The 242,176-nt window shown below is 39.7% G+C and overlaps 2 protein-coding genes and 3 pseudogenes across 2 annotated transcripts in view; 3 read left to right on the top strand and 2 right to left on the bottom strand.

Moving 5' to 3' along the window:
* Positions 1 to 9,438: 9,438 nt before the first annotated feature.
* megf11 (multiple EGF-like-domains 11) lies at positions 9,439 to 218,345 on the bottom strand. Its single transcript, XM_088340142.1, has 26 exons — positions 218,171 to 218,345; positions 177,127 to 177,256; positions 172,544 to 172,658; positions 170,993 to 171,094; positions 166,779 to 166,879; positions 146,055 to 146,147; positions 91,815 to 92,061; positions 91,618 to 91,738; positions 90,764 to 90,900; positions 81,543 to 81,755; positions 79,531 to 79,705; positions 65,010 to 65,130; positions 58,683 to 58,846; positions 58,469 to 58,571; positions 49,309 to 49,455; positions 37,443 to 37,577; positions 34,036 to 34,164; positions 32,181 to 32,309; positions 30,570 to 30,698; positions 30,349 to 30,477; positions 28,850 to 29,074; positions 24,342 to 24,514; positions 24,202 to 24,265; positions 19,524 to 19,571; positions 17,174 to 17,380; positions 9,439 to 13,144 (listed from the first exon to the last, which is right to left on the bottom strand). Exons 3-26 carry the CDS (start codon positions 172,648 to 172,650, stop codon positions 12,969 to 12,971), a joined length of 3,375 nt encoding a protein of 1,124 aa, XP_088196268.1. The 5' UTR covers positions 172,651 to 172,658; positions 177,127 to 177,256; positions 218,171 to 218,345; the 3' UTR covers positions 9,439 to 12,968.
* On the bottom strand, positions 13,428 to 13,559 carry LOC148362670 (U2 spliceosomal RNA; annotated as a pseudogene).
* Positions 80,506 to 80,630, top strand: LOC148362669 (U2 spliceosomal RNA; annotated as a pseudogene).
* Positions 188,796 to 188,915, top strand: LOC148362668 (U2 spliceosomal RNA; annotated as a pseudogene).
* Positions 218,346 to 235,881: 17,536 nt separating the features above from the next.
* The window catches only part of map2k1 (mitogen-activated protein kinase kinase 1), a 12,139-nt gene continuing 5,844 nt past the window's right edge, over positions 235,882 to 242,176 (top strand). The window contains exon 1 of the mRNA XM_088340146.1: positions 235,882 to 236,141. Within this exon, the coding sequence (XP_088196272.1) occupies positions 236,059 to 236,141 (83 nt within the window). The 5' untranslated portion in view covers positions 235,882 to 236,058. The remainder of the gene's footprint in view (positions 236,142 to 242,176) is intronic.

The following is a 242,176-nucleotide window of genomic DNA, read 5'->3' as shown; positions in this document are numbered from 1 at the left end:
TCCTAATGGTTAGAAACGCATTGATTAGAGACAACTCGAGCTAAAATCGAGGTATCTTGACCAAATAATGTCCACGCCTTTGAGGTGTTATAAAATGAAAATATCCGATTTTATTTTTTACTTTCAACCACTCAATTTACATATATTATATATCCTGCCGCCCTGCTACCCCTATTTTTTGTCTTTGCCCATTACTCTTCAAAACATGCAAATAAATATGTAAAAAAAAAAAAAAAATACAGGAATCGGTTCTTTTCGTTTTCCTTTTCCGCCATCTAGTGAATTTGCAGTGAAATTACTACTACGACTCCATTGAATGCATGGGCTTTTCTGTTGATGACTAATTGTAGCAAAAAGCTCAACTGAAACATAAATTAGCGGGAAAAAGATAAAAGGTTTTGGAGTAAAACAAACAAATGTTGAACAGTAAATAGGAGTTATAATGTCACCAAAACTTTTTCAAGCTAAGAACTACTTTTTTTGTTTCTGATCAATGCAAAGAAGATCGAGTTTTATATTTATTTTAGATATAATTTTACCATGTTATTAATACGTCATTACAATGCTATTAGTATGTTATTACCAGGTAGTGATCACAAGGTAGAGTAAATCCAAGCTCAGTCTTTAAGGCCACCGAGTGATTTTCATATATAAAAACCATAGGATGACAGGTAACTTAAAATTAGTTTTACCTGGTTATATCAGTATCAGAAATTATTTTCCCCCCATTTTATTAACACTCCACTTATTGAAACATAAATATTTTGTTTGTTTGTTTGTACATGATTCAATTGTTTGTTTGTTTGTACATGATTCAAATTGAATCGTTTCTTGTACATGATTCAATTGTTTGTTTGTTTGTACATGATTCAAATTGAATCGTTTCTCCGGCGCCGTCACGAATGGCAGCCACTCCAGCAGCTCCTGTGTTATTTTCGATTGTTCTCAGCTCAGGGATGCTGCTGGAAAAGTGAATTTCCCTTCGGGGATGAATAAAGTATCTATCTATCTATCTATCTATCTATCTATCTATCTATCTATCTATCTATCTATCTATCTATCTATCTATCTATCTATCTATCTATCTATCTATCTATCTATCTATCTATCTATCTATCTATCTATCTATCTATCTATCTATCTATCTATCTATCTATCTATCTATCTATCTATCTATCTATCTATCTATCTATCTATCTATCTATCTATCTATCTATCTATCTATCTATCTATCTATCTATCTATCTATCTATCTATCTATCTATCTATCTATCTATCTATCTATCTATCTATCTATCTATCTATCTATCTATCTAATTTTAAAAATACATTTGGAAGAATCAATCTCGCATATAAAGACACTGATCATGTCAATGATTTATCATGCAAGAAATCAAATTTCCTTAAAAAACACAATGATTTGTAAACCATTTCAAGGGCTACTCTGTCGTTCTAAGGGCTTGGCACATTGTTGACCCCTGTTTTAAAGGTTAAATAGGGGGTAATCGACCTTTTAATAAAAGTACACTGTTAATATCTGACAACTAGATGTCGCTGTGTTTTTAGTGCAACTTAAAACAAGTGTTACAAAGCACGGGGAAAATATAAACTAGGGAGACTTAATGTGACCAAATTGTACCATTTCCCCCCTCATTTTTTGGTCCAGCTTTTCACAAGGTTTTCAGATCGTGGGGATACCCTCAGCAGATGCCAGACAATCATGTCAGCTCCTTCTAGGTGAGCCTCGTGTTCTGTAAAGCAAATACAAATTTCTTAACATACGAGTATTTGCCTGTAATAGAATGCATGTCTATAAGATAGTTCATTTATTTTTGCTTGTTGTTTAAATCAATAATGTATTTTTGATGAATTAAGTCTTTTTAACCAGTAGGAGGCGCTTAATACAAAGGGTCCCTTTAACAAAATAAAACAGTTTTGTTTTGCCAGTGATATCTAATTTTCATTTTAGAAGTATAATCCTGTAAAAATGAGAGTAACAATCTTTCTTCGGCAAAAAAGACAGTTTTGCAACTTTTAAGTAAAAATAATCAGATTTTACCATAACAGTAAGTGAAATTGATTTAAACTGTTAAAACTTAAGCATCATGTTTGGTAAAATTTAAAAAAAAAATCTTGACCTCAACTATTTAGAACAATGCTGAATTATATTTTTACTTATTCATCAAATTAAGTGGAAAGAGAAAAAAAACCCTCAGAGAGTAATAAACACAGCCCAAAAGATCATCGGCTGCTCTCTACCGAGTCTAGGCGATATTGACGGCTTGCAACATGTTCCAGAGCCATTAACATTATGAAAGACAATTTAACTCATTGACCCAGTTGAACAGGCTCAGAGACAGCCTTTTCTCCAGGTCCATCACAACCCTAAACAAGCACACAAAACTGAAAACATATCTTGCGACTTGTTTTTTTTCTTCTTTTTTTTGTTTGTTGCTAAATGAAACAGTGAATATATATATATATATATATATATATATATATATATATATATATATATATATCCTACTATTGCACAAAAACTGAAAATATATACCTTGTTATTGTTAAGTTATTTTGGTTCTTTTAATTGTTGCTGCTTAATATCGCTGTCAAAACCAGAACAGAAGAAGAAACCATATGCGTAATGTTACTCACAAGTTTATTTAAATAAAGAGAAAAGTCAGCGCCAGCGATCCGGTGTTCGCTGCACGCGGGAAGCAAGCCGGTCACAGCATCGGAGCGTGTTCTGAATGCGGAAGTGGATCTTCCGGAGCGGAAGATCGTAGCGTAGTCAGACAGAAAAACAGGTCGTTAACTGGGACGGTATATCAGAACGTGGTAGGGGTCAAAAAACGGGTCGTAGCAGGAGACAAACGGGTAAATCAGGAACAGACAAGTGGAAAACGGGTGACAAAAACGGGACCAACGGGAGTCAGAGTCAAAAACGCTTGCCTTGTGAAAACAGAAGTTCGCTGACGGACTGACAAGGGGCGAGTGAAAGCACTGAGCTTAAATAGGAGGGGGAACCAATCAGGTAACCAGCAGCAGCTGGCGCCAAACGAGCAGGCACAGGTGAGTGCAATAAGTAATCATGACAATTGCATTTCTTTTCATTGCACTATTAATACAACGCACTATATTTTTTTTCATTCAATATTATTCGGTGGTTCGCGCCCCGGCCGAGTCATTCCTAAGACTTAAAAAGTGGTCGGCGGCGCCCTCTGTTGGCTGCGGCTGCATCGGCTCGCTACAACGGGTCAGGTGCAATCGACATTTCGTTCTGTGTACATTGTTACACAGAATGACAATACAAGGAAATTATTATTATTATTATTATTATAACTTGGGGCAGCTTTCTACGCACTGCGTGACAATTATTTATTTGCCTATTCATCCTAATGGTCTTGTCCTTTTTCGCTTTAAAGTCTTTATTACATGTTGACCTTGGAGTACCACGTCTAATATCGTTGCATACAATGTTTCACACTGATATCAATGACATCAAAGATAATTAAAGTATATTCAATTTAATTCAATTAAATATGTTATTCTATGGATTGAGGTTTTTTTTACCACTATAAGGTGCTAAATAATGCACAATGTCCCAACAAGGTGAGAACTTATCCATTGGATAACGATTATTAAGTGCCAAGGGCCACAGTTGGGTGCAAATTCCTGAAATAGAATAGAATAGAATAGAATAGAATAGAATATATTTTACCTTTACTGTCGTTGTTACAAAATTGGTTGAACATATTGTGACAACAAAATTGGACGTGGCACTCCAGTTTCACATAGCAAATTTTCTCGAATTTCAATCAATCACAGGTTAATATATTTTAATAACAAAATGGTTGTATGCTTGAAAACACTGTAGTAAACTTCAAATCGATAAATTGTCAATTTAAAGCATCAAGGCCCAATTTCTTTTATTTAAATGTCGAGTACGACCACTTTGTTTCCAAAACGGGGCCACGTTCAGTTCTTTATGACTGTTATCATCAAACTAAAGTCTCCGTTATAGCGTTTACCAGAGCTTGTAAGCATTAATGAAACCATTAAAAATTAACACTGTTTTCAGCAAGCTCAAGACATTAAGCGGAGAAAGTCAGTATGAAAGAGCTGACTTCAGGCAGTTGTTGCGCTGAAAAATGATAATGGCTTTGTGTTGGTCTCTGCGGTCTTAAGAAAGTAAGAGAAAAATACCGCGCGGTTATTAACGGACAACAGTGGAACATAAAAATCGGATGCATTCATTAGCTGCAGTTTTGCGTGATTTTGGAACACGGCGTCTCGCAACGTCTGAGTTTGTTATAGTAGACATAAATAAAATTCAGGATAGAGGAACAGAAGGACTGATAAAATCATGTCAGATTTACTATATAATTACTGGATAAAGTGTATTGTTGTGTAAACTGTAACCTCAAAATATTACTTTTGGATCTTGAACCAAACAAAGGAACTATGCATATTAGTTACAGAGAAGAAAATAAGTATATGAACACCCAACAATTTTGCTATTTCTCCCACTTTGAAATCATGGAGGTGACTGAAATTTTCATTGTGGGTGCATGTCCAGTGTGATAAACTAAAAAGAAAAATCCAGAAATCACAATGCATGATTTTTTAACGATTTATTTGTGTGATATAGCTGCAAATAAATATTTGAACACCCGTGTATCATTTAAAATTCTGACCCGGAGAGACCTGTTAGTCCGCCCATTTGATGTCCACCTGCACTCCATGTATCATATGTATCATCCTGAATCAGATGCAACGGTTTGAGGTCGTTAGTTGCATAAAGACACGTGTCCACCCCATACAATCAGTAAGACTTGAACTTCTAACATGGCGAAGACCAAAGAGCTGTCCAAAGACACAAGAAACAAAATGTTGTGTCTCTAATAGGCTGTAAAGGGCTACGGAGCAATTGCCAATTAGCTTGGTGAAGAAAGGTCCACTGTTGGAGCAATCATTAGAAAATGGAAGAAGCTAGACATGCAAGATATCACCTTGTGGGGTCTCAATGATTTTAAGAAGGGTGAGGAATCAGCCCGAAACTACACGACAGGAGTTGGTCAATGACCTGAAAAGAGCTGGGTCCACAGTTTCCAAGGTTACTGTAGGTAATACAATAAGACGTCATGATTTGAAATCATGCATGGCACGAAGGTTCACCTGTTTAAACCAGCACATGTCAAGGCCCGTCTTAAGTTTGCATATGACCATTTGATTGATACAGACGAGTCATAGGAGAAAGTTTTGTGGTCGGATGAGACCAAAATATAACTTTTTGGTGATTATTCTATTTTGGAGGAAGAAGAATGAAGAGTACAATCCGAAGAACACCATCCCTATGCTGAAGCCTGGGGGTGGTAGCATCATACTTTGGGGCTGTTTTTCTGCACATGGAACAGGACGAGTGCACTGCATTAAAGAAAGGATGACTGGAGCTGTGTATTGTGAGATTTTGGGGAACAACCTCCTTCCCTCAGTCAGAACATTGAAGATGGGCCGTGGCTTGGTCTTCCAACACGACAAAGACATGAAGCACACAGCCATGAAAACCAAGGAGTGGCTCCGTAAGAAAAATATGAAGCATGGCCGAGCCAGTCTCAGACATGAACCTCATTGAAAACCTTTGGAGGGAGCTCAAACTCCGTGTTTCTTAGCAACACCCCAGAAACCAGAGTGATCTAGAGAAGATCTGTGTGGAGGAGTGGGAGATCCCTCCTGCAGTGTGTGCAAACCTGGTGAAAGACTACATGAAACTTTTTACCTCTGTAATTGCAAACCAAGTGTACCGTACCAAATATTAATATTAACTTATTTGCAGCTATATTACACAAAGGCGTCGTTAAAAACATCATGCATTGTGATTTCTGGATTTTTCTTTTTAGTTTATCTCTCTTACAGTGGACATGCACCTATGATGTCAATTTCAGACCCCTCCATGATTTCTAAGTGAAACAACAAAATAGCCGGGTTAAAATACTCCCAGATCGAGAAATTTGCATTTATTTTAGAGAAGATGAGCCTCGCCTAAGGAGAGCTGATATTACAAGGATATGATAATCATACAAGAATTTTCGCAGGTATATAACAAGTTTTACATTTTTAATAAGTTGTCTTCTAAATGCACTTCACTCGAATAGACCAAAGTATGAACTGCAGGAATATTATATTTCTTTTACGGAATGATTTCTTTAAATTAACAATCATGATTTTAGTACCGATACAAAAGGATCATTCCCTAAACTCCACTATTATCCATCCTTACAATAAATGTGTTTAAGAAATGCACTCTGGGTAGATTCACAAGAGAAAAAGTCAATGAATAGATTTACCATAACTGATAACAAATAACGTTTCTTTAATAACGAAAAAAAACAGATGATTTCTCTTTTTACCACATGATATTTGTAGCTATCGGTCAGATAACAGCGCTTCTGTTCTTTTTGGTGAAGTCGAAATTTGAATTTACAATCTTATAGAGCAAGAGAAAGAGACAACTTCCCTTGAAAAGGTTCCACAAAAGTACATCTCACAAGAAGATCAATTCAAAGTGTTGGCATTATGTACATCAGTGGGTACTCTTTATGTGTTCATGCCAATCTTTTTTTTTTCAAATGTGATTTCTACTGTCACATAGATTAAACTCACCATCACTGATAACAGAAATCAAATATCCATAAAAATACCAAACGAGAAAGTCGAGCATAACCCTGCTCGACACCCTGTACAGACATTTGCAAGGAAAAGTTCTGGCACATCGAGAGACAACACGAGATCGAGCAAGATGGTTAATGAGGAAAAAATGGAACCTGGAGTTTTTGACATAAAACTCTGCTGACCTGAATTGACAAACTTTGTTTACACCGAGCCACAAACAAAGCGCTTCACTACGAGAGGCCATTTGAGAGGTAAACCATATTTTCTTTCACATGTATCATCATACTCTCACACATGCACAACTATACTCTCATACAGATAGTCATACCCATGCACAAACTACTATACTACTTTAGCCTATTACAATATTAGGCGCCCGCTTTGAGACTGGGAGGTCGGTGGTTCGCGCCCCGGCCGAGTCATTCCTAAGACTTAAAAAGTGGTCGGCGGCGCCCTCTGTTGGCTGCGGCTGCATCGGCTCGCTACAACGGGTCAGGTGCAATTGACATTTCGTTCTGTGTACATTGTTACACAGAATGACAATACAAGGAAATTATTATTATTATTATTATACTCTCATACACACACTACTATGTTTTCACACACATTTTACAATACTCTACACATATGCTACTTGTCAGAACCAGAACAGATGATAGACCCAAACGCGAGGAAGTCATGTGCGGGGAAAAAAAACAACAGCGATCCGGTGCTCGCTGGGCAGAAGGAGCAAGGAGCTCAAGGGATCGGAGCGTGGTCAGTATGCGGAAACGAGTGGGGTTGCCGGGACGGGCGATCGGAGTGTGGTCTATGTGCAAAAACGGGTCAAGTAGCCGGAGCAGGAGATCGAAGCGTGGTCGGTGGGCAAAACGGGTCAAGTAGCCGGAACGGATCGGGAAGTGAGGGAAAGACGAGTAGGATACACGTGAGGACGGGACAGATGGGAGCCAGAGTCAAATAGTGCTTGCCTTGGGTATCTGGAGGTTCGCTGACGGACTGACAACGAATGAATGAGAGCGTTGAGTTTAAATAGGGGGGGAACCAATCAGGCAACGAGCAGCAGCTGGCCCCAAACGAGCGGGCACAGGTGAGGGCAATAGGGTACTTGGGTACTTTTGGTAACTGTGATGGTGCATACTGATCAGTGTGCATATGTTGTACAGTTTGACATCAAACTGGAGTTGCTCACAGTATAGCAGTATGTGTGAGCGAGTATAGTGGTATATATGAGAGAGTATAGTAGTATGTGTCAGTATAATGGTGTGTATATGTTTGAGAGTATTGAAGTGTGTATGAAAGTATAGTGGTATGTTTGAGAGGGTATGGTAGAGTGTGAATGAGAGTATAGTAGGATGTGTGAGAGTAGTTGGTGTATAAGAGTATTGTAGTATTGTGTGTATGAGAGTATAGTAGAAGGCTATCTAACCTTTGTGTTACTAATTATTGCAATGGGAACCCAGTTTGATATGCATTTCTAAAATAACAACTTATTATTTCATTACTATAATGTTATAGATAGGTTAATTATTGGAAGTAGTGTTAAATAGACTTAGTCAAAAACTATATTTTTTTATAACAGAATTTACGATGATCCAACACTAGTGAGCTATTATCAAAACAGGTCTGCGAGCACCTGAGCTGTCCCTAGGGGGCACCACATTGGAGACCCGTGGGATAGTATGTATGAGAGTATAGTAGTGTTAGTGCGTGGGTATGTTTGGTTAGTTGGATCTCTTAACTACTAGGGTTGTTGGGGAATCATTTCCTGTGGTGTGTCTGGAGCAAGTAAAGCCTAGTGGCACCCATGACTGAGAGTTTAGTTGTGCATGCGAGAGAATATGACGTTATATTTAGGGAGCAAGTGTGATTTTCTTTTCAAATGGCCTCTCATACATTACGATGACCTCATTCATTATAGCAGAGAAAAGAACCCCAGTGACTTACAATATTTCGTAGCAATGTTAAAAAATTTAAAAAAATCATTGAGTTCATGTCCTTTTATGTGTAACACTGCAGTCGATCTCGTCATCTACATCCGCCACGTGTTGCTTGTACACCAAGGGTGGGTAAAGTGTTTGGACCATTTCCTGCCCCAGTCTTCTTTATCTTGGCTCACACAACAAATATACATATTTTTTATCCTGTACACCATATGATTCCAAAACAATGAATTATCAAAATAGTGATACTCTTCTTTATGGTATTATATAATGGGGTAATTTCAATATGACATGAAAATCTTTTTACATGGGATATTTTCCAGTGAAATTAACACTAGACAGGTTTATGTACACTATGTTCAAACCCGTACATGTTCATTTTACACTTTGTAGTATTTTTCTTTTCACTGACCTTGTAATAATTTGCAACACTATAAAGCAGGGGTGGACAAACTTTTTGAGTCACAGGTTGCATGTTGTTAAAATATTTACCCATCTATTGATACAGTCTTCAATCCAATTTCTCTACAATACATATGGGGAAAAAACTTCGAATGCTGTATGTGAAATAATGTATAGTGTAATAATTGTTTCATAGATATTTTTGCACATTCCATTCAGACAAAAAAAAAGAAAAATAGATCAATCTTTTATAGAAAAGCAGTGACAATTTGCATTCATAATATATAAATACATAAATATATATATCTATATATCTATGTATATATGTATACATACATATATATATACATATATATATATACATATATATATATACATATATATATATATATATATATATATATATATATATATATATATATATATATATATATATATATATATATATATATATATATATATATATATATATATAAATTGGTTTTGAAACGCTCAGAGTTAAAGCTAAGTAAGAAATTATGTTTATTTTTGAATAACTACATTTGGAAAAACTCCAAAAGCGATATAGCAGGCTCAGATTTATTTTCCATTAAATTGAATAAAAATCCATCCATTATCTGCACGGCTTATCCTCAGTAGGGTCGCGGGAGTGCTGGAGCCCCCCCTGAACTGGTTGCCAGCCAGTCGTACGGCACACAGAGACATACAATTCACTTGCTCATTCACACCTAGGGACAATTTAGACCGGTCAATTAACCTGACATGCCTGTTTTGGAATGTGGGAGGAAACCGGAATGCCTGGAGGAAACCCACGAAATCCTAGTGAGAACATGCAAACTCCACACAGGAAGGCTGGTAGCTGGATTTGATCCCATGACACCCTTAACTGGTTCCCAGCCAGTCGCAGGGCAAACAGAGACATACAACTCACTCGCTCACTCACTCCTAGGGACAATTTGGACCGGCCAATTAACCGGACATGCATGTTTTTAGAAGGTGGGAGGAAACCCACGCAAGCACAGTGAGACCATGCAAACTCCGCTCAGGGAGGTTCGATCTCTTGACTTGAGAACTGAAACGTGGACGCGCTACCCACTAAGACGCCATGCTGACTTTGATTAATACATTTTTAAATCATATGAACACATGATAAAAATAGCAAGTGAAGAAAAATGTGACCAGCCCTTTGAACAATAGAAACATTAGGGGAAAGAGTGGAACCAAATACACACATTTACATTAGTAGTACCTTTTATTTACCATTCTATACATATACCATTATGTTAATAACATTTTTTGTTTGGCAGGCCATATAAAAAAAGCCTGATTGGCCGCATGTGTCCCGCGGTCCACAGCTTGCCCACCCCTGCCGTAAAGTGTTGGATTAAAACCAGTTTGATAAAAAAGGGACACTTTGAAAGTATTATGAAACTGATTATTAGCATTAAAAAAAAATCCATCCATTGTCTACATTGCATTTCTGGGTAGAGGGTGCTATTTCACATATTTTACAAAACCCCATGGGGGAGTTGCAATTCAAAAGAACGACCCCTCGGATTGATCACTTTGATTGAAAAATCTTGGCTCGACAAATTTACCGTATTTTCGGATTATAAGCGGCACTTAAAAACTCAAACTTTGCCCAAAATTCGTAAATGCACTTTATAGTGTGGTGCGCCTTTTAGACAGTAAATGCGATAAACAAAATGAGAAATGCATAATTACAACTAATATACTTCTACACACGGTAATGGTTTATAAATACATCAATTCTTTTTAGTTGTGAAATCAGACTTCCTAATATAATCTCACTCCTACTATAGTTTTAATTTCATGGGCGTAGTTCTTTGCTGACAAACAGCCAATCAAAGAAAGGAGGTGTGGCTTAGACAGTGTCAATCACACACATGAATAGATTATCATGAGACGTCTCGGAGAAACAGGCGACTATAATGGGACAGTGTGTGGTATATCACCACTATTTGCTGCGATGTGCCGTGCAGCCAAAAATGAGTGATAAAAAACACAAGGACAAATACAGACTACAGTGACTACAGAAACTCAAAGTGACCGAACCACACCATTTTTCGCTAGGTTTTTGGTTTTGGGGGTACCGTTTACAGCAATTATGTCAGCTCCCACTAGTCGAGGCTCATTCTATGTAAAGTAAATGCAAATTTCTCTGACTCCAATTTATTAAATTAAAGGCAAGTTTTTATTATATTTGATGTAGTTCTGCTTATGATTTAAATCAATATTTTTTAAACGTTAGTAGGTTTTTTTCAACTCTCAGGAGGCACTAAGTAATACACACTGTCCCTTTAAACAATTTTCTTTTTTCAGTAAGATAAATTTGCTTCCTGTGCCTGCTGTGTGGTTGTTTTTCCTCGGGCGCTGTGCATGTTTTTTTTCTTTGCTAGACTGTATTACATTCCAGGCATCACAATATTTTTTTCGAATTGCAAACCCCCCTTAAAAACTTCTTCCTTTGGCCTTTTTATGAAATCAAACATGGCCCCCGAACACAAAAGCTTTCCCACCCTAGCCGCACATAATAAATCCTAAGCCCTGTACGCTGACGCAACAGTTACTCACATCAAGCGCATTTCACCCTTCAATAAAGCAAAGTGAAGGACGACACTTCCCTTGTAAATAACCTATCCATCCAATCCAAGAGTTGCAGCCTTTAAGGTATTCCCAAACAGATAATCTTTTTCATCTAGGCACAAAACATGTAGTGTTCCTCCTCACAATTGTGCAAACATATTGCAAAATATTCACGCGCCGGTGGACTTGATGAATTTAGTCTCAAAATCGATCCATCTGGCTTTTTTCCTCTAGAGCTGTGATGTCATTGAAGGAACACAACACTTTCAAAATGGCGAATCCCATTAAAACAACATGAGAGGCAGCTCCGAAACAGACAGCTATTGTAGTGAACCACTGATTTTCTGATTGGAATAATTGGAACTTTGCTTGCCCTGTCACTGGGGGTCTTGTGACTGTTTTGTCGCGGTTGCGTGCTTCGGCCTCCAAAAGCTGAGTGGGGTAAGTTTACCAGCCGCCGTTTCAGTGTACGTTTCTTGTTTGACTCCTTTTAGGTACATGATTGTTGCTTCTTGTTTGTTTTATGACGTGTGTTTGGTTTCATTTTTTTCTGGCTAGCTCCCAGATAGCATCGGGGCTGTTTTGTTTACTACTGGTTGGCGCTCGTTGGTTTCCCTCAATTGTGTTGTTTGGCTGGCTATCCTGGCGTTAGCACCAGTTTTGCCGTGTCATTTGAATCATTCCCGACCTGATTCACATTTATTTCCGTAGGCGCCTTTTGTTTTTGGTTCCTTGTTAGCCAGGCTGTTCACCAGCCTCGCGTTTTTCGCTTATCGGTTCCAGTTCGCCCCCTGTTGGTGGCTCTCTATGAGTACTTTTTTGTAGTTAGCCCCTTTTTGGCTGCTCTAGAAGATCATGCTTTAAAAAATCCAGCCTGACCCAATCCGGGCCTGCACAACTGCATCCACCTGCTACACAATGCCTAGGCATTCTTCACAAAAACTCGCCAGAACTTTGACCAATTAACACGCAAGCCAACAGGGTGACTGACGTGGTAGGGTTCTGGTGTTCCTCCAATGACGTCACAGCTCAGAAAGACAAAAACGAGACATGCTGTCTTCAAAATGCATTATCTCATGAATTGGTTATACTGATGAAACATATTGTATATATGTACTACTTCATCACATTTCGCATGTTTAAGAATTTGGGAATACCTTTAACCCGCCTCGGTAGATCCACATCCAGATACGATCCATTTAGCAGAAAATATAAAATTGGTGAATGATTGCTGGTGAGGTGAGTGAGCTTTTCTCCTTTTGCTTTTTTTCTCTCTGTGGCTGTCATGTCCTTGTTGACCACGTGGAGACAAAACCGATGAGGTGTTTCCAGCGTCAGTCAGCCCCTCTACAGGAGGGAGCTGGGGTCCTCCGGGTGCGGGGATGAGGACGTGTGCGTGGGGCTGTGGCGCATGGGCAGAATGTCATAGTGGGTCGGGATGTGGCCGCGGGTCAGGTCGTACGGGTTCTGGGAAAATCCGGTCGCCATCCCGTTGGGCCCCTGCAGAACACTCACCGCAGGCTCTGTGATCGTTTGGGATGAGAGGGGAAGGGCAGTCATCAAAATGGAACTAATTTTTACGGCACAGCATGGACTTGTATTGTTTTGGGTGTCATACCGTCAGTGACCAGAAGATGGGGGGGGGGGTTTAGGGGTTTTAAGGGTTATTTAGCTTGTTCATAAATCATTATCCATTATCCGTTATCGGTCAGTTCATAATACGCTACAAAGCCTAGGAGCCGGGACACTTACTCTCAGCCAAAAGGCCAAGCTAAGGTCCTAGCCCTAAAGCCTTGCCGCGATCATTGCGAATGCACCGTTCCCGGAGGTACTGCAATACCGGGCCGTTGCGTGGAGTGGACAGAGCAAGCTCCTATGCCATCTCCGAGTTGCAAAAATCAAAGATCATAGCTTTGTGACATCATAAGGTAAAGATAAGGTCCTAGCTTTACAGCCTTATTATATTGCGTTTTGGCAGAAGATGGCTCTAACGCACCAAAGGTTATGCGTCAAAAGGCAAAAGAACATGCAGAGAAGCGGCAACAGCATACTCACTAACACTACTCTTTTGTGTGAGGTGGTCCCTTTTCTCCCTTTAAAAACGCCTACAGAGCTTATATATACAAAAAGAAATCTACAGTTTTTAGATTTTTTTTAAACAATAACAACAAATCTTGGCTTGTGACTAAAATTTTAGTATACAGCTCCTTTATCTTGAAGTCTTTGTGCGTTAATAAACTGCGTTCACATTAGATTTCCGTTTTGGTAAAAGTTTGCCACTTATATTCTGGAGACGGATTGTGTTTTCCGCATAAGAGTGAATGGTAAAGACAAGACCTAACGAAGCGCTTTATTATGTGCTTCCCTCTTACTTATTCACACATACACACACCAATAGCGGTGTCAGCCATGCAATGCACCTACCTGCTCATCGGGGGCATTTAGCATTTAATACAGATGTGCCAAACAGGCGGCCCGCGAAACAACGCTCAGAGAAGCGCAAGAGAAAAACGAACTGCAGGTTGAAATATGTCCACTTGATGTTGCCAAAGCCAGGTGTATCTCACAAAGACGCTGTACTTGTATTGCTTTCTCTCTCTCTGGTGCTCTCTTCCTCCCCTTTTCTCTCACTCTCTGTCTCTCACTTTCTCTCTTGTCTCTCTTGTTCTCTTTCTTTGTTCCTCTTTGTCTCTTTCTCTCTCTCTGTCTTTTTACCTTCTTTGCTCACTCTTCCTTTTTTACTTTTCTCTCTTTCTCACTCACTTTCCCTTCTCTCTTTCTCCCCTTCTCCCTTTCCCTTCTTCTCTTATCTCTCCTTTTCTCTTTCTCTCTTTCTATTTCTCTTTGGATTTCTTTCTTTCTCGTTCTTTCCCCCTCTCTCACTATTTCTCTTTTCATCTCTTTTGTTTCTCACCTTCTCTCTCTCTCTCGCATTCTTTTCTCTCTCACTTCCTCCTTTTCTTTCTTTCTCCCACCCTCACTCTTTTTCTTTCTCTCATTTCTTTCTCTCTTTTTTTCCTTTCTCTCTAAACCACTAGCCCGGCCCCCGAGAGAATGTCTGTTCTATTGTGTCGCCCCCGAGTTAAAATGAGTTTGACACCCCTGATTAAGTTTAAAAGAGCTAGGAATCGAACCTGTGACTTCTCAGTCCCAATACGAGTACACTACCTTCTCATCTGAGTTGGCACGCAACGGAATAAACTCCTCGAAACTACACAAAATCGTGGGTGATACTAGCCTAGTATTTTCACAATTCTGGAGGGAATTATTCTCCTAAACAAATTCTAATACACATTTTGACATGTGTTCCCTTACTCTTCGTAGGACCAACCACAAAAGATGAATTTCTTAGAAGTTTGGACCGCTTCAAACTATTCTTTTACTTCAATATTATTCTTAAGTTTAGTTGCATCTCTATTGAACCATTATTAACCCAAGACATGTTACAATGTAATAAAAAAACTTTTGAATTGTCAGAAAACATTACTCATCATCTCATCTCATTAGCCGTACCGCTTATCCTCATAAGGGTCGCGGGGGGGCTGGAGCCCATCCCAGCCATCTCCGGGCAGTGGGCAGGGGACACCCTGAACTGGTTGCCAGACAGTCGCAGGGCACACAGGGACAGACAACTCATTCGCTCATTCACACCTAGGCCAATTCACCTGAAATGCATGTTTTTGGAACGTGGGAGGAAACCGGAGTGCCCGGAGGAAACCCACGCAAGCACGGGGAGAACATACAAACTCCGCACAGGAAGTCTGGAGCTGGATTTGAACCCACGACAGGTTCCCATGACATGAACTGTGCCGCACAAGCGCTAACCACTGCTCTGCCGTGCTGCCAGAAAACATTACTATTTGTTTTTAAAACTTTTTATCACGTTAACAAGTATTTGACCTGTTTTACTTTTGAAACATGAACAATGATATTTCAACTAAGCAGATTCTGTTTATATTACATGATTTTGCTATTTATAGGCATACTTTGTTTGAGCTTCGCCTATAATAATTCTAGTAATATTTAAAATGGAAAAATGTCTGCCATTAGACAGAAAATGTTACTTGGACAATGATTATTTTACTTTTTTTTAACTACATTCCACTCTCTTTTTTCTAAACTGATTTTTGCTCAGTTTAAATACAAATAATGATTGGCTTGTCAATCCTTTTATTTATTTTTGTATAAAAAATGAATTGATTGTTTTATGATTTTCTCTTTTGGTTTATTAACATAAAACTTGTTAAACGCAAGATAAAGTTCAGAAGAGTAACTTTAAAGCTCTTCCACATAAGAAATTGAGTTTTGAACTAATACTGCCCATCCTGGCAGAAAAGTGAAACTGCACCCAACTGTCCTACCTGTCCACACTTGGAAGGATGCATATTATCAGATAGAGGGCCCAGATATTTGGAAGAGAAATAGAGTTTAAACAAGTTGGGCCAGAGGCTTACAGGACTACCCTTTGTGTAGCTAAAGCAGGAGTTTGCTGATTTTGATGATAAACTATTAAGTTAAAATTGTATTGCAAAGATATTTTTGGTTACAAAGTAGCTTTAACCTTGTATCAAGAAACAGAACCCTGATGTATAGAAATAATTTATAAAACGAAAAATACATATATTATCTATTTTATAGTTTCATTTAACACCATAAATGTTTGATTTCTTCTTATCAAAAAAAACACTCAGTTGAACATTGACAAATGTAACATCCCCCAGAGTGACTCAGTCAAAAATTTAGGTGTCATATTTGACCCTGATTCGTCCTTTCAAACACACGTTAAGAATATTACTAGAACAGCTTTCTTCCATCTTCGCAACATTGCTAAAATTTGCCCTATGCCGTCTCAGTTGGATGCGAAGATTATAATTCACGCGTTTGTTACCTCCCGTCTCGATTACTGTAATGCAGTACTCTCCGGTCTCCCGAAGTCCAAAATCAAGAGCCTTCGGCTGGTACAAAATGCTGCAGCAGGGCTTTTAACTAAGACAAGAAAGTTTGATCACATTACCCCGATTTTAGCTAATCTGCATTGGCTCCCTGTTAGCTTAAGTTGTGATTTTAAGGTTCTGTTGGTATTATACAAAATCATGCATGTACTTGCTCCCTCATATCTTTCGGATTTAATTTCCCCCTATGTTCTGGTCCGGAGCCTTCGCTCTGAAAATACTGATCTACTAGTGATCCCAAGAGCCAAGAACAGATCCGCAGGTTCGAGAGCTTTCTCCATTTGGGCCCCAGTGCTGTGGAATGCTCTTCCCCCTGAGGTTCGATCTGCAACCTCAGTGGAAATGTTTAAATCTAAACTTAAGACACACTTCTATTCCATAGGATATGAAACCTATATTTTATGTTAACAATATCTGTGTATTATTTGCCCTCATGTAGGTTTTAGATCAGGGGATGGTGTAATAATAGTCTGTGGTTTGCAATAATCTGATGTCTGTGCAACCCTTTGAGACACGTTGTGATTAAGGACTATACAAATAAACATGACTTGTATATAACTTTTGTAACCGAACATGTCCACATCGGTTCAAACTCCTCACCGACATCGAAGATGTTCCCCCTGGTGCCAGCGAGCAGGGTGGCGGTGCCCCCGAAAGGTACTTCGCGATGTGAGGGGGACTTCATCTCTACGTAGCTGCCCTCGCTCTGTTTGCATGGCGGTCCCGTCGGGTCCCTGATGGTGGCGTAAGGGTTTTCAGTGTTGAGGGAGCAGGAGTTGTTGTTGCACATGGAGCTCTTGATGTAATCTGCCATAGCAGAGACGAGCACAATCAGTCATGGTTTGTGAAAAGCCACGGTCGCCGGAGCGTAGCAGTACGAGCAGAAGAACAGTAAAACCGCTTAGCCTTTTTTGGAAAGTTACACTTCTTTCACCAAGGGCGGGATAATGGCGACGTAAAGTAATCAGGGTGGAAAGAGGATGACTCATCTTATCCATAACGGTCGCATCAGTCCAGCTACGAAGCCTCAATTATGGTCCACGCCGAGGCTACTTCAGACCACTCTTCACACTTTTGGGTGTGAGAGAGCAAATAATGTGTCTGGCATCCAGCCAAAGAGGGTAATTACAATTTGAATAAAACTGCAGCTCATGATTGTCTTGAAAAAAGTCTGGCAGTGTATTGCCACTTGCGCTTGACCGAAAATGACACCCAAGGGTCCAAAGGTTCCACCTTTCCACTTCCAAATGGACAGTATTAGTTAGTGCTTCCTCGAGCTTAAAACACTTATTTAATTAAAAAAAAAACAATAATGATATTAGTAAGAAGGAAAATATGTGTCCCATATAAATATTAATACCGTCTACCGCCTAAAATGTGTCTCCCGCCCTCAGTTACTTTAGAGTATTAGGTTAATTTTAGGTTGTTTTTGTCCTTAATAAATATTTATAAACAAGGTGCTAGCAAAGTTATTTTCTGAAAATGTCACAAAATACTGCAAATGAGTACACCAATGTATTTACCTTCAGAGCAGACAGCGCTGGGCAAGGAGGAGTGTGCGGTATAGCTTTGCCCATTCCTACCGCTCACCCGATCAAATTGCTCAAGGTGCTTTGCTAGAGATTCTGGGTATTTAAAGTATGTAATGTGGCTTTTCATCATAAAGTGCCCCCACAATGAACATAGATTGTTTGATGAGCTTCCGTATAATGGATTATTGAGTAATTACGGCCCAAACTGGTAATGTTGGTGTGAGACTGTGACTGTTAACTGTAGTTAAAATTGTATTCTGTGTATACTGGGAAGAAGGGACTGTCTGTGCTTCACAAGTGTGACAATCAGCTCAGTATGAAACAATATATTTTAGTAAATGCGCAATGGAAATTTAATCTCTGAGCCATATGCACTTAGGATAAGAGCCATAGGTTCCCATCCTTCCACTACACAGTACAGCCAACTTTAGTCATCAAATAACACACGCTCCCCCTTTAGGCCAGGGGTGTCCAATCTTTTGAGAAAGTGGGCCAGATTTGGTAAGATAAAAAATGTGTGTGGACTGAATTTTCAGCTTGAACTTCTTGGAACAGCCTTTAATAAATTCACCCGCCGTGAAAGGTTTACAGTGCTTGGCGATCAGCGGCATTTTCATTTGATTCAGGGTCTTGTGTGTGCCGTTAAAGCAACTTCCAGTTGCTTCACCTTTTCACAGCGTTCGTTTCCAGTTAGCTTTTTAGTAGTCTGCATGCTTTGTCTCCCAGTGCCTCTTGATATTATATTTTTTGAAAACCGCCAGTCTCTTGGCAAATTAGGCAGACCCAATTGTTATGGTTTCGATGAAAAAGATCCTCCATTTTACAGTGGTCCTGGGAGCAGTGGCCCACACAGTCAAATGTCCTTTTTTTATTTACAGTCACAATGTTGGAGATGGGGTGAGCTACAATTTTCACAGAAAGCCAAGGGCAAGGTGGCCAAAGGGCTGATGAACCGGTGATTTTTTTTTTTTTTTTGTTTGTTTTTTTTTGGTACAAATTTATTTTATATCGAGGTCAACATTACTGACGGGCCACATATTATTTGTATTATGACAGAAGCCGCAGGCCAGTAAAAATGTGATCACGGGCCATCATTTGCCCCCGGGCCGGACATGTCTGCTTTAGGCGAAAATTTCAATAAAATAATAAAACCAAAAACGAATTGGTTTTTAAAATAGCCTACTTGACACTTTATACAAATCAATATCCTATTATCTAGAGGACCATTTTTCGAATTCGAAATGAACCATTATTTGCACCCACCCCTAGTTAAAACTAGTATAGAACATGCTTGTCTAGAGATTTTGGTTTTGCAACTTGACTCGCCCTCCCAAAGGACAAACCTCAATTATTAGAGCTGGGGAAGGCAAACAAACACATGCATGGGGGTGTGGTGATGCTGAAAATGAATTATTTACCTTTTCTGGATCCTCTCAGAGTCTGCATCTCCCCCTGTTGAACATCTGCTACAAAATGTCAAAACATGAAAGTAAGACGTTGCATAATTCACGAAATCTGTAGCTAACTTTTTGTTTTGGCACTTTTTTCGGGTCTTTTTCAATAATTGCAAATTGTCACACGTTCCCTCAACTCGTCCAGTCGGCAAAGGTCAAGATGGGATATTTTCAAAATCAAGGAGAAGAGACTCTCGAAAGCCCTGAAATCAGCCAGAGTGGTCGGAATCAAAAGGCACCGTAAAAACACACACTGAAAATTAAAGACCCTTTACCCGAATGATAGATTTTTTTTTTAACTTATTATTTTAGGAAAATTCAAAAAATAATGAAAATGAATAATGATCAACTATCTGCCATGTAGAGGACTGAACTGGCACAGGTGCATTTCCCCTAACCTTTTCCAACCACCGATTCTGCCAACACAATGAAAGACTTTCCACTCGTCACAAGACCTTTCCGTCAGGGTCCTTCATCGACATAAGGTGACCAGATCCTCCAGCTGTATAATAAAGATTTAAACCTCCAGAGTGTTCATTTGTAATCAAAAGATTAACGCTTTGCATATGTGTGTCATCAGATTTATTTAATTGTGTGTCCGTATGAAATTATGCCCATTGTCAACAATTATTACAATCAACCAATTGGAGAACCTTATTTTGAAAAGAAGAGGGTAATCTAGGTGATAACAAATTGTTGCACCAAAACTTCATCGACCAATTAAAATAAAGAGCCAAGTTTATTCTTTTCTAAACTCGTCTCACCTTTTTGGAGCACCACCTACGTTTTTAGATCTTTATAAAAGAAAACAAATGAAAACCCCCTTTTTTTTTAGTTATTCTGAAGGCTTTTTACCGTCTTTTAAAGGTTTAATATACTTTCATCAAGACACACACACTCGAATTTAGTTTTCCTTTACTAATTATCTACAGAAAAAAATTGAATTGAACAAAAAACAAAACAAGAATAACAAAATTAAATAAAGAAAGGTCGAAGTTGGAATCTTAACTGGCACCATTTAGATAGAAAACAACGATGGCTTAATTATCAAGGTATTGTGATTTGATAGAATTCCCCCTTAACATCACACCAACACCAATACCTAACCCTATGAAATGGACTGTGGTTCTGGTTAGATGAAGGTAAAGGACCAGTCTGGATGTTTTTGACAGCCAAGCGGTGAGGGACCCTCAAAGCTGGGGCCAGTTGGGACGAGGACAACAGAATGCAGTGTTTTGAAGCCATCGTTTGCTATCGCTCGCTGTGTCCCTCTGGGTTGGCCGCTTTTTTCAATATGGCTTGGGCGCTGACCAGCAAAGTTCTCTGGTTGTTGAGCTGGGACTGGGTCAGAACCTTTTTGGTTGCGTGTGGGCCAGGATTTGGTACTGCGCTGCTTGTTTGACCAGACCTCTTGCCTGCTTGTCTGGCTAAAAAAAAAAGAACTTTTTTGGGCCGCTTGTAAGCCAGATCTCTGGTCAGCTCGCTGACTCCTTTTAACCTGGATTGCGAAGTGGTAAGCATTCTGGTCCCCAGCTCTGGTCTGGCCAGACCCCCTGTGGGGAGTTTTCACTGCAACCTTTGATATGCACATGTAAGATAATGCCCCACCAATCTACATTTACCCAGTATCTACCCGATAATTTAATCAATGTAATTGAATTTAAACACAGTATTCAATCCACACATTTTGACATTGTTTGAACTTTTTTTTAACATTGCAAAACAGAATCCTGACCAACCATTGAACGCGCTACAGAAGCATGAACAGGAACTCCAGCCGGTCATAGAATACAGCACTGCTTACTGACAGCAGCAGTATCTAAAAGAGAGGTGGAAACACCTCTCTTTTGCTTTTCTTCATGCTCCTCTTTCTCTGCTAACAAGATGAAAATTGGCGTCACCTGTGTTGGAGGAGAGAAACCTACAAAACATGCAGTATGTGCGGCTCTCCAGGATCGGGTTAGCAACCCCTGCCCTAGAGGGTGGGCCTGGTTGGCTTGCTTCATGGTGCATGCGTTCTTGGCTGCCCTCCCCATGTGATCCTTTGTCCGACCCAAATATAACTAGACAAAGTATAGCGCAACACACTGTTTTGGTACTGGACATGAATATTTTATTTTGACATGATCATTTAAATTAGTTCATTACCATAAAACCGGGTTTTTTGATCAGTACTTTTTATTCCTGGTTCAAAATTTCTTTCCTCCTTCCCTTTTGCTAACAATGCGAGTTTACCTGCCGTCGTGTACATCGTGCGTTCTGTTTTTGACTTCGCCTCATTTTAGGTATGTTATAGTAACTTTTCTTCTTGTGTTTTTAGGCACTTGTCTTGCAATTAATATAGAATGTTCCAGTTAGCTTCCGTTAGTATGCGGGCTCCTGCAAACTTCCAGTTTTGTTTGGTCTAGGTTAGCCCAGTTAGCATTTGGCTAGCTGTCCAGCCTGTAGGGCTCGTTGTTTTTTCTCCCGGCCGAGTTCGTGTTTGTTGCGATCATAGTGTTTTGTTGTTGGCTCGTGGTTATCCTGGCTGCTTACTGCAAGTTTTCGGTCAGCCGTTTTTTTTCCCGACTATCGGTCTCGGCTTGTCTTCTATGGCAGCCAGCTAGCCTGCCTGGTCCCGGCCGATTCACCTAATGTTAGCTCTCTGTGTCATTTTTGCAGATTCGCCACGTTTTGGCTGTTCGCCCTTTGTCGTATCATTTCTTCACCCACCTGCAACACAACGCATAGCCAATCCACACAAAAACTACCTAAACTTGGCCTAAAACACTCAAAAACCTTTGACTAGTTAACATGTAAACCAATAGGGTGAATGGTTTGCTCGGGTTCTGGTGTGCTTCATATGACGTCAGAGGTCAGGAAGTCAAAGACGAGACCGACAATGCAAAATGCATTATCTCGGAAAATAATTGGAATATACCAATGACATATGTATCGATATGATGCAAAAAAATCATGCGCATTTTTCACACATTTTTTAGGTTTTACAATTTGGGAATCTTTTCAAAAACGTCACAACAAGGCAAGCAAAACAAAAAAGAAAAAAGACATACACATTAGTCATCTTAACTTTTCTTATACGTCCTTACTTTGACAAGAGGAAAAATTACTTTCCATTTTGTTAAAGGAAGCTCATTATTACTTTTTCCAATGTCACAGGCTGAAAATATATAAAAAAAGTAACAAAGGAGATGTAAATAGACTGTGGTTCATATCTTGATTGGCCTGCGGACATTTTAAGGTAGAAAAAAACAAACAGTGAGAGCACTGATAGAAAAAAAAGTGAACCAGAGAACACTAATGAGGACGGCAAAAGATTGGGTGACTTATTTGACATTTCTTCGAGGAATAATACGAGGCAAATCCTTTTTGCATCCTGATCTACAAATGAACACTATTTTTTTTGTTCTTTTCTTTAAACAATTTTGCATTGTTTTGTTAATAACTTTACACCTTATGCCAAGCGGTTCAGCTTATGGATGAATGGATATTATCTGACTTCATATTAATTGTTCATTAATTACTTTTCTTACAATAATGATAAGAAGGCAGCATTGCAACCTTTTCCCAGTCTTCCTCTGACTCTTTTTCAGGTGCTCACAATCAGCCAATTACGCAACCCCTACCATAAATACTCCAGCCTCCCATTCTACTTTGCTGCTTCCTCTTTTTGATCCTGCTCAAGACTTTCACTCGTCCCAAAGACCACTTTCCCCAGTTTCTTTCCCATGTCTCTTCTCCTTGACAGTCCTCTCCTCGTCCCAAGATCCTCACTAGCCATCTTCTAAAAGGTACTCCTTTTCAAGACTTTCGCCACCCCAAGATCCCCTCTTAAATTTCCCCCTCTTCAGCAGTCCCAGTTCCTCTCTCCCTTATGAATAGTGAATTGCTTTTATTGTTTATTGAATGAATGCCCCCAATGGGAGTTTGATCACACCCCCGTTTCACGTCTTCTTGCATCCTACGTTTGGGTCTGCCTGAAATCCTGCGACATTTTGGACTGTCAAGGGGGCAGGAACAAGACAAGTGCAGTTTTTTTTACTCGTAAGGCCGTAATTTCCCTCTGTTTTCTCAATTGTTGCTCAAAGTTGAGGATTCTGAATTCATTGTAACCTTCTATTAGATGAGCAAAGGAAAAAAATATATGTCTATCAAGCAATGATAATCTCCACATTCCACCTTCTCTTGATTAAAAAAAATTCAGTCAGCCCTCAATGTTATGAGTACTTCTATTAACACCAGCTATTCTCTTTACCAAAAATCTGACAATGAAATGGATTAGCCAGATTGCAATATTCAATATATTCTATATAGTGAGTATTATTTCACCAATTATGGATGATTCTCACAAGCCACATTTCTCCAGAGTCCAGGGGCTGATAGCTCTAAGCATCATAGAGGAATCCGACACAAGGTTGAGAAGGCATTCTAATGAGCTCTCTCTGACCCGTCTTCTATTTAGAATCGCACTGCTCTCCTTCTAAAACGCATATAAAATGAAACCGAGAGCAAAGGTTTCATTTCTAACAAGGAGACTCCGGTTCATCTCCATTCGCGGTGGGGAGTAAGGGCTGACTAAAAACGTGCACGTTTTGACCTCAGTGGGCTTCTTCTCAAAGTCGCGACTGACGAGAAAACTCACCTAGGTCGTTGATGTTGCAGTACGCCCGCCAGTCGGAACTGTTTCGGCTTTTCAGAGTGCTGGACTGCGATGGGGTTAAGAAAATGCAGATTGATTGAATGCGGGTGGGAAAGCGCAAGTTGTGTGGCTTACGAGCGTACTTTGAGGGTAAGCGCGGGGTCCAGGTTGCTGGAGACAGTTGACACCACGTTGCACTGGGCCACGGTGTGGTAGCTGGAGTTGGAGAAGCATTGGCTGCCTGCACCACTGCCGCTGCTGGGAATGGGATTGACCTCGGCCGAGCCGGTCTTGATAGCCACGGTGCTGCCGCATTCTATAGGACAATTTAGTCATATAGATATTTCTATACAGAACAGTGCAAAAAGAAAACAAAAAAGCCCTTGCCCCGCTGGCAGAATATTGCAAATTTTAAGTATTGTATTTCCTGCACTATAAGGTGCCCCAAATCTTTCGTCTGGTTATCAATCCTTAATACTTTGCAACAATGCGATTAGTAGTCTTATTGTGTTTCAAGTTGGGAAAAATGGGGCAGGCAACTTTATGGTTGGGCAGGGAACATTTCAGAGTTGTCTGCCCCGGTGTTTGGTAACTCTTTGTCATGAGTTTCAGATACTGGTGTTACTGAAGTAAAAGTACTGTTACCTCGTAAAAAATAATACTCAAGGAGAATTAAAAAGCAGTCATCAAAATAATTATTTGAGTAAAAGTAAGTGCTTGGTGTGCACATCATCCATGAAGAAAAAAACCCCAGAACAATATAAAGGATCGTGGGAGAAGCCCGACCAGGCATGAATTAAAAATTGACATTTTGAGCCCGAATCTGGCCTGAATTTTGGGACCAAGATCTTACCGCTAAAAGGCAGACACATTACCACTAGATCAACAGCTAAACATATGACGTATGAATTTGCATATTACATTCTGATAGGCTAAACAGTCTCTCAACTTTGGCGCTGATATCTAGCGTTGAAGTGTGTTACTCAGGTAAACGTACTGTTACTTTAGAAAAAAAACACTCAAAAAAAACAAAAAAAAAACCCTCTAAATAATTACTTGAGTAAAAATAAGAGCATGCTGTGCAGCTCACCCAGAAAGGAAAAGAAAAACGGCAAGAGAGAAGCCCAGCCCAGCCTGACATTTTAAGCCACAGTGCCAGAAACACTGATTTGCACGGTAGGCAAAACAGTCTCTCCACTTCTTTACTCGAGCGTCAATAACCTTTCGGTTTAATATGTTTGCATATGTAAAAGAGCATGTAAAGTTTTTTTGATGAAATACTTTTTTTCTACATTCTCAAAATGTTTTTGTAAAGAAGTTGAGAGACTGTTTAACATATCAGAATGCACTATGCAAATCAGTGTTCCTGTCACCGTGAGTAAATATAGCGTGATAATGAGATAAGGTGTTATGCCTTGTCGTATGTAATTTGATCCACAGGTTGTCTAGCTCTCACAGAATCCCGTTGCATGCAATGTTTTACAATTTAGGTCACGATTATTGATTTATTGATACAGTGATATGCCGGAAACCATGTAACGCATAAATATTATGCTTTCCTGATCTTATGTGTGCCTTATATTCTGGGAAATACGGTAAATATTTCTCATATAAAGATAAATTATGCTGTTTTTCTGATCAAATAAGGAAACTCATCCTGAAATAAGTAAAATGATCTGCTCATTTTGAGATATACAGTATTTGCCATCAAGTTAAGAGAAAAAGATCTTGCATTCTTGAATCTTATACCACACTATATTTTTGGAGTATAATCCCCTCAATATTATTTAGATGATAGAAACTGCATGCCAGACCCACCACCTCAGCCCCCTTAATTCATCATACCTTTTTATATTATTATATTATTTCATTTGACTTTTTTTGTGCCTGCGTTTTTCAGAACGCGTCACATTGCTATTTCTAACTTTGCTGGTTTCCTGACTACTTGAGTCAGCCTGGAGGCGAAAATATGTGGGAATGGGGAAAGTTTTACAAAGATTTATACTGGAGAGCACAAATACACACAAACGTTCACACACGCACACACGCATTGGAATATATTTGTTAGCTTTTCAGTCGGTTCAATTATGTTCCCTAGTTTTTCTCAACAGGCAAACTTGTTTTCAGTGGTTTGTGGGCCTTTGCCTTAGCAAAACAATGCTGAGAAAATCAAAAACCCGAGGGTCGATTACACTCCTTAACATTAGATGGCGACAATGCCCTTAAAAATGTGAGTTGACACTAGTCATTTCATACCACAGAAAAAGACTGGTATAGTTTGTAAACGATGTTGAGAATATATGATATATGGATTTTATTATTGTGAAGAAAACGTTTTGGATTTCATTCAAAATGCAGGAAGCTGTCATGATTACTCATTGCCCTCACCTGTGCCCGCTCGTTTAGTGTCAGCTGCTGCTCGTTGCCTGATTGATTCACCTCCTATTTAAACTCAGTACTCCAATCACTCCTTGTCAGTCCGTCAGCAAACCTCCGCATACGTAAGGCAGGCACTTTGACTCTGGCTCCCGTCGGTCCCGTCTTCATTCGTATCCTACTCGTCTATTCCTGATTTCACGTTCTTCTCCGGCTATCGACCCGTTTTTGCCCACCGACCACGCTCTGATCTCCCGCTCCGGCTATCGACCCGTTTTTGCCCACCGACCATGCTCTGATCTCCTGCTCCGCCCATTTGACCAGGCTCCGATCTCCTGCCCCGGCAAATCCACTGACTTTTGCATTCCGATCTCGCTCCGATCCCGTGAGCTGCTTGCTCTTCCTGTGCAGCAAGCACCGGATCACTGGTGTTTGTTTCCTCAATATCCCAATGAACTTTTATGTGAAACGTTACGCGTTTGGGTGTATCATTTGTTCTAGTCCTGACACAAGGACCACTGCAATAGACTATAGGCGTCAAAATGTCAACGTTTGAACAAGCTAGCCCTCTTAACTTTTTTTCTGTAAGGGAAATTATGGTCTAAAATGTGTCTTTTATATGATATTATATCCAATATATACATTTATACAGTGGAACCTCTGTTCTCGACCATAATCCGTTCCAGAACCCCGTTCGAAAACCGATTTGGTCGATCACGGAAAATCGTTTTTCCCATTAAAAGTAAGTTAAAATCATTTTAATCCGTTCCAACACCCTGAATTTTTAGCAAGAACGTAAACATGAAGCTAACCCAGGCTAATCGTACGTTCGCGTTAGCGTAATCTTCCGTACGAAAGATTACGCTAACATGAACGTGTTCAAATAAAAAAAAAAGGATGATGAATAGGATTTCTTACCTTTGTGGTGGACGGTGGGGAGAGAAAAATCATCAAAAGTTTTTCAACCTCTTCCAAAACTTGCGGCAGTTGCTTTCCTTAGCCGCATCACTCGATTTCACAGCCTCCTTATTCTTTACTATCGTACTGATAGTAGATTTAGCCATGCTGTATTCACTAGCAAGATCGGAAATTCGTACACCTCTTTCAAATTTAGCTATTATGTCTTTCTTAAAGGCAATAGTTGGACGAACAACTTGTTTTTTTTTTTCACCTGTCCTGCGAGCACCGACTTTCTTCGGAGGCATAATTAGGGGCTAAAACACCCGTACGCCGCTCAGCATCGCACCCTAGCGTACTGGCGTTCGAACTCCGATTTTTTGACCCAACAGCGAAGCAAGAATTTCTCAAAATTTTTGGTTGAACACCGATTTGTCCAAACTGAGAGGCGTTAGAAAACCGAGGTTCAACTGTACTTATTTATTTATACGTTTATATTTCTGTAGTGCTCAATAAGTGTGTGGTTTTACGATTTTGCTGGCGCTTTCAGGGTCGGGAGAGTAGATTTCCCAAGCCAAAGGAACTTTGTCTTTACAACTTGGGGGCCGCTGGTGGGCTTCCTAACTGGAACAGGAACACAGAGCTCCTTTCTGCTAACCCATACAACTTGAAGGCCACTTTGGGGCCTGCTAGCTAGCTAATCAAGATGGCCTTGACATTGCCGAATTCCAAGTCGAGAGCTTGCTTTTCTCCTCACAGAGACGCATTTTGTACATGAAGATTACTCATTTATTAAACTCGCATGCCATCTAGCAACCAACATTATAGAGTTTGACATCGGCACCCCAGACTTGGAACAATTCTTGTTTAGAATTGTTTATTTTTAATATTCAAGAAAAAATAACCAGGGTCATCTCTACTTATGGTATCGGTGATTATTCAAGAGTTGAGTTCTTATATTGATCATCCGCAGTATGTTTCTTGACTTAAATTTGAAAGTTAGCTGAGCTTGCAAATGTTGATTTCTTTTCAGGATTTTTTTTAGATTGTTCCTTTCACCGTTCCATGAAAAAATATTGAGTAGAAAAGAAATGGAATTGAATGAACTGAGGCAGTTCTTTTTTCCTTTATGCAAGAACAGCTCCAAACAACAAATACTGCACCTGCTGATTTCTCCTTTACTGTTACATCTAAAGTGTGTTGTGTTATTAATAACAATAATAACAATGAACATTATTTTAGAATATGAGAGGATGTTCATTGGCAGTAGTTATCCCGGCCTGTTAAATTTGGTCAGGCGTACATGATGAAGTGCTTTTAACAAAGAAGCACCGAAACAAATTTCGAGTGTGATGAAAAGAAATACGGCATTGCTCACCAGAGAGGGAATAATCAGTGTTTGTCATTGTGTAGGACACACTGGGCTGAATATCGTGTCCTTTCTCCCGCTGTCTCTGTCTGTACCATACAAACAGGCTTAGCATGGCCATAATGATGAGGAGGAGAAAGATGACGCCCATGACGGCGCCTGCAGATTGGCGCTCCGAGCCGCGAGCCGGGCTGATTTTGGTGTACGGGTTCAGCTCTTCCATCATGAGGGATGCTACGGACATGGGAGGTATCACATTATTGATTTGCACTTTTTATGTCATTTTCAATGGGCAGCAAGTAGCTACGAAATAAACAGTACAGGTGGATATTGTTTCTTTAAGGGACAGTGTGTATTATCTGAGGCCAGCTAGTGGTGAAAAAACATCATTCATTAAAAAAAAAACAATATTGATTTGAATAAAAAGCAAAAAAACATGAACTATGATACAAAGGTGCATTTAAAAATATTGCAATTATTTTACATGACATGAGCCTCACCAAGAGGGATCCGACATACAGACGGTAATATCTGCCTCTTGCTGTTACAGGTGACTAAAAACCAAAATCCTACAAAAAAGGCCAGGCATAAAAAATGAGAAGAAAAAAGGTGAGATTTTGTCACTCAGTTCCCGTAGTTTATATTCTTCCTTGTGCTTTTCAGGAACTCATTTTGCCCTACATCATTAACAAACAACAAAATTGTAAGTACAATATAAAATAAAAATTAAATCAAGAGGATAACCATGTTGCAACGGATGTAGCATTAACAAACAATACACAGATATTGTCAACAGGAAATATACTGTTGGCCATTCATAAGCTATACAATATACAATAAATGTGTTTTAAGCCTAGATTTAAACAGTTCAACTGAGGTTGCAGATGAAATCTCAGAGTGAATAGCATTCCACAGCACCGGGACCAGGATGGATAACGCTGTCGAACCTGCGGACTGGTCCCTTCTCAAGGTTTTTTCATTTTCCTCATGTTGAGGTTTTTGGGTTATTTCTCACCCTCATGTAGGTTTTAGGTCAGGGGATGGTGAAATAATAGTCAGCAGTTTGCAATAATCTGTGGTCTGTAAAGCCCTTTGAGACTCCTTGTAATTAAGAGCTATACAAATAAACATGACTTGACTTGACTTACAAAATACAGTGCCATCTAGAGGTCAAATAATTCACAGTACCCCTCGAGTTATTTTATACTAGCTGACTCCAATAATTCATAGGGGGACATCTTTGTAAATGAGCCTGACTTGCCGCTATTACTTTTTTCCTTTGTTAAGTGTGATCAGTATTAGAATAATTTTTCAATAAAACCCCCAAAATATGTTTGAAACGTGTTAAATTGACAACTTTGTGCGATAATTTATCCAATTTAGCTCTTCTTAAATAGGATTTTTTTCATATTTTGACTAATTCCTCTGGCACACGGTTAAAAGACTACAACTCCCATACGTCTTTCCAACCCAGCGGTTTAGTTAGAGAGCATCGCTCGACTTCTCACCTTGATCACAGCGGATTCCTTTATATCCCATGCTGCAGTAGCACGTCCCAGTCACGTGGTCACAGGTAGCATTATTTAGACATTCACACAGCTGCTGACAGCCGTATCCAAATGTTCCGGCTTGACAGGCTGAATGATGGAGAGACACAGTAAATTGATTTATAGCCCGCCTCTTTTTCTAATTTACTTGGCGATTCTGGAAAGCGACGGCCACACTCAACTCTGCTCGCAACTGGGCCCGATGTAGCCGGTTCGACAAGCGCACACCCCGGTTATGTGGTCGCACTCGGCGCCGTTTTGGCAGCGGCACACTTCGGAACAATCTCTGCCGTAGAAGCCCGAGGGACAGCCTGAGATGGACAAGATGGAAGAGACGGGAAGACCACGTTGAGAGCCAAATACGTTTTGCAAGGCAACAGCTAAATCAATAGCATTCAAAGTGTGCGCGGCATGAACAATAAGGGACGACAAGAATGAAAACGCATTTTTCTGCTGCAGCATAAGACGCTATTATGTTGTTCGTGAAGTAAAGATGTAATTATAAAAGTACATTTTGACATCTTATTACAATGACAGAGACGCCGACTGAGAATGCAAAAGAGTCAGATACCTTGGATGAACTACACAGCAGCAGCTTTGCACCCATTCAGGCATATCAATTTTTATGTTGCTTTCAATCTGAATCTAAATGATAAAGTAGCTTCAAGCAACTGGCCAGATGTTTCAAATGAGTCTGCATTTGGCTCTTGCAATTTCAGCCATACAGCCTTTAGGTCATTGTTTCTCAATCCTTTGTGAGGCAAAGTAAACCATTTTTCATTAAAAAAAAAAAAACAGGAGGACCCCCCCCCTAAAGAATACTTTAAAAAGTGTAACTCTCAAGTCTTTAAAAAAACACCGAAACTATCAAGACAGGCATAATTGTAGTCAATGTTTTTATCAAAGTGTTCATCTTTTCGACCCGGCTCTGCCCCAGAAGGTGGTTCACGTTGAGCACAGGGAAATACATTTGGTAAGTCACTGTGTTGTAATTTTATATTTTTTCTTTTCTTTCTTTCAATTTTAAGAGTGTTTATATTATCAACATTTATATTTTATTATGTGTTTTTATTATATTGTAATAAACTATATGTAGCAAAATGAGGTAAATTATTTGCCAGCGGAACCAATTTTCAAGTTATGTTATTTAACTCTGTTCCACATTAAAAAAATACTTTTAAATTGAAACCCTCCCCCCTTTTTGCACAAACATCATTTACAAACAAAATCAGTTATCAAACTTCATACCTGCGCTAATTCCTTAATGTTATAAAATAAAAATTTGCCAATTTGCCAAATATGACATTTACTCCGGGCAGCACATGTGCGGCACAGTTCTAGGGTTTTGGGAACCTCCTGTGTGGGTTTAAATCCAGCTACCGGACTTTCTGTGCGGAGTTTGTATGTCCTCCCCGTGCTTGCGCAGGCACTCCGGTTTCCTCCCACATTCCAAAGACATGCATTTCAGGTGGATTGGCCGGTCCAAATTGTCCTTAGGTGTGAATGAGCGAGTGAGATGTCTGTCCCTGTGTGCCCTGCCATTGGCTGGCAACCAGTTCAGGGTGTCCCCTGCCCACTGCCCAATGATTGCTGGGATGGGCTCCAGCACCCCTCGCGACCCTACTGAGGATAAGCGGTGCAGCTAATGAGATGAGATGAGAGATATTTACTCCACTAATGACTGGAATTTTAAACCACAAAATTTCATGTTATCAATAACAAGTACAATTTGTATACTACGGCACGGTGGAACATTGCTCCATGTGACCTTGCGTTCTTTCTCCCAGACTCACGTTGAGTGCAGTAGAGGCCAGTCCAGCCAGGTCCGCACCGGCATTCACCGTCGTAAGCGCTGCATTGAGCTCCATTGTGACAGTTGCAAGAGTTGAGGCAATCTGGGCCCCAGCGATCCGAAGGACAGGCTGCACAGGAAGATTCACTATTACATATGCACCAAACTGTAAATTAGTGCGGAGTCAACTTTTCTATTATTTATATCATGCTGAACATGCTAACCCCCAATGTCTAAACCAGGGTTGTCAAACTCATTATGACTCGGGGGCCACACGATCGACCAAACATTCCCTCGGGGGCCAGACTAGTAGATAAGAGAGAAATAAAGAAAGAGAGAAAGAAATAAGATAGAGAAGGAGAGAAGAGTAGAGAGGGTGGGACAAAGAAAGAGAAAGGGAGAAAGAGAGAGAAAAGAAAGAGAGCGAGAAACAAAACAGATAAAAACAGAAATAGTGTGAGAAGGGAAAGAAAGAGAGAGAAAGAATGAAATCCAAAGAGAAATAAAAAGAAAGAACGAGAGAAGGAGAAAAGGGGAGAAAGAGAAAAGGGGAAAGCAAGAGAGAGCGAGAGAGAGAGAGAGAGAGAGAGAGAGAGAGAGAAAGAGAGAGAATAGAAAATGAAAAAAGGAAGAAAGAGCAAAAGAAGGTAAAAAGAAAGAGATAAAGAGTGAGAGAAAATGGGAAGAGAGAGAGAGTACAGCGTTTGTGAGAGGCACCTGGCTTTGGCAACATCAAATGGATATATTTCTACCTGCAGGTCGTTTTTTGCGGCTGGATTCAATCCCTGAAATGGCTTGATCAGGCCTGCGGGCCGCCTGTTTGACACCCTTGGTCCAAACCCTAACAACCAAGTAGTCCTTAAAAGTAGTTAGACCAAGATCATAATATCATTTACTGTATTTTCAGCATTATAAGGCACACCTAAGAGCCTTCAATTTTTTCAAAAGTTGACTATGCGCCTTACAATACGGTGCGCCTTGTGAGTGGATCAGTAGTAAGATTGGGCCTAAAAAATTAAACCCGAACCTGACCAAACCCGACGGATTAACTTTAACCCAAGGCTTTACTTCGGCTGTACATACTTCAGCGGCTGGACCACACATATCGGGGTTTACTTGGGGCAGAGTCCTTCAGATCAAGTGTGCATTTTGATGACATGCAGCAAACGGAGGTGAAAATGAAACTGAATAAATTGACACTGAAAAAAATATTATATTCTGCAGTTTACAAGCGGCAAGTAGTAAAATATTTGGCCGACAAGTAGGAAGAAAATTTGTAAAGCTTGTAAGCTATTGGCGAGAAGCTGAAATAACTTCTGACATGAGTGAGGTTAAAGGAGGAAGCAGCGCGTCTTTTACCCCAACACCGAGGATGAAAATGTATTTGGATTATGTGATTTGGAGTTAAAATGATAGTTTGGTAAGCATTGTCTTTATCTAATTAATTACTTGAATAAGGGTAAGTGCTTGCTATGCAGATCCTCCATGAAGGGAAAAAAGAAAAAACAAAAACAAATAGCATACCTCTGATATGGATCAATATTGAGTCGCAACAGGTCTGGCAACTACGCCATGCAGCCGCTGACTTGATTTTCCTTCGTAGAAGTAGTGCACAGTGCATTCTGGGATATATGTATATATACTGGTGTTTCATTTCCTAACCAATGTCTCAATCATCACTTCAATCGGTTACTATTGGCTAAAGTTATTCGGAGGTAAAGGAAGTGGGTCCTTCTTAGCGTTTACAGGCTCGTATAGGCGAAAGCGGGGTAAAAAAAAAAGATGTGAATCGCAAGATAGGTTGGTCAAAGAGGAGCGCAAAAAGCTTTTTAGAAGCTCAAAAGATTGAAAGACACCTTGAGAACAGTCATGCCCGATCCATCCAGGGAAGCACTGGCATGATCCATCAATGGGGTTACAAGTGCCGTTGTTGGTGCAACGGCAAATTTCGGCACAAGCCTTTCCGTATCTGCCACTGGGACAAACTGTAAAAAAAAAATATTAAACCAGATATTACCACAACTAAGAGAATATTTTAAAGCACACTTTTTTATTTTACTTAAAAAAAGTATGCAAAGTCTTGGTGCATGTTTTTAGTTGTAATGGGATTTAAACCTGGGTCACGGTGGTGGGAGCGCTACACTTTTACCACTGGAGTACTGGTGATATAGATGGCATATGAAAAGGCGTTGGGTTTTATCTTATTACCATAATATATTTCATAATTTGGTCACGATACAAAGTATACTTTACAATAGAATAGAATAATAGAATTTATTGTCATTGTAACACACAACAAAATTAAATTAGCTGCTGGTGACTAAAACTAGTGTGATAATGAGATAAAATCTACTACTTGTGAAAATTCACAAGTCTTCTAAACCACTGGTGGTCTATTGCTCTGAAAACTAATGATCTTGGCCATGTTGAAACAGAAGATATTTTATCTTCAATGACATTTTACTCTGTATGTATTATTAGAGAGTGTTATTTGGTTATTATGTATTTACTAAGTAATGCTATTATTTATTTTTTGACTTTTGTTTCATCAAGAATCCAGACGGGTTATTTGATTGTGGCTTTCTGGAAAATAAGAGATGTTTACATTTAGGCACTCCTGCAATCGTCACACTTTTACTGTTACAAACTGACCCTGGCCCCACATGTGAGAAGGGAAGAGTTAAGTGGCCCTCACAGGAAAAAGCTTAGAGATTCCTTGTCTGAAACATAAAAACTCAACTGTGAATTCAAAGAAAACTTGGTGAAATTTGACCGAAATAAAAAGGAAACTGAAAAAACCCATATACACAAAGTCTGAGGACAATGGAGTGACCCAGCAGGAATATGAAATGGTGACTAGGAAGTCTGACATTGGCCAAAGAGAAGGACAACAGTGTTTATTTGAGTGGACATGAAGTGATGCGCTTAGAAAAGAAAAAGAAAAAAAAAAGCCAATCACCGCCTCCTGTGGCCCAATTGCCCCATTTTTGCCAACCCGAGCGGAATGACTGATGTGCCACGGTATTAAAATAGACCATGTACACAGACCACCGGATCCATTTTTCATGAAATTAATATTTAAGCGTTTTGTGGCACTCTTCAATAAAAGATATCCCTTGCAATGAAACCTCCATTGTACTTTATTGTTGGGCAGTGTGACAGATTAGGCCCAGATGCTCCTTCAGCGTCAGGACGAGGGAACGAACGGCAGCGACAGGACACGCAGCACATCTAAGTTCTGCCATAAAGAGAATAACTTAGCGTCGTTGCATAAGGTGGCTGCTCTGCTCACTTTTTATCTGGGCTGATTTTAATGATTTCATTTCAGCAGCTCTCTTCGAGACCCCTTTCATGCTCCTCTGAGTGGGCTGTCATTAATGGCAGGAGGTTAGCGGCGCTGAGCGGCGGCTTGTGGGTCTGGTCGCATCAGGAGAGCTTCATTAGGCTCAGCCTGGCAGGACGACGGACGGGTGAAGATGCAAACAAGCGCTCCTATCGAGCGCTTGTTTGCGTCGCATTCGCTCTCCCTCGCTGTCTTGCACCTGCACGTCATTTCCAAATTAAGACTTCTCGGCCGTTCCGCCTGTTGTGTAAAACTTTGATTGGTTCAAGTATTCCTTAGTCATGAAAAAGAATTTGTTAAGAAAAAACCCCAAACCAAAACAGGATTTCTGCACTTAAGCAAAAGTTCAAAATTAGAAGACGTCAAGTCGACTGTAGGAAAGTGTCTCAAGTAGTTAGGATGAGACTTGGCTGACTTTTCTCAAGTTGTACAGTGTACAATTCAATTTATTAAATTTATTTGGTTACCTTAGGGAAATTACTTTTATAGTCAGTGCTGTTGCAGCAGAGCCGGGAGGTCTTCCTTCCAAGTATAAACCAGGGCCAACACTGCTAAGCTTCCAAAGATTTTCGGGTTGGAATGGATGAACAAAGGTCAACATGCATTTTTCAAAGCCGTTTCAAAATGGTTGGCGGACCATAGTTTGGACACCCCTGGCATCAGGGAAATTTATGTTATTGTCCCTAAAATTTTGTTTTCAATATTTCAGTTTTGACTATATAAATGCAAACCATTTACATATACATTTACTCTTAAACATATTAAATGCATTTACAATATCTGCATTCCATATGGTTTTAGTCATACTTTAAAACAAAACTGTATTCAAGCAGAAAAAGCAGATACAATTCTTATTTATAACAACTTTTGGGAAAAAGAAGAAAATTATTGCCCAAAATACAAACAGCAAAAAGCAGGCCATAAATCCCACCAATCGAGCTAAAAAAGGAAATCACGATACACACACAGGCCAGATCAAAAAATCAGAATAATTTGTTTACAAAAAGAAAGAAAAAAGAAAGTTAAGAAGGATAGAAAGTTAAGGAAAGAAAGTTAAGAAGGAAAGAAAGAAAAGGAAAAAGAAAGAGAAAAGAAAGTTAAGAAGGAAAGCAAGTTACCAATGAAAGAAAGAAAGAAAAAAAGAAAAAAGAAAGAAAGTTAAGAAGAAAATCAAATTAAGAAAGATTGAAAGAAAGAAAGAAAGAAAGAAAAAAAGGAAGAAAAAAAGAAAGAAAGAAAAAAAAAAGAACGATTTTCTAAACACTTCCCCCCAAAGTACACTAACAGAAAGCCAAGTATACTTCTAATTGTACACACAAAAAGGTCTAATGGATATATTTTTAAATGCGAGCTAAAGACGAGCTTATCCTTTTCAGTATACTGAAAAGTGGTTGGCTGGTCACATTTGTGCTACGTGTCGTATAAAAGAGTCTATCTAAACCCATCAGTGTTTATTTAAAAGAGTTACTTGTTTTCGCTCGGTGGCCTTTTGGGTATGGCGGCCGCCCCGAGACTGGAAGGTTGCTGGTTTGAGACTCAGCCGGGTCATACCTAAGACTTATAACATTGGTACCCATTGCCTCCCTGCTTGGCACTCAGCATTAGGGGTTGGAATTAAGGGATTTGGTCACATAATGACTCCCAACAGATCGGTTGGGTTCAAATAGACCCATGAGATCTCATAGTAAGAATGTGGATAAAAAAACTGAAACTGAAGAAACTGAAACTGAAACACTGCGCTAATGTTGCCCCAAACTTTATATATTGTTAAGCATCAACATAAGTCAAAATGAATGAAAAGTGATCTAGAATCATTCAGTATGAGAAAGTACATTATTAAAAACACCACGTATTTACAAATAAAACTGTTGTTTGATCTTTTTAACACTTGTTCCAATAACTCCAGTTGGATGCACTTACCTTGGCTGCACAAAGGACCTGAGTATCCAGACAGACACTCGCAGTGGCCAGTGACATGATGGCAAGGTCCCGTACTGTGAATGCACCGCGGGCATGATTGGCTGCAGCGGTGCCCGTAAAAGCCTGGAGAGCATGCTGCCGTCACCAAACACGTCAGAAAAGGGGGAAAATAAAGGAATTCAGGTTCACAGGGGAAAAAGTCGTGTTTCATAATCTTGCAAAATGTCATGTCAAAACTCCTCAAGGGAGTGCAGAAAAATCTGATGTTAAAGTATTAAAACAGGAGAGAGAACTGAGGGACAGCGAAGCGAGGAAGACATCAGAACAAGACTTTCAATGATATCACTCTTCCCTTGCACTACTTTGGGTGCACAGTGAAACATCAGGTTTGATGTTTGTCTACGTCTCGCAGACGCTTATCTGGAAATGTCAAAATTATTTCTTCGAAAGACTAGGAAACTTTAGGAAAAAGATGTGCAGGGATGTTCAAAGGGACAGTGTGTATTATTCGACAACTAGATCTCGGTGCATGGTGTGGTGCAACCAAAGTGCTAAAACCATAAGGAAGAATGCAAACTAAGGAGAATAGAAGTGACCGGCTATTTTACTTCATATTTTTGCGCAGCCTTTTCGAGGATTTGGGTACCCGTAGCAGTAAGATGGCGAGCTATCATTTCAGGGCTCTATAAGTTTGGCTCATGTTATGTGCCATACATGCTAGTTTCTCAATCTACCAGTATTTTGAAAATTTACATTCATATAATAGTTCAAGTATTTGTAGTTATATAACACTGTAGCGAATTTGGGTGGTAATTATCTTTACAAACAATTTTTAAAGAGCTGAGTTTATTCTTTATAAAACTCGTCTCAGCTTTTTAGAGCAGCACATACGTTTTTATATCATTATGTCAGGAAAACGGTGAAAAACCTTGTTTAGTTATTCTGAAGGGTGCCTATACACACTTTAAGGTGAATTATTTTTACGGTTTTGATGGTTGAATATACTTTAATCAAGACACACTCTCTTGGATTTATGGACTTTTCTTTTACTAATCATCTACTGAAGAAACTTGAATAGAACACAAATCAATAATAAGAAAACAAAGCAAAGACAGCAAAAAGTTGAGAACTTAAACTGGCACCATTTGGATAGACAACAATGTTGGCCTGATTATTACGTGATTGTATTTGATAGAGTTCCACATTTTACATCACACCAATAACAATACCGAGCAACCACGAGATGTTCTGCAAAGTTCTGCGTCGATGAAGGTGACGGTCCAGTCTTTATGTCCTCGGCTGTAGGGAGATGAGGAATCCTGGTAGGCTTGAGAGCCGGTTGGGACGAGGACCAAACGATGCAGCGTTTTGAAGCAGAAGTTGACTGCTGGTGGCTTAAGGCTTCTCTGAGGTCACTGGTTTTGTCCTACCGGTTTGGCTTGCCTGCTGATTTGGCAAGGTTCTCTAGCTGCTTGTTGAGCTGAGACTTGGTCAGGATGACAGTGCTTTGGTCCAGTTCTTCTTGTTTTTTGTCTTCTTGTTCTTCTGCTCTGTTGCCTTCTTGCTGGCCAAATTCAGACTGCCTTTGTGAGGTGAGATGTGTAACAGCTCTCGCTTCTGGTCTCCTGGGAGGGGCGGACCCCCTGTGGTGGGGTTGTCACGGCAACCTTAGATGTGTAAATGCAAGCTAACGCCCTCTCCCCAACCTCACATTCCACCAGTATCAGCCGGATAACATATATATGTGATTGACTTAAAACACAGTATTGACCTCACATATCTTGACATTGTTTGATCATTTTCTGATATTGCGAAACGTAATTCTGACCAAATGTTGAATACTCTACAACACACCCAGTCCATTTAAAAAGGAAGTTATGCAAATGAGCACAATGTTACATTAAACGTTGTTATGTTAGAATAGAAGTGGAGTATTAAAATAATACATGCAGACAATCTGCTTGAGTTGTACATAAAAAAAAATGAAATAAAACCGAATAAAAAATGGGATCTGTGGTTGCAACACTCAAAAAGTAGTTGCGTCAAAAATAACCCAAGTTTGGGTCTAAGGGGCCGGTCACACAGCCGTTTGTGGCTGAATCATGGCTAAAATTTAGCGTTTTTTTTTTTGCCCGTGGTTGCCCGGGATGGAAAATGCGCAAAATTGGCCAACCCGCTGTTCATCGGTGGTATGCCCGCAAAACAGACGCCGGCGACTGTTCCGCTTCCTCATCGCGTCATTTCTGCGTCATTTTCTCGTGTGGACCACGGGTATAAAAGCTCCCGAGCCGGTGTTGTGCCCAAATCCGACTCCTACGCAACACCCACACCGCCCCACCCCCTTGCGTGACTTAAGTGTTATTGGTCTATCTTCTTTATTCATTAACCATTATCGATCAGTTCATAATACGCTACAAGGCTTAGAAGCCGGGACTCTTACTCTCAGCCAAAAAGCCAAGCTAAGGTCCTAGATTTAAAGCCTTGCTGTGACCATTGCAAATGCACCAAAAGATTTATTCGAAATGAAGAGAAACTACGCTGACGGTGATCCATGTTCACCCCCTTGACGTCACGAGCACAACTGACGTGTGCTCGGCATTCGCGCTGTTTATACTTGGAGAAAGACGTTTGACTGTCACACGCGTAACACGCTAATTTCACGTAATAACACCGCAATACAGGCGCAGAACATGCTATTACCATGCTCCACCCACGATTACCCGCTGAAATTTCCCGTCCTACCCATGTGTAAGCACGCCCTGGCCGCGGCCAGAGCACGTCGTTCCGCGTCATTTCCACGTGAAAATTTCCGACCTCGTGTTAAGCACCGCTGTATCTCGTCTGAATGGCGATCTCAATGCGTCCAATAGCGTCCGCCTCAAAGGCAGAAATTTCTGGCCGTGATTCAGCCGCAAATGTCTGTGTGACCGGCCCCTAACATGGAACAACCCAGTGCCAGGGTTGATTTAAACCAAAGTTTTGCAGAAACAACTCCCACAAAAAACATATACCGGTAACATTTAATATTTTTGTACAAGAATATTTTACAAAATAAAACAACCTAGAAAAAATGGGTCCAATTGATCCAAGTATTTGGTTGGTCCCACAAAGATCGCTCTCGAACCTGCGGTTCTCTTCTTGGCTCTTGGGATCAAACCTAACTGTTAACTCCACTACTGTACACCACTTTGCTGAGATTAATTAAACACACTATTTTCATTTAACATTTCCCGAACAGAGCAGATCGAATAAAATATAGCTATGTCGCTATCTATCTGTGCAGATCACATAATTTTCTCCTTAAGAAAGCTTCCTGCACGGTTCTTTAGTAAAGGACCAGGAAGCTAGAAAAACTAAACATGGAAGTTATGTGTAATTATCTTTTTTTTCCCAGTATTGGTTATTCAATAATAAAGGTAATCACAACAGATGTTTAAAAAGTGCTCTGCAATCTAAATAGATTTTAACCCCTATTACAAATTTACAGATCTACAAATTCTCAAGGGTATTTTGTCCCCTAGGCATTAAATCCGGGGAAAATATACTTGTTGCTCATCTGAAATAAACAGTTAATTTCTCATGGTCCATTACAGATTAATAAAGGTAAACATACCTGCCATTTTCCTACCATGATCTTTACAGTGTAGTTTGAGATTCACTTATTTTTGAGTTCTTGAAACGTTTTTAAGATAAAAATAATGATTAAAACATGACATATTGGGAGAGGGCATTGAGGATGTTGTCTTTGTTTTTAAATCGCATTGTAGTTTAATTACATTGTACTTTGTTTTTACGTTGTATTTTGAAAATTATAGTGTAAAGCAATAAGTCGTGGCCATCTTTTGGCTAACAGTGGAATTACCAGGTAAAAGATACAGCCTGGACTTTATTTTTGGACATTTTCTTACTCGCAGACACCATCTTTTGGCTTAAGTCATCATTGCAGCATCTGTCAAGCTCCTTTTGTGGTGCGTGCAAGTAAGTAAGTGCATTTCTTAAAAACGCTTGAATAAACTTTTCCTTTTTCAACTTTTGTGGGGTTTGGGTTGACATTTGGACTCTACTTGAAGCAGGCCTTTTCTAATGTTCACCATTTTCACACTACTAAAAAAACATGGGGGCAAACATGAAATCACCCTTTCCCCTCTCGTCTGCCATTGCTGCTTCTAATGAGTTGTGTTTCCCGAACAGCGTTGCTAAAAGTAAGACAAAAGCAGAAAGGCACAGTGGAAAACAATTATAAAGGCTCTTTGAACTCTATTGGGCATTGACAACACATAATAGAGAAAATACTATACTTTCAACTGTCGACCACAACATATTATTGGTTCGTCTAGAACGCATTGGTATCTCAGGAACTGTACTCTCGTGGTTTAGGTCCTGTCAGACAGGATGCAATGTGTTAACTATGGCAATATGACCTCTAAACAATCTAATGTCACCTGTGGGGTTACTCAAGGCTCTGTACTCGGCCCCCTTCTTTTTAGTATTTATATGATCCCGCTTGGTGACATGATCCGCAAGTATGATATTAGTTTCCATTGCTATGCAGATGACACTCAACTGTATGTGCCACTGGAAAAAACTGGACATTTAAGTTGTGGAAATCTGGAGGCTTGCCTTACTGAGATTCAAAGATGGATGTCACTTAATTTTTTACGCCTTAACCCAGAAAAAACTGAAATGTTGATTATTGGTCCAGCTCACTGTCATCAGTTGTTTTCAAACACTACCCTGAACCTAGACAAATGTAATATCACCCATAGTGACTCGGTCAAAAATATAGGTGTTATATTTGATCCTAATCTGTCGTTTCAGTTACACGTGAAAAATATTACTAGAATAGCTTTCTACCACCTCCGTAATATTGCGAAGATTCGTTCGATGCTGTCCCAATCAGATGCGGAGGTTTTAGTTAATGCGTTTATTACTTCTCGGCTTGATTACTGTAATGTATTGCTTTCTGGTCTCCCGATTTCTAGCATTAAAAGTTTGCAGCTGGTTCAGAATGCGGCAGCTAGACTTTTGACTGAGACCAAAAAGTTTGAGCATTTTACTCCTGTATTGGCCAACTTGCACTGGCTCCCAGTCCACTTAAGATGTGACTTTAAGGTTCTCTTATTAACATATAAATGTTTGCATGGGCTTGCACCCTCTTATCTCTCTGATTTGATTTCCCCCTATGTTACTGCACGGAGTCTCCGTTTGGAAAATACCGGTCTACTTGTGACTCTGAGAGCCAAGAAGTCTGCAGGCTTGAGAGCGTTCTCCGTCCGGGCCCCGGTGCTATGGAATGCCCTGCCTCCGGAGATAAGATCTGCAACCTCAATGGAAGTTTTTAAATCAAGATTTAAGACACACTTCTATTCCAAAGCTTATGATTGATGCCCACCTCATATACTGTATTGTCCTGTCTTTTTCCGACTGCCTGCCTGGCTGATACGAAGGAGAAGGACGATTTGAGATGAGTCAGCGGACCAGCGCCTGACCTGAAGCATGTCAACCCCTGCATTTACAAACTGGCAGAGATGGGAAGCTGCGCCGTGGCCGTCATAGACTTTCTGGACTTGTTTACAGGCTGGGGGCGTCGTTGGTGTCATGCTTTTTCCGGACATCTTCAACATCTTACCTAATGTCTACTATTCTGTGTACAGTAATGCTAATTGTAATCCACCCTGGTCAACCCTGGAAGGGGGATTACCACGTGCGAGGTCCTTTCTCAAGGTTTCTCTTTTTTCCTCACACTGAGGTTTTTGAGTTGTTCCTTGCCCGCATGCGGGTTTAGGATCAGGTAATTGTGCAATTTTGTAATTGTAATCCTATGCAGTCCTTAGAGACATTTTTGTGATTAAGGGCTATATAAATAAATGTGACTTGACTTGACTTGACTATAAGGACACCGCAAACAATGCAACCCCACCTTAAATAGAGTTGAACGTTTTCTGGGCAAAATAAGATCTGGAATAGCAAGACTGTGAATCCATCAGCTATGAAAGGGAAGTTTAATGATGTTTGAAAATGTTTTTTAAAAAGAATTATCGATTGTTGCCCGTAGCGCTGTCTTCATTTAAGTGTAGAGGCAGGGGATATCATGCATCACCGGATAACTTTGTTATTGTTGTTCTGTTCAAACATTAGACACAGCTTGGTTGGACCTGCCTCCAACACTCAGCCGCAATTGATGTTTACAGGCTGGTGAGTAAAAATTCACTTCCAATCAGTGAACTCATCACTTGAGAGCGGCTTGAGAGGCGTTTGCGGACTCGAGGTGACACTCACTGTATGAACGCTTCACGCTCTTAACTGACCGGGAATTAAGGGTTAGAGGTCAGTGGGGTTTCTGCTGAAGAGGATTTGTTAAGGGAGTCACACTGTGATTGAATGATAGGCGTCTTGAGTGCATCTTCTTAGCATGTTCACCCTCCAACTGTTTATTTCTAAAGTTCAACAACATTTTTCTTGCAGTTAGAGAAAGGTGAGCCATTTCATAACTTGGCATGTTTTTCATTGTTGCGTATGCATATAATTTATTATTTAAAGCAAAGTACGCTGAGGCCAGTTAACAAATCAAGCAGTCCCATCAGGTAGGACTGGTGATTCGATACATGGACTGTCAGATTACACATAAAATAAACAGAACAACACATCGTTAGTCCATGTCTGTTAGCTTAGTACTAATGCATGACAGCAAAGAGTGAATGGTTTAGAGCAGGGGAACCAGCATTTTTGTAACTGAGTTCCTTTTTTGCTACTGATTAGTGCAAACGGCTACCTGTTTAAAATGCAGTTCTGAAATAACTATTAACCCTCTTGTTGTCTTAGGACAGGGTCTAACTCAGACCTGACCAGTGTTGGCCAGCTACTTTAAAACAAGTAATTAGTGTTACTCACTACCAAAAAGGAACTCAATTACTTCATAGTAAAAGTAAAATGTTACCGGGAAAAAGTAACTCTTTCCGTTACTTTAATCGTAAGTTGTATGTCAAAGAATTTGCAATTTCCTTTTGGCAAATACGAAAAGCCGCGGTGACCTCTTTGACCGGAGTTTACCTGAATAGATGGGAATTGTGACAATTATAAGAGAAACTTTTTTTTCGGCTCGCCTCACTAAAAACAGCTCTTTCGGTTGTTGTTACTTTAACCCCTACATCACCCATTATTATCTAACATTATGAATTAAAAACGGGGGGAAGAAGAAGGAAAAAAGGAAAAAATGTAAAAGAAGAAACAAAATGAAAAATACAATACCAAAAGGAAAAAGAGATAAAAGAAGAAAAAAGAAGAAACATTTTTAAATAATCATATTAACAGAGGAAATATAATTAAAATATTTTAAGATCTACAAACAGAGCTAAAATACAAAAAAAATGTTTAACTTTTTATCCTCATCAAAATTATCGTCAACCACACATAATAAACAAAATGCATATTGAGCTACATCAAGAGAAAAAAGGCTTCTCGGAGAGAACCAGCTGTTGACTGGTGGGGAGACGGCTCCCTTTCTTCATTTCCAAGAGTCGGGTCATAGAGACATTTCGTTCGCAAACACCACAAGTCAGGGTGCTCAAATGTTTCACGAATCAGCCCTCATCCGTTTTTTTTTTGACACTTTAGTAAATACTAAATTAGCAATTGCTATCTAACTATATCAAGGGTGGCGAAGAAGTTTGACACAAAGAGCCGAAATTTTTAACTGTGAGAGTCAAAGAGCCACACCACGCACTGACCGGCATTAGACGTAACCTACGCAGATGATTGGCAGTAGGTTATGTGTTCGTAGCAGCATAAAAACAACAAATCTGCCAAATTAATGTCAAAATTATATTTAGTATTCTTTATTAACTCTGATGGATTCGAGTGTGTTTTTAGAGGGGGAAAAAAACTAAACATGAAACGAGGCAAAGAGCCACAGCATATAGAAAATATGATGAATCTCGCCTGGAGAGTGTTGGGCACCACCAGGGTGTACTTGCCCAGGACACACCACAGGAAATGGTGCCCCTACAACCCTAGTGGTTAAAAGAACCAACCAACCAACCAACCATGTGAGGACACCTATCATATTATTGGTTGAGTTAAGTTAGAAACAAGCACCACTTTGGTGACCACTGGGTGGAAGATTAGCTAAGTGGCAATGTTATGACACCTTAAAAAACAATTTTAAAAGGGACGGTGTGCATTATTTAGCGCCTCCTAATGGTAAAGACTTCATCGGTTAAAAAAAACAAACAATATTGATATAAGTAATCAGAAAAAATACATGAATTACCATTCAAACCTGCATTTAAAACAACTTGTAGGTCATAATATTTGTATTTATTTTACATAACATGATGCTCGCTTACAGGGAGCTTACTCGATTGTCCGCCATCTTGCTGCTACAGGTACCCTTAAAAACTAAAAACTCTGCGAAAGGATGGGCAAAAATATCAAGAAAAATGATGCAGTTTGGTCGTTTTATGAGTCTCCGTGGTCTGCATTCTTCCTTGTGCTTTTAAGCACGCGTTTTTGGTTTCTTTACACAAGACATCTCATAGTCAAATATTAAACAACGTTACCTTGAACATAATCAAAAGATTATGTTCAAAACAGAATTACATCTGTGACAAACAAAATAAATATCTGTATTATAGTGTCACAGTAGTTGTGAAAGTCCTCATTTGTTTTGTTGTTTTCTAAATACTTTACAATATTAAAATATAAAGGTAGAGTTGTTGCATCATGCCTGCACTCTATGCCCAACTAATGCAATAACCACATTTTTCTTTACAATTTTACAAGAGATCGTTTAGAATCTGTTAAAAATACTGAAAGCTTAAATTTGACATTAGATTATGTGTCCCATGCCTTTGTCCAGTACAATATTATAACATAAAATGCCTATTTATCAACTAAAATGTGTGACATTCAGATGTTTCTCATTTTCCTCCTCAGCTAGATAAAAACTATCTAAAATATTCATCATTTCAATGTTTTTACTCTAATTGATAAGAACAGTAATCAATATTTAATAATCAAATAGGTCATTGCAATAAAGAGCATCACTTGGGTCATAACTCTCCCCTTCTTCTCCACAGCATTTTCTCAGCAAAATCTGATTCATTAGCCATAACAAGTTTGTCGGTTTCTGTAGTTTTATTGACGAAAGTTTGACTTTCTTTCACCTTTACTCTTAAATTTCTTCTCATAAGTCACAACCTCTCAAATGCGCAAGTTAAATTTGCTGTCTTCTTTTTTTTCTTCTTAATCTTACCTGCGCTCGTGAAGTAAGATGAAACAGTCCATTGTATGAGCATTCAAAAGATTGGAGAAATACACTTTTTATAGTGCTTGCTACTTGACAATTGGGATTTTATGAGATGAATGTAAAAAACGGGAGTCCTCAATTTATGACGTACTCGACCTACAATGTTCGACCTTACGATGCCTTGTTGCATCCTGTCAACAGTATCAGTGTGTTTGCTGGTCACTTATCCATTCCAGCTGCACTATTTTTTTCTATGGTTAGGTTACAAATGAAATCAACTTTTTAACTGATACGGATGCAAACTACATACATTTTTCTGGAAAAAGGAACAAATTGTGTATATAACATAGAACCTTTTGTTTCCTCCAGGTTGGACAGCTTGATAACATTCAACTTAAAAGGTTCACCTTTCTTCTTGGAATTTTAGCATGAGGAGCGTATAAGAAAAATACAAACCCATGTACTTGTGGAAACCAAGAAACTTTGGGTTTTATACGCTGGAAATTAGAGTCTTTTTTTTCTTCTGCGCTGAAAACAAAAATCATCCTTTGCTTCTTTGCTGGAAAACTACAGGAGTCTTTTTTAATAATTTATACACACGTCAATGTGGCTTAGAAAGGTTTTTTTAAATCTAATTATTTGGGGTGACACATGGCGTGCAAAACGATTTAAGGAAAGTTAGATTCCGTTTGACTCAGTGGGATTATGATGAGATTCAATATGGTCCAGTGCGTTTCACAATGTCATTATAGTCAGTTTTTTTGTTGTCATTTTTTCATATATGTGAATAAACTTTACGTATAAGAATAGAAAAAGCTCTCTACTAAAAGAGGATTCGATACGTATTATTTATATTGTAGAGCGTCAAAACTGGTACAAGCTGATTTGATGCATTTTTGAAATTACAAACGCTCCCCTACTTACAACCATTCGACTTACACAAAACGGTAGATATGAACATTTTTTGGGGGATGTCAAAAAAAATCCGGACATTGTTGTAAGTTAGATTTCGTATTGTGTGCCCCTTTATCCGAGTACAGGACAAAGCTGTAGTGCTCCTTTCTGCCGCGTAGCACTGTGAGTGGTCACCCAGCATCCACCCAGAAGAAAAAATCGGCTTCTACTTCCCAGTTCGTGTGTAAACACACTGCACTGTATCTCTAGCTCGATAAGAACTTTGACATTTATATTGTTTAACATCTCATGCATCCATTCAATAAGGGTGGTGTAATGTGTAAAGAAGAGGCGAGCTGTTTCATTTGAAATGAAAGTGGAATAAGAAAGCTTGATGCGGTTGAGAAAATGGTTGAATCGCTTTTTTTCGTCCACTCTCTCCCACGGAGGAGGACCTCTTGAAGCCCATCTTCCAAAAGTAAGTTAAACTCAACTCTATTTATCTTTATAGAGCATATTTTTTAGTACAAAATAATGCATGTTACTTATACAAGCCTTAAACATATTTAGATAAACCTTAAACATACAAAATATAGCACTGAAGTTTCTTACTAACAAATTCAACTTACAAACGATCGTCTGGAATCTTGTTCGTAAGTTGGGAAGCGTTTGTTCACAGTTTTCCAGATCAAACATGTTTTATTCCCAAGCCCCTTTTAATTTTGTATTTTGGGCCAAGTGCGACTTATACTGGAACAATTTATGGTCTAGGAAATATGGCATGCTGTTATATTGGTTATTAATGTGTAAAATTTGGAGATTTATTCATCTTTTTATTCTTTATAAGCATTGTATTATAATATACATTTTGCCTTAATATGTGGCCATTTGAATTAATTTACCAGCGTGGGAATGGAACTGGTTCATATATCGAGCACTCCCTTTACAAATAATCAATAATTTTGGCACTGATTCAGTCAGTTAAATAGATGAACATACGAAATGATAGCAGATGAGAACAGAACTAGTCAGCTCGAGGAAAACATTAAAAATACTGTATATGCTGAATCTTTTTTCCTGTTCACTCAATTGGCCCTGTCTGGATTGTATTTGAGTGGGACTTCATCTCATGTTATTGCAATGCACTTCATTTTATTGCCTACAAATGTTTTTGATGTCTAGGTACACATTTTATCGCTATTTTAAAAAAAATATAAATACAAACTACACTTAAAAGTTGACAAGAAAATATCCAGACCGCGCATCATTTTGATGGGTTGAAAATTGGGCCATAAACCACATCAGCAGTACGTACTTATAAATCTAGCATGGCACTTTAAGAGAGAAAGAGCCCAAGAGACAAAAAAATAACTGGCAGATAATAGCCTTGAATGGAAAAGAGTTAATTTGAATTAATATTGTAAAAGTGAAGGTTTTTTTTAGTTTTATTATCCACACATCATTTTAGTATACACTTTTATGAATGTATCTTTTAAGAAAAAAAGTCAACAACAAAAAAGCCCGGCCTGACGTAATGATTGACATTTTAGGTCTAACCCGAGCAAAATTTGGGTTCAGGTTGGGCTTGGACTCAGGCTTAACATCTTAGCCCTGGTATAGCGTAATAATATTCCAAGTCACAAAGACCTTTTATTGAGTGACCACTTCTTCAATCTGGTTTCCTAATTTAGGATCAAGCTTCTGTAGATTTTTTGTCAAACTCACTTCTTTTGCAGGAAGTCCCTCTGAATCCTGGGGCGCACACACACGTTCCATCTTGAGGGGAACAGGAGCCTCCATTCTGACATGGGCAGCTAAGTGAGCAGTTGTTGCCCCAGTAGCCTTGCGGGCACACGTTGTTGCAATGGATTCCTGCAGAGACATGACAAAGCTGCCTATAAAAGCGTACGCACACTGAGGAGGATACAAAGCCTGCTGCAACACCACACGAGAGCCACTCTCCTTCCGAGTCATATCACAGAAGATCTGCAGTGGGATGTTGACTCAACATGGTACCTCGATTGATTTCCGTCCAGAAATACAAGGATGTTTTTTCATCTTTTTAAACTCGAGCCTATTTTTCTACAGACTCCCCCTGCTCTTACTGAATGCTTTTCATTTTTGATCTGACGAGGGCCTAGTGCCAGTGTGATGCGTTGATTAACAGGGCGACTTCTCAAGGGGGGTGCCGCCTTGTCTGCCATTCTCTTTCAGATATTTAGAGTACAGTACAGAAAAAAACCCAAAATCCTCCGGCATATTGGGAACAGCTCCAAGTAGCAAAAGTTGCATCCATTCGCGGGCTCTTGCTGCGCATGCGAATCTATTAGCACATCCATCGGAGCGGCGCCTTTTCTCTCAAGCATGCCGGTGTCTTTGAAAACTAAGGACCAAAGTCACATGCACTGTATACGCATGCAGGTTCTTAAATCATATTACACTGCCACTCGCACACGTCAAGTTATGCGCTGCACACTCTGCATCCTTTCAAGCGCACGCCTTTATCTTTACACCTCATTTGAAATTTCCTTTGAGCAAGGATATCTGAGAACGGTGTGGCCATTAAAACAGTGTTTCCTTTGAATAACAGCAGGGCCAAACTCTGGGGACTAACTGGATTTTTGGTAATAATAACATTGGGACCTTAACTGATGCTCATAAAAGTCAAAAGATCTATTTTTACTGGGCAGAAAACAAATTAATTAAATTTGGGTAATAGCTTAATTGCAATTTCTTATTCAGGCGATTGAATCAACTTTGTACTCCCTTTTATCCCTTGTTCAATAATGACACATGCTTCGACCATATAGACTTCCATAGCTTCGCAATCGCAAGTTTCTTCAGCTTCTGCCTTCCTCAGTTGTTTATTCACTAACACACAATGCCTGCATCTATGGGTGGGCGCTGCGTTTAAAGTTTGCATGAGTTTCTGGAATATTTCAGCTAGCATTAGCGGCTAGTTATCCTCACAAGGCGGTAACCATTAGCAGGTGATTTTGTAAAAGCAGCTAAAAATATCTACTAGCTTTACCGTTGCAGCTGTTAACGGATACCTGACATCAAACTGATGATTATTTAAAAACAACACCAAGTTGGTTTTGGCATTATCAAGTAAAGTGTGATTTTTTTTTGTCACACTTTTAATTCAAGGGGATATTTGAATATCAAAATCTAGAATGGATGCAACCCTTTTTGTTTTTTAGTTTATTATTTTACAGCCAGTTCAATGTCCACATATCAACACTTCTGACAGAAACACTTATAACTGGGTTGTATTTACATGACCATTTGTATTTTATTTTATTGTTTAATGAACACAGTCGGCAATACAAAAATAAACAGTGCAATTGTCAAAAAATTATAAAAACCTGGGCAGATTGTATAAGTGGGTCATATACGTATATGCTGTAACCAATAAAGGGTCGTCCATATCTTAATCCTCCTTGTTGTATTTTATAATATTTAGCGATGTATTTTATCAATCTCCCATATCGCTTATCCTCACTAGGGTCATTGGAGTGCCGGAGCCCATCCCAGGCATCTTCCAGGAGTGGGAAGGCGACACCCTGAACGGAGACAAACAACCATTCACACAGTCCTAGGGGCAATTTGGAGTTGCCAATTGACCTAGCGTCTTTGAAATGTGGGAGGAAACGGTGCGCAGAATGAACCCACGGAGGTAAGGGGAGAATATGCAAACTCAAGGAGTGCAAGGAGGATAGTAGCTGGAATTGAACCCTGGACCTCTGCACCGTGGGGCTGACACTCTAACCACCCAGCTGACGCGCTGCCTGTTGTATTTCAGATTTGATCAAGTTAAATGTGTAATTTTCATTTTTACCAAATTTTGTGTTTGGAAAAAAATTGGGAATTGAAATTATGAATCAAGTTTTTTAACATCTCCCTAGTCCAAAGTGAAAGAGCACATAGTGAAAAGGAAATCTTGATGCTACAAAACATTAACCACACAAGCACAAAGCCTTGTACAGTTAAGATACAAAAAACTGCAAAGGTTGAACATTGTAGCCTAACGGTCTCCAACAAAGCTGGTTTTGTTGCTAGGTGAATCACAGAAATGAAAGAGCTCAAGTGTCTTCCGAGCGGCAGCAAAAGAACCCAAAGGTCTCACCGTCCAATTTGTTCAGGGCAAACGGGGCAAAGCAAAACACTCATCCTCGCTATTATGCGCATCCCGGCAAACACTCAAATTATCTGGAAAAGGAGTAGAAACTCGACACAAATGAAGAGCGTTGAAGTGCTATGCTCCAAGAGGTGTTGAAGGTGGGTAAATATTAGTGGTTCGGTTCGTGTCAAAAGCAAACGGTTCAATCTGTTACTGAAAACAAAAATAAGATTTACCATAAACAATTGCTCTTTTTAGACAATCATCAGGTAGTAGTTTCTATTAAACAACACTATCATAATGTCACAAACTGATGTAGTCAAAATGCGTCAATTTGTGTGATATTTATATTCATATTGATACAAAGAAATACTGTAACTATATACTAGTTCAATTGCAGAAGTACTGTAAGGGGATATTATATCCCCTAGGGGTAGTTAAAGGTTCTTTTTTCGTACATTTACCAGCCCTTTATTCCCACAATGGTCATGGGAGTTGATGGAGCCCATTCCAGCTGACATTGGGCAAGGGCTCTGGATCGGTATTGCTAGCCAATACCAGAGCATGAAAGGGTTTTAATATTCAAAATATTGTATATATTTTTTTAAAAAGTGCAAAATACATTTTTTGTCCCAATGGGAATTCCCTAATGTTAAGTATATTTTCTTGACTATATTTATTTTTGTTAGAAAAAGAACAAAATTCAATAAAATGCTCAAAATTCTTTAATCATTCTGCTCATTTGAAGTATAATTTGATTATTCTGTTATATTTGTAACTTAAAATTAAATGCTCATTATTATTATTCCTATGTGTACTGAAAAATGTCCATATATTCTAAACATAATCAATGACTACAAAAGTAAGCAAAAAACATGTAAAGTGAGAAACGTTTTTTGCTAGTTGTATTTAAAAAATAATAATTCCACTGTAACATGTCGAAGAGCCACTGCGTGTACAATCAATACGTGTACTTGGCTTAAGAAGAAAACTGCTCAAGGTACATCAATTGAAGAATGTTGAGAAAATACAACATAAAAATCTTTTATTACTTTTGATATTAAAACACTTTTAACTTAGATTTTGGGTTAAAATAAAAAAAAATATTGCATGTGGTTTATTCACTTTCCAAAATTTGATTTTAACATTTTCCATGTACCTCGATAAGGTTGCCCTCATTTATTGTGGTTATGAGGGACCAGAACAACACGAAATCTGCAAAGGTCTGCGTAGTAGCCCTCCCCCTTTATTAACTTACACTCTGTTAATGGTTAAATGTTGTATTTTTTTCATTGGACTATCTATTAATTCATGTCCTTGGGCAAGACACTGAATCCCTAAATGCAGACCATTTACCGTCTCTAAGCACTATATTGTAAATATGTTTGCCTATTTACTCTTGTACGCTTTTATCTAGTATTTTCCTTTAAAGTCTATATTACATGTTTACAGAGGGGTGCAGCTTTTAATCATGTTGCAAAAAACGTTTCACCACGTTTGTATCAATGACAATGAAGACTTCTATTCTATTCTATTCTATTCTACAAAGTTTGAATAAACTTAATAGCTGTGAGGTAAGAACAGTGAGCGCGACCCAGTTACTGCCAGATAGTGAGTCCACATTTAGTTTTAGTGCTGTGGACCTTTGCTGGTTATAAATGTTAGCAGATGGATATTAAATAATGATTAGTCACCGTTATAATACGACTTCCTCTTGTCAGGAATGGATTGGCGAAGCCAGGGGTGGAGCTATGTGGAAGACACTTATGGGTACAACCACCGCTCCTGGTTTATTGAGGGGTTTTTAAAAACACTTTTACAAAGACTTGCTATTTCGCGCTTTGGTTATCACTTGTTTACTGCTTTGTGGATTTTGAATTGAATTGTCTCGAATGTCATTGATATCAACGTATCGATTATTTTGTTCAGACAGAGCACACAGCGATCAAGGGGTGCAAGTTGCATATGTGAGTAATAGGCGTGACTGTAGGTGTGCACCACTTTAATAAGCTGCTATATGCTGTCATAAAAACAACCAGGATGGGCGGAGGCACAAGTCAATTTCTAAGAAGCACAAGAAACTGGGAAGCAACCGCTAAATTTTAGTGGATCTTTACATTGAAAATTAATAATTAATTAACTAAGACTCAAAGTAAGTAAGAAGAGCGCAAAGAGCAGGTGCCCCAGGGATTGTTATCGTCTCCGGGAATCGGCTGAAGGGGCGTAGGAAGAGAAACCAAAAGTGGGGCCTAGTGCTCTGGCTAGGCTAACAACTCTCTTAAGCCAACCGTGAAGAACCTGGCTAGTCACCAACGCCAGATCCATTCCCCATGAAACGGAACACCCGGAGCTAAACAACTTAGGGGAACATGCTACGATCATGGCTCTTGTATTTTAATCATCACAAACCTGGCTAAGTCCGAAGATACCTGATGCAAGCGTGCAGCTAGGCAGCCGCTCTCTAAATTGCTTTCTTACTCTAAAAGAAGCCCTCCAAATTTGTTATGCTAAGTTTGAAGGTGTGACGCTACTTGGCGGATTTTCAATTTTTGTGGGTGGTTCTGGTCCTCTTTAACTGTGATAAGCAAGGGATCTCTGTACACCAGAATAAGTATGTCCCTGTTTTAGCACACAGACGTCTTATTTCATCACGTGACCGTCGCTCAGTACCCATTTTCTCCGTGAGCCCATTATAAAGGTTCTACGACTTCAAGTGTGCACCAACGCGTGTTTGTCCGACCCGCTGGGCAGCTCCCTGGCCCCATGCACCCCCCGTGACTCAATTAAGGTGGACAGATGGTCCTGACCGGTGCAGGATTTAGAGCAGAGAGGTCCGTTCTTGCAGATAATAAAAGCCACAGTTTCCCAGAATAAATGCCTTGAGCTCTAGAGGCCGAGTGTGTGCACTTAACCCTGGGTTCCGAATCAGTTCTTCCTATGAGTGCGTGACAACTTACCTCGCTCACACATTACACCCCTCGCAACTCTTTCTCAGATTTGACATATGGATGCAACATTTAGGTTGTAACTCATTTACTGCCAGACTCCTTAAATTACATCTTTGATGTCAATGGTGGTGAATAAATTGGATATATTGTCATTAATTGTTTCAGCAACACATTTTGGGTAAAGAGCTTATTTATGTAATAAGGTAAGAAGAAAGTAAGAAAGTAATATATCAACTTTAATAAGACCAAAAAATACTGCCACTTTTCAGGGTCATGTCAACTCAAATTTCTGTTAAAAGATCCTAATGTTACCTGGCAACATTATTAGGGCAGACTAAAAATCAAATTTCCGTGTATATTTTTTTAAACTATTTCAATATAATGAATAAATAAGTGGTCAGTGTTTCATAATCATGAATAGTTGTAATGCTATAAAACTTTGATTTGAATTTATGACTTATTTTGAGCCACATTTGTTTTACAAAATGTTACGGTAAAATCTGAAAGAACTGAAAGTCAGAATGTTTAATACATTAACAATTCTAATTGAAAGAGGCAAATAAACCATTAACACATATTAAACGGGCATTGTGTATTATTTAGCACATCTAATTGCAAAAAAAATAAAAAATTCAAAAAACAGTATTGATTTGAATGCTAAGCAAAAATACATGAACTATCATTTTTTGTAAATATTTTTTTGTCAATGTTTTTTTTAAATTGGTTTAACATAACAAGAGGCTCAACTAGAGGGAGCTGACATGATTGTTCACAATTATGCTGCTACGGGTGCCGACCCAAAACAAAAATATTGTTAAAGACTAAAAAAAGGGCATGGTTTGGTCACTTTGAGTGTACGTAGTTGGTATTTTTCCTTGTGCTATGTAGCACTCAATTTCGCTTGCACTACACAATAAAACGACATTTAGTGGTCAAATACTACGCAGTGTCCCTTTAATGTTATCTGGATACATGAAAAAGACAGAACAAGTATGGAAAACATCAAATTTTAGTATATACCTGTATGTCTGTGAACTATTTCAGTAGAATACATAAAGAAATGGTCACTGTTTCAAAATTATGAAAAGGGAATAAGCTATAAACCGGTTTTATTTAGCCCTTGGATGAATAAGTGGGGTGAAAAATATTCACACGGGATGTTATTTTTCAAAATCATTAAAAGTAAAGAAAAATGTTATATTGTCATATTCCATGTATTTCTCATAAAAGATGTATTAGTTTATGTTCCCCACTAATTTTTGACCCCACACATGGAAGAGTGTATGTACGGGTAGGTCAAGCATCCAAAGGTTAAGTTTATAGCTTGTTATGAGCAACAGTTGTTTTGCAGAAATGCTAAAATAATGATTTAAAAGGAAAATACACTACAAATACGAATATAAATGATAGTTTTATCGTGTATTTATTTAGGTGATGTGTTGGGGCAGCATGGCGGGGCAGTGGTAAGCGCGAGTGTGACACAGTTCTGAGGTCATGAGATTGAAGATAGAAGATAGATAGAATATAGTGAACCTTCCTGTGTGGAGTTTGCATCTTCTTCCCGTGCTTGTGTGGGTATCCTTCGCGCACTCCGGTTTCCTCCCACATTCCCAAAACATGCATGTTAGGTTAATTAGCCGGTCCAAATTAGCGAGTGGATTGTCTTTCCCTGTGTGCCCTGCAACTGGCTGGCAACCAGTTCAAGGTGTCCCCTGCCCACTGCCCAAAGATGGCTGGGATGAGGTCCAGCACTCCCGCGAGCCTACTGAGGATAAGCGGTGCAGATAATGGATGCATGGATGGGTGATGTGTTGTATTACACACATTTTCAGACAAATACCAACTTAAGTACTAATTTTTTAAATATGGTAATCATTGAAATATATGAGTTTTGTTTTGATTATTTCTAACGTATTTATTAAATACAAATTTCATTATAAAAAAAGTCAGAAGAATATATAGAATCTAAAGTATTTTGGGCCATTTTTTTTCTCTTGCATTAAGATTGTGTAAAACACCCAACAGTTTCAGGGCGACGAGCAAAGGTATCGATGGCCTTCGCGAGTACTGATAGCTTGAAAAATGGTCTGGTAAAATGAAACTTACCCAATTGGTAATAACAAAGATAATAAAATATATTGTATAGCACAATATCTTACCGCTCGATATTAAACATCCAAATTGCAAAACACAAAAATTTGAAAAAATTATGAAGATAGTAATTCGTATTGCAATACAGGGGGGGTAAGGGATTGCAAATCGATTATTTTTTGTTATCGTTCAGCCCAAGGGCGAAGGTTTGGTCTTAGCATTGGTGGGTACATCGCACATTTTTTAAGTGATCACATAGTATTGTTGGGGACAAAAACAATGATTCCTCGATATTCGTGTGGACACGTCCCCTCTGTCCATGCCAAAACTTTAGCCCCGTTTACTAGAGAGCAATAAAAATTGTAAGCAGATCATCCAAGCTGCTCCTTAAGACCTTGTTCTTTGAATCCAAAGTTTTCCCTATTAAGTAAACAAAAACGGCAGTCGAATTTTTAAAATCGGATTAAGTGAGCAAAACCCAAAACTGCAAGGCAAGCCGAAACTTGCTGGCACATTACGGTTCGGATAATAGATTCCACCTGCAAATATTTACCCACTAGGGTCAGCAGGTTGTGCGCATGTATTACACTAGTGTTGCACCTTAGCTAGTTTGCGATAATTTAGGGCCTACGTCTTAACATCCCTCACAGATTCAGATTCAGATTCAGATTCAGATTCAGATTCAGATTCAGATTCAGATCTACTTTATTGTCATTCTAGTACACGTGTATACAGAACGAAATGTCGATGCATCTGACCCCCACAGTTTCCTTGAATGTACAGATATAAATAATGTTGTATTGTATTTTGGCTACGTATAGTATTTACCATAGTGCCGATAGTGCAAGAAGAGTAGCTAACCAGATGCGCAAAATGGGCAGTCAGGTTAACAAGTCAGGTACACAGTAACATTAACACTGTAACAATAACGCTGTAATTACAATAGTGCAGAGAGCAATGTGCAAGGAGTGGCAAGCTATAAAAAAAACTGCCAGTGGTGCAAAAGTCAGATTAGCAGCCGTTTAGATTTAAGTTAACTATATGTTAGATTGACTATTTAACAGTCTAATGGCCAGGGGGACTAGACTATTGCGGAGCCTGGTGGTCCTGCACCGCACACTGCAGTACCTCTTCCCAGAGGCTAGCAGAGTGAACAGTCCATGATGGGGGTGAGAGGGGTCCCCGGTAATGTTTTTAGCATGGGATAGGCAGTGCTTCTGGCCAATGTCCTGAATGGAGGGAAGTGTAGTCCCGATTATTTTCTCTGCTGTCCTCGTTACCCTCCTCACACTACCCCAGTCGGTAGCGCTGCAGCCTCCACACCACACAGAGATACAGCTGGTCAGGATACTCTCTATGGTGCCCCTGTAGAATGTAATGAGGGAGGGTGGGGGCAGGTGGGCTCTCCTCATCCTCCGCAGGAAGTACAGGCGCTGCTGTGCCCTCTTAACCAGTGATGCAGTGTTTACGGACCAGGTGAGTTTGTTTGTAATGTGCACCCCTAGGAACTCACAAGCGCTAAAAACAAATTTGACGCTTCTTTCATGTGACACTTGGACAAAGTGTGCAAAAACGCATCAAATCCATCGTATTTGTCTTCTTTGTTAATTCGATGTCTTTCGAGTTTTCTGGTGACCTTCAGATTTGAAGGTAGAAAATGAATATTTAAGATCTCTGAGGAATTTATTATCTCCCCTTCATGTTTTTAAGGATAAGTACCTACCTGTCCACCCTGGGTGGCAGCGACAGTAGCCGCTCACTGGGTCGCAGCTGTCCGCGTGACTGCAGTCACAGCGCTCCCTGCACTCAAGTCCAAAAGTGCCATCCTGAGGGGAAAAAGAGAGAAAGCTCACATTTCAGCCTTCCCAAACAATTTAATACCATGCTGACTTCAAAGTCACAATAAGATTAACGACATTCTCTTAGTTCAGACTTACAGGGCAGGGCTGGTTGCAGTGCTGGCCCCTCCAGCCCGGAGAACACGTACAGGTGCCATCGACCGGGTCACAGGCGGCACCGTTGGCACAAAGGCAAGACTGATTGCAGCCGAGACCCCAAAAACCACTGGAGCACAGGATGGAGCAGTCCACCCCCTGCCAGCCTGGAGGAATTTAGAGCAGGGAACCATTAAGGATAAAATGATCCAAAAAGGATTGATGTTGATTACCCAAGTGTTCGAAGGACAGGCATTGAAATCGTTCGAACAACTCCAACAAGAATTTGACCTACCTAGAAATGATTTTTACAAATATTTGCAACTAAGGCATTACCTCCAGAAACATGATGAATGGGGGAAAATATGTAAGGAGCCAACTAAAGTTGAGGAATTATTAATATCATATTCAAAAGGAGAATCAATTAAGGGACTTATCTCAAAATTATATAAAGTTCTGCGAATGGATATCAGTAATGATGACATGGTGGTTAAGGAAAAATGGGAACAAGAAGCTAATGTAGTGATAAAAGACGGCGAATGGGAAAAAACTTTGAAAGAAGGACACAAAATAACCAGCAACCCGACATGGAGGGAGTTTGAATGGAAAGTAAAAATGTGATTCTTCTATACACCTTCTATCACTTCAAAATATAAAACTACCTCAAATCTATGTTGGTGTAACTGTGGGAGGGTCGGAGATTTTACACATATTTTCTGGAATTGCCTTGTTATAATAAATTTCTGGAGAAGTATTCAGACAGAAATAAAATTAATTATTGGTTGGGAGTTGCGGTTGGACCCAGTGACCCACGTATTAGGAATTTTGCCAGAAGAATTATTGACCGGTCAACATAAATATATACTAAAGGTTATGCTTCTGGTACCAAAGAAAATGATCACAGTGTCCTGGCTGAAACCACAACCTCCTGACTTAAAACAACGGAGAGACAAATTAAAGCAAATGTACATTATGGAAAAAAATCACTGCAAGACTTCAACTGAAACTAAATCAACTCGAGAAAAGATGGAAGCTTATCACACAATTTTTACTTGACTTCTAAACACCTCACTTTTTATTTTATTTATTTTATTAACATTTTTTGTTGTTGTTTCTTCTGTTATTTATAGGTATGTAAATTGTATATATTTTGTGTTTGTGTTGATGTATGATGGAGAAATCAAACCTCTGTCAAAATGTGTGTGAGAAATAAAGTTACAAAAAAATGATCTCCAAAATCATGTTCATTAAAGGGAGAGTGAGAAATATTCGATCAATAGATGGTGCATTGGTGTCGTGCAACAGAAAATGAGTGCTAAAAAGCACAAGGGAGTACACAATGAAGTCATACATGATTACAGGAGGGCAAACACACTCAGCCCCACTCATCATCAATAGAGACTGAGTGAAGAGAGTCCACTCATTCTAACTACTGATGTGAACAGGAGACCTCTCCTGGTCTGCCAACCCCAGGGCTGTAGTGGGTAAGGCCACTTCCTGAGAGTTCTCAGGAGGATTAACCTGGAACAGAAGCTGCTGGTGTCCTTCTACAAAGCCATCGTGGAAAACATTCTGGTATGCGCCATCACTGTTTGACATGCAGGGAGCACAGCAGCAGAGAGGAAAAACATACATAGAGTAATAAACACAGCCCAAAAGATCAATGGCTGCTCTCTGACCAGTCTTCAGGACATTGCCGGCTTTTTCACTTCAAAGTTTTTATTAAATTAAATTCAATTCAATTCAGAGTCAAACCGAGCATTTTACTTCTCATTTTTTGCCCTGCCTTTTTGAGATTTTTGGGTACCTGTGGCAGCAAGATGACCGACAATTCTGTTAGCCCCCTCTAAGTGAGCCTCATGTTACCCCAATTAAATGCACATTTAACGACCAAGTATTTAAAAATGCAAGTTTATATGATAGTTTGTGTTTTTGCTGGTTACTCAAATCAATATTGTTTTTTTAATGACTAAACTCAACCGCGAGAATGTTCTAAATTTTACACACTGTCCGTCCAGCACAAAAAATGGACATGAAACATGCATATGAGAAAAACAGGTGCTCTTTAGAGATTTAAGCCTTTCTCCATCCTTTATTTAAAATATACAGTTTTTTCATTTTAACTTAATAATAATGTCACGCAGAAATAAAATATTGTTTTCTTAACAAAAACGTTCCTTACTGATCAGATGATTTTTTTAGTGTTATTTTAATTATTTGTTACAACTTCAAATCATAATCCAATATGAATTTTAAATGAGCAAAACTGTTAATTTTGTCCGTTTAAAATTCTTTTTTGAATTTTGCTCAGAAAATATAATATGTTTTTAATTAAAGTAAAAGAAAATCTGGAATTTAGCAAATCATTAGGTAGGTAGGTAGGTAGGTAGGTAGGTAGGTAGGTAGGTAGGTAGGTAGGTAGGTAGGTAGATTTTAAAACAATTGTAAAGTATGATTGGGTCAACATTCTTTATAAAAAAAAAAGAGACAATCTTTGCTTCAGAAACACCTAGTGAGGAGTGTGAACCAAGACTAAAACAGGGAACAGAAAGTACGACAGACAGGAAAATAAAAGGTTTTGCAAAAATGAGAGTGTTTTTCTTGAGTGGGGAGACCTCGAAGTGTGCTGTGGTCTACAGCAGCTCCGTCCTTGTTTATGTTCTTAACTGTGTATAAAAGAAACTAGATTGAAACCCCCCTCCTTCCAACAGACCTTCGCAGCAACTCCGGACTCATAATAAAATGATACTATTTTCTAGCATCTGCAGGGACTTGATTCCAAATATACCCTTCTAAATATCAAATTCAGTCATTTTACCGTTTTGAAATGAATGCAATCATTTCTACCTATTAGATATATCGATTCGTATGCTCAATGACAAAAATAGAAAGAAAAAACTGCAATCTTAAACCGAACTGGTTGCCAAGCGAGGAGGAACAAACACTGATGCATGATACAAGCTAGGCCATCTCCTCTCGAGGGGAAGCGTCTGCCCCCTTTCTCTTGTGTAATGTTGTTTGTGTGCTATTGACAGGGGCAAGTATGTGGAACATAACTTGTACAAGCGTATTGATTGTACAGTCCTATTGAGCCTGTTAAACTGTAGTCCCCCTCAGTTGAGTCGATCAGTCTCCTCACTGACTGTGTCACAGACTAACAACAGGGATTGATTGGTTCCTCTCTCGCCAGTGAAGTGATAGATAGTGAACAGTCCTTTTATCCATGCTGGACATGATTTATCAAAAGTTTTTCGCGTCATCAATCTTACAAACATATAGGGTGTAGGTCTGAAGTTTATTATTATTTTTTTACATTTCCTCTATATTCCATTCTTCTTTATTCCTCTGATTATCACAAAATATATCATGAGTCTCCAACAGCCCCTTGAGAAGACCCAAGTAGCCAGTAGACTGGTTCTGAAAATAACTCACCAGTGATTGTTCATTGAAGTTTTCTAGTACATTTGATTTCTAACTAACATTATATTTTCATTGGTTGACATAACTCTTAATAATTCCAAAAGGTAATAACATAGTAACAACATAGTAATAACATAAGTTTTTATTTTAGAAATGTATATTAAAATGGTAGCCCTCTGCGCCAATCAGTAACAAAAACTCTCTCTCAAAAGTCAGTGACCCCTGCTCTATAGTTTATTCTTGATTTTATTGGTTGCTTTGAAAAAGGATTCATAAATAAATACATTTACCATGATCATAAGAGAGGGGGAGAATATGAAAACAATCAGCAACATGGTTTTCTAAAAGGTAATATCACAATCACGATATTAACAACCAATTTGCACATTCTACCTAATTTCAATTTAAACACTATCTGCAACAATTTTAGACCTCCCTTTTCAAATTCAATTGTAAATACTATTTTTGATAGGCTTTTTTTTTTAATCTTGATGAGTGAGAGCCCAACAAATTTAAAATAATTACACATTAAACTTTTCAAAGGGGGATTCAATTCTAAAGGTAATTTGATGTTTGATACTTATTCAAACTATTTGAAAAGCATTGAAAAATATTCGAAACAAAACATAAAATATATTTAAAAGAATAGTTGATAGAATAATCAAACAGTAGAGACACTTTATTTTAGGGACATTTTTTAAATGCATGTATTGCTCCCATTCATTATGGATCTGAGATCATCGTTTTCAATCGAAAAAGGCTGCAGTTGTCTCATATTTTGCTAATGAGAAAGCCAATAGGAATGAGTAATAAATACAGGAGATAACGTAGTTGTGGCCGATAAGGTCCTCTTACTGTTTTTGGAGAGCCGGATCACAGTTAATAGTTTCCCAATCTAATATTGTCATATCGCCCACCACTATCTAGGAGTATCATATTGTAACATTAGGATATCGTTTCCATAATCACATCACATGCAGAGCCAGAAAAACGGACTCAAATTCCCAATGCTTGGTTTTACACAATTTAAAATGAATATTCTGATGGCGCAGAAGCAGTGGCCCGAGGACACTGTCATTTGCATATCTTTTTATTTTGCTCTCATAAAGGAGGAGAAAATAATGGGGAAAAGTTGGGAGGCAGAGCGTGAGATGAGGTCAGCGTAGAGTAGTGTGGGAAGGAACAGAGAAAGCTGAATACCTCCACAGAAACCCTCATCGGAAACACGCTATTTCCCTACTTTGGCGTAGTGGCATCCTTGTACTACGCATGCATTAAAACGGGGGTCACCAACATTTATGAAGCTGTGAGCTACTTCTATGTAACCAATTAGTGTGAGCTATTGATCGTATATGCATTTCAGAAGTAACAATGGTTATCATGTTATTACAATTGTTGAACATGGGGCAAAAAGAGTTCGCCAACCACACGTCACATATAAGCCGACCTGTAAAATTGCATTCAAAATAGCCACGTACTAAAAGAAAAACATACCCAAAATAGTTTACAAGACCAGTACCTAAACAAGAAAATATGCGCTACTAGCCACCCAACATCAACTGCATCATGTCAGTACAGCAACTGTCTGCTGACTGACAGGCTTGTAGAGTGTGTGTATATATTAAAAAATATTACAGGTAATACAGATAGAAAATACATTTTTGTAAACCATTCACAGTACCTTTTAAGAAACACGTCAATGGCAGGCACTCGTACACCATGTTCATATTTCGCAATTACTTTTTTCTTTGACTCAATCATTGTTTCCTACTTTTCCTTTTCACTAACTTTCTTGGGACACATTGTTATTGGAAAAAGGCAATAAAACACACTACATCCAAATAAAAATAGAAGTGATCCCTCTCAAGCACAATTAGGATGGTGTCAAGGGACTGAACAGGAAGTAGAGATTGGTAAAGGGGGGAACTAGGATGTCTATGCTTGTCATACACCCCCTTGTTATCACTTTGTTTATGCACATATAAGCCAACCCCCTGAATTCAATATTGTATTCTCTAGTTCTAAATCAGTATATATTCAAGCATATATGGTAATTGGATATAAAGGATACTACCATTACGAAGCATATTCTATAAATCTTTTCCATTTTTAACATTTGACAAAAAATATTGTAAGTCATCATTTTTGAGGTACAATCAGGTGTTGTTTTTTTTGCGGGGTTGTGTTCCATACACAACCTGCAATGGTTAAAACCTGCGCAAAATAGTAAATATTACTTACTCATTTTTATTTTACTGATTTATTTATTTTTTTAAATACTGCATTATACATTGAAACCAAAGAACAAACCCTATCTTCTGGTTTTAATATTTGTCTGACAAATAAAAGTACAGTACTTTATAAACGCGTGTCAAAGTGTGGCAAAACCAATTTCTTAACCGCTTTAGTAAGTCCCTGATTACGACTATGGCTTTAAAGGCTGACTTAATGACCAGGGATTATAGTTAAGGTATTTTGTTATTCAGATTAAATATAAAATCCCTTTTAACATGTTTTGCCAATGTCTAGCATTGCAAAGTAAAATCCTGTGACCATAACAAGACACAGACCAGTGATGAGGTCAGAATCCTGGACCAGAACCTCTTTGGCAGTACCTCCAGGGAGCGAACCACCAACCCTGCTTACCGATAAGAACTGTAAGACTTCCACATTCCTTGGAGTCCTCATTAGACATAACCTGTCACGGAGGCCACACAGCAAAGGGCTACAGAAGCCTCACCTCCTCGAAGAAAGCCCGAAGAAAAGTACAATCCCTTTGAGAGCACCTTGTCACTTATGACGTAGAGTTGGGCGCAGCTGTTTGCCAGGAGGCCTTGACATTACTTCATGAGAGGATCACTGGCCTCTAATGATTTCAAGTGGTATGATACTATATTGTTAAAGCCATACCTTCCCTGCAAAAGCAGGATCCATCAAAGGGGGAGCAGGAAGCGTGGTTATGGCAAGAGCAGGTGGACAGGCAGCTTGGTCCAAACAAACCAAGAGGGCACTCAGTGGCGCAGTCTTCACCCTGGTATTAAAATATTAAAAATACCAGCAGAAGGTATCAATAGTGATCAAAGGTTTGGTCCATTATATATAGGGCACAGTCTCAACTACTTTCATTAAGAAATCTTTATTCACTGATAAGACACTTTATAATGAAAACCCACAAAACTAACTATAAACACTCAAAAACACCAGAGCAATTTGATTGGGTGAGCGGTAGGAATGGGCGGTTTACTGCTTCTTCCCTTTGCCCAGTGCGTTCTGCACCTATGGTAAATGGTATCCACGTTTGCAGTATTTTCTGACATTTTTACAAAATAACTTTGCTCAAACCTTTGTTTTGAAACCATTATAGGACAATAATGAAAAAATGAGCCTCAACACTCAACAAGTCTCTTCGGGAGGGAGACACATTTTAAATGGTATATTCACATTGATATGGGACACAGGCCCTGGCATTATTATCATTTAATAGATTTGATCTATCATCAAACGTCACACTGTGAAATAAAATGTGGCGAAGATTTAGCTTTTGTCTGAGAGTGGCTTTGGCATTTTTGTTGAATTCTGTTCAAAAATATATGGTGTGGCTTTTGCTCTCTCTCAAAAAATAGAAATCAAAATATTTTTGCGATTATGGCTCTTTGGATCAAAAAGGATCCCGAACCCCCTGCTCTAGACCTTGCAAAATTTTGTATTGACAATTCCATATCATGAACAAAAAGGTAACATTTTAAAGGGACAATCTGTTTGTTGGACCATTAGATGTTGCTGTATTGTATTGCGCGACCAAAAACGAGGGGTAAATACCATGAGGAAGAACAAACACTAAAGAAACCCAAAGTAAACAAAAGTCACCATTTTCCTTAAAGAAAATGCCCAGCATTTTGTGAGATTTTTGGGTTTTGGGTACCTGTAGCAGCAAGATGGCCGACAATTATGTCAGCTCGCTCTAGGTGAGCCTCTATATTGTAATAAATACAAATTTCTCAACTCAACTCAGAGTATTTTAAGAAATGCACAATTTATATAGATTATATAGCACCCCCGCGACCCTACTGAGGATAAGTGGTGTAGCTAATGAGATGAGATGAGATGAGATGAAATACAACTTCAAACGTTCTTATATGACAATGTGGTGGAATGTTTTTTTTAATAAAATAAGGCAAATATTGTTAAAAAAAACTATTTGGGTTGGCCATGGTCAATGGTCAATGAGCAATAACAGATTATTTTATTATGAAGTGTTTTTATTTTTATAATACGTATAAAAATATTTTTTCAATATTTCAAAAGCATCAGATGATTTTGCACACACAAAGCATTACTGTTCTTATTTTACAGAAGAAATAATTTGGAAATATATAAAATATATATACAAAATATATATATAAAAAAAGACATATATGTATATATATATATATATATATATATATATATATATACATTCATATACACACACATATACACACACATATATGTATATATATATGTAACGGGTGTAATAATAACTTTTATTTTATTGAAATTCCTGCTAAAATATGTGTATAGTTTTTGGTAAATGTCCTGCAATGCTGAGTCCAACAGTGCCATCTGCTGGTATGGGGTGGGGTTTGGTTTTGGCTTCTAACATGTGACCAGGAGGCGGGGTTCGTTGTTAGTTTAACCAGAGTACTACAAAGGTAAGACATATCTTTTGGTGCTCCACAAAATAAGTTAATTTTAAACATTATAACCCCAGCTGACAAATCTCTCACCATGCATAGTAATGTGATTGATATTGTCAAGCTGTTTAGGTTTATTCTCGTGTTGTTTCTGTTTTACTAAATATTAATTCCCCTTGTAGAGATCAAAGAGATCAGACCCAGCAGAAAAAGCTAATGTTGTGACTCATCCATTTGCAGGTAAATTGTACCAATTTTTATACTCATTATTGTTTTTATTCCTATTTTCCCATGTACATAAAAAAGGATGATGTTGGTTAAAATTCAGAGCAAAGAAAAACATGTTGAATTCATTGTAAACGTTAAAAATCCACTATACGATCTCTTGTTAAAAGTGTCTTGCTAAAATGTAAAGATTTAAAAATGTATTGTGATATTCTAAAATGTATTTTCTGTAAAGTGAAAAGAAAGCTCTTTGATATGCTTTGTTGTTAGTTTAACCAGAGTACTACAAAGAGATCAAAGAGATCAGACCCAGCAGAAAAAGCTAATGTTGTGACTCATCCATTTGCAGAAACTGTAATAATAAAAACCTCATCATCCAGTCCAGCGTGAATGTGGATCTTTGGTGGGACACGTACAGCGCGGTTACATATATATATATATATATATATATATATATGCAGCGCAGTGGTTAGCGCTTGTGCGGCACAGTTCATGTCATGGGAACCTGTCGTGGGTTCAAATCCAGCTCCAGACTTCCTGTGCGGAGTTTGTATGTTCTCCCCGTGCTTGCGTGGGTTTCCTCCGGGCACTCCGGTTTCCTCCCACATTCCAAAAACATGCATTTCAGGTGAATTGGCCGGTCTAAATTGTCCCTAGGTGTGAATGAGCGAATGAGTTGTCTGTCCCTGTGTGCCCTGCGATTGGCTGGCAACCAGTTCAGGGTGTCCCCTGCCCACTGCCCGGAGATGGCTGGGATGGGCTCCAGCCCCCCCGCAACCCTAATGAGGATAGGCGGTACGGCTAATGAGATGAGATATATATATATATTTATATATATATATATATATATATATATATATATATATATTCCTCCTGGTCTCCTTCCATTGACTTCTGCTCTGTAGATCCTCTTCAACATTCGCTCCTCATCTAGCCTCTCCATGTGTCCAAACCAACCAAGTACTCTCTTATCCACACGCTTGCTCAAGAAAAATACTTATTAGAAAAAGTCTCTGTCTACTCGTATATGTATTCATTCTATTTTATTATTGAGATGAATGTACGTCTCTATTTTACAATAACAACTTTATTTTTGTTTCCATTAAAATCCTTTACCAAGCAACTATTAGCTGCAGTTGTCATAGAGACCAGAGATAAATTTGCTAACTTTTTTTCTGCATCCCAGCAACCAGTAATGACTGCACGGGTCACCCATTATACATCCTTTCATTTGGTGGGGTCATGCATGAGCCCGGGCTAGGATTTGGGGATTTTATCGTTACGCTGTGCATATAGGGAATAGGGGCGGGGAATACATGGGAATTTCCTTCACACTCTTCTGGATGATAATGTTTTGCGCTTGATTAAAAACTTGGGGTGAAAAGGGGGCTTAGTGAAACTGCAGGGTGGGCAATGAGAGGAGTGGGATATCACAGCCAGTGGAGGAAACCGGCTTTGATATTATTAACACCAGCAATGGGAGTGTGGCCGACGCAGCGGTGCGGCCTTGAAGCTCCCTATCATGATATCTGCTAAAGGACAAGCTTTACTGCACGCTGTGTCCTCCATAACCCGCTGTCGTTTGAATACCTTTGCTTGAAATCAGCGGTGTGCAAACAAAAAATGGTCGAAATATAATGAGAATACAGAGACCCCTCGCTCATTCCCGCTTTGGTTATCGATTGTTCATTGCTATGCGAATTTTGAATTGGTGTCAGGGGACTATTGTCGTTGAGTGTATCGTTCATTTTGTTCAGACCGAGAGCACACAGAGGAGCAAGTTCGATGTGTATGTTTATTGGGCGGGCATAACTGTCCGTGTGTGGGCAGGCGCACTCGTCAACATCCCCAAAGCAAAACAAAATAGCGTTTGCTTGCTTTTAGCGGCTCGTTACATTGATCATTGATCATCATCATGCGTTTGTTACCTCCCTTCTCGATCACTGTAATGCACTACTCTCCGGTCTCCCTCATATCTTTCAGATTTAATTTCTCTGAAAATTCTGGTCTACTAATGATCCCAAGAGCCAAGAAGAGATCCGCAGGTTTGAAAGCGTTCTCCATTCGGGCCTCAGAGCTGTGGAATGCTCTTCCCCATGAGATTCGATCTGCAACCTCAGTGGAAATGTTTAAATCTGCTTAAAACACACATCTATTCTATAGCATATGAATAACCTATATTTTATGTTGACAATATCCGTGTATTAGTTGCCCTCATGTAGGTTTTAGATGGTGTCATAATAGTCAGTGGTTTGCAATAATCTGTGGTCTGTGCAGCCCTTTGAGACTCTTTGTGATTAAGAGCTATACAAATAAACATGACTTGACTTGAAAAGAGATTCATTACCGTAAGATTCTGACTATTTTTTTAACAAGCTCTCAACCCTGCGGCTTATGCAACGATGTGGCCAATTTATGCATTTTTTTTCCCAACGGCGGCCAGAAAGAAAAAAAAGGAAAAAGTAGCAAAAAAAAACAAAAAATTGACCATGGCCAACCTAAATGCCCAAACACTCAAATACTACACAAATACGGAAATACGTCAAAAATACCTTGATAGAAATACTACAGAAAATATACTACTTTAGAAAAATTACAACCAAAATACTAAAAAAAATACAACTACAGTAAAACTACAAAACTAAATATATAATTTAGCGCCTTAAACAAGCGCCTATTTTTTGGCTTTATTTGGGAGTGTTTTAAAAACCAAACCTATTTAAAAACAAATATAAAGAAACATAACACGTAGATGTCTGCATGTATACTTATTCATAAATGAACAAATTGGATAATTCTCCAGGATCCAGGAAATTGTTTAACCCAATGCGGCCCCCGACTCCAAATAGTGGCCCAGCCCTGCTTTAAAGACTTATAAGACGGAGATCACAGGCGGCCTACGGAATCTCAACACACACACACACTGAAGCTTGAGTGACAGGTGACACAATGATTTAAAGTTCCAATTAGGGGCAGGTGACCCTCTCTCCTTCAACCGCCAAACGCTCGCTGGTCTCATTATCATTTTGAACTCAGTTTAAACAGAAGGCAAAAGGAGCACTGGAGGAGAGCAAGGGCGGAAAGCGCATCTTAAAATGGCTCTCCTTCCCCCCAGCGTCACACATAAAAGCCCCCGTCTGCAGATGAAATTTTGATCAATCGGACGCGATGAACCTTTGTTCCGCCGCAAATGAAAGACTCGGGGTGGCTTATGGAAGCAGTTCTGTTGTGTTTTATTCTAAGCAAAGGGAAAGAAGCAAACGGTCAAGAATGAACCGACAGACCGTAAAGACCGGTGCACTGCAAACCGGCGTGTTGTTTTCCCCGCCGTGCACCGATTGGGAACGGACTTGCCGGTTGGGCAGGATCTCGAGAAACGGACTCCCTCATTAGCATCTGAATCTTATTCTGTTTTAAGCCGGAAGTATAAAGCATGCATGTGGAGAGTCATTATTAAAACACCGAGGCTGTCAGTCTACCCAGCAAGGGATAAGCAGACCCTTACGTAACAACCCAGTCAGGCTGGTTGAGGAGTCGAACCCACAAACAGAGACGTCCTTGGTAGTGTTGGGAGTTAAAAAGTAATGCGCTCCTGGAACGCAATTACTTTTTTCTGTAACGAGTACTGTTACTAGGGCTGCAACAATGGATTGATAAGACTGATGAAAATTGATTATTAACTCATTTACTGCCAGAACGGATAGATACTTTTTAAGGAGCATTGTCCCTGAGTTCCAAACGTTTTGAAAAAACGATTAGAAAGGCTTAGGCACAGCTCATCAGTAAGTTTCATGCCTAAGAGAATAATTTCTGTATGAAAAATACCCCATTAAATGGCAGGAATGGCTTTGATCAGATCTTTGTCCAGACATCTCAGTAGCCCCCACTACCTTTTGTTTCTTCCTGTATCCAGCGAATTACAGTTGGTAGGCAGCATGGTGGCGCAGTGGTTAGCGCATGTGCGGCACAGTTCTGAGGTAATGAGATCAAACCTCCTGTGTGGAGTTTGCATGTTCTCCCCGTGCTTGCGTAGGCTTCCTCCGGGCACTCCGGTTTCCTCATTCCAAAAACATGCATGTTAGGTTAACCGGCCGGTCCAAATTATCCCTAGATGTGAATGAGCGAGCAAATTGTCTGTCCTCTGTGTGCCCTGCGACTGGCCGGCAACCAGTTCAGGGTGTCCCCTGCCCACTGCCCAAAGATAGCTGGGATGAGCTCCAGCACCGCCGCGACCCTACTGAGGATAAGCTGTGCAGATAATGGATGGATGGATAGAGGCAGCCCATATGGCAAGTAGGCGCAGTAAAGCAGTGTTGTAAGAATAGCGAAGATATAAGACAAATAAGCACTTAAATAAACGTTGTCTTATTCGTCTTTTCTGGGGTTTGGGTTGCTGTTTGAACTGTATTCTAAACACGCTTTTTCTTAGTTTTGCCATGTTAATGCTTGGTTGGTGGATGGTTGGATCCCTAAACCACCGGTGCATGCTAGGATATATATACCAGCGTTTAATTTCCCAACCAATGAGTAAATCATCATTTGAATCAGTCACTATTGGCTAAAGCGTGTTGGGGAGGCAGCGTCAAGAAGAAGGATGCCTCTCGTCTCAATAAACTGGCTAGGAAAGCGAGCTCTGTTGTGGGCAAAGAGCTGGACAGCCTAACAACAGTAGCTGAGAGACGAGCACTGAAAAAGCTGAGGTCAATCATGGACAATCCATCGCATCCACTACACAGCATTATCTCCAGACAGAAGAGCAGTTTCAGCGACAGACTGCTGTCACTGTCTTGTACTACGGACAGACTGAAGAGATCTTTTCTTCCTCATGCCATGAGGCTCTTTAACTCCACCCGGCAGAGTAAAGGCCCACATTAAACCACACCACCTACATTGGATATTACGAATCTTACTGCAATATGTATTCTGTGTAGCACTATTTAGTTACTCTATATAACATGCTACAGTGGGCATTTGCACGTCACACTGGGTATTTGTATATTGTATTCTTTTGGCTTTATTATTGTACTGTTCTCAGCTCAGGGATGCTGCTGGAAATGTGAATTTCCCTTAGGGGATGAATAAAGTATCTATCTATCTATCTATCTATCTATCTATCTATCTATCTATCTATCTATCTATCTATCTAAAGTTATTCTGAGTTAAAGGAGGCGGATCCTTTTTAATATTTACAGGCTTGTATTGGCTAAAGAAGGGTTAAACAAAGCCTGCAATTGGCCGAAAAAGATGGCATATTTTTGAAAATGTGTCGTTATTATTTCGTCTTTCCAAGTACATACATATTTTAAACTGTGGGATTCACTACATTCACGGATATGAGGGGACCATGGTTGCGTATCATCATCGATCGTGATGGCTGGAAGACGACGTCTTTGGTAAGACTGATCGGGATGTTTCTGTGATGAGGATAGTTTCAAATAGTCATCATATGTTGAAGATTTTAAGCTTTCCAATGATATGTGGCATGAAGTATTTTAGTGACTGGTGACATCGTACATACACTGTGAATGTACGTGTCGGAGACATGTATTTGCTTCTCAACAGAACATTAAGGGGCTAATAAAGTTTGACAGACTTATCCGACTGTTTTGTTGACGTTTCTTCTGTAGCACCCAATGTGTGGAAAACATATGACAAAAGTTTTTTTTGTGGGGTTGCGTCCTATAATCCAGTGCGCTTTTTAGTGTAGGAAATACGGCAATTACTTTTTTTCCCCAGTCACCCGCCCAATACTGGTCCTCGGCCCCCTCTCTGCATCTTTCCCTGATGCGGCAGCATTGATGTTCTGGCTGCCCTTTGAGATTGGATGCAAACGACACTGATAATTACCAATCAGTCTCACTTCTTAACAGTTCATGTAACAGAGCAGAACAACTGGCATGTCTTAACATTCATGCGGCAAGACAGAAAATGAACCGGCGAACCTTTTGATGAGCTCAGAAAGCCCCCGAGAGACCAGGAAATCATTTCTTTTCGCCACCACCGAAGGCAGACTGGAATCTAGCTCGGACTCGCTAATGGCCGCATCATTCACATTCAACGGTGCTAACAGAATGCAGATGCGGTATATATGCAGATGTTGTGCTCTGAAAACACTTAGGGCCACAACAATCCACTAGGTTCGTTTCATTTTCCAGGTTGCGCCATGGATAACGGCCAAAGATTTTGGATTTGAACGAATGATTTAAGCAACTTGGGGGGGTGAGGGTTGGAGGTTAAAAGATGATGACTTTAAAGTTGGGGTCACCAATGTGGTAACCCCTTCAGACCATCTGAGTAGCCTGGAGACTGGCTCGCCTTCATAGTGATTTTCTGGGAAATTTGATTTCTAACTGGAATGAGAAATCATTGGCATGATCGGTATCTTTAAGTGCAATGTTTCAGTGGTAGACTGGGCTACCCTACTTTTAATCATTACAATCTGGTAATAACATAAGAGTTTTAACATAAGTTTCTATTTTAGAGATGCATTTCAAACTGGTAGCTCCGAAAATGTCCGTGGGCACCTCAGCTGGCCTTAGGGTGCACCACGGTGCCTGTGGGCAACACGTTGAAGACCGCTGGTTTATTGGAAATAAAGTTAAATACTGGGAAGCACGGCGACGCAGTGCTTAGCGCGTGTGCGGCACAGTTCTGAGGTCATGAGTTCAAACCTCCTGAATGGAGTTTGCATGTTCTCCCCGTGCTTGCGTGGGTTTCCTCCGGGCACTACGGTCTCCTCCCACATTCCAAAAACATGCATGTTAGGTTAATTGGCCGGTCCAAATTGTCCCTAGGTGTGAATGAGCGAGTGAATTGTCTGTCTCTGTGTGCCCTGCGACCTGGCTGGCAACCAGTTCAGGGTGTCCCCTCCCCACTGCCCAAAGATGGTTGGGATGGGCTCCAACACACCCGCGACCCTACTGAGGTTAAGCGGCGCAGATAATAGATGGATGGAAGTTAAATACTCAGTTAACCACTAAAAGATGATTTTAATAGAAAATGACAATGACCCAACACTGGTGAGCTTTTATCAGAACATGTCCCCCGCGGGCACCTCAGCTGTCCTCAACACCCAGGTGCCCATGTGTACCAAGACCCCTGATTTAGACTGTGCGACGTGAACTTAAATGTAACACCTAGAGGGCACTGCATGAGTAGGAATCATGTAATTATTGAGTCCCAGTCAAAAAGAGCATGTCCAATTACCACTGTTTAATCAAGCATGCCGGAGCTCTGTCTACTTTGCTTGCTTTTACTTCCCGATGAGGCTGCGGAACAAAGATGCAGCGGGGAGGTTCGACCCCATCGGCGGTGGCCCAAGGAGACTATTTCACAGACAATCAAGGCTGCAATGCCATCATCAAGCGCTTTTTTCTTTAAAGTGCTCAAACCCATTGCGATAATGATTGGGCGCCAAGTGACAAAAGGTTACCTGCTAACAGATACGTCGGCAACAGACCCACCGCGTTGTATGCTAATTTTGTTAAAGGTCTCTCTCTTCAGAAAAAAACTTTCTACAGAGTCCAACCAATCCTCCATATGTACTGCGTCTGTCGCCTCCCAACTCTTGCCCTCAAGGTCTGTTTAATGGATCTGGCGGACCTCCCCGGAGTGAGAAAACAGGTGGAGAAAATTAAGACACAGTCTGAGAGGCCTTGCTCCGCGGCTCAATTCGCCACAGTGGCAATTTCCACTGAAATGTTATGTTGCCCGCAACGCCCTCGCTCTGTAACTTCAGATTGAGGGATAAGAAACATGCAGGTGAAGTTGTACAAATAATTAGGACTGCAAAGGGGACAATGTGTCCCATTTGTGGCAGAGATTGTGTCCTCTAAGGGGTACAGGAGTACATTGCTTGTTGATTTCACTTCCCTGACACAATTCAGAGAGGACAGGACCCGCTACAGCATTTGTCCGCAACCTTTTCTGTACCACGGACGGTTCATTGTCTGACAATGTTTTTACTGCCTGGCCCAAGGGCTGGATTCACTCAATTAATGCCCCAAAAAGAGAGCCAGTGCCAGCCACTTTTTACCATTTTGACTGACTTTTTAAGGCCTACGGAATTTATTTTTCGTAGCTATATAGCCATAGGACACATAGAGTGCCTTGGCTAAGTGTTTGTTTGCTAGCTCAAAATGATCTTTCATTACAAAATAAGTTTCTTTAAAACACAAGTTTCCCAGAATACTTCCAAGACAACAGATTTTTGTGAAGCTATGCATTTCCAGAAAATCTTTCACTTCGGTGCTGTTTTTTTAATTTTTATTTTTTGCATTTTCATGTGTGGCAGCAAACTCCTATCCAAAGAACATTCCTGTAGAAGGCTGAACAATCAGGCTGTACTTGTATAAGACACACCACAGGAAGTAATGCCCCTATGACCTTAGTGGTTAAGGGATCGGTGAACCGTGACACCTCCAATATCTAAATATTGCTTTCCATAAACACACAGGCACTTTGCTAGCAAAATCACATTTAAATGCAAGAACACTGAGCTGACGCATGAACTATGCATGAATGATGCATGAATTTTTGGTCACCATGGCAATTGCGTTCCTTCGGGAGACCGCGTTCACCACGTGCACAGAATGTCATCCTTCTCTGATCAGACGATGACCATAGGACTTTGTCACCATTTTTTTTAAAGAAATAAGCTCAGTTGAAAAAAGTAACTGCTATTTACTATTTGTCCAAATCTGGCGACTCTCACCGCACTGCTTCACCATGTATACTCACAGATGGAGCCGCCCACACTAGAGATAAGATCTTAGGCTCGAGCTCGACCCAAGCCTGAACCGAAATTCTGGTCGGGCCTAAAATTGTCAATCATTAATTTGGGTTTGGCCTGGGCCGGGTTTCTCTCTTGCTGCCTTTTTTTAAAGTATCCGCCCTTCATTGTTCTTAGTTTATCTTTTATTTTGTGGAGAATCTGCGCCCTCTGTAGTGCAAAGCAGCTCTCCTCTGTGCTCGGCTTGGTGCGTGTCTGTGCGTTAAGCAGCCGGGGGCTGCTGGGGTGTTGGGCCAATCCATATTTTTGGAATGTGGCAAGAAACTGGAGAGCCGGAGGATATAAGGAGAACATGCAAACTCCACACAAGGAGGCTGGTAGCTAGAATAGAACCCGGGACCGCTGAATGGTGAGGCTGACGTGCTAATTGCGACACACTCAGGTTGTAACGTTTAAAGCAAAACGTCCTTTCATCAGCGTGTCAAGTATTTAAAAATACACTCACCAATGAACTAACCTAGCAAAGGTTTGTCTGTGTTATTAGGTCTGCGTCATTTCTTGGCTTAGGGATCCATGCATCCTCCAACTCCGGTGCAAAAAGGTTTTTCTATGGCTAAAAACCTGTTTAGATTCTCTAGCATGACGTAGTTGAACATTTTTCACGCTATAAGCACCAATGTTTGGTTTAATTCATCCTTCTCTGTATCTGTCAAACGTACCGTTTCTAAAGTACTTGAAAAAGTTGTGGCACAGTAGGTGAATGATTTTATATCCGATAACAATCTTTTTGAATCAATGCAATCAGGATTCAGGGCTAACCACTCTACTGAGACAGCCCTGATTAAGGTAACCAATGATCTTCTGCTGGCAATGGACTTCGGCGCTTCATCACTCTTGCTGCTGCTGGACCATAGTGCTGCTTTTGACACTATGGACCATAATATCTTACTAGAACGGTTGTAAAATGGATTTAGGTGTCAAATTTGACCCCAATCTGTCATTTCAAACAAACGTGAAAAATATTACTAGAACAGCTTTCTTCCATCTTCGCAACATTGCTAAAATTCGTCTTATGCTGTCTCAGTCAGATGCAGAGATTATAATTCACACATTTGTTACTTCCCGTCTCGATTACTGTGCTATAATGCTATACTCTCCGGTCTCCCGAAGTCCAAAATCAAGAGCCTCCAGCTGGTATAAAATGCTGCAGCGAGGCTTTTAACTAAGACAAGAAAGTTTGATCATATTACCCCGATTTTAGCTAACCTGCATTGGCTCCCTGTTAGCTTAAGATGTGATTTTAAGGTTCTCTTGGTATTATACATAATCATGCATGGACTTGCTTCGTTCTGAAAACGCTGGTCTACTAGTTATCCCAAGAGCCAAGAAGAGATCCGCAGGTTCGAGAGCGTTCCCCATCCAGGCCCCGGTGCTGTGGAATGCTCTTCCCCCTGAGGTTCGATATGCAACTTCAGTGCAAATGTTTAAATCCAAGCTTAAAACACACTTCTACTCTATAGGATATGAATAACCTATACTTTATGTTGATAATGTGTGTATCATTTGCCCTCATGTAGGTTAATAGTCTGTAATAATAGTTTGCAATGGTCTTTGATCTGTGCAGCCCTTTGAGACTCTTATTGATTAAGGACTATACAAATAAACATGACTTGACTATCTTCCGCCCGTTCGAACAAAACTGATTTTAATTCAAGCGTACCACCTCAAAGCTCCAGTTAAAGCTCAATTTGAAACGTAGCAGTCAAAAAACAATAGTTACAAAATAACTTATTTTTATTTCTGTGCGGGCCCAGTACCAAACTACCCACGGCCCGGTGGTTGCCGACCACTGCACTACATGGAACCGTTTTCTGACGGTTCGGTAAAAACGTTCGCAGCAGTAGCACAATGGAGGAGACTTTGTAAGTCTATGGTAGTGGACATCATGTTCCTCTTTGCACAAATGAGACGATACCGATCCTGTTGAAAGTTTAAGGACTTTCTGCTGCCCTGTCCAGCATTTCTGGACTTCACACCTCCAGGCAAAACCAAACTGCAATAGGTAAGACTCACACTCACTCCTGGTCAGTCCGTCAACAAAGCTCTACACTGGCAAGACCTGTATTTGGCTGCCTTTTCCAGCAGCTGCCCTATTGTTTTATTGTCTGCACCTATCTTCGGTGTTTTTTCTTCCCGTTTTGACAACTACACTATGGATTACTTCTATCCTATGGGACATGGGTTTTAGCGCACAAAAAATGCGTGTATTCAAGGAATTTCAACTCCTTGCCCTGAAGAATTCTCGTGCCGGCGTGATGAAGGGGCCTATCCTGGAAGAAGAGCCGGAGCTAGCGAAGCAGCTAGCGGCGTTATAAGTCTTCGGTACAATCCATAATCATGGTAAATGCGAACTCACGACCAAATAAGATCATCGAGTGCTGGTGGAAAACATTGAAGCGCACAGAGAGCACAGTTGCTGTGTTTTGCAGAAACGTGGCTCACGTTTAGCATTCCGGACGCTAACGTGTAGCCACCCGGAGCTACCCGGAGCTATTCCGGCTTCAACGCCGCTAAACAGAGACACGAAAGCCGGGGGGAATCGGAGAGGAGGCGGACTTGCTAACACGAGGTGGTGTATCCCTGGATTTTCACAAAGAAAAGTTTTCCATCTGCCGCAGGGATGTCGAACTTTTGGACTGGCGTGACGTCATCCACTCCGCTACAAGCACCCCTAGGGCATCATGTTAATCTGTTAATAAACAACGGGGTAGACTGCTGGAAGTGTGAATTTCCCTACGGGGACGAATAAAGTATCTATCTATCTATCTATCTATCTATCTATCTATCTATCTATCTATCTATCTATCTATCTATCTATCTATCTATCTATCTATCTATTTCCATAAATAACAGCTTGTGTGAAAATGTTACGCGTCTGGGTCCACCGTCTTTTTGGGTCTTGACAAGTTCCACATTTATCAGACTGTAGGGCACTGATAAATTGCAGATTAATTCTTGGGTGCACCTTATAGGCCCTAAAATCGGGCAAATATATTTCACTGATCTTAGTGAAATAGAAACCAAAATTTCTGGAAATTGAGAGAAAAGTGTATTACTTCTCCAAAGAACATATTTTACCCTGTTCTTGGAATTTCTATTTTGAGGCATTATTTTGCATTTCCAATTTTAGAATTATATTTTGAAAATAAAACTATAACCTACCGTATTACTTTTTTTTAGGTATGTCTTATAGTACGGAAATTCTTAGTAACAGTCATTAAAAAATTATATTGTACAAACAGTTTAATTTCAGCGGAGTCCATAAGTATCAAAGCGGCCCAAAAATCTTTCACTGTATCAGTAAGAAAAAGTTCCCTACCTTAGCTGTTCATAATGGTTACTCCTGCCAGTCTCAGAAAATTATATTTAACCCTCATGTTGTGATAGGGTCTACAGTGACCTGTTTCAGGTTATAAGATCTTAAAACTGATGTGTTTCAGGGATGATTATGGATGCATATAATGTTTGTTAGGATGTAGATTTTTCGTGGTCAGGAAAAAGTTTAACCACAGGTCAAAATTGACCTGCTAACAACAGTTAGTGGTACTAATTCCTAACACAACATGCTGGTTAAGTCTGGTTCAGGCTCAAATTCTGCTGTAAGTATGCCACGAAGGGTGTGCACACTTTTACTCCTAGGCCACATCAATTCAAAACTATGTTTCTCGCAAACAATACTTTTACTTTTTGTCTATTTTCATGCCAATTTCACTTGAAGCAAAAAGATATAACAAAGACTTACCATGAAACCTGGCGCACACATGCAGGTACCAGTGATAGGGTGGCAGTCGGCACCGTTGGTGCAGCTACACGGCAACATGCATTCCTCCCCATAGAAGCCGGGCGGGCAGGTCTCATTACAGTAAATCCCCGTCCATCCTGCAGTGCAGGTGCACTCTCCGGAAAGTGGGTGGCAGCTACAGTAGAAGCATAATGAGAACAAACGGGGCTAAAATGCTACAACTGAAAAAAAAAAACCTGCATATGTGTATTGAGTATTTCTGTGTTTGCTGGGGTTGTAATAACAGCACTTTTCTTAGACCTGCGATGAGTTTAACTAACTACTGTATATTTACACCATGGTGCCTTCAGCGGTAGCAACATTTTAAATTTGTTGAACTTAAATGCATTACTTGCAAATAAAACTTTTTATAAAATAAATATATTTGAAAACCATAAAACAAGGGACCAGTCATTTTAGCACATAAAAAATGCATATTGAATTATTGGCCACTGACTTAATAACTCAAAAATATATATTGCATCAAATTAAACCCCCAACCCCGCCCAGATCCACTAACTGATACCCACCCCCAATGGGTCTAATTATACAAGGGATTTTCTATGTTGACTGCAAAAAATTTGAGACTTAACTCTCAATATAATGTTTAAAGTACTGCTCTAATTCTTAGAGCATTAAAGCTTTAATTCTAAATTTAAAACTTTAACTCAGATTCAAAAACAATTTGGGCTACTCAACCCACTACTGTTAAACAGTCATTTGTTTCATGTGGGAGAGCAAACCTGTACCCCAAAAAAGGGCCTGGAAAGGGGTTGGACGCCTCCAGGTTATACTTTCCCAAGACACACCACTAGAAGTGATGCCCTGATGACCCGTGTGGTTAAGGGATTTATGAACCATGATTCAGGAACACTATGTTATTATATAAAATCATACATAAACAATACACAATGACAACAGTTTTCCTCGGGTATAATTTCTGTACATGACTAATACATCTCTAATATCTTTTTGCATTCCGGAGATGGAATAAGAGCTTGCTCTGTCCACTCCACGCATCGGCCCGGTATTGCAGTACCTCCGGGAACGGTGCATTCGCAATGATCGCAACAAGGCTTTAGGGCTAGGACCTTAGCTTAGCCTTTTGGCTGAGAGTAAGTGTCCCGGCTCCTAGGCTTTGTAGCATATAATGAACTGACCGATAACGGATAATGGATAATGAATAACGAAGATAGATCAATAACCCTTAAAAACCCCCATACATCTCTAATATCCCTCAAATACATCATTGTTGCCCAGGCATATTTGCCTAAAACTCAAAGAACACTGCAGCAATAAAACAACACATTTTCACAAAGTAAGAAAAAAACAGTGCAGTATATATTTGCAAGTATTGCTTGATCATCCCTCTGCATTTGTTGCTGCTCTGTTGAATATTCCTGGTTTTAAAGTTTATACTGAAACATCCATATTATTTGCAAGCCAGTCTGTAATGTTTTTTATAATGCGTTAGCATTAATCCGGCCGACTTTTACTAGCGGAAGCGATGATATTTTCAAGGCAGAATTTGTTTTATTTTCTGTTTGTTTTACTCAAGAGTGTCGATAAAGCTCGAAGCAAAGTAACTCCTTTTGAAACAAAATGTTGGGCTCCTGCCAAAATGCAAGCTGCCCACTTAAGGAGAACACAATATACTGTATGACGGGCAGGTTAAGTGGTATCACAGTATTTTCCAGCGTTGTGTATCCCTTGAGAGAGTGCGTGTGTTGTATGCCCATGTGTGCCTATTTGAAATGAATGCGCCGTCTTCATTCTCCTTCACTCTGCCGTGACACCTATGCAGCCAGAATCAGAGCATTAACACGGCATTAACTATGAATGCCGAGGAATAATGAATGAAGCGGCGGTCACAATGAAAAGACAAGTAGGGGACACGGCCGAGAGGTGTTCAGACTTCGGAATAGAGCTTAAAGTGAGGTGGAAACTCAAGTGGGACTAAACGGTTAACTTACCTCTCAGTGTTGGTGGCATTACAGGGGCAGTACTTGTCACAAATAAGGCCGTAAAGGCCCGGGGGGCAGAATCTCTCCTGGCAGTTGGGTCCTTTAAAACCAGTTTCGCACAGACAGGCACCATTGATGTGGTGGCACTTGGCTCCGTTGTGGCACTCGCACTTTTGGTTACACTGGGGGCCGTACGTTCCCACAGGGCAGTCGTCCTGACACCTATAAAGTCAAAACATTTGACTTGTATATCCAGTAATGTCACTAAACGATTTGAGGCGTAATGAAATACTATATGCAGTACTTACACCAGGGACTCAAATTCAATTGGGTTGGGGCCACCGGAGCGGTTTTATTTGGGGGTGGGCCAAATTGTGTTTTTCGTAAAAAGCTCTTGTAAAAATATTACTCGGTTGTGAAAGATCTTTTAAAATAAGATCTAAAAGCAAAACACATTAAAAACTATTATTACGTTACAATTATTAAAATAATTAATCAATCAGTAATAAATAAATTCATATTTTTCTATGAGCTGCATTTACATTTAAGGGACATTGCCTATTACATTGTCGCTTTATTTTGCAATGAAGATGAAAACGAGTACAACAAAGTACAGGGAAGAATATAAACTATGGAGAAGCAAAGGAAACAAAAAGCAACATTTTCTTGTCATATTTTGCCCAGCCTTTTGCAAATAAAGGAGAGAAAAATATTTAAAAAACAGAGAGGGGAAAAGAAAAAAGGAAAAGGAAAAAAGCAAATAAGAAAAAGGGAAAAAAAGAATGACAGAGAAAAGGATAAGAGAAAAAAAGCTAGGGGAAAAACAAACCAAAAAACAAACAAAATGAAACTAAAGAAAAAAAGAAAAATAAACTAAATGAAGAAAACACGAAAAGAAAAAAGAAAGAAGAAGGAAATAAGAAAAAAGCGAGATAACATAAATGAAAGGAAAATATTATAAAAATGAAAATAAGAAAAAAGTAGAAAAAGTAAGAAAAAAGGAAGGTTTTTAGAGGTAGCTGCAGCAGAAAGATGGCCAACAATAATGTCAGCTCCCTCTCTGTGAGCCTCATGTGAAATCAAATAAATAGAAAATTTTTCACTTACGAATAATTTAAAAAGTGCACGTTTATGTAATGGTTCAAGTATTTTTTTTCCCATTATTGCAATTATCATTGTTTTTTATGTCTTTGCATGTGTGTCTTTTCATGCAGAGGCACTAAATAATCCACATTGTCCCTTTAGACTGTCCTTTTAAGGCAGGGGCCTCAAACTAGCATTCAGTAGGCCACAAATGGTCCCAGGGCCTTGATTTAGAGACCCCTTATTTAGAAGGACAGCATTTATTATTGAATGCATACTGATTATTTCAGAGAAAAATCATGACCTATGACATAATGTATTTTTTAAATACCTTTAGGTAAAGGAATTTTGATTCATTTTACATAACATAAGCCTCACCTACAGGGTGCTGAGATAATTGTCCACCATCTACTGGTACCAGAAAAAAACAAAAATCTTGTGAAAGGCTAGGAAAAATGAGAAGCAAAATGATGCGGTTTGGTCACTTTGAGTGTCGGTAGTTTTTAAATCTTCCATGAGCTTTTTACAACAAAAATATATTAATCAAAATGTGCCCACTTGCCTACCCATCCCCTTTTATCCTTCTGTTGTAATGCACAATACACTACCACAGCAAAGCTCTGATTAGAGACAATACTTTCCTGCTTATTTTTCTTCAGTGGTACATCGGTTAATTAAAAAAGAAAAGACAGATTCAAGCAATCACATATTGTAGAGTCATTCAGAACTGTCTATCCTAAAACAAAAATTGCATAAAATATGGGGAATTAAAGCTGTAGCCCAGGCCAGTTATGGCCGTAATCAAAATTTTACTGGACCGCAGATTTTGTCATAAAACTAATAATATGTGGCCCGCCAGCAATGTTGACCACAGTATGAAATAAAATGTTCCAAAAACAATCAAAATAAATCACCATTTCACGAGATGATAGCAGTAACCTTTTGGCCCTTGGCTTTCTTTGAGAATTTTAGCCCACCCTATTTCTGACATAGCAACTGTAAATAAAAAAATAAAAAGTTTACCGAGAGGGCCGCCACTTCCAGGACAAGAGGAGTATTTTTTGCACCGAAATCCTTAACAATTGCGTCTGCCTGATTTGCATAGATACTGTGGCTGTTTTTAAAGAATATAATATCAAAAGGTTGTGCTCGATGAAAAATGCTGACTACAAAAAATTAACTGGAAACGATCACTGTGAAAAGGTGAAGGAACTGGAAGCTGTCTTAACGGCACAGAAGTGCTTTTTCACGAGACCCTATGGGTCAAATGAAAATGCGACGAAGGTGAGCTACAAGGTCGCCGAGCTGACCGCCAGAGGCTGAAATTATTAAAGACTGCTCAAAGAAAGCAGGGCTAACAAAAATAATGATTGAGCTACTGCCGCAGAGTTGAAACCAATCTTGAAACTTGCATGATCAAACACAATTGAATAAAGTAAACATTTTTCATATTGCTAAGGATAAGAGGATCCAAGGAAACTCCCTGCAGTGTGCAAGATTCACTTGTCAGACATGAGTGCCTTTCTCTTTCAGAAAATGTGAAAATAAAGTACACGTGAATTTGTCTAAGAACAATTGCGCATTTAGAGTCATTTTCGGGACTTGATTCACACGATTGGAATTGGTCTGGGCAACCAATTTTGGGAGTTTTAGGCTAACCCTTTGAAATGACATACATCTTTATCAAGTCACAAGTCACATTTATTTGTATAGTCCTTAATCACGAGATGTCTCAAAGGTTACAATTACACCATTCCTTAATCTTAAACCTACATACGGGGAAGAAAAAATTCAAAACCTCAGCACAAGGAGAATAAGAAACCTTGAGAAGGGGCCTCACGAGTGATGATCCCCTTCCAGGATGACCAGGGTGTAATAGATTTAGCATTGGGTAATAGTACACAAAACATAGTCAAGTCAAGTAAAAATACCATACAGTAACGATAACCCTAACCCTTTACGGGGCTCGTACACCTATTTCATTGCCAAAATCAAGCAATTTATTTTTCAATTTCCCAAGCACCATTGAAAGAAGAAATTCAGTGTAAATCATATATTCTGCAAATATATCTGCGATTAAAATATGTGATTTTTAATGTTGTGTCTGCATTTATTAAGACTTCGAAATTTTAGATTTCGAGTAAATCGCAAATATATTTATGGATCTGAACAATATGTGTGTAAATACTTTTGAGACAAATCTCTCCTCATATAGGTGTTGAGTAAAAACGAGAGTAATATGTAGCCTACATTTTAAGAAGCAGGAAGTTCTTTCTATTGCAATTAACCACTGGGTAACGCCACCTTAATTTTTTGATGGCCCATAATACGTAATCCTAGTACAAATATATATTCCATAGTGCCCTATTTAGGTGTAGCATGCACCTGTCGTCTTGGAAAAGACCGATAGGGGGCAATGACGCTTCATAAGTCATGGGCATACAAACTAACAGGCAGCTGCAGTTAATCACAAGGGAAAAAGACATGCAATGGCAAAGAGAAGCCACAAGAAAGCAGTCTATTTTATACAGAGTAGTTGTGAAGCATGGACACAATTTTAAGCATTTACAAACACTTCACAAAACATTCAAAAAGGGATCTCAAGCACCCGTACGAACCCTGCTATAATCAGGTAAAATCAAGAATGTAATTTCATAGTTCAACAAACAAGACGTTTTTAGGGTTAATTAAAACTGTGTTCTTGTTAATTGTCGGAACAGTAGTTTTTTTAAGTTGAAAAAGCTACTGATAAACATTTTTTGCCTTTTTTATTGTCCTTGGGAAAAAAATTAAAATTACAATGCATTGATTTTTTTATTATTTCAAGTTTGTATCGTTTTCTGTCCTCGAAAAACAAGGATTTTATTTTATATTTTATTTATCGACTCGAACTTTAGAAAAAAGGAGAAAATAATCGAAAGATTACCCAGATATTCAAATGATCGACAAAGTAACCAACGGATTACTTGAACATTGAAATAGTTATTTGTTGCAGCTTGACTTGTGCTTGGAAATTGAAGTTTAAATTTCAAATCACTACTTGCCATTATGTAACTTGCTCCCATCTTTGGAAGGTTAAACTAAAAACGTGAGTGATTGTCTATAATCATACCCTATGCCTCCATGTGGGACCAGACCTGACTATTCCTAATAAGTTAATTCACTCAACGCTGACAAAAAGAATGAGCGCGATCCGCACGAAAATAATAAGGTAAAATAAAGGGCTTGACAAGAGTTTCTATCAGCCAGATGATTGCTTGAGCTGAAGTAATAAAGTCGAGCTGCTCAGGGCTGCTCCGTCAGACGCGGGGAACTAAGAAGATGTGTGGATTTCAATGAGACTTTAATAAAAACCCATTACTTATAATTAATGACCAGAACCCAAACAGCATGTAATCCCACTGTGAAATCAATGGACAAGTTGGGAGTAGAGGAAGATGAAGGCCAGAGACACGAATTCCTGACCGTGCACTATGAAGTACGAGACTAATTAAACATTTACAACACAATTGCGAGCTCCAAGCTCACCTTGAAATGGAATAATGGCTATTCTATAACAACTTATCTCACTGGAGAATGGACTTATTCAAGCGTTTACTTTCTCCTTTAAATTAACAGGTTGGTGCCTCATTAGGATATCAACAGAGAATAGGTCAGGGAAGGACTTTATTGGGTGTGTAATTGTCAGCTTGAAACTGTCCATCCTTGCATGGAAAATCCATATATCATTTTTGTGTCTGACATATATGCAATGTGGGCGTACATAATGTCTGGTGGCATCATTTGTTTGTTAAATTTAGCTGACTGGGATGCAGTGTTGGGCAGGTTATTGAAAAAAAGTGATTAATTACAGTAATTAGTTGTTTCATTTAAAAGCAATTGCGCAACCCCTCCTGTGAACTGACACCCAAAAGTATCATGTTACTCTGAAAGTAACTATCCAGTTACAAATGACCGCAAATTCTCACATCAAGGCCGACCCTCCTAAACTGCTTAAAAAATGCCACATATTAAAAGAAATAGAGGAAAACCTGTCCACCAAGCTGTGGAAGTAGTTTGTGCAAACTTGAGAGCTTACAAACTAACACTTAGGCGAGGCACTCCATCTCAGTTTTGTCTTTTTTTTTTCTTTCCTGTATAAGCCACGTCCCTTCCCCATATGCTGCCTACCATTTGCTACTGGTGATGAGCACATACAGACGCTCCTCCTGCTTATGACCATTTGACTTACGAAAAACAGTGGATACGAACATTTTTTTCAGGATGGCGAAAAATATCCGGACAATGCTGTAAGTTAGATTTTGTATTGTGAGCACCTTTTTCCGAGTACAGGATATGACTGTAGTGCTTCTTTCCACCACTACTACCAACGTGTGGCGTTGTGAGAGGTCACCCACCATCCACCTCAAAGAAGAAATGCACTTCTTCTTCCTAGTTTGTGTGTAAACATTCTAAACTGTATCTCAGGCGCACAAAGAACTTTGACATTTTTATTATTTAACATCTCGTGCATCCATTCAAGAAGGGTGGTGTAAAGAAGAGGCAAACCGTTTCATTTGAAATGAAAGTGGAACGAGAAAGCTTGATGGGGTCGAGAAAATGGTTGGATCATTTTTTTCGTCCACTTTTTACCACAAAGGAGGAAGTCGCCTACTCTTGAAGCGCATCTTCCAAAAGTAAGTTAAACTTCACTTTATTTATCTTTATTGAGCATACTATTTTATTAAATGTTTAGTACAAAACAATACAGGTTACTTATACAAGCCTTAAATATACTTATATAAACCTTAAACATACAATATAGCACCGGAGCAACTTACGAATAAATTCAACTTACGAACGATCGCCCTTCTCGTTTGTAAGTAGGGCAGCGCAAACCGACCCCATAATTTCAGCATTTAAGTGTATAGTTAGAAATATGGCTTAGGTGTGAGTATATATAGTCCGGAGAAATTACTTGTTCTTGTACTGTGTTCTTAAGACGATGCCACTGTAACTGTATTCAGTAGTATCTTGTAGGTAGATATAAACATGCCACCTTATTGCATGCAGCGTTGTGTTCTGTCAGCCTGATAATTTTATGCTACTTTGCGAGCGTAAAAACAGTCCAAAAAAACATCATAATTCATTATCTGCTTTGAAAAAGTACGGGAGTTACACAATATTTGTGGCAAAAGTCGATTTCTGAAATGTCGATAACGCATTAGGGTACTTGTTACTGAGAAAAGTAATTATGTTCCAAGAACGTAACTAGGGAAATTGGTGGCGCACATAGACGCATTAGCAGGCAAACCAGCCGCAGCAGGTAAAGAGGAAGCACTGTAAAAAGAGACTGAAGATGGGCAAGTGCGGGGAAAGGCTAACCCTTTTTAAACCCCCCCACCTCACTATCTTCCTCTCCAATGCACGGTTTATCTACAAACTGGATGAGATACAACTGGAAATGGCTACATGGAACACGCTTAACCATTGTTCATGCATTATTTTGATCAAAACCTGGCTGGACAACTTCCTTCTAAATGCGGATAGCTAGCGCGCAGACAGGACGGCTGACTCTGGTAAAAAGATCGGCAGAGGACTATGCATTTACATAAAATCCTGGTGCAAAAAAAAGTTAAGGTAATGGAGAAACTGTGTAGCCGAGAAGCAGAACTGTTGTTGTCAAGGTGCCGTTCTTTTTTATCTCCTATGGGAATTCTCTTGTGTTTACATCTGCATTGTTTACATTCCACAGGACACTAATGTTAAGCTAGTGTCAGCGCAAGTGATGAGCTGCATCAATAACACCCTGGTAGCACATTCGGACAGGGTTTTTATTGCGGCTTGGGACTTTAATAATGCGGATTTAAAATCAGTGTCTCCTAAATTCTACCCAAATGTGAAGTGTGCTACCAGAGCAGGTAACACTTAAGACCAGGTATATACTAATATAGCAGAGACATGAAGAGCTAAGGTCTATCCCCACCTGGGTCTCTCGAACCACCTTTCTATTTTGCTACAAGCAAAGTATACACCAAAAATCAAGAGTGTTGGGATTACAACAAAGAGAATATGGTTGGAGGATGCTATTCTTTTTCTGAAGGACTGTTTCCATCACACAGACTGGGATGTTTTAAAGGAATAGGACACCAACAATCGTGTCACATCGGACAATTACCCCTTCGCTGTCCTGGATTATATGTTTCTGCATGGAGAACATCGCTTTCTGGAAACCATAACGTGTGTTCCCCAACACACCACTATGGATGACACACCATGTTAAATGACTCAAAAGTAAGTGACAGTGCTTTCCACAGTGCTTTCCACCCAGGAGGCATACATCGTTGCTAGGGCTGACCACCTGAGGGGCATCAGAACCGCCAAACTTAACCACTGGAGGCAAATTGAAGCCAGGTTTGAAAACACTAACCCGAGGCAGGTCTGGGAAGGAATCAAGGCCATTACAGACTACAACAGGAAGATAACTTCAGTTGATGGATCCCCTTTGGCAGAGGATCTTCCATTTCCGTTTTGACATGGACAACACTGACCTGGTCTTGCCCCCCTCTACCCTTGACCGACCTGGCTCCAAACCTGAGCATGCATGAAGTGAGATGTGCCTACCGCCATAAAAACATGAAGAAAGCATTAGGTCCAGAAAAAATACTGGGCCGGGTGCTGAAAGATTGTGCTGCGGAGCTGGCTTACGTCTTCTCCATTTACAACAACTCACTGGTCCGTGCCTCCTTTAATTCAGCAACCATCGTTCCTGTCCCCTAACAGTCAAATGTCACATGCTTAAACAATTACAGGTATGTTGCTCCTACTTCCAAACCTGCCAAATACCTTGGGAGACTGGTACTTAAACATATCAAAGCTGCCCTACTACCGTTCCTGGACCCACACCAATTTGCATACAGGGTGAACCGGTCAACTGAGGATGCGATTGCCACAGCGCTGCTCAAACTACTGGAGCACCAGGAGCACAGAAACATCTATGCACGGCTCCTCTTTGTGGACTACTTCTCGGCTTTTAACACCATCTGGCCGTTCAGACAACAGTCTAAACTAAACAACTAGGACTCAAGACTGCCCTGCACAGTGGACTTCCTGACAGACCACACACAAGGGTTCCGGGTGGGGACTGGTCATCAACACCGAAGTTCTGCTACTCTACTCCTTGTACACCTATGATTGCCTCGCCTCCTCCACTGCCAATCTTATCATCAAGTTCGCCGACGACACCACAAGTGCTCGGGCTAATCTCAAACGATGAGACAAACGACATTATTAAGCTGCTGTTGGGTCGGTGAGTTGTCAGTGAGAGAAGTTTGTAAGTTACTGCGGCTGCTTTACTTGCACTTTCTTTGAGTATATCACTGTGCCCTCATTAGCATACATTGTTCGCATACGTAAAAAAAAAAATACAAGTGAATAAATTATGGGCTAGATAGAATGTGCAGTTCTTGATCCGGTGTATCGGGTTTGTGAGGCTTCTGATGTAGTTTCAATATGTTACTCGCCTAAGACTACGAACGGGTGGAGATGGCACCACTTGTCTTGTGAATTTGATGTGCTGGATCACTCATTTTATAATATCTATATACCATTATCTCCCACAAATCTGAATCCATTTCAATGTGTAGTTGGTACTAGGCTTCTGAATTCCTCATAGATAGACAACCTTTTGCATCTATCCTTAAAAGGTTATTAGCATCTTTGGACACCTTCATGCAATGAAAGAACTGTATATAACAATTGAGAACCTTTTCCACTGTCTTTTGAGAAAAGTTGGCATTATAAGGAAGAAAGGAAAACGGCTATGCTATCAGGAATAGCGACTAAAATCGCTCGCTAATGTTTCGGCCGCTCTATTTGCTCAAATCTCTTATTTGCACTTTGAAATTGACTGATTTGAATATGCTACTCTTGAGTTTTTATAGTACCATATCTGCACTTTTAATTTTAATGTTTATATTGGGCTATCTATGGGTATTGGGTTTTTATCTTTATATTGGATATTTATTCTGTGGATCTTTGCATTTTCTGGATGGTTTCAAACGAAGTTTTGTTGTTCTTTGACAATAAGTATTATGAATCTGAATCTGAAGAACGCATTCCTTTGTAACACGTTACTCACAACACTGGCAGGAATTGACTTTGGTTACCTGCGGCCGCTGAAGCCGGCTGCACATTGGCACTGGCCTGTAATGTGATCACACAGGCCGCCGTTGCGGCAGGAACAATCTTTGCTACAGTTGATGCCATACTTTCCAAGAGGGCACGGCTGGCCGCATACAGAACCCTGTGAAGAACAGAACTTTAGTATGTGAAGAATGTTCTAGTCTGTCTTATACAGGGTTCCTACAGCTGAAAACAAGTTTAATTCAAAGCTTCTTGGGACTTCTTGAATCCCTTTAAAATCAAATTTAAGACCAGGTTAACGAAAAACCCCACAATTGAAACAAAGCGAGGTAATACTGTACAAGCCTTTTAACCAAATTCAATAACTTTTCAAAACCTCAAAAACACAACATTAAAACTCAGGCACCTTCAAGCGTACGAACAAACTCAACTCACGACAAAAAACATGAACAAATGTAACCTCTAACCATCCATTGTCTGCACCGCTTATCCTCAGTAGGGTCGCGGGGACGCTGGAGCCCATCCCAGCTATCTTTGGGCAGTGGGCAGGGGACACCCTGAACAGGTTGCCAGTCAGTCGCAGAGCACACAGAGACAGATAATTCACTTGCTCATTCACACCTAGGGACAATTTGGACCGGCCAATTAACCTTACATGCATGTTTTTGGAAAGTGGGAGGAAACCGGAGTGTCCGGAGGGAACCCACGCAAACACAGGGAAAACATGCAAACTCCACACAGGAGGTTCGATCTCATGGCATCAGAACTGTGCCGCACACGCGCTAACCACTGCGCCGCCGTGCTGCCCCAAATTGAACCTTTTTGCCCAAATTCAATGATTGATGATCGTTTCTCAATTCAACTTAAAGGGACATACCGTCCAACCCGCTTTGCATGAACAATCCCCAGTGATGTGGTGGCAGGTTCCTCCATTTTGACATGGGCATCCTTGCTCGCACTGTGGCCCGTGACTTCCGTATGGGCATCGCTCTCCGCAACTGTTGCCACACAAGTCAGTCAGATGCTTCAAAAACCAAACGGATTTCAATTCCGTCAATACTGATTGCTACTCACAAGGCGCCAGTGTAGCCCGGGGCGCACAAGCATTCTCCGGTCTCGTGTTGGCAGGTGGCCCCATTGAGACACTGGCACGGCAGTTGGCAAGCTTTACCGTAGTAACCCGGCTCGCAGAGCTCCTCGCAGCGCCATCCTTGGTAGCCGTCAGTGCAGACACAAGCCCCCGTGATGGGGTTGCACTTGGCTTCGTTTTGGCACTGGCAGCGACTGTTGCAATGAGGTCCCCAGAAGTCACTGTCGCATCCTGCACGAAAACAGAAGCCATGAATGAGTCGTTAAAAAAAATAAAAATAGAAATATGTTCTATTATGGACTATTCATGGTTCGTACAACTTTTTCGTGACCAAATCCATGAACTTTATAATGACTTCAAGAGCCAATTTTTTGTTTTTTCCTGTATTAAAAGAAGAAATCCAGTGTGACTCATGTATTTTGCAGACACACCAATACATCTGTGATTTTTAATCTTGTGGGTGCTTTTATCAAGATGAAGAAAATCATGAATTTATTTCACATATCATTAACTACACCGCTTATCCTCAGTAGGGTCGCGGGGGTGCTGGAGCCCATCCCAGCAATCACCGGGCAGTGGGCAGGGGACACCCTGAACTGGTTGCCAGCCAATCGCAGGGCACACGGGGACAGACAACTCACTCGCTCATTCACACCTAGGGACAATTTGGACCGGCCAATTCACCTGAAATGCATGTTTTTGGAATGTGGGAGGAAACCGGAGTTCCCGGAGGAAACTCACGCAAGCACGGGGAGAACATACAAACTCCGCACAGGAAGTCTGGAGCTGGATTTGAACCCAAACAGGAGGTTCCCAAGACATGAACTGTGCCGCACATGCGCTAACCACTGCGCCGCCGTGCTGCCATGAATGTATTTGAGTATCTTAATAATACATGAGTTAAGTGTTTTGGGGAAAAATCTCTACCCATATAGGTTCTGGGTAAATGTGTTGTTACGGTGCATTATTCTTTGTCATTGCATTATTAATATTGTTATTACCATTATTGTTATTCTTATGACCAAATAGGCCAGTTTTTCTGAGCACTAAATTGTAATTATTATTTGTTTTGCCTATTCATTATGATAGTCTTTTAAGTTTTCTCTCTTCAAACTCTTTGTACATGTTTTACCTTGGAGTGCCATGTCTTGTTGCATACAGTGTTTCACATCGTTGATATCCATGAGAATAAAGACATTCCAATTTCTGGGTTTCAAATGTTTAAAATAAATGTAATAAATAGCTCACGATTTTAGTTGTTTTGCATTGGCGCATAATAAATGTCCATAACTGATAAGTAATTCTTGCACTAATACACGTTTTATAATAATAATAATAATTTCCTTTGTATTGTCATTCTTTGTAACAATGTACACAGAACGAAATGTCGATACACCTGACCCGTTGTAGCGAGTCGGTGCAGCCGCAGCCAGAGGGCGCCGCCATTATACCAATTAGGTATGTGTCGGTCGAGGCGCGAACCAGCGACCTCCCAGTCTCAAAGCCGGCACACTACCATCTAGGCTACTGAGATAGCGCCCTGTTTAGGCACCCTGGTAGGGGGCGATGATGCACCAAAGGTCAATGGCGTACAAACTAATGCCAGCGGCAGTTAATCAATAGGAAAGAAGAAGTGCAATGTCAAAGCGAAGCCACCAAAGAGCAGTGTCATTTTTAAGCAGACTTGCTTAAAAACATTGCAAATATTTCTAGCTTTTAAAAGCACTTCACCCAAAATTCAAGCACTTTTCTGTCCTCGAAAAAACAAACTTTAAAATTCAAGCATTTTCAAAGATTTCAAGCACCCGTAAGAACCCTGTCAATTACTAGTGATGAAACAGTAGACCTGAATAGTGTGCAATCTAAAACAAAACATTAACTTTTGATGCGGATTAATTATTACTAGGTAAATGGGCAGCCTACCTATCAACTTTTTCCCGTATACGTTTTTTGATCATTTGAAATCGCGTATGCCCCAAGACTATTTTTGTGTGGGGAAGAAAAACTCTGTTAGATCGATCTCGTCTTGCCCATTTTGTTTCTAATCTTGATTGTCTCAATCACTGACTGCAGACAAGAATCATCATAGATTGCTAATATTGGCACGCTATCAATCCAAATTATTTTTCATCATACATATTTAAATTCAATATGCATTTGGGCAAGATCACATTCCATTGATTAAATAATTTACAAACTTCTGCTCTGCCTTCCTCACTCTAACGGCGACAATGGGAGAGTTTTTAATCATGTGAAGAAAGTACATAAAGTATAGGAAGACCATGGGAACTGATACTCAGACATCTCTGTAATTGTGAAAGATTCTAAACCAGTGGAGTCAAACAGGCGGCCCGCGGGCCAGATCAGGCCTGCTGAGTTATTGAATGCGGCCCGCGAGACAACGCTGAGGGAAGCGCCAGAGAAAAACGAGCTGCAGTTTGAAATATGTCCACTCGATGTGGCAAAAGCCAGGTGATTCTCACAAAGACGATGTAGTTGTATTTCTCTCTCTCTCTCTCTCTCTCTCTCTCTCTCTCTCTCTCTTTCTCTCTCTCTCTCTCTCTCTCTCTCTCTCTCTTTCTTTCTTTATTCCTATTTGTCTCTTTCTCTCTCTGTGTCTCCTCTTCTCCCTTTCTCCCTTTCTCTCTTTCTCCCCTTCTCTTTTCTCTCCGCTCTTTCTCTCTTTCTATTTTTCTGTGGATCTCTTTCTTTCACATCTCTTACTATTTCTCTTTTGTTTCTCATATTCTCTCTTTCTTTCTCCCTTTCTCTCTTTCTTTGTCCCAGCCTCTCTATTTTTCTCTCCCTCTCTTCCTTTTATTTTTTTCTTTCTCTTTTTCTTTCTCTCTAATCTACTAGTCCGGCCCCCGAGAGAACATTTGTTCTATCGTGCGGCCCCCAGAGTTAAAATGAATTTTGATTTTTTTTGCTGGACAGATATTTTTACCATCTATATTTTATGTATTTTTGATTGTACCTTTAAAAAAGAATACTTAAAATTGCCCACTTGAGCCGCGTGAGAATACCACCCTTCTACAACTGAATCAAGGTAACAATGTAGGTGACATAAGATTGCCTGAATTGTTATAAATACTTACTAAAACTGGACTGCATTGCTCACTATTTACACAACAATGTTGTTCCATAATTGTTAATAAAAAAATGCCTGCTGATTTTTAGAAAATTGAGGCAACATTCATATCCTGCAAGCAGTTTACAACTGCAATCTTGAATTTGATTCAACTTGTGACTAAGATTTCATAGACAAAATACTGCTTCCAACTTCAAATTTACCAGAAAAATATTAATTTCCCTGTGAGTGATGACCCAAGCTGTTTTACAAACACAATTGTCCTGTATTCAGGAACAATATGATAATCCTTATAATAAATTGTAAAGGGATGCACTTTGTCCTGTACAGAGAGAATAAAAAATGGTTACTAAAAAGTGATTAGAACAAACAAAAAAACTGAACTTTTACATGACAATTCACTGCTGCAATTCAATGACTTTTCTGCTCAATGACAATTGAGCCGATCATGCAAGAGAATGACGGAACAGAGTCCTCCTTTTTAAATATTAAGAATACAAAAAAAAATACTTGTGATCATTTAGTGCTAAATGTAAAACTAAAAACACAAGAAAAAGAAAATAGATATAGCAACTTCACTGTATATCTCATCTCATCTCTCATCTCATCAGCTACACCGCTTATCCTCATTAGGGTTGCGGGGGTGCTGGAGCCCATCCCAGCAATCATCGGGCAGTGAGCAGGGGACACCCTGAACTGGTTGCCAGCCAATCGCAGGGCACACGGGGACAGACAACTCACTCGCTCATTCACACCTAGGGACAATTTGGACCGGCCAATTCACCTGAAATGCATGTTTTTGGAATGTGGGAGGAAACCGGAGTGCCCGGAGGAAACCCACGCAAGCACGGGGAGAACATACAAACTCCGCACAGGAAGTCTGGAGCTGGATTTGAACCCAAGCAGGAGGTTCCCAAGACATGAACTGTGCCGCACATGCGCTAACCACTGCGCCGCCGTGCTGCCTTCACTGTATATCTATATATAAAATATAATTAGCATGTTCATTGAATTGTTATTCTTTCAAACATCGAATATTTAGGAAAAACAAACCCACAGGTGAAATAACACCACTAAAATAAACAAAATCTTCCTCAAATGTGAAAACATTTGTTTACTGTCTTTATTAATGTACAACGCGCACTTAAGTATAACAGGCACACCTAATTTATTATTAAAAATCGTTGTAAAATTTTCATTCAATTATTATAAGCTTAAACTAAGCATTGTAAGTGACTCATGTTGTTGAATATTGACAACCTAATCTGTGAACACAACAAAATACAACATAACGTTAGCAATGTATTTATTTAATGTCCGACAGAGTCTGATTCTTCATCAGATAGACCACAGGTGTCAAACAGGCGGCCCGCGGGCCAGATCAGGCCCGCTAAGGGATTGAATCCGGCCCGTGAGAAAACACTCAGAGAAGCGCAAGAAAAACGAGCTGTCAACTTGATGTTGCCAAAGCCAAGTGCCTCGAACAAAGGGACTGTACTTGTATTTATTTCTTTCTCTCTCTCTCTCTCTTCCTCCCTTTTTCCCTCACTCTTTCTCTCTCTCTTTCTCTCTCTCTGTCTCTCTTTTTCTCTTTCTTTGTTCCTCTTGCTCTTTTTCTGTCTTTTTACTCTTTTTACCTTCTTTTGCTCTCTTCCTTTTTTCCTTTTTTTTCTCTCCCTCTTCCATTTTCCTTCTGTCATTCTTTCCTTCTCCTTTCTGTACTTCTCTCTTTTGCTCTATTTCTCTTTTTTCCCCTCTCTTTCTATTTCTCTTTTTATCTCTTGTATTTCATGCTTTCTCTCTCTCTCTCCCTCTCCCTCTTGCGCTTTTTTCTCTCTTTCTTTGTCCTACCATCTATACTTCTCTCTCCCTCTCTTTCTCTTATTTCTTTCTCTTTTCTTCTTTCTCTCTAATCTACCCTTCCGGCCCCCGAGATAATGTTAGTTCCAACGTGTGGCCCCCAAGTTAAAATGAGTTTGACACCCCTGAGATAGACCAAAGAGTTGTTTCCCTTTTCAAGGTTTCTTATTTAACTCATGCTGAGGTTTTGAGTGTTTCCTTGCTTGGATGTCAGTGTTGGATCAGGGGATGGTGTAATTGTAACCTGTCGAGTCATTTGAGACATTTTGCGATTAAGGGCAATACAAATAATGTTTTTTTTTAAGTTTATTCATATCTTTCAGAACAACTTTTTGTTTTCTCATTCTCTAAAAATCGTTTCTGGTACTTTAAAAACAGTGTTGAGTTTAAATCTAATGCCTTTTCATATGTCATACCACTGGTGGTTAGGATTTGCAGCTCTCACTGCCATGACCCTGGTTCAATTCCTGTGGCATCTAATGTGACTGTGACTGTGGTCAGTGGTAATTTTTAACTGATCAATCATTGCACAAAATAAAACCTCGTGTATAACGCGCACCCAAACTTTAAGATCTTTTTTATAATTTATTTTTGCATAATTCACCAATAAATACAGTAAATACACTTCAATTATAACGATCTTTATTTCTCTTAATGCTCTTTCAAATGATATTCTTGGTTTAGGGAAAAAATAATGATCTGCAAAGTCTGTGGAAAATGCTTTATTTTTGTTGGATCAAAACTTAATGATGAACGTCAGATGTTTAACTTTTGCGAAAAATACATCCATGAAATGTCAGGAGTTAGTTTTTAAACTAGACTAATTGGATTTCATGAAAATGATTTCGCAAACAATACCCAAACGAGACCACTTTCATGTCCCCTAATCGCACTCTTGGCGCCCGCAACTACATTGTTATATTGACGCTCTTAAAAATTGCCATTCACGGGGGCTCGAGTAAATAGCCTGATGACATGACCAAGTGGGGCCCGAGGGAACCGTGTAAAACAAGCACGTTCGCACAACACGCAACTGACAGGTGTGTTTAGAGGCACTCAATAATCCTACAAACTGCAAGCAAAGAGCTAATCCTTCAATGGTAAATAAACAGCCATTTTTTATGTAAAGAGCAATTGGCCCAGAGCGCAGGTTTCTGGATACCTCGCAAACTTAATCATTCTTGAGAGAGTAGAGTGCTAATTTAAGTGATTGCTATGGCCTGATGTATCTCTATCAACACACAAGTGCAGCCCATCAACACTCTGAGGTCTTTTCGCTAAAGCCCGTTGGGTGAATATTCCGCTATTGATCGTCTATTGTCCACTTTGCTCAAGGTGTGATCAGCCGACCTGGAAGCTCAATGAAACCTATTTTGCCGTAGCCAGCCAAGTCTTGTTTTTTTTTTTCTGGGAAAACAGCAGGAAAATGATCATTTTCTCCATGACACAGGCAGGTATGCCCAGAGGGTGGTCCGCAAACTCGCCACTCAGCAATGAAGCATTGCTCGTGGGTTGCATTGATACATGAATATAACTCTGCTTCATGAGCCATATAGGGTTCTCTAGATTTGCCATAGCTTGCTATAATTCAAGGCATTAAGGTCATAGTTGCATGCCTTGTTTGATTGCACGCTTTGTTCAATTGATTTCGGTGTGTTCTGTAAAAAGCGTGTAAAATACTAGGAATGTAAAATACTAGGATAGGGATGTAAATTCCATCGTTATCAGCAGATACTGCAGAGCAAAGAGAAAAACCTGATCAGGATTTGGCTGAAGTAGTTTATTCCTAAAAATTGTTTAAGTTGTTCTTTTACAGTTGCAGGTGCATCGAAAAATAACAAAGTCAAATCTTCCTGAAATATATAAAGCACGGTGGGAAAACCTTTTGAGTTGCGGGCTGCATTGGGTTGGAAAAATGTGGCTAAGGGACAATCCTAAAGACCCATTAAATTTGTTCTCAATTATGAATAAATATACATGCAGACATCAACATGTATTATTAATCTTATATTTGTTTGTAATAAGATTAGTCTCATTAAATGAGTTTGATATCACTCCCAATTAAAGCAAATTAATATAGGTTTTCAAACACAAAATTTGATATTAACTTTTGTAATATAATATTTGTATTTATTTGTGTTTTTGTAGTATTTCTGTGGTAAGAATTTTGCAGTATTTTTGGAATATTTTTTTAGTGTTACTGTGGTATTTTGTAATATTTCCGTGGTGATATTTTTGGATTATTTCTGTAGTAGAATTTCTCTATTATAGTATTTCTGTCGACGTATTTGTGTAGTAATTCTCTAGAAGTATCGTTGTAAGATTTATGTAGTATTTTTGTAGTGGTATTTATGTATTTACTATTACTGTAGTGGTATTATTTAGTATTTCTGTTGTAATTTTGGAGTATTTTTGTAGTATTTCTGTAGTTGTCTTTTGGAGTATATCTGTGTTAGCATTTCTTATTTTTGTAGAGTTATTGTAGTATTTTAGTAGTAGTATTTATCTGGTAGTGTTTCTGTATCATAGTATTACTGTAGTACTATTTTTGTTGTATTTTTGTTGTATTTTGTTTTCTTTTCAGAATGAAAGCAAATGTATATGTAATGTATATTGGGTCCCTGTTTCCAAGCTCAAAATGTGATAGTTTTGTAGAACATTTGCAGTATTTCTGTAGTCCTATTTTTAGTAGACACACGAGGAGGCAATAAGGACAAACCCGGACAAAAATTTGTAGCACTTTATTTACTATGATATCCATACATTGTCATAATCCTACAGTCTTTTGTTTAGTGGGTCGGATTGAAAAGCCTGCCGGGCCACATGTGGCCCGCGGGCTGTAGTTTGCCCACCCTAACATGTTTACATAGGTAAACTCAATAGAATGTGTGCCTAAAGACAAAATAGAGCGCTATCCAATCAAATCGTACTCGAACCAAGTCGAATCTTTCCTCTTTCCAATAAAATCTTCCTTGAATTAGCCCGCATCCAAAAGATCAGATTGAATTACCATTTGTGGAGAGATTAGCTTCCCCGGAGTCATGCAAATTCGCATATCTTCATTAAAAGTCGACTCCACGGGTATCTTGCTTAATTTCAACCTGGAAGGCCTAGATTTGGTTCAATTCAATCGGATTATTTTTTAGATTCCACGGAACTGTTGACCTGGCTCAGGTGTTAATGGTGTGGATTAGTGAGTTTGATGTTGTATTTTTACTGTTTGAACTGTGGTCTTAATATTCTCGTGAAAATTTAAATTATTATTTAGAGCTGATTAGCGGGATTCTAATCCAGTGTTCCCTGAAATAGCTCGCACCCCACCTTTTAAAGATTGGACTGAATTAGCAATTCTGGAAATGTTGACATCCCTGGAATAGTACAATTTCACATATCTTCATTAAAAGTCTATTCCACCAGTATCACACTTAACTTCCAACTGGAAGGACTTGATTTGGTTTAATTCAGTTAGATTATTTCTTAGATTTGACTGGGTAGGACCTGGCTCATGTGTAGAGAGTGTGCTTTTTTTTTATTTTTTACTATTGGAACTGTAATCGGAGCATTCTGAAATTCAGTTTTTCAATCGTGGTCACGGTGGCTCAGAAGGGAATTTATTATGTTAAAACATTATTAATTTGGGTTCCTTTTTTTATTGTACAATATCCATGTTTTCTTTTTTCGGGGGAAAAAAACACCTTAAAATTAGAGGAAAAATATCTGCCGATGGAACCCACATTCTTAAAGTAAAATGTTGTGCAATATTTTTACCTTTTCTTTTTTTTTTGGGAGTGCAATCCTTACAGGCTTAATAAACAAAATTATTCAATATCCTGTACCACATTGTGAGCAAAAAATTGCTGTACAGTGGAACCTCGGTTTTCGAACGCCTCTCAGTTCGAACAAATCGGAGTTCGACCAAAAATTTCGAGAAATTCTTGCTTCGCTGTTCGGTCAAAAAATCGGAGTTTGAACGCCGGTACGCTAGGGTGGGATGCTGAGCGACGTACGGGTGTAGATCGTGTAGATTGCCCCCACCCCTCGTGACCAACTGTTATCACGTGCGCACTTGCTTCTTTTTGTTTTCGCTTTTAATATAGGTGTTGGAGGTGTTTTAGCCCTAAATTATGCCTCAGAAGAAGGTCGGTGCAAGCAGCAAAGTTGCTACAGGTGAAAAAAGATAAGTTGTTTTGCACAACTCTTGCCTTTAAGAAAGAAATAATAGCTAAATATGAAAGAGGTGTGCGAGTTTCCGATCTTGCTAGGGAATACAGCATGGCTAAATCTACGATCAGTACGATAGTAGGATGACTTTAATGACACTGTCATGAGTCACTTTAGAAAAGTGCTAAAAAGAAGGCAGAAGCAAGTGTCATTAGATCGGTATTTTAAGAGAAAAGAACATCCTTCCAAACAATAATTTTCCTTCCTCCTCCATCCCTCTCCCCACTGTCCACCTGCGCCTTCTGCTGACCACCACAAAGGTAAGAAATCCTATTCATAATTCTTTTCTTTATCCTTTTTTTTTATTTTCACACGTTCATGTTAGCGTAATCTTTCGTACGGAAGATTACGATAACGCGAACGTACGATTAGCCTGGGTTAGCTTTATTTACATTAAACATTCAAGTTAAACATTCAGGGTGTTGGAACGGAGCCCAACATTCAGGGTGTTGTAACGGAGCCCCCTTTTCAATGAGCCGCTCACCACTTTTTGTGGAGACCCGGGTGCTAAATGAAGTGTAAACGACCTGATTTTTTTATTTTTACATGTTCATGTTAGCGTAATCTTTCGTACGGAAGATTACGCTAACGCGAACGTACGATGAGCCTGGGTCAGCTTCATGTTTACGTAAACATTCATGGTAAACATTCAGGGTGTTGGAACGGATTAAACGATTTACATTACTTTTAATGGAAAAAACGATTTCGGTGATTGAACAAATCGGTTTTCGAACAGGGTTCTGGAACGGATTATGGTCGAGAACCGAGGTTCCACTGTATTTTAAAAAAAATAGTCATCTGCTGCCACCTACTGATATGGATGATGTATTAGTCAACTTGGTAATAACTGGAAGAAAGCAAAGATACTGCATTATGGCATGCTTTTTTGCAAAGATAGAATTGGGCAATTTCCTGCTTTCCTGCACACTAGACTATGTTTTATAAGACATTTATAGTTGAAAAACAAAGAATTACAGCATACTGAAACTGTAATAGACAAGTACAGTAACAACATATATTAATTTGTGTATAACGCGCAGTTTTTAATACCTAAAAATAACCTCAAGTTTGGATGCGCGTTATACATGAAGTTTTGCGGTAATACCGTTGTGCAATGATTGATCAGTTAAAACATATCGCTGACCACAATCACAAAACATTGGATGCAACGGGAATCAAACCCAGGTCAAGCCAATCAGAGCGCTGAATCCTAACCACTGGGCAACCAGTGATATAGATATCAGATAAAAAGGCTTTAGATATATGTCATCATCATACTATTTTTACTCTGTGCTAAAAACGTTGGAGAACGGGGAAAACAGAAAGACATCCTGAAAGATATAAATAAGTGCAAAAAAACCATGACGAGGGAACAACTCTCTGGTGTATCTGATGATGAATCAGACTTTGAAAGACCTGAAATAAATAGCTTGTAAATAAATGTAAATTAATTATTTCCATTATGGTCACACATGTTCAATAACGTTTGTCACTTATAATGTTTAGTTTGAGCTGGGAAGAAGTAAAAAGAAATTTTGGACCAATTTTTAATAAAAAATTAGGGGGTGCATCATCATACAAGATTCAGGGTTCGTACAGATTTTCACGACCTAATTCAAGCACTTTTTAAGGAATTTCAAACTTAATTTTCCAATTTATTCGGTACCATTGATAGAAAGAATTTGGTGTGTATATTTGTGCGGAGCCACCAATTTATCTGGGATTTATTCATACGATTTTAATCTTGGGTGTGTATTTTTTAAGGTATATGATTTTTAGATCTTGAGTAAATTGTGAATATATTTGTTTTTGAGAAAAATCTCTCCCCAAATGAGTGTTGTGTAAAAATGACTTCAGTTCTTCCCATTAAAATTTCTATCTATCCATATATCTACCTTGGTCATATCCCTCAAGAGGGGGGACCGACAGCAAGACAAACACATACAATGACAAAGAAAATAAAAGGGAAAATAAATAACAAAAAAACACACACAAACATGTTTGGACTATGGCCAACCCAATTGCCCAAACACCCAAACAAGTTAGGCACCTCGGCACCTAAGTTGGTCATGCTTTCGTCCCTCTAGATGAAACTGGACACAAGAAAGCGGCCATGTCACTCGGGTCAGGGTGACACAACACACTCTTAAGTTCAACAGCAGGGCCCGACAGCTTTCACTGGTTTACCCCTACCGCATCATACGGGTGCCCAACCCATCCTTAAGAACGCGCCCACAATCCCACTATCCTTTCACAACACCTCTCCACTCCTTCCTATCACCAACAAGAGCTCTAGCTTCCATTATATTTAGACCTCTTTCCTGCAGTGCACTCATGACACCATCCATCCACGTCAATCGCGGCCCTCCTCTTGGTCTCTTTCCATTGACTTCTGCTCTTTAGATCCTCTTCAACATTCGCTCCTCATCCATCCTCTCCATGTTTCCAAACCAACCGAGTTCTCTTCATCAACATGTTTGCTCAGTTCCACGACTACTCCAGTTCTGTCTCTCACAATTTCATTTCTCAATCTATCCAATCTTGTCACTCCTAACATACTCCTCAAACACTTCATCTCAAAAACATTAAATTTCCTTCTTAAATCTGCGTTCAGGCTCCAAGTCTCTGCACCATGCAACACACTCTCATACCCTCTTAACATCCATACTCATATTCTTGTTGCTCATCACTCTCCTCAGAGCACCCAAAACCTTGCTTTCTTGATTCACTCCGTGTAATACCTCGCACTCCATTCCACTAACTGCAGCCACATCACAACCCAAGTACCTAAAGCTTTCAACTTCTTCCAGCACCTGTCCATGCAACCTGATTTCTAACGTCATGCCCACTCCATCACGTGAAAACTTTATCACCTTACTCTTCCCAACATTGATACATAACTTACGCCTATCACATACTCTTCCAAACTCCTTTACCAACCTTCTCAAAGTTTCCTCAGAATCAGCCATATGCGCTGTGTCATCTGCAAACAACAACTGACTTACCTGCCACACTGTTCCACTGTTGTCCATCATCTCTACACCTCTGCCAAATACTCTTGCATTCGGCTCTCTCACCACGCCATCCATGTACCCATTAAACAGCCTTGGTGACATCACACACCCCTGTCTCACACCAGTCAACACAGGGAACCTCTCACTGGTCTCACTCCCCACTCTTACACATGCTCTTCAATGCTTCCAACAACTTTCCATCAACTCCATACATTACCATCCCTTGCCACAACGCCTCTCTATCAACTCTGTCATACGCCTTTTCCAAGTCCATGAAAGCCAAATAAACATCCTTACCTTTTGCAAAATATTTCTCACACACCTGTCGTACTGCAAATACCTGATCCACACATCCTCTTCCTTAGAATTTACCACTGGAAAATGTTACTTTAATTTTTGCGTAGTCTATAATTGATACGAAATACTTGCACTAATACACGTTTCATATTACTCTGTTTTGGCGTAGCTTGCACCTGTCCACTTGGATGTAACCCATAAGTGGCGATGATGTTTCATACAACAATTCCATAAAAACTCATGCCAGCTGTTGTTAATCACGATGGAGGAATAAATGCAATGGCAAACCAAACACACCAGAGAGCAATGTTAGCGTCATTTTTAAGCAGACTTGAGAAACATGACAACAATGTCAAGCATTTACAAGCACTTACAAGCAACCCAAATGTATGCACTTTTCAATTCTTGAAAAAAGCAACATTTAAATTCAAGCATTTTCACAGATTTCAAGCACCCTTAAAGAGTGCTCATTATGCACTAATGATATATAACAATATGCATGGTTGAATTCTCTGTTGTTTCACGCCTGTTTATTACTAACAAACTACGCATATTGAAGTACCGCAAATATTCATCACTTCACGTCTCACAGATTTTGTATTGAGCATGCTCTCCTTATGAGTTCAATCAGTGCAAGCCTTCAGAGTTGTAAACCGTCAGTGGTTTGTAAACGTGGTGTACTCAGAGCAAAGCCCATTATCCAACTTGGCCTCTCACTTGTCTCGCATTGACAGCAGTTAACCAGCATTTAGCAGTCGGAGCTGATATGCGGCAAGCAAACACAGAAGGACACGGGCGTGAGGACATCAGTTTCTGGGGAGCACAGTGGAATTGAGTGACATGACGATCCGCCCCCGGTGAATTGTTCCGAGCCGACAACAAGTCTTATGGTGCATCTGAAACCAACGTGTCTCACTATCAGACCTATTAAGGACAGTGACCCGGTCAGGATAGCTAACAAGCAGACGCTTAAGCGAGCCGCCTAGGACTCTCAGAGCTTATATTGTGTAAGCGTAAGGATGCGGATAACCTCACATACAGGGGAAAAACACTGTCCCAAGGTGCTGGGTATAATCTCGTTGGCTGGAACAAAAGAGATTGCATTGAGGGAAAGGATCCAACGGTAAACTTTTGAAAGTGACGTCCAAAGCGCGGGCTGAGAAAGCCAAGACGCCGGTGCCGAGCTTTGAAGCGTGCTCAAGAGTCAGTGTGGTGAGTGACCGGCTGTGGTGGGATTAGGAACAAGCAACTTCCAGTTGCTGACTTAGCTAACAGGTTCTCCTCAGCTAGGTCCCCTGAGCACACACTGATTGGAATCCCATAATAAGAGGCCTAGAAAGTCAAAGTAAGGTAAAAAAGCTAAAGTTAATATAGACGAGTCACTCTTTATAAACTGTTTTTTTTGAGAAAGTTGTCTATTTTTTACAAATGTACCTTGACAACTATTTACAAAGGTTTTCAGGGCAAGAAGCAAACCATCCATATACACAATACAAAAAATCTCATAAAGTCGAGTGAAGGCCCCCAGTCTTATTAACAACTAGTTAAGGCGTGGCTACCTGATAAAAGTGACGCCTTCAAAATAAGAGACTCTTAGTATGATCTATTGTTACGTCACTTTTTGTGTGCAATATGTACAATGTTCAGATGTAATCAGGGTTGGGTATAGTTACTTTAACTTGATTACTTTCAATTACTTTTGGATTACTCCAATACCAAATATGCTAATAAAAGACAAAAGAAACTAAATATGAATATGTAATGTAGGGGCCGTTGCAAAATAAATTACAACGGATAGATGCAGATGGGGACGGGTACGTTTTGTTTAAGTCGCACATCTACCATATCAAGCCATTAAAGCCACCATAGTCCCAAGTATAATAATAATAATAATAATAATAATAATAATACAACATTGTATTTCGAAGCGCCTTTCAGGACACCCAAGGTTGCTGTACATGGGAGTAGGACAATAAACGAAGAGTAAAACGAGCAAGTAATAAATAGCCAATAAAACACATTATAGTTAAAAGAGGCATTGTGTGACGCATATGGTCAAGAATAGGCAAGTCTGAAGAGGTGAGTTTTGAGTCTAGATTTGAAGGTGGACAGGGTCGCAGAATTTTGGAGGTCAGGCGGCAATGAATTCCAGAGCTGGGGGGGTATAATGAGATAGAGGGGGAAGATGATCTCAATAACTGCCTCATACTTGATGTCAATTGATTAATTACATTTTTATACATATATGAGATTTCCTACAGTGTATGCTGCCAAAGAGCTCACCTCAAGTATTTTGTTGGATTTAGTTTTGAGTGAGGTTCTTGCATTCAGTCAATCAGATAAAAGTTCATTATAAATCTAGAACTAAAAAACAGGTACATCTTCAATAAACAAACCCCAAAGAAGTAGTTTGAGCACAGTGTTGTCCCTCTACTATTGCGTTTTCATTTACATTCCCAAGATAATCGATCTTTATTAATGTTGTAATTTAAATAAGCCATTTCATGGCCAAATAAACAGTTGTGAAACTTAAGTTACTTTCTTTGTCAGGAAATGTTAAAATCATGTTACCTAAGTTTTGTTGAAAAGCATGATTAATTCTAGAGCTCGACTGAACTTTCCCTTGCCTTACTAATAATTTATTTCCCCTTTTTTTGGCTACAGTATGTGGTCTAGCCAACAGTTCAAAAACCGAATGTTTGTCCTTTTGACAGGGAGTGGAGATAATGTTACTTGAATATTGTCAAGCATACCAGAACTGTATTTGCCTGTTGTGAAATGAAATGATCTGCATTTATATTGCGCTTTTCAAGTCAATGACTTCCCAAAGCGCTTTACATTGTGCATTTCCCAATAGCGGCCGTGATCTGTGCAGCCATGTAAGGAGCTAACCTGCTTAATGGGGGTATTGGGGGGTTCAGTGTCTTACCCAAGGACACTTCGACATGTAACACGGACAAGCCGGGATTCGAACTGGGATCCCTTAATCCTAAAACGATCGCTCTACCTCCTGAGCTACTGCCGCCCCTGTTGTGAGTGAACATGAAAACAATCCATAGCCGATGATTGGGAAAAGTCAGACGAGTTTTTCTTGTCCAACTGACATTTTTTCCCCAAAACACTATTAACTGACAGAACCCCATGAGGTGTGAAATTAAACAATATGGGAACTGTTTTTGTGAGCAAGCGTCTTGCACCTCAAGAGTAGGGCTTTACTTCAAACACATCCCTCAAAACCTAGACTCAATTCCATAAACAACAACTGCCCTTTAGAGACATGAAGTGAACGTTAGTATATTTTTTCCCGAGTTTGGACATTGCTTTTAAAATAAAATGAAGCAGTTGGGCACAGTGTGCATTTTTTAAGTCCCTACCAGCTTCTGTGAAGTCGATTTTTGATGTTTGTTGCCGTCAACAGGACTCAATGTTTTAATATTTAGCCTACTAACCATCTTCTAAAAAAGACACAACCTGAGGTACAGATACCGTATGATAGTTATTGCGATTTTAGTCTTTGAATGTTATTTGGACACTTGGGTTCAACATTGTGAAACATAAATCAAATGTGTCCCTTGTTTGAAGAATTGGCTTGACACCTAATCGCTGTTATTAAAGAGCATTATTGACAGTTGAGAAACTCAAGTGCTTTGTATGGCTCATTTACAGTGCACCTCAAACGTCTTCGATCACTGTTGGAGAGACCATACCTAATTATTTCTGTCCTTTGTCAAATGCACTGGGAAAAGCGAGAAAACAGCAGTAGTGGTTTTATCATTGTTTGCTTGATATGGATTATACTTTTGAAGCAGTAAAACATACTGTATGTCAGTCATTTCTTAGCACGACAAAGTAACAAACTATCATCTCAAACAAAAATCTAAAAACAAATACTAAGTTATACAAGATACAAAAACAAATCCTATCTTTGTCCTTAAAACAAAACCTGGTGGAGGGTGGAATCTTTGTAGCTCTAAAAAATAAACCCTTAAAAGCATTTCCTAAACTTACCTAAGATTTTAAACTTTACCTAAGATGGTTTGGACACATAGAAAGGATGGATGAGGAGCGAATGTTGAAGAGGATCTACAGAGCAGAAGTAAATGGAAGGAGATCAAGAGGAAGGCCGCTTTCTCGTTTCCAATTTTATCTGGAGGGACGAAAGCATGACCAACTTGGGTGCCGAGGTGCCTAACTTGTTTGGGTGTTTGGGCATTTGGGTTGGCCATGGTCCAAAAAATTGTGTGTGTGTTTTTTGCTATTTTTTCCCCTTTTTTAATTTTCTTTGGCTGTGTTTGTCTTGCTGTCGGTCACCCCTCTTGAGGGATATGACCAAGGTAGATAGATAGATAGATAGATAGACCTAAGAATTAATAATTGATTGGTTACCAATCCATAGTTTTTATATGTTCAAAAAACAATTAATTGCATGTACCCAAATTTGCATTTGCATGTTTATGAGACCATGTGGAGAAACCTCAGCATATTTAAACTAAAGATTAGTGTCCAGAAACTGTCCCACTGGTCAATGGAAATGTCATGAGTTTCCCAAAATGGTAAACTGTGTCATTGGTTTGGGTTGGTGCCCACAGCTTTAACTTTGCTTACTTCCACTTTTCTCCATTTATTGATTAAGTATAAATTCTCCATGAGCACCGTGTTCCCCAGCGACGTCTCACACTCGTTTACAAATAGCCTATTTCTGTTGAAAATCTATTGAATTTTTTTAATCTATGTCACCCTGTTCAACAAAAGTAAAGGTCTCTACGGTAAGACAGAAACATTCTGCCTCAGTTCGCAGTTCGTGTAACAGCTTTGATCTCACAATATTGAAAACTACATTCTCTCGATGTTTCAACTTTTGGGGTGAGGTTACTAAGTCTTCCTTTTCCATTTTTTTTTTTTTAAATTGCCACACTGTTCTTTTCATATAAACGTAAACCAAATTATTCACTCCTACTATTTCAAGGTGTATTTTGTGTACTGAACTGCTATTCAAGGGGCGATAGGGGCAGATGAGCACACAATTGTACACATACATAACTAAATAGTTTAATTACTTATACTAACTCTTAGTGTGTTACAATATTTGCTGATTTCTCATAATATAATTTGAACGTGGCTTCCCACACTCAAATATTTACCATCCATCTTTTTTACAGGCAACACATACACAATTCTATTCTCAATTCAGCTGACACCGCATTATGCGCTCTTTCGACAGTGATCTATTTGTTACACGGCAGGGACGTCCACAAAGGTTTTCAAATGTTCATCCATTCATCATGACACAGGAAATAAATCATGCCCACTAATGAAATGAATATTCTACCCCACTGCTGCAACGGAGAAAGAGATGATGTTTTGGTAAAGTCATATATTTATCTCACTTAGTAACATTTGTGGCAGCAATTTTGTACAGGGCACACAATCTGCGTCGGCCTCATTTTACAAGTTGTAGTTATTAATTCATTTATAGGAAATCCAGACAAATATCAGTTTTACTTAACTACCGTGTTAAATAGCTTCTATCTGTGAGGAGAGAGTGAATTTGTGGTATGGGAATCCACAAAAAGAGCCGCAACTCCTGCAGTACTGTTTATACTCATTAGTTATGCAATGTTGATTTTAAAATAAAAACTAATAAATAACTAAAAACAGAAATATCAGAGTGGAGTATAAACTGCTCAACTAAATTTACATTAAAGGGCTAGCCCACCAACTTTGAAAAATGTAAACAAAAATATAAAGACATAAAACGGCTAAATTAAATTAGTGTTGGTAATTTTGCTCTTAGTAAGATATTAAAAAATGATTTACATACAGTATTCAAATTTATTTATTTACGATCAGTAGTTAAGTCATACGTGAGAAGTTTTCAAAGACAGTGAGGCATCCAATAATGTATACCGTAAATTCCGGACTATAAGCCGCTACTTTTTTCCCAAACTTTCAACCCTGCGGCTTATTCAGTGATGCGGCCAATTGATGCTCAAGTATGAAAGGGAAGAATTAGACTGCAACTTCTTAGCTTGTGCACAAATTAAATTAGCGTAGACATATCCTCATCATGCAAATTGCAAGAATAAGCACATGACGTAACTTTCAAGTTAAACGCAATCGAGCATTCCGATATAGAAGGAAACAGAGCTACCGCACATAATCTTAACTTTGCGAGCGTGGTGTTAGCGTGTTTTTGAATTAGGGAGCGTGGGACGTCGCCTATTTGACAAAGCCTCTTACCCATACTGAAGGAGGACGACTTTGATGACGTCTGTAATAAGGAGGAAGATACGGACGGTTTACCGTGCTTGTTACAAGTACGGTATGTTCTTTTAACAGAGCTGTTTACTGTGTTGAGAGCGTGTTGCTAGTAGCGTTTTGCTACCCTTCACAGGCACGGTTTGGGATGAAAGTTATAATTTTATTATTTAAGCTTTGAAAACTCTCCCGGTGTACCGTCTTTCTTTATAAATATGTGTAACCATGTATAATATGTATTTGCAACTGTATATTTTTGTAATGTATTTATTTTAGAAACTTATTCTGATATGTTTTGTACGAGCAAATGAGAAGGAAAGGGCGGGGCAAACGCGGGCTGACGGAAAGTGGAGTAAAGGTGAGGTGTTTGTGGACGCGGCCGACAATAGTGGATATATATTTTTCCCACCCTTACCTTTGGAAATATACACTTTTTTCCTTGGATTACTTTTAACGGGCACCCTGCAGGTCTGCATTAAATCTTAAGTACCGGTATCATTTTCCGTTCAATTTGCCGGCTGTGTTTTTTGGACTTTTTGGGCATGGGTTAATTTCGTGTTTGAATTGCGTTCTTTCAATGTGGGCGCATGCGGCTAATATACAGGTGCGACTTGTGTATGTACCTCCCGAAATGTGTTGGGTGCAGCTTATAATCAGGTGCGCTCTATAGTCCGGAATTTACGGAAAATATAAGTATAATGAAGTATTTTTTCATTGTAATCTGTTTTTTAGTGGTTTGGCTTTTACCATTTAAAGTACATTAGTTTAAGGACTTAAAAAACTCAAATTTGGCAGAAATTTGAAAGTGGGCCTTATAATACGTTGTGACTTACATAACGGAAAATGCAATGGATAATGTCACGACCGGTACAAGCAGGGAACCCAAATGCGTAACGTTTAACACAATGTTTTACTAAGGGATCGGGGAAATCAGGGCGAGAGGAAAAAGACAGCAATCTTGTGCTCGCTGGGCAGGAAGAGCGGGAAGCCCTCGCGAACAAAGCGTGGTCGGAGATCGGAACAAGTCAGGAAGCCGGAACAGGAGAACGGGGCTTGGATCAGAGATCGGAACAAGTCGGGTAGCCGGGACGAGCGGGAAGTCAGGGTTCGGGGATCGATACAGGAAACGGACTCGGGCAGGATATGGGTAGCCGGGACAGGTGAACGGAGCTTGGATCGGGGATCGATACAGGAAACAGGTCGGGATCAAAACGGGAGCCAGAGTCAAAAGTTATTGCCTTGCATGCGCTGAGGTTCGCAGACAGACTGACCAGGAGTGAATGAGAGTATTGAGTTTAAATAGAAGCGGAACCAATTAGGAAACGAGCAGCAGCTGGGGCCAAATGAGCGGGCACAGGTGAGGGCAATGGGCAAATCATGAGAGGATACAATTGGAAATGCATAGTTACAAAACGTATACAGTACAGTACAGCAATCATTGAGTGCCGTCTTGAGGTTAACATGTTAATTGTTGCCGAAAGGAAACAAAACTGAGGCAAATAATTTGGACAGCAGCTCAGTCACCAACTTTCGAATGCTCATTGCAAATTCTCTTCTGTTGTCGCTTTGGACTTGTTTGTAAGTATGAAACTGATTGTGAATACCAAAATATATTGTTGTTAAATGATACTGCATACGTTAACTGTTCTGCCAGTGAGAAACATATAGAGTGGTCTTCGAGTGCCCTCTTGTTGTTGACACGTTAATTATTTGTTAAATTTAGTGGTAAACCAGATGTCATAACGTTATTTTATGTTCCGTAAAATATATTACTTACTATTACTATTACAAATTATATTATGAGAAATATATTACTTTAATTTAAATGTATTTCTCATAAAACCTTACTCTTACGGTAGTTTTAATTGCATGCACCCGAAAGTCCAGTGCGCCTTAAAATCTATATGAAAAATGTATCACTAATGACTATTTTTTTGGGTGTGCATTTTATAATCCAGTAAATCCGGTCTGTTATTTTCACATGTTGGTATTACGGTTGGGATTGAGTTTTAGAGCTCTTCATGAATCCTACATACATTCTAAGCAAATCATTGGAAAGGAAAAAAACGTTATTGAGGTGTCAATAATTGAAACATTAAACAAATGTTTTTATAGGACTTGATTTAAATTGCTAACAAAGATCAATACTTACCTAAAACTGTCTTTTTTAGGCCAAGATGTCACTGACACGTTCAAGAACCAGTAAATCAATGGTAATTCTAAGTTCACAAAAAGGTCTGCAGAGTGAAACCCTCTTACTTCATTTTGGGTGTTTGTGGAAGGGAAAAACAAATAAGTCAGCATTTTTACAACTCAAGCATTGTTTACGGAAACAAGCTGTGAATCATAAACACCTTCTGCTGTGCGTGAAGAATTGGAATCCAAGCAATTACAAAGACAGGTTTGATATTAGCCAGCAAGGAAGAAGAGTAAACAGAAGACTACAGAACAAGAACATGTTGCGGGTTGCTTGACGGATGCATTTAGAAAGTATACATACGAAGCTGCCAATAGTTATAGGAGTGGTTCTGCTCGATTGGAGCAGGGCCAAGCTGCAGATTCTGTTGTTTGGCGTGTTATTTGTCCTGGTTTAATTTGCCTTCTTGGAAGCCCTGTGCGTTCACTTTCCCACGAGGACAGATGAGCACGGGGCTGAGATAACAACTTAAGGGCTTGATGCTCGGAACATAAATTGCTCAATTGCCAAGCCCAAAGGCTGCCTGATAACACATTGAAGGCCCAGTTGGGAAGTGAAGAAGTACTTGAACATTTATTTTTATTTTTAAGTATCAGTACTTATGGTATTTTTTAATCTGGAGTGTATTTATTTTCCCTTCTTTTGTTTAAAACTTAAATGTCTGGATTTTCTTTTCTATCACACGCAAAATGGCCCTGGACGATAGAAGATACGATGCGGCTCCTTGAAGTGGTTGGTGGTCGGGAGCTGCTGTACCCAATTTGGCCGGCAGAGCGCGTTAGAAACCTCTTAAAAGCAGGCCACAGCAAAGGAGATGTTCATTTTGTTGGTATATATATGGGGTTCTTTGACATGAAACCTGGCTAAAGACACTTGCGGAGTCCTAAAGTACAATTGTGTACATTTTCACAAAAATTACTTCAGCCATTTTAGAGCCTATAAGTCACATACAAAAAGACACACACACACACACACACACACACACACACACACACACACACACACACACACACACACACACACACACACACACACACACACACACACACACACACACACACACACACACACACACACTTAAACTTACAACTTAAAAAGTTGTTTATTAGGATTAGATTTAGGTACATAGATTTAGATTTTTAAAATGTATTATTTTGGGGGATAAGAAGATGTTTAAAAAAATTGTACTAACTGTGGATTTTGATATTAAATCATCTATTTCCAAAAATGTTGCTAGCCTAGCGCTAATGCTAAAGAATTTACCAAGAAACTCATTCAAATACTCACAGGAAATTACCATCTACTTTGGGAACGGTTTTCCTTCAAGTAAAAAATGCCGTCGAAAAGGAATACCTATTCGAACGATATCACTAATAAAAGGAACAAATCCTTCCTGGTTGTTGAAAAACTAGTTGTTTTTTTGTTTTGTTTGTTTTTTATTATTTTAACATAATAAACATACATTTGTGACTTGTTTTGAGTGTCAAACAAATCAGGCAAGTAAATTATTTTGGTATGTTTACTTTCAGCAGTTTTAGTTTTAACACAATTAACTTTAAATCACTTTATTTTCCAGACTATAAACCCCAAATTTGAGCAAAATAGTGCCATATAAGTGTGCCCAATAGTCAGGTGCGCCTTACAGACCGAAAATCGGGGAAACAAAATCGGAAATGCATAATTACAACTAAATTCTTCTACAAATGGTTACCATTTAAGAATGAATCGATTAATTATAGTAAGGAAACCATGATTTTTTTAATATTCATGATGTGTTAAATATGCTTTTTTTATTATTAGCTTCTGATTTTTCTAACCTCGCTCTTACCATGGTCTTTAATTCCTGCACTTTACAGTCCGGTGCGCTCTATAAATGGAAAATCCTTTCTCAAAGGAATATTCTTGAAGGTGCGCCTTAAAGTCCGGCAAATATGGGTTAAGTACTGAACAATAGTGATTCTAAAAACCCTGCCAGCACATATGAGCCATTATTAAGATTACTAAAAGCGATCCCTGAATAACTTCACTTGTGTGTATAACACATTACTCATAAAATTAAATAAATAATTATAGCCAATCAGAGTTAACAAAACTCTATACAGAACATGAATCTGGGATCCATACAGGGGTTCCGGAGGCGAATCAATCCCTCTACAGTACATCCATAGCTGGGTCAGCAGGGCTAGACCAGATTACGTCTTAACTGTCTTGATACCAAACAACCTTATGGCTTTTCAAATAAAAGTCCGTTTTTTAATCGTCATTTGTAACATCTCAAGCAGGGTGCGAAGAGAAACTCCTGTGCAGTAAACCAGGCCTTCATTCTCCAGAACCTTGCACAGCTCATAAAAGCGTGTGGATCATCATATTGTTAAACTGACTGTCACACTTTCCTTTTTATTTAATAACCTGCCATGTGCTAAGGAGACCTTTTGCTTTGGTTTATTAAACCAACAAGCAAAAAGCCTTGAGGGAAAGGGGGCTGGGAACGGGTGGTTAATGGTTTCTCTCGACCAGAACACACTTAGCGCAATGCCATAAACAAAGTCGTGTTTGTGCCGCACCGCACGCAGCTCAAAAAACAATGTCAACCTGATAAAGACAACCCTTACCGCTCCCGATTTGCACGCATCGATTTCCTTTTTTCAATTATCAATTGTAATTAGCATGGAGCCAATTGCGCCATGGGGCATTAGCACACAATGACAAGAGGCCCCGGTCAAAGCGCAGAGACTGATGTCCGTTTGTGGAATGTCGATAGGGGCACCCCAGTCAACGTCATGAGAAAGTCAAACCCAGCTAGGGATATTCTTTTGAGGCCCCTGGCTGGGCTGTTGACGCCCGTGTGAAAAGAAAATTTCCATTTGAGTAGCCTAGGTAATATTTGGGGAAATGCATGCATATATTTTGGTCCATCAGCTACCTCAGATGAAGCTATACAAATTATTGGGCGTAGTCAACTTTGGAGTTTTCTCACTAACTTTGTGGAGAGTGCATTTGCATCCTTGTCAAGTTTAAAGTCCTTTTTTTGATTTTGAACTTGCAAGGAGAACGGGAGAGAACTGTACAAAATTCTCACATAAAAAAATGTCAAGCTGGTTTAAAGGACCTCCTCTGAGGCCTTCCTTTGTATTAAATATCTTTGGTTACAAAAAGCAGATCTGCCCTTAAGGGTGTGAAAAAAAGGACAGCAATATCATTGGCTAAGGGGTACAATGATATAAACAAGGGGAGCACTTGAGTAGCTCGCGGACTGGTTCTTAAAATAGCTCACCAGTTGTCGTTGTGATTCTCTAAGAAATTTTATTTCTAACATTCATGTGAAATCATTGACATGATCAGTGTCTTTCAAAACAACGTTTAGTGGTTGAATGCGCTTAATTTAACCCTTCTTCTTATAATGACAATCTGGTAATAACTGAATAAAAACATTCTAGTAACATAAGTTGCTATTTTAGAATTGCTTTTCAAACCTTTGGCCCTCAAACTTACGCTAATCAGTAACAAAAAAGTAGCGCTCAGGTGCAAAAATGTTGGCGACCTTTTAATGTAATCAATGCATGATAGTCAAAACAACGAGCAGCAGTTAGGAATAATAGTCAAAATAGCAAACAACCCTCGCAGCTCCTCAGCATGTATCCAGTATTAAAAACAGGAAAAAGTAGAATAAACTTTAATGTACTTTAATTGAAGTATTGACCGGGCAGCACGTCGGTGCAGTGGTTAGGGCGTGTGCGGCAGGGTTCTGAGGTAATGAGATCGAACCTCCTGTGTGGAGTTTGCATGTTCTCCCTGTGCTTGCGTGGGTTTCCTCCGGGCACTCCGGTTTCCTCCCACATTCCAAAAACATGCATGTCAGATTAATTGGCCGGTCTGAATTGTCCCTAGGTAAGAATGGGCGAGCGAATAGTCTGAAGAAAACATATATAATTCAGCTTTCAAGTTAAAAGCATCGAGCCATTCAAGGAGGGAGCAATTTATAGTTGTACATTGAATAGCACAGTAGAAGCTGTGGTTCTGTTTTTCCCCGTGTGTCTCACAATAGCACGAAAGGTCATTAGACCTGTATCTCACAGAAGATTTCAAAATGCACTGTACATTAAGTTCAATGGTGTGAGCTGGGTTTTTTTCCCGACACAAACTAATAAATATATTGGCCGTGTGCCACAGGTTACGTGTCCCTCAAACCGAGTGCACAAGCAATTTAGCTGCTGCGCCCTGATACTCCTAAATTACTCTAAACAACACAGAGACACAGGCATACAAAAATTAAGCGATAATCGCTTTTTAATGGTATCACATTATGCAAATGACTATTATAAAGTCATAAATTCTTGGGTTGATTCCTGCATGCCCGGGCACCACAAGTGCCAAATTACAGTATATTACATGGGCGGAAAAAAAGTGGAATGATAAAAATGTTTTGCCAGCAAAAATGGTGCACTGTTGGATACAGAGAAAAATTATTTGTAAGCATTTAAATTAAGGATACACAGATTGATTCACCAGCCGATTTATTGGCCGGATTGACTTAATTTTGTGCCATTGGTAACCAACCAAAACTTTATAATTTTTGAACCAATCTCTTCCATCAATTTTATCTCCTTCCTAAATGTTAGGTTTTATTATCTTCTGCTCAAATGAGTAATAGGCTTTATCCATCCATCCATTCATCCATTATTTGCACCGCTTATCCTCAGTGGGGTCACAGGGTGCTGGACCTCATCCCAGCTATCATCGGGAGGTGGGGTAAAGAGAGACCCTGAAATGGTTGCCAGCAGGGCACACAGAAAAAGAAAACTTAGGGACAATTTGGACCAGCTAATTAACCTGACATGTATGTTTTTGGAATCTGGAAGGAAACCGGACCGCCCAGAAGAAACCCATACAGGCACGGAAAGAACATGCAAACTGCACAGGAAAGTTAGTAGTTGGATTTGAACCCATGACCTCAGAACCATGCTGACGCGCTAACCACTTAGCTGTAATGGGCTTTTATGAAAAATCAAATATTGCCAAGATATAGTTTGGGACTGAGTAGGTCTGACTATTTTAGATTTCAATCACTGCTCTCAAAATCTATAAACATACATCACACAGTGGTACCTATTGAATGCTTAATTCGTTCCAGGATCGTGCTCTTAGCTGGAATTGCTTGTGGAACAAGTGCATTTTTCAGATATGAAGTTATTTTAAATTAATTGGCCCGCTCCTGGCCTCGCAAAAGAAACACATCATCCTTAACACTGAAAACATAAAATAATTGATAAACATAAAAAATACAGTAATAAGATGAAAAAGATAATAATAATGAAAAAAAATGCGTGTTTGTTATGAGCGCTGTAATAAATGTGTGTGTATGCTGTGGAGGATCAGTGGCGTCACAGAAGTCGCATACCTGTCAACTTAATTGTTTTATTTGTATTTTATAAGATTTTTGATCATTTCACATTGTATTTCTAATATAACGAATTTTATACCCTGAAAAAAACATTAAAAAAGACCAATCCTGTCTTGCCTATTTCAACTATTATCCGGTTTGTCTCTTTCACTGGTAGCAGAGCACAATGTCATGCTAATATTGTCCAGATATTCTACTTAGTTTGTTTTGCTGGGAGCAAATATCTGCCGCGTTGTATTTGTAAGGTTTTATTATCGCTTAGAAGGGAAGAATTGCAATCATTCATAAGGGGAGCAATTGGCGGAGGTTGGCAGGTATGAGATCGAGAGACCATTGACTAAAGCTAAGTACTTACTGCACACCTAAAATTAAAGTTACTGTATCTTTAAAGGAACGCACTCACAAAAACTTTTTACAGCATATTTTTTCAGCATATTGTTTGTTTTTTTGTCTGTAGTAGTTTGCTTGCACAAAATGGATGAGATAATACTGGAATTAGGCAGTCACAAGGGGTGAGCGGTCTTGAGCAGTCTATAGTTGTAGCCTTTGAGACTGCCCGGAAATGGACTTACCTTCATATAGTCTTTGTTAAAAATGAAAAAATATATATATGAAATGCTCGAGTTCAGAGGAAATTGTGTAAAGAGGTAGCACTGTAAGAAAAAAATGCCAAAAGAACTGCAAATGCGGTATAACAAGTCAATACTACTAAAAGCATAAGAGCATATTCAATTAGGAACAAGGAAGGGCTAAGGTTTGATAGATAGCATGGTAGAACAGGATCATCTCATCTATCCAGGAGGAAATGAATTCTTTTGAGCCGACCCTCCTTTTCCCCGAAAAGGGAAAATTCTTGCGTTCCTGCCGAATGAACCGCTGTCTGTGAAAGCAGCCTCGTTCTTCCTCAATCTGAATCTCATGAAGCTTATGAATAATTCTTCATCTGGTTTCAAAGTCAAAGGGAAGTAAACTTACTTATTCGTGCGCATGCTGCAAGGAAAATGGGTAGAGAGAACCAAAGGGTGATCGAAGACGTACTGGAGTTACATTAAAAAGGTGTCAGACAAATGAATTGAGTCATCTGGAAAAAAAAGATATGATGTTCCAGCGTCTGTCAGCATGAGCCTCCAATTGGGATTGATTACTGGCACGGGAGGGAGAGTGTCTAAAATACTAAAACAACAACAAAAAACACATCAATACGTGTAATCGCTTGTCAGTTTTGATTAAACTAAACAAGGACACAATGTACGAAGCCAAAGCTACGTGAGATCTTGCTTGAGTGTCCACGTGAGCCCGGACGATATCGATCGGCGGACCAAAACCTTTTTTGTGCTGTCCGGTTTGGGCCGGTTCTGTCATTTGTTCTTAAGGAAGGTTTCTGACCGGGACAAAAGCTACAAAATCACCAGGTAAGGAAGGAGGTTTCATTCAGACACTGCAGACTTCTTCATTTCAGCTGAAACTGGAATGTCAGCACTGCAGTCCAATAAAAAGTCACCATTAATTGCAGATACACAACAGGACATGACTTCACAACTGTGACCGCAGTAGTTCACAATTGCCTCAGGGGAATTTACTTTACTGAAACATTGGTATTGTGGCTGAAATGTTAAGCTTTTATTTTGTTTGGAGTGGCTTTCTGAAAGTGATAGGCCACAGATGCATACTCTGTCGGGACCAGAACGGAAACAGGACCCAATTGTGTTACGTTTACCACAAGTTTTATTGAAAGAGAGAGGAGGGGCTGCGCCCACGATCCGGTGTCACTGGACGCTGGAAGCAAGTCGCTCTCGTAGTCGGATTGTGCTCCGAACGTGGAAGTGGATCTTCCATAGCGAGCGATGGCGGTGTCAGGGACGGAAAAAACGGGTCGGTGGCCGGGACTGGGAGAGCAAGGCGTGGTCGGGGTCGTAAGCAGTCGTAAGCCAGAGAGAGTAGACGTAGTCAGGGGGACACAAAGAGATCGTAAGCCGGGACAGGAGAATAGACTTGGTGAGAAACAAAACAGGTCGTAGCCGGACACAGACGGGAGCAAAAACGGGACAGGTGGGAGTCAGGGTTGAAAAAAGACTTGCCTAGTATTCACTGAGGTTCGCAGACGGACTGACCCCAGGGGACTGACAGGACTGAGTTCAAATAGTGACAGGGAGCCAATCAGAACCAGCGGCGCTTGGCGCCAAATGAGTGGGCACAGCTGAGTCACATCAGTAATCATGACATATTCTGTTTAGTTGTAAATGCAGAAAATCTCTAATCTCAGTCTTTTAACAGCAGATAAAAAAATGAAAAAATAAATAAAAATAATCAACTGTTATAATAGTATCTGTTTTCTGCAGATCATTTGCCTGATTTTAGATATTTTTAGTTATTAAATGTATTGAAAACATTTCAAATAAATCATACAGGTATGTACAATTATCGTGTTGTGTTGGCATTTTTCTCATTTGATGTACTATTTCAACTATCCTAGAAAATACAAATGAAATAAATAAAATTTTTTAAATTACTCCCAGGATAATTGTTCCCTTTTTGGATCATGCCGCAAGGGCTCGAAGTGTTTTGCCATGTATCTTGATCGTATTTTTTTAATAAAATCATAAGATAAAATAGCATTGTTTTTATTTTTTACCTTTGGGTATATCCAAATATCGGTGTCATTTCAGTAATAATATTGAACATGATTATGATCAGTGATTATCTGCCTTTTTCATACAATTTATAATTCATTTTTTTAATTTGGGATTTTGTTTTTTAGAGGAAATAATTCTGAAAGGAAATACAGATTTCTGTATTAGTCAGAAGCTCAATGTGAACCTAAAATCCTGCCAATTGTTTTTAATTATATGTTATGTTTACATATGCTTACATTTCTATAAAAACAAGTTATAAAACCATTAATGAGGAAAATTATTTACCAAGGGAATATTTATTTTTCAGTGATCATATCTGTTTTCAAACAACACAACCGTGTGACTCAAATACAGTGTACAATTCTGTCCAAGTCACTCCTAAATCCAGTTCATTTAGGCACCACCTTCTAATTTTGTTGTCCTTCTCATTAAACCGAGTGCTTTTTGTCGATATTTAAGGGCTAGAACTAGAATGCTTCAAGTGTTAGGCAGATAGTCTATTTTTCTTGCTGTGTGGCAAATGATTGGATTGAATTTTTGGGGTTCATAATGTCTGCACTACTTTAATCACAGGAGAGGAAAGCACAGTTGTTTATCTGGATCATGGGGGAATAAACAGGAGATTTGTGGGGATGTTAATACTTTAAAAAATATTCTCAAACCTGCTTTTATCGTTTAACAAGTCAATGGCTTCATTGGTGTTTAAAACAATGACACCTGCTTTTGTGCGTGTACAATAGCACTGTGGGCTCACGATCCCCACCCCCCAAAAAAACAATGCACAAAGCGAATTCTGTGTCGCAGCACTGAACAGTGAGTTGCATGTTAAGAGATGCAAATACAAATTAATTTTGTCTTGTTACCCTAGTGAGGAGCTGTATACAATTAAAATGCCAGATGATTTATCAATCAGAGATAACAGAAATGTGCAGGTAGCCGCGCTATCTTAAGCCCACTACATGCATGAGAACCTCCTGAGAGGGTGGCACGAACGCAGGCGGGTTGGGAGCAGAATGCAAACTACATCCCCAAATACCCTGGGGCCTGGAGGCAAATTTGATTAAAAGTTTGTTTTTCCTCACTCTCAACAAACGCAGGAGCCTGTCGATGCGGCACTGACAGTTAATTGGACTTGGCAGGGCCATGAGTTCATTCGTCAGCATTGTGAGGGGCTTGCCTGGGAGGAGCAGGACAATCGATGTTTCCTCAGGAAGGCCTGTAATCACTGCACCACTGCAATGAAGTGCAGGGTTAAACATCAGGAGATTGCGGGGGCACAAAAGGATACGAAAGGGACTGCTAATAATTCTCCTAACGGAGATTAAAAACAGGTCACCCCAACGCAGCCACCAAAGGAGCCAGAAGACGAGAAGAAGCTCAACCTGTGAGTTCCAACAGAAGCTGATAAAGGGTTTGTCAAGAACCGAAACAGGATCAGGACCCAAATGCGTGCCGTTTCTCACACAAGCCTTTTATTTTATGGGAAATGGGGAATCATGCACGTTAGGCAGCAGTCTGGTGCGGAATGATAGGAAGCCAGAGGCCGACGAGATTGATCCCAATTGCCCGAGTAGATATCGGACAGATGGGGTCGATACCAGACAGGACGGGACGGACAGGATTGATGTTGAAACAGGATATCGAAATAAAACAGGACAAACTAGACGGCAACAAAAACTAGAGAGATGAATGAACAGGACAAAAATAGCCGGGAACGAAACTGAAAACCGATATGAAACAGGACAAAAATAAAAGGGAACAATACCGGACAGGAAATACCAACAGGAAACAGGGCCGAGTCAAAACCCACGTCGTGCGGGGCAGAGGTTCGTTGACGGGCTGACAAAAGAAGAGTGAGAGCACTGAGCTTAAATAGACGGAAAGCCAATCTGTCAACGAGCCGCAGCTAGCCCCACATGGGCGGGGACAATTGGGCGCCATGGAAACCGTGACAGGGTTTGCAAAAAAGAAAGCTTTGCCGAGGTTTGAAGTTAGAGCCCTGGATGTACACAGCAAGGTTGAATTTGTTGAGCATTGCTTGGCCATACAGATCCAGGTTAGTTTGGCGGAATCATTCTGACGGGGATAAAAAATTACTGCCCCGACATTTCATTTTCATTTTCAGCGTTATTGTGTGCTAACACGCTAGTCTTCGCTAATTACGGGTCGAATCACTGGAGGGCTAAATTATGCATATTTAATCGATTCAATTTCATGATTGGTTTTTCCATACAGCTTCAATAATAAGGCTGGGTATCAGTTCAGGATAGTGGTATTTCGGATGTTAATATCTGGTGTTGGTATTTGCTCAAGGCTATGTATTTTTGAGCTCCCTTATTTATTTTAAATTTTACCTTTTGTTTTTAATGTTTATTTCGTGTTCAGATGGTAGTTGTAGATTTGTATTTTTTCTTTCCCTTAGCATGATGCACAAATGGTGGTAGTTTAGTGGGATGTTTAGACGTGTTCTAAGGGATGGGCAGGGCACCCGTATGATGCGGCAGGGGTAAACCAGTGAAAGCTGTCGGGCCCTGTTGTTGAACAGAAGAGTGTGTTATGTCACCATGACCAGAGTGACATGACCGCTTTCTTGTGTCCCGTTTCATCTGGAGGGACGAAAGCATGACCAACTTGGATGCCGAGGTGCTTAACTTGTTTGGGCATTTGGGTTGGCCATGGTCCCAAAAATGTTGTGTGTATTTTTTGCTTCTTTTTCCATTTTCTTTGTTTTTGTATGAGCTGTCGGTCACCCCTCTCGAGGGATATGACCAGGGTAGGTAGGTAGGTAGGTAGGTAGGTAGGTAGGTAGGTAGGTAGATAAAAATGATGCACAAAAAAATTAAAACAAATACAGCCGCTGTGTGCTCCTGCCATTTGTATAGTTTAATAGTTTACATACTGATATTGGCCACAATGGTACCAAATTCACAGCTGTATGCCTGAGAGCATTTTAATAAGTAACACCATAAAAAGAAAAAAATATTTTTACCCTCAGGCAAAAACTCGGTCCTCCTAATTTTTTAAATGTGTTTTTGCATTCTTCTCAAGAACTATTGGGTATTGTGTATCACAAGGCTTTAACAGTCAGAATGTTCAAAACATCTGTAGAAAATACTGCTCAACTTTAAAGAGTTGGAAGATGACGACTCATCATCCTCAAAGACTCCTCACGAAAAGAGTTCAAGGAGCTACATACCCCCAAGCTAAACAGTATAAGAAATCCCTTGCAATACTGGGATAGAATTGTGGTGGATAATCAGCTTGTTTGTGTAAACAGCCAATCAAGAATAATAATTAGGCAGCGTCCGCTAAGTCAAACTTGTGAAAAATGCCAATGCTCTTTAACTGAGCGTGACCTACAGACTTCAAAATGAGCTTTGTCCAGCATTATTATTCAGGAAACATCCCTGTTATCATGGCATTTCTGTGATTTTAAACTTGTCGATCTTTCCTTAAGGGCAGCTGATAAGTCTCTCAGACGTTCTCTTAGTGGTAAAACGACAAACTACGACATGATGGAAGCCGTGTGAATGCTATGCTTCGAAATTATTTAATAGCTGTGACCATTGACACATATTAAATGACAGGCTTTAATCTTCCTTACCCATACACCCATCAAAACACAAACGTAAACACACATTTTAGACCTTCCCCGAAAGGTAAATAGTGAGCTCATGGGGGATTGTAAATCCTGTGTAATGGGATGGCACAAGACTCTCCAGAGGAAAGTGCTGAGTCAAAGCTCACTCTGGGTCAAAAGAACAATTTGTAGAAATAAGATGTTTCATACTTGTCAACCTGTACGTTTTTGCCATACAAAGTATGTTTATTATGCATTTTAAGACAAGTTCGACGTGCAAGAAAATCTGTACAGAAAAACGCAAATTTGTCAATGATGGGTACCATCCGGTATACACCAACTATCATGAAATGGCAAATCAATCAAGTCAAACGAGTTCGCCGCGGTAGCCTCTATCTCGGTATTGTTTATTTCGTTGCAAACGAAGCGAGCGTTTGATGCATGCATCTGCCGCTGTAGTGCCTAATTTCGACTCCCCTGCAAAATCCTCCCCCCCTCGCGTGAACGCGCATTCTGCTGCGCTTCCGACAATAGCGATCGTATTCTATATAATAAGCTTATTAAAACAATAAAACATTATTTTGTTGTTGAGTTATTGTTTTTGTTCTGTTTTTATTTTAATGTTCAAAATAAAGTATTCATTCATTCATTCATTCAAATTTAAAATACAAGCATCAATGGTTGATATTGTGGTTTGGTTTACAAAATAGAAATGCCTACTAATTTTTAAATATCTTTATTTACAAATCTAAATTTAAAGTGTTATTAAAGGAAATTTTAGTTACGCTGATAACAATTGTTCCTGATTTTTATTTTTTTTTATTTTATTATTAAGTATATGTACAGAATGATATAACGAAACGCATGTACAATATAACATGTTAAACTACATAAATAAGCACGTTTGAAAAAATATATGGTGTAAGATTTTTTTGTATTTTGTAAGGGAAAATACGACAGTTTGTAAGGGCATGGAGCCGTGGAGCTTGACAGCTATGATGTTTGAACAAGCCTGACAAAGGCATGCAAAACTCAATGAATACCCATGGAAAAACAGACACATGTAATCATGCACAAAAAAATTGTTATTGTTCTCCACAAAAGCATTAAGGCTATCCTACTACTCCCTGGAGAAATAACACACTAAATGAATGTTAAATAGAACCAGGCAAGCAACAGACTGTCAATAGTTATAGCGGTTTGTAAATGTGTCATCACGTCTGTCTAATGAGGAATTTAACACTCATCAAATACTATCTTACTAGCTACATAACTTTAGCGGAATAAATATATCTATATATCTAGGTTTCAGGATCAAACACTCAATAGAAGCATCGTAAATACTTTCCATTGACTGGTTGATTCCAATGGTGAGAATCCATTTGCAAATGTATGGGTGTTAACTGGAAATACACCATTAAATTGTAATGAATTAGAACAAACTGGAGATGACTTTGTGGACATTTAAGAGGAAGGATTATTAGATTAGGGGTGTCAAACATGAGGCCCATTGGCCAAGGGTTTTAATACGGCAGGCTAGGCAATGCTGAGAGTAGCGAAAGAGGAAAATGACCAGCAGTCTGAAATATGTCCACTGGATGTCGCCAAAGCGAGGCACCACTCACAAAACAAGTGGAGCTATATTTCTTTCTCTCCTTGTCTCTCTCTTTCTTTTTTCACTATTTATCTTTCTCTCTCTTTCTTAGGTTCTCTCTCTTTTTCTTTTTTCTCACCATTTGTCTCTCCTTCTCACTCTTCTATTTTTCTGTTTCTCGCACTCTCTTTCTCTCCCTCGCTCTCTATACTTATCTCTTTTATTCTCTCTTTTTGCCTCTCTTTCTTTAATTTTTTTCTTTTGCTCTTTTCCTTTCTTGCTCTTTTGTTCTCTTTCTCTTGTTCTTTGTCTCTGTTTGTCTTTCTCTCTCTGTTCCTTTCTCCCTCTAATCCCACTTCTCAAGTTTTCTCTCTCCTACTATATCTCTCTTGGTCTCTTTCTCTCTGTTTTGCCATTCTTTCTCTCTTTCCCTCTCTTTTGTTCTCCCTCTCGCTTTCTCTCTCTTTCTCTCTCTCTCTCTCTCTCTCTCTCCCCCCCCCTCTCTCTCTCTCTCTCTCTCTCTTTCTCTCTCTCCCTCTCTCTCTCTCTTGTTCTCTACCTCTCTTTTTTTATTTCTCTTTAATCTACTTGTCCAGCCCCCATGAGAATGTTTTTTTATCATGTGGCCCCCAAGCTTAAATGAGTATGACATTACTGCATTAGATATATATCCATAGTTTCTATAAATATCTAAATTATATTCGGTTCTGCTTTTGTTACAACCATCAGAGACTTGTTCAAACAAGGGTTGCAGGTCTCAACCCCAAGTGTGATTGGGCATTGTGTGCAGAATGTAACTGTATAACGCCACAGGAGCAAACGTCTAATGAATGGGCAAAGGAATTGACTCAACAAACATGATTCACCCTGATGGTGTGCTTTGCATCCTGTAGGTCTTTGATGGTGATGCATGTCAATGTCCTGCTGCTTTGGGAGTGGAGGGGGAACCATCTGGTTTACAAACAGTTCGGAGAATAATGTGTAAAATGTTGACGGGTGCCATAGGGAATCCTTACAGGAGTCTTCTCAAAAACATTAGTGCTGCATGTGTTATGCCTTGCACAGTGTTGATAGTTCACCAGCTTAAGCTGTCCTCTTTTATGAACAGCGACCAAAGTGTGATATTTTCACAGATTTATTTAAGATTTGACATTAAGTTATTGTTTCCCTTTTGTAGCTGTATGTCTTATGAAGCTAAATTAGTCAAATGAACACAAAGATGTTCAGTTTTGGAGACTAATAATCCATAAGATTAATAAAAATGGGAATCATTTGCATTACAGACAATAAACTGAAAAATGCTGGCCCGAGTTATTTGTCTTTTTTACTTGTAAAACTCCGACAATGGGAAATGGGGAAAACATATTACACATCTTTATAACAATATTTGTTAAACAATTTTGTTTTTGTCGTGTTTAACACGTCCATAGCACAGTTCTGACATCATGGCTTCAAACCCAGCAACCAGCCTTTCTGTACAAAGTTTGCATATTCTCCCTGTGCTTGCATGGGTTTCCTCCCTCATTGTACATGCATTTCAGGTGAAATGGTGACTCCAAAAAGTACCGAGGTATGAGTGAGCGTATGAATGGTTTTCAGTCTCTGTGTGCCCTACGAAGAGCTGTCAACCAGTTCAGGGTGTCCACTGTCCACCGCCCGAAGAAAGCTGGGATGGGCTCCAGCACCCCCGCTACCCTCGTGAGGAAAGCAGTGGATGGATTTTAATATCTATTTTGGGTTCAGATGGGAAAAAGAACTATTAAAATGGGAAAACTATTAGCCAAGAGAAAAAAAATGTTTACTTAGAAAAAGGATCAATGAACAATTTCAATGTAACTTTGTGCCTTTGTGCAGTATAGAGTAATCACCTTCTCATAATGGGTTTACTTTCCTGAACCCTGGGTTACATTATATCAGTGTACCAAAATTTAAATGAAGCCTTTTTTTTTCAAACCAACAATTCTATCGCTTTACAATATACATGAATTATGATGCCCAAAGATGTGTACAGTGAAGCGAACCCCTGCTCAAATTTGGTCAACTTTTCCAGTCTTGCTGCTGGTTTGCACATATTTGCATTGTGCATTGTGTACTGCATTCCAATTGGCTTTTTTACATGATGATATATTATTTGACAATACAATAGTTATTCGTAGAAAAAAACAAAAAAACATTTATACAGTAATTTGTATTTGTTATACAAGTGCTCAAGCCTGTAAAAAAGGTTGTACTTTAGTTTGAATGTAAGGGGCCGGTCACACAGACATTTGCGGCTGAATCACGGCCAGAAATTTCTGCCTGTGAGGCGGACGCTATTGGACGCTTTGAGATCGCCATACAGACGAGATACAGCAGTGCTTAACACGCGGTCGGAAAGTTTCGCACTGCTCAATTCTTCAGAGCGCGGGTACACAGCCTTTCACGAGCGTATCGAGGCTGAACCACGGCCAGAAATTTCTGGCCGTGAAGCAGACGCTGTTGGGCGCTGTTGGACGCTCTGAGACCGCCATATAGACGAGATACAGCAGTGCTTTACTCGCGGTCGGAAATTCACACGCGGTTGGCCGCGCGAAAAAGTTTTGAGCTGCTCAAAAGTTTGAGCACGTGTTAAACCGCGTGCCGCACACGTGGTCAACACGAGGTAATGACGCGGAAATGACGCGGAACGACGTGCTCTGGCCGCGGCCAGGGCGTGGTTACACATGGGTAGGACGGGAAATTTCAGCGGTTAATCGTGGGTGGAGCTTGGTAATAGCATGTTCTGCGCCTGTATCGCGGTGTTATTATGTGAAATTAGCGTGTTACGCGTGTGACGGTCAAACGCCTTTCTCCGCGTATATACAGCGCGATTTGCCGAGCACACGTCAGTTGTGCTCGAGACGTCAAGGGGGTGAACATGGATCCCTGTCAGCGTAGTGACCTCGTCTTAATCCATTTTTATTTCTTGACATTTCTTTTCAAGATAATAAAATAAAAATGATGCCATAGCTTGAAATCTTGATCTTCACGGGACTGTGTCTTGAGCGGTTATGATTTCTACAGCCCGGTGTTATCCGAGACATACATCCCTGCCGAGATTTGCATCCCCTCGCTACTACAACCACTTTTACCTCGTTTTATCTCACTTTTAGGGAATGTAATGGCGAACATATAACCAAAACCACTTCGTCTTGCATTTGTTGGGAATGTAATACAACTTAAACCATTCCGTCTTTGTTTTTGTTGTGAACGTAATCGAACGGTAAATCCTCCCCCCCTCGCGTGTACGCGCATTCTGCTGCGCTTCCAACAAAAGCGATCGTATTCTATATAAAACGCTTATTAAAATAATAGAGCGAGCTAATTATAACAATTGGGAGATCCTAGTCTATATAACGTGTTTATTTAAACAATAAAGTGCGATCGTATTCTACAAAATGTGTTTGCTGATGAAAAAGTCACCAACGTCAATGCACGCTTCCGACAAAAGCGATCGCAGCAGAATGCGCGTTCACGCGAGGGGGTGGGGGGTTGGTCGTGTTGCGTAGGAGTCGGATTTGGGCACAACACCGGCTCGGGAGCTTTTATACCCGTGGTCCACACGAGAAAATGACGCAGAAATGACGCGATGAGGAAGCGGAACAGTCGCCGGCGTCTGTTTTGCGGGCATACCACCGATGAACAGCGGGTTGGCCAATTTTGCGCATTTTCCATCGCGGGCAACCACGGGCAAAAAAAAAACGTAAAATTTTAGCCGTGATTCAGCCGCAAATGTCTGTGTGACCGGCCCCTAAAATAGTGTTATTTACTAGAATAATAATTTCACTTCACGGATGTTGCCTACCATGTTTTTTTAAGAACATAACCTACCCGATAAATGAGAATTCACTGTATTAAATTAAAAAACTGCATGTATTTTTTCTTGTTGTATTAAAAAATAGGTAATATATAATTGTATGCTTCCTAATTTTTAGCCTAAGGTAATCTGATGTGTACCATGAACACAAAATGAGTACACAAGGCACAAACCAGAAAATTAACAAAACCATTCAGAAATCAGTTGATTGACTTTTCTTATCCAACTATTAAATGGAGCAAGTTGCCTGTAGTTGAGAAATAGCAGAGCATTGCTGCAACCAAGAGAACCATTCAATTAATTTGTATATGATTGAGATCATTTATATTCATGTGAAACATATGTCATTTTTATGACTATTCCTCTATATGTCGATGTTACATGAGCTGACTTTCCAGCATTCAAAAACATTGTGGCTATCGTTTGATGTTAAGCCCCAACACTCATAAGGAATAAAATAGAAATGCGATGGACTTATTGAGTTAAGACCAAATATATGCATTAAAAAAGCACAACAGCATAAAAAACCTATTTATCATCCCATTTTATGGGATCAATAAATGTTCAAACAATAACCCCATCAAAATGTAATTCTGCACACACAAACAGATATTGCAGTTGTTAACAATCTTTATTGAACAAAGACTGCACACTCTAAAAGTAAATCATTTTCAGCCAAAATGAATCAAATTTGATGAATTGTAGTTTTCACTGGCCCTGTCCTATTTAGCGCTATATCTTCTAACGCCTTGAACCATTTTTTTTTACTGTTGAGCAGTTTGTATTTGAAAATGAACATTTTGTTGAGCAATGCAAGACAAACGTCGATCAATTCAAAAAAATGGAAGACGTCAAAAAAGCACCACAACAAAACCATAAAAATGCATTTTAATAATGGTATGAACTGAAAGTAAAAACAAAATGATGATAACAGAATAAGATCAAGAGCACAAACACACCACACAAACCAGCAGCGGCAATTAAACATTCAATTCTCAAGAGGACTCAAAACTAGATGCAGAATGGTGACAGTCAACAAGAAACACGCTGTTATGTCCTTGTCTAACCGTTTTTAAAATAGCCCACCTATCCTCGAGGAAACAATCCCTCAGGAATCTACACAGGTCACGGGCCAGCTTTGGTCCCAGCGGGGCCTGATTCAAGAGCGGGGAGAAGGATGAAATATTTTCTGGAAGCAGCAGGTGGAGTCAAGTGGGCGGCGAAGAAAAAACAGTGGATATCTTCAGTCGCAAGACAAACTTGGGTGAAGCTTATCGCCTCTCTTTGCCCAAACAAAAAAAAAACACTTTGAGTCTCCTCTGGCTGCCTGACACATTTACAAAACAACTTCTTGCCAGGTGCTGCTCCACAAAGCAGCTCCAAACCTTTGATTGGAAGCCAAATGGCTAACTCGAAGCCTGTCACTTTAGCGCGAGGCCGCTGAGCATACCACTTTATATCCAAGCCTGGGTGATATGCTTTTTAATCACATTCGCACAATCAGTATTTGGTGACCAAGACACACAATGCCTCCTCCCCAGTAGTCAAATCAGAGACCTAGCATTTATGTGAGCTTAACACATTTATTGCCATTGACAGCAATAGACATAAATCCTGCATTTATTCTTCAACTCTTTGATTGCCGTTAACAGCACACTGTCGTCCAGTGGTGCTGGTGCATTGCTTACCATCGACAGCTCTGTGCTGTAAAGCAGTAGTCTGCAACCCTTGGGCTGGGACGGATACCGGGACGGAGGTAGTTTGGTACCAGGACGCATATAAAGAACAGTGCAACAATCATTTTTGAAACAAGGATTCCCGACATTTGAGAACACAGTGATTATGTAGATTAATTGGTTCATATTACCTCGATTTAATTCAGAATCTAATTCGGTGGTTACCGCTACGGCCAAGAGGTAGTGCTCACGGTTTCACACCCAAATCAATTCGACATAGCCTCATATTGTGCTTATCATTTATCAAGAAGGAAGCATTACACCAAACATATTTTCAATTTAGCTTTAGATTTTCGATTTTTCAGTTCATTGATAAGGATATTAATTCATAAGTCCAGAGGGAAAATACTAGAGACACACAAATAAAAAATGCACGTGTTTGATACAAACAAGCTATATTTATTTACATGACAAAAAAATTAATCAAATGAAAGAATAAAAAGGACATTGTTGACACAAGCTTTCATAGTCACACAACTATTCATGTGTTCAAATTAATATACAGAAAAACATTACTCGCAAAATACAGGGATGAAGAAAATGGGATAAGAGTGAGATAGTAAATACTGCGTTTAAAACTAAGGTTAACATGTTGTTATTGTTGCTATTATATCATAACTGTTATTATAAATATTCTTTTTATTTTTATTGTTGTTATTATCATTGGTGCTACAGTGATGTTTGGTAACTAGTGGCATTATGACGTTGAGGGATAGGTATTATGAAGATTAGTGTATAAAATATGGGATTATTGTAATTATAATTATTGATATCTGACCTATGTACTAAGTATATCCATGAGATTTTGTTATATTAGACACAAGAGGAGAAGAGGATTTGTAAAATGTATTTAATAGAGAAGATAAAGGGGTAGGGAAAATAATCATCTGCTTTTGACTACCCCTTTTCGAACATGTTATGTAACATTATTTTGTTGTTGACTCATTGTTTTTGTCCTGTTTTTATTTTAATGTTCGAAATAAAGCTTTCATTCATAGTCTTAAACAACGGGAACGGGCAAAGAAATTCGGTAGCAATCAGTAAATTATTGATCCATACAACTGTTAAGATAATCAAGTCATTTAAGTAATCAGGAATTATTTTCATAGCGTGTCAAAATTGAGTGAGGCATTCCCCCCTTTAAGCATGGGTAAAGTCAGCAGTTTGGAGCTTTGCCTTTTCTTTTATAGTTGTGGTAAGTTCCGGTCAAAAGGGTGCAGTCTTAGTCACCCGTGAGTTCCTGCTAATACTTTCAGAATAAAATTCTGTAACTCGTTGATAATAATTATTTTAAAAAGATTGTAACTGTTGATAATAGGGAAAATTTCACTTTGACACTCCCTGAACTAATTCCTGGCATGAACATGACACAAAGATGCAGATCATTAAACTTTTGATTACCGTATTTCCACGACTATAATACGTACCGGGTTGTAAGCCCTCCCCCTCAAAAATAGTTTTTTGTCCCATATTTTCCATACATTAGGCGCACTGGACTCTAAGGCGTCTACAGTGGGAATGTCAACAAAGCAGTGAGATAGTTCAGTCAAACTTATTAACCCCATAATATTCTGACGGCTCGCAAAGAAGCAAATACGTGTCTCAGTCCGTACGATGTCAACAATCACTCAAATGCGTCATTCCACATACCATTAGGAAGGTTAAACTCTTTGGATTAAACCATTTCTTAGTTTCTATTTTCTTTTTCGCTGGCAACTGTGTGGGCAGCAAAGTAAGAATTTCATTGTGCAGGAAAACGTGATTCTTTACTGTGCATATGACAATAAACACTTTGAATTGAATTGAATTTAAAAATAGACTCATCGCAGGAACATAAAGATGTTATGATTGCCAATTCAGAGCACCTGCGAATGCTTAATTTGTGCCAACAGCCCGGATAGCTGATTGGCTGATGAACTCCTTTTAAACCCCCGACTTCCAAAAGATCCCTGTCAGATTGTTGTGCTAACCGTTGCTCCCAGCTCGGCAACCTCTCACGTTCAGACTCTGTTCCTGCTCTGTTTTCTCTGCCTGTTACCCGTTGTCAACCTGTTTCCGGACCTGACTCTGCCCCGTTCTGCTTGCCCGTTATCCTGTCTGTTTTTCCCCGCTACCTGCCTGCCTCCTGTTGCCGACTTCGTTTCCAAACTTGACACCGCCCCTTGCTCTCCAGTCTCGGCTAACGACTTGTAATTCCTGCCTGTCTTCAACCCTCCTACTTCCGCCTCTCCTGCTCCCCTTGTCCGTCGATCCTCGGATCGAGGAAGCAAGCCCTTTTCTCCCTCTTATCAATAAAACCGAGTAAACGAACGCTACTGGGTCCTGTCTCCGTTCCTGGTCCGTGACACAAGATCAGTCTGAACCAAGATGCTGGTACAATATAGAATAGAATAGAATACACCTTTATTGTCATTGTTACAAAATGGGTTGTCATATTGTGACAACGAAATTGGGCATGACACTCCAGTTTCACACATTTACAGTGAGTTAAAAAACCAAGAAGATAAAGGAACAGAGAAGATAAGGTTATAAAACAAGGAGGATAAGGTTATAGTTATAATTTACACAATATTTAAACAAGAAATGTCGGCATGTATGATGTCACATACACTTTGGTATCGTAAGGGTTTGTGCAATATGCATTTGGTGCAAAAATAGTCATCATAGTGCAAAAAAATAGTTAACATATGCATTTGGTGCAAATATAGTCATCATAATGCAAAAAAAAATAGTCAACATGGTGCAAGGTGAGCAGTAAACATAGTGCAGTCAACATGTGCAAGAGACATAGACATGAGTACCATTTTACGTTCGTATGAGGTAGTGTTTTTGCAAGAGTTTTTCAGTTTTTTGTGCGGTGTCTGTTTAGGGTGGTAATAGCTCTGGGGAAGAAACTGTTAAACTCTTTGGATTCAACCATTTCTTAGTATTAGGGTTTGTTTTTGTTTTGTGTGACCTGTAGCGCTTGCCAGAAGGCAGCAGGTCGAAGAGGTGGTGGCCGGGGTGAGAAAAGTCCTTGATGATTTCTGCTCTGCTGAGGTACCAAGAGCAGGCAATGTCCTCCAGACTGGGCAGAGAGCAACCGCTGATTTTCTAGGCTGTTTTGATGACCCTGTGGAGCGTTTTCCTGTCTGCTGCTGTGCACCCAGCATACCACACCGTAATGCAGTACGTTATAATTCTCTCCACTTTGGCTTTGTAAAAGGACACCTGCATCTGCTGTTTTAGCTGTTTTTTCCTGAGCACTCTCAGGAAATGCAGTCGCTGCTGGGCCTTCCCTACCATCTTGTCCCCTTCAGAGATGAGGCCGATCAAGGTGGTATCGTCGGCGAACTTAATGATTGTGTTTGTGGGGTGGGTCGGTGAGCAGTCGGAGGTGTAGAGGGTAAAAAGCAGGGGGCTCAGTGCACATCCTTGGGGGGAGCCAGTGTTCAGTGGGTGGGAGGGACGTCGTTACCGAGTTTCACGGACTGTGGGTGGTTTGAGAGGAAGTCTATTATCCAGTGGCAGATGGAGGGAGAGAGTTCTAGGTGTGTGAGTTTCTCCACCAGGATGTCCGGGATAATGGTGTTGAAGGCTGAGCTGAAGTCCAGAAGTAACTCCCCCGGTGGTCTAGGTGTTTCAGCACGGTGTGAAGTGCTGTGTTTATGCCGTCGTCAGTGGAGCGGTCTGCCCTGTAGGCAAACTGGTGGGGGTCCAGTGTGAGTGGCAGGGAGTTTTTTATGTACTGGGACACTAACCTCTCGAAGCACTTCATGACCACAGGCGTAAGAGCGACAGGCCTGTAGTCGTTGAGGCTTTCCACTGCTGACTTTTTGGGGATGGGAATGATGGTGGAGGTTTTGAGGCAAGGTGGGACAGTTGCCTGTGACAGGGACCGGTTGAAGATGGTGGTGAAGACCCCAGCCAGCGGATCGGAACAGTCCCTGAGTACCCTCCCTTGTACTCCATCCGGGCCATCTGCCTTCCTGGGGTTTATAGTTTTCAGTGCACGCCTGACTCAATGCTCCTGAAATGTGAGCGTGTTGCTGCTGGTTGTTGGTGGGTGTGATGTGGCTGTTTGTGGCCTTCCAGCTTCAAAGCGAGCGAAGAACTGATTAAGGTCCGCAGCTAGTGAAGCCTCAGCCTCAACAGTTGCCAGGTTGTGGCCTCTGAAGTTAGTGATGTGTTGAAGACCCTGCCACATCCTCCTCGAGTCATTTCCAGCGAAGAGGTGCTCGATCCTCCTCCTGTAGGCTACCTTTGCTTTCTTTATGCCTCTCTTCAGGTCAGCCCTGGCCACACGGTAAAGAGCCTTATCTCCAGGCCTGAAGGCGGTGTTGCGGTGTTTGAGGAGGTTGCGCACCTCACTGGACATCCAGGGATTTTGGTTTGGGTAGACTTTGATTTTTTAATTTACTGTGACTTCATCCGTGCAGTATCGAATGTAAGATAAAACAGTGTCAGTGAATTTCTGGATGTCATGGTGTTCAAATACCTCCCAGCAAGTTTGATGAAAACAGTCCTGCAGCTGAGAGAGGGCACCCTCAGGCCACGTTTGTGTTGTCCTCGTTACAGGCTTTGTTTTTCTACGGATGGGGGTGTATGAGGGGAAGAGGGACAGACATAGGTGATCGGAATTGACTAGGTGGGGGAGGGGGGAAGCTTTATATGCGTTTTTGATGTTGCTTTATATGCGTTTTTGATGTTGCTGTATACGCGGTCCAAAGTATTTTGGAAGTACAGTCCTTAAACATGCCTTATTAAAGTCCCTAGCGATAATGAAAGCTCCGTCGGGGTGTGCAAGCTGTTGTTTGTTGATGGCAACGAACAGGAGGTTTAGCGCTGTGCTAGCGTTAGCATCCGGAGGGATGTAAACAGCTATCACAATGAGCACAGTTAGCTCTCTCGGTAGATAGAAGGGTCTACCCGATACTGCTAGAAAGTCTATATTGGGCGAGCAGTGTGTATCAATGACTTTGCTGTTCTTGCACCACGTTTTATGAACGTAAACGCATAGTTCCCCACCTCTTTTTTTACCGGAGTCTTCGTTGTGGTCGTGTCGGTGTAGCATGCATCCTGCTAGCTGGACTGCAGCGTCGGGGATCCGCGGGTCAAGCCAAGACTCAGTGATGACAAAAATACTGCAATTCCACACGAAGCTGTTGGTAGCTATCCGCAGCTCAAGTTCACTGATTTTGTGAACGATTGATCTGGCATTGGCCAGGAAAATACTCGGAAGCGCTTGTCGGTGTGGTCGCCTTCTTGGCTTCTCCGCTAGGCCTCCCCGAGAGCCTTGTTTTTGCTTCCGTTCCCGCTGCACTCGCGCGCGGCGCGATCTTGAAAGCCTGGGTAGCTCACTAAAGTCGTCTTGCAGCCATCACATTCATTTACCACGAATATCTTTAGCCAATAGTGACTGATCCAAATGACGATTGACAGATTGGTTTGGAAATGAAACGCCGGTGTATATATATATATATATATATATATATATATATATATATATATATATATATATATATCTCATCTCATTAGCTACACCGCTTATCCTCAGTAGGGTCGCAAGGGTGCTGGAGCCCATCCCAGGAATCATCGGGCAGTGGGCAGGGGACACCCTGAACTGGTTGCCAGCCAATCGCAGGGCACACAGGGACAGACAAGTCACTCGCTCATTCACACCTAGGGACAATTTGGACCGGCCAATCCACCTGAAATGCATGTTTTTGGAATGTGGGAGGAAACCGGAGTTCCCGGAGGAAACCCACGCAAGCACGGGGAGAACATACAAACTCCGCACAGGAAGTCTGGAGCTGGATTTGAACCCACGCAGGAGGTGCCCAAGACATGAACTGTGCCGCACATGCGCTAACCACTGTGCCGCCGTGCTGCCCATATATATATATATATATATATATATATATATATATATATATATATATATATATATATATATATATATATATATATATATATATATATATATATATATATATATATATATACCAGCATACACCGCGGATTACTTCGCCTACGGGGGCAAATTTAGTCAGCGGCTGCTCGCCTTAGTTGCGAGCCCTTGCGACTTAATATTGATCCATTTATTATATATAAGGCGAGTGGTCAGCTTTTGAAAAAAAAATTAAATAAAGGCTTTTAGGTGCGCCTTATTGTCGTGAAACTACAGTCCATATACATTTTTGGGATTCAAATTTCTATTATACAGCTGGAGAGTCTGGTTACTTTTGTGCATGGCTGTTGGCGGAGTCAGGTGGAGGCATAGTCTCTACAATGAATCAAACCAAACTTCTGTGCTTATAGCCAATCAGCATGGACAATGATAACGTGCAACACACATACGTCATGCTAGAAAGATTGTCAACATACCATGGAAAACCTTTGGCAACCTAGATGAAGGATGCATGGATCCCTAAACCAAGAACACTACACAGGCACCACACAACACCAACAAGCTGTTCACTGAGTTGGTTCATTTGGTTTGTTCGTACTTCTAATGACTTGGTACGCGGAACGATGTGATGTTTTGCAACGTACTCTTAAGTCGGTATTCCTGATGGCATAGCCATACAACTTCCTCCTTATTATGAAAAATTATCTCAAAAGACAGTAGAAAAGAGTCTCAATTATTACATACAAAGTTATATGCATGGCATCAAGATGTCCACAGACGCCAACACCCTTATAATGTTGGTGATCTTTGAGGAAGTTGTTCGCACCGTACTAACTTCACATAGACATTGATTCAGATTTGTCGGATCTGACAGACTCTTACTTCCGATGTAAAGCACGGTATGTACACTTATTGTTTTCCTTCTAACAGACCTTCATCAGTTTTAGATATGACACCTCACTCTTAGTTCTTGGTGCATCTAATGCTATAAAAGAAGGAAAGTTTTCAACGTTACAAGTGCCACAGACATATAGACACACTCTACAAAACACTCTACTTACAAATGTTTCAGGTTACAAAGCTACTGTCGTCATCCTCACGTTCTGATTGGCTGAGAACTAGCGCTAACGGATCTATGAATTACGGCTACAGGCATCCTTGTGTGGATTTTGCATATTCTTCCCATGCCCTATGTCACTCCAAATTCCTAACACATTCTAAAGACATGGGTGAGATAGGGCCAGCACTCTGTGACCCTCGTTAGGTTAAACTGTTTGGAAAATAAATGAATGTGATTTTGGTGCGACATCTTAATGTTCCACATAACTACACTGTGGATTTATATTCATTATCATTATTAATGTCGTTATTGTTATAAATGTTGTGTTTGTCGTTATTATTATTGTTATTATTATTTTAGAAAAAGTGAAAACATGTTTAATGTCCATAGCAGCAGGCTACAACCTTGATTTAAACATTGAATACTTGGAAGATCTAAACCAGTAGTTGCCAAAGTGGGCAGTACCGCCCCCCTGGTGCAAAGATCTGGGGGAGCGGTGAAGAAGAAGGGGGCAGTAGGGGGAATCCACTGGGGAGCCAAGGGGGGCGCCAGCCAGCAAAATATTGGGAACCATTGATCTAAACCTATATGTTTTTAGATGTATATAAAACTGGCGTATAATTGCTTTAACACATTGTTTGTGCATTATGAGTTAAGACTGCTGTAGTTGAATGCTAATGTTGGTTTTATGTAGAAACATTCTCAATGTAAAATGTTTGTCCTTATTGCCACAGTTTTACAAAATTAGGATTGCATTCTACACTAAAATCCATAAACCACACTCAAGTCTATTTAGTCTTTTTTTTCAACAAGGATTAAATAATATTTGTTATCTGCTAAGCTAACCGGAAAGGAGCAAAAGCAGAATAGTAACTTTGTTGTGAAACAGAGCTGCCAACTCCAGCTCATATATAAAGGACAGTAGACACATACCTCATATTTCACTGGTAAATAATTTAAACAAACACTACTACATGATGGTGGATTGATTTTAAGAATTGGCAGCCATTCTGCATTTTCAATAGAGGAAAGCTTGTGAATGAAAACACTGGTAAGGCGTCTACAGTGGGTATTAAAAAATATGAATATTACCTGTGGTTTCACTGTGCAAGTTGGATTAGTAAAGCACCTGCAAGCTCAGCTGCACCAACCGAGACTGGGCCAAAAATATCTCCTGGGGAAACCCCCCCGGAGCCTCCACTCTTCTTTCAGAAAGGCTGCCCCCGTGGGGGTGGGGGCCATACATCACTGCCGAAGCCACAGCGCTCCTGCATTGACGCAGGAGCAGGTGATTTACACACATCTGCTAATCAGAAAATGGGTTTCCTGCTAATGAAAATTCATAGATCCATACACTAACTCTACAGATATAATTCTTCATTCTTTATGCTGATAGGTTGATTTATTGTTGTATCCCAAGAATGTGTTGAGTGAGTTTATACTGATGCTCTCGGGAGGCAGACCTGCTCTACAGTTGCAGCAGTGAAACACTAGTTGGCAGCATGTTCTGCCTTTCATTCATGATGTTATTAATTAAGAAAGAGTAAATTGTAAGCCGTAAGCAAAATAACATAATATTCCGGTCCAAACCAGACCTGAGTACTGAGTCCCAAAAATGTAAATAATAAAAATGGATCTTGGACTTTTGGACAGTGTATGAAATCAAAAGCACAACAAGTGAAACACATGAATAGAAATTTGACCTTTGTGGCTACTTTGAAACCATCTATTTTAAAGGGGCATGAAATTACTTTGTAGCTACTCTTGCCTTCTCTTAAATATTAATGCAAGTACAAACACTCACATGCTGGTGCACTCAAACACACTCAGATACAAGGACACACACAGAAGTGAGTTTCACTCAATCCGATACAAAGAGAAAATACTGTGGTGCTGTATTTGACCACCTCAAAACCTGAGCACCCGAAGGCCTACTAAAACAAATCATTATGCATCAAATGGACTGAACCATTTCAAAGCAGTGGAGCATTTCTGACGCTGCGTTGTTCAAACGTTTGTTTTGTTTTCCTTTTTTAATCTTTTTTATCCAGCGTTTTTCATCATATTTAAGCCTATCTTGTTCTTAATTTTGGAAAAGAGTTTTAAAAATGCAATATTTTATGTTGGTGCTTGGGTTGAATTTGGGGTTTCTTGAGCACCCTTTGAAATGGGCTGTTGACGCCAATGGAGTGGAATATGGTCTTCGATTGTGTGTTTTTAGTTTGAAATAATTTACTCTAACCTACAATGGCAGGACAATAATGTTTTTCATTTTTCACAATAAATGTATCCACATTGTTACAGCCTTATTCACGCTAGCGCTAAGCTATGTTTAGTATCGACTACTGAGTTTGAAAACTGGTGTTAGGGAGGCAATAGCCTTCCAAATATTCAAATAGTAGGATGGTGTTAGGCAGCAATCAACAGAACAATGAACAAACTTAAAAAGTACAGAATATTATAAAATAATGAAACTGAAAAAAATACTCCTGTTGGGTCAAAAGCCAAAGAATAAAAATGGGTTTTAGGACTACTTAGGGAACCTTTCTGATGGGCAAAGGGCAAATAATTCCATAGTTTGGGAGCAGCAGCAGAAAAGGCTCTAGGCCCTCTAAGCTTCCTCTTAGACCTCGGTACCTTCAGCAGCAGCTGACCGGCTGACCTGAGGCACTGAGCAGGGACATGAAAGTGAAGCAGCTCACTGATGTTAAGAGGGGCAAGGCCAGTAAAAGATTTCAAAAAATAATAATAATCTTAAAATGAACCCTGAAAAGCATGGGCAGCTAGTGAAGGGAAGCCAGAACCAGTGTAATATGCTCCTTCTTATGTGTGCCAGTTAAAAGTCGTTCAGCAGCATTTTGGGCCAGCTGAAGGCGTGAGATGGAAGACTGATGGATTCCATAATAACAGTGCATTGCAGTAGTCTAGCCGAGATGTTAAAGTCTCTGCTACAGTATCGCAAGCCGGCATTGTCTTTTAGACTGGGCAGAGAGCAGCCGATTGGCTGTGTCAGTAGGTTTTTCCTATCTGCTGCTGTGTACCCAGCATACCACACAGTGATGCCATATGCCAAAATGCTTTCCACTGTAGCTTTGTAGGACACCAGAAACTTCTGTGGACCCTCAGGAAGTGGAGTCGCTGCTGGGCCCTCCCCACCACAGCCCTGGTGTTGGCAGAGCGAGAGGTCGCCGGAGATGTGCATGCTCAGGAGTTTGAAAAAGTGGACTCTCTTCACACAGTCTCCATTTATAATGAGTGGGGCTGGGTTTGTGTGTGTCTTCCTGTAGTCAAGTATGACTACCTTGGATTAGTGGCGTTGAGATTTACTTCATTTTTCGAAAACCACATTGTCAGCGTTTCCACCTCCTTCCTGTATGCCCTCTCATCCCCATCAGAGACATGTCCCACCAAGCGTGGGGTGGGTTGATGAACAGTGTGAGGTATAAAGGGTAAACAGGAGAGGGCTCAGCACACATCATTAGTAGGTCAAATATAAGAGTAACTGTTCATCACACAGTGCAGAAAATCATTGGCTGCTCTCTGCCCAGTCTGCATTACCACAGCAGAGCCGAAAACATTATTAAGGACTACTTTCATCCCAGCCAAGAACTAACAGGCTAAGAGATGGCTTTTTTCCCACAGCCGTTACCACCTTAAACAAGCAGAAAATAAATATTACCCATTACCCATGCATTGAAAAATCATAACTCTGTTCTGTTCTTATTTTTGCACAATGTCGCAGCTAAATCTCTGACATTAGAGGTAAGGCCCATTCCCAGAGACAGTATTTGGGAGATGCTGACATGTTTGGATGTATGCCTAACAGCATGTAAAGATACTTTCCTCTCGTTGAGTCTTTGTCATACAATGCTTCTCCTGCACAACTCCCAATGGGTAAAAACATCAAAACACACCTGCCCTTCAATCAAATGAACTCGGAGCCGAGGTGGCCTGACATATACGCCTTCAGATTAGCAAATGAAGGAAAACAGCAAAAGACACCGTGACGAGCAGAAACAGGAGCTGCGACCAAGACAGAGTTTGGGTGAAGAACACAGCGCAACTTGGGGTCCTCACAGGCCCAGCCCAGACCCCAAGGCCTTGGAACATGAAGGTGCTCTCAGAGAGTCTTAAGAGAAACCGATCCCACGTCGGAGCCATTGCAGAAACTCAAGACTGTGACTTTATCAAGGTGCATGATTAGAATACCAGTGAGAATAGACTTGTCATAACGTATCCTATTAAAAAAACAGTTATTGATGTTATCAATGATGTTGTTAAAATAAATTTGGGTAACCAACTTAGGGGGGGTATGGTAATATTTGTAAAAACCAACAGGTGGAACTAAATGGTAACGGTTGATTGTGCTTTTTAACTCATTACACAGTCGTAAGAATTTTCATGTTAAAGGGACGCTGAGCAATATTTCTGTCAGCTAATAATTTGGGTGGTTGCACATTTGAAGATTAAGACTATACTCTTAGGGATCATTTCAAGTTAAAATGTAGAATTGAGCTAATGCCTGAAGGAAGCAGCCATGAGTTTCTTTTCTGAAGGTTTACTCATTTGTGGGACAATTAAGAATTATTCAGATAACTCCAGCATACCTATTCGGCAAAAACGAAAGGATCCAGTATTTTGCTGTGGAAATTGCCCGAAACAGAGAAGGCCTAAACGACACCGTCTTCACGTCTAAGTTCCAAATGTTGAAATTGTAAATCGGTGACAACCTACACGAGGGCAAGCGAAAACTCAAAAACCTCAACACGAGGAAGATGAAGAAACTTGAGAAGGGACTGCACAATACACAAAGAGGTAAGTATTAGTTTCAGGAGCGAGCAGCAGCAAGTCAACTGCAGGAGAGAGAGTGGGAAAGGTGAGAGGAGAGAGAGTGGGAAAGGTGAGATGGCACAACATTCATTTGGACAGGTAACTTAAAATTAGTTTTACCTGGTTATATCAGTATCAGAAATTATTTTCCCCCCATTTTATTAACACTCCACTTATTGAAAAATGAATATTTTGTTTGTTTGTTTGTACATGATTCAATTTTTTGTTTGTTTGTACATGATTCAAATTGAATCTTTTCTTCCGGCGCCGTCACGAATGGCAGCCACTCCAGCAGCTCCCGTGTTATTTTAGATTGTTCTCGATTGTTCTCAGCTCAGGGATGCTGCTGGAAATGTGAATTTCCCTTCGGGGATGAACAAAGTATCTATCTATCTATCTATCTATCTATCTATCTATCTATCTATCTATCTATCTATCTATCTATCTATCTATCTATCTAATGGGCCTGTGTTAGGAGTTTACTAAGAGACAGTATGTTGCAAGATGCTGACAAGCTTGGGTGTATGATTAAAGCAGCATGTAAATATACTTTCCTCTTGTGAGTCATAGCCATACAGACGATGTTTAGAACATTGTTACATAAAAATGTACACTACATTGTTATCAAGGCCAAGAAAGATAGTTCTATTCTATTCTAAACACTTATATATAATTGAGGAACAGCTTCTTTTCAAGAGCTATTACCACCCTAATTTCCCATCTACAGTGTCCATGAGCACAATGTACTGTACCAATGGCCACTGTGAATATGCACATATTGTTATACATCATTAATTTTCATTAGAATTTATCCTTCTGCACATTTTACTTTTTTAATTTGCTTTACTGGGTGAGGCTTTTCAATGTAATTATGCCCTCATCACTGACAATAAAGGCCATTCATTTATTCATTCATGTTTGCTATACAGCAGCAGTACACTCACATCAATTCAAAAGCTTTGCAAACTGTCAAACATAAACCAAAGAGAAGAGCACAATGTTTCTTATTAACAAACACGCCACTTTGTCTTTACACCTGCTAGCTTAAATATTAAGGGATAATGGCAAATGATGGATTCACAAATAGTAGGCTACTTCTATAGTGCTCTGACCGATTTGTTGTATTTCCACCACGCCCATAAGACGCACATAAGTTTCAGATTTTCTTTAAATTGTAGGGTGCACCTTATCGCACAGCGCACCCTATCTCCATTGCAGAGTGGGTGGTCTTAAGTTGGGCCGACCGCTCCCGAGAATGGGAGATCCCAAATACCAGCCTTGGTCTAGTCAAGCCTTACAACATACGTGAAATCTGATGTTTTTGTGAGATCGGTCACACTTCCAAAGAATGCAACATCTATGTGTCTCCTGTGACTTTTAAGCATCTCTGGTTTGATTGCCATAATTTACTGCTTGCGTGGCAGAGGACGCATGATGTCACACGTATGTTAGCAAAAGTGCTCATGAATGCTGACGCCGTAGCGTATTCAGCAATTTAAAGCTATTGAGGCCGAACAGAGTTCTCCCCCAAATATGAATTAAATCCAAAAGTTCACTTTCCCTCCATTGAATGCTCTCCGTGTTTTCGTCCGCAGTGGTATGTTGATTTCTACGCTACGCGGAAGAACATGGACACTGAGCAGCGGCCGCGAAAGAATTGAAGATTAATGAATCGAAAGTTAGCAAGTTGGAGGAAGCTGAAAATGAACTCCAAAAAGTTTTTACCCATGTGTTTTACTTTGTAATCAATACTTAAATAAACTCAGTTTTAGTTCCACTGTATTTTTAAATATTACCCACACTCGTATGCTTGTCTGTGTTGTGCCGAAAAATGACCAAACCAAGCATGAAAAATGCCGTTATATCTAGTTTTGGGGAGTATGCAATAAAACAGTAAAGCACGAAGCATTTGCACTTTGTATGCACGAGGGGAAACATCTAATGCAAGGCTAAGGCACCCGTGGCCTATCGGGCAGATGCGCCGCCATTGTGTTCAATTCTAAAACCGAACCAACTACGGACACTGCGCCCTTTCACACGTGGCGCCTTATGGGCGTGAAAATATGGTATGTTTGCTATAATACAATATATTTGTTTTATACCTGTAAAATATAATAGCCCCCCCGCAACCCTAATGAGGATAGGCGGTACGGCTAATGAGATGAGATGAGATGAATATAATAGAGCACAATTTATTGTGGAAGAACATTTAAGAATATGTATTTGAATATTATAGATTATTAGCAAATTTTAATCAATTCTATTTTTTCTACCGTTGGCATCAGAGAGAATTTAAGAGCTAGCGTTTTACATTGTTTTGTATTCTCATCTTTTACAGACTTTTTGAATACTACATTGAGATTTCAAAGAAGCGCCTTTTATCTTGGCCTATTACAACGCACCATTGATTTATCCACTTGCAGCCACAAGTCAAAGGCACCCATCTAATCATGATTAAGATCATAACAGAGCGCTCAAGAGGCACAGCAGGGATTCACTCATCCATCCATCCGTTAGATTCATCAAGCATATCACTTCCACTTTCAGCAGATGAATATGAATCCATTGGGACTTACCTGTTCCATTGGCTGTGTTTGCAAGGAAGAGAGGATTCAAAACTAAGTAGCTTTGCGATAGGCGTACACTGAAGCAAATGCTTTGAAACTAACAGGCTGAGAAAGCCATTTAGGCAAAGAATAGCGACTGAGGGAGAGGAGGGGCACTCACCACTGGAGCAGTCCAGTCCTCCCCATCCTGGCTCACACTGGCAGGTATCAGGAGACACGCAGCGGCCATGAACACATTCTTCGGTGCACAGAGCTGAAAAAAAAACACGATCATGTACGGTTTTAGTTACAAATACCACATACATGACAGAAAATCATTATTTTAATTAGATTTATGTTCAAACTATATTCTTGTTAAAGTTTAATTGAGACTATCCTGGCAATCCGACAGTCAGTCAATAACTGCTGCTATTTTGTGCAGGGGGATCAAGTCTTGTAGGATCCTGGGCCTTTTACGAACATTAAATCTGAAAAGTTATCTCAACTAAAAAGAAGTGCCTAATTATTTCATAATCAAATCGAAGGAAAACTTTTTAAATTCCGTAGCAGTTAATAAAAGAAAAAGAAAAAAACATAACTCATACCAGTGTTTCCCTAATAACTTTGCGTGGCCCCTTCTCAAGGTTTCTTATTTTCCTCTTGTTGAGGTTTTTTAGTTTTCCTTTCACGCATGCTGGTTTCACATCAGGGATTGTGTAATGGTGGCCTGTGGAGTCCTTTGAGACATTTGTGATTTAAGGCTGTTAAGAAAAAAAAGTGACTTGACTTGCGAACTTGGTGGACTGACAGTCTTGTCTTAGTCCTCCGTAAAAAAACTTTGTACACTTTAGATTTAAACACATCGATCTGGTGCATTTCTTTTAGAGAAATCAAGAAACTAGATCTATTGCCTAGATCTATGATGAATGTGTCACTCCCGGGCCGCGCGACGGAGCGAGTTCGGCGGACGCGGCGTCACACGGCGCCATGCGAGAAGAGGTGGTGGGCGTGATCGGGCTACCCCCGTAACTGGAGGGAGCCCGCTCGTCCGATGACCCCAGTAGCGCGGCGCGACAACAGGCGGCCGTCCGCGCGCGGTGGGCAAAAGGTGGCGGATGTGCGCGGGACCCCCGTAACTGTGTCGGTGTCGTGCGTATCGCGCCCGAAAGCGCCCGCGCTGCGGGTTAGGGGCTTGCTCGACGGAAGTGACCGAACGACACCCGCGGTGCGGCGCAAGTAAAAACCCTGTCGTGAATTTGTCTCCGATCGTCCCGGGCGGACGGAAAATCACCCAGCTGTACGACTCTTAGCGGTGGATCACTCGGCTCGTGCGTCGATAAAGAACTATGTGATTTGCAGCTGCGATTGGCTGGCAACCGGTTCAGGGTGTCCCCTGCCCACTGCCCGGATATGGCTGGGATGGGCTCTAGCCCCCCCGCGACCCTGATAAGGATAAGCGGTGCAGATAATGAGATGTGATGAGATTTTTTTTTTTGAAGGGTCGTCGCTACTTCACAGATTTTCACTTTTTGCGGGTGGTTTTGTTCCCCATTAACCAGGTCTAAAAAATAATAATAAAAAAAAAATAATAATAATAATAATATATATTTGTTGTTGTTTTTTTGAAGGTGCGCCGCTACTTTGCGGATTTTCACTTATCGCGGGTGGTTTTGGTCCCCATTAACCGCGATAACCGAGGTCCCACTGTATAATGTGTTGTCTTATCTTTTGTCGTCACAATAGTTCAAGTTATTCATGTTGGTTGATAATTTTGCAGTCATTTTGGATTTTACGTTATGTTTCACCTGTTTTACTTTAATTTATTTTAGTGTGTTTTTTTAAAAAAATCATTTCTATCTATCTATCTACCTTCGTCATATCCCTCAAGAGGTGTGACGGACAGCAAGACACACACATATAATAACAAATAAAATAATAGGGAAATAAATAGCAAAAAAACACACAAATATTTTTTGGACCACGGCCAACCCAATTGCCCAAACACCCAAACAAGTTAGGCACCTCGGCACCTAAGTTGGTCATGCTTTCGTCCCTCCAGAAGAAATGTGACACCAGAAAGCGGCCATGTCACTCGGGTCAGGGTGACACAACACATTTTTCTGTTCAACAGCAGGGCCCGACAGCTTTCACTGGTTTACCCCTGCCGCATCATACAGGTGCTCAGCCCATCTTTAAGAACGCGTCCACAATCCCATTATCCTTTCACAACACCTCTCCACTCCTTTCTATCACCAACAAGAGCTCTAGCTTCAATTATTTTTAGACCTCTTTCCTGCGGTGCACTCATAACACCATCCATCCACGTCAATCGTGGCCTTCCTCTTGGTCTCCTTCCATTAACTTCTGCTCTGTAGATCCTCTTCAACATTCGCTCCTCATCCATCCTCTCCATGTGTCTAAACCAACCGAGTACTCGCTTATCAACACGCTTGCTCAGTTCCACAACTACTCCAGTTCTGTCTCTCACAATTTCATTTCTCAGTCCATCCAATCTTGTTACTCCTAACATAGTCCTCAAACACTTCATCTCAAAAACATTCAACTTCCTTCTTAAATCTGCGTTCAGGCTCCAAGTCTCTGCACCATACAAAACAGTCGGCACAATCACACTCTCATACAGTCCCCTCGTAACATCCATACTCATACTCTTGTTGTTCATCACTCTCCTCAGAGCACCCAAAACCTTGCTTCCTTGATTCACTCTGTGCAATACCTCATACTCCATTCCACCAACTGCAGCCACAACCCAAGTACCTAAAGCTTTCAACTTCATTCAATTTCTTTTAGTGTTTTTTTAATAAAATCATAATAATAGTAAAAACACTTAAAATTTGCAAAAAAACATTTTTTACCATGTTGACTATTATTTATTTATTCAGTAAAATATAATTAAAATGAGCAAATAACCAATATCAAAATGAAGATTTTTCTTTTAATTTGTATATTTTACTTTTTTTGCTCTGTACTCCTAAACAGCTTCATCATACAATACAAGTTTTTGAATATAATGCTTTACCTTATGTGCAGATAATTAGTAGGTGCTGCAACCTACTATTATGGAAGAAGGTTAAAGTTACTCGGCTGATGTATGGAAGAAAGTAATTATAGTGAACAAAATCATGCTCTTTTTGAAAGGATAAAATTGAGCAATTTCCTTCTGCATACTACTGTTCCCCGCCTTTCTGCTGTAAAGGATTTTGTTTCTCTGACATAAGGTACATTTTGCCCATGAATTGATATTGAATATTAACATGTTTCTTTCAAACTCTTTCTCTGAATTAAAAGTACAGTATTCTTCACTGAACAAAAAACTCCATCTTGCTATTGAAGGCTTCTACTCAATAGCGGTCATAATGGTGGAACTTGAAGTTAGTTAAAGTCTATTGTAGTTTGCAGTGTAAACAAGTTGAGAAAGACTTTCTTTACATAAATACGCCATCCAATCATAGCTAGAGAAAGCGCCCTGGGCACAGCGTGTAACGACAGAAAATATTGAGTTTGTGTTGGAATAAAAAGCGTCTCACACAAAGTTTAAAGGCGGGAAAATGTTGCATTGTTAAACACTCATATTCAACATCCATCTCTATTATTTGACAGCCGATGGAACAATTTCTCCAGAGAGCGCGGACTTAATCATCATCTCAGTTCATCACACTTTTACTTTCCAGATCGAGCTGTTATCAGCAGGCGGAGGCATGACAGCAAGGGCTGTAAATCCCATCTAATTTGATCAGCCGGTGCTTTGTCATGTACCGATTCTTGAATATAGCGAGGCTGTGCACTGCAGTGTTTACTAAGTGGCTGTGTTGTCTTGATCATTTCTATTGAGCAAGCGGCACCCCACCGCCAGGATCTGATTTGTATTCCTCCAGGCGTGTTCAGGGAGGTTTGCAACCTCCGGGTGGGGGTTTTGAAGCTTTTTGGTTGTTTTATGAAACAAAAAAAGATCTCCACGGAGAATGAGCACTTAAAATGAAAGAGAAAAGTGAAAAGGCAAGGTCATGAGGGTTGCTGGGTTAAGAAAGGTGCTTTCTTATCATGGGGAAAGAACGCAAGCATGACAGGAATCAGCAGTGGATACTGATACAACCAAGGGCAGTACAACAAACCCCAGATCCCGATCGGACCTTTGCCAATTTCCTTTTGTTTTTTGCGGCTAGACAGCAGGTCGGCGCTAAGCTTTGAGTTGATTCTTCCCAGCTCTTGCAGGGTATCATGGCGCTCATCTGGCAGGCAGAGAGGTCAGCGGGACCTGGAAGAATTCCAGAACTCCACAACTATAGATTATCACTCGATCAGGCTTCGATTAGACTCGGCTGCCGGCAGGAGAGATGAGGCCGGAAAGGGGAGGAAGAAGGAGAATCCCTAACAAGCCGACGCTAATCACGGAAATGCTCCCGAGGCAAAAACGGTAAACCAGAGATTGAGAGATAATGCAGGGCCGATGTTTGAGCATCAGTATTCTGGCAAGGAGAGTGTCTAATTAAAACGAGGGGAAAAAGAAAAGAAAAAAAGAAGAGTCTGTCCGACGTTTGTGCTGACGGAAGCGCGGGATCGACTACCTGTAATCAATGAGGCCGCAATATGCAAAGTGTTCAAAACAAGGAGACCGATTCAAAGTCACCACAACGAGCTGATTTGATTTTGTTTCAATCAGCAAATTCCGATCAGCTACCGAGAGGCAAAAAATGCAAACGTGTCACAAAAAAGAAACATGAAAATGAAGTTTTGCCCAGGGAGAAAAGATGAAGTGCGCACTTCATCCCGAGATCTGGATGGCGCTGCTCAACACCCCCCCCCCAAAAAAAAAGGCCCGGCATAATCAAACAGGAGTAGGCCTTTTCATTTAATTGAAATTCATGAATCACGGCGCCAAACTCATTTCAGAGGAATCTGAAAATTGAGTCTTTCATCTTGATAAAAGGCTAATCTAGCTCATTATGCAAGAGGTGTTATCGGGGCAGTTAACAATGGAGCTAATTGGTAAATGTGCTGCAGCATTAATAAGAGTTATAGTTGCGCACGGTCAAACCACTATCTTGCTCCTCTTTCCAAATGGATAACAAAAAGATAGATTGTGTCCTCCTTGTTTCGAGGACAAGCACGAATCGCACTCAAAATTATTCAGAGACTATTGTGAACTTGGTAAAGGCCAGCTGAAGTACGTTTCTTGCAAAATGAGAAAGACAAATCCTTTTAATAGAAAATACATCTTTATACATTTCAACCACAGCATATCATCACCTTGAAAAACCCAAGAAATATAACCGATTATGCATGAATTTATAATTTCTTTTTTGCATATTTTATAATTGTATAGTTTTCTTTTCTCTGTATGTTGTCACTTTCAGTTTATGCTCAAACCTTCCAATGGATGTCTAAAGTCTGCCTGGTTCATATAAAGGCATTCTTGCTGGCATGCTAAAGTAACAAATGATTAAAATTTTATTTGACATTATGTCATCTATCGTCGTTGTAATTGTGCAGTTTATCTATTTTATAACAGGCAGTAAACGGAATATTGCAATCACGCCTTGATAGAAGTATAAGGCAACGGGCAGACTAGATGGATTGAGTGAGAGAGGAGAGCGTAAGACAGAAGGATGGATCGTGGGATTGATAGAGATTGAGAGATATTAGTTCTGGTACTGCGTAAGCGATGTCGCCCACATATTCATTGAATTGAAATATCACTGTTAATGCCAAAATTAAGGACAGACATACAATATACCATAATTTTTTCGCAAAAAAATGACTTTGGATTATGTAATACTTGGCCCAACATGCATAATGAGGTTGTCAAAATAAAGTTGCACACAAATATATGTCATGATTACCGATTTGATGCACCTGTGCCCGCTCCTTTGCCGCCAACTGCCTCGGACGCTGATTGGCTCCCTGTCCCTATTTAAATCCACTCCTTTCTGTCACCTGTTGTCAGTCCGTCTGCAAACCTCAGTTAACACTAGGCAAGCCTTTTTCGACCCTGACACCCACCTGTTATTTTCTCCTGGCTCTCCCCTGGCTTTGACTCGTTTTTGATCCCGATCACGTCTACTCTCCCGTCCCAGCTTTCGACCTTTTTTTGTCCTCGACCACGTCTACTCTACTTTCCTGGCTTATGAATCGCTTCTAACCCCAACCACGTTTTTGCTCTCCTGTCCCGGCTACTGGCCGGTTTTTCAGTTCCCGACACCGCCATTGCTCGCCACGGAAGTCCCACTTCCGCTTTCAGAGCGACCTGCTTCCCGCGCCCAGCGATCACCGGATCGTCGGGGCAACCCTTCTCTTTCTTCTAATAAAACTTGTGAGAAACGCTACCCAAGTGGGTCCTGTCTCCGTTCTGGTCCTGACAGTATAGGCTAAAAAAAAACACTGTGCTACCCTTATTCACAGAACTAGGCAACAATTTTTTCAGCGTTGAAGATTAAGATTGGTTTTGGCATAGGAAACGTAAAGTTTTTGGCATGCTCAAAGCCCATTGAAGCACAATACATGCAAACAAAAATGTTTTATTTTTCATACACTGAGCCGGCTAAGTACAAAAATACATGATGGACACCAAATAACCCACATCAACGGTAATTGACATCCTTTTTAACATTTTGGGGGAAATTGAGGGTGAAGTTTTATAATAAAATAATAATAGTAATAAACATCATACACAAACCTTATCAAATCATTTTTTCCCCCGAAAATGATATTGTGAGCAATACCATAAAATCCGAAAATAGTGAAGCCAACTGCAATTACGCTGAGATCAATTATTACAGGAGACTAATAAGAATCGTTCTTATCATTTCCAAACTATTCTTATCATTGGACTTAATCTGTGGCCACTCACTCTGGGCAGAGGCCCATCACTATTCGCAATAGAATAGTTGTTATTGTCATTGGTATCAACGTGGTGAAACACTGTTTGCAACAAAATTAGACATGGCACCAGAGCCAGCCCAAGGCTTAAGCGAGCTAAGCGGCTGCTTAGGTCCCCACAACTACTTGGGGGCCCCAAAGAGTGGTTAAGTTTTTTGGGGTCCAACATTGTCCCAATTGTCACTTTGTGTATCCACTCAAAATGCTTCTAAAGAAATATGACAAAAATACTACACAATAACTAAAAAATTAATTATCAAATATAGTGCTTAAAAACAGGGACCTCATATATTATTTTGCTTTCATTTGGAAAATGAAAAAATAGTATAGAATTACTACAAAAATACTACTTCAGTAATACTATATTACAAAACACTACCACAGAATTATTTACTCCAAAAATACTACAGAAATATTACTACAGTAATAGTACAAAAATACTAAAGAAATATGACAAAAATACGACGATGACAATACGACAAAAATACTGCTTTGGAAATGCATTATATTTTTACTGAAATACTAAAAAATACCAATACATTATGCCATAATATAAAAAACTACTAAAGCGATATTACTACAAAAATCCTACTACAAGAGGTTTACGACAGAAATACTGCAAATTACACCTATAGCGATACTCCAAGAATTCTCCAATAGAACTATTAAAAGAATACTCCAAAAATAAAACTACAGTAACACTGTATACAAAAATACTACAGAAATACCACTGATATACAACAAACATTAATATAGGGAAATACTACAAAATACAACAGTGATAGTAGAACAATACTAAAAAAAGTAATACTATAGTAATTCTACAAAAATACTATAATCATAAATTTATAGTAATAATAGAAAAAACTACAAAAATTCTAGAGATATACAACAAAAAATTTACTTTCCAAATACAACACAAGTAATACTGAAATTCTAAAAAAAAAACGACTATGAAAATACTGCATAAAAATTACTTAATTATTTCATTAATGCTACAAAAATAAAACTACAGTCCCACTACAAAAAAAATCTACTACAGAACCTTAATAAAAGTCAGACTTCAGAAATACGAAAAAAAAAACAAAAAAAAAAAACTACAGTAACACTTCAAAAATAAATGACAAATGAAGTCTTTAAAACAAGGACCTAATATATTATTTAGCTCTAATTGTGGTCGTTTCAAAACCAATTTGATTACTAATCCCTTTAAAAAGAAGTATAATGTCACATGAAGCCCCTGACTACAAATAGTTTCCCACTTCTGGAGTAGAACATGGAGTTGAGTTCTACTAGGTATGCAAATTAACAAGTAGTAGGGGCCCCAAATATAATTTTGCTTAGGGCCCCATGAAGGCTTGGGCCTGTCCTGCATGGCACTCCAGGGTAAACTTGTAAATAACTAAAGTTATAATGATTGGAGCTGCAACTAACAATTTTTTTAATAATCGATTAATCCGTCTATTATTTTTCCAATTATCAAAGAATCAGATTTTTTAAAACACATTCATTTCTTTTTCTTTATTCAGACATTAAAATGTTGTGTATAAATAGGAAAAAAAGTTTACAAAACAGAATATTCTAGAATAAAAAATAAATAATAATAAAAAATCTGTGTTTGTCAAATAACAAACAAATTACATACAAATGTATGCTATACACATGAAAATGTATACTTCTTTTTATAAAGTACAAAAAAAGTATCTTTGTGGTTTAAGGGACATGAGTTTTTGGAACAAGAAATGAATGCAAATCTGAAATTCCAGTCACATTCAACATTAACAAGCAAAACGTAACCCCTATCACCCTTGCGCCCTAACTCACTCACTCTTCCATCTTTGAGACCTTTGCATTGCAATGCAAAACAAAACCTAATCATGTCATTGAGAATCATGTTGAGGATGCTCTCCGTGATGACAGATGTTTGCTGTGGCGTGCATGATCCCTCTTTTTCATCATGAAGCTTGTCATTGTTGCGGTTTACCGATGAATAAGAAAGTAGAGTATGCGTTATGGCACGATTTACAAGAACACAATTTTCACTCAAGATTTTTCCAGAAAACTAAAACTTGATCATTAATCTTGAACTTATTAACATAATTGCGAGCAAGTTGATCTTTTCATAATGCACAATTAAACTTAAGATTATAAGTGTAATAGGGGAGGGCACTTAAAACCCTCGGTTTCAGCCTACTCCCTTTATGCACATGTTTGTGTTTATGTTGGATTGTTCAGCTGCTTTTGTGTGTGTGCATTTAGTGCAAATAAAGTGCTGTTCTCTTTTGTTAATTAGTGAGTGATAGTGTTTTAGTGCTGCACCCAAATGAACTTCATTTATTCATCCATCCATCTATCCATTATCTGCACTGCTTATCTTCAGTAGGGTCACGGGGGTGCTGGAGCCCATCCCAGCTATCTTCAGGCAGTGGGCATGGGACACCCTGAACCGGTTGCCAGCCAGTCGCATGGCACACAGGGACCACACACTCGCTCATTCACACCTAAGGACAATTTGGACCGGAAAATTAACCTGACATGAATGTTTTTGGAATGTGGAGGTGAAACCGGAGTGCCCGGAGGAACCCCACGCAAGCACGGGGAGAACATGCAAGCTCCACACAGGAAGGTTCGCTCTCATGACCTCAGAACTGTACCGCACACGTGCTAACCACCCCGCTGCCGTGCTTCCTTTCATTCATTCATTTAAGTGAAATTAAAAAGTATCTCGCTCACACAGACACACAGTCATTAATAAGCTAACAAGCAAACCAGAGACTCACGTTACATCTCCTCACTTAGTCACTCCGACATTGCCAGAAAGTTAAAGCTTGATGCTCACTCTTACAACCTTTGTGTGAAAGTTGAGCGTGATTATATAAAGCACAATTAAACTCTGCTTAAGATGATTGGACTCACACGCGCACATGCAGTCATTAATAGGCTAAAAAGCAGACATGAACATCAGCTAGCTACCAGAGACAAAGACGTTTCCACATTTAAAAACACAAATAAAAATAGAATAAAAACAAATAATGTAATGGCGTACCCTGACCTCCAGTTATCCTCTTTAGTGTCGGGATTACTGATTCGGGGCACCAGCGGCTCCCCCGTTGGTGCCAACAGCCACGGGACCTGATTGGCTGTTGGACTCTTTTTAAACTCCCGTCTTCCGCAAGGAAGCTGTCAGATCATTCTGCGAACCTATGCTCTCAGCTAGGCAAGCTTTGTTCTATACGACATTATCCTGCGCTGTTTTCCTGCCTGATACCTGTTGCGGACCTGTTTCTGGACTCGTTACTGCTTTTGCTCCTCCGTCCCGGCCATCGGCCTGTTTTAACGCTGTCAACGACTACCCTCGCTCGACACGTAAGTGCCACTTCCGCGTTCCTGCCATCAGCTACCCGTGACCGATGATCATCGGATCATGGATGCAAGCACTGCTCTCTTTCTTAATAAAAACTGAGTAAAGCGAACGCTATTGGGTCCTGTCTCCTTTCCTGGCTTGTGACACTTAGTGAATCTAACGTGTTTTCGTTTTAAGTGTTGCCTCACGGTCGTGGTGCTGCCATGCCATATCGCTTTTGCAAAGCTTGCAAGTGGCGCACTTTTTTGTGGAATTCAGTTGAATAGTTTTCTCCGTGTCCGTCTTGTTACATGAGTTTAAATGTAGCCTTTTAAAATAGCGCCTTAGTTTGCACTCCACCTGGCTCTGTTAGGCACTGCGTGTGACGTCACTGGCTCCGCCAACGCTTTAAATCACCAATATTATTCGATGTTATCATATTGTTGTTGCTCTAAAAACGATGCAAGGATAAAGAATCGGAACAATAGTGCAATGAAAATAAGTGCAATAACAGAAGCAACAAAATTGTCTGATAAGTCACAAGATACAATTCATATTTATTCTTTTTTTACACGAGCATGAGTGTTGAAGTACATCTACTAAGACTAGCTAACTCTAGTTGCCAACCACAACAAACTGACTTTAAAAATATCTAAATTAAACTTGATAGGAACCAGGCCCTGCGACTGGCTGGCAACCAGTTCAGGGTGTCCCCTGCCCACTGCCTGAACATAGCTGGGATGGGCTCTAGCGGTGCACATAATGGATGGATGGATGGATGGAGGAACCAGGCCTTTACAAGGTGCCTGTACACTATTATATATATGTATATACTACTATGTATATGTCAGTGTCTGAAACTCATGACAAAAAGTTAGCGGACACCAGGGCAGACAACTCTGAAAAGTTGCCTGCCCAACCGTAAATTTGCCGGCCCCATTTTTCAAAACTTGAAACGCAATAAGACAGCTAATCACAAAAAAAAAAAACATTGTTTTACGGATTGATAATCAGAATATATAACAGAACAACACTTCAAAATAAAGTTTATTCCAAATCTACTTATGACATTCATTGCATGTATCGCTGTTTTCCATCTGCCGTCAGTATGTACCTGTATTTACGCAGTGTCCCGACGGATCACCACCTTATCGTGGTGGGGCACTTTGCGCGTCTCCATGACCCCTAGAGCTATGTCGGTGGGAGTCTCGTACTCCTGGTAGGGTTACCCAAGCCGAACAGGTCGAAGGGTAGAGTCCAGACTAAGAGTGATCCCAAAAGCTGGTGGCGGCACGCTTTGAGGCGGTTTCCTACAGACCTGGATCCCGTTAGCCGCCTGCAGTTGTAGAACGATGCCGGTTGTCTAGGGTCTCCCTTGCCACTGGAACCATCTTCTTTACAATCAAGATAGTGGCGTTGGGGAAAGCGCACCCCTTACGCCACTTTAAAAACCGTCATTGCGCAGGTATCCTCTTTTACCTGAGTCTCCGACCACAATCCAGGATCGGACTGTTCAAACATCAGCAGACTCACAAATAAAAGAAGATGGTCATCATCGAATCGATGGACAACCCCAACGAACGAACGAACGAACTAACGTATTTACGTATCTTCATTCATGCAATGTTTGCGTTTCGTCGTCTGCTACAAGCCACCTGAACTTCTCTTTCCACGATATTTTTAATGTACGTTTACATTTTGTAGCGTCATAAATTTTGATATCTTCTTTTGAATTTTTCTTCTGGGCTGAGGTTTTGGCTTCATTCCTAACCACTTATCCATTTTTTTGTGTTCTCTGTGAATCTACTTTGGAAAATGATAAGCAAATGTACGACCTTATAACGCTCGGGAAAGTCCGGCAGTTATTCGATGCAGGCTTCTGATTGGCTGCTGAGAATGCAAATTGCTAAACTAACTGAAATTTCGAAATTTCCAAATCGGAATAAAGCAAATGTTTGATTTGAAATAAAACTTTTTTTTTTTTTTCTTGAAAATGTTGTCGGCCACCCGGGCAGAGATGTTTTGGAAGTTGTACACCCGAGATAAAAAATGCACGCCCCAAGCATCCGGGAAGACGTTATTTCAGACACTGGTATTTTTAAAGGGGATTTTTTTTTTGAATAGCAATATTTCTACAGTGGCAATGGTGGAATCAATCTATGGGAGCAAAAATCAAACGCCCATATTTCAAACGTTCTTTATAACTTTATACTTGAAGCTTGTAAAAAGTCAGGAACAAAGATATATCAAAGGCACAGAAATTCTTCCAGTTGTATAAAAAAAAATCATCACTTCTCCAACGTGTTACTGGGTAGAGCAGCATCAACAAAAATCTATTTTATCCTGCGACTCAATGATCTAAGACAAGGCTGACATCATGTAAGTGTGAATAGGTGAGAGTGGGGTTGTCTGTTTACAAGAACGACACTGTCGAACTTTGCCCGCAGAGATACCGAACACTGTCATTAGTGAGTTTCCCACCCTTGTTTCTGTACAGCTGTCATCATCAGGCCTATTACATTAAATGAGTTCCTCACATCCTCTGCTCGGGCGAGCTTCTGATTAAGGTAGTAAAGAGCTTCTGACAGATCAAAGGTCATGCAACTGCATTCAGGAAGAACTCCAGTGGAGAAACTTCACGTTTAATGGCAAAGGATAATGCACTCCAAGATCCGAAGATGAGTAGGACTTTATAAGGCCACTTGTGAGTTTTGTTGGACTTATATGAAGTATATTATATTCTGCACTTTAAGGCACAACGGGTTATAAGGCGCACGCACAAAAAATGTTTTTTTTATCATATATTTTTCAAAGGCAGGACAATAAGGCGCATGAAGTAGAGATTACAGTAAGGGTTACTGAGTACATTCGCATATTACCTTTGGGGGTTCTTATTCACCTATGGCAGAGCTTGGGAACCTGTGGCTCCCAAGCCAGAAATGGCTCTTTCATGAGTACATCTGTTCCAAAGATAAAATAAAACCTTCGCAATTTCCCTCAATCATTCCAAATGTGAATTGAGCAATGAAGACCGTAAACCTTGCGAAGCCAAAGTAGCACCATCATTATAAGATAAGATAATTTACTTTTATTGTCATTCTTTGTAACAATGCACACAGAACGAAATATCGATACACCTGACCCGTACAGTTAAACTGTAGCGAGCCTATGTCTGATTACAAGGACGACATGGTTTCTGTCCAGGAAATAAAGGGCACATTCTCAACAACAGTTAAACTTTACTGAGTCACACAAACTCTTTATTATTGTTATCCTTATTATTAATTTATTTGAGTTAAATGGTCTCTTCCCTTCTTCACCTGTATGTCATTACGTTGCGTTTATTATGTATTGTAGACGCAAATGAAAGAGCTTCTATTGTATTATGTTGAAAGTCTTTCTGATTTCTCCCTTCTCTGACATTCATTGTTGAAAAGGTCGAGAGACTGTTTAACCTATCAGAATGCACAAATACCTTCCTGGGATTTTTAGGGGTGTCTTCGAGTCTGGAAAATATGGTTATGTTCATTAATACAAAGCGTTTTAATAAAAAATGAAAAAGAAAGACAGATGATTTCTCATGAAATATAAGGGGGAAATAATTGATTGGAATGGGATAATTATCTATAATTTGTCCAATAGAAATTGTTTATAGGTAGGAATGTTCACTTTCACATATCGATACGATACAGATATCAAACTCTCAATTAGTCATAGACAACTACACTAGACAACGCTACTACTAGCCCAAAAAGTTCACTGATATATATTTTCAAACATATATCAGAATCTTTCTCCTTAAAATTGCATTAATTAATATCAATTTGTTTATTCAATTGACATTTTATGTATCAACTTTATGTGTGTTCAATATGACTTTTGTTAAGATCCAATAAGATCCCATGTATTTATTGATATAGATACTACACAGCACTGCTACTATTAGATAAAGTTTCCTCCCTCACAAAGAGTGATATTTTTTATGTAAAATAACTTCAGACTCAATTAAATGTTTTCCTAAAAATTGTATTAAATAATGAGTATATTTGCGTGATTTTTAGTTTCCGGTTGTGTAACTGCTACTTGAGACCAGTCAACCATGGTAACAGCTACCGTGTTGATGTATTGATGTCTTAAAATAAGCCTGGTATTGGCACCGATATAGATACCTGCTATTGGTACTCGCACATCCTTAAGCAAAATAACTAGTAATATCTGTGGCTATTCAAAAGTTGCATACTTGTACTGGTATTGGCCTGAAAAACATGTATTGATTAGCCCTAATTCTGTTGTAAGTTAAGTGTAGCTTCTGCTAGTTAATGGAAAACATTTACTGATATTGTTATTACTAATATCACATGGATACATTTGTGGACAAAAATACATTGTTGATGGTGTTTTTTGGGAACTTGGATCATTTTTCTTAGCACAGTGGTTCGGATATCTGAATGTACTCATAAAACCAACATAAGCGATAAATAGAAAAAAAAAAGGCTTTAGAGTGGCATCAGTTTTTTTTTACAGGAGGGTTAGGTCCCTCCCTTTCCTCATAAATATTGTCGAACGTTGAATACAAACCACATAAGCAGTTTTCCTTACTTTGTATCAGTATGAAAGTAAACAAGTTAGTTTAGATACACCCGACAAAGTGTCCTGAAATAGACCAATTGAGTTTGTTTTGGGTCGATCCACGCTATAATGCCCCCTTTTGTCACTGCATGCAAAACAGCTTGGGGACTACAAATCTCTTAATCCTGGAAGTGAGAGTGCTAGGATTAAAGGGGGTGAAACAGTTTGCAGAGGCAGCAGAAAACAAAACTGCCCTATCGGCCCCTGGGTGCCTGGAGTCCCAAAGCGGAGGCTGGGGAACTTTTTCTCCCCTCAGTTTGACGCCAAATCAAACTCAGATCTAACTACTCGTGAAATGCAATGGTGGATTCCCCTGCTTAACACTGTGAAAAGTATTCAATGAATACATAATCCATAACTTTAACCGTCGGTCAAATGGTTAATGAATACATTATTGATCAAACTGCGACTCGCTCTTTATGGCCCCTAGAAGATCGTAGAGGCCGATACCCTTTTGCTGGCCCGCTTCCCAGAGCTGTGCCACCCTGAGAGCAGTCAAGCTAAAAAGACAAGGACAAGCAAAAAGTCAGTCTCACTTGGAGTGCAAACGCGTCAAATAAATTTTGAGTGGGATATCAATTTCTTACTAAAGGGAAAAGAACATGGTCGGGAAATATCCACAACATGATATACAATATGTATCTAATATGGTACAATAAAAAAGAAGTAGAGATCACAGAGAACGCTGTCATGATTACCAATGTGAATCACCTGTGCCCGCTCCTTTGGCGTCAACTGCCTCGGACTCTGATTGGTTCCCTGTCCCTATTTAAACCCACCCCTATCTGTCCCCTTTTGACAGTCCGTTTGCGAACCTCAGTTAACACTAGGCAAGCCTTTTTTGACCCTGACTCCCACATGTTTTTGCTCCTGTCTGTCCCCCGGCTTCGACCCATTTTTGATCCTGACCACGTCTAGTCTCCCGTCCCGGCTTTCAACCTTTTGTGGTCCCCAACCACGTCTACTCTCATTTCCTGGCTTATGACTCGCTTCCGACCCCGACCACATTTTTGCTCTCCTGTCTCGGCCACTGACCCGTTTTTCCGTTCCCGACGCCACCATTGTTCTCCACGGAAGTCGCAATTCCGCGTTCAGAGCGACCTGCTTCCCTCGTCCAGCAATCACCGGATCGTGGGCGCAACCCTTTCTCTTTCCTCCAATAAAAACTTGTGAGAAACGCAACGCAAGTGGGTCCTGTCTCCGTTCGGGTCTTGACAAACAAGATCTGCCTGGATAAACTAAACGTCACAAGCTTGTAAATTTTGCCTTTTTTGAAACACAAACACTCTTAATGTAATTGTATAACAAGACATGTTTTGTCCCTTTCAGGTCACCAACTAAACATTGTAAAGTGTAGTATGTGGCTTTAAGAGGCGGGGTTTAGCCTGGGAGAGGCAGCGATAATCTTCAGCCCCAATCAAAAATGTAAGTTTCGACATTATTAAAGTACAATTTGGCTTTCGACATAGCAGAAGACAAAGCTAGCTTTCAGTGCAGAATAATATTACACAGGATTTAGGTGTAGTATAGGACATTCCTAGTTTTCAGATGTTAATTTAAAGCATAGAAAGGATAATGTTTGTTGTACACAGGAAAAATCGCTAGATTTTGGCACTCTTAAAACAAACACTAATAAACGGCCATAGAATTACTGTATATAGTTCTGATTTGTATCTATCTTGCTCAGGAGGAGAAGTCAATTCTGTAAAAAATAGTGACTTTAAATCAAGAAAAAAAATTGAATGTAAAAAAAAATTATATCAATGATAATTTAATGAAATTTAAAGTTCCCAGGAACAAGTAAAGCTTGTTAGTTTTGTGTTGTGCCGTAATGAGCCAGGCAAAATCAAGAGCAATGACAATACAGTTTACCCTAAAAGTTGATTTTATTTGTAAAATTTTAACATCCATAGTAAAGAGAACTGCAAATTCCAGACGACAGAGGACACCTGATTAAAAGCTGCATGCAAAAATTATGTCTTTGAATGAGCCGCACCAGATTTAAAGATGCAGGCTTAAACAGACATAAAAATAAACTATTCCACGTCCATTTAAGCACATCTCACAGCTAGTGCCAACCACGTGGGGAATTTGGTGTTGACGCCTTTGGCTGCAGAACACCAGCAGCGCTGTGCTCCCACAGACCTGAAGCACATACTGCGCGGGAAAAAACCTGAATGAGTGCTCCTTCGCGTAAAATGTGAGCCCTATATTATAAAGACGACAGCGCCAGGGCAATCGTACTCTGGAGAATAGTGCTTGATTGTAACGTAGATGTGGAAGTCGTCGTTGTGTGATCATTGATGGTTTCCACAGTACTGGAACAAATTGCTTTATTATTGTTATCGTTCCTCGAGGAATAAAGGAAATTATAGTGATCTGACATTGACAGCAATGATACAGAAGGAGAAGTGCAGTGTTTTTGATGGATAACTTTCACTGCTACAGTATTTAATCAGCTGTAGGACTTGATTTGCGGGTGAAAAAGTTAAAAATATTGTGAGAACGTTGTAAAGAGTCAATTACGTGCTCCTGTCATATATCATATGAATAATAATTACAAAAAACATGACCAATTCCTCATTTAAAAGGGTACAAGAACTGTTTCCACATGTCACCACAGTGTTTTTTGATTTTGCGTAATGGAAAAGAGCAGCTCCCCGTTTTCCTCGTTTGCTGCCACGTAAAAAAAAAGAATAAGCCACACCATATTAAAAGCCGCATTGTTTAAAATATAGCAAAAAGTAGTGGCCTGTAGTCCCAAATTTAAAGCATTTGCTGTTAAACCCTTCTTGCCATTTTAAAAATTAGTTTTCATAATCGTTGAATACTTAGTAATAGCTACCCCACAATACTAAGGAATGTATTTAATGAAAGCTTTGACCTCAATTTAATAAATTCAATGTCAAGGTGCCAACTTTCCCTAACCTTATTCAGTGAGCAAAATCCAACACTTTTGGTGCCAGTTTTTAATGAATTTTCTAGAAACCTGAAATAAATATTTTAATAGGACAAAAGCAATGGTTTAATGAAATTTTGGAAAATAGGCAGCCTCACATGTACAACTCCGCGTGAGAGAATAATACCATAAGAAAGCCATAAACCTGCACATTAACAAATATTTCATGGTCCTCTAATTTCCATATACTCACCTTTCAAAGGTCCTTACTCCCCAGTTTTTACAACCACTGACAAAGAAAACATTGCATTGAATGAGTGAAGTTATGGTCGAGATAAAAATAAAATGTGTGTAATGTGAGTACAATATATTTCGGATTATTTTCAGCATCCTACTTCAGGCTTATTTTTACAGCTTGCGCTTTTTTAACACTGATTGCTTTTAATAGTCCCTCCACCAGAACCTTGTTGGCTCATTAAGTTCTGTCATTGTTGTACAGCTTCAGTTAAATTAATTTAGCTGGAAGAGTATACAGAGAGCGTTCCTTGGAGTAAAAGGGTTCGCATGAGTGTTAAATCAGGCCCAGTCATCTAAAGCGGATCAAAATGGCATGGAGGGTGGCTCGCTAACAGTAGAGGTGCTCATCAAGGGTTATCTGTTATGTCTTGTATAAAGTAGGCTCATCCTTACATTTACTAGATCAAATAGTGGGTCAGGACTTCAAAAAACATCAGGTCATGGACAGGTTGTAAAATATTACTGAGGTTAAAAGGATATGATGTGGTGCAGTTTGTGTCCTTTGAGGCACAGTCAAATTGACAAATAAATGAACCTACATCTTATTCATCATTTGATCGGCTGAGTAAGAAAGCGACATTTAAAGTGTAGCTTAAAAAGATTTAGTCTATCCGCTCCTTCATTTGAATGAAGGCATAAATACACCCTCCATTATGAAAAAAGTCCATACAATGAGAAAAAAACATACTGCATGGCTTGACTTATTGTTAGCTGGCTAATACTATCACTAATTGTATTCTTTGAGGCTAAGAATATTTGGTCTCACTATCGCCCTATGCCGTTAGGGCCCTATGCCATTAGGCAAGAGAATGGTGTGCCTCACTCTGCATTTGCTGACGGTCAGCACAGTCATACAGCGTGTAGATAGGTAATCTGACATTATGAGAATAGTCCATGTGACGAGGAAAAATTATTGAATGGCAAGACTTGTGGTTAGCTTGCTAATACTATAATAGAGTCTAGAGTTTGGGGCTGAGTTTGCATTAAATCAGAAACAATGGTCTCCCGTTCGTCATGGCTCTTGTTCTGCCAGAGAAGGCAACTTGATATCACATGCAAAGGGGTCAATGGTTAATTATCAAAAATATCAAAACAACAGTGTATTAATAATTACTCATCAAATACAAGTGCAGGCAAAAATATTTTGCTTAATATCATAACACAAAATGAGAGGGACCTTTCTAAAAAGTACAGTTCAGTGCAAGCGCTAAAATGAAATGCATGCTGTGCAATATGCCATATTTATCTATCTTGGTCATATCCCTCAAAAGGCAGTGACCGACAGCAAGACAAACACATACAATAACAAAGAAAATAAAAAGGGAAGAAAATAACAAAAACACACACAAACATTTTTGGACCATGGCCAACCCAAATGCCCAAACACCCAAACAAGTTAAGCACCTCGGCACCCAAGTTGGTCATGCTTTCGTCCCTCCACATGAAACGGGACACAAGAAAGCGGCCGTGTCACTCGGGTCAGGGTGACACAACACACTCTTTTGTTCAACAGCAGGGCCCGACAGCTTTCACTGGTTTACCCCTGTCGCATCATGCAGGTGCCCTGCCCATCCCTTAGAACGCGTCCAAACATCCCACTATCCTTTTACAACATCTCTCCACTCCTTCCTATCACCAACAAGAGCTCAAGCCGCCATTATATTTAGACCTCTTTTCTGCAGTGCACTCATAAAACTATCCATCCATGTCAATCGCGGCCTTCCTCTTGGTCTCCTTCCATTTACTTCTGCTCTGTAGATCCTCTTCAACATTCGCTCCTCATCCATCCTCTCTATGTGTCCAAACCAACCCAGTACTCTCTTATCCACACGCTTGCTCAGTTCCACAACTACTCCAGTTCTGTCTCTCACAATTTCATTTCTCAATCCATCCAATCTTGTCACTCCTAACATACTCCTCAAACACTTCATCTCGAAAAAATTTAATTTCCTTCTCAAATCTGCGTTCAGGCTCCAAGTCTCTGCACCATACAACACAGTCGGCACAATCACATTCTCAACATCCATACTCATACTCTTGTTGCTCATAACTCTTCAGAGCACCTAAAACCTTGCTTCCTTGATTCACTCTGTGTAATACCTCGTACTCCATTCCACCAACTCGCACTCCATTCCACCAACTGCAGCCACATCACAACCCAAGTACCTAAAGCTTTCAACTTCTTCCAGCACCTGTCCATGCAACCTTATTTCTAACGCCATGCCCACTCATCACGTAAACACTTCATCACCTTACTCTTCCCAACATTGACACATAATTTACGCTTACCACATACTCTTCCAAACTCCTTTACCAACCTTCATAATGTTTCCTCAGAATCAGCCACAAGCGCTGTGTCATCCGCAAACAACAACTGACTTACCTGCCACACCGTTCCATTGTTATCGATCAAAAACAGGGCCTTTAAAAATCATCAAATATTTTTTCACCTTAAAAACTTAAAACGACTACAAATTTAAAAAAATCATGATTTCACTTCCTTAGCTTAACTTCCATAATGCATTGTAACAAAATGTCTAGTTTCTATGATTTTCTGGATGTGCTGTACTGTATGTAAAGAAAATAGGAGAAAAAGGACTGAAATTTTACTTGGAGAATTATACTGAAAAGGATGTTATAAAGTGATATTTTATTACAAGCAGTGTTAAGAATTAACTTATCATTGTGGGATATAATAATTCATAGCTGTCGTTCACAAGAACAAAAAAAGGAACAGACAAGATACAATATCACCAAGAACTGGCCTCCATCTAAATTAACTTCTAGAAATGGGGACGGAAGCACTGGAAAAAAAAAAAAAAGAATTGAAAAGAGATACTCACGAACACACAAGTCTCCACTCTCATAGTAACCGGGGCAGCACTGCGAGCGGCGCCTATACATGGTCCTGACTGCCCGCCGGTAAGCCGTCTTATAGCTGATCCTGAAGAAACGGGACAAAGAGAGATGGAAAAATGGCATGAACAATCCCGAGGGACAGGAAGACAAGGATATGTTAGGCTTTGATTGGTTGTCAAAGTAGAAAGGAGTCATAAAAAGTCAAAAGTCAGTAAAGTAGAAAGTCTCTCTGAAGCCATGGATTGCACAGTAGCAAAGTAGAAAATCATAACTTGAAAAATAAAGAAATATATAAAATAAAAATATATACTACCCAATTGAATGAAAAGAACAAGATAATTATCATCAATCGGCATTTTCATTCAATTACTTAGGATCCGAAAATCACCAGAACATGGTTCTAAATGTACCTTTTGGTCCCAAAACAGGTCTTACATTAAGTTTTATAGGTTGCCAATTGTAGAAGTAAAAGGCTATTTTATCCATCAAGAAGGAACTCTTTTTGCGGCCTTTTTTTCTTGTATCTGTCAGGACAAGAACAGAAACAGGACCCACGCGCGTAGCGTTTCTCACAAGTTTTATTAGAAGAAAGGGAAAGGGTTGCGCCCACAATCCGAGGATTGCTGGACGCGGGAAGCACGTCGCTCTGAACGCGGAAGTGGGACTTCCGTGGCGAACGATGGCAGTGTCAAGAATGGAAAAAAACGGGTCAGTAGCTGGGATAGAAGAGCAAAAACGTGGTCGGGATCAGAAACAAGTTGAGAGCCAGGAGAGGAAAGGAGACGTGGTCGAGATCAAAAACGGATTGTTCTTCGGGGCAGTAGAACAGATGTGGTGGGGATCAAAACAGGTCGTAATTCGGGACGGGAGAGCAGACGTGGTCAATATCAAAACAGATCGTAGCGGGAGACAAGGAGACAAACAGGAGCAAAAAAACAAGACCGGCGAAAAAGGGCTTGTCGTGTAAAAACAGAGATTCGCAGAGGGACCGACAAAAGGGGACTGACAGGACAGAGTTTAAATACTGACAGGGAGCCAATCTGTCAAAAAGGTGGAGCTGGCGTCACATGGGCGGGGCCAATTGGGCGCCATGGCAACCGTGACTGTATCATTTTTTTATCTGAACAGTCGACAACGGGTGGAAACATTTGTTATCCTGGAGAGGGATGGTCGCCACCCGGCTGTACTTGCCCAAGACACACCCCAGGAAATGGTGCGCCTACGACCCTAGTGTTTAACTCATCTACCCGCCACTATTCAAAAGATGAACAGAGCAAGAAATATCCTAATTTAAAAGCATTAGGAAGTGTGTCTTTCCAATGTGCACAGGGATGTTTTGCCAATAAAGGACTGATTAGAGTGAGCAACAGTCCCTCTGAAAAACTCAATTCTGGCACAAACATCTTGGGAAACCTAAAACAGTTTATGTCCTGATGTGAGACACCAAATTGAATGTCTGTGCCTGGTAGTGTAAAATAATTGTGTGTGAGAGCAACTTTTAAACTGGAACCACCTGCAGTTTAAAACAACTTTCTATAAAGAATCTTCTGAAGGACACACTAATATGTTATAATGGAAATCAAATAAAAAAATCAACAAACAACAAAAAAGCATTGAACATAAAAGTACACATAATACTTAATGTTTCAAAAATACAGTGTAAATTCTTGTAAACCAAAGCCAATGATAAATCTCTTTTAAAGTTCTTAAAAAAAAAAACAATGATCTCCATATAGCTAATCAGTCTTTTTTATTTCTTAACTTTTCTTTGAAATTTAGGTTATGTACAAATCGTGCCAGTATTGTCAAGGTTGCCTGGGCGCCCTATTTAAGCTCAGTGCTCTCACTCTTCCTTTGTCAGTCCGTCAACGAACCTCTGCCCCGCAAGACGTGGGTTCTGACTTGGTCCTGTTTCCTGCTGGTATTCCCTGTGCGGTGTTGTTCCTGTTTATTTTATCCCGTTTAATATCAGTTTCCAGTTTCGTTCCTGTCTATTTTTGTCCTGTTTATTATTCTCTCCAGTTTTTGTTCCCGTCTAGTTTGTCCTGTTTAATTTTGATATGCTGTTTCGATATCAATCCTGTCCGTCCCGGCCTGCCCGGTATCGACCCCATCCGTACGATATCTGCTCGGGCAATTGGTATCGATCTCGTTGGTCTCTGACTTCCTGTCTTTCCACGCCAGGCCGCTACTTCACGTGCATGACTCCCCATTTCCCGTAAAGCTTGCGTGAGAAACGTCACGCATTTGGGTCCTGATCCTGTTCCGGTTCATGATAAGTATTCATTACTTTTTCTCCCTTTGCTAAGAGCTAAGTAGCGGAAAACTAAGGTTTTAAGTTTGATAAATCCTTCTTTTTTTTTGCAAAAGAAAATAAATTTTCAGGGTCAAACATTCACTGATACTTATCATTTTTACACCTTGGCCCACATAAATGGACCACAGCAGTTTATCACTTGTACTTGGAGTGCAATTACAAAACTGGTATTTTGGGATGTTTTTTTTTTGTTTTTGGTGGTTCTGCACAGACCACAGATTATTGCAAACTACAGACTATTATTACACCATCCCCTGATCTAAAACCTACATTAGGGCAAGGAAAAACTCAAACACCTCAACCTGAGGAAAATAAAGAAACCTTGAGAAGGGGCCGCACATGAGGTCATCCCCCTTCCAGGATGACAAGGCTGCAACGGATTTTGAGATAACAAATAAATTGTTATTAATCCCAGCTCCAATAGATTAAAAACATACTATGTACTACTAAATATATATGAAATATAAACATACTTAGTTGTATTCATAATTGTTATAGAGTTATTGAAAATGATCTATGAACCACTGAACCTCTAATGCCCCCGATAAGCAGGTAGGCTCCTTGCAGATCGATATGTGAGTGTGTGTGTGTGAATTGGTAAATCTGAAGCACATTGTGAAGCGCTTTGGGAGGTCTTCAGTAACTTGAAAAGCGCTGTATAAATAGATGCAGACCATTTGGCATTTATTTATTAGAGCAGGGTTCTCTAATGTTATTCAGGCTCAGAGCTACTTTTCTTTTTACTAATTATCGCAAATATCACACAGTTTGATATGCATTCCTAAAATGACTTATTATGTTACTATTGTTTTGTTACTTCTCATTATAATGTTACCAACTGTTTAATTATTGGAAGTAGGGTTGAATCAGGGGTGTCAAACTAATTTTACCTAAGGGGCCACAAGGTAGAAAAAGCACTTTTACAAGAGCGGGACCTTTATAGTAGAGGGAAAGAGAAAGAGTGAAAGAGAGAATAATAGAGAGAAAGAGGGAGAAAAGGAGAGACAGAAAGAGAGAGGGGGAGATAGGGGGGAAAGAGAGAGCAAGAGAGAAAGAGAGAAAGAAATTTGGGGGTAAGAGAGAGAGATTTCCCCATTTTCCTTTTATTTCTCATTTATTTCTTTTTCCGCTTTTTACTCTTTTCATTCTTTTTTAACATTTCACCTGTTCTCTTTTTTTTACTTCTTTATTTATTTCTATGCAAAACAATGGGCAAATATGAGTGAAATAGTGCAGCTTGATCACTTTGAATGTCAAACACAGTGTTTGTAGTGTTCTGATTTGTTTTTACACACACTACTAAATAAAGTGACATCTAGCGTTAAGGTATTACACACTGCCCTTTTAATTTAACTCATCAGTTCTCATGAAAATTGGAATGTAACAAAAATAGTACACAAACACTCATTTATGTACAAACAATTTAAATGATGGATTTAATGATTTAAAATCATCTTTTTGATATTTCTTTCCGGGACTTCTTTTTCAAGTAAATTACATTAAATGTTCTCTGGTTGATAAATGGTAGTCAGCAAATAGTGTTTTGGCTTTGGCAACATTGTGTGGACATATTACAAAAATTCAGGCCATTGCAGCTTCTTTTCTTTTGCGTAGCCGATATGTTTGACACCATAGGGTTAAACAGACTCAGTTAACCAATAAAATATCATTTTACTAGCTTGAGCTATTTCCAGAACAGGTCCGCGGGAACCTTAGTTGTCATAAAGGGGCACCCTGGTGCCGGCTGGCACTACGTTGGAGACCCCTATATTAAAGGTTGGAAGATTCTCGACAAAGCTAAGACATTCACTGATTTTATAGAAAGAGAAATCTGAAAGCAACTAAACATGAGGAGAGATGTGAAACCATTTCCAGGCATACCTGTGCCTTGTGCACTTGAACCAGTTGAGTATATCTGTGCATCTGGTGTAGTAGATCTGGTCAAAAGGGTGAGCATAAGTCTCTTGAACTGTGACGACGTAGCTAAAAAGAGCAAAATGTACGGACATTAGTTGAATCAGGACAAAAACACCTTGCATCTTTGCCGGAAAGCAAAAGCACGCAACGTGTGCACATCTGCAATAAAGTGGTGTAATAAGGACCTTTTTGGTGACTCATAGTGTTAATGAATCTGGCACAGGAAGCAGGTGGTTATTGGCGGACCACAAAGCCATGAGCAAAAACCTCTAATGCGATTCATATCGAAGCCAACAAGGTGGAACCACAATCCCAAGTAGCCTCACCTTGGTCAGCCAATAATCCTGGCAATATATCTTCACGTTTTTTACCTTCTCCTAGCGAAGACAGAAATTATTCCGTCTTATTTCTCATAAGTGACACCACCCGGTGCAGCTAATAATTATTCCGGCTCTGTGGCTGTTGTGATTGATTGGGATGAGAGTAGCCTGATCAATTTGCCTGCGTATTTCATTTGATGCTGCAACTCCTCTCATCCCTCAGCGCGTCGCGACTCCTGCTGCACCAAATCGATACTGTCGTAATGGCCCTGAATGGATCGGAGACTTTGGTAAAGAGAACTCGTTTCACTAGGGATGCCGCAGCTTCAACGGTCTGGAGCTGCTGATACTGAGACCCCTCGCTACCTCCCGCTTCAGTTATTGATGGTTCACTCCTCGAATTTTGAATTGAATTGTCTTTGTTGTCATTGATATCGTTGTTTCGTGCATTGTGTTCTGATAGAAAGCAGACAGCGGGGACAGATTAGGGGTGGTTGGGTGGATGTGACTGTGACTGTGTGTGCAACTGTTAGAGGCTAGTGTATGCTATCAGTCAAACAGCGGGCAATCGCTGCCTTCCAAAACACACTGGGAAGCATAGTGACTGCTAGCTTTTAGTAGTTTGTTACATTGAAAAGAAATTCCTCGATTAAATCGGACTCTGAGGAAAATCAGAAGAGCGGAAAGAAATGATGAACACCAAAAGGTGCTCCGTGAATGATTATCAGAATCGAGAAACAACTGAAGTGGCGTCAGGGAGAAGGTAAAATTGGTGCTGCAAGTCCGGCCTCCTGCTATGGCTATGTACCAACCCTTACAAGCTAGCCCCGCAACGCCAGATCCATTATCCATGGAACGGATGACATGGAGCTACAACTCATGGAAAACTGCTTCATTCGGGACTCTTGTGTTTTAATCATTGTGGAGACTTGGCTCAATTCACCCGATCCTAGCGCACCAGCTAGCCAGCCGCTCTCCAAATTGCTTTCTTACACTTGAAAGGGGAAGCTCCCCAATTTTCTTTAGATTATTTATAATGACAATAAAAGTCAAGTCAAGTTTATTTGGTGGCTTTTATGAAGGAGTGACGCTACTTTGCGAATTTTCACATTTCACAGTGGGTTCGGGTCCCTATTAACTGCAAAAACTGAAGGATCTCTATATTCTTTTCTAGTAAAAGAGGAGGCGTACTGACCTTTCCCAGTGGCTGCAGACATTGGGTTCGTCGGGGTTAAGAGTCATCACGTCAAATGTCAAACACAAAACGAGGGGCAGGCCAGACAGAGCAACAATGGACCCCATGGTTTGATCTGAAATCACAAGAAAGTCACACAGTGATCGGTTCCAGTCAACGAGCATCATAGAGTGAACACTTTAATTTCCTTTGACATCGTTTCAATCAAAAAAGAGAATAGGTGAAGCACATGGACTTCTTATAAACCTTAAGATTTTATTTTTAATTGAATGGTAGTTAGTGAAATAAATGATTCATGGATGTGGTCGTTATTTCAGTCCTAAATAAATCAATGTTTAAGTATACATGCAAAATATGCGCCCTTCAAAAGATTTCACTTCAATGTTGTTCCTTTTTTCAATGTATTCATAAAAGACCCGCTATATCAACCATTAACTTATAATTATCTATTACGTTTATAATGGTTTTTTCCCCTCAACTCAATAACTGGTAAATTTTATGCTGCATTAAAAAATGCATAGAGCTACTAGAAATACAATTACAAAACAATACATGAATAGTGAAAAAAAGGTAAACACAAAAAGAGTAAAACAAAGATCCATTCGGACTCAAAAAATGGGAAGTGAAACATTCAGTAGGAGGTACCGGTAATTGTAAGAAAATACTTTTTCACCCAAATTACAGTAAATGTTGCTCATTTTTAACTATTACTTTTTCCACTTTAGGAAATATTTTACTCATAAAATAATAAATTAAATTCTAGATTATGAGATATGGTATATCAAATTTAATTTTAACTTATGTTTGCCGTATTTAAAAGCAAAATATTGTTTTGCCAAAAGTATTAAAAAGTTATGTTTACAGTACAAAAAAAGAGCTGGGCTTTTTATCCTTTGAGGAGACCTTCAACCCTGACAGTGACAGAGATGGTAATTTGTTGAGAGGTGTAGCTCATTCCATTAGACGTACATGTAAGGGGAGATAACGTGAGATGAGAATGGGGTGACAGTGACAAATTTCTTTGGTCAGCGGCGCTTATTCAAGCAAATGGGGGCTACGTTATAAGGATGACCATGCTTGCTATTAGAGTTAAAACACGAAACCAATGGAGAGTATGACTGCTTTAGAATGATATCACATTTGGAATAAAAACAACCTCTAACACTTACTGTAACGATTAGACTCAATATCTGAAAAGCAAAATGTAACACAATCATGCAATTTTAAACAGTTTCGCTTTACGTGCTTCATATTAATTGAGGTCAACTGTATCCAATAACATCAGCGTCCACAAGTTCTTCTAATCTTCTGCATTGATTGCCGCATGTAGTTCACTCACAAGTGAGGCAAAATCAATCAGAGCTTCACTTGTTCGAAGTAGGAGTACATCCGTGCAGGAAAGGGGTTAGTGTCATGTTCATTTCCTCAACAGGATGATTAATCAAGGTGCGCATCCGTTTCAGGGGACAGCCGCTTTCATATTTCGCCTCGTCCACTGAAATAATTGAGTTAAGCGCCAGAGGGGCACCACTTGATTGACAACGTTTTTACTGCTCCAGTGATGAGGCCACTCACTCACCATGGCCTGTTCTGGACGAGTGGACCGGCACGACACCTGTCATCTTCTATTTGGCTGACCTAACAAGTGGTTGGAGGCCAAAAGCTGTTATATAAAGTGTCAGTGTCCTGAACGTCTTTTGCAGATGCCTTTCCAGTGGAGTGGAGCAAATCTCTGTTTGGTGGAGTGAAACTTCTTGGTAACAGTTTGGGTGTAGCAGATTTAGAAATTGCACTGCCGTTTTTGTAAAGGATAAGATAAAAGAGTGGATGTCACTCAATTTCTTGCGTCTTAACTCTGAAAAGACCAAAATGTTAGTTATTGGTCCATCTAAATGCCGCGACTTATTCTCTAAAACTGCTGTGAACATTGACAAATGACACATCACACAGAGTGACTCACTTAAAAATTTAGGTGTCACATTCGACCCCGATCTGTCCTTTCAAACACACGTGAAGAAAATTACTAGAACCGCTTTCTTCCATCTTCGTAACATTGCTAAAATTCGTCCTATACTGTCTCAATCGGATGCGGAGATTATAATTCACGCGTTTGTTACCTCCCGTCTCGATTACTGTAAGGCACTACTGTCCGGTCTTCCGATGACCAGACTCAAGAGTCTTCAGCTGGTACAAAATGCCGCAGCGAGGCTTTTAACTAGGACAAAAAAGTCCGATCACATCACCCCAATTTTGGCTAACCTGCATTGGCTCTCTGTTAGCCTAAGATGTGATTTCAAGGGTCTTAATATTATACAAAATCATACATGGACTTTCCCCTCATATCTTTCAGATCTGATTTCCCCCTATGTTCCGGCCCGAAGCCTTCGTTCTGAGAGCGCCGGTCTTCTGGTGATCCCAAGAGCCAAGAAGTGTTCCGCTGGTTCGAGAGCGTTCTCCATCCGGGCACCGGTGTTATGGAATGCTATTCCCCCCTGAGATCCGATCTGCAACCTCAGTGGAAATGTTTAAATCTAAGCTTAAAACTCACTTCTACTCTATAGCATATGAATAACCTAAACTGCTCATGTATAATAACCTGTGAAGCCCTTTGAGACTCTTTGTGATTAAGGGCTATACAAATAAAAATGACTTGACTTGACTATTAATGTATTTATATACCTTTTTTTCAACCGTTTACTTTTCAATTGTGAAGTAACCATTTCTTTTATCAATTTTGTTATCTATTCATTTAAATACTTAAATAATTTAAATATGGATTTAAAAATATATGAAGATCCTTTGAAAGTCACAAAAGAAAAAAAAACGTAACATCATTGCCACAAGACTCCTCTATGCTTTTAAATTGCTCTTTGAGGACACAGTCTTTGACATGAGAAAGTAAAAAAAGAGTTGTTGGAGTCCAAACAAAATATTGAAGGAAACAATGTATATTTGTTGGTTTAAGATCAGGTAATTGTGTAATTATAATCATGTGCAGTCCTTTGAGACATTTTTTTGATTAAGGCCTATACAAATAAATGTGACTTGACTTGATTTATGAGGAACTTTGAGATTTTGAAAAAAGACTCGATTCAAACCCAAAATGTCAACACTTTGCTGCAGCAATTTTAATCACTTGTGTTTTGCACCGCACTATTCGTGTTGGTCACGTCATTAAAAAAAATAACAATCCAATTTACTGTCCGTCCAATGCTGACAATATCAAGTTTGCATTCCTAGTTGGAATATTTCCAAGGACGTTCCAATTAATTTTTAGAGAGACTACAGACAGAGGCACTGTGCCTGATGCTATTGTTTGTCAAACAATGGCAGTTTTCTATGGAAAGCGCTGAATTTAATGGTCCTTAAAATATATTTTTTTGTTTTAATGTAAAAACCAAAAAGGTGTTTTCGACCATTTCTTATTTATTTTTATGGCTAATATGTCTACCTCATGTTAGTAAGCGTTTTAGGTTCGAATCCTTGGTTTGGCCTTCTTGTGTGGGGATCAAAATTTTGCTCCAGGCATGAATGGGTTTTCTATGGTAACCCAGACCTCATCCTTCATTTCAAATAATGTTTCTGTGGGTTTAAATACCATCACGTATAAATGGATGAATGATAAAATGGATGAACACATGGATAAGTCAAAAAAACAGCCATTTTCAGCCATTGTTAAAAAAAATGAAAGATCTACAACTGCAAAATTCAAAAATACAAAAAGGATGACAGATTGAGGGCAAAGGCTTTATGAGACACATCTTCCAGATAACTTTTTTTTATCAATCATTTGAACTCATTATTTTTTCTTATGTCAAAACAAAAGTCCACTTATAAAAGATCACATATTTCAAATCCTGATACAAAGTTTTTAAGGGCTTTTTGTTATGTACATTTTGAAAGTTGATTCAAACGAAAATGAGTACAAATTAATTATGATATTATTGTTAAAAATCCATCCATCCATTTTCTGTACCACTTATCCTCACTAAAGTCACGAGGTTGCTGGAGCCGATTCCGGCGGTCTTCAGGCAGTGGGCAGATGAAACCTTGAAATGGTTGCCAGCCAGTTGCAGTATTGGTAAAATATAATGAAATTTGAAATAGAAATATTAAGTTTAAATTGTAAAATGTTTCTAATAAAAATAAATTAAAATAAAATAAAATAGTTTCAGTTTTACTTAAAGTAAAACAATAAGAATAAGTTGTATTTGTTATTTTTTTCTATTAACTTGTTTTGTATTTTTATCTATTCATTCTGTCAAATGTAGGCCATGTAAGAAAAAATTGAAAAAGAACTTGTGCAATGTGTATTTGGAATACATAGTGTGGATAGACCCCTCCAAGTCAATATTTGCATTAGTGTGTCGCAAAATTTTGTTCTAGAAAAGTATGGATGTGGATGACGCTTCGGCAACTGATGTTCAGGTTGATTTGTCATGTGCTATGCTATCCAACTTTGGCACAGGTTGACACTGTCCAAAGGTGCTGATTACAAGCTTCATGCAAAGTGTTTGGATCTCTTGAAGATGCAGACATTAACACATGAGCTAAAAGCGAGAGACTTGTGACCTAGCACTTACCTAATCGTACCCCTTTTGGGGAAGCTGAGGAGCGAAAAAGGGTGACGGGGAAGAGGGAGGGAGAGCACCGTCGCCTCTGTGTTATGTTTTGATGCACACACTCTGGGAGAAGTGATGACAGGTCACAGATCTGTTGGCAAGAAGAAAACTAATGAGCTTATGATGACACACACAAGAGACACACACATGGCACGCTCTCTGGCTTGTACATTTGTTACAGGAGCGAGAATCTCCACCGGGGTATATTTCCCATAAACTGCTCTTAAAAGGCCAATTTATCCGGAGCAGTCTCCACATCCAATCACAGTTTTGATTTCATTTTACTATGTGCCTTGTACCTTGTTTTCACTGCTTTGCAAAAGAAATAAAAGGCTGCATTAAATCAAGAGGGGCAGGCACAATAATCTCTGTTCACACTTCAAACGCTAGTGCGCATAACGCTCGTCCGCTGTGTGACCAAATAATCGGCTCTCATTAGCAAAGCCTCCATTGGGCGGGAACGTACACGCCACATTTATGTGTTTGTCGTCACATTTAAACGCACTCCTCCTAATGATTCCGCTGTCAGGTCAAAGGGGACTTTGAAGATTCTTCAAAAAAACAATATGACTGCTTTGTCTGTTGGCCTGCTGAATAATTCATTGAATTTCTTTTGCCAGAAAGAGACACTCCATTGCCCTCCCTAATAAGCTCATTTAACATATCTTTGTCTCGCAGACGACCAGCCTACAAAGGAAAGTCCTCGCTTTAAACACGATATGCCTTACATTTTCATAATCCATTCGATTTAACACTCCAGGTTGAAAAAAAGACAATTGGCATATAGTTAATGTAGATGATTGTATCGCTAAGATGTGCTTTTCATATTACAGCAATAGAAAAGATTCAGTGACCAATACATTTTGCCAAACTATAACAATAACAAGCCTTTCGTTGTGTCCAATTTTATAGGTCATAACAGGTTCCTTTTTTTTTTTTTTTTTTTTTTCAATGGCAGCGAATGATCAATATTGTATTCAGGATGTTGGTTCCATGTGTAAATACATATATTTAAGAAAATTGATAAACAAATACATTTGATTTAATGTACAGCAATCCCTCCCTACAGAGGGCCTGTACTTGCCTCCACCAGTCTGTACTTGCCTAAGACACACCACAGGAAATGGTGCCCCTTTGACCCTAGTTGTTAAGGATACAACCAACCAACCAACCATGCAAACAATCCCTCCCTATAACGCAGTTTCCTTTTCAACGTTTCGCTACTTCACATATTTGTATCAAGCATTGTGTCCTGCATTCTGATTGGCTAAAACGTCTCACTGCTTATTGTTTTTTGACGGTATAGCAATCATATGTTAAAGAAAAAAGCCATAATAAAATATTTTAGTTGTTAAATGCTTGAGTAAATTCCCCGAACAATACGAATACAATTGTATAATAATTGTTATGAAAAAAAAAAGACTGAAATAAGGGTTTTATTTCACGGATTTTGCCTAATACGGGTTCATTTTAAAAACTTTAAACCCGTGATAGACAAGGAACGGAGAGATTTTACTACATGCGATGGCGACATAAACTGATAATTGACAACAAATTGTTGTTAAAGCAATCCCAAATACAGTGTTTAGATGATCAATACACATTAGAATTGTCTTTATAGTCGCTGATTTCAACTTAATAGATGTACATTTTTCCAATGAAATTAGACGTGGCACTCCAGAAAAACATGTTATAAAATACTTAAAAGAGAAAAAAATAAGATGAAAAAGAGTATATGTATATAGGCAATATTTACAAGGTATTGCTGGCCTAAGTTGTAAGTGCGTCAAAAATAATAAAGCAAAGCAAATAGTGCAGTGAAATCTAGCAGCAACATTAAAAAAAATAATAATAAGATACATTTTTAACACAACACATATTTACTTTGAAGATTTATCATTATCCTGCTTCTTTTTCTTGCCTTTAGGTTGAATTAACAAAATGGAATTGACAACGGGACATCAATTGTGGATACGTAAAGCCCTTTAAGACCCTTCCGTGATCTATGGCGATACAAATAAATGAGACTTGACTCACTTGAATGAAACATTATTTCTGACCTAGTGAAAAAAGCATTCACTTTCTTACCCATTTTCTGACATAAGGTATTGGGTTCAAAACTGAAAAATAATTCAATTATTTGTTTGCTATCAATTTAGAATAGAATAATGTCCCGTTTCTCATTAAAGGCATGGAAACTCATTGATAAATTTACCAATTTGACTTTTTGCTAATTAAAGTAATCATTAGCTACCGCCTAATTCGGTGACTAAAGTGGTTGTGTCACAGCATTAAAAATGTTATTTTAATTTTTAAATAATCACAGTATTTTCTGCCATCCATACATGAAACAATGACAGTAATCATAGGAGACTTCTTTAAGTTTGCAAAACAATTGAATATTGAAAGCTGACACACCCACGCATGCACACTTTGGACTGTCCACCAGCCACCAGTGCAAATATGCTACAAAAATGGCAGGTTAAGACATTATTATATCCCTGCATGGACATGGAGGTTTTTACCAAATGGCCACATGTAGGATTTAGATCAGGGGATAGTGTAGTAATAGTCTGTAGTCTGCAATAGTCAGTGGTCTATGCAGCCCTTTGAGACTTCTTGAGATTAAGGACTATACAAATAAACATGACTTTACATGACTTGACTAGACTATCCTCTCTGTAAAAAAATGACCATTATTAGTGAGGCATTAGAAATAATCCCAATTTACAACTGAAGCAAACATTTTAATTAATGTGAGTCCAAAATGGTCTGTGTATGTTTTGTAAAATGTTATTTTACTTTTGTAAGGACGAATATTTATTTTCCTCCCGTCAACCTTCATAGACAGTTTTCTTGTGTTTACACCCCAAGAGATTCTATTATGCAAGATTTTTGTCTACCATTTCTCAACACTTTTATCTCAGATGATGAAACCTACAAAATGTTTGCGGATCTGATCAAAGTGGTGAAAGAAGACGTTTTTTAAGTGCAAAGTACAACAAGTGTTGCAGGAAATAGTCAGAACTACAAATGACCTACCCAGTCGCAGTTTTAGGCACAGGCAAAGCGGGAAAGTGCCCAGGGCGGAATTTTTGCTATGACACATAGGGGGCGGCATAAGAACTTCCAAATTATCTAATCTCATCTCATTGGCTGCACCGCTTATCCTCAGTAGGGTCGCGGGGTGCTGGAGCCCATCCCAGCAATCATCGGGCAGTGGGCAGGGGACACCCTGAACTGGTTGCCAGCCAATCGCTGGGCACACAGGGACAGACAACTCGCTCGCTCAATCACACCTAGGGACAATTTGGACCGGCCAATCCACCTGAAATGCATGTCTTTGGAATGTGGGAAGAAACTGGAGTGCCCGGAGGAAACCCACGCAAGCACGGGAAGAACATACAAACTCCGCACAGGAAGTCCGGTAGCTGGATTTGAACCCACAAAGGAGGTTCCCGAGACCTTACAACTGTGCCGCACACGCGCTAACCACTGTGCCGCACACGCGCTAACCACTGCGCCGCCGTGCTGCCCACTTCCCAATTATTATTTATTATTTTAAATTATTGTTCTCGTCACATTTCTTTATTTATATTTGCAATTTTTATGTAGATAGTGTATTTATGTTTTTCATTTAATCAATTGTGCAATTCAAAAATATATATGCCTCTTTTATTGATAAGCTTGGGGGGGTCGCCACAAAGTTATTTGAGGTCGATGGCGGAAGTTGAAATAACGGTCGATCAAGTGTTTCGAACAGGATGCCTTGGTAAAATCAACAAGTAGTTGGCCGAAGCTGTAAATTAAATTGGTGCCTTATACCATAATAAAAAATGTTTGAAAAAAAAAGAAAATGCTAGCAGCAGGGTTACTTGTAAATTTAACAAGCCCTCTATTAAATGGTAAATGGTCTGTATTTATATAACGCTTTTCAGATCTCAGGATTCAGGAAATCGTAACACTATCTGACAAAGCCCCCAAACAGACACATTAAGATTTTGAGTGATATATTATTGAACATATAATTTATTATTTTCAAAATTATTATTTTTTTAATTTTAGCAAACCATATAAAAGTTGAGATAAGCATACTGCAAAAAAAAAAAAAACGTGGCAGATAACATTGCAACTGTGTTTATTCATATTTGACAAAAGTTTTAACCTGTTTTTTTTACCTAAAATAAAAAACGTATTACCGTATTTTCCGCACTATAAGGCGCACGTAAAAGCCTTTATTTTTTTCAAAAGCTGACCATGCGCCTTATAATACAGTGCGCCTTATTTATGGATCAACATTAAGTTTTCCAACTAACTTGCAGCCGCCGACTAGATTTTCCCCCGAACGCCAAGTAGTACGCGGTGTATGCTGGGATTTATTTACCGGCGTTTCATTGGCTAACCAATGTGTCAATCATCATTTGAATCGATCACTACTGGCTAAAGTTATTCGGAGGTCAAGGGGCGGATCCTTTTTTATCATTTACAGGCTGGCATTGGCTTAAACAGCAAAGCAAAGGCTGCAATTCGCCGAAAAAGATGTGTCAATCATCAATTGAATCAATCACTATTGGCTAAAGTTATTCGGAGGTCAAGAGGCGGATCCTTTTTATCATTTACAGGCTGGCATTGGCTTAAACGGCAAAACAAAGCCGGCAATTGGCCGAAAAAGATCAATGCGTATAGCACGTGGCTGACGGCACACAGAAAGCATTTTTTTCTATTCTGTATTTGTAAACATTTTATTCTCCTGGATTTACTGCACTCACGGATATAAGAGGACATTGGCTGCACATTATTATGAACACAACGACTTCAGTGAGCTACTCCGGGTTTTATATTGTCCCTGTATCTTGTTTCAGACTGAACTCGATGTTTCTGTGATAAGCGGTGCAGATAATGGATGGAATGGCGTGTCTATTTTTAAATTCAACTCAATTCCAAGTGTTTATTGTCATATGCACAGTAAAGTTGCGAGCGAAAAAGAAAATAGAAACTAAGGAATGTGTGTCATTTCTTGAGTCCCAAGACTTTAACCTTCCGAATAAGGGAACGATGCATTTGAGTGACCACGTACGGACACCGCATCCGCACGTGTTCTCGACACGTATTTGCATCTTTGCAAGCTTTGGGAATGTTAAGGGGGTTATAAGTTTGACTGAACTATCTGACTGTTTTGTCGACGTTCCCATTGTAGCGCCTTATAATCCGGTGCGTCTTATGTATGTCAAAAATAGGACCAAAAACGATTTTTTCGGGGTGCGCCCTATAACCCGGTGCGCCTTATAGTGCGGAAAATACAGTACTTAGAATGTAGCTTCATTTTAAGTCATGTTTATCTTGTTCTTGTTTTTTTAAACATCATAAAATCTGCAAAAATATCTGCCGTATAAGGCAGTTTTGATAAAAGTTACAGTGTGTATTAGGGCAGCATGATTTTGGGGGAAAAAAAACAATTGCGATTTTTCAGAACAGTATTGCAATTTTAATGTAACTTCCGATTTTCAAAGGAAAGTGCAATTTCTGTGGTAGTTTTGGACACACTTGCAGTGATTATTTTGGTTCGGGACAAAACTTCGAGTGTTACTTTTCAAAAGAGACCAAAACCGTCCAGATTCAACCACTGCACTCAATTTATCTTGGGCACATCTTGGATTGAGGTTTTAGGTGAATTTTACAGGATTATTAAAAAGTGAAATTTAAATAAACAACTTAGGGTTTGCTGTCTATAAATCCTTGAAAAAAAAACACAGTGTTATGCAATTACACAATTGCACTGCGTCACATTGCAATGTCGTTTGGATTTCAGTTAATTGTAATTAGCGCCTGCTAGTGGTAAAAAAAAACTTCATTAAAAAAACATATTGATCTAAATAATAAGCAATAGTACACAAAATAACAATCATCCATCCATCCATTATCTGCACCGCTTATCCTCAGTAGGGTCGCAGGGGGGCTGGAGCCCATCCCAGCTATCTTTGGGCAGTGGGCAGGGGACACTCTGAATTGGTTGCCAGCCAGTCGCAGGGCACACAGAGACAGACAACTCACTCTCTTATTCACATAGGGACAACTTGGATCGGCCAATTAATCCGACATGCATGTTTTTGGAATGTGGGAGGAAACCGGAGTGCCCAGAATAAACCCACGCAAGCACGGGGAGAACATCCAAACTCCACACAGGAAGGTTTGATCCCATGACCTCAGAACTGTGCCACACACGCGCTAACCACTGTGCTGCCAAGCTGCCCACAAACTAAAATATAAAGATTTATTTTTTGAGAAAGGATGAGAAATACATAGTCTCATCGACGTAACATGAGCTTCACCTAAAGGGAGTTAAAATAATTGTCTGGCCTATCGCTGCTAGGGGTAGTCATAAACCCAAAAAGACTGTGTAAAAAATGATAAGTAAAATGGTGTGTTTTTGTCACTTTGAGTTACCGTAGTTTGTATTCTTCCTTGTCCTTTTCACAACCATTTTCTGTTGCAATACTCTATAAAGAGACATATAGTGTTCAAATGATACACACTGTCCCTTTGAGTTTGTTCTTGTTTAGTGAAAAAAAGCTCATCTTAAAATCACCAAATGTATCTGCTTAATATTGCAATTTTAATGAGGGATAGTAGGTTTAAAAAATAAATCAAAGTATTCTATCAATCGAAAAATACAAGGAATCGCACGATGCAACTGCATTGCTCACCAGCACTCATGTGGATTGGAGTAAAACTGCATGTACGATGGAGTGCAAGACGATAAGCTCCTTCAAAAGAAACATCCACACCGATAAGGCAAAGGCGACACTCTCCACGTTCCTCTTTCCCCAGCCCATGTCCCTTGTAGTGCTTATCAGTAGAGACATCTGCATGATTAAAGCTGGGTGTCTTCAGCCGTGTGACTTTTTAAAGTGCAATGCAATTAAGCACAGTGTCCCCTGGCTGACCAGCCCCTTGCACACGTCAATGAATGCACCTCAAGCTGTCCCATCTTTGGATATTCACTTTATATCAAAAGTTCATCTCACCGATGAACATTCATTTAAAATACGCATGCAAAACAGCGAGTCAAGACGAAAAAAAGAGGGTTACAATCTTATGCCACAGAGGGAATGCCTGATCAGCGAAGCACTTTTCGCGCATATCACGTCTTTGTGCAATCGTCTAAATGTGATCTGTGTGCCGACATAAATATTTTATGAGAATTCAACACCCCATTCAATCTGTTTGCTAATCAGCGCCGAAGGATTCCCGAGCAGCCAAATGTGGATGGATCCAAAGGTTACAGGTGTAAATGGGCAGCAGCCGGCGCCAATGAGATCAGACCGGGTTGGCGTTGCTGCGCATATGCGAGGGGGTAGTGTATGTGCTATTCGGAATCAGGGCTCATTAGCCAGGCTAGGGCGCTTCTCTTCGTATCAGCGGCATACCTGAGTGCATGTGTGATGCGTTCGAAGCTGGGAGGAGGAAATAACAAGCAGCAATGTCGCAAAGAAGTCAACGCAACTTCAAAGTGAACTCCTGACTTCCCGCCACCGACTGTGAAAATTGTGTTTATTGAAGCGTTTGTTTAATGGCGCGTCTGTCATTTTCTACATCTCTAATCATGTTCTCACTGAAATTAAAGCGGGGAATAATTCTTTTGACTAAAAGCACCTCTCACTTTGCTCTTGGAAATATGAAAATGTTTTGATATAATAGACTAATTACGGATAGGAAAAGTGGTACAGACGCTCCCCCTACTTACGACCATTTGACTTATGAAAAACGGTAGATACGAACATTTTATGTTCGGTGTGTTTTTTGTTTTAAATTTTAACTGCAATAATCATACAGAAAATATACCTCAACGTATATAAAATCCTTGAACCAAACAGATTTCCAAATACACAAACTCAAGTAAAGAAATAAAGCAAAAGTTATAGTTAGCTTACTAAGTGAAAACAATTTCGCTAGCTTACTAACGAATGCTAAACTCTAAAATAGTTTGGTTTTAATATCTGATGAAAAAATATTTTCAAATTTAAAACTTGCAAATATGTTTCTTAACTCCGTTAACTATTACAAAATATGTAACATTTAAACAATAAACACTTACAGCCTTACGTGGGCCAACACTTCAAAGATCCTCCTCCAGCGTATCATTGCACTGGAGTACATCACACACATCCCCAGTAGATGGCACATATTAACAACACTAGGATGTGCTGTTAAAATGAAGTAGAATCAAAATTAAAATTAAAATTAAAAAATACTTCATTACTTATTTCCAGCAGACACCAACAAAACTGCTTGAAAACAGAGAGCTTCAGCAATGCAAATTTCAGGTCAATAATTATTTTATGTTTGATATAAAGACACAATAGGGTTAATTTTGACCTGCTTTTTACAGTTCAAGTAGAGGAAATGCTTGGGGTAGCAATTTGAAAAGATAAGATAAGATTGATGAATGAAAATTTCATAGTTTTTACAAAGTGTGATTCATTTAATTAAAAGTCCTTGTTTGACAAGGACCCACAATTTATATAATTTAATGATATGGGATAATAATTCAGTGGTTTCCATATATCAATGTCAGCATAGTTGATGTCTTGTTCGTTTAAGATTGAGTACAAAGCACACCTCATTTGGTTGTCACCAGGCAAGAGCTTCCCCCTATATTGTAGCTAGTTTGAGTGCCTAACAATAAATTAATGATCAATTCATCAAAGTCAATCATTGGTCTTTACAGGGCTGAAAATGGCTGCACTTGAGATAGTGATTAACTCTAAAGATCCACCGTGCAACAATTCACCACTAAAGAAACTGTGTTGTTTGGTACGAGGAGGGTTGGGTAGGGTTACTTTAACTGGATTACTTTCAATTACTTTTGGATTACTCCAATACCAAATATGCTAATAAAAGACAAAAGAAACTAAATATGAATAAAATGATGACTCACAACATGTGGTAAGCTTTCTCTCCTGGCTTTGATCTCTTTGATCTCCGGCAAAACTAACATAAAATGCGACAGAAACAAAATAAAGATAAATCCAAACAGCTTGCCAACATCATTTTTGCCATTCCATGTATTCCGTTACTCCCCAAGCCTGCACAAAATTTAGTAATTTTATTCATATATAGTTTCATATTTAGCATATTTGGTATTGGTAATGTATTTTTACTAGTATTAAAATACTAAAAATAAAATACTGTTAATGTTTTTGTTTGTTTCTTTCATTCAGACAGGCTTGAAATTATTAATGAAGCTTTTTCTCCTCCACGTGTTCTAATCAACATCAGGGTTGCAAGACTTGATGACTTGATGAGTTGATGAGCCTTCAGCTGGTACAAAATGCTGCAGCGAGGCTTTTCACTAAAACAAGAAAGTTTGATCACATTACCCCGATTTTAGCTAACCTGCATTGGCTCCCTGTTAGTTTAAGATGTGATTTTAAGGTTCTGTTGGTATTATACAAAATCATACATGGACTTGCTCCCTCATATCTTTCAGATTTAATTCCCCCCTATGTTCCGGTCCGGAGCCTTCGCTCTGAAAATGCTGGTCTACTAGTGATCCCAAGAGCCAAGAAGAGATACGCGGGTTCGAGAGCGTTTTCCATCCGGGCCCCGGTGCTGTGGAATGCTCTTCCCCCTGAGAATCAATCTGCAACCTGTGGAACTGTTTAAATTTAAAACACACCCCTACTCTATAGTATATGCATAACCTATACTTTATGTTGATAATATGTGTATCATTTGCCCTCATGTAGATTAATAATAATAAGTTAATAATGTAATAATAGTTTGCAATAGTCTTTGATCTGTGCAGCCCTTTGAGACTATTTGGGCAATACAAGGGCTATACAAATAAACATGACTTGACTAGACTTATAAAGCTAAGCATTTCCATTGAGGTTTTTATCAAACTATTTTAAAAAATATATATGTTACGGGCTTGTGGATACAGACAAAGCTGTGTGTCCTTTACAAAAAGCCTGGACCAAATGGCTAACCCTCGTTTATTTGAGGTTTGAAAAGAAAAAAATATATATATCAAAAGAGTGGAATGTCCTGACAACCCTATTCTCACCCAAGTCTTGTTCAGACCAAGTTTGCTGGATTTTGCAGACGGTCTTGCAGGACTCAAACCTCCCTCCCTTCCTCTATAAACCAGACCACTTAAAAAATGTAGAGATTGTATAAATGAGTGAGACATCAAGTGAACATAACAAAAAGTAAATACTCCATTTAAATATACAGATAATCATAAGGTACATTAATTGTAATTCAATTATTAAAATAATCCCCATAAACCACTAAGAGTCTGAACCTGTCACCAAATTTAAATATCTGGGAGCAGTCATATCAGAAGTGGTGTCGGAACCAGAAATCATGGCCAGGATAGCACAAACCACAGTTGCATTTGCCATTCGTAAATCCATCAGACTCATGCAAACGCATGTCACTTACGTCTTACTCTGCACTTGCGAAACATGGACTCTCACAGCAAATTATAATCCAGGCGATCAAGATGTGATTCTACAGGAAACTTTTAGGCATCGGCATCAAGCCCATGTGACAAACCAAACAGTGCGCAACACCATCAGCGGGAACATGGGACCCTACGGAGATCGTTTGTCAACTATTCGTAGATGAAAACACAAAGTCATCTGTACTGGTCAAGATCATTCGTTAGGGCACAGTCTAAGGGGGTAGAAGAGGAGGAAGACAGAAAAAGAACATCAAAGCATGGACTGGTGCCAACATTGCCATGGCCCAAACACAGACCAGGAACTGTCAGCATTGGAGAAAGCCGTCCACAGTTGCGTCCTCAGTGGTGCCCCAACAACCCAGGTGGTTAAGGGATCCGTGAACCTGGAAAACTCATATACCGTAAATTCCAGACTATAAGCCGCTACTTTTTTCCCTAACTTTCAACCCTGCGGCTTATTCAGTGATGCGGCCAATTTATGTAATTTTTCTAACGGCCGCTTGCGGCGCTCGAGTGTTGCTACCATTAACTGCCCTGTCAAAGCTATATTATTATTAAAGCTTTGAAAACTCTCTCGGTGTACCGTCTTTCTTTGTAAATATGTGCAACCCATGTATAATATGTATTTGCAACTGTATATTTTTGTAATGTATTTATTTGTATTCATTTTAGACACTCATTCTGATATGTTTTGCACGGATGAACGAAAAATGAGGGGCGGAACAAACGCGGGGTGCCGAGTTTAAGTGGGGAGCGCTAAAGGTGAGGGACAGACAAGGAAAGAAGAGGGGGTAAAAAGTTGGTTAAAGAAAAATGAGTTGCGTGAGTAAATGTGTTAATCTGATATATTTTTCCCACCCTTACCTTTGGAAATATACACTTTTTTACGTGGATCACTTTCAACGGGACCTGGACTCTGCGGGTCTGCATCAAACCTTAAGTACCGGTATCATTTTCCTTACATTTTCCTGGCTGGGATTTTTAGACTGTGGAATTTAATGAAGGACATTTAGTTATGATAAATTCACAGATTTGATCAAATTATCTTTGAGATGGCATGAAAACAAGCGTCATCAAGAGCTTAGGATTTGACGCCTTTGATGCTAGGCCCTTAGCTTGGCCTTGTTTTTGGACTGCGGCTTTGATGCTATGTCAGTCCTTAGCTTGGCCTTTGCCATGACCTTTGATTTTTGCAATCCGGAGATGGAATAAGAGCTTGCTCTGTCCACTCCACGCATCGGCCCGGTATTGCAGTACCTCCGGGAACGGTGCATTCGCAATGATCGCAACAAGGCTATAGGGCTAGGACCTTAGCTTAGCCTTTTGGCTGAGAGTAAGTGTCCCGGCTCCTAGGCTTTGTAGCGTATAATGAACTGACCGATAACGGATAATGGATAATGAATAACGAAGATAGATCAATAACCCTTAAAAACCCCAAACCCCCCCCACATTTAGTTTCAATCGTGGGACTTGAAGTCGGGTTTGGGTTAATTTTGTGTTTGTGTTTGTGTTACATGTTTAAATGTGGGCGCATGCGGCTTATATACAGGTGCGGCTTGTGTATGTACAAAATCGGTTTTCCTCTTAAAATGTGGTGGGTGCGGCTTATAATCAGGTGCGCTCTATAGTCCGAAATTCATGGCAATTATGATCGTATACTCAAGGACACATTTCAATATTCCAACAGTACCAAACTTAATATGGTACAACAACAAAAAAACAAAAATACAGTGCCTTAAATCAATAGACAGTCTAATGAAAGCACCATAAGGCAACAGCACAACTTTTTGACGGGGAGTTCCGCTCGGAGGCCGAAGCTCCCGGGAAAGCGGCCGAGCACCGTTTAACAGGAGCTTAATTCCGGCCGCATGGTTTATTCATGCGGCGAGCACGGGTATCACGACTCTCATAAATCACGTGGCGCTGCGTCGCTGGACGTCGGCGCAGGCCCGGGCAGGGCTCACTAATCTCAACACCATCTTTCATGTGAATAACCTTGCCTCACCGCGGGGCAGGCCGACGCTGGACGCGGCCCGTTGGAGGGAGCTGCTCCTCGTTTATTTTATTTCTTTTAGTGCAAAGGCTTCCGCAGAGACAAACGCCGGCCAATGAGGAATGTCTTCAGAGGAAGTACTGTATCCTCTTAACGTATGCTTTACGAATTGAGAATCAGACATCTGATAAACTAGAGCAACAGGATGGTCATTACATCCGTCAAAACGGCAATACCAAAAAACAACATTTTTTGACGTCATCCTTCTTTGACTCATACGATCATTTCAATGGCAATTTTGATTTGCTAATACATACTTTTACCTTGATATGAAGCTCTGTATTAACACATTACCAACGTTTACATGTAACATTGGACGAGATACAAATCGAAAGAGACAAAATGTAAAATACAATTTCGTAGTATGTTTTCCAGTTTTTGTTAAGTTAATTTCGCTTCAAATTGTAAATGTAAAGAATATGTTTAAGGAACATTATCAACTAGACCGTTGGTGCAAGAGCGCTAATGCTAGCTGCTAAGATCAACCACTTAAGGCCCGGTCACACAGCCTTTCACGGGCGTATCGAGGCTGAATCACGGCCAGAAATTTCTGCCCGTGAAGCAGACGCTGTTGGACGCTTTGAGATCGCGATACAGATGAGATACAGCAGTGCTTTACACGCGGTAAGAAATTCACACGCGGTTGGCCGCGCGAAAAAGTTTTGCGCTGCTCAAAACTTTAGACCACGGGTAACCGCGGGCGGCACCCGTGGTACACACGAGGTAAAGACGCGGTACAAACGTGCTAGGACGTGCTACGGCTGCGGCCAAGACGTGGTTACACGCGGGTAGGACGCGAAATTTTAGCGGGTAATCGCGGGTGGAGCACGGTCATAGCACGTTTGTTCTGCGCCTGTATCGCGGTGTTATCACGTGCATTAGCGTGTGTACCGCGTGTAAGCACGGTCAAACGCGATGCAGCCCCGGTTACCTGCGATAAGGACGCGGAACAGTCGCCGGCGTCTGTTTCGCGGGCATACCACGGGTAAACAGCAGGTTTAGCCAATTTTGCACATTTTCCACCGCGTCTGCTTCACTGGCAGAAACTTCTGGCCGTGATTCAGCTGCGATACGCCTGTGAAAGGCTGTGTGACCGTGCCTTTAATGGCATTATCCTTAACTATGCTTAACCATCACTTAAATAACAGCAAAAGGTTTAAAAGACAATTCCATTTTTTATGTTTATGCGTCCACTTAATCTTTAGATGAGTGTTTCTCATCCTTTTTTGAGCAAAGTCAAACTTGTTTTCTTAAAAAAAAATATTGAGGCACACCACCTATCGAGAATGTTCGAAATTAATACCCAGGTCCAGTTTCATGTTTTTGTTTTTGTTTTGTTTTTTTGGGGGGGTCAATGTAGTGAAAAGATCATGTTGCTTGTCTTGTCAATATAAACTTGCTCTCATCAATTGTTGTCATTGTGGCTTAGAAGTTAACACAAGGTACTCATTTTGGTTTATAGTAACCAATAGTTTGAGTAATTTCTTGATTTCAAATATTTTTACCTTTTTTTAAGACATACAATACTTTTCATCTTGTTTTTTTTCCCAAAATATGGCAAAGATATGAATTGAAATCGGCAAACATTATTTGCTGATGGAACACAAATAATTTTACTTTGTTATAACCTTTTCCTGTTTTGTTGTTGTTTTTTTTAGTCAAGTAGGAAAACAACAAATATCTGCAAACTTGTGGGCAAGAATTTTAATTCATTTGATTGATTACTTTTGCAGTGCAATCTGTAAAGGGTTCGTTAAACAGAATAAGTTATATAATATACTTCCTTCATGAGCAGATAATTAGTACCGTAAATTCCGGACTATAGAGCGCACCTGATTACAAGCCGCACCCACCACATTTTAAGAGGAAAACCGATTTTGTACTTACACAAGCCGCACCTGTATATAAGCCGCATGCGCCTACATTAAAAAAATGTAACACAAACACAAAATTATCCCAAACCCGACTTTAAGTCCCGCGAAACTGAATGTCCTTCATACAAGTACACAGTCCAAAAATCACAGCCGGCAAAATGAACGGAAATTGATACCAGTACTTAAGGTTTGATGCAGACCTGCAGAGTCCGGGTCCCGTTGAAAGTAATCCAGGGAAAAAGGATATATTTCCAAAGGTAAGGGTGGGAAAAATATATATCCACTATTGTCCGCCGCGTCCACAAACACTCACCTTTACCGGTCCCCACTTCCCGTCACCCCGCGTTTGTTTCGCCCCTTCTTTTTTATTCGCCCGTGCAAAACGTATCAGAATAAGTGTCTGAAATAAATACATTACAAAAATATACAAATGCAAATACATATTATACATGGTTACACATATTTACAAAGAAAGACGGTACACCGAGAAAATTTTCAAAGCTTTAATAATAATAATATAACTTTCCTCCCAAACGGTGCCTGTGACAGGGCAGTTAATGGTAGCAACACGCTAGCAACACGCTCGCAACACAGTAAACGAGTCTGTTAAAAAAACATACCGTACTTGTAAAAATCACGGTAAACCATCCTCATCTTCCTCCTTAGAACTGAAGCCATCAAAGTCCTCAGTGTTGGAAAGAAATGTTGTCATATAGACGTCGTCCCACGCTCCCTTATTCCAAAACACGCTAGCAACACGCTCGCTCCTTATCAGACTGCTCGTCTGATCTTAGCTTGAAAGCTGCGTCATGTGCCTTTCATTTTGCATTATGCATGATGAGGGTATGTTTACGCTAATTTATGCACAAGCCAAGAAGTTGCAGTTTTCCTCGGCGCATATATTCCACCGGTCTAAATCGTACCTTTTGTATTCGAGCGCCGCTGAAGAATTACATAAACTGGCCGCATCACCGAATAAGCCGCAGAGTTGAACGTTTGGGAAAAAAGTAGCGGCTTATAGTCCGGAATTTACGTTGCATAGAAAGAAAGGCTTCTGACACTTACGATTATAGATGAATGTTACAGTTACTCTGCCGATCACTGGAAGAAAGCAAAGATACCTAATAATGGCATGCTTTTTTGCAAAGATAAATCTGAGCAATAATCTGCAGCACACAAGGTCTTCTTCTTCTTTTAGGAGTTAAAAGATAGTTGGCATCCATCTCTTTAGTGCATGACTGTCCTCTAGCCAAGGTCTCATGGTAAAATAGTCTGAGCTGGTCCAGTGGTTAAAAAACACAGGCCTAGACAAAACAATTGTTCTCAGCATCAACTCAAACTGTTGCTTGGTTGGAGAATATCCCTACTATTGATGTGCAGATTATATGAGTATGGTTTGTTTTGAAATCTGTCTTTTATTGAAATGAATAAGTTTTGTTGCTCCTCTCTTCCTGACAGTGTTTTATTGACCGAAGGCATATTAAAAAGGCTTTAAAAAAAAAACAGAAAATCCTTCTTATTTGCAGGAAGTGTTCAATGCAAATGACGGATACCCGCCCATTTATCGTTAAATAATACAGCCAATACACTCTGGCCTCGATATAAGGCAGGATTAAAACTGAGGATGGGGAAAATGAATCCCTGCCTTAAGGAAATCTAATTGTTAGATGTACTATTGCCTCAAGCATCATGGCCCCCACAAATCTAGCTACTTTAATTGTGTGTTTTTTAAATTGTTTTTAAAGTGAAATAAGAAAAGCACATTTAGAAAAAGCAAACTTGTCTATTAAGGCAAATGAGACTATATTTGGCTCATTTTATAAAGTACTATTGTATAAATGTTGGTATAGAATTATTCTTAAATATCTAACTTGTGTTGTATTATACACATTGGTTCCATTTTCTGATTCTATTTATTTTTCTTATTTCACTAGAAACAAGGTAAAAAATAGTTTTCAAACTTATAAGTGGATGACAAGTTAGCAGGTCTGCCTCACAGTATAGAGAACATAGAGCTCCCTGGGGTTAATTCCAGCTCCCTGTTTGGAGTATGCATGTTCTCCCTGTGCCAGACTAATACCCCGGTCCAGATGTTGTATGTCAAGGCAGACTTTTCAAAAGGAAACCTTGTAATATTACAACAATAAATTTTGCTGTATTGTGTAGTGCACCCGTAAACGACTGCTACAGAGCATAAGGAAGATTCCAAACTACGGAGACTCAAACTGACCAAACTGCACCATTTTTCTTCTAATTTTCTGCTCAATTTGTCACAAAGTTGAGGCTCATATTATAAAACAAAACAATTAAAAAATTGTAAAAATAATACATGATAAGAAAAAATAATACATTGAAATAATAAAAAAAATGCTCATTTCTCAAAGAGTATTTTAGATTCACGTTTATATGATAGTTAATGTATTTTTGCCTATGATTCAAATCAATACTTATTTATAATGTTTTCTTTTACCACAAGGAGTTGCTTTACAATACATAATGTCCCTTTAAAGCAGGAATTCATTTACAGCATATCTAGTTAGTTAAAGATAAAGACATATGTCATTTAAAAGGTTTAAGTGAAGTCACATGTATTTGTATAGCCCTTAATCACAAAAATGTCTAAAAGGACTGCACAGGGTTACAATTACACCATCTCCTGATCTGAAACTAACATGCGGGCAAGAAAAAACTCAAAACCTCAGCGTGAAGAAAAAAGAAACATTGAGAAGGGGCCTCACAAGTGGTAATACCCCCTTCCAGGATGACCAGGGAGGAATAGATTTAGCATTGGGTAACAGTACACAAACATAGTAAACATCAATAAAAGAGAACACTAGGTATCATGTTGAAATTTGTCTGGAAAGCGCCTACAACTCCTGAAATTGTCTGCCCAGACCAAATCCAATCATGTGAACCAAGTCCCAAACATGACTCCAAATGCGCAGTTGTTATGTGGCGAGAGCATTTAAATACACGTGTACTTTATTTTCATATTTTCTGGAAGAGAAAGGCACTCATGTCTGACAGTGATAATGGTTACAAAGTCAAACCCCTGCAGGGACACTCAAGTGATTCTTGCAAACTGCAGGGTGTTTCCTTTGATCATTTTTCCCTAGCTATATGAATGAAACATTTATTACTTTATTCAATTGTGTTAATACGAAGCAAGTGTTTGTTGATGTAAGTTTCAAGATTGGTTTCAACACTGCGGCAGTAGCTAAATAATTCTTTGTGGCAAACAATAGGCTAAACTGGTGTGTCCACACTTTTCAGAAAGCGGGCCCGATTTGGTAAGCTGACTATTCAACCTGGAATTCTTTGAACAGTCTCCATGAAAGGTTTGTAGTGCTTGGCGATCAGCGTTGTAACCTCATAGGTCGCCTTTGTAGTTTTTTTCATTTGACTCGCAGGTTCTCGTGAAAAAGCACTGGTGGGCCGTTAAAACAGCATCCAGTTGCTTCACCTTTTCACAGCTTTCGTTCCCAGTTAGCATTTTAAAATCAGCATGTTAGTAGCCTAGATGGTAAGGCGCCCGCTTTGAGACTGGGAGGTCGCTGGTTCGCGCCTCGGCCGAGTCATACCTAAGACTTATAACATTGGTAAAATGGCGGCGCCCTCTGTTGGCTGCGGCTGCATCGCCTCGCTACAACGGGTCAGGTGTATCGACATTTCGTTCTGTGTACATTGTTACAAAGAATGACAATACAAAAGGAAATTATTATTATTATTATTATTTCTGGCAGTGCCTCTTGATATTATATTTTTTGAAAACATCCAAAATATCTTTGGCAAATAAGGCAGATGCAGTTGTTTCAGATTTTGGTGAAAAAATATTCCAATTTCCACTTGTCCAGAAGCGGCGGCCCTCACAATCATCCATTGATCCATTATCTGCACCGCTTATCCTCAGTAGGGTCGCGGGGGTGCTGGAGCCCATCCCAGCTGTCTTCAGGCAGTGGGCAAGAGACACCGTGAACTGCTTGCCAGTCAGTCACAGGGCACATAAAGACAGACAGCTAACTTGCTCATTCACACCTAGGGACAATTTGGACCGGCCAATTAACTAGACATTCATGGGTTTTTTTGGAATGCGGGAGGAAACCGGAGTACCCGAAGGAAACCCACGCTTGCACGGCGAGAACATGCAAACTCCACATGGGGAGGCTGCGGTAACTGGACTTGAACCCTGAACCTCTGCACCGTGGTGCCGGCTCTCTCAATCAACTTTTCTTTTGACTGTCGGTGAGGCGAAATTAACTTAACAAAAACTGGAAAACATACTACGAAACTGTATTTTACATTTTGTCTCTTTCGATTTGTATCAATGTTACATGTAAACGTTGGTAATGTGTTGATACAGAGCTTCATATCAAGGTAAAAGTATGTATTAGCAAATCAAAATTGCCATTAAAATGATCGTATGAGTCAAAGAAGGATGACTGTCTATTGATTTAAATTCGGCATGTCGGAAAAGGAGTGGGCTAAAATCCTCACAGAAAGCTCTTGGCAAGATGGCTTCTGCCATCATCTGTTTGAATGGTGTTTTTTTTAATTTGTACAAATGTATTTAATACTGCGGTCAACATTACTGGTGTGCCACCTATTTTATATATATATATATATATATATATATATATATATAGTTCAGGGTGTCCCCTGCCCACTGCCCGAAGATAGCTGGGATGGGCTCCAGCACCCCCGCGACCCTACTGAGGATAAGCGGTGCAGATAATGGATGGATGGATTTTATGACAGAGGCCTGGGGCCTGTAAAAATTTGATCATGGGCTGTAACTACTGAACTTTGGACATGCCTGCTTTAGAGTATTCAATCAATTATGATAAATAAATAAAAACTTAAATAAAACTGCTCTCCTTTTTTGTGTTAACAATTAATCATTTATTTCTCTTCTGTGAACCAAGAAAAGCACCCAAAAACAAATCACTGTGGTTTGCTTGGCAAAGCTCATAAGAGACGACATGTATGGCCTTTACAGTTGTATGGGTTTTGCATCGTTTCTTGTTAGGTCACCTTTCTCCTTCCCCACCCAGGCGCAAAAAGATTCAGGTGCATTTCAAAACATAGCACTTCTGACCGTCTCAAAAAGCAACCACAAACACATGAATTCCTCGTAACCATTGTCATCGGTTTTATGACAAAGAAAGAGCGAAGGCAGCGAACAAGCGAGTTGTGACGCCCTCTCACAATGAGATGCCGAAACAACAGCACGCCTGTCAGGGTAATTTTACACCCTGATGCTTTTGCACCTCGGTCGCACATCTTTCAAACTCTGAACCTCGAGTCTTCTTCCGAGCGTCTCCATTTATTTTGTGTCAGTGTCCGAGAAGCGAGAAGCCGAAGCAAAATGTCGCCGGGTAAGTGGTGTGTGAAGAAGACAGCGAGCGAGGGGAAAAGTGTCGCTTCGGTGCATCGAGTACACATGAAAAACGCTCAGAGTACGAAGGAAAAAGTAGGTTTTGAAAATACATGTACAGTTGTGGTCAAAAGTTTACATACACGTGTGAAGAACATAATGTCAAGGCTCTCTTGAGTTTCCAGTTATTTCTACAACTCTGATTTTTCTCTGACAGAGTGTTTGGAACAGATCGTTCTTTGTCACAAAAAACAACCATGAGGTTTGGTTCTTTTATGACTTTATTATGGGGTAACAGAAAAAGTGATCAAATCTGCTGGGTCAAAAATATAGATACAGCAACACGAATTAGCAATTTTGGTGACTTAGAAAGTTGTGTCCGTGAAATGAGCTTTTGCATGGCCTCTTAACTTCTTGTGAGTGATTATGAGTGACTAGAGCTGGTGACTTCTCCGGGACCATTTAAATAGGGTTCTTTGGATGCAAACACCCACAAACGCTACAATGGGATAGTCAAAGGAGCTCAGCATGGATCTGAAAAAGTGAATCATTAACTTGAACAAGCCATTTTAAAGCTGCTGTAGGTCCCAAGAGCAATAGTGCAAACAATATTTTGTAAGTATAAAGTAAGTGCTGGAACACAGGTGTCAGTGTCCACAGTCAAGTGTGTTTTGCATCTCCATGGACTGAGAGGCTGACGTGCAAGAAGTAAGCCCTTGCTCTAAAAGCGGCACCTTAATAGACAAAGATAAGATAATTTTTTATTTGTCCCTCAATGGGGATTTTTTTTGTTACAGCAGCAAAAGACAATGAATCATAGCTAAAGAATATCAACAGTATAAACAAGGAGTATTAAAAAAAGACTGTCTAGAAGACAGTTCTGTGTTCAGATGAAACAAAAATCAAGCTATTTGGCCACAATTCCCAGCAATGTTTGGAGGAGAAACGTTGAGGCCTTTAACCCCAAGTACGCCAACAATTTTTAACTGGTCAATTTTTTATTTTTTTTCCTTTTTTCTTTTCTTTGTTTTTGTGTATGTATTGTGTTTGTCTTGCTGTCAGTCACCCCTCTTGAGGGATATGAAAAGGGTAGAAAGATAGATAAACATTTTTTCCTAACGTGTTTATAAAATTAATAACAAAAGTAAATAAGTAACATCCGAGTTTCGTCCACCTGTACTTACGACCACGGTGGTCAGATGCTCATTTTTTCCAGCAGATTGAAAAGTTTTTTAATTCAATGTCTTGCACCGCAGCAAGTAGCGGACCGACAACAAGTACGACGATATTGACTCACAACCGGCATCTCGACATCTCATTCTCACACAGCAATCTACCACTAAGTAACTAGATGACATAATTGGATTAAGAGTAACATCTAATCTGATTTACGATTTGGTTGTTCAGAACCGATCTCGGTCATAAGTTGGATTTTACCTGTATAATATTTTGTATCAAACACATAGTAGATGATTTGGAAACTCTTTCCAGAATTGTTGTGGTACATAAGAGTATCGGTAGCTGACGAGAAAAATAACAATAAATGACAAATGTTCAGTATCGACCCAACCCCAATACTTGACATCAGTAGCGATCAATTATTTTTTGTTTTTTAGTGCTTGATCAGAAATATTTAAACCACCACAATATGTATAAAACTGACAAAGCGCTTTAAATATTTAAAAATGTTCTCCTTTGGAATACATCATGCAGCCAGTGTTATAAAATTAAAGCAAAATCAGCATAAGAGTTCCTCGCTCCCACGTTGCCACTGTGACCTTTCCAACGTCCTTCAGTCCACTCGAACAAAATACGCCTATTTAGTCAGAATACATTTACAAAAATGAGCAAAAGATAAGAGCTCAATTCAGCTCGGTTCTGCATGCATGGCCAGTCTTCGATATGGCAAATTGAACATTAAAAAGGACTTAACCATTCAAATCGTACTTTTCTCCTCCGAACAATTCAAAATATTCAGCTTGAATAATAATGTCCAATACTTTTGTAAGATAATGCACAATTTTCATTAAGAGTTTGACACTTTTGGCACTGCTAAATGTTTAAGTTGGTGTTTTCAAGCTTCAGTCACCACCAGTGAGACGTCTGAGAGTTTTTTATTTTAGTTTGGTTGTGAGAAGCTGCAGATACAATTATCTTGTCTAATGAGGTTGTTGATACAGTATACCGGATAGTTTTTGCAAAGACGTGCTCAAAAACCACAATTCAATACATTTAAAGATACTTGCCTTTTTTGCTCTTAAAAAACAGTTGCAAAACTGAAGGATTTTATCTAGAATTTTCTTTAAATTCTGGTCACATAGGAGTACACACATTTGTACCAGCCACTTAACACGCATGTATTTGGAATGTGGGAGGAAACCGGAGTGCCCAGTGGAAACCTACGCAACGATGGGGAGAACATGCAAACTCCGCACAGGAAGGATAGTAGCTGGATTTGATCCCGTGACCTCAGAACTGTGCTGCCGTACCACCCACAGCATTATATTTCATTTTTTTAAAAGACCAGTGATGTGAAAGAAAAATCTTCGGATTAATCGAATATTAAAAAAAAAAACATTTTGTCGCATCTCCTTATTAGCACCAGAACCTTAGGGCCCGGTCACACAGACATTTGCGGCTGAATGACGGCTAAAATTTTGGGATTTTTTTTCGCCCGTGTTTACCCGCAATGGAAAATGCGCAAAAATGGCCAACCCGCTTTTGACCTGTGGTGTGGCCGGAAAAAAGACGCCGGCGACTGTTCCCCTTCCTCTCATCGCGTCATTTGCGGGTCATTTCCGTGTTTAGACCAACAACAACCAACCAAACCGCCCTACACCCTCACGTGACTTTTCCTTCCATGTTAACAAACGCATTTTGTAAAATAAGATCGCAATTTTTGGTTTAAATAAACGCGTTATATAGACTAGGATCTCCCAATTATTATAATTAGCTCGCTTTATAGTTTTAATAAGTGTTTTATATAGAATACGTTCGCATTCGTTGGGAGCGCAGGAGAATGCGCGTTCACGCGAGGGGGGTGGAGATCTACCGTCAATTTACGTTCACAATAATAACAATGACGGAACGGTTTAATCTGTCCTACATTTCCAACAAATGAATAATGAAGAGGTTTTGATTGTATATTCGTCATTGCAGTCCTTACTTCATTGTGAGATAGGATGATGTAAACATGGTTGAAATAGCGGGGGAACGCTAATTTTGGAACCGGGCTGTAGAAGAACATGTTGGTACAAATCACAGTCTTGTGAGGAAAAGTTTACAAGCTATAGCATCATTCTTATTTTACTATCGAGTTAAGATATGTCAAGATACTGAAATGGATTAAGACCAAGTTGTAATGATGATTGAGAGGGGGTGGGGCTGAAGGATTTAGTGAGGATTTACTCATTATTCAATGTCGATCAGAATCAAAATGTGTATTAAGGCATAAAAGCAGGGATTCTTAATCTCAGCCAAAGGGCAAAGTTAAGGTCCTAGCTTCACAGCCTTACTGCGACTATAACAGATGCACCAAATAATTTATTCGAAATGAAGAGAAACTACGCTGACGGGGATGTTCACCCCTTTGACGTCACGAGCACGCTTGGCATTTGCGCTGTTTATACGCAGAGAAAGGCGTTTGACACACACGCGTAACACGCTAATTTCACGTAATAACACCGCGATACAGGCACAGAACATGCTATTACCATGCTCCACCCACGATTACCCGCTGAAATTCCCCGTCCTACCCAAGTGTAACTGCGCCCTGGCCGCGACCATAGCACGTCATTTCTGCGTCATTAACTCGTGTTGACCACGTGTGCGGCACGCGTTTTAAACACGTGCTCAAACTTTTGAGCTGCTCAAAAGTTTTGAACGCGCCCAACCACGTGAAAATTTGCGACCGCGAGTAAAGCACAGCTCTATCTCGTGTATATTGCGGGCTCAAAGCGTCAAATGACGTCCTGGCGGCATATGCTTCACGACTGGATATTACTGGTCGTGTTTGAGCCTCTTTACGCTCGTTTGAGGAATTGTACCCGCGCTCTGAGGAATTAACCAGGACAAAAGTAAATTTCGTTGCCACCCGCGCGCCAATTCCCGAACTCGAGTCAAGCACAGCTCCATAACGATTCAACAGCGAGCTCAATACGTCCAATTGCGTCCGCCTCTAGGGCAGAAATTTCTGGCCGTCATTCAGCCGTAAATGTCTGTGTGACCGGGCCCTTAAGGCTGAAACCCCCACCCATCTGAATCGGTTTTAGATATATCAGAGGCAATTAAAATAGCGCCATGTCAGTGATAGTTATGAAGAGGGATACTAATATATTTTAATGGGTATCAATATCTATATCCTTGACAGATAATCCTGTGCAACTAGTATATAAATTCCTCCCCTTCAAAAAAACAACTCATATTTTAAATAAATACTCATAATCTCCAAAATAATAATTTTGCTTAAAATGACATAAAAGTTAAGATAATGTATGTATAGCTTTTTATTTTACAATCATTAAAAAGCGTATTAAGGACAGCCAATACTGATGTTGGGCCTTGTTGCAGGTTGCGAAAATTTAAAGTAGGGATGTTTGATATCACATTTTTTGGTACGAATACTCCACTCTTGTGTGGTCTTGGGAACTGATACCAAAAACAACTTGTACCTAGATTTTAATTTCCTCTCCCAAGTAAATGAGTGGTGTATCTTGTATCGTCAATATTTACATAATTAAAATATAGTTGAAAACACTGATACTGATTCCTGCTATCTGTGTGTTTGCATGTGACTTACACAAAAGTGAGTACACCGCTAACATTTCTGCAGAGATTTCATTCTAATGTTTATTAGAACATGACTGAAGAAATATTGGTTTGACATAATGACAACTAGTCTGTCAACAAAGGTATTGATTACTGGATTACTGGAAAGATAGCCTCTGGATTGATATATTGACTCAGATGGTGAGAAGCATGTGTGGCGGCAACCAGGTGGAAAGTACAAGCATGTTAGTGTCTTGCCTAAAGTCAAGCATGGTGTTGGGAATGTCATGGTTTGGGGCTGCATGAGTGCAACTGGAATTGGGGAGTTGCATTTAATTAAGGGAAACATAAACTCAAGCATGTACAGTGGAATACTGGCTCAGAGAAGGATCCCCTCCTTCCAGAAACTGTGTCGCAAGGCAATGTTCCAGCCTGACAATGACCCCAAATACGCTGCTAAGATGACCAAGGCTTTTCTAAAGGGGCTAAGGGTAAAGGGGATGGACTGGTCAAGCATGTCTCCAGATCTAAATCTAATAGAAAATCTTTGGGGTGTCCTCAAGCGGAAGGTGGTGAAGCAAAAGATCTTGAGGAGTGGAAGAGCATTCCCGTGGCAATTAGAGAGGCTCTGGCGAAATCCATGGCCAGGAGGATTAAAGTGGTTCTGCTAAATCATGGTGGCTACACAAAAAAATGGAACTTCAGGAACTTTTATTTAACGATGTACTCAGTTTTGTTACAAGGAGTTTAGCTATTTATAGCTATATTTTGAAGTTGTTGAGGGGAAATATATTGCTCTGCTATATAAGCTTTACACAGACTACCTTTCAGTGTGTCAAAGCGATGTTTCTTCCTTGCTGTAATAAACATTATGATGAAATCCCCACAGAAACGTGAGGGGTGCATTCACTTGTTTGACATATTGTATATGGATAAACTATAATATGAATCCAGATTTGTGTGTGTGGGCGTATGTCTCTGACTTAAAGGCTCCGAAATAGCTGAATCGATTTTCGGGAAATTTGACACGAAGGTACTTTAGGCCTCTTAGAGTGTCTTTACCTAGGTTATGTGTCAAGGCACCCCCAACAGAATTGATAAACATCTGTTTCATGTGGTCTACTTTTATGGGGCCTTACCACCTCTGACGGCCAAATTGGCAACTGCAACTTCTGACTATGGACTACTGTCAGCAGCCGAATGCAATATTTGTTTAGCCCGGGGCCATTTTGCTTGTGTTTTTTAAATTTCCAAGCAAAAAACCCAAGTATAAGGCAAAGTTTGTCAATTTGAAGAAAAGTTGTAAGTCTTTGCAGGTTATTCTTAGACAATTTCCCACAACGCATGATTTGTGTGTTGCCGACATGATCTATTGTCGGTTCCAGCTTGTCACGAACACCCCGACCCACTCTGAGCAAACCAGCTTTACTTGGCAGCGTGAGGCCAAAGGAGACGCGACTCGCGGCCGGGTTACTGTATTATTCAAGCGGCGCCCCCGTCGAGCAGCCAGTTATTCGTTGTCCGAATCCCAGATGTGCTTTAAGGCGTGCTTCTTTCGCCGCCCTGACAGTTGCCCATTGATCACATATGCGAGGTAGATGGCTGCTGAATAAGCGCAAGCGGGAGCTTTGCGTTATTGGGCTAAAATGACCTCGATGATGGCTCGGAAATCCATCAATAGATTTTGGAAACGGGCCAGAGTTCACCGCGCTGATTGAAGAGGCGAGGCTCAGCGAGTGGCAGAGATGCATTTATGCAAAAATATCATGCAGCAGTGCGCCTGCATGGACAGTTGGGAAGGAAGCGACTGCCTTGTGAGTCAAATGCAAAGAAATCCCAGGGAGACTGCTGATATTCACTGTTAATTCATGATATAAAAGGAAATAATCTTGCCGTTTTAAGCCCTAAACTATAGGCATATTTTCTTAAAAAGTCCAAGTTATTTTGGTGGATACAATTCTACCGCAGAAGTAAGTCGCTCAGTGACAAAAAAGCCATGTATATCCTTTTGCCATGGGCTTGTGGTGCATTCAAAAACAAACGCGTAGTCGGAACTCTGGCTCTGATGTCTGTTTTGGAATCAAGCATGCCACAGTGCATGCCACCGTCCTCCCGTCAACAGGCAAAAGAACTGGAGGAACCCACATTTGTTACTCATCAGCCTTACTTGACAGTAATTAGAATCCAAATATTTAAGGACTGTGCTGTCAGCAAAAGCTGTTGGATCATTGTTTTTTTCTGATCTCCTGCCTGAGTAAACCTTTCATTGTTCTATTCAGGACTTCCTGAACTTTTCCAGTTGTGTTTATGGAATGCTTATAAAAGACAATAAAGGACACATATCTAGTGATAAAAGAGGCATCTTTTTCTTACGAAAAGTTATTTTGGTGCAGTATATCCTTCTGCATAGGACTTGTTTAAAGCCGAAACAAGCAGTCGGAGCATGAAAACATTCAAGAAAAAAGCGCTAGAGTCTGCGTTAGGATCCAGCATGCCAACGTCCACCAGAGGTCATCTACAGGCAAACAAACTGGAGGACCCCATACCTGTAGCTCATCACTTGGCACTGACTCTAATCTGGAACCCAATATTTGAGGACTGTGCAGACAGCAAAAGCTGTTGGATTGTTGTCAGCCAAATCAAAGCTCCTAAAATCTTGACAGAGTATACTTTTGGCAGATCTATCCTGGACATCCTGAACTTTCCCAACCGTAAGTCTTTTGCAGACTGTGTTTATTGTTACCTGTTTTTTACCTCCTCCCATGTGTTGAGTTCCTTTTGTGAATTCCCTCTGCCCCCAAATAAAAGTATCTGCACTTGGGTATGACTCAGAGAAACATGCTGAATTTTGAAGAAAAAAAAAGGTGGATCTTGTAAATAAGTGTTGTATGTATTTGATGAATGATGAAATTGCTGTTCATGTGTTTGAAAGTATCAGTAATATATAACTTTATTCATTCATTCATGGTTATACAACTTTTCATTATTTCAGCGGTGCTTTATTTTGTAGCACTAAGTGGCCTTGAACATCATTATATCAGACTTGCTGGTACAATTTTAGAGAAAGGGTTGTTGTGCAGTGGAGTTTTCCAATGCTGTACCTAAAGTTTTGTTTTCTTTTAAATATAGGTTTTATTTGATCTTATGGACCACCCTGAGAGGAAACAAATTATTGAAAGCCATTTTTTTTTCGCACTTGTGATTTGCTGTAGCTATCTGTATCGCATTTGTGTCCGTAATTTTCTGTGAATAAGTCGATTTACTACACAAAATGTATTAGAATTACGTCAATAAAGCAGGATGCTTTAAGTTTAAAACTACACTGAAAAAAAACGAATTATGAATATACTGAATTGTATTTTGTTAAGTTGTTGTACAATCTTTTTTCAAACTAGGTACACATCTACATACAAATGCACACTTTATTGAACAGGGAATTACAAACCATTGTTTATTCATTAAAACAATTTGTTTCACAAGATAATTTAGAATGTGTTTCCGATCGCATTTTAATATTTTATTGAAACGTTGAATAGTTATTTTATTTATTTTCTAATTGCCTTTTACATCAAAGGTTTTCAACCTGCTTTAACTGAAAACCTTAACTCTGAGTTAAAGTTTCTACTTTAGAACGCGCTAAATAATTTCCATCCAACCTTTCAAGAGACACTGTGTGATATTTGACCACTAGATGTCGCTGTATTGTGTATTGCAACCCAAAACGAGTGCTACAAAGCACAAGGAAGAATGCAAACTATGGAGGTTTAAAGTGACCAAACCACAGAATTTTTCTTCTCGTTTTATCCCTTAGCCTTTCACTAAGTTTTTTTGGGGTACCCTTAGAGCCGAGGTGAAGGACGATCATGTCAGCTCCCTCTAGGTGTGACTCATCAATTGTAATGTACAAATTTCTTGACCTCATACATAAAAAAATACACGTTTACATGATTGTGTATTTTTGCTTATTAGAAATTAAATCAATATTGTGTCTTCTAATGAATATAGTGTCTTTGTAACACTAGGAGGAACTAAGAAAAAAAACTGTCCCTTTAACTCATGGTTAAAGGTTTAACTTTAGAAAGCACTAATTTATTTCCATCAAACTTTGAGAAAGTCAAGTCATGTTTACGTGGGTTTCCTCAGGGCACTCCGGTTTCCTCCCACATTCCAAAAACATGCATGTTAGGTTAATTGGCCGGTCCAAATTTTCCCTAGGTTTGAATGAGCAAGTGAATTGTCTGTTCCTGTGTGCCCTACGATTGGCTGGCAACCAGTTCAGGGTCTCCCCTGCCCACTGCCCGAAGATAGCTGGGATGGGCTCCAGCACCCCCGTGGCCCTACTGATGATAAGCGGTGCAGATAATGGATGGATGGATGGAAGTCATGTTTGTGACGCCCTTAATTACAAGGTGTCTCAAAGGGCTGAACAGACCAAAGAGCAATGTTCCCTCTAAGCTGCGCGCGTGCGCAATCGCGCACTTCCCGCACATTCTCAGCGCACAAGAAAATCTATCCAGCGCAATGTTCCCTCTAAGCTGCATGTGTGCGTAATTGCGCACTACCCACAGCTTTTCCGCGCACAAGAAAATCTAGCCAGTTCACAAAAATCAGGGCTCGAAATTGCTAATTAAGAAGCGAATTAAATCAACGTTACAGTGCATGAAGGTAAAAATACAAGGGTTCCCCTGACGTTGTGTTCTAAATGCGGTATTTGGGAGTCAAGGTCGAAGTAGAACGAAGTTGAATAAAGTCAGTAGAGTTTTTCGAGAACCGGCTTCTTCGGCTCGGCTCACTAAAAGGAACCGGCTATTTCGGGTCCTAAATGGCTCTTCAGGTTGTGTTTGCTTCTTTCATCCCTATATGACCAAATATTATGTAAAATTATGCACGAAATGACTTAAAGGAAGGGGGAATAGAACAAAAAAGAAAAAGATACCAAAATGAAAAAGTAGTGAAAAGCTGAGAAAAAAGAAACAAAAGGAAGAGAAAAAAGAAGGAAAAACTCAGAAAAAAAAGCAAGAAAGAAAAAGAGAAGAAAAACAAAACAAAGAAAAAAAAGTAAATAGAGAACAAAAATAAAAAAGTAACGGCTAGGAAAAAATAAACACAATGAGATTTTTTTAAAGGAATTAAAAAAATTGAAAAGAAAACAGGGAAATAGAAGAAAAAGTTTGTGTTGCATTAAAATAATTTCCAACTATACCAAGTCAATCTTGTTGCCAACATTGTACTTCCACTAAAAATGTGATTAAATACAGTTCTGTATTGTGCAACCGACTAAATAAGCCCCCAAAAATATTAGTATTATGCGACAAAAGATACCAGGAAAAAAAAGAAATTGAAATCTTATGCAAGAATTCTTGTAAAAACAAATGACGTTTGTAGGCCATACAACCTTTGCAATAATACATTAATAATGCAAAAATCTTTTTGCATTGCCGGAAACTCAGCAAAATGTAACGTGATGTCAAGTTTTGGACATGTTTGATAATGACTTAGTTGCCACACTTGGGATTGCTGTTGCTCACTGTTGTTTCAAGCGTTGCTCACCGACTTTGTGTGAACGCTCAGACCCGTGGAAAATTAGAGGGAACATTGCAAGGCTATTGCATACTACAGATAATTATTTTCTCTCTCTTTATTTATCTATTTTTTTCTGTTTCTTTCTCTTAATGTTCTCTCTGTTTTACTCGCTTTCTCTCTTATTCTTTTCTGTCTCTTTTTCTTTCTCTTTTCTCTTTCTTTTTTTCTTGTCTTTCTCATTTTTGCTTCTCTTACTCTTTCTGTCTCTCTTTTTCTCCACCTCTCTTTGTAATAGTGTCCCCTCTTCCAATGGATTTTATAAAACAGTAAGACCGAAGAAATTATTGCTGTCTTCATTTTTGACGGACACAGTTTGAGAGAAAATTGAGTGGTTGTGTCTCTACACTTTGATAAAAAAGTCCAAATATGCCTGGCAAAGAAATTCTTATTCTGCCCGTCACACTGCAAAGCATTCATCACACTAGTGAATGACGCCCAAAGATATCTAATGCGAAAGGCAATTCCAGCGTCACCTGCGGTACCCAAACGCATCACCTGACTCGGGCAGTTCAAAATCAGGTCAGCTCTGCATGTTAATTAAACGTTTCATCAGATGAGCTTGAAAACTTCATCAAGCCGGCTCCTATAGTTCATCCTCACCTTCCGTCTTTTCTGAACTTGTCTTATAAATTATTCAATATTCATTAAATAATGTTTGATGAAAAGGGGACAGGGGCAAAACGTTAACGCTAATTTATGACCTTGACAAATCTGCACCACTGTAGGATGCTGGGAAAAGATGGCATTCTTTCCCCTCTTCTTACGTCATAGGACCATCTTAATCCAACCTTTTTTGTCAAATAAGAAGTTCGTTGGCGGCGGCATTTTAATCACATCTAATGAGATCGCAAAACAAGGCGAAAAGATTGCCATCTGCAAAGATAATTCAATCTTTAGTTGCAATGGCTCTTTTCCAGTTAACTTTTCCAGTTTTTTGGTTGTTTTTTTTGCAGAAAGGTTTAGAAAAAATTGATTTGTTTGTCAAAGCAGATACATTTGAATTTAACTTTGTGTATTATATAGAGTCTTCTAGAAGTAAAGTCAAGTCATGTTTATTTTTGACGCCCTTAATCACAGGGAGTCTCAAAGGGCTGCATAGACCACTGATTATTGCAAACTACAGACTATTATTACACCATCCCTTTATCTGAAACCAACATGAGGGCAAGGAAAAACTCAAAAACCTCAACATGAAGAAAATGAAGAAACCTTGAGAAGGCACCGCACATGAGGTAATCCCCCTTCCAGGATGACTAAGCTGCATCGGCTGTTGTAAAAACAATTAATACACAGGTATCGTCAAAAGAAATTATAGATCATTCATGTGCTATAGAATAGAAGTGTGTTTTAAGCCTAGATTTAAACAGTTCCACTGAGGTTGCAGATCGAATCTCATGGGGCGGAGCATTCCACAACATTTGGGCCGAATGGAGAACGCTCTCGAACCTGCGATTCTCTTCTTGGCTCTTGGGATCACTAGTAGACCAGCATTTTCAGAGCAAAGGTTTCGGACCAGAATATAGGAGGAAATTAAATCTAAAAGATATGAGGGAGCAAGTCGATGTATGATTTTGTATACTATCAACAGAACCTTAAAATCACATCTTAAGCTAACAGGGAGCCAATGCAGGTAAGCTAAAATCAGGGTAATGTGATCAAACATTCTTGTCTTAGTTAAAAGCCCCGCTGCAGCATTTTGTACCAGCCGAAGGCTCTTGATTTTGGACTTCGGGAGACCGGAGAGTAGTGCATTACAGTAATCAAGACGGGAGGTAACAAACGCATGAATTAAAATCTCAGAATCGGACTGGGACAGCATAGGGCGAATTTTAGCAATGTTACGAAGATGGAAAAAAGCTGTTCTAGTAATATTCCTATCATTTAACTGGAAGGACAGATTGGGGTCAAATGAGACACCTACATTTTTAAATGAGTCACTCTGGGTGATATTACATTTGTCTATGTTCAGAGCATTTTTTGAGAACAAGTCACGGCATTTAGATTGACCAATGACTAAAATTTTGGTCTTTTCAGGGCTGAGGCACAAGAAGTTAAGTTACATCCATATTTTTATGTCGGTGAGGCAGGCCTCCAAATTTCCACAGTTTAGTGGGGCGGATTCATCCATTGTAAGATATAAATGAGTGTCATCTGCGTAGTGAAAGAAAAACTCACTCTTAAAAAAAAAACTATATTGTTGTGAATAAAAAGCCATAATACTCGGAGTTTGGTCACTTTGGATCTTTGTAGTTTGTATTCTTACTTATGCTTTGTGGCACTCGTTTTCAGTTGCACTACACAATACAGCAACATCTACTGGTCAAATATGACTTGTCCCCTAAGGCAATTTTTACTTTAAAACAATTCTCTTTGCTTTTGGGGGAGTCAAACATCAATATTTTTTTTCTTTTCACTATGCATTTCTTTTACAAACTAGTGTAATACTGAAAAAACTGTTATTTTTGTTTTATTTTGGGGTTTTTTTCGCACTAAAACGTTTTGGTTATTCCCTCAACACAAAGATTTTCAACCAAAGTATGCTACAACAAAGGTTGGATGCACGCACGGGCAAAATCTGATGATTATGTGGTGTTGATATATATATATTATATTACTACTGATGTAAAAAATTTAAACATATATATATTCTATTGTATTTTTGAAGGAGCAATTTAATTTTTTGTTATGTATTGTGTATTCCTGGCAAAAACCTAGTCAACAGTTCAGTATTGGTTTTAGTTGAATGGACATTGTGTAGTAGAATCGTTCCTTAGTGTTAAGAAAAACTTTAATTATTTAAAAAAAACAATATTGATTTGAATAATAAGCAAAAATGCATGAACTATCATATACATGGGTATATTTTAAAATACTTGTAGGTCGAGCAATCTGTAATCATTTTGCACAACATGAGGCTTACCTAGAGGGAGCTGACATAATTTGATGCCAAAAAGAAAAAAAAAGAAAAAAATTGTACTGTTTGGAGGGCAGCACGGCAGCGCAGTGGTTAGTACATGTGCGGCACAGTTCTGAAGTCATGAGCTACCACCTTCTTGTGTGGGGTTTGCATGTTCTCCCCGTGCTTGCGTGGGTTTCCTCCGAGCACTCCGGTTTCATCCCATATTCCAAAAACATGCATGTCAGGTTAATTGGCCGGTCCAAATTGTCCCTAGGTGTGAATGAGCGTGTGGGTTGTCTGTCTCTGTGTGCCCTGTTCAGGGTGTCCCATGCCCACTGCCCGAAGATAGCTGGGATGGGCTCCAGCACCCCCGCGACCCTATTGAGGATAAGCGGTGCAGATGATGGATGAATGGATGGTACTGTTTGGTGCCTTTAAGTCTCCATAATACTTATTCTTCTTTGTGCTTTGTAAAACTTGTTATCGGTTGCATGACACAAAACAGCGACATCTAGTGGTCACATATTACATAGTGTTCCGTTAAAAGGAGGGGCCTCAAACATGCTTGTTTTGCATATTAGTTTGAGTAGTCGATCGATCAGTATTCCAACAAAACAATGAATAAATCAATCCTAAAATCAATTGATAGATGGTTACACTATTCTGTTTTAATTCGTCTTACAGGTTTAAGTATCCAGTCACAGTTTAGCCATTTATAGAAGCGATCTGTTGGCTACAACAAGTATTTACCCAACGGCAAAACGACATATCAAATTGTTTCAAGGCATTTGAATGACTCAAATTACTCAAAATTCGGTTCACCAAGGAGGGAAAAAACACCGGAAGGAGGAAGTATGTGTCGTATGTGACAACCACATGTAAGTTGGAGTGACACCAAAACACTAGTGCTAAAACACACAAGGAATAAAACAAACTACAGGGACTGAGTGAAAGTGACCAAAACTCACAATTTTACTTCAGTCTTTTTAAGCTTTTCGGATACCCGTGAAAGCAAGATTGCGGATAATAATGTCTGCTCTCTTTATATAGTGCTCATGTAATGTAAAATACATGCTAATTTCTATACCCATGAGTATTTTAAATAATGCAAATTTATATGATAGTCCATGTATTTTTAATTAAGATTTAAATTAATATTGTATTTTTCAAAGAATGAATATTTTTTACCAGAGGGGGCGCTGAATAATACACGCTATCATTTAAACGCCAAAGGCTCTAAGTCTTGTTTATTTAGCTCTGCAAGCAGTTCATTGTATAGTATTGAAAAAAATTAAACCACGGTAAACAACTAATAAACCCAAGAATACCATTAAGTCCCTGAAACGAGCAGTATTTAAATCTCTTTCTGAAAAACACCAGAGGACCACAAAAAGAAAAACAACCGCGGGCAACGGAGCTGTCCCCTGGAAAGACTTGAAATGATTAAATTAGCCAAGTGGATTACATTATCTAATTCCATTATAATTAGCGATAAAAACCTGTTTATCTGATGTGCACATGTGCAAGCGGCAGGTAACTGGGCGTAGAAATCCTGACGATGATAGAGAGCGGATTTTTGCTGTCTAAGGCCTAACAATGAATGATAGCCTTATCGGCAGAGCACCAACACATCTCCAATGCGCACGCATTGGCTCTTGTCGCTTCTCATTTTTACATCTCGTCCTGGAAACTAGATGCAATGCAAGGACCTTGACTGGAAGTGACAGTTCAGAAGAAGAAAATGTTCAAGGCGATGGTGACAGGTGGATGCTTACATGTGCAAAAAAGTCGTTGGCTTCCCACAAGGGACATACATGAATGTCTTTTAACAAGTGAGGAGCTAAGGAGGTCATTCATCAGGGCGCAGTGAGTGCATTGGCAGAGGTGCACCTTGGGGAAAATTGGATTAACACGGCGCCACAACAGTGCTCCCGTATCTCCAAAATCAGCTTGCATATCGGAGCGAGGCAATCTTTTTCTTGCAGAGGGCCGGCTGACCAAAACGATCGCCAGCAATTGTCCTATTATTAATTAAACGCTCGTGAGTGTAATCAGATGCAGACGAAACTGAATTCAATAAAAATTTCCTAGGATGCTGGTGCCATGCAAAGGACTCACGTCCAAAATGTGTCTTTATTAGGTTGGAAAGCGGAATTTAAGAAAACACATTTATCAGAAATGCAAAAGACGGATTTTGTGATAAGATTTTAAATAAAGTGGATGAGGTAATAACTGTAACAATTTTTAGACTAAATTTGGGCTACATTAGACAGGCTAAACGAATTTTAGATGTCTATTTTGGGACTAAGTAACAGACCAGACCTGATTAACCTCCTGAAGGATATATAATACAATTTTGTTTATAATATTGGATGAGGCAAACGCGCCTATTACTGCACTATTTTTGCACTAAATGTGGGCTTCATTAGAAGGGCTAATTCTATTTTACTTCTGGACTTAATCAAGACTGTAAAGGACCAGACCAGATTTAGCTCATGAAGGAGTATGGATTTTTGTGTTCGAAATCAACATCTGGGTCGCAAGATAAGACGGGTAAGACAAGCAGTGTTGTGAGCAATTTCATTAAATTTTCCCCAAAAATAAAATAGATAAAATAAACTCATAAAATATGGACTGTATTCGAAGTAAATGTGCCAATGAATATCTTTTATTAAATTTGGGCTACAATAGATGGACTGAACCAATTTTGGATGTCTATTTAGGGACCTAATCAAGACTACAACAGACAAAACCAGATTTAGCTCATGAAGGATGACAGACTTTTTCTTCCTCTGTGTGTTCGATACACGAGTAAAGACGGGTAAAAAACGCGCCAATTACGACTTTGGGACTAAATTTGGGCTACATTAGACGGGCTAAACCAATTTTATTTATGCTTTGGGACTAAATCAAGACTATAATAGAACAGACCTGATTTAATCCATGAATCAGGTCAGACTTTTTCTTCCTCTGCGTGTGCGAATGAACATCTGGGTTGCGAGTCAAAAGTGATAAAAACAAGTGCCGTCGTGAGCAATTTGGTTGAATTTTGTAGTAAAATAAAACAGATAAAATATTCTGAGCCTTCAAGTACAGACAAGGCTGTGTGGTTTTACAAGTGTCCTTTCAAAATGGCTCACAATCATATATAAACCATAGGGGCAGAACATGGTGCGCTATGACAAAAACAAAACATTAAATAATAGAAAAAAAACATGTCCTTTGTCCTAACTGAGTCCTGCAGGTTGGTTTGATAAAGCTCAAGGCCTCACAGACCAACAGTAAATCATAGCACTGCCACAACATAGAGACTGTATATTGATTAAACAATTTGAATCATTGAAACAAAGTAAATCAGTATAGATAACTGCATTTGGATACATGGATATTCATAATTTATTAAAACAATGATGTGATGATTATATATAACTGGAAAACTCACACAATTGTGACTATATATATATATATATATATATATATATATATATATATATATATATATATATAAATCAATTATATGACATATATGTTTCCTTATCCTCACTGTAAATGTGGAACTGGAGTCGTCCAATTTCGTTGTCACAGCACATCCCATGTTGTAACAATGACAATAAAGGCATATTCTATTCTATTCTATTCTATATATATATATATATATATATTGTTCATTGTTCATTTAGTTGTTGTTGTTGTTGTTGTCATTTAGTTGTGTTTACTAGCTGTATACTTTCTTATCAGGACTTTCCCTGGTCTTCTGTCCTTATCTTATCATACAACCTTTGACATCTCAGGAATGTGCGGTACTAAATCTTGGAGAGGGAGTTCTCCTTTCCCTTGCCTTGTAATACAAGATCCCAGATGTACCTGTTAGTGTTTCGTGTTCCATTTTCCAAATCCACACTAAAATATCTTTCCTGGCCTTTTAGTGGGAGACGAGCTTCCCATCAAATGGTCCACAATGCACTCTGATTTTGTCTTTTTTTTTTTTTAATTTGTAGTAAATGTCCTCAACTTTTCTGTGAATTCCAGAAACAAATAATGAAAGTGAAAGAAAAAAAAGGAAAAAAATGCAAAAATCCACTTAAACATTTTTAACAATTTGTATGTTCATTGAAAATTTCGGCCAATAAATCCATCAGAATGGGTCTTAACAATTCCATATTGTTCGCTCTCGAGTACTAGAGAAGAGAGGTTAAATCATCTCCGTTATTTCCCCCCTTCTTCGCAAACATGTAAATGTCACAGCTTTCACAATCCAAGCGAAGTGTGGGCCCCACCGTCATGTATTTCATTAACTTCTCGTAATGCTCTTGTTATAGCTGCAGGGCGTTTGCTGAGCGTTCACCGGGCTTTTTGCTGAAATAATAAGAGCTATCAGTCAGTGCCCAGCAAAAACAGCTTAATTCGCGGGATAAAGGTCATCGGAGCTGCTGCTTTTGTGGCGGTTTGACAGACAGAGGAACAAAAACAAAAACCACAGCACAAAATCAACAAACTTCGAGCCTTTATGGCGATGTTGAGGTGTTTAAAACCATGTTCAGCGTTCTTAGGTCTCAAATGGATTGGTCTTGAGGATTTGACACCATGCATCATTAGTGCACAGCACACAGCAACAATTTCAGACAATCCATTCTATACGCTATTAATGTGGAACAACAGAGGGTGTGCAACAAGCACGCATGACTCCAAATGCGCATACACATGAATTCACATTAGACGGAAAACATGAGGATGATTTAGTTCAGGGTCTGCTGTGTAAAATGCCAGAAAACAGTCCATAATGTGAATCACTGTTTTCCAAAGTGCAAGCGGAGTTTTCACAAATCTTCTATTGCAGTGTTTCCCAACCTTTTTGAAGATGAGGCATGAGGGTTAAGGTTAGTGGTCATCGTGGCTCAGAAGGTAATACAGGTCTTTTTGCTGTAATCTTGAATTTTATTAGATCGTTATCCTGTTTTTTAAGTTTTACCATATTTTATCTTGAGTTTTTAGAAAAAATACAAAAGTATAGATAAAGATATATAAAAGTGAAAAAAATGCTTAGTCCGATATTTCTGTTTTTTGTTGTTGTTTGGGTTTGATTTTAGGAAAACGAGAAAATAACTATTTTAATCTGCAAAATGTTTACCTCATCTGATTTATTTTATTATTTTTGCAGTGCAATCTTTAACAGCTTCATCAGACAAAGCGAGTTATTGAATATATTGTCTGTACTACTACCTCTTGAGCTGATAATTAGAATAGAATAGAATAGAATATGCCTTTATTGTCATTGTTACAACATGGGATGTGCTGTGACAACGAAATTGGACGACTCCAGTTCCACATTTACAGTGAGGATAAGGAAACATATATAATAATAATAATAATAATAATAATTTCCTTGTATTGTCATTCTGTGTAACAATGTACACAGAACGAAATGTCGATTGCACCTGACCCGTTGTAGCGAGCCGATGCAGCCGCAGCCAACAGAGGGCGCCGCCGACCACTTTTTAAGTCTTAGGAATGACTCGGCCGGGGCGCGAACCACCGACCTCCCAGTCTCAAAGCGGGCGCCTTACCATCTAGGCTACTGAGCATGTCATATAATTGATTTATAAAGAACAAAACGGTGATCATCTGTCACCTACTGATATGAATGAATGTTGCACTTACACGACAGATCACTGGAAGAAGGCAAAGCATGCTGACCAATGGGGTCCTTTTTTCATGTAAACAAATTGGGCAATTTCCAGCAGCACACTGGAAGAGGTCCCATGGTACACTGGTTGAAAAAAAACTTTTCAATTAAAAAAACACAAAAAAAAATCTGGAACATTTTCCAGTCAAGCCTACAATTTCAAATTAAACAATGATTTATTGCACCGTTTATCCTCAGTAGGGCTGCGGGGGTGCTGGAGCCCATCCCAGCCAACTTCGGCAGTGGGCAGGGGACACCCTGAACTGGTTGCCAGCCAGTTACAGGGCACATAGAGACAGACGACACAATCGCTCATTTATACCTAAAGACAATTCACCTGACATGCATGTTTTAGGGAATGTGGGAGGGAACCGGAGTGCCTGGAGGAAACCCACGCAGACACAGAGAGAACATGCAAACTCCACATGGAGAGGCTGCAGTAGCTGGACTTGAACCCTCTACAAAAAAAAATCTTAATTCTACATCCAAATTCATTTCACAAATTTTGCATTACTGCAGTTTGCAGCAAAGCTATCATGCTAAGATATTCCCAAACAGAAGAATGAGTTGGCAATAACCTAACATCATTTTGCCCCTCTGCGATCGGCTCAAATCTGTGAACAAAGAGCCCGAATTATTAATCCATCAAGCACGAGATCGTTTTGGGACTTTGGATATTGGGCCTTTATTTAGGTTAAACATGGACATCTAAAATTGGATTCAAGCTTTTGTTTAAAACGGTCATTGTTGTGTTTACTTCATCCAATAGGGTTCAAATTTTATCAGTGAAAAGTAGTGACTTCTTTGGGCCAGTCAAAAAACACACGTACAATTTGATAAATATAACCATATGCTTTTCCAAACTCAACAGCTGTTAAAATGTCACATTAACAAAAATACTTTCTATTATTTTAATCAACAAATCAGTGGAAGCAGAGCACCCTTGGTGAAATGTCAAGCCTCCACAGTCCCAAATGTTGACTTATCAGTACTAGTTTCACGTATCGATCCACAGCAGGATTTCCAGACGTATGACTTTTACCGGACTTAAACGTCCAAGAGGCTTTTGTGTCCTGGAAGGAACTGGGTGATGATAGTTTATTCCTGTTTTATGGTGAAAAGGTTAGTGGCCTGGTATTCATTTTTTTAAATAAATGTCAAGTCATATTTATTTGCATAGCCTTTAATCCTAGAGTCTGAAAGGGCTGCACACGGCACGATTATGAGAGAACAACTTAAAAACCTCAACGTGTGGATGAAAAGAAACCTTGAGAAGGAGCCGACTTCAAAATGTATAAAAAAGAAGGGGGAAAAATCAAGAAATTAAAAAAAGTAATTCGTCCAAAATCAGATACACAATTTAAACGTTATTGGAAGACAATACACGTATGATCAATGGCTTCTGGACATTGCAACTTGCACAATACTAAATATTGTATGTATGTATTTGTCTTTTTTTTTGGTCGTGGTGAATAATCAGATATTCCACTACATGCTTGATTTGATTTGACTCTCCCACAATGCAGTAACATCTTCATTATTAAACAATGCTCGACTTTGATGAAAAGTCCAATGGGAGTTTGAATCCATTTTGTTATCCTGCACCCTACTGCCATCTAACGGCTTCATTGTGAATCAACAAGTACCCGTGGGCGCTTTTGATCGAATTCTAAAGAGACAATTCATCATCATCATCATCAGCTTTATCCTTTTTTGTATGGCGAAACTTTTTTTTTAAGTTGTATTCTTTATGAATAATAAACTATGATAAAAAAATGACAGTATAGTTCACTTAAAGCGGGACTGGATATTTCACCAGACGCCAGAAATTGTAATTATAGGCCTAATCTATAGATGGTCAATTTGAGAGACAACGAGGCTGAACGCGGAGAATAGTAGATAGGTGCTTCAATTCTTTGTAAAGCAAGCTTGTGGCACACTTACATGTGTTTATCATACATGCATTTTTGTTTGTTGTCTTCAAAAAGTACTGGAAAACAGCAACGTGCGTCAAAATGCATTTGACTGGAAATTGGAAAGCTCTCCTGGCTGATAAAACTGTTTTTATCTGGTGGTTTTTAACTCCCTTTGGCTCACGTCACCTCTTCCCATAGCATAGGCTCGCCAACAGCTCAATTAAATAGAAAGCCCAATTTATCACAGCCATCCGCTTGATGCCACCCGCAAAAGGGAAAATAATAAAGCACTCCCAACTCGGGGCAAAAATACAAACAAATACATCGGGCAATAAGCGGTGAGAACAAGATATTTCTATCATGAAGAAAATGGATCCAAACTCACCCTCTTTGATGGCGCCTGGGACAGAAACTTGTCGCCCTCAATACAAGAAATATTTCCGACTGGTGTCGCGCTCTTCCGTAAAAACAAGCGAGCCCGGCATGTTCGGTTCGGACCTGAGTCACTCAAAGATGCGCTGTGCCCTTATTCTTTCTCTCCTCTTCTTTTCCTCCTCCTGATTCTCTCCTCTTTTTTCCCCTCCTCCTCCGCGGGTGCTCATCTGAGACTGAAGCGCGGCCCGCTTTAAACCAAGGTGACGTCACAGAGACTGATGCAGAAGCCACGCCCACCTCCCCGTGGCTACTTGGGGTGGGCGACACTGGGAATTATGGTATCGATTTGATCCGAGTAAATGTTGTCCAAGGCAGTATCAATCGATACCGATTGGACACTGATCATTAATGCTTGGAAATGTCACGTTCATTGAATAATCAAACCCTTCCTTCCTTGAGTTAGGTCAGGGGTAGGGAACCTATGGCTCGGGAGCCATATATGGCTCTTTTCATGTGTACGTATGGCTCCGAAATAAAATGTAACTATTGCACATCTCTCTGTGGTGTTCCGATGTCAAGTGATTTCATCCCGATTTCGGTCCATATAAAGCCGAAGCAACTTAATGCAGAAGTTTGATAAGAAACCATTTAAACTGATTAATAAAAACGCTGGCAAACGACTATGATTGGGTGAGCAGTACAGGTGGGCGGATCCCTGCACATTGCGCCAGTCACTCCCTTCTCTCTCTCTCGCTCAGTGCAGTCTACACCGAAAGTGAATATGACGATATGCTTATCGTTTGCAGTATTTTGTGACATCTTTACAAAAGAACTTTGCATGCACATTGTTTTGAAATCGTAATTAAGGACAAATTTCATGGAAAAAAATCCCTTAACACTCTTGACTGAAGGTGGAAGACAATTTGTAAATGGCATATTTACATTGATTTGGACACAGGATTTGGCATTATTATCATTTCATACATTTGATTCAATCATCAAATGACACACAGTGAAATTAAATGTGCTGAAGAATTAGCTTTTGTCTAGAGAGCGTGTTTGGCAGTTTTTTCAATTTTGTCTGAAAATATATGATGTGGCTCTCTCAATTTCTTTTTAAAACATTTTTTGCTTTTATGGCTCTTTGGGTCAAAAAGGTTATTGACCCCTGAGTTAGGTTATAAGTACAATAAAAACAGCACACATATTTTAGGCACTAAAATGTTGAGTTTTGACGTTGATGGACCCTTGTTGGGGAAGCAGAAATTGGAGGCAGGGGTGCTCAAAAAAGGCTCGGTATCCAGTGTTGGGTGTGGTTATTTTTAAAAAGTAATTAGTTGTAAACAAGCAGCACGGCAGAGTAGTGGTTAGCGCGTGTAGAGCACAGTTCTGAGGTCATGAGATCGAAGCTCCTGTGTGGAGTTTGCATATTCTCCCGGTGCTTGCGTGGGTTTCCTCCGGGCACTCCGGTTTCCTCCCACATTGCAAAAACATGCATGTCAGGTTAATTGGCCGGTCCAAATTGTCCCTATGTGTGAATGAGCGAGCAAATTGTCTGTCCCTGTGTTCCCTAGGACTGGCTGGCAACCAGTTCAGGGTGTCCTCTGCCCACTACCCGAAGATAGCTGGGATGGGCTCCAGCACCTGCGCGACCCTACTGAGGATAAGCGGTGCATATAATGGATGGATGGATAATTAGTTGTAGTTACTCACTACTTTTTCAAAAAAGGAACTGAGTTAGTATCTGAATTATTTCATCGTAAAAGTCACGGCAGTAGTTACCTGGAAAAGTAACTTTAAAAAGGGTTTTTCATTGCCGGAGTAGCTAATCAGGAAAAAAAGGAGATTTTCACAAGGGCTCTTGTCGAGGTGGAGTTAAGGCTGGCTAAGTGAGAAAAATAATTTTATCATGTATCTGTCATTTGGACTATCTAAACCTAACTCGTGCATTAATTCTCTAATCAGCTATTCGGCGCAACATATAAGGTAAGTTTTACCATCGGGGAAATTCTCCCCTCCCAAATTCGAAGTTGGTTTGGCCCACCACCACTCTTATTTTCTATAGTGGTAAAATGAACACAGATTAGTGTGAACGATATGAGGCAGGTACAATGGAGGGCAGAACGGTGCTCGGTGGCCTGGAGACAAAAAAGCCAGGAAAAGAAAAAGAAATGGACAACAAGGACTGGTATTGTTCCCGTTTATTTTGTCCTGTTTAATTTCGGTTTCCAGTTTTGTTTCCGTCTATTTTTGTCCTGTTTATTATTTTCTCCAGTTTTCGTTCCCGTCTAGTTTCTCTTGTTATTTTTCGATATCCTGATTCGTTACCTATCCTGTCTGTCCCTTTCTGTCCGGTATCGACCCCATCTGTCCGATATCAACTCGGGCAATTGGAATCAGTCTCGTCGGTCTCTTTCCACGCCAGACCGGCTGCCTAACGTGCATGACTCCCCATTTCCCGTAAAATAAAAGGCTTGTGTGAGAACGTCACGCGATTGGGTCCTGATCCTGTTCTGGTTCTTGACAGTCTTACCCTTTCACACAAGTCTCTTCAATTGTGTCATCAACATAGTGAGAGTTACAATTTCCCCTCGAGTGATTATAATTAGTATATAAATTCAAATCCATAGGTATGATTGTGAATGCAGATTGAATATTTGTGAGGGATGACTGCTCCACTATACACAATCATAAAACGAGAGAGACTTCATTCTCTCTTTTTGAATCGCTTCAGCTCCTGACCACTGACAGTCAATATCATATTAAGGAAGAGTGATTAAATTGGCTGGAAAGCTTTAATTATCATGATGGGGGCAAGCATTTAACTGCAAGAATGAACTCCTCAGTTGTCAGTAGAGCAAAAAAGGAAGTAGATCAGGTGGAATGACTTCTTTCACAAAGCACTTGCACAGGCCAGGTGCAGGTGCCGCCAGTGATGGGTTGAATCCAGAGATGTCCGCTGGGACGTCGCACATGGGACTTTATACTACACACACACACGTCTTTCTTTTAATCACACTCTTCTTTTATCCAAAGGAGAAGCTTTCTTTTTACATTTTCTGTTCTTGCCGCATCATTACGGTGCCATCAAGCTAGTCAGGTGTACACTTTGTACAGAGAGTCCACGGACTGTTGGTTTCCGACACATCACAAAAGACTAAATCCTCAAAGTGAAGTCGCAAAACACCGCAAAGTCAGGCTAATCACCTCAGTTTGTAGCTTAATAGTCTTGGCTAAGAAAGGTGAACGTAGGTCAATAGCGACCTAGATGTCTTCATTTTGTACACCCTTAAAGTAAGGACACATTTGGATTGTTTGCATACTCACTAACATTACTGTTTTAAATGTTGGACCAGGGATGCTCATTAAGTGCCTCAAGATCTACAGGTAGATTGCAAAGGTAGTGCTGGTAGATCGTGGAAAAGTGTATTCATTTCATTGTATTTGATGAAAAACAGTGGGACCTCGCTACTTCGCGGTTCCACGTTCGCGGGTTCAGAGCTTCGCGGGTCTAAAAAAGAATAATAATAAAATAAAATAAAATAATAAATAGATAAATAAGATATATATATATATTTTTTGAAGGGGCGTCGCTACTTCGCAGATTTTCATTTTTCGCGGGTGGTTTTGGTCCCCATTAACCGCTACAACCGAGGGATTACTGTATGCTGCCTCCGAGTGGTCATATGGAGCTTGTGAGCGTGGACGGCAACGTTGCTCATGCTGCAGTAGCATATTGGAGAATTTTTTGGGAGAAGTCGACGAAAACGTGTACTACTTTACAATTGTAAAGGTTTTTAAAATGGTATTGATTTTTTACTTATGATTTACTAACTATTTAATGATTGAGTTCAAATGAAATGTAATATTTACATTTACATTCATGTATCGTAAAATGTATGAAAATGGGGTTTATAGAAATGTCTTTCAAATCAATCATAAAATCCATCCATCTATTATCTGCACCACTTCTCTTCAGTAGGGTGGCGGGGGTGCTGCAGCCCATCCTAGCTGTCTTAGGGCAGTGGGCAGGGGGCACCCTCAACTGGTTGCCTGCCAGTCGCAGGGCACACAGAAACAACTCACTCGCTCATTTACACCTAGGGACAATTTGGATCGGCCAAATAACCTGACATGTTTGTTTTAGGAATGTGAGAGGAAACCGGAGCCCCCGCAGGAAACCCACGCAAAGACGGGGAGAATATGCAAACTCTGCACAGGAAGGTGGGTAGGAATGGATTTTTAGTTACATTTACTGTATAGTGCGTTCTTTATAAGACTATCATAAAGCATAAAAACACAATCGAAAATACATTTCATCCATCCATTATCTGCAGCGCTTAACCTCAGTAGGATCACGGAGGTGCTGGAGCACATCTCAGCTCTCTTCGGGCAGTGGGCAGGAGACACCCTGAACTGGTTGCCAGCCAGTCCTAGGGAACACATAAACAGACAACTCAATAGCTCATTCACACCAATTAACCTGACATGCATGTTTTTTTTAATGTGGGAGGAAACCGGAGTGCCCAGAGGAAACCCACACAGACAGGGGGAGAAGATGCAAACTCCACAAGGAGAGGCTGCGGTAGCTGGACTTGAACCCTGAACCTCGGCATCGCCAGGCTGCGCGCTAACCACCCATCCGTCGTGCCGCCCAAAATACATTTCATTCCTTCATTATTAAAACTGATAATCCTCACTAATTTAGCAGAAAACTCCTTTCAAAATTGATTTAATTCTGAGGAAAATGGCGGTCTTTCTTCAAAGTGATCTGACATGTTTTGCGATTGGAAATTAAAATTGAAAAATTACTGATATCCGTATTAAAGTATTAAGACCTTTTTATGGTATTAATTTGGGGTAGAAAGTGTTATGGAACATTTCTACTAGGACAATAAAAAAAAGGATGAGCTACTTTTGGAGGAATACAAAATCACACAGGTATACGGTACTCAACTCGTTTCAGACCTAATGAAGCTGAAGAACAGACATACGCAAAAAGTACATATGTCTTGTGATAACACATGTTTTTCTTTCAAGGATAATGGTTGTGTAATTCTAAAGCTGATGGCCCTTCATTGTGAGCAGAATGTGGAACTCTGTCCATAAAATTGAGCCATCTCAAATGGAGTGGCAGCGCAGCCGCCCACAAGGTGGTAGGTTCAATACATTTAAAATGTTCAGTCCAGCTCAAGTGTCCTTAAGCAAGACCACCATTACTGGAATTTGTTAACTATAAAAATTGAAAGCAGCAATATAATATATCAAATGAAGGGTGATAGAATCAAAATTATAATTTGTGTAATCCATATCTGATTAGTTTGTGCATTGACTGCTCTTGAGCGATAGTGTTTCTGCACAATTTTCAAGAGCTATCCTTTGAGTGTGCACTCTAGTGTAACTCCTGCAGAATTTTAAAGACAAGATTTACAAAAAGCATTTGTATCGCTTCTCAGGGTTATCTTTGCAAACACGAATGGGATCCAACTGCACCAGACGACATTTAACGTACGCGCGAATCGGAATTGAATGTCGCAATCCATCACTCTTAACTCAACAGAGTGAGAGGTTTGATGATTTTTCGATAAAAATCTTGCAGGCCTCTTTCACAGAGCTATTTTTCCTGCTTCCTTTCGATATTTAAATGACACCCAAGGGGGGTGTTCAAATCTCCGATGACCTCTCCTGGATTGGCAACACCAGAGCTGAGGTAGGGAAGATTCAGCAGCAGCTCAATTTTCTGAGCATTCGCAGGAAAAACAACCTTAAACTGTTGGATTCCTTCTACAGAACCACACTGGAGAGCATACTAGTATATATGTAACGGGTGTAATAATAACTTTTTTGGGGTTGAAATTCCTGCTGAAATATGTTTGTATAGTTTGTGTATAAGTGTCCTGCAATGAGGAGTCCAACAGCGCCACCTGCTGGTATGGGGTAAGTTTTAGTTAGTTTAGTTGGTGGGACGGGTACACCACAGTGACATATAGCATCACAATGTGGTATGCTGGGTGCACGGCAGCAGATAGGGAAACCTGGTCATCAAACCAGCACATAAATCAATTGGCTGCTCACTGCCCAGGCGAGAGGACATTGCCGGCTCTTGCTACCACAGCAGAGCCAACAACATTACCAAGAACTCCTTATTCAATGGCCACCACCTATTGGACTTGCTGCCTTATGGCAGATGCTACAAGTCTCCTAAAACAAAGACAAACAGGGTTAGATAAAGTGACTTCCACAGAGCTATGACCGCTCTGACCCTTGAGATTCGATCTGCAACCTCAGTGGAACTGTTTGAATCTAGGCTTAAAACACTTCTATTCTATAGCTTATGAATGGCCTATATTTCACTTTAACGCTAATATTTGAGTATTATTTGTTGTAGCAACATCTGTTGCAGCCTGGTCATCCCGGAAGGGGGATTAGCTCACGTCCGATCCCTTCTCAAGGTTTCTTCATTTTCCTCATGTTGAGGTTTTTGAGTTTTTCCTTGCCCTCATGTAGGTTTTAGATCAGGGGATGGTGTCATAATAGTCTGTGGTTTGCAATAATCTGTGGTCTCTGCAGCGCTTTGAGACTCCTTGTGATTAAGGGCTAGACAAATAAACATTACATGACTTGACAAAAATGTGAAAACAATATCTTGCCTATACATAGAAAAATTTTATTCATGTTTATTCTTATTTTTCCACAATGTTGAAAGCTAAATTCTTCCGTTTTCATTGCACTATTTTTGATCGACTTACACATGAGGTCAGAGTATTTGGTGGAAAGTGATGTTTTTCTCTCGCCTCTCCGAGTTTCCCTAGCATACGTGTTTTTTTGGATGATGTGACCATTCATGGTGGCGATTTAAAAGCCAGGCACCTACAGTATTTACTACTGTGCGTCATGCATTTGCTTGTCATCTTTCCTTGTGGATTAAAGGAAACTCCAGCAGCCTGATTATACGGGGGGAGGAGCATAGCATTTTTTCTGGACGTCTTCTTTATCACTTTGGATGTACGTATACATTGAGGACTTGGTGTCATGATTACTGATGTGACACAGCTGTGCCAGCTCATTTGGCGCCAACTGCCACGGGCTCTGATTGGCTCCCAATCAGTACTTGTACCCAGTCCTGTCTGTCCCCTTTTGTCTGTCCGTCTGCGAACCTCAGTGTACACTAGGCAAGCCTTTTTTGACCCTGACTCCCGCTTGTCCCGTTTTTGCTCCCGTCCGTCCCCCGGCTACGACCGGTTTTGATCTTGACCACGTCTGCTCTCCCGCCCCGACTTACGACCCATTTCTCGACCTGTTTTTCCGTCCGTGTTCGGATCACAAACCGAGTACAAGAGCGACTTGCTTCCCGCGCCTAGCAAACACCGGATCGTGGACGCAGCCCTTCCTCTTTCCTCTAATAAAACGTAAAATTTAATAAAACGAGAAACGTAATGCAATTGGGTCCTGTTTCCGTTTTGGTCTTGATGGGTGCAAAAGTCAAAATATTGTGAATACGTCATAAATATTGAATGAAGTAACTACTGTCAAACCTACCGTTTTGCATCTGTCACGTATAATATGAATTATATCGAAGTATGGACTAATTTCTCTCAAACACGTGTTTCCAGACGTCACTAGGGTGTTTCTATGCATATTTGTATGCTTGCCCCTTTCTTAAGTATTTCCACAGAAAGATATTACAGGTGAGGATTTCTTTTCTGGTCTGCACCAGTTCTAGGCCATCAGAGGGGTCATCAAATGAAGCAAGCTTGTATATGCTGTTAAAGATTCTCATGAACGAATCCTCTCACTTCTTTCACACAAGATTGTAGGGTAAAGCCTATCCCAGGGGACTAAGCCATGTACTCATACAGTGGCTTGTGAAACTATTTGGCCCCCTTGAACTTTGTGACCTGTTGCCACATTTCAGACTTCGAACATAAAGATATACAACTGTGATTTCTTGTGAAGCATCAACAATAAGTGGGACACAATCATGAAGTGGAACACACTTTATTGGATATTTTAAACTTTTCTTAACAAAAAAAAGAAAAAAAAAGAAAAAGTGGGTGTGCAAAATTATTCAGCCCCATTGAGTTAATACTTTGTTGCTGCGATTACAGCTGCAAGTCGCTTGGGGTATGTCTCTATCAGTTTTGCACATTGAGAAACTGATATTTTTCCACATTCCTCCTTGCAAAACAGCTTGAGCTCAGTGAGGTTGGATGGAAAGCGTTTGTGAACAGCAGTTTTCAGTTCTTTCCACAGATTCTCAATTGGATGTAGGTCTGGACTTTGACTTGGCCATTCTATCACCTTGATATGTTTTGGGTGAACCATTCCATTGTAGCTTTTGCTTTTTGTTTTGGATCATTGTCCTGTTAGAAGACAAATCTCCGTCCCAGTCTCAGGTCTTTTGCGGACACCATCAGGTTTTCTTCCAGAATGGTCCTGTATTTGGCTCCATCCATCTTCCCATCAATTTTAAGCATCTTCCCTGTCCCTGCTGAGGAAAAGCAGGACCAAACCATGATGCTGCCACCACCATGTTTGAGTGTGGGGATGTTGTGCTGAGGGTGATGAGCTGTGCTGCTTTTACGCCAAAAACAACGTCTTGCATTGTTGCCCAAAAATATTATTTTGGTCTCATCTGACCAGAGCACCTTCTTCCACGTGTTTGGTGTGTCTCCCAGGTAGCTTGTGGCAAACTTTATACGACACTTGGTATGAATATCTTTAAGAAATGTTTTCCTTCCTGCCACTCTCCCATAAAGGCCAGATTTGTGCAGCATGTGACCGATTGTTGTCCGATGACAGATTCTCCCACCTCAGCTGTAGTCCTCTGCAGTTCATCCAGAGTGATCATGGGCCTCTTGGCTGCATCTCTGATCAGTTTTCTCCTTGTATAAGCAGAAAGTCTAGGGCGACGGCCCGATCTTGGTAGAAATCCAGCTACAAACTTCTCCACAACAGTATCTCGGACTTGCCTGGTGTGTTCCTCATTCTTCGTGATGCTCTCTGCGCTTGAAACAGACCTCTGTGACTGTCACAGTGCAGGTGCGTTTATACAGAGACTTGATTACACACAGGTGGATTCCATTTATCATCGTTAGTCATTTAGATCAACATTGAATCATTCAGAGATCCTCACTGAACTTCTGGACAGAGTTTGCTGCACTGAAAGTAAACGGGCTGAATAACTTTGCACACCCACTTTTTCATTTTTGTTTGTTAAGAAAGTTTAAAATATCCAATAAAGTGTGTTCCACTTCACGATTGTGTCCCACTTATTGTTGATGCTTGACAAGAAAATACAGTTTTATATCTTGATGTTTGAAGTCTGAAATGTGGCAAAAGGTCGCAAAGTTCAAGGGGGCTAAATGGTTTTGCAAGCCACTGTCACTTGTCAGTCACAAGATTAATAAATAAGCTCCAGTCAACCATTCACATTGACACCTTCAAGCAGTTTCTACATCCACGGGGAAAGCCACCCATACATAGAGATAGAATTCATATTAGAGGCCACTTGAAGTTGCCCCATCCTACGCCAGCCTCTGTTGTTGCATTTGCACGTTTGGAGCTTGTCGGCGAGCGAGCGCCTTATCGTCAGCTTCAGAAGTGTCCGTCATGGACCGCTGTAATCCCTGACCACAAATCCCCAAGTCCCCTCACATAGTAGCGGCGGATGAGGCAACAAATCCTCAGCATCAAACGAGAGTTTGTTCTGCTTCTCCGGCCTGTGACTCTTTTATGTCTTGTTGGCTGTCACTGAGAGTGCAGGACGCTGTCGACCGTCTGTTGGACTGAAGTCAGGAAGGGGAAGTTTGGTGGCCTCAATGAGGCACTTGACTATTCTCTTTGCCCTCCTCTTGAGAGTAGGTTCTGGACTTGCAAGTTAAAGAGGGAGGATGGCCGAATGTTTCATGTAGACAATTAGAAGCTAAATGTAACATCTTTGGAAACGTTAAGTTCCGGTGAGCTTCAGATGGATTGCTTTGAGATAATATTCATGTAGATTAACAATTTGGGCATAATCTATGACTCCCCTTCCCTCTAAGCTGCGCACTGGCCAGACCACCTCCGCGCACAAGAAAATCTATCCAGCACCTATAAAAATCAGGGCTCAAAATTGCGAATTCAGCAGGAAATTCAGCCAAAATATCAGTGTATGTGCGTAAAAACAACGCGGGCACGCTTGAAGTGTGTTTTAAACGTGCTATTTTGAAGTCAAAGTCATCTCATAAACAAAATTGAGTTAAGTAAGCGAGCACATGAGCTTGAGTTCTTGCGTCAGAAGGGTTCTGGGAGTGGCAGTGCATTGACTAGATAGGTGGCGGGGTGCATTATTCTTTATCACTAAGACATTAAAATATAAAGACATGAGGTTGGTTTACTTTAATTATCACCTGGGCGGCATTAGCTCAGGAGGTAGAGCGCTCGTCTTGGGATCAAGAGGTCGAAGTGTCCTTGGGCAAGACACTGAATCCCTAATGCCCCCAATAAGCAGATAGGCGCCTTGCATGGTTGACTCCCTATTGGTGTTAGAGTGTGTGTGTGAATGGGTAAGTGTGAAGCACATTGTAAAGCACTTTGGGAGGTCTTCATTGACTTGAATAGCGCTATATGAATGCAGACCATTTACCTGCAAAGTTACACTACGTAGCTACGTGACCTTTCATACTAACGTGACCACTCAATGTTGCCACAACAGTTTCCGGCTCTTCTTCAAGAAGAGGCTTTTTCGGCAAGAAAAAGAAAAGAATAAAAAGAAATGTAAGGAAAAAGCTAAGGAAAAAAACAAAAGGAAAAAAAGAAAGAGGTAAAAGAGAGAAAAGAAAAAGCAGGAAGACAATAAGAAAAAGAGGAAAAAAACAACAAAAAGAAAGTAAAAGTTTTGGGAAAAGGAAGACACAAATAAAATAAAAAAAATAGAGAACAAAAAAAGGGAAAAAAAATAGGTAGGATGGTACCAAAATGAGAAAACAAAGAAAAGGGGGAAAACATTAGAAGTAGAAAAGAAACAGGGTAAGGGAAAAAAAAGTCTAGAAAAAAAAATAAAAAGACTGTTTGACTGGTCTTGTGTTGCATTCAAATAATTGCAATGGCCGTTGAACAGGAGATAAAAACATTGCCATTCCACCACAAAGTATGGAGGAAGATTAAGAGACACAAGCCACCTTTCACAAAGATAGGTTGGGAGTGCCCTAGCTCCTCCCTATTCACACCCACTCGGCATGAATGACCAGGTGGAGGCAAGTGTGGGAGGGAATAAACCATTTGATATCTCTATGGTGTGTGGTGTTGTGCAATTTAAACTCCTCCAGAAGGCGCTGCGGGACAGGAAGAGCAAAGAAGCAGGAGTGAGAGGTAGATTGTGGTAACACATAGGAAGAATAAACACAGAATTTGCACAGTACTGGCCTTGTAGCATAATTTATTTTTTCGACTTGAACACTACAGTATATTGTTGTAAGCAGTTCTAATGTGACTTGTTTGAGTTAAATAAAATTTAAAAGGCAAAATAAAGTAATCTCTCGCTACAGCGCGGTTTACCTTTCATGATTTTGCTGCTTTACGGATTTTCATCACGGATTGTGTTCTTCATTCTGATTGGCCAAACAGTCCCTTAGAAAGTAGGTATTGGTCAAAAGTATACTGGACTGTCTCAGAAAATTAGAATATTGTGATAAAGTTCTTTATTTTCTGTAATGCAATTAAAAAAACAAAAATGTCATACATTCTGGATTCATTACACATCAACTGAACTATTTCAAGCCTTTTATTATTTGAATATTGCTGATTTTGGCTTACAGCTGAAAAAAAACTCAAAAATCCTATCTCAAAATATTAGAATACTTCCTCAGACCAAGTAAAAAAATAATTTTATAACAGCAAAACTAAATCAAACATTTGAAAATGTCCATTGATGCACTCAGTACTTGGTTGGGAATCCTTTTGCACGGATTACTGCATCAATCCGGCGTGGCATGGAGGCAATCAGCCTGTGGCATTGCTGAGGTGTTATTGATGCCCAGGATGCTTCGATAGCGGCCTTCAGCTCATTTGCATTTGTAGGTCTGGTGTCTTTCATCTTCTTCTTAACTATACCCCACAAATTCTCGATGGGGTTCAGGTCAGGGGAATTAGCAGGCCAATCAAGGACAGTGATGCCATGGTCAGTGTACCAGTTACTGGTGGTTTTGGCACTGTGGACAGGTGCCAGATCATGCTGGAAAATGAAATCCTCATCTCCATAGAGCTTTTCAGCAGATGGAAGCATGTAGTGCTCTAAAATCTCTTGGTACACAGTTGCATTTACTCTGGACTTGATGAAACACAGTGGACCAACACCAGCAGCTGACATGGCTCCCCAAACCATTGCTGACTGTGGGAACTTCACACTGGATTTCAAGCAACTTGGATTTTGCTCCTCTCCAGCCTTTCTCCAGACTCTGGCACCTTGACTTCCAAATGAAATGCAAAACTTGCTTTCGTCTGAAAAGAGCACTTTGGACCACTCTGCAACTGTCCAGTGCTTCTTCTCCATAGCCCAAGTCAGACGCTTCTTCCGTTGTCTTGAGTTCAGAAGTGGCTTGACCATGGGAATACGGCTATTGTAGCCCATTTCCCGGACACGTCTGTGAACTGTGGCTTTTGATACCTGGACTCCAGCTTCAGCCCACTGTCTTTGAAGCTCCCTCAAATTCTGGAAGCGGCTCTTCTTCACAATTTTGTTAAGGCTGCGGTCATCTCTCTTGGTTGTGCAGCGTTTCCGGCCACATTTTTCCCTTCCAACAGACTTTTTGTGGATATGCTTTGAAACTGCACTCTGTGAACAGCCTGCTCTTTGAGAAATTTCTTTTTGTGTCTTACCCTCCTGATGGAGGGTATCAATGATGGTCCTCTGGACAGCAGTCAGATCAGCAGTCTTCCCCATACTTGTGATTTAGTTTACTGAACCAAGCTGAGTGTTTTTAAGGCTCAGGAAACCCTCGCAAGGTGTTTCGAGTTAATTAGATGATTCAGGTGATTAGTTGAATAGCCTACTTGTATACTTTTTCATGATATTCTAATATTTTGAGATAGAATTTTTGAGTTTTCTTAAGCTGTAAGCCAAATTCAGCAATATTAAAATTATAAAAGGCTTGAAATAGTTCAGTTGATGTGTAATGAATCCAGAATGTATGACATTTTTGTTTTTTTAATTGCATTACAGAAAATAAAGAACTTTATCACAATATTCTAATTTTCTGAGACAGTCCAGTATATTTACAGGTACAATGTACAGTACTTTTATTGTAAAATCATTGTAATATGAAAGTGAAAATAAAAATGTCTACCTCCCAGATTTTGCCTATCACTATTACCTTTTGGAACCTATTCCCGTGATAAAAGAGGGTTAACTGTATGTATATTAAAAAAAGGTGAAGAATTGTCACGTATGTTACAGCACATCTAGAAAGCCTTGAGGTATGGGTTGGTAAGCAAGAAGTACGTTTCTAGTGGGGGAGGAACAAGTTGTACAAGTATTGGCATTGGGCCTTATTTTTACTTACTTTAAGTTCCCCAGGGGATTAACACTTATGATTTTGTGAGAATATCTCCTCAGACATGGGTAAGGTGAAGGCGAAAGGACATTTCCGATGTCTTTTGGAGAGAACGTCGTTGGGCGTCACCCCAAAATATACGCAGAGAGGAGATATGGCAAAAAGGGAACACTCTTTATTGCATTCGGGACACGTTCAAAGTTCCAGACGTTTAACATTGGCCTTTATAGTGTTCTCAAATAAGGTTAAGATATCTCGTGAAGGTCTTCCACCCCGGCTACCCCAGCATATCAGCTTGTGACCTCCTGCAACAACGTCATCCCACGACCTTAACCAGATGCCTACACATTTATCATTAGTTATCATCCATATTCCACAACATGGCTCACCGTGTGTTCTTTACCTGGACCCGACGGAGTATTCTGACTTTGAAAAAATAGACCTGGAGAGAAGCAATGCAGTTGAGGACATTTATGACAAAGTTTCAAAATTAAGTTAAAATCAGAGCGCACTCTTGTCCAGTCGATGAGAAGCTTTTCCCCTACCAAGATGCTAGGCATCAAAATTTGTTAACCACGGTTTGAATAGGAAAGAGATGAGGATTCGCAAAACGGGACATGACACTTCAACAGGCAAAGAAAAGAACTCACATTCTATTTAAGAGCCCTTTGTTAAAAACGGGTTGCATCTGTATTTTGAAGGCTGTACGATGAATAAGGGAAAGTTTTAACACGAAAGGACACCGCAAGCAAATACTTCATTCAAATATGTGGATGAACATAAGTGCAACTAAATGGGTACCGGTAATTTGATTCTTAAAATAATGCTGTGATGATTAAATAATAAACTTACTATAGCTGGAAAACTCATGTTATGGTGATAACATGCTCAGTGACCTATTTAAATAATCTAATAAAGGTCAAACATCCTACCTAAATAACACCAAGCAAAACATTTCTTTCAAAGTCACTTCTTTCGGCGAAACGTCCACAAATGAGATTTTGTCCAGAGCATTAATCATAAGCACGACATCCCAAAAATCTTGGAGAATATCTCACAGTAATGATAATACATCTTTTTATCACGCGGCCCTAAAAAACACATTTCACTCTCAGAGGTTAAAAGCAGCGAAAATAAAATTCCCGGTTGTTTTATGGCCCACACGGGAAAAAGGTATTAGAAGAGGCCTGCCCGTAAGCCAATTTGTCAAAAGAAACTTAGAATTTATACGGCTGAGACAGGAGAGTGCCAATCTATTCTCCCTGTATGTCAGAGCTGCTTTATGGAGAAAAAGGTTCTTCCGGCGGTGAGATGCGATTTGGTACAGCGGGTCAGCAAGTAGGACAATATACAGAGATGCCACCAGGGTTAAGAATGTCAGGACCAGAACGGAGACAGGACCCACTTGCGTTGCGTTTCTCACAAGTTTCATTGGGAGAAAGAGAAAGGGTTGCGCCCACGATCCAGTGATTGCTGGATGCGGGAAGTAGGTCGCTCTGAAGTGGATCTTCCGTGGTGAGCGATGGCTGCGTCGGGAACAGAAAAACGGGTCAGTAGCCGGGACAGAAGAGCAAAAGCGTGGTCGGGGTCGGAAGTGAATCGTAAGCCAGGAAAGGAGAGTAGACGTGGTCGGGGACAATGGAGGTCGAAAGTCGAGACGGGAAAGAAGACATGGTCAGGATCAAAAACGGGTCGAAGCTGGGGGACAGACAGGAGCAAAAAACAGGTGGGAGTCAGGGTCGATAAAGGTTTGCCTAGTGTTAACTGAGGTTCGCAGATGGACTGACAAAAGGGGACGGATAGGAGTGGGTACACGTAGGGACAGGGAGCCAATCAGAGTTCGAAGCAGTTGGCGCCAAAGGAGCAGGCACAGGTGATTCACATCAGTAATCATGACAAAGAAGGTTACTTTAAAAATGTAATCAGATACAGTTGCAAGTTACCTCTTGAAAAAATGTCATCAGTAGCATAATCCAAATGTGATAATAAAGTAATGTATCTTGATTACACTTTTGGATTACTCCAATATCAAATATATTAATAAAAGACAAAATAAACTGAATAGAAATAGATTTACACAATTTCGTTTGAATGGTAAAAGGTCTGCATTTATATAGCGCTTTTGAAGTCACTGAAGACCTCCTAAAGCACTTTACAACGTGCTTAACACTCACACTCATACACACCGAGGCAGCCATGCAGGGTGCCTACAGACCTATTGGGGGCATTAGGTGCTCAACCTTTTTAAGGACACTTTAATATTTAACTCGGAGGAGCCGGGGATCGAACCTGCGACGCCTTGGTCCCAAGCCGAGGACCATCTAACCTCCTGAGCTCCCGCATTTAAGATAAACGAACAATGTATGGTTTAAAAGTAAGCCAAAAACATGCAGTTATTTGTAGTACAACAAGAAATGCTCCAACGGCCTGGAGATGGATAGGCCCCACCAGGCTGTACTTGCCCAAGACACACCACAGGAATTGGTGCCCCTACAACCATAGTGGTTGAAGGATCCAACAAACATACCAACCATGGTGTATTGAGCAAAAATAAATCTTTTTCTTTCACAGGGCCAACAAGATATGCTCTTTGTAGGTCACATTAAGAACCCAATGATGTTTTAAACACAATGTTCTCGTTCTGGAGAAGGACATTAAATTGCATTAATTAAATCATTTAATGTTATATAATTTAGATGTTCATACTTGTTTTGTGATGTTGTCTCGTTATTTGCACTTTAGTAACATGGCACTTTTCTGTTTTTAGTAATACACTCATGTCTTGTACTCAGGCACCTGGGACAGCTGTGGGTATACGTAGGAACAGGGAGCCAATCAAAGTCCGAGGCAGTTGGCGCCAAAGGAGCGGGCACAGGTGATTCCCATCGATAATCATGACAAAGAATGTTACTTTTAAAATGTAATCCGATACAGTTGCCAGTTACCTGTTGAAAAAATGTCATCCGTAGCATAATCCAAATATGATAATAAACTAATACTGAAATATTAGAGGGAGGGAGGGAGAGAAAGAAAGAGAGAGAGAACGTGAGAAACAAAAGAGATAAAAAGAGAAATAGTGAGAGAGGGGGAAATAAAGAGAGAGAAAGAAAGAAATCCAAATGGAAATAGAGAGAAAGAGAGAAATGAGAAGAAGGAAAAGCGAGAATGGGAAAGCAAGAGTGAGAAATAGAAAGAGGAAAAAGAGAAAGGAAAAAGGGTAGAGAGAGACAAAGAAGGTAAAAAGACACAAAAAGAGAAAGAGACAAAGAGAAACAAAGAAAGAGAAAAGGGACACAGAGAGTCAAAGAGAGAGAGAAACATAGAGGGGGATAAAAAGGGGGAAAAGAGAGAGAGAGAGAGAGAGAGAGAGAGAGAGAGAGAAAGAGAGAGTGAGAGAGAGAGAGAGAGAGAGGAGAGAGAGAGAGAGAGAGAGAGAGAGAGAGAGACACAGAGAGAGACAGAGAGAGAAAGAAATACAAGTACAGCGTCTTTGTGAGAGGCACCTGGCTTTGGCAACATCAAGTGGACATATTTTAACCTGCAGCTCGTTTTTCTCTTGCGCTTCTCTGAGCATAGTCTCGTGGGCCAGGCCTTATCCCGCCCGCGGGCCACCTGTTTGACACCCCTGCACTACAGTCATAGCGTTATATACTATGAAATACTAAAACACCACTACTGAAATATTATCGCAGAAATATAAAAAAAATAAACTACAGTAATAATACAAGATACAACAGATGAACTACAAATATTCTAATAGGGAAATACCAAAAGACACACTACAGAAATATCACAAAAATACTATAAGAATACAAAAAATATACAACTGCAGAAGTACAACAGCACAAATACTTAAGAAATACGTAAAAAAATACAACCACGGGGACCTTAAATAATATAGGCAAATATGTGTTTTCACCTGTTGCTGTTCCTATTACAGAATCACTAATGGCTCCCCGTAAAAATATATCTGTCTTATTTTCGATTAAACATCCTTATATTTTAGATTGAGCATTTAATATCAACTTCATCTTTATTCTTTTATTGGCAAATACTGTCGAGCAGAAATCTTAATTTAAAATGACGAAATCAAACCAGACCCCCAAATGTTCTGTTGCAGTTCGTTTCAACGCCACTAGAGGAGGCGCTTAACCACGGAAGGCCATGCGGAAGACCAGTGTCAATATTTTCATGACGTCACATCTTCCGGACGATTCCCGATTCAGGCATTTAATGACTATCTCAGTCCTGCAGGTCGTCACGGCGCCGCGGTCCTTCCCATAACAACGTAGTGCTCTTGATTAATCATAAAAAGTCATTATCATCATATATTCCTTAATTTTAGCGGCTGTTATTTGTGAGAACGATGCAGAAAAGAAGGAAGCCCGAACCCATCCAACTCAACCCGATCCCCGATGGGAATATCGTCAACGGCAGCGGAGCCACAGAGTAAGTGGCGGGCAAACACATCTCGTGTGTCTTACATTTAAGAGTTGCATATTCATGAAATGAGTGTTGTTCTTCAAATACATTTGCAATTATAATTCATAAATTTGTTTCTATTATATAAGACACTCATTTGCAAATGACCGTGATGGTGATTCAGGAGGGAGTTGCATTCATGCAGCAATTTATGAATTGACCTTCACAATTCGTGCTGCATTTTTCCCAAGAATGAATTTGGCGTGTTTCCGTTATTGGAGTAGTTGTGACACTGCACTAGTTGTCACTTCCCAGTCGAGTGAGAGAAAATGCGGGACGGGATTATATAACGTGCCAACCAGAGGCGATTTTAGGGTCAGAGCTTTGAGGTTGCTGAGGGTGGCTGATGCTCAAGCACCCCCCAAAAACGACAGCATTTTGAAACATCTCTTTGCCTTAATAAAGGATAGGATAGACTTAAATATGATAAAGAACGCTAGATTAAATTTAAAAAAAATGTACTCCACTGCCTTGAAATGGTTCAGTCCATTTTATTCCTAGCACCGCTCTCTCAAATACATCTCATCCAGAATAAAATTTAAGATGTATTCTAAGAATTGTGTAGTTTCTCCTCGTGAGTTGAACACGTGACATTGTTACAATGCACTATTCTTGTCTATGACATTATTATATTAAAACTTTTCTAAGCTCTACGTTGTAACTATTGTTTTTGCTTATTCATCCTGATAGTCTTTTCTCTTTTTTATTCTCAGTCTTTATTACCCCCTGAGTGCAAAGTCTAATGTCGTTGCGTACAATGTTTCTCAACATTGATGTCTATGACAATACATTCTCTTCTCATCTCATCTCTCATCTCATCTCATCAGCCGTACCGCTTATCCTCATTAGGGTCGCGGGGGGGCTGGAGCCCATCCCAGCCATCTCCGGGCAGTGGGCAGGGGACACCCTGAACTGGTTGCCAGCCAGTCGCAGGGCACACAGGGACAGACAACGCATTCGCTCATTCACACCTAGGGACAATTTGGACCGGCCAATTCACCTGAAATGCATGTTTTTGGAACGAGGGAGGAAACCGGAGTGCCCGGAGGAAACCCACGCAAGCACGGGGAGAACATACAAACTCCGCACAGGAAGTCTGGAGCTGGATTTGAACCCACGACAGGTTCCCATGACATGAACTGTGCCGCACAAGCGCTAACCACTGCGCTGCCGTGCTGCCCCACATTCTCTTCTATTCTATTCTATTCTATTCTGTTCTATTCTACTCTGTTCTATTCTATTCTATTCTATTCTATTCTGCTCTGTTCTGTTCTGTTCTGTTCTGTTCTGTCCTGTCCTGTCCTGTCCTGTCCTGTCCTGTCCTGTCCTGTCCTATCCTATCCTATCCTATCCTATGGAGCCCATCCCAGCTATCTTCGGGCAGTGGGGAGAGGGACACCCTGAACTGGTTGCCAGCCAGTCGCAGGACAGACAATTCGCTCGCTCATTCACGCCTAGGGACAATTTGGACCGGTCAATCAACCTGAAATGCTTATTTTTGTGGGAGGAAACAGGGGTTCCCGGAGGAAACCCACGCAAGAACGGGGAGAAAATGCAAACTCCGCAAGGCTGGTAGCTGGGTTTGATCCAATGACCTTGGAACTGTGCCGCGGATGCGCTAACCACTCAAAAAGTGATGTTGGGTGTATTTTAATGGGTACTTTTGAAGCCTAGACTGTCAAAAGTGATTACATCATAATGCACTTTCAAATATGAAGTCTAAATCGCATGACTAATAAAAAATAGTGCAAAACATTCTGCATTTAAAGGGATTATACCGCTTTTAGATGTCGCCGTAGTGTGTTTTGGAAACAAAAACAAGTGCTAAAAGCACTTGGAAGAATACAAACTACAGGGACTCAAAGTGACTGAAACACACAATTTTCCTTCTTATTTTTTTGCCTAGCCTTTTTGAGGCTTTCGGGTACCCGTACCATCAAAATGGCGGGCAATGATGTCAGGCGATGTTATGTAAAAAAAAAAAAAAAGGATCCCAACCTGCAAGTATTGTTAATACAATAATTGATGTATATTTGCTTATTATTTATGTTTTTAATGATGTTTTTATTTTCATAAATAGGAGATTCTAAATTATACGCACTGTCCCTTTAATAACTAACTTGGGCTGTCCTGTGTGAACTGGACATGTTTGCCAGGTTCAGATGATACATTGGAACATTGTTTAGACATTAATTTCTCCTGCAGCTGATGACGTTGCGGCGTTGGCACGATAGTTAAACACATTCCTGGTTGCTCTAGGCAGGTTGTGACAAGCAGAGGGAGGAAAAAAACACCCTGATGAAACGACTGTTAAGAATTTATGACATGATGAAGTCTTCCTTCCTCTTTCAAGCAGTTTTTTTTTAGGTCAGAATAATCGTTCGTGACCAGAATGCCATGTGCTTTTTAGCACTCGTTTTCTGTTGCACTACACAATACGAAGATATCTGGCGTCCCGTTGAAAAAGGTTTAATAGTTTAAAAAAAATAGGGGTTAATTGTCTGATGAGACATTGAATATTGAATGTTTTCCCACCTTATCCACTGCCAATATTGTAAGGAAACAACATCAATTTGCAGAATGATTAAAAAAAAAAACCTACTAATTAGGGAAAAAAGAAAATACTCTGATGTAATATTTAACAATCACGCCCCCCTTTATTTCATACATTTATTTATTTATTTATTTCATACATTTTTTGCAACGCACCCAATCACAATTAACATAAAGAATACTTCAATGCCGGATGTTTCTCTCAAATGGGAAGTAGGGTTGCCAGGCAATTATTGCCATTTGGACTCATTTTGACTCACGTTCTGTAGCTATATATATAGACATAGTTTAAAAAAAAAAACCTTCAACCATGGGCGTAACAAGCCCGTTTTGGGGGGTGTCTAAGCACCCACAAATTTAACCCAAGCACCCCCCAAAATAATAGCATTTTTAAAACTCTTCCTTAATTAAGGACAGGATATGCTTAAATATGATGACTGTTGGGAATTAAATATCAAAATGTACCGTTTACATAATTGTTCGAATTAGTTATCTGACTCCATTAACCAAACACAACCTACACTCACCCAACAATTTATGCGTGCTCGTTTCTTGACGGAAAAGATGAACAAGAAAGCCGACATTTTCACATAGGGGCAGATTTAATTTAATTAACAATTCAACTAATTTAACCCAAAAACGGCCGAATTAGTGTCGTTGGAGTCCCTGGGAAGCCCTTTTTCTCAAGTCCTTTAGCTTCTCCTCTCGGCCCACGTCTCCCTGCAAGATGGTGAGCCGGCTCCTCCTATGGGCGTGCCAAGGAAGCCCAATGTGGGGCTTCTCGAAACAACGCTGAGCGTTTCTCAAAACAACGCCTGCTGTCCTCCGTCATCAGGGCCTTTCTGCGTCTGGATGTGCTGATTATCTTATCAGCCTTACGTCCCGTTCCCGCCGTTCCTGTAAACAACATTTTCTACTAGGGTGCCCTGAACTTTCACTGCTCATTGAATAAAGGCACAGTCAGTAAATAACTACAGCATTAAACTCAATAAACTTGTATTCAATCGTATAAAATCCTTTATAGTCAAATGGTAAAAGGTCTGCATTGATATAGCGCTTTTGAAGTCAATGAAGACTTCCCAAAGCGCTTTACAATGTGCTTCACACTTACCCATTCACACACACACTCACACACACACTCACACACCAATAGCGGCCGTGCAGCCATGCAAGGCGCCAACCTGCGACCTCTTGATCCCAAGACTTTTCTTTTTATCTCTCTCTCTGTCATCTCATTATTTTCTTCTCTCTCTCTCTCTCTCTCTCTCTCACCTCATTATTTTCATTTCTCTCTCTCATCTCACTCTTTTCATTTCTCTCTCATCTCATTCTTTTCATTTCTCTCTCATATCATTCTTTTCATCTCTCTCTCCCTCTTATCTCATTCTTTTCATCTCTATCTCTCTCTTTCATCTCATTCTTTTCATCTCTCTCTCGCTCATCTCATTCTTTTCATCTCTCTTTCTCTCTTATCTCACCCTTTTCTTCTCTCTCTCTCTCTCTCTCTCTCATCTCACTCTTTTCATTTCTCTCTCTCTCTGTCTCTCTCATCTCGCCCTTTTCATCTCTCTCTCTCTCTCTCTCTCTCTCTCTCTCTCTCTCTCATCTCATCCTTTTTATCTTTCTCTCACTCTGTATTTCATTATTTTCATTTCTCTTTCTCTTAAACCCACTAGTCTGGCCCCCAAGAGATTTTTTTTTCCTAGAACGTGTCCCCCAGCTCAAACGAGTTTGAAACCCCTGTCTCAGTTCGTAGGTCCACAGGACAGGCGTGGGCGGTGACAGAGTGGGCGGTGACTTGGGGGGGGGTCTTCTACTTAATCCAAAAACGCTGTCTTGTCAGCCCGTTCGAAAGAGCGCCCCTTCATGACAGACGCCTGAAACAAAAAAATAAATGTGAACAATTCAGCGTCTGAATTACTCCACTGCCTTGAAATGGTTCAGTCCATATGATTTCTAGCACCGCTCTCGCCTCCCTGCTCCTCTTTCGCTCGGCTAGAGGCACTTGCGGCACAGCGGCGGAGTCTGTGGAGGCTCTGGTGTACTATATTATGGAGAGAGTAAGTTATACATACATGTGTGTGTGTATAAATTATATATATACAATATATATATATATATATATATATATATATATATATATATATATATATATATATATATATATATATATATATATATATATATATATATATATATGTATATATACATACATTAGTGTCTCAGCTAACCACAGAGTGTAATGGGATTTTTACAAATAGGAAGTGACATTGCTGAACAGTATTGAGTGGTCTTATATCATTTTAAGTGAAATGAAAAAAAAAAAAAAAAACAGCCAGTCCCACTGAGAGCTAGGCACCCCCTAAGCTCTGAACCTAAAATTGCTCCTGGCTTGAACCCTCATCTTTGATTAGAAAAATGTATTTTTGTAGCTTTTACCATTGTTAATCAAACAACAGTTGAACATTGCAAGTTTCTTCAAAATACTAATTTCCAAGAAAACGATTTTTTTTTCTGAAAGGATGATTTCAAGCCGAACTTTCACTTTGGTGCTTTTTAAAGAAATATATATTTTTGTTATACCTCGAAGGGCAAAATATTTTTGGGGGGCAAGAACACTGAACTTATGCATGGATGATGCATGAATTTTGCGGGAACTTTTCAGCGCCCGATGTTTTGGGTGACATGAACACGCGATTTCGGTCACTCATTCTCAATTAGTGGATAGAGGAAGAGACCCAAGAAGGTGGGTTTTCCTCAATGTGTGGACAAAGATCTGATCAAATCCATTCCTGCCACATAGTGGTGATTTATCATTCTGAAATCATTCCCAGAGGTTTGATATCTACTGACCAGCAGCGCCAAAGCCTTTTAAAAAAATGAGAATTTTTACATTTTAGCCTTCAGGGACAATCTTTCTAAAAACATAGTAAAACACTATAGCACTGAATAAGTTAAAAATAAGTCCAAATGATGCAAAATATAGGCGATGTCATAACCACTTTTGTCTTTTTTTCCCTGCGCTTGAAGATATCTGTCCTTAGCTGTATTGTAGATGGATTTGAAGAGGCCCGCCTCGTGTGCACTTTCCTCCTCCGCCACAAGTGCGTGGAGTGCGTTTGTGCATTTCAGGCCGCTTCTTCATTTCTGGCGTCCTCAACCTTTCCCGCTCTTGTCCACAAAACGCCCACAGCTATCTCAAACTGCATGCGGTATCCATGGTTATGCAGTCTTGTGACTACAAATACAAAAAGCATGTTTTGCCTTCACCCGCTAAAGCCTGAATGACACTGTCAATTAAAAGACTCGATATTACAAATGCAGATCAGGATGATGCAGTGCGGATCCTCGCTCATAAAACATCAAATTGCAGCCTGCCGTCAAGAGCTCCGCTGCTTTTTTTGTCGGCTTCTCAAGGTAACTGGTCGCCATGACACCACCGACAGCAG

The sequence above is a fragment of the Urocampus carinirostris genome, chromosome 7 (assembly GCF_059441175.1).
Source record: "Urocampus carinirostris isolate Australia breed hairy pipefish chromosome 7, RoL_Ucar_1.0, whole genome shotgun sequence".
Lineage (NCBI taxonomy): Eukaryota > Metazoa > Chordata > Actinopteri > Syngnathiformes > Syngnathidae > Urocampus > Urocampus carinirostris.
Note: the sequence above shows the minus strand (reverse complement) of the source record. Positions and strands in the feature narration are given on the sequence as shown.

Excerpts from the sequence above, each read along its gene's own strand:
- megf11 (XM_088340142.1), bottom strand. The coding sequence starts at position 172,650 with ATGGGGTCCATTGTTGCTCTGTCTGGCCTGCCCCTCGTTTTGTGTTTG. Across the intron at positions 58,572-58,682 it reads ACTGCAACCAGCCCTGCCCT|GATGGCACTTTTGGACTTGA; the intron begins GTAAGTCTGAAC and ends TTTTCCCCTCAG. Across the intron at positions 30,478-30,569 it reads CGGGCCCAGTTGCGAGCAGA|CCTGTCAAGCCGGAACATTT; the intron begins GTTGAGTGTGGC and ends TCCATCATTCAG.